We start from the raw sequence: 288,358 nt of genomic DNA on the forward strand, positions 1-288,358 counted from the left end.
CTTTTTCTTCCAGGTTTAAAAAAGCAAGAGCTTTTGTATTTCCTATCATCTGCATCTAGTGATCGCAGTTCTCCTTCCCAGTATATAAGTCTATCTCCCCCATGTTTCATCAAAACATTGAACATCATATCAAATGTCTTGTAATTGGGAAACCATTGTAAAACCTAATTTTGTCATCATTGTTATAAATATCTTCAGGCTTCATAAATGGATACTGTGCTTGAACTTTAGCAGTACATGTTAATCTAACATCGGATGAACCAATCTGTGTTTGAACATCACAAGTATTGCTGTTCCCATCATTGGACTCTACAGTGTCACTGATTTGATCACATTGCTGTGTGTTAAATTTATTATGATTAGGAATTTTCTCATCTTCGGCAATTGTAGTTAAAGTTTTATTTACAGGGTCAGGAGTTATTTTTACTAGTGGCCTACGTGGAGTTGTTTCTGCCTTTGTTTAATTTAGTAGGCACATGACTTCATGCATACATTATTTTCAAAATGTAAATTGCATATTCGGGTATAATCTGTAATACGAACATTTGGCCGAATGAATTTGATCCGCTGAATCCAGCTATCCCTATTTTTTCATACCTGTGGGTATTCTGTGCAATGTAAATTTCTCATGTTTCAGTGACTTGGCCTAGGTAGTGCGAGCACAAGACACAATAACGACGCCCACCACCCATTTTTTGGTTAAAGCCCTATATCAGAAGAACAACACTTCATTATAAATATTGTATAGCAAGGGCGGATCCAGAGAAGGGTTGTTTTTCACTCATATGGCAAACCTAGGGCGTTAAAATAAGTAGTGATTGCTCCTTAGCCAAACGCTCGGCATTTAGAAGTGAGAATCACGGGTCGTTCAGATATGACCTTAATAACGGAGGTCCCGTGCAGTGGCATGCGTTGGCACGATAAAGAACCCTCACTACTACGGCGATGAGCGCTAAACATAGGCCGGGTCTACATTTGTGGTACTTCACCTACAGATGGTGACCTCTAAATATGAGTGAAAAATCCAGGAAGGGACGTAAAAGCAACCGATCAATCATATGGATACGTCACTATTGCCGGTGAAGGGCTGCAAAATGTATGCATATGCTCGGCGCTTACGGCCTCTGAGCAGGGATGGGTCTTTATCATGCCACACCTGTTGTGACACGGTACCTCGGTTTTTCCGGTCTTATCCGAAGGATCGCCCTATTTAGTCGCCTCTTACGACAAGCAAGGGGTATTTCAGAGGACCTATTCTAATCCGGGTATCCACAGGGTACGGCATTTCTAAAGGACAAGCTCATGTCAAATGTTTATATCGATAATGTATAGAATATACTAGTATACTAGGGAGGAATCGATTTTCATGGGGGCCAATTTAACATGAGTCATTACCACAAACATTGTTGATTCTACTATGTATATTGATATATGTATGTATATATATACGTATACATGTATACAATTACACTTCACGTATTGGTTGTATTTACATTTAAACCTAGAGATTCAACACGAAAGAGAGGGAAACAAGGACGTAGCATTATTTTATTTTCAAAATGAGAGGGAGGGGCTATGGAAAAATATATCTCGACAAACCTACCCCTTCGACTTTTTGGTCTAGTATAGAGCTGCCGTCCAAAGGTGTGTGGGTGGGTAGGGGTTGCTTTCTTCTTGGGGAGCCAGAATCCTAAGAAGTGAGGTATAGAGAACTTTTAAGTTTTCAGGGCTGATGACACATTATTTAGAAATGTCAGGACAACTTGAGGTCGTCTGCTTATATTGAGCGCGCTGTGGTACACTTATGATATACAGTAAAGTTTAAAAACACTCTTTTTATGACAATTTTCTAGGTCCCTTCATGCATTTCTCAGCTCGTCATTCGCAGTTATTAGATCACATGTATATTTGAATATCGATAAATTTAACTTAATGAAATATTAAAACGAGTAGTGCATAATGAAAGTGTCGAACAAATGTAGAAAGAATAACAGTTGCTACAAAGTTTACAATACTCTTGTAATAAACATAATTGTCGGTTTTGGTGTTTTTACTGAAGCAGTCTGTATATTCATTTCGGTCCAATTTCTGTAGTTAGAGTTGATCCCTTTAAATTGTAAAAGTCAGCAGTTGATTGTAAAAGTAAGCCTCTTCGTAAAACTTCAATACCAATACAAAATAGAAATTTGGGCAAATACGGACCCTTGGGTATACCAGAAGTGGGATCAGGTGCCTAGGAGGAGTGAGCATCCCCTGTCGAGGATCGCAAAGCTTTTCTCAAATCAACAACATCAAAACGTATGACTTTTCAACACTTTACACGATTATTCCTCACGATAAATAAAAGACTACCATCAATCAAATTCTGCATGTGTATAACCCTTTTCAATTTTTTCACCATGGGGGGGGGGGGCATATATGTTTTACAAACATCTCTTGTTTTGAGTTGATGTTAATATGGCGATCCGTGAAGGAGATCATATGTATTCGAGCCTTGTTCTTACCGTCAACGCGTCAAACTTAGGGCGTAAAATTAGAAAGTGTCAGCTCCTTCGCCGAACGCTTATAGCATACATGTAACATAGATGATGGACGCGAATCGAAGGGTAAAACGTGGTAACACACAAAAATATTGCGTTATCAATGTTTTCATTAAATTTTAGTACTGGTATGATTACACATTCATTGGTAGAGAAGCCACCCGGAAAAAGACGTTCGTCCTCTGGTGCTACTATAGATTCCACCGTGAACTGCTTCATGTGTTCGGACGAACACGTGGTCACCGGCATTCACATCGGTTATCACTAGATTGCTTCCTTCATGCCATCCACTTGGTGAACCATATGCATATACAGCACCGATTGCTTTTCCATTTGCAACAACCTCAAGACTGACCCAAGCATTATTATCTTCAATGCATAACGAGAAATGAAAGGCATATGTCCCTGATACAGGAGCGGTGAAGATTCCATCCACTTTGCTGTAGCCATTCCCGCGGTTGTTGTGTACGACGTTGTAAATTAGAGTATGATGAGTGGGAAGAGACTCGACACTATTGCTAGACATGTAACTGTAGAAGGCAACTGCAGAAACTGGTGTTGATGCGGTAGGAGAGACTGAAAAGAAAATATATGTACAACTGTATATGATAATAATTTTACCGGTGTGTGTAAATAGATGTACAGCTGTATATGATAATAACTTTACCGGTGTGTGTAAATATATGTACAGCTGTATATGATAATAATTTTACCGGTGTGTGTAAATATATGTACAACTGTATATGATAATAATTTTACCGGTGTGTGTAAATAGATGTACAGCTGTATATGATAATAATTTTACCGGTGTGTGTAAATATATGTACAGCTGTATATGATAATAATTTTACCGGTGTGTGTAAATAGATGTACAGCTGTATATGATAATAATTTTACCGGTGTGTGTAAATATATGTACAGCTGTATATGATAATAATTTTACCGGTGTGTGTAAATATATGTACAGCTGTATATGATGATAATTTTACCGGTGTGTGTAAATATATGTACAGCTGTATATGATAATAATTTTACCGGTGTGTGTAAGCTATCGCTTCCTTCAACTTGTTGATTTCTGTTTGTTTCTGTGCGAAATCAGTTCATTCAATTATTAGACGATGTAAACAATAAAAAAATGTTGTGATATTTTGTGTTCAAAGGATGTATTCATTAACAACTACATGTTATGTAATTTACCATACAGTAAACACGTAGATATTTTTTAGCTCAACTGAGCTTTTCTGATCAAAATTTGTCCGTTGTCTGTCGGCGTCGTTGTAAACTTTTGACATTTTCATCTTCTTCTCCAGAACCACTGGGTCAATTTCAACTAAACTTGGCCAATAGCATCCTTGGGTGAAGGGCTTTCAAGTTTGTTCAAATGAAGGGTCATACCCCTTCAAAGGGGAGACAATCACATAAATGCAAAATTAGGGTAGGGTCATTTAAAAATCTTCTTAAGAACTACTGGGCCAGAGGAGCTGACATTTACATAAAAGCTTCCTAACATAGTGTAGATTCAAGTTTGTTCAAATCAAGGCCCCCAGGGGTAGGATGGGGCCACAATAGGGGATCAAAGTTTTACATAGAAATATATAGGGAAAACCTTTAAAAATCTTCGTAAGAACCAATGAGCCAGAATAGCTGAGATTTACATGAAAGCTTCCTGACATAGTGCAGATTCAAGTTTGTTCAAATCAGTGCCTACGGGGGTAGGTTGGGGCCACAATGGGGGATCAAAGTTTTACATAGAAATATATAAAGAAAATCTTTGAAAAATCTTCTCACGAACTACTGAGCCAGAAGAGCTGAAATTTACATGACAGCTTCCTGACATAGTGCAAATTCAAGTTTGTAAAAATCATGGCCCCCGGGGATATGATGGTTCCACAATAGAGAATCAAAGTTTTACATATAAATATATAGGAAAAATCTTTTTTAAAATCTTCTTCTCAAAAACTACTGGGCCATGAAAGTGGAAATTTACATGAAAGCTTCCTAACATAGTTCAGATTCAAGTTTGTAAAAATCATGGCCCCTGGGGGCAGGATGGGGCCACAAGGAGGATCAAATTTTTACATAGAAATATATAGGGAAAATCTTTAAAAAACTACTGGACCAAGAAAGTGGAAATTTACATGAAAGCTTCCTGACATAGTGCAAATTGAAGTTTGTTAAAATCTTGACCCCTGAGGATAGGATGGGGCCACAATAGGGGATCAAAGTTTTACATTCAAATATATAGGGAAAATCAATAAAAATCTTCTGAAAAATCACAGGGCCAGAAAAGTTTACATTCACATGAAAGCTTCCCGACATAGTCCAGATTCAATTTTGAAAAAGTCATGGGATTAGGTTGGGGTCACGAAAGGGATCAAAGTTTTACATGCGAATATATAGGAATAATCTTTAAACATGAGCCAAGGTGACTCAGGTGAGCGATGTGGCCCATGGGCCTCTTGTTGGTTTATCTAACTACTCTCTATCACAGTTTTTGTTTTTAGCTAGACCCTTTATTCATACGATACAAAAGGAATTATATCACAGCTTGATCAAGGCTGATATTACCTTCAGTAAAGTTCTACAAACTATGACTTTGAAGAAACCCAACTTATATACGCTTGTGACGGGTGTATTATGTACGTTAATGTTACTGGTGTTTATAAAATCTCTGTAACCTAAGTTGAATGTATAGTGACAACAATGTTTGAAATAGGATAGTAGCATAACAAGTATGCTCTAAACTCACAAACTTCAGTTACCACTGACAAACATAGCCATCTTGACAGGATACTAACTAGTAATACAAAACAATTTTACTTAGCAGGGGGCGTACTTATTCTTGCCACTGGTTCCTTATCTCTCCTGTTTATCATTTCGCTGTCACTGTCTGTCTCAAACTTTCCCATATCTTGTATAAAAGACATTTCTACTTTTTCTTCCGTAATGTCATCTTCACTGGTGTCTAGAGAATCACATGAGACGCATCGTTTCTTCACCAAATCGATGTAGTCTTTCAACTGCTTGTTCTCCAGACCGATATTTTCTAGGGTCTTTTTCAATTCCTGGTTTTCTTTCTGTAATAGATCTATTCGTCTCTCGATTATCATTGTTTTTAGATATACATCAATTATATCTGCTATATAGTAATTAATTTCTCTTTTATTTGAATAGATGATAATCAGAATAAAAAAATGTGTGGATATGATTATTTCTTAAAATGGTGTCAGTATGTGTCGGAGGAATTCTAATCGTGCTGTAATCGTGATTGATATACAGGTAGCTATAGGAGTTTTCTGATAAGATGCGTTGCCTGACCTAACATACAATTGGAATTGATTACGCACAGTACCATGTTTCTACCATTGTTATTTGTCTTATTGCAGATTTGTGAAGTAAATGGGGTAGATGATGAAATGTGGAGAAAGAGCGTCGAGAGACGAATAGATCTATTACAGAAAGAAAACCAGGAATTAAAAAAGACCCTAGAAAATATCGGTCTGGAGAACAAGCAGTTGAAAGACGATCTCGATTTGGTGAAGAAACGATGTGTCTCATGTGATTCTCTAGACACCAGTGAAGATGACATTACGGGAGAAAAAGTAGAAATGTCTTTTATACAAGATATGGGGAAGGTTGAGACAGACAGTGACAGCGAAATGGTAAACAGGAGAGATAAGGAACCAGTGGCAAGAATAAGTAAAATCGTTTTGTTTTACTGGCATTCTGTCAAGATGGCTGTGTTGTCTGTCTGTCGGTTTGTTTGTCGGTGAAGGTGTGCGGGTTGAAAGTGCTCGTTATATTTATTCCTATTTCAAACATTATTGTCACTTTACATTCAACTTGGACTGTAGGGATTACATTGACAAATGACAGTTGTCAAATCAATATTTACGTTTTTAAAACCTTTTTGCAAAAGTAGTAAATGAAATTACATAACATATAGACTTTATTGAAAAATACTGTCTTTGAACATAAAATATCGCAACATTGTTCAATAATTTGATGAACTGGTTTTGCATTGAAACAAACAGTAAACAAAAGGCTGAAGGAGGCGATAGCTAGCACACCAGTAAATTATTATATGCATGTATGATCTTTTTCAGTCCCTCCAGCGTCATCAATACCAGTTTCAGCAGTTGCCTTCTACAGTTACATGTCCACTAATACTGCCGCGTCTCTTCCCACTCATCATACTCTAATCTACGACGTCGTACAAATCACCGAGGGAATGGCTACAACAAAGACGATGGAATTTTCATCGCTCCTGTATCCGGGATATATGTCTTTCATTTTTCGGTACGCATCGGATATAATGGTTGGGCCAGTCTTGAAATCGTCGTAAATGGAAAAACAATTGGCACTCTTTTTGAGGACAGTGAAAATGCAAGTGGGTGGCACGGAGGAAGTAATCTAGTGATAAGTGATGTGAATGCTGGTGACCACGTGTTCATCCGAACATATGAAGCTGTTCGTGGTGGAATCCATAGTACCACCAGAGGACGAACGTCTTTTTCTGGGTGGCTTCTCTACCATTGAGTTTGTAACCAGTCTGAAATCGAATAAAATCACTGATTACGCAGTGTTACTTGGTAAATGATTTATATAGTTGTTAGGTATATGAGATATGAATTTAAGTTCTGAACGCTGTATACGTTTCACATACTATTTTCCCTTCTTGGTTATTTGGAAAAACTGTCACTTTATATCTGGTCGCTGTTCTTGTCAATCGCTTGTCAGCCTGTAAAAAATTTACTATTATTCTCAAACACTGGATTAATTCCAACGAGTATTATGAATGCCAAGATGTATATTAGATTCTCTTCATCTTAGGAATTAAGAATCAATCTGTAGACATGATACACAATGAGAAGGATAAGTTATCTAATATGTTACATCAAGTAAAATATCATTCAGGCTTTTAAAATAATTATTCATAATTTTTTTCTTGTACCTAAAAGTTAATTAGTTCTAATTGTAACGGGGGCTGTTACGGGTGTTACCCGAACGTCCCCCATCCTTTTAAAAAGTGGTGTCATTGTACTTCAGCACAACCAATCATCTTGCATTCTAAGGTTTTGTAGTATCTACCTACGATGTTAATATCATTCCATTTTTAAACTCATGTGACTTATTGGAATGGTTGTCGTCCGTCGTCGTGCGTTAACAATAGAAATTTTTAACTCCTTCTTGATAACTACCATTCCAGTTCTTTTCAAATTTAGGATGAAGCATCTCTGGAACAAGGCAGACATAAATTGTAAATTTCAGGACTCTTGCACTCCTGTGGCCTTAAGGATGGAGACAAACTGCCAAACATCGACCAATTTTCAAAAATAATCTATACAACTGCACATGTGTGAGAAAAACTAAATGCACATTCTTGTAGAGCAGGATGGCCTCTACCAAAATTGTAACTTTCATGATCCACGGGGTAAAGGTTCTGACCCCATCGTGGGGGCAAACATAGTATATAGTGTTTATGTGTAAAACACTTGCATAACATCTTCTTTAGTGCAAATGGTACTACGTATAAAATGAAACTAAATGGATATTTAGAAGGAGTAGGTAGTTGAAGTTGTTTTTTTTTTATTTTACCAAAATTGTAAATTTCATAATCCTAAGGGTAAGGGTTTGGTTTCAGGGTGGTGTCAAAATTATTATCATGATTTGAAGGACTTCTTTAAGTTTGCTGATACAGTAAAAATCTAAATGCATTTTTAGGAATAGCAGAAAATGATGTACAAAAAAATGGTGAATTCCACAATCCTGGGTTTTGACTCTAGGATGGGTACTAATTAGTCATATCGTTTAATGTTATTACATGAAAGGTGAAGGTAACAAACAGTGATCGATCTCATAACTCCTATAAGCAATACAAATTAGAGAGTTGGGCAAACACGGACCCTTGGAGATACCAGAGGTGGGATCAGGTGCCTAGGAGGAGGAAGCACCCCCTGCCGACCGGTTACACCTGCCGTGAGCCCTATATCTTGATCAGGTAAACGGAGTTATCCGTAGTCAAAATAAGTGTAGCAAGAACGGCCTAACAATCGGTATGAAACAAGTCAGACAGCATTTGACCCAATGATAAGTTGTATTGGCAAACTAGATCATTATAACGAACATAGAATTTGCGAAATGCTGACTTTAAAACGAGACTGGTTGAAACCCCTGCAGCATCAACTTGTTTGTCAGTAGCCTGCTTCGATTTAAAAACTTACCATAAGCAGAACAAGCTCTTGTGTATCGAATCAGTAGAGAGATACAAACACCATATTTAGGTGATAATGGAATAATGCTATATAAATATGGGAAGTTGACGGTGGAGAAGCTATATACAGCAGATATAATTGATGTATATCTTAAAAGAATTATAATACATTAGAATAACAATACCACTATAAAATATAATTTCATTATCAGATGATTTTGACTTATATGCAAAGTGATGTAGAGCAGGAAGGCCTATACCAAAATTGTAAAAATTTCATGATCCACGGGGTAGGGGTTCTGACCTCCGGGGTGTGGCCAAACTTGGTGCATAGTGTTTATATATAAACACTTTTTAAAATGTTTTTCGCCACATTCAACAATTTTTCAGTTATATAGTGGCGCCCAGTTTTTGTTGGTGGAAGAGAGAACCCAGATACAATGTACCTGGGAAGAGACCACCGACCTTCCGAAAGTAAACTGGGAAACTTTCTCACTTACCGGCGCGAGCGGGATTCGAACCCGCGCCGACCAGAGGTGAGAGGCCGTGTGATTATATAAACACTTAGATAATGAATATTTAGAAAGTGCAAGTACATGTTGTTCTTTACCAAAATTGTACTTTTGATGATCCCGGGAATAGGGGTTTTGTTATGAGGATGGAGCCAAAATGGTCAGCTAATAAATATGTGAATAATAGAACATAATTACCCTCTTGATATCTCCCTTTCCAATTTAGTATTAACCATCTTTGGGACAAGGAGGATGATGAATTGTAAATTTCAGGACTCCTGTACCACTGAGGCATTAGGGGTGGGGCAAAACCTGCCAAAATCGACCAATTTTCAAAAGTCTTCTCTACAATTGCATATGTTTAAGAAAAATTAAATGTATAGTGATATAGAGCAGGAAGGCCTCTAACAAATTGTAAATTTCATGATCTCCGGGGTTAAGGTTATGACTCCAGGGCGGGGCCAAACTCGCTATATATAGTGTATATGCGCAAATAATGTTAATGATATCTGTTTTGATGCTATTGATACTAAATTTAAACTAAATGGATCTTTAGAAGGAGTAGTTAGTCCTTTACCAAAATTGTAATTTCATGATTCTGGGTGGAGCCAAAGTTGTTATAGTGATTATTCTCTTTATCATTTGAAGGACTTCTTTCAGTTTACTGATGAAAGGTGAAGATAACGAACAGTGATGAATCTCATAACTCCTACAAGCAATACAAAATAGATAGTTGGGCAAACATGGGCCTCTAGACACACCAGAGGTGGGATCAGGTGCCTAGGAGGAGTAAGCATCCCCTGTCGACCAGTAACACAGTATAAAAACTAAATGCATATTTAGGAAAAGCAGAAAAGAATATACAAAATATGGTGAATTTCGCAACCCCAGGGTTTTCACTTCAGGGTTGGTCTAATTTGTCATATCGTTTAATGATAATACATATATATATAATTACTATGCAAAGCCTTTCATCAGTATATGCTCTTTTCAGGGCATTGGAAATTTTAAACGTATCTTGTTTTATACTGTTGCCCATAAGCAACACAAAATAGATACACGGACCCCTGGACACACCTGAGGTGGGATCAGGTGCCTAGGAGAAGTAAGCATCCCCTGTCGACCGGTCACACCCGCCGTGATTCCTATATCTTGGTCGGGTAAACGAAGTTATCCGTAGTCAAAATTAGTGGGCCAAGAACAGCCTAACAATCAGTATGAAACAACTCGGACAGCATTCGACCCAATGATAGGTTGTATTGGCAAATTAGATCGTTATGACTCTAAACGAAACATTTGAAACCCCTGTACTATCAACTTGTTTGTCAGTAACCTCTCTCGATTTAAAAACTGACTATACGCAGAACAAGCTCTTGCGTATCGAATCAGTTGAGATACATGTATATAAACACCCTATGCAGGTGATAATGGAATATTGCTACATAAATATGGGAAGTTGACGATGGAAAAGCTGAAATCATCCCGTTTGTCATAAAATTGAGGTGTTAGTTTGCCGTTAATATCTACTTTAAAAAATATCTATGTAGAAAGCAGAAGTGGACGACTCTGTGGTGTCTTTTATTTCGAGTTCACGGGGATATATCGAATCGACATATGAGTGAAAGTTATCACTGTTCATAGACAAAACGTCGTCGATAGATCTAAATGTCGAATTAAGGCTATAGCAAAAAAAATTTTCTTCTCAGGTAGTAGTTTTTTAATAAAATATTGCTTCATATGAATATAAAAACAGGTCAGCCAACAAAGGAGCACAATTCGTGTCAATGGGAATTCCAACAGACTGGTCGAGTAAAGTGTTGAGAAGTCATATGTATGTAATTAAATTTCCAAAGCCTCATGCAAAATATTTGTATACATGATGCAGTGTACCAGATGCCCTTTCTGTATAAATCTGTGCTATACACGGTTTGAACACAATAATTATTATGAATTGGTTCCTATTTTCTGGGATGAAGATTCGGAATGAAGACATAATTTATATAATACTATAGTTGTAGGAAAATGCCGCTGGAATTTATCTAGTGGTTCTGAAGATGAAAGGCAGCTGACAGGAACATATGCTAGATTGAACTGAGCTGATTTCGAGTGATAATTCTCACAAATCACGAAGAAGGAATCCACCATGTGAAATGTATATCATACCACTCTAACCTTTAATAAATTCCTTGTCAAAATTATTCAACAAATTTGAGATCTTTTACCGGTTGTAGTAAGGGCGTCCGCTTCACAACCGATAGGTCCCGGGTTTCATTCTTGATCCCGTCGACACGTTAAACATCACTACACCAACATTTTACATCTGATTCTCGTAAAACTATCTCATAGGTTGTATGTGTATATCTTTCAACTGATTCGATACACAAGAGCTTGTTCTGCGTATGGTGAGTTTTTAAATCGAGACAAGCTACTGACAAACAAGTTGATGGTACAGGAGTTTCAACAGTTTCGTTTAAAGTCAGCATTTCGCCAATTCTATGGTCGTTATAACGATCTAATTTGCCAATATAACCTATCATTGGGTCAAATGCTGTCTGATGCGTTTCATACTGATTGTTAAACCGCTCTTGGCACACATATTTTGACCACGGATAACTCTATGTACCTGATCAAGATATAGGGCTCACGGCGGGTTTGACAGGTCGACAGGGGATTCTTACTCCTCCTCTCCACCTGATCCCACCTCTGGTGTGTCCAGGGGTCCGTATTTGCCCAACTATCTATTTTGTATTGCTTGTAGGAGTTATGAGATTGATCACTGTTCGTTATCTTCACCTTTCATACACCCAAAAGATAATTATATAAAAGCACACATGACAATCAATTTATGTTCCCTACCTTGGCTTAAAAGTACAGTGGGCAGGACTACGTGCCGTGCAGAGTGTACCCGAATACTGTTTCTATAACGCGTATCTAAATAAGAGGACAGAGGTATTACGACAGTAGATCAGAACTTTCTCCAGAAAGTGTGGGTAATATCAACACATGAAACGTGGAACTCTAAACGATTATGGTAAATGGCATCATAATTGAAGGACTATTTTTCTTAATACCAGAAATTTCTAGGGAAGGTTTGTGACTTCGTGTACAATTTTGTTATATCCTTTTCCAAGTCCGCCCGTCTCTCAGACTTTTAAGTCTGTGTAACCCATCTCACCTTTACAGAAGTAACAACATTCTTTTTATGATTGGGCATATCTTGTGTATGTACAATAAGGCGTTAAGTTATATTTAAGGGACCGAATAGGGGCCAAAAAGGATGCTAATCAAATGTATTTTGCCGTTGGAGTCATGGATTTAGTTTTATAATTGTGTTAAGTTTTGTTTTGTAAGAGTAATGGTTTGAACAAACGTTCATGTACACCAAATTATATGATACTTGCATACTAATTTGAGTTTTTGTGGTTCATGGAAGATTTAAAAAAAAAAAAAAAGAATGTATTATTACGACGTTACACCATATAAAACCATTAGAGATTTTAAGATATTTCGAAATGGCTGATCTTATTCAACTTTAGTAATCCACTTAGGGCTGGTCACAAAACTCAACCCACAACATAGAGGTTTAGTACATGTACAGAAAAGAATTTTCTTCTCAAACATGTGAAGTTAATATGAACGCATTGTCATGTACATATTTAAGAGTCATAAATGGGCATGGAGAATTATCACAGGAAATTTTTTATGACAAATACACAATATATTAAAAGTACATCAAACAAAACTGTACGTTCTCACATCTATTATGCTTGTTTTACATCAATTAAAGGTGAAGATAACGAACAGTGATCAATTTCATAACTCCTCTAAGAAATACAAAATAAAGACCTGGGCAAACACGAATCTCTGGGCACACCAGAGGTGGGATCAGGTGCCTAGGGGGAGTAAGCTCCATGTCTTGATCAGGTAATCGAAGTTATCCGTAGTCAAAATCAGTGTGCTAAGAACGGCCTAACAATCGGTATGATTGATTGATTTTATATTCTATAACATCCAACTCGAGAATATTTCACTCATATGAAGACGTCACAATTGCCGGTGAAGGGCTTCAAAATTTAGGACTATGCTCGGTTCTTATCGCCATTGAGCAGGGAGGGATCTTTATCGTACCACACCTGCTGTACAATATCATCCCGTGGGGATCCGGGTTAGAATAGGTCCTCAATACCCCCTTGCTTGCGTAAGAGGCGACTAAATGGGAAGGTCCTTCGGATTAGACCGCAAAAACCGAGGTCCCGTGTCGCAGCAGGTGTGACACGATTAAGATCTCTCCCTGCTCAGTGGCCATAAGCACCGAGCATAGGCCAAAATTTTGCAGCCCTTCACCGGCAGTGGTGACGTCTCCATATGAGTGAAATATTCTCTAGACGGTCGTCAAACAATATTCGATCAATCAATGAATACAATATCTATACCAAGCAGATGTGGAGGACTGTGGTGTCTTTTATCTTGAGTTCACTCCGATATTGAATTGATACATCAATGAAAATGATTAATGTTAATAAATCAAACGTCGTCGATATAGATGTATCTAAATGTCGAGTTGAAGGCCATAGTAATTGATTTTTCTTCTTCTCATTTACAATCTTTTGAATAACCTCTGCTTCATAAGAATATACAAACAGATAAGCTAACAAAGGAGCACAATTTGTAATCATGAGAATTCCAACAGATTGGAAGACCTGATCACCAAAGACTACGACGATATTGTCAATGACGAACTCCAGCATCTTTTTAATATCAACTTCAGAGTAGAATTAGAGTGGTGTTTAACAAAGTAATCTTTTGAATGGCTGATCACAGGATATGAATATTTCGGAGTTCCGCTTTTATTGAAGAAACATCTGTCTATGATATAAAAAGACTAGTCTTTAATTCATCGGAAGGAAGGGTTGTGTAAAGCGTTGTCAATAAGGAACTCCAGCATATTTTTTTATTTGAACATCAGAGTACTTATACTTGAAATCAGAATGGTTTTTAACAAGGTAATTTTTTGGATTACTGATTTCTAGATCCGAAAAGTTCCTTTTTCCATTTTTGGTGAAAAAGCAATTGTCTACATGTGTACAATTTATCGTGAGGAATGGCCCTGTAAAGTGTTGAAAAGTCAAATGTTTTGATGGTGGTGATTTTAGAAAAGTTTTTGCAATTTCAAATTTACTAAACGTTCTTTAGAATTTTTTAGAATCCACATTTGATTCTCGCCATTTCTGACACAGTATGTTTGAAATTTGAAGTTTGAAGTTTCTCCTTCACAGATGTCAATATTTTCGTGAGGAGCAAAGATAGGGGTTTGGTAGAATATTTACTCGATCCAGCAATGTATCTTTCGAAGAAAGGTGAAAATAACGAATATTGATCAATTTCATAACTCCTACAAGCAATACAAAATAGAGATTTGGGCACACACGGACCCTTGGACACACCAGAAGTGGGATCAGGTGCCTAGGAGAAGTAAGCATCCCTTGACGACCGGTCACACCCGCCGTGAGCCCTATATCTTGATCAGGTAAACGGAGTAATCCGTAGTCACAATCAGTGTGCCAATAATGGCCCAACAATCCGTATGAAACAAATCGGAGAGCATTTGACCCAATGATAGGTTGTATTGGCAAATTAGATCGTTATAACGACCATAGAATTGGCGAAATGCTGACTTGAAATGAGACTTTTGATACCCCTGCACCATCAACTTGTTTGTCAGTAGCCTGCCTCGATTTAAAAACTGAACATACACAGAACAAGCTCTTGCGTATCGAATCAGTTTAGAGATATTAACACCATATGCAGGAGATAATGGAATATTGCTACATTGAAATGGGAAGTTGACAATGGAGAAGCTGAAATCACCCCTTTTATCATAAAGTTGAGTTATTAGTTTGCTGTTAATATATATTTTCAATAAAATATCTAAGTATGAAGCAGAAGTGGATGACTCTGTTGTGTCCTTTATTTCGAATTCACAGGGATTTTTTATTAGAATTAGAATTGTTAATGGATAAAACATCGTCGATGTATCTAAATGTCGCATTGAAGGCCACAGGAAGAAATTTTTCTTCTCACGTAGAAGTTTTTGAATAAATACTGCTTCATATGGATATAAAAACAGGCCAGTTAACAAGGGAGCACAATTCGTGCCTATGGGAATTCCAATAGACTGTTGGAATACCTGATCACCAAAGACTACGAAGATATTGTTAATGAGGAAATCCAGCATATTTTTAATTTCAACTTTAGAGTACTTGTGCGTGGAATCAGAGTGGTGTTTAACAAAGTAATTTTTGAATGATTAATCACTAGATATGAATATTTCCGTTTTCCATTTTTGTTGAAGAAACAACTGTCTATAATATGAAAAGCTCTAGTCTTTGATCTATCGTGAGGAATGGTCGTGTAACGTTTTGAAAAGTCATACATTTTGAAGTTGTTGATTTGAGGAAAGCTTTTGCGATATCAAGTTTACCAAAAGTTGTTTAGAATTTTGTAGAATCCACATTTGATTTACACCAATTCTGGCGTACTGGTATGTAGTCGCAAAGTACGTTTGAAGTTTCTCCTTCACAGCTGCTAATATTTTCGTGAGGAGCAAAGATATGGGCTTATTGTTTCTAGATTTCATAGTCCTTGGTACTAGTGATACTTTTCACTAGTACCCTGGTGACTGATAAAGCATGTGAGCCTATTGTTTCAAAACGACACGTGAGAAAATGTGAGCAAACATACAGGCTAGAAAAGTCTTGATGAATGAGACTGTATTTTTTTGAATAACTGATCACTAGATATGAATATTTCCGTTTTCCATTTTTGTTGAAGAAACAACTGTCTATAATGTCAAAAGCTCTAGTTTTTAATCTATCGTGAGGAATGGTCGTGTAAAGTTTTGAAAAGTCATACGTTTTGAAGGAAAGCTTTGCGATTTCAAGTTTACTAAAAGTTGTTTAGATTTTTTAGAATCCACGTTTGATTTACACCACTTCTGGTATATGTAGTGGCACAGTATGTTTGAAGTTTCTCCTTCACAGCTACTGATATTTTCGTAACAAGCAAAGATAGAGGCTTATTATTTCTAGATTCCATAGCCCTTGGTACTTGTGAGACTTTTCACTAGTACCCAGGTGACTGATAAAGCCTTTCCGCATCTTGTTTCAAAACGACTCGTGAGAAAAGGTGAGCAAACACAGAGGCTAGAAAAGTCTAGATGAATGAGACTGTAATTGCCTACATACATATAGGCTAGAAAAGTCTTGATGAATGAGACTGTAATTGCCTACATACATACTTGGTGACGCTATCTTTCAAGTAAAAATGAAAACAAATTATAAAAGACATTAATGTAGAAAATGTACATGTATATACATTATTCTTTACAATGGCGTCAGTATGTTTCGGAGAAATTCTAATCGTGTTGTAATCGTGCATTGATGTACATATAACTGTAAGAGCTTTCTGATAAGACTCAGTGCCTGAGTGCCTGACCTAGCATACAATTGGGATTGATTACGCACAGTACCATGTTTCTACCATTGTTACTTGTCTTATTGCAGATTTGTAAAGTAAATGGGGTAGATGACGAAATGTGGAGGAAAAGCGTCGAGAGACGAATAGATTTACTACAGAAAGAAAACCGGGAATTAAAAAAGATCCTAGAAAATCTCGGTCTGGAGAACAAGCAGTTGAAAGACGATCTGGATTTGGTGAAGAAACGATGCGTCTCATGTGATTCTCTGGACACCAGTGAAGATGACGTTACGGAAGAAAAAGTGGAAATGTCTTTTATACAAGATATGGGAAAGGTTGAGACAGAAAGGGGCAGCGAAATGGTAAACAGGAGAGATAAGGAACCAGTCGCAAGAATAAGTACGCCTCCTGCTAAGTAAAATCGTTTTGTATTACTAGTATTCCATCAGGACGGCTATGTTGCTCGTCTGATAGCTTGTTAACGGAGGATTGTGGTTGTTGAGTTTTTTTGGTATAAAATCATTCCTATATTAAACATTCTCGTCGTTTTACATTATACTTGAGTTGCAGGAATTATATTTTATTAAAAAAAGTTATAAAATAAATACCTACGTTAACCGTTATCTGAAATGTAGTCGATGAAATTATATATAACGAAGATATCGATGATCGAATGCATCCTTTGAACATAAAAATATGTAACAAATTATTTACAGCGCCCAATAATCCAATAAAGCAACAGGTGACACACTGGTATATCTGTTTATCATTTATTGTCTTTTCCAGTCCCTCCTACCTCATCAACACCAGTTTCTGCAGTTGCCTTCTACAGCTACATGTCTAGCAATAGTGCCGCGTCTCTTCCCACTCATCATACTCTAATTTACGACGTCGTACAAATCACCGAGGGAATGGCTACAACAAAGACGATGGAATTTTCATCCCCCCTGTATCCGGGATTTATGCCTTTCATTTCTCCATATGCATTGAACATGGTTCTTGGGTATCTCTTGAAATTGTCGTAAATGGAAAAGCAATTGGTGCTGTTTATGAAGAAAGTAAAAGTACAACTGGATGGCATGAAGGAAGTAATCTAGTGATAACTGATGTGAATGCTGGTGATCACGTGTTCATCCGAACACATGAAACATCTACCAATGGAATCCATAGTAACACCAGAGGAAGGACGTCATTTTCTGGATGGCTTCTCTACCAGTGATGCTGAAATTGAATAAAATAATTCATTACGCAATATTTTTGTTGTCCCCCCCCCCACATATCAAGACTTCACCTGCTGTGGGGAAGTGTGTATCCAGAAAATGTTCAAATGGAGGTGCCACCATATTTGTACCTTTTTTGCCTCCCTAGAGGGTCAAATGCTGTCTGACGTGTTTCATACCGATTGTTAAGCCGTTCTTGGCACACTGATTTTGACTGCGGATAACTCCGTTTACCTGATCAGGATATGGGGCTCACGGTGGGTGTGACCGGTCAACAGGGGATGCTTACTCCTCCTAGGCACCTGATCCCACCTCTGGTGTGTCCAGGGGTCCGTGTTTGCCCAACTATCTATTTTGTATTGGTTGTAAGAGTTATGAGATTGATCACTGTTCGTTATCTTCACCTTGCATTTAAACTTCTAAATAGCAAAAAAAATAATATCATTTTTATAAAAAAATTCAATCGAAGAGTGGGGGGGGGGGGGGGACAAATTAACCACTGTTAGGTTATTTAGTGTCACAAAATACTTAGAATTGTGACAAGGAATTTATATAAGTTTAGAGTGGTACATGATGTACATTTCACGCGGTGGTTTCCCTCTTCACGATCTGTGGGAAATGTCACTCTGTGCATCAGCCAAGTATAATCTTGCATCTGTTCCTGTCAATCGTCACTCAGTCTGTGGATATCTTCAGAACCACTGAATCAAACTGCATCTTCCGACAAGTATAGTTATACATGTCTCCTTTCCGAATCTTCATCCCAGGAACTAGACATCAATTCAAACAATGCATAGCACATAGAATAACAGGGATAAGTTAAACACATATATTGTATCAAGTAAAATACACGTATTACTGACGATTTAGAAATTTAATTACATATACAATACCTAAAAATATATATAAAATTACATATGGCAACTTATCTTTGCAAACTTGGTATAAACGTACAATGTACAGGAATACGTACAGTGCAGCGTGTACCCGAATACTCTCCTACATGTTTTACGCGTAATTTTGGTAGTTACACGAATTATAGCACATACAGGTATAACAACAGTATCAGAACCTGTAGCTACAACCAACACATGAAACTTGGAGCATTAAACTATTGAGGTAAATGTCATCATAATTGAAGGACTATTTTTCTTTATACCAGAAATTTCTAGGGAAAGTTTTTGATTTCGTGTACAATTTTGTAATATCCTCTTCTAAGTCCGACCGTCTGTTTCTCACGACTAATAAGTCTGTAGATACAGAAGTAGCAACATTGTAAACTCAGGTGACCTATTGCAATTGGTTGTCGTCCGTCAGGCGTTAACAATTGAACATTTTTAACTTCTTGATAACTACTATTCCAATTCTTTTCAAATTTGGTATGAAGCATCCTTGGGACAAGGGGGGCATAAATTATAAATTTCAGGACTCCTGCATCATTGGGGCCCTAGAGGCGGGACAAAACCTGCCCAAAATTGACCAATTTTCAAAAATCTTCTCTAGAACCGCACATGTGTAAAAACAAACAAAAAAAAAAACAAAAAAAAAAAAACACACACACACACACAAAACCCCACCAACTAAATGCATAGTGATGTAGAGCAGGAAGGTCTCTACCAAAATTGTAAATTTCGTGATTCTCGAGGTAGAGGTTCTGACCCCAGGGCGGGGACCACACTTACTATAGAGTGTTTATGTGTAAAACATTCAAATAACATCTTCTTTAGTACTATTGATACTAATTTAAAACTAAATAGATATTTAGAAAGAGCAGATAGTCCTTTACCAAAATTGTAAATTTGATGATCCCAGGGGTAAGGGTTTTGGTATTAGGGTGGGGCCAAAATGGTCAAAATGTTTAAACAACAGAATGTTTTTTACTTCTTCTTAACTACCATTCCAATTCTTTTCAAGTTTGGTATGAAGCATCTTTGAAACAAGGGGGACATAAATTGTAAATTTTAAGTTTCCGGCACCCCTGGGGCGTGGCAAAAACTGCCCAAGATTGACCAATTTTCAAAGATTTTCTCTACAACCGCACATGTTTGAGAAAAACTAAATGCATAGTGATGTAGAGCAGGAAGGCCTCTACCAAAAATGTATATTTCATGATCCCAGGGGTAGGTGTAAAACACTTAAATAGCATCGTCTTTAGTGTTATTGATACTAAATTGAAACTAAATGAATATTTAGAAAGAGCAGGTACATGCAGTCCTTTACCATAATTGTAAATTTGATGATTACAGGGATATGGGTTTTTGTATTAGGGTGGGATCAAACTTAGTTTATAGTATATATGTGTAAGTTTGCTGATACTGTATAAAATCTAAATGCATACTTAGGAATAGCAGAAAAGGATGTACAAACAAGAGTACTGTGAACAATGCTCACTAAGATTACCCCCCGCTCACCCCAATCTCCCAAAGGGTGTTGTTAATAGGTATAAATGACCTCTTTCCTGAGTGTAAAAAAGAAAGGGCATGACAAAACCTTGGATAGTCTCTTCTCTAGTAGTGCAGTTGACCTTTGGACCCCAAAATTGATAGGGATCATCTTTGTCCCATGGGTAGTCCATATGTATGAAATGGTGACTGTAGGTGGAAAGAATAACGCTTTAGAGCCTGAAAACCATTGAGTCTACAGACGGACGGACAACCAGATTTCAGTATACTCCCCACAACTTTGTTGAGGGGTGGGGGTATAAAAATGATGAATTTCACAACCCAGGGTTTTGACTCTAGGATATGGGTCCAAATTAGTCATATCTTTTAATGTTAATACACATATTATATTATGTAAAGCCTTTCATCTGGAGGTGTTTGCACTTTTGAGGGCACTGAAGTTTTAAGAACACATCTTATTTTATATTGTTGCTGAACATTAGATTTTAGCTTAGATTTCAGAACAGGAAATTTTTTCTAGATTTCATAGCCCTTAGGAGTAGTGATACACTAGTACTTAGGTGACCGATAAGGCCTGTGGGCTTCTTGTTTGGTACTGTATATGATTGGGCATATCTTGTATATGTATGCAATAAGGCGTTTAACTTAAAAAGTTACAGGTACTGAGAACCATTCCTATAAATTTTGTTATTGCAACTTATCTTGAGTTGTGTAGTTACCTATGTTTTCCGGATTGCTGAAATTGAATAAAATCAGTAATTTCGAAAGATCTTAAGAGCCATTCTCTATAAGCATCAAAACATGTGGAAAGCGACCGACACGGATTTTGACGAATTTTTGCCCAAAGTATACATACTTCAGTCCTTTAATCATGACACCTTTAAAAATGGGCTATGACTCGTGTTTCCATGGCAACAAGACATCCAATTTTGTGCAAAGGCATGAGCCTCAGTAAATATTGAATTTTCCTTTATAAAAATGTGTATATCCATTTTTCATTTAATTTCCATTGCTATTTAATTAAGCTATTTTGACTGCAATTCAAAATGTATAATTTTAATCTAATAGAAAACAGTCAGAATACGTCTGACAGAAACAGGACAACTTTAAATTTATTGACAAATTCTTAATATAACCAAGATGGACACAAAATTTGCCTTTAAAAACAAAATAATACCCCACCCCCACCCTGAATTGAAAGTTGGGCAGTATTTTTTGTAATGCATGCATCTTATAAGTCATTTATCTACATGTATGACACATAAACCCATATTATAATTTTGATACAAAACCTAAACCTGTTCTTAACAACAGCAATCCCCCACCCCTGTAAATTGTGTTGTTATAAACAATGGATGTGTTGGGAATTTTAATAGGCATTGATTTTGCATTGCAAATCTTTTTAATGCTGTCATCACAGAATCTGATATTCATGGAAATGAATGAAATTATTTGCTACAAAGTAATTAGAAAAGTGCACTTATGTACTTAACAACAGCAATCCCGCACCCTTGTAAATTGTGTTGTTATAAACAATGGATGTGTTGGGGGAAAAATGCATACCCAATCATTAATATACTACAGTTACATGTAGCTGCTACAGTTCCTATTTAATGTTTCCATGGAGACAAAACAGTCAGATTACCAACATTTTCATAACAGGACTTTTGGACTAGCTATCTCTGGTCAAAACTGAGACTCAACTGAGTATAAGTAGGTAAAATACTTGTAGTTTAAAATGCAAATGAAAAGAAATCTAAATAGCCAACATAATGTTTCCATGGAAGTATGTTTCTATAGCAACTAAACTACAAATTGAATTCTTTCTTAATTAGTATATTTAACGAGCCTATGAATACAAAGATAAAGTTATGATATTATAGAATAAATCTACTGAAGTACATTAAATTGTTTCAATGATTATGGTTACTGGCCCTATCATTTCTATAGTAACATTTTTCTTCATATTTTCCCCTTTGTAATAATTAAATTCAAATGATTAAACAGAGTCATAAAATGCTTTTACAGGAAATACCTAGAGATAAATATTAATTTTATCTAGTGAAAATTAAAAATTCTTATCAATACAAAGTAATTCAAACACATTAAAAAAATTTGATTTTCATTTTAAATGTAATAATCTTCTACCAATGCCTTTTGACTTGAAGATTTTTTAAATGTTTGCTACACCAACTTATAACTGATCCATGGAAATTATGAAATTTGTACTCTATAACAATTATTAAGATTATGACAGAACACTTTCACTTACCGTAACAATAGGTACACACGTTTCTGCTTCCTGACACAAATCAGTTTTATAGTCAGCACTTTTCTTCAAAACTTAAAGGAACCATATACATGTATCTTATAATGGTTGCTATGGTAACAAAAGAATTAATCATTTATATTGCTAATTAATTTAAGCTTACTTTTACATCAATTTATATGTTCAAATATAATATGACAATGAGTTTACACTATCACATGGTAATAAGCAGACCTGTAATGGTTTCTGATACAAATTAGCATACTATAGTTTACTTATTAAAACCTTGTTATAAAATATTGAAATATGGTTGCTATGGCAACTGAAATATTTCATAACATGAGAATTCATGATATTTATCATTGTTTATGCCAAATTTAATAGATAAAGGATATTATATTGATAAATTATTAAAATTTGACTCATATATTCATATCATGAGATTTTTCATGTTACCATGGCAACCAATTTTTCAAGCTATATAATTTTATTTAGCAAAATAAGACATTGGTAGTTTTTGGGTGTTTTTTTTTTTATATTTTACACATAATGGGATAAATTAAATCATATATAACTTTTTTTGTGTTTTGTGTTGTGTTGTGTTTTCCTGTAAATGATGTCATAAAATGGCTTAAAATTTCTTTTAAAAAAAAAATAATGAAAATGCTAAAACATTGAATTTTCAACTTCAGGAACAATAGGTAATCCAATATTGATTCATTGATGTTTTATTAAGAATTTATTATGCTGAACCTAATCTTTAAGCAAGCAACAGAGATATTTGTACATCAGTAAAATTAATTTGTTTATGTTTAATCAAAAACAGGCCAAAATCGAGCATTTTTAAGCATCTTGGGAGCTGTTTTCAAAGTGTTCTTGTTACCATTGTAACGGTACCTCAAATACGAATTTTGGTACCAAATTCTATGAGAGGGTATCAAATAATCACTATATGCCAAATTTCAGCAAAATCGGTGAGGGTACCTATCCACCCGTATAATAAAAATTTTGATGCTTACAGAGAATGGCTCTTAAAATCACCAAATGTTTTGTGTAGTATACGGTAACGTCGTAGGAATAAACTAGAAAATTAATTAAAAATCTTGAGAAACACTAGGAACAGTTATTTTGTCAAAGTAATTAATATGCAAGTACAGGTATCATTCTGCAATATAATTTAATTTCACGATTGCCCACACAATGACCTCCGGGTCTGGTTACAGAACGCAGCCCACAATATAGAGGTTTGAAATTTTATACAGGAAGGTACATGTATAGAAACAATTTTTTAAAACTATGTTGTCAAATACGGAAAGTCAATATGACAGCGTTGTCATGTACAGTATTTCTAGGAAATGATCCTTGGGACCTATTAACCTAGGTGGTGTGGAAGTTTGAAATATGTAGGAAAATTTTGTAAAACCATGCTAGTATGAAGAAACACGTTTACAATTTAAACCGACCAGGGTATGTATGCTGCAATACCCAGTTTATCTTCATATCTTTACGTCCCATTTGATAATTTTTCTTTCACATAGACTTCACCAGGAGTGGGTGAAGTGCCCCAAACTTCAGTGCATAGCGCTCAATGTCGTAGCAGCGAGTTCTTTAGCATGCAATGCCACCGTGACCTACCTTTTTATGACTTCAGGCAATGGAACAGTCACTACTAATGTAAAATGTGTTAGGTTCAAAACGGTACCGGGATCAAACCCAGGACCTCCTGGTTGTGAATTGAACGTCCTAAGCACTCGGCAACCACGACCGGTGTGTAGTTTGACGTTCTACACTCAACTGCTAGTTTTTAAAAAAAGAATTTCCTAAACTGATAATTCGAATATATCAGTGAACATAATTTTGTTTACAACAGAACCTGAACACAATATTATTTCTACATATTTATTAAGCTCTTTGTATAAATATGTACTCTATCAAAATTAGCAAAAATTTGTTAAATGTTGTCTAGTCATTCTATAATTTGAATACTAAAAAAATATAACATAGATTATCACAGATAACAATCATGGATGGAACAAGAAATAAAAGATAAAATAAAACGTTTGATACAGCGCAGTCTACACGAGTCACATTCCGCATAACATTTGTGGATATAGCACTTGAATAGAAAGTAAATAAAAACCTGCATACTGAGGAATCTGTACAACCCGGATTCCTTCTTATCACAAACATTGGAAGTGGAAAGCCACTGGACTGTTTGATTTAGACAATGAATTCCTTTATCCAGAATATTTATAGAATTCATTTACTGTGAACAATCAACTCTTACACAACATTTTCATAAAACTTTCGCAATGAAATGCGATTGTTGATATCCAAGGCATCATATTGTTTTCAGCAGACAAAGTATATATATATATGGCCATGGCGATTTATCACAGTAAAAATACTCTGCAATATAATAGAAATACTTCTAACAAAACTTCTGTACATTCTCACATCTATTATGCTTGTTTTACATAAATACTGCTTCGTATTTCTATCTGTGCACGTCTGCAATAATCATTGTAAGCTCTGTGCCATTAATAACTAAATGACTTTTTCACATAAACAATCAATTTCTCTCTCTCTCTCTACACACATATATAAATGTGATCAATTGAAATTCTAGGGATATATATTAAGACAGCCTATAGAATTACAAATGATATCCAAGTCCTACACAACAGGGCTTAACTTTCCTTTCACAAACACTAGCAAATGGAATGTTTATCGATATATCAAATCACAAATTTCTAATACAAAGGTAAGAAAGCAAAGAGCCTATCACATTCACCAAAACTTCTAATCATGAACTCACAATGTGCAGACAAGTTTCTATTTTGGAATAAAAAAAAATATCACAGACCCTGTTGATTTTTTCAAAACGGCACGTGAGAAAATGTGAGCAAACAAACAGGCTAGAAAAGTCACAATGAATTGGACAGTAATTGTCTACATGACAGTAATTGTCTACATGCATACTTGGTGACAGTATCTTTCAAGTAAAAAATCAAAACAAATTACAAAGAACATTAATGGTATACTGAAATTAAAACACACATCTTCACTTGTGGATAGTATCTATTGTTTGTGTTCAATAGTGTTATATACAGAAAGCTACCATTATTTGTTATCTACAGCAGTATGTAGGACAAACCCCTCCCACCTCCTCTCAAAGTCATATGTTACACAATGATTGAGATTACTAGTATACCCACAGATTTAATGATCAACTGAACCTCGATGGTATCAGTTCTCACAGAATGTCAGAGAAATTTCTTAATACTTCCAATACAGATGTCCACTGTGACACTACAATGCCGAAATGTACGGTGTTTCCCAGGCTGTATCAAATCTTTCCGCAAAACAGCAAACGTTCACGCTTCCATTGATCCGTTCTCTGACTGGACACATCTAGAGTCATGTTGGAGAAGCTACATAAATTAGAAGAGCTACCACGATGAGAAGAGAGGAGGGCGGGGCATAGGTGGCATGAAATCCTCATTGTGTTGGGAGCGAATCTGATCTAGGCCTGTTTGAAACTTGACATGTGGTGACATGAAAGGATTTGGTGGACTGGAAGTTTTACCTACATCCTACAAAGAAAAAAAACCCAAAAATTAAAATTGGCATTGTAGTATTATACAATCAATGATGCTATCATTGTTTGATGTGACTGAATTTGTTTATATGCTTTCAATGTTAATTACAAAATGGTGTAGAAATATTTCAAGAGTCTGAATTGTAAGAACACCATCATACATAGAGAGATATCAATGGTAAGGTATCACAGCACACTGTCAGATTGTTTTTATTCACATCAATTATGTTAATGTCAATACAAATTATTCACACTTCAGTCACTGTTAGATATATTCCAAATTTCTTGGAACTCCGTTTTACACGGGAATATTTCTGTATAGCTCTGTCATTAAAGCACTACTTTTAAACTTACAGTTCTGTATTAAGCATAGAGTTTTACTCCAGTACATTGACATAGAAAAAGCTGTGATGATCCCTTGATCTTAAAAATGTTTTAATTTTGTTTCTTTACTACAAATACATTATTAGATCAAACCTGTGACAGAGTCACACCTTTAAAAAACCTACTGCAACATGTCAGCAGGAAATACACATAAAAACAGATGACTATACTTCAGACTTGAGGAAGAGAAGCATACGAAGACCACGCACCTCTAGGTAGAGAAGCGTACGAGTGAGGCAGGCCGACTGTTACTATACTCCTGCTGCAGGGGGGAACAGAAGGGGGAGGCTGGGCCCACACGAATTGTACCGGCCTACAAACAAACAACCACAGCTCTAGCTAGACCTGCATCCCTCACATCTACCAAAATCCTAGATCCACCTCAAGGACTATCAGACTACCAACAGGATAATGTATAAAGGATGATACATGAGAATGAATTTGTCCTGTTCCATCATCCCAGAATGTATCCAATGAGTACTTTTCACTAAAAATGACGTGCAAGGACATGGAGAACCTAACTCGCCAAATAAACATCGATTCTCTTTCTTCTTATATTCTTTTTAAAAATAAATGAGTTGTTTCATCTTCTCCCTTTGGGAAATAAATTACATAGGATAACTATCAAGAAAATTTAAAATATTCAAATCATTGGGTGTGCAATTTTAAGTTTCCTATCAGTTACTGGGATTTGATGCATTCACGGTTTTGAGGTAATTCCAAGAAATTTCTTGTCAATTATTATTCAGTGCCCATATTATCAATCAATGTTAATATTGCCCTGGATTTTGTTAGAATAGAGGGATGCAAGTCAGAAAAACACACATTGATTAATAATTAAATCTTTCCCTGCTGCCATCACATGGCAAACATCAAAAGATTTTTTTGGTTTCATTTTATACAGTACATTTAAACATGTTTATTTCTCAGATGCATGGGAAATTATTGACAACATTCATGAGTGAATTTGAGTATGAGCATACTAATGCAGGAGGATAATGAGATATTAATTAACAGCTTTATTAATTGGTTTTGGTTAGCATCCTGTACACCAAGTCTTGCATGAAAAATTTAACAAAGGCTGATGCTTATGGACACCTCTCACCAAAAGCTCTGTCATGATATTCCTGCAAGACTTGATATGCAAATCATTATGGGGAATCTGGCCCAAAATGTTCTAATCTTGTGTTAAACTGAGCATGGTTTTTTTTTTTCAGAGACAAAACTGAAAAACTTATTTTTATATTTTTACACCCCCTCCCCAATTTGCAGCACACTCAAACAACAAAGATTTGAACATGGAGGGTTACAGTGAGAGAACAAGTTACATGTTCAGTGTTCAGGAGCTGATGCCAGGAGGTAGTTCAGGAAACTAGAGTTCTGAAAATAAAACATCAGAGAACCAGTTCAGAGAACCAGTCAAAAGGTTTAAAGTCTGAGACTTGTCTCTCTCTTCCCTCTAAAGGTATGATTGCAGGAACTGAAATCTCTACCAGTATATTCAATTAAAAATATATGCATCAGTAGTAAAATGTTAATTTAAAAAAAAACACTTTTTGGTCTCTACGCATATCATTTAAAATGCATTCTAATTAGTACCATATAGTTTACATTCAATTATGATTTTCAAGCTTTTTGCGCAGTAACTTGAGCAGCATGCATTCAATATTAAACCATACAACTAGGAACACATCATGCATAAAGAATGTGACATTTCATTAATCAAAGTGTTATGTATTAGTTAGAAAATTATATTTATCAACAGTCAATACAATGTACATATAGGTGAGTATTTAATTACAATGCACAGCCAAGTTAGCTGCTATTTCTTGCCAATCGCTTCTTAAAATTTTCATTCTTCTTGCCAATAAGAATGCCTAAAGTTTCTAGCTATTTTTAGACAATAGTTTTATGATATTTCACTTAACTTTTTTCACTCTTTTATTTCTATTTTCATCAGAAAACAGGAAAGAAATAAACAGTGCAGTAACCATGCTCTGAGTTCTAAACATGTTGTCATGGAAATAATTTACATATCATGCATATTCAACATTAACAACAGACATGCATCCTCCATGTGAGCATTTACCCAGTTTCATTCTTCTAGGTTTTGTCAAGTATGTAAGAATTGAAAAATTAAAACTAATCATTGCACAGCATACATTAAAAATACAGGAATTCAGCATTACACTTTCTCTTTTTTTTTAAATTCATTGACTTTTAAAAAAAAAATTGTAGAATAAAAACCAAAGAACAACCAATGCTCAATACATGTATGTACAAATTCCCCATATGGGATATTGTCTGAACACCACCCTCTCTAAGAATTTTTTTTTAGACATCAGGTGTTAATACCTGGATGATGAAGATTACACCTGCAGAAAGTACATACAATGTGTGGAAGAAAGGTTAGTGAATTGGGGAAGAGGTGAAAAGGGGTTATTCATATATACACTGTAAGCATCAGCTCCAATATTTGATCATTAGTCAATGTTATTTGATATTATCCAGAAATCCAATATTAGTCAATGAAGAACAGTGTATGCAAATTAACGTTAATTTTTAAAGCTTCAATGACCACAGCTATATGTATCATCAACCTAACAAAATGCGCTTTTTAATCATGAAAGAAAGCAGCACTTTTATGCATACAATTTTATAGTAATATGAAACATTTTGCATTCAAGTCTTTATATATTATATGTATATATATATATTATACACACACATACATCAATTAGCTTATACAAAATATGTTTGTGAACTTACTGCTTTGTTGACAATAGAGCCGTTTCCTCGTATATTGGAAGGGGTGTAACGTTTTAAGGGAGCACTACCCACCTTCTGTGCAGAACCTGCATAAGGCTGACCTGTTAGAGGGAAAAACAAATATTTCCTCACTATTTCCTGTCTAATTAATAATGATCAGGACACAATTGCAAGAAGGTTACTTAACTTTGACTGATAGTTAACTTGACATCAATTCTTACATTCATAATAGTCAAAACTTGATGTTGACAGTCAGTTAAACTTAACTAACTCTAGTCCAACTGGACCCTGGCTTCTTGCCTTCACAAATAGCAGTTCTAATAAGATTGTACGGGAAAATTACCAAAAGCAGCTTTACATTGAGGATAATGGAATGCTAGTAGATGGTAAAAATCATTCTGTATTTATCTTCTTTTCAATGGTTTAAACACCTTGAATGGAAAATCCTACATTGACATAGTATCTATAGTGGGTTTTCCAGTCCTCTCTTACCATTGACAGGGTCGGGCCGTGTCGTCTGAGACCTGGACTGTCTGTTGACACTGCTGTTGTCATTTCCGTACGTGTAGGGACGAGGCTGACTCGTGTGGGGATGAATTTCTTTCCCTGGAGAAGTGCCATGGGGGTGTTTGGGTGGGGTTAAAATATTGGGCTGCTGTTTCTCTCTATTAAAAATAAGGTATACATGTTCAATTTTTTAATTCTCCTTTACACTGAGCTCTAATGTGAAATTTCAATTAAGATAAATGTTCTTGGTCTACTATGTATTTACCAGAATATTCAGTACAGATAACTTGAGTAGAAATGAAGCATTTGTAATCTTATCATTGAAAATAGAATGAGCTTGATTTAATTGTTCATCATCAATATGCTATAGACATTAGTAAATAAAATTGTAGTTTGATGCTATTTTTGATAATAAAAAGATAACCATCCTCCTGTGCAAAAACATTGGTTGACAAACAAATCATAATTCGAATTCCGTAGCAGTATACCCGACCTTTTGAGATAAACTGAGTCCGGTTTTGGTTCATTGATGTTGACTGTCATTTCTGTTAGACTGTCCGTCTCAACGTTTTGATCATCCTGAACAAATCCATCTGTAAAACATAGTCTAAATATGAAGACCTGACATACACGATTTCAAAAGGATTTGAATTGTGTATCTGAGGTCGATGTAAAGTGGGATGAAGCATTTCATCAATCTATCATAACGTCATGTTCACCCTGTTAGAGACAAGAAGACATGGGGACTCTTATAAAAACCTCACAATCTTCCAGCAAGTAAATGCAATCATTAAAGCATTGGATCCACCCTACCTAGACGGACTTAACACAACATTTGTCATATATCGAAGAAATATATATCACATACAGCAATGTTGCAGTTACGTGTGCGCCAAAAAAGAACAGAAAAGGTTCAGCTTCACCGACAGTGATTAAATTTAACAATGTTTAAGACACCACAAAAAAGATGACAATTCAAGTTTTCTGTCTCATACTTGCTAAATATACAACAGATAGAAAGAGAGATCTGTTCTGATATCTGGGTCAGCAGATAAAGAAAGAAAAGATCTGTACTGATATTTGAGTCAGCAGATAAATATATATTATTACTACAGTAACTTGATCCGAAGAGTCGGATCACGTCGAGTTGACAGGCGCGGATCATCAGATCACACGAGACGCGACGAGTTTGATCTGATGATCCGCGCCTGTCAACAAGACGTGATCCAACTCTTCAAATCAAGTTACTGTAGTAATGATAAATTTATTATATACCCCCTATGCATTTTAAATCCACATTTATATGATACTAAATGTAATCCAAATTATCAAAAATACAGACATACAGTGAAATTATGTTTTGTGTATGCAGTTTTGTTTGTGACGCTGCCAATATTTTATGCAAAAAACGTTGCGTTGATGCATTGTGACGTCATTGTGATGGCATCAGTTTCAGAGGATACTGATACGGAATCAGAAAACCAGTGTGGGGATCCAGAAAACCGGATCACACGCTATGAAATCCACAGTATCAAAGAACGATACATTGATGGGTATTAATAAAGATCAGTACTGATATTTGGGTCAGCAGACAGAGAAAGATCTCTACTGATATCTGAGTCAGCAGATGTAGATATGTACTGATATCTGGGTCAGCAGATAGAGAAAGGTATATACTGATATCTGGGTCAGCAGATAGAGAAGGATCTGTACTGATATCTGGGTCAGCAGAAAGAGAGAGAAACTATCTGTACCAATATCTGGGTCAGCAGATAGAATTATATATACTGATATTTGGGTCAGCATGTAGAGAAAGAAAAGATCTGTTCTGATATCTTGGTCAGCAGATAGAGAGAGAAAGATCTGTACCAATATCTGGGTCAGCATATAGAGAGAAGATATGTACTAATATCTGGGTCAGCAGATAGAGAGAGGTCTGTACTGATATCTGGGTCAGATAAAGATCTGTACTTTTATCTGGGTCAGCAGATAAGAGAGAAAGATCTGTACTGATATATGGGTCATAAACTTTAAAGTAACAGTGTTGTTAACATTACAACAAAATGTAGTTTATCTTCTCATAATTGTTATAGAGATGACAAGAAGGATGAAGAAGTTGCAAATTGATATCTGGGTCAAAGACCATATAATCCAGGTCATAGTTAGTAAAGGAATAAAGCAAATCTTACAGATACTGCGAAAATAATGTGTTATAATCCTACAGTCTCAAGCTCGTTACATACACTGGGAGGAAGAAAACACCTCTTTATCTCTATAGGTCACAGGTCAAGGATGTATTCGTTAATCTAAAGTGAATGTTTGAAAATGTTACCTTCTGAATAATGTAATATTTGCAAGGTGATGACCTGCTTGACAATACCTATGTTGTAATTTGCTTTGATGTGATATGTTCATGTTAAATATATATATGTAACAGATGGAAAAACAAAGGAGTGACAATTTTGTTGGTACACCCATAAAAATGAAATCAAGACACTCATTTGCCACAATTCTCACCATCATATTTTCCTTTAACTGATAACAAATTCCATAAACTGCCTTACCTGCCACCACTGCCTGAGAGGTTGGTGAGGGCTCTTCAAATGCATTCTTTGTAAATCTGTGAGCAGCTGTGGTCCATGCTATTGCCTGTAATTCAGATCAGAGGTTTAACAAAGATTTCGTGTTATCTCAGACACATTTCCCCCCATTTCAAAAGCACTTACATTATCTACATTGGAACAAGTTTTACCAAAGATCAAGAACATCCAGTGTGGGTATTTATGCTCTTGTGCATTTACATGTACTTTAAGTGCAATCTTCTAATTCTAGTCCATCATGAATATTTGAATGAAAAATTGAAGGCAATAGCCTCACTTCTAGACTATGTATCGCACAATGGCTTATTTCTTATCTGTATTTGATCTTAACCTTTCGTCCTAGACACTCCAGAACACAAGTTATTAATGTTTCATAAAGTGCTGACTGCATAATTTATTACTATATTCACCTTCATCAAGAGTTCTTCAAACAACACTTCAATTTATTGTACTTCAGTTGATGTGTTGGGGCATGCTAACGGTCTGAACACATGTATTGTGTTGTGTATTGTACACTGTCATCTAAATGTCCTTATTTATCTTATACCATTCATCACCTTAATGCACTTTTTAAAAATTTTTCTTCATCTCAGTAACAAAATATGATTTTCTCATACATTTACAGTCTTTTGAACTTTCATTGACTTGTAATTTATAAGGTGAGTTCATTTTTGCAAAAGTTCATTATTTCCCCCATTCATTGAAAAATGAAACCACAAAAACAGAGTGGAGAAAAACTTTTATCCTATTCAAATTCAAATACTCATAACATGAGACAGCTGTGATTCTTGAAAATTAAATTCCTGTCGACATAGAAATGGTTACCAAACAAGTATTCTCAATATAGGACATCTTCTCACCTGTCCGTTAGGTTTACACAGAATGGTGGTGCACTCGGGTCCCGTGCCCCATTTCTGCTGCTCTTTCCAGACATAGTCTGTTGGGGGTTGGTGTAGAATATGGTCATTTGAGCCAGCCCACACTGTAAGGGTATTGTTAGCGGGGAACTTTGTTCTTGGGGGGAATCGGTAAACAGCCACTGGGTGTCCGCCCACATTTTGTTGTATCATGTGTCCTCCAAATTCTGCCTCCTATATCATAGAATTCATTTAAAACATAATTACATAAACTGACGATGTATGTTATGAGTCTGATATTTACAACACAACGTGAAATACATGACACATACTGTCATGTAATTTTCAAATCAAAATTTGTTACTGTGAATTCATTTAAATGTCTGCCTGCACCTAATCTCAACTGTGAAAATTAATTAGTGCTTTTATACCTCATAAGAAGATTAAATGAAAATAACCTTCAATGTTTGGTGGTTATGGAATAATTCATTCAATATCCCCACTGCCAATCACTGAAAATCAGAGACATTGCAAAGCAAGTCTCGCAAAAGTGAATTTTACAATGTTGACAGTAAATTAACGTTTGTTTGTATCCAATGACCCCTCATTGAAATGATCAAATCAATGCTATTGTGCTTTTTAAAGGGCCCACAGGCGCATATAAATGCCAAAACATGGAAAAACACTGATCTGCTGTTGCATTAAGTGACTTCTAAAGCACTATTGACAGTCAGGGCAGATCAAACAAGAAGATGGCCCAGCCATAACACATGCCAAAGTCTTTTGTATTTCATATCTGAATATCAAATCCTGGACAATAATATTATGGTTTTATCTTTTATTCATAATTGTTTTATTTTAGAATAAATTTTATCAAATTGCAAGCTTGTAAAATTTGGCAAATCAAAATATCAGTACTGGAAAAATTTTCTATAGTGTTGCTGCTTTCTATTCAAAACTTTTGAACAAAATTGTTAAAATTTCTATACACACTTTGGTTTACAAATAAAGCTTCTAGACACAAGATAAGGGTAGATAATTCATGTTCAATCACACTACCACACAACAATAAGGCCATTTTGTGCTAAAGGCATGTTTAAGTAAAAAACAATCACAGCTGGTTATTGGTAATTGTCAAAATACTTCGTAAAGTTTTGATTGTTTAAATTTTATTAATTGGAAACTTTACATTGATACTGTTATGTTATAAATAACTATCACACTGTCACATTTGAACCTTACCTGTTTGCCTTCATTTGTTAATCGTATGTATTTTCCTTCTTGATTGACTTCTAGAATTTTGATTTCACCAATGGCACTGTCAAAAGAATTCGAAGACTCCATTGTCAGTGAATAAAAGCTCGAGACAGATTTCTTCAAATCTCCGCACACATACAAATATCAGATCTGTCAACCATCAATATTTAAAGATCACCAAAGAAAACATTAACATAGCACAAGAAAAGATCCCTAAAAAAATAACTGCCCCGTTTTCAAAAAAAAAAGCAATGTGGGGTTTATGGGATTACAATGGTTACTAAGTGTAGCTAGTATTGATCAACCAGTGGCAAGTCCGGAGTGGATTTACTCAACAAGACAATGCTTTAATCAACAGCGGGCCATTTAAATACTCTGATCTAGCCAGGGTACATGTTAAAAGCATTATTTATCCATGGCTGCTTATCAAGTTTCACCTCCTATATATATATGTGTGTTCTTGGTTCGGCAGACAGTTGGCAAATACTGCTCGCAGTCAAACAAGTTTGGGAGAAAGTTTTAAATTGATTTTGTGTGTTAAGAGCATTCAGCAAATGGCTCTTTAATTCTTTTAATTCCAAAAGCAATCATGGTAACCTATTAATTATAAATATTTGTATAGAGAACAAATAACTTGTGCACAATGTAAATAATTTCTCAATAATTTTAGTCTCATAAAATAATTTTTTTTTGCAATTCTAAAGCTATTATCAACTAAATTAGAAATATAGTAATATAATTAATTGCTTTTGCAAACATGTACAAGTAACTCTACAACAAAATAGTTAGCAGTGTTGTAGTTATAAGAAGATGTGTTTGTGAAACACAAATGCCCCCGATAATGGCCAATTCCAAAGATGGCCACGGTCACAAGGACAAATATCTTGGTACCAGTAGAAAGATCTTGTCACAAGAAATACTCATGTGCAATATGAAAGCTGTAATATTTACCATTTAGAAGTTATGACCAATGTTGATTTTTTTAAAAGAAGGTCAAATGTCAAGGTCAAAAGGTTTAGTACCCACGGAAAGGTCTTGTCACAAGGAATGCTCATGTGAAACATCAAAGCTCTAGCACTTACTGTTCAAAAGTTATTAGCAAGGTTAGAGTTTTCAAAAAGTAGGTAAAACTCCAAGGTCAAGGGGTCAAAACTGTTGGTATCCACAGAAAGGTCTTGTCACAAGGAATACTTATGTAAAATATCAAATTTCTAGCACTTACTGTTCAAAAGTTATTAGCAAGGTTAAAGTTTCAGACAGAATGACAGACAGGACAAAAACAATATGCCCCTGATCTTCGATGGCATAAAAACAGTCATGTGAGCTACATTTCATTCAAAAGTCTATTAGTTATTAGTCATCCTTGTAATGTGTCTCATTATTTTGTGCTCTCCCGTCATTTTCTGTAGAAGAGATTATAAAACTCACTGTGCTCATTAACTTATGTTGGGTTATCTTTCTTATATTGATAAATCTTAATTCTAAAAGCCAGTAAGCTGCCTATACTCAGTCTCTGATTAATCAGTCTGGTTATCTTAAACATAGAGTTGTTAATCTGTTTTCTAAAGATACAACTAATCAGTCTACAGATTTATCAAGCAGAGATATAAAATATTAAAATTCAATATCACTAAATTTAAAAATTATTGCTATTCTGAATGGAAAAGATTAGTACAGAGGAATTAATTGTCCTATAAAATTAATATAGCTTTTCTATATAAGCATGTCGAGGACTTTTTGGAGAGATGGGTTACGGACACTGCAGGAAAGCAATAGTTTAAAACTTATATCCTAAACAAAAAAAATCCCTTCTACAGGTCAGGTGCTGTGTTCCATCACATAACCAATTCCTATCTGTGATGTTAAACAATATAAACACAATGACCACAATACCTGTGTATGTTTGTGCTTGAGGGTCTTAGGCGTCTGACCAGGGGTCTCCTACATTAACCAGGCAATAAACTTCAAGTCGCATTTATATACAGGTACATTGCAAATAAAAATAAATTGTGGTCCCCCATTGCAGACTTGTTTCAATGGGGCACCAATCCATTTTGGTATTCACTGAAAGGTATTATCACAATGTAAAGGTATGACAGGTATGAAGCTTAAAGTGATGGTATTTGCAAAGAAATTGGCCAAGTTCATGTTTTTGTGACAGACTATAGAAGATGGAATGACCAGATTTAATGTCCCTACACTTTCCAAAAATGGATGGCAATGAAACCACGACACATACACATGTAGTGATACATGTACTTGCAAAGTACATTGAAATCTTTGAGTGACCTAATTGCCTTTTATCTTGTAGAGGTGAGACATAAGACTTATGAAAGTTTTAACAATTCAACTCCAGAAAAGACTGCAGGTTTCCGTTGTAACAAGCAGTAGAAACTCACAGCATCCAAACCAGGCAATCTTCACCTTATCAGAGACACCTTATCAAAGGCTTAAAATACCACATTTTATTTGCCTATTAGTTGTGTGCAGACATAAGGTTATTCTTGTCAGTAATTAATTGCCACTCTGCAGAACATAGCACACTATGGACTGTCTAACACACAACTACTAGAATCCCCTGGTTGGACAGCAATTCATTCACAACAATTTATCCATCCCTATACTGTATGTACACATTCCAGTAGATAGGCACGGAGAACAGCGTGCTGAACAGGACAACATGAAGCTACATGCTTATCTTACCAATAAAAGTTTAACATAATCACCATCATCATTCAGTTGTTCTCACTTCAGTGGTGAAACCAACCATGGGCTTTCTAATTTCCTAGTGCAGTTTGGATAAATACATGTATTCTACTTTCAATGATACTTGAAAGAGAAAAGAAATGACATGGGCCGAGAAAATTGGTTAATCTCAGTATACAATGATGAAGCCATTTTGAAACAAGTTTGTGGCCTCATCCAACTTCTCTCTTTATAAGAGTAGTAGTAAGCAAGAAAACATGGTTCAAGCAAAGGAAGATAACTCTTAACAATTTTCTCCAACAGGATGTGTTTTGTGAACAAGATTTAGAATGCACAAGATAGCCATTGTTTTAAGCATAACATTTGTCATCATTGTCACAAGCTTAATAAACTTAAAGGAATCTAAGAAGAATTGCAAAAGGCAAAGTCTTCATGACAGAAAAAAAAATTGGTGCCATGAGCTTTTATAGCCTCCTACAAATTCCCAGGATAAGAACGTATTACCTCCCCTCTCTCATTTTCTACCTTCTTTTTCCCATCTGAGGATAACTTCATTTTCATTATTTTTCATACACAATATACCTTGTCATACTAATTAACACACACCAATAACCTTTACCAATCAATTTGCTATATTTCAATTTCCTTGGTGCTCCAGCAAGAGTCATCCCATATCATATGGAAATCTATGATCAAATCATCACTCCTCCTAGCCCCATCAGTGACCATAACAGCACAATATGTACACAGTGAAACTTTCAGAATAAAATGGAACCCAAAATGTATGAAACAAATTTTACAAACCTTCCCCCCTTTTTTCACAACTGTAAACCAGTTTCTGACTAAGTATTTCTACAGTAGCAATAATCAGGATAATCAAAGAATATTTAAATAAGATATTACCATATGGATGATTGTTCATAAGTTTGAAAAAATTACTTCATAATATTCAAATTTTTCTGATTAAAATTAAACAACAAAACAAATACTAAAAGCAGCAGAAGCTGGTTTACATAACACACCATGACCTTAAATTTCTGGCAAGAAAAAATATAAAATCCATGCATGCAGGTAACCATGCAGCAAAAGTGTTGGTGCACATATACAATGGATTGCAGAAGCTCTAACTACATGTGGAAAAATACGGAAAACAAGGTCAAAGATTACATGAGCAAGCAGGCGGCAAGAAGTGTACCTAAACACGAGAGCGTCCTTGGGCAGTAAGTGTTGTGGATACTCAGGGGTCTCTGAGCGACTGCAAAAGGGCAGACTAATTACATCAAAGTATCACTCTGTACAGCCTTATTTCTACATGTTTATCAAAATGTCCAAATCCATCAACATCTAGCTTGGAGGGAAATATTTTTTGTGCAAAAAATATCTAATCATGAATCAACAGGATGAATTTAACAGAGTGTAATAATTTGCAATAGTATTGCATATTGTGTATCATAATTTTGAAATCTACATTACACAAAGTAGTCGGTGCTAATATATACCAGTAGAATATATGATAATACATGTAGTATAATATGCAATAGATAAAGGTGAAAATAACATGTAGATATATTTCCTATATTCTTATTTTAAATATATATGTACATGCATATATAGACAATTATGAGTCACATGACAGTCACATGAGTAAAGAAGATTACCTGGATGTGGCAGTGTTGTAGTCATGGTAGACAGAATTCTGGTACTTCTCCAGACTTGATTTACTCCTCTGTGGTTTTTGAGGAGGTGGGGTTGGTGGGGCCGTGTACAAGGTCTCTCTAGCAAGGTCACGGAACATCTCATCAAAGTAGTCCTGTCCTTTACCCATACTGGTGGGGATTAGAGGAACATTCTGACCTCTGACCTGGGCCCCAACTGTCAATGAGAACAAAATGCATGAGTGAGAAGTCAATCAAGAGTACAGATGTGCTGAAACCCATGAACAATGTCATCAAGATCTTCACTGCTCTAAGCATTCACAACAACAGTTTTATAGCATAAATCAACACTGGTATTAATATTTTTTGCCTATTTTGATTACACAGTACAATAATTGTGCAGCCAAACAAATCCAGAAATTTCAGTAAAAACAAACCAAAGTGTTACATGTTTTCAAGCTGTAGAGTGAAACAATCGGGTGGCTAAGTAAAGCGAAAAGGCATCACATATATATTGCCATCCCCTGTAGAAGAATGTTTAAGGAAACCAATGATTCTGCTGTTGATTTCTCTTCTCAGAGCAAACAAGTGGAAGTGCAATATACACAGCACTCAGTGAGGGTACCTTTGTACTGATGAGGGGAGGGGCATGGACTATCGGAGCTGTCACTCACGGTGACATCAGATATACGCCTACATATGGGTGAAGAGTAATATTTATCACTTTTTGGTCTCTCTGGGATTTTATAAATATTCTTAGCCGTCTCCCTCGACACACTATCATTTGGTGGGGAATAAATCTTGGCACTCTGGGGCCGCCTACTTGGAAGTTTAAATGGCTCCCCTGTAAAGTAATGACAAATCTGGAATGTACCCAGAGGATAGATTTCAGGAAGTGTACAGACTCTTAAGAGTACACAAACTCGTGCGCATTCAAATCAATAAAGAAAATTTAAAAAACACCTGCAAGAAAAAGATTCCATGCATTCAAAACTCAAAACAGAAGGATATTTCATAAAATATCAACACCATATAAACATGATCGGTATAATAAGCAGCCTTATTTTCATTTAGGATAAACAAGCTTAAGCATGTGAGCGAGGTACACATATTGCTATAGCTAACTACATACAGAGTAAGCAGTATGGCTGATGTCTTAGTCTACACAGGGTTCGAAATTAACTTTTTCAAGCACTAGTTTGTACGGACTAGTCACTATTGATGTTCACTAGTCCGCAAAGCATTTCACTAGTCCGTCCAGTATATCATATTAAATGATTTTCATTTTATTCAATAGTATTTAATGAAACTAAACACATCACAGTTGCAAGCAATTCAGTTTCTGACTCCTACAGAAGAAAAAACCACCATACTTTATTTTGCATTCAAGATCTTCATAAGCATACAGTAACTTCTGAGTTAATCCTTTTTTTTCGTCCATAACTACATATGTGCGTTCGAGATCGACGTTCCCGTTGTTTTTGTGCTCAGTTCTTAGAGTCACAGGAGTTTGAGATTTTATCAATAAAGTCAATAAAATTCACTCGATTGACCAAGCCATGAGCTATGTATTGTTACGAATTCCTGTGTTAGAGTCGCGAATGACGAGAACATATGCGCACAAACGTGCATGTTCTTAGACCACACTACTCGCAGTTCTTGCACCTTGAACCCGTTCTCGTGATGCGTACTCAGCCTTCGGAATCGACAGGAATTTGTGCTCGTTTGAAGAACGGCGGTCTCAAAGGCACACCATGTGTATGGAAGATCAGGATGTCATAGTCACGCGAACACTTAAGCATGCAAGTAATCGACCATAAGTTCAAACATCTAAGAGACTCGGACAAATCTTGCTAAAATTTTAACCAATTTAAGATTGATTTCTGGATTTTCACTAGTCCGTAAGGACTAGTGCTATAGAGAATTTACTAGTCCGACACGTTTTTTATTAGTCTCGGACTTACGGACATAAGGTAATTTCGAACCCTGCTACATTACTGATGCATTTTATATTTCCATTTAAAAACTGATTTCATAATGATGCATGCGCAGTGTACGGGTACCTTCATATTTGGATTTGTGTAAAGTTTGTGGTTTCTTGGCATTTACATTTATATAAGGCAACTTATATGATTTTCCTTTCTGGCGATAAACAAGATATTTCTCCACTTCTGCAGAGAAAATTTCAGTTCATTTGTAAAATTTTGTTTTAAAGGATCTATTTTCTATTTGATATCATTACAATTCGACACAAGAGTACAACTTGCACAGTAGAACATTTCTTTAAACTCAAAAGTTTTCCACTGAACTAAACTAAAAAGATGAACAATAGTGTATATATATTCTATTGATTGATTACCTGGGGCTGATTTAGCTCTCATCACTGGCCCCACGAGGCGCGGGGTGGTGGGTGGTGAAGGCTCAATCTGCAGTTTGTTGACACTAGGTGTTGTCTGGTAAGTGTATCTAGTTCCTCCTCCAAAATAATCTAATCCCAATCCAGCTGTATCCAAATCTTCTGTTGTTACCGGATCATACTGAGGAATGTACTCACTGGTCAGATTAGCGGTGGTCAGCGGGGCATATGAGGGGGACATAGGTGGGGCAGAGGGCTGGGTATATGCCATCAGAGAGGCCTGAGGTTGAGGAGCGTAGGACAATGTTTCCAAAGCTGCTGTATGGTCGGCCTGAGAGATCGAGGCACTGGTCATCACCTGGTTTATTTCAGTTGCTGGATTCTGCAACCTGTTGTGGAGAAAGTTTGATGATCAAAGTTAAATTCTTTGCAAGGAAATGGTCAAGAACTGAACTAATCACTTATTTAATACTACATGTCGTTTCCTCAGACAGGAAACAGCACCTTATAGCACAAACTCATAACAGCTGCCTATGTCAAGCTACATTGTCTATCATGTTCATCACTAACCATTACTATTTTGCATTTAAGAGGGAAAAAAAGCAATGGACATCAAAAACATGTTCATTCTACATTCTGGATTGATATGAGACAGATAATGACCTATTTTCCTCTTCCTCTAGCAGTGCTCTCATGGCACTGAGCTCAGCCTTCAGTGGCACATGACAGTCATGTAGCTGACTGGCCTCTCTCATCTTCACAAACAACATCTCCTGGACATCCTTCAGTTTCTTGGACATAGCAGTGACTTGTTCACTGGTGCGTGCCTTTTCCTGGGCCAACATTCCCTCCAGGGAGACCTTCTGATGGTTCAAACTCTGAATCTGTTTATATTAAATACAAAAACAGGTTTAATATTTTTTATAGCTTTAATATCAATAGTGGTGAAAATATTCTTTTTATTAAGAGGAACCTCCTTTGACTACATCATTTATCTCCTGAGCATTTACATATATGTGTAAGACTCTAAAGTGTGATGATCGCTCCAAAGTGCGATGGTAACGCCAAAGTGCGATGGTCTGCGCCAAAGTGCGATGGTTTGTTAACGTTACGGACGCCAAAGTGCGATGGCGACGCCAAAGTCTGATGGTGCGGAGTTCAGTAATGTTTGTTACGTCACGTCATTGTGACGTCATGCTGAACGTCTTTCAAAATAAAACCGAAGAAATGCAACACGTACGACAGCAACGGCAAGGTATACAAGGTTGAGGATAGTGAGAACGGCAAAGTACATTTGTTGTCAAACCATCTACTTTGCCAAAACATTCTTTAATTCATGATCATCTATTACTTGTGACGTACACGTAATAAATTCCTGGGGGTATGCTATAATATAAAACATTCTATACAATTTTGCGTTGGAAAATTTTGTGTTTAATAACACAACTAGATGGTAATGAAATAAGATGAAACTTCTTACTTTTTATGCATGGATTTTGCACTGATATTTTGGTGAAACAACACACAGTTGATTCAGTCTGTACCAAAAACACTGTGTCGTTTACAAACCAATGGATTTCGGCGTGTCACACCATCGCACTTTGGCGAATGAGTGTGGACCATCGCACTTTGGAGTGTCACATCATCGGGGTTTGGCGCAGACCATCAGGGTTTGGCGTGACCATCGCACTTTGGAGTCTTATCGCACTTTGGAGTCTTACATATGTTTATTCTACCTTGTATCTTTTTTTCTAATAAAATCAGTTCAACATACCTGTCCTTCCAAAGAAGTAATCTTAGCCGATAGTTCCACAATTTGCCCCATAATCTGTGATTTCTCAATATTCAATCTATCAAATGTTTTGGCATCATTTTCCATTTGAGTTTTCAAAGCAGTAATCTAAAAGAGGAGAAAGATTGGAATATCAAATATATTTGATGCAATAATGCAAAAAAATAATAAGATATTCACTTACAAATCACAAACAGCTTTACTAAGATGCTGAAATTTTGGAATGAGCCGCAAATCAAAGTAACTCACAAAATTTAATGTAAAATTCTGTTTTAATACTTGTAAAAAAAGAAGTCCAAAGCATCTATGTTAACTTTTTACATTTTACAAGGTTAACTTACATTTCTAACATAGCTTTCCTCAGACTCCATCTTGTATCGAACCATTTCCTCCTCTGCGGATTCCCTAACTTGCTGTAGCAGAGCCGATACAGATGTGTCAGATTTGCCGTACTGACGCATCCGAGTCTCTAGACCGAGTATGGTGGCATTGGAGTTCTCCAGTCGCTCCCTGAGCTCATTAATTTGCTGACTGTAAACCTGGTTATCAAACTCCATCTTCTGAGACACCTGGTGAGCCTTCTCTTCTGCTTCCTGCCGCATTAGCTGTTCCTTCTCATATCTGTGGAGAATGAGAGAGATTGTGTATGTCTTTGTAATTTTCGATGTGTGTGTGTGGTGTATTTTTATTTTCTGTCCACAAAATTAATGCTACTATGTAGCACGAAAAAAAAAAATAAAAAATAAAAAAAAAAAAAATAAAACAAACCTTTATATATATCTTCAATCTACATTGTATGATTTGTATAACATAATCCACAAATTTTACAAGGACATACAGAAGTATATAGATTTACAAGTACATGGTGATGGCAGTTTACACAACAAAGCATTAACAGTTGTTGTGACAAACCTGCGCTTGAGGGTTTCAATCTCTCTTGTCATCTTGTCAGCATCTCTTGTCAAGCTGTTGATGTCATCGAATGGCCGACCAGCACTTGCTCTTGTTTCTGCCAGCTCATTTTGTAAGGACTGAATTCGTTTATGACTGATATTGACTTCCTCCATTAGTTTTCTCGTTTTTTCTGACTCTACCGATAATCTGTAAAACAGACGAGAATCGTCATCTTTTTTATATAACCCTTTATATGACTTTAGATACCTTTATTTTGATGTAGAAGTTAACATAATATCAGTAATAAAACAATACAGGTGTTCGAATCAATGTAATATTTTACATAATTAGGTTGCATTAGCAGATAATATCATTTACAGTGGTGCTTCATTCATCTGCACACATTTCAGAAATCAAAGCATCCATACATAGCTGATATCGATACTATTACTGAATTTTGCGCAGCTCATTAACAAATATTACAATGATATGACTTCACGGTGAAGACATTATGACCTATAACAGCATGCACTAACCACAGTTTGATCAGCCACCACTACCTATCATTATTCTTTGTATTTATCTAAACCAATATTTACAAGATAGATCTGTCTGTAAAGCTCATCAGCAAAATAATCTAGCCATGCCCTGCAAATCTTTAATCATAAAGGCATTGACAACTCAACACAAAATGATCTAGCCATGCCCTGCAAATCTTTAATCATAAAGGCATTGACAACTCAACACAAAAGGCCCACAGACCACATCCCTCACCTGAACATGTTTCCAGAAAAACATTAAATTCCGATTATGATCCCACACTTGCCCTGTTGCACATGATGTGTGAACATGCTTGAATATACACTATATAACCACTACTAGTATATTCATCTGGCATTCTATACCTTTGTAGTTCTTGTTAAGTAGACTTCATAGAATTACACCCTGTATGTGAAACACTGAACCTCTCCTGTATCCCATCCTAAACCCAGGGTCCATTGTGTGAACATGAATCTACACTACACGAGAAGGTTTCCATATTGATTTAACATATATTAAACCTTGGTGGTTTCTGAAAAGATTTGTCCTACATGTATGTTTGTAACATTTCTTCACATTTTAAAATCCTCTTGTGGCCCAACCTTTGAATTACACTACATGAGAATGCTTGCATATTAATTAGATATTGCACCCTTGTCATTCATGAGAAGATTTTAAATCAAGGGACCATATTAAGAAGAGACTTGAAACTACAACCCACATGGATGCTTGTATTGAAATACAACACACGAGGATGCTTGTATTCTAACTAACAGACTGTATCCTTGAGGTTCTAGGGGAGAGTTTTGAAGGATTTTCCTTTGTAAAACTTTTAAACAACCATTGTGGAGAAATCCTGACTTCAGGGATTGCATGTTCATGTATAAGGATGTTTCTATGCAAGTTAAGGTTTTCATGGTCCTTGTTCTTGAGAGAAACATTTTTAAAACACCCAACCCTAATCTTACTATTTCTTAATTATCTCCCCATGGCAAGGGGCATGATCCTCCATTTTCACAAATTTAAATACCCTTCACCCCAGGATGCTTTGTGCTACATTTGTTTGAAATTGGGCTTGTGAAAAAATGTGAGTTCACAGATAGCAGACAAATTTTGATCAGAAAATCTCATTTGAGTTTTCAGTTCAGATGAGCTAACTAACAACAGCATGCAAATTCGAAATGGCATTGTCATACATGTATTTTGTTAAAATACTTTTTTTAATGTCTTCAAAAATATTTTAATACTTGAAAATTTGAAAATAAATTTCAACAATGTAAGAAAATCTCAACCTTAGTAGTATAACATTATTTGAACATTCGAAGAAAAAACATTTTCTTCAGCAAAAAGCAGAGATTGCATTCAAATGAATAGCATGACACATGTTTCTTAAATAATAATCTAAACAAGATCTGTTAGAAATTAGTGATCTATTTCACAATTGTTGCCCAGATTTGTATGAAATATCATGGGAGGACTTAAAAACTTTTGTCTGTTTATTTTATGTCAGACATTTTTGAGATTTTTTCCCCCACTCATATTGAGCCATCACCAGCAGTAGGTGTACAGTGCCATAAAATTTAGACCAATACTTGCTTTAACAGTGAGGATTCTTTAACATGCAAATACCTGCCATGACATGGGACCTTGGTTTCAAAGTCTCATCCAAAACACTCATGACTCTCACCACTAAATGCAATCTAATCAAAATCAGACTTCATAGATCCGTGCCGTATACCTTGCGTAAGTAGATCTGACATAACCCGATTAGGGGTCATGTTCAGATGAACTTTATGTCAGCCAAACAGCGCGTCGGCTTTGAAATCGTCGGTGTTCACAATTCAAGGAAAGTGGCTGCGATTGTTTGGTTTGAAAGAAAACATATCGCAGCTAGATGCGACGTCACAATGCACCGTTGACGTCGACTGACGTTATATTCCTCGCGTTATTTAAGTAAACCATCTTGAAAACTATTCAAATCGTACCCATCCCTATTTATACATAAATCGGAATTCACAATTAATTCAATTTGGGTGTATTTCATATCGTACGTTTTGTTGTTTGTATGAACGGAATAGATTAGGCATTATTGCGAAAGTTTAAAATTCATTATGCGAGAATATACAATTTTACAGTGTGGAATAAACTTCTTGGGAGAGAGATTACAGCAATTTGTTTACGAATTGCCAGGAACCGCCTAAATAGCCACCATTGTCTGTATGGCGCAATCTGACTGGTTGATAGTTCTCATGAATATTCCAAGCGAAAGGTCATGCAGACATGACCCCCTATGGGGTTATGTCAGATCCTATTATAGCGATTGTGAGCGTATTCTAGGATCTGATTTTAATTAGATTGCACTAAATGCTGAGTGTTTGCCAAAGGAGCAGTGACAACACACCGAAGGCACAAACTGGGCTTGAACCCACAGTCATGAAGCAACCACTCTACCACTGAGCCACCGTGACCACTACTAAGCATTGCACTCATTAGCAATTTAACATTTACAATTTAGGTGAAGGATAACAAAGTTAAGAATGGCATACAAGGTCAGTAGATTGGGTCTGGGCCATCAAAATAAAATTTAAATCATTTTAAATTGTATGCGGTAGTAATTTAACAACACTCAGAATTTCGGTGAAGGATGACACAGGTTGAGAAAGGCAGACAAGGTCATTGGACTGGGTTTGGGTCATCAAATTCGAATCATTCCAAGATCACTGTGATGACTCTGAACCATTGGCTCGTTGAATTTCCCAGCCGACAAAATACTTCACTCCACATACGACATACACGTATTTAATTTCACAGATTATAAGTTTTGGTTTTTTGTGCTGGTACAAGTTTTTGCTGAGTTGCATATGGCTTACATGAACATAGCTTACATACTTGAAGTCCACTGATATGAAATTACGTGCATTTTATGTGACTGTGGACTTGGCAGAAATAAGTACTGCATGTTTATAGTACGTTTATAATTCAGACAACTACTTTATGGTGGTATCCTGTCTAGTGTGTTTATTTCTAAGTGAATATACATGTACAAGGAAATAAAAGGCCCATAAGCTTTATTAATCAGTACAGTTTGAGTACTCAATAACTGAATACAAAATTAAATGTATATTGGAAGGATTCTATGTTAATGATACAATGCGTTTATCCTTCAAACTCTGGTAATTCCAGTTTTGAGATTAAAAAAAGAAGAAGAGGAATTACAAAGTTGTAGCCTGGTCAAATATTTTAAACATTTTTTTTTAATCAGTGACCTTGACATTGATTTAGACTTAATTATTACATATCCTCTGTTCATTAGAAACCTTTGTGCTTATTATAGGCTTCTAATGTTGCTGTGGCCTAGATGCTATGATCGAGGGAAAGAATTAATGTACTTTACTTTAACATTTTTATTTTGACCTAGTGACAAGAAGACTATAAATAAGGGATTTAAATATCAATATTCATACCATTGTTTCAAAATTAAGTGTAAGAGTCCCCATGCAAATCTGTTATTATTCTAAATTTGATAAAACTGACATAAAACCAGAATTATAACATCAAAAAACGATATTTTGCTGCCATTTGTCATATTTTGATATAAAATGGAGATCTTTCATACAGTGTTTCTCAGTTCTAAACATCACACACAGACTTGGACAAGATTCATATCCACATGTATACCATAGATTTATCTTTCCAGTCATGTGACAGAAAAATTTTGTTTGTACAAAGCTGTGACCTACAGTGTATGTTTTCTGAAAGAAAATCAACAGTTTATTTAGATCTTAGTAGAACTGAGAAGTTGCATCACTTTTGATGTTGGCTGCATACCCCAAATGACTTTGGTAGTCTTTTTCCTATGTGCTCTGGTTGTTTGATATTAAGTAGTCAAGAAAAAGATCTTAATGGGACTGATTCACAATTTCCCCCAAAATTTTGTTTTTCACTTTTAATGATCAAGATCTACTGTCTAATATGTTTAAAAGAGTTCACATAAAAATTAAGGTTATACATTATCACAGAAGCTTATTTTAGGGAGTTTATTATTTTGTATTGTAAACAAAGATTGCGGTGTTATTGTTTACGAAATTTTCACAAGAAATGGATATTGATCAAAGTTTATCACATCTTTCACATTTCAGCCATTTTTGGGGTAAAATGTGTCATCTAAAATTTAAAATTTGTGACTCTGCAGAATTAAGATGCTTTAAATTACAAAACTATTGTTTCACTGGTTTGTTTGTATACATTAAAAGATGAGAGTCTTCGTTTACATAACACAGATTTAAGGCTAAAATATTGCTTTTATTCTTGCATTCAGAAAATAAAAATTTTGGCTGTTAACATTAAATGAGTTATATTTTATTTTCAAAAATGAAAAATATTTTTCTCAAAAATCGTGAACCAGTCCCCTTAAAAAGAAATATCACATTTTCATAATAAGAGCCATAAAGCCTCAGCCCTACCTTCAGAACCCTTTATACAGGACTTTTACTTTGGGTAGACACTTCTTTCCCTAGATTACCCTGTACTCAATTTGCTTGTTTGGTGCTTAGGAGTCAATAAGATGACTTTAAAGAAAAAAAACTTGTTTTCACTACATGAGCCACAGAGCCTTGCCCTCACACCAGTAAGTACCTTTGACCTATGAATTTCACAAGTTTGGTAAAGGTGTCCTTCCTTATCATGACTATGCATACAGATTATCATTAAAGGAGATTTCTTAAGATTGCACCATTTTTTGAGGTTTTGGCCTCATCCCTCACTCCTTAGGAAAACAAGGGCTACAAAATTCAATAATTTTGTTCCCCTTATCCCAATATTGCTAAATGTCAATCACTGTACAAGTGGTTATTTATACTGGGGGTTAAGTACGCATTTTTGAACATCAAACATTACGCGTGGGGAAAAGATACGCAGTAACGGAATATAATATATATTATATCCAATATTTCTAACTATACGTGTGGGGGAAATTTACGTACTTATTACATGACCGCGTAATTAGTGTAAATTTCCCCCACGCATGAATAACCACTTTTACAGAACAGTAAAAATTGATCCAATAAGCATTTGAGAAGTTAGAATACTTAAATGTTTAAGACACAACGATGAACAGAAACAGATCACAACAGGCATACATCTGGTGACCAAATCAAAGGAAGAGTCGGCCATTGTGGTGTATTTTGTTTTGCCTTCAAATTCAATGATTCATTGGTTCAGAGCAGTTAAGCTAATCTTTGAATTATTCTATGAGGACAGTCATTCAGGTTTGGGTCTTATTTAATTTCCTACCTTGCATCTTGGCCATCCTCACAGTAACTGTAGATATACATACAGGCTGATTGTCACTAAACATCATCTTAAGCATAATTCATCTTCAAACTTTGTAATTTTCTTGACTTACAATTCTTTTCTCAATTTCATTTTTTGAGAAAGACCAAAATGTAAAAAGGTAATAATCTGTGTATCTGGTAGTAGCGTATTGTTCTAAATTGAAGGTTTAGTATATTTAGCATGAAATTGAGTATAGCTGTAGATAATGTACCTGCTCTCAAGGTCTACTGAAAATTGTTTATTTTTGCCACTCTGCATCTGATATGAATTCCTTTCCCTTGTAACTTCTTCCAACTGTCTCCTGAAATGAAAATATAAGTATAGCACTTTTCAGGAGATAAAAATCACACGGTAAAAAGCACACCCACAGTATTCAATATTTTCATGCAAATTTTATACTAATCACAATCTTCATATCCACTCCACTGAATACTTCGAATTGTTCTTAACCAACAAATTACCTAACATTGTCCAGTTCTCGTTCATACAAGCTCTTTAATGTTGCGACTTCATCTTCTAAGACCTTTGTTGACTTGATGAAGGATGTGGCATCCACCTGCTGTCCACTTTGTTCTCGTAAGTGGCGGACTTTCTGGATGTATGCCGTAAAACGATCGTTTATCCTCTGTAGCTCCTCCTTCTCCTGTGAGCGATTACACGCATGCTGGGAGAGAGTATTGGTGTAATGTTCCGTCATTCCGTAACTCATCTTGCTGGTACTGTGATTTGGTTTGCGTATAGGACCAGCACTAAAACTTCTTTGACTGTAGCGACTAGAATACCCCGAGTCCACTCGAGCATATGGGTTCTCCACTATGGGAGTTACAATTGGTTTATTGAAGGAGTCTGTTATGTTTGTGCAGCGACTCTCTGGTCGTAAATGAGGTTCAGGGCTCGAAGACACAAAATACACTTGTTTTTCAGATGGTTTTGTTGTGTGTGCAACTTTGTCTTTTATGAAACTCCTTGATGTAACAAATGACTGTCTGGATTGAGGTCGAAGTGGTGCTTCACTTGTGGCCAGCTCTTCTGGCTGCCAAGGTGGCTCTCTAGTATCAACTTCTTTGGTTTCTGAAACAAAATGAGAGGTTTGTTTCATCTAAAAAATGTAACATGAAAACCTTTGACAACAAGAGGTACTGTGAGCAATGCTCACTAAGAATACCACCGCTTATCCCAATCTCCCAAAGGATGCTGTTAATAGGTATAAATTACCTCTTTCCTGAGTGTAAAAAAGAAAGGGCATGACAAAACCTTGGGTAGTCTCTTCTCTAGGTAGAAATGGATAAGAGATGAAATTAAATGTGGACTTTATTATGATCTTGGCTTTGAAGGGGGACCTTTGTTGAAGGATTTGACCTTTTGACCCCAAATTCGATAGGGAACATCTTTGTCCCATGGGTAGTCTATATGTATGATATGGTGACTGTAGATGGAAAGGATAACGCTTTAGAGCCCGGAAACCATTGCATCTACAAATGGATGGATGGACAGAAGGAAACCTGATTCCAGTATACCCCCCCCCCCCCTCCCACAACTTTGTTGCGGAGGGTATAAAAAATTTACTTCCCTCTTTAGGTTGAGTTGAGAACCCGATATTTCTATCTAATAGTCTCATTACAGGAATTATTACTTGGCATTGCAGGCATACATGTCACTGAGTTAGACAAGTTCTGACTTCACTGCATTTTTTATAATGTAGTTCTGCCTTGGTCTTAGATTCAAGTTTTGAAAATATTTCACTCATTTTGGTAAGTTTCAAAATATATGCTGTCAGAAAGGTATCATGATTTTCATTTTCAGAGATAAGTACAGTCAAAGAAACTACTTAAGACAGGGGCATTGAACAAACTGGCTGCCGAACAGTTTAAAATAGCATGGTAGCTGAGGATTTCAGTGGCTGTGTTACGCAAGTGGTAGCTTACTTGAATACAAAAATATAGAAAGAAAAAAATAGAAGGAATTGAGAATTCTACCACCTTAGAGTACTTTAAATCAATAGAAATACATGTAACAATATCTAATGTATTACTGAATATATCAAACAGTACTTTTTTATTACAAATGCCTCATCTGATCTGTGCATGTAATGTCAACATTCTAACAAAGTTGACAATTAGCCTAATAGGAAATTAATGCCTTAGAATGAATGTCTTATATGTTTTATATAATGAAATATTAGACAGTCTAATAATTAGTCCTTTAATAGTGCAACTCAATTAACATCAATCAGGTGTAATGTTTACTACTGGCACTGCATTGAGCTTCAGAAATCTTCCAAACAGAGCACCTACAATGTACAATCTACATGTGTATCTTGTAAAGTTTTTTTAAATTCTTCTTGGAGTATATGTAACATGCTTAGTATTGTTTGTGGGCAAACATTCCACTTAGCAAGGCCAAAACATGGCACATCTCTTTACAGTTTCTCTTTGTCATTTCCCCCAATATGGCAAGTTTAATTAGGGCTTTCCACCTTTCAGTGGAAAGTCCTATTGTTATTGTTCTGTTTATTATTATTTTCCTGCCGTCAAAAAATTTTTTCGTCTTAAGACTTATCGAAAAACTTTAAAGTCCATCATATAGTACTTCTTGAGAAACGAATACAGTTTACCCTGCGTAATTGACCTTTGACCCCTTACGGAGTTATTGGACCTTTCGCAGAAATCATTGTTAGCACTTCTACTTTGTAACCATAAATGATAGAAGGATAAAACCTTTTCTAAAACATAGAGGGTAATTAGTAGAAGCGAAGAATTTAAAATGAAGGGATTCAATGTCCCCTAAGGGGAGTTAATGCCTCTTTATGTTTTGCAATTTATTTGTAAAACATGTCAAACTTGAGAACGGTTTGTCATAGAGACATGGGATCAACTGGAATACAATCGGTGACCTTTGACCTTGAAAATTAGATCAAGGTCAAAGGTCAAGGTCATCAGAAAAGAGGAAAAAATAGCACTTTTTATACTCTCTTTCCTGCTTAAAATAGCATTGAAATATTATATGGGTAATTATTGACTTCTTGATTGGTTTTGATAGTATGCATTTCAACTTTGAACTTTGACCCTCCTGTGAATTTCAGAGACTCGCGTCGAAAACCTTGTTATCGCTACTCCTACTTAATGGAAAGTCATAGTGACACGAAACCTTCACTAATGAATTCACAGTAAAACCATCTTGCAAAGAAAAAATAATCAAAGGGATACGAAAACCCTTAAGCATAGTTATTGCCCCTGAAAGTATCCAATATCATTATCTAAGCCTATAATTTTTATATTAATATAGATAGAGACATGGGACCACTTACATTAAGACCGATGACCTTCAAAATGAGGTCAAGGTCAAAGGTCAAGGTCATCATCAAAATAATTTTTTTTCTCCATTTTCAAGGTCTTTCAAAGTATTTTTAGCATTGATAAGCTAATCGAAAGTAACCGAAAACCCCTAAACAAATTATTGTCCCTGAATGTCTTGATTAACATTTTTTAAGCTTATAGCTTTTACATTAATATAGATAGAGACATGGGATCACTTGCATTAAGACCGATGACCTTTGACCTTCAAAATGAGGTCAAGGTCAAAGGTCAAGGTCATCGTGAAAATTATTATTTAAATTTTCTTGGTCATTTTGAGTTTCGTACATCATCTTAAATATTCTTAAATATCTTTTTTTAAATCATTGTAGGTGGAAAGCCCTCTAATTGTTCGCGAACAATTAGGATTACTAGTATTTTATTCATTTCTTTTATTTTTTGGCTCACTGGAAGAAAATTTAATCCAATAAAGCCCGAAAAGGTTTTTTTGGGGTAGATTTCAAGCTTTTGTGTGAAGTTGAAAAGTAAATTGCAAGTCATGGTGCCTTTATTGAAGAAAAAAAGCAATTAAACAGCAAAAACCAAAAGTTTATCATCAATTGACATTTCATGTGAGACAGAATTGTCAGCCCCCCCCCCCCCCCCCCCCCCCCCCATGAATGTCAATATATATCATTATCATGTCAAAGTTGAAAAATAGAGCTGATTAGAAAATATGCATTAAGAATATTGTTGGTATAAATATATGACATTTAATAGTGAATCACATACTATTAGCCATGACCTCTTGACCTGAGAATGCATCATTATGATATGCAATAGATTCTGCTGATCAGTATTAAATCAAGAAAAACATTTTTGACTGGAAATACAGTAGAGCGTGGTTATGGCGAACCTCCAGGGCCAGCAACAACACATTTCATTATCATCAAACTTTGTTATATCCAATAAAATGCACTATTTCCCTCTCATTAGGGAACAAGTATCCCTTCACAATAAGCATGAATTCATTATAAGCATGTTTGTCATAAGCATGTTCTACTATATAACAAATCGTTTTTGTTTGATAATATTGTACAGTATAAACATATAAATCCCTTCCTTATTGTTATTCTAATACAGGTGACTGTTCCAATGTCAGTGATGTGAAGTGGAATAGTGTCATTGATAGACTTCCAGCTCTACACATGGGTAGCAACCACCTAAAGAACCGCCCATAAAACAAAACTTACTTCTGAATCAGAATTCAGCTTGAGCTCGTGAGGAAGTATTCATTTTATCAAAACCTCTCTGAAGCTCTGCAGAATTAAGGAAGGTGAAAAAATCTTCCATAAAGACTTTGTGTCCTGAATTCCTCGGACTCACCTATGTCGGTGTTTTCCTTTTTGGTGCCCGAGTTGTTGAGCGAGTTTTCAGCTGAGTGGTCTAACTCTGGAATCACCAACTGGAGTGTCTGTTCGTCCTCTGGTGTGGAGGATCTAAGCAGGTATTGGGGGTGAGGCTGTAGATTAGGGTCACCGTCCCCAAGGTGTGTGATAAAGGGGCTGCCCTGTGTTGGACCCTCACTCAATCTGTAAAGAACAGCAAATGATTGAACATCAAAATAACATAACTGGGTGAATGGATAAGCCCCTACATGCAAATAAAGTCCAGCCTTCAAGCTCTGAACATTTTTGGTTACTTTGTACTGTAAATCACATTTTCTTCAAAGGAACATTATTTACACATAATTTTGTGAGACTAGCCATTCCCAAAACTTTATATAGTTCTTACTAATAAACGCTTCCATATTCAAGACATTAGCAATGAATAATTATTTGTGAAAGTTGTGTCTCATGAATTGAATACACGAGAAAATTAAGTCTCTCAAAATAAAAGTGATCCACAGTATACTTAAGGTAACCATGCAAATCTGGTACTGCGATTCTTGTGTTTAGCATACTGTACTCATTTCAACTCAAGCAAATACATAAGTTTAGTGCAGACTAAGTTAAAAACATACATGCAAGTAGAAAAGTAAACAAAATGCACCAAAAATCCCTTGCACTAGAGTTAATATTTCTGACAAGTGCTTAAAGTGCATTGTTGGTGAATATCTAACAATATACATGGAGTCCCACTTCATCTTAAAAGAAACACAACTTCTTGATTACACAGCATAACCACTGCATGTAACCCAAAAGTATCACCACTTAATACTTTCATAGGAATGCTCTTACCATCTATATAAATATAATTTGACTAGACAGTTTGTGACCTTACAAAGGTTAAATGTATAATAAATATTTGGTAACTATACATATACAGCACTTCCCAACTGGAGAGCTCCTCTGACAGATAGCAACTAGTGTTTAATTTTCTGTTCCAGGTAAACATCAGACGTTTAACTGTACCTCACATTCCTTATAAACACTCCAGAATTTATCACTGAAGGCTCTACAACACTAACATACAAAACTTTATCACTGAAGGCTCTACAACACTAACATACACAACTTTGATTTCAAGCAAAGATAGATATGTCAAACAAAAAATGTCACAAACAAAAATTAAATCGATGGTGGCAGTTCATTTGAAATCTCTTGACAAGCATCCACCTGTTAGATATGGGGATCAACTCAGTGCTCAATTGTTTCTACTTGGGTCACTTCAATATTCATTACCTCATTATTCTACTTTCTTCACACTTGTATTCAAGTGCATATACTTTATGACCAATTTTTGAATCACAGTTCTTGTTGAAAAATATTCTATTGATATCTTGACATAGGCAAGACAACTGCTCGATAAAACCAATAATGGATCAGCTCTCAATCAAATTGTGCCAAGCGTATACAAACACTGATATGGCATCGTTCTAAACCTACATGAATTATTTACAAAACAGTAATACAGTCTGTATTTTCCTTTGAAGTGCCCAGTCTGAAAAATGATCAATTTTTTTGACTGAAAGAAAAATAAATGATAACCTGAAATAATGTTTATCATACAAAAAGTTTGTGTTCCCTATATACATTTTGAGTAATTTTTTAGAGTTCTTTCATATCTTGTGTGTTAGGTGACTGGTATATGTGAAATGTCTGAATGAAGTACAATAGGTATTCAAACAGTCAATCTATTTGTCAAACATCTTATATGAAATACAATTAGATGGCTGAATAATGAAAATTCAAGACGATACAACTATGAAAACCTTAATTGGTACAATGCAGTGAAATTCCCAACCAATTTCCTCCTGATATTTTCAAGGTCAATGTGAAACACATACTCCTAGTATATATAGTTCTTATTCAAACCTGAAAACATTATTTTCCTACTTACTTTGCTGTGCATTTCAAAGAATCCCTTCTCTTCTTGCATTTTTTAGGCATACCTTTGACCATTGTCTAAATTATGAATGTGCATGCCCTTATATTTGGACCCAAGTGCACAGAACATCAATCAATGTTAATTCCAGTATGTATAGTAATGTAATGTCCGCCAACTAACAAATAAATCCATGAACACAGTGAAATAACTGCAGGCTTTGATCGATTGTTAGACATGCCTCATTTCCCCCCAACACTGTTTCCAGTCCAAGTTGCAAAGTTTTTAAACATTACTCTATTTCTATAATCATATCTGACTGGTTTTAGATAAATCCTTCTATTCATTGAATAAAGATAATCCTTGACTTTAATGCAAGCTTCTACAAAATTGGTAACTTGTGGTCTACCTTTAAATTTAAAAATTTCAAACTCTACATGTCGGAAAACCTAATGACACGTCAACATCGGAATTAAATATTGTTTAGACAATGAGTTAGAATATAAGCACCCCGAGGGTTAATCTTATACAGATCGAGTGTCTAGTAGAATATTATTACTTACACTTTGTGAAAACCAAGGTTCGAAACAATACACAGGGGTCTACATCTGACATGACCAAAAAAAAAAAAAAAAAAAACCAATTAATAAAAGGCTCAAACATTTAATTTGGTTTAAAATGACTATTGCATGAACTTAGGAAAATGGCTCTAAATCATGCTGATCTTGTAAATGTTAAAATAATTACACAGGACTGGGCAATAATATTGGTATTCTGGTGTATTGCAATATAGTTTTAGACAAGATGTGTTTGGGAAACATTGATGCCCTCGGATAACAACAAAATGGACCTGTAAGACATTGTACGTCTTTTTCAAAATTTCCAAAAACTAGGTCAACGGTCAATGTCAAGATCACCAAAAAATCTTATGACAAAGATAAAAATTTTGTCTTAAATTTACCTTATACTCAGGTGAGTGCAACTGACATGTACCTCAAGTAAAAAATAGAGTTTCATTACCTAGTTTTGCTCATTCAGAAATATGCGAGTGAAAAATTATAAAATTTTTTTACAGGGTTTTTAAATTTTCATCTTAATCGTAAGATTTTTTTATGAAAAGGGCCACTGGTATCTTTGGAAATGTTAATTCTCACAAGAAATGTGCATGCTAAATATAAAAGCATTTCCCTTTATAAGACTTATATTCAAATTTTCTAACAGTAGGTCAAAGGTTCAATGTTAAGGTCACCAGGTCAAAGTATTTGGTGTCAATGGAAAGGTCTTGCCACAAGAAATACACATACCAAACATGAAAGCCCTACCTTTTATGGTGTAAAAGATATAACTAAGGTTAAAGTTTTTTGCCACAGACAGACGGACAGACCAAAAACTATATGCCCCCAAATCTTTGATTCCGGGGGCATAAAAATTGTATTACAGTATTACAATATGTTTTTTCAATATATTGCCTTTCAAACTGCATTTTCAGACAAACAATTACACTCTTTAAAGGTTAAAATATAAGATAGTATATTCTTTGTGTTCTGTGTGTACTGTGGGTTTTAACACAAAAATTTTCTTTGTATCGTTGAAACTTTATCTTTGTACTTCATACATATTTTTCTCTTAATTGAAAAAAGAGAGTTACATGTTTAAAAATATAAGTAAGCTTACTTTTTTTAAAGCTTATATATTTTGTCATGTAAATATTGCAAATACTAGTTTAAAATACACATGTAATGCAATATATCATGATATGAAAATCGCAATAGCCAGTCCTCTTACTGGTACATGTATATGATGTTAATAAACCATATGTCCAAATTGATAAACATTCTAAAAATTTTGTTTTTCATGAATTACCAATATAAACAATTACATTGCTTTCCTAAGAATTATCAATGTATGTGTGTTTTCTGTTCTATATGGCAATCTTAGTTTTCTCTGTAAATGATATCTATAGGCTGGTGGGATAGTGTCAAGAAAGTACTCAGCATCATTATTTTATTTATCTATTTTTTTTATTTTTTTTTGCATTCCTATATTGAACTCAGCCTTCTACTATATGTACTTCAAAGAGATATCAATGCAATAAAATGCATGATATAATAAATTCAATAAAACAAAACTACAAAATCAGCAAAATAAAATTTTACCAAAACAAAAGCAATGTGCATGTATTAACAATGCACTTTTCCTTTGATGAAAAAGAATTTTCTCTGGGCAAAATAACAGTTTAAAACACGTCATCTTCTTTAATCAACAAATTAAAAATCACATGAAATCTTGAAAATGATTTTGAAAACAACTTTCAGTTGCTCTGGTCTCATATGATTTTATTCTAGAATTAAACTGCTTAACCAGTAATGAAATTGAAGATCATTTATTCAAACTGTGATGAACTCTATATAATAAACACATAACCCTATACAATGAATCTAAAAAAAAAAAAATTACAATCAAATCTAATCTTCGAGGCCTTGAGAATGCACATGGCATGCTACGATTGCCAACATGGAGTTCTTAATAGGTGAATACCATCCTCTCTACCTAGAGACTAAAATCCATCTCTCACCTTAACACCTGGGCCATTTAATACACCAATCAAGTGGAACAACTGCATTTAAAAAGAAAATCCACTTTCAATGAATATCCCTGTCTACATAACTATTGCTCGTCGCTTGTCAACCGTTTTGGCTGGTAACGAAGGTTGCAGACGGGTAAACACGGTTACCAGCGGACTGTGGGGGTAATTTAAGGACCAATGGCTGCCTTTTGTCAAAAAGTCAATGGGTGTTTAGTTAAAGGGCATTGATAAACGATCATCCTGTGAAACATTTTTGATACTGGGGTCTATGAGAACAGCAATGAAATTCCAACCCACCTATTGTTCTACATACTGAGAATTAAGCACTTACAAAAATTTCAATTAAGTACACAGACCACAGTATGCATAAAACACAAGTGATCTGTTCACTTCAGTTTCTAGATCCTTAATGCTACATACATGTTAGGATATATGAAAATTTTTTGAGTTTCCATCATCATTTTAATTAAAAACATGATAAAATTAAATACTGATGGCTGATTAAGTACTCTATAATTTATACCAAAAAACCCGAAGCAAAATGACTACCGGTAATCAAAAATGAGTATTTGTTTCTTTAATACTTTAAATGCTAAATTTGCACTCTTTGTTCACACCTAAAAAATCCTGAACCACTAAGTCAGATGTTACCATAAAACCTTATTAGTTTTACAGAAACTAAGAACCTGTCAGCTTAAACAAACACTGGACAGCTACCAAAGCTGATAACCATTTCAGTGTGTGTTCAAAAACTACAGTACGGCTCTGATAAAATGAATGTTAAAGAAAACAGTTTACTTCCTTATATCGCTATTTCTGTATACTGTAAATAATAACCATGCATCTCAATTTACACAAATATTCAAAATATACACAAATATAAACAACTTTACTGTGTTTACATCATAATAGAAAAAAATAACACATGTCCACATAATCGATTACCAAATATGGAGCATATCAAAGGTTGGCCATTCTGTTTAAAGTAACGAATGAGTCAAAGATATGATATTTCAGAACTTAAATTTAGTTTATATTTTTAAAAATCACATAAATAATAAACAATAACATACCTTTCTTTGTTGTTTTATTGAGTGATGAAGGTTAAGCAATCACTGCAGAAAAAAACTGCATGACCTGCTAACACAGGTAATGAATTTTTCTGCAATGCTCAATACCTTCATTACATGATAAAACAACAAAGAAAGCATTTTACTGTTTAAAAAACACAAGAATCATGAAAATTGTATTCATATGGCATGTTTGCAGCATAATGCATATCATACTATGTAGCTGACCTTGATACTCAAGCCTAGGTATCACATTTGATGGACAGATGAAAAATTTTATTTGAAAAAGTTAAACACAAGGTAAAACTAAGCTATATATACTTTTCAAACAAAATTACAAGACTGATGAGTTATTTCCAATCAACAGACAACATACCATAGCTGTGATAGAATTATGATATCTAAACTTAATCATAGATTATCATATCCAGCCTATTATTGCTCGTGAACATGACCCTTGACATAAAAAATAAAATGTTATCTTAGTGTACAGTTTACATTAAGTGTATCACAAAGCTTGGAAATTTACTGCCAGATATAACAACTTGCAATTAAGCAATAACATGACTTGGATTTTTATTTTCAATATAACCTTAATTCCAATCAAAATTCAACTCGCTGAATATTCCAACATGTTCTGTCAGCATGGAAAGTAGCAAATTCATATGCTCTTGGCTAAATCAATGCCTCCCAAATGAGCAGGCATACTGTGATTTCATGCACTGGTTATCCTTAGGGTATGAAAGCTCTTCATGTAAAATTCAAATAGCATGTATTTGAGATTATCTTTTGGAAACCATTTCTCCCTACATGGAAACTGGTATCCTTGATCTTCAGCCATAAAAATAAGGGGGCTTCTTAAGTGATCTAAACTCTTCATGTGAACTTCATTGTTGACATGCAAATGATATTAGAGATATCATCTGGAAACCAAGGACCCAAATAAGATTCATGCAAAAGATGGTCGCAGTGGCTCAGTGGGAGGTTGTGTGTTCAAAATCAGAATCTACCTTGACCGCATCCAACTCGAGACATTAAATAAGAAGTGACTGCTCCTTCACCAACCGCTCAGCATAGAAATGAAGAGTAGTGGGCCTTTTGGATGAAATCTTCAAAACCGAGGTCCAGTATCACAGCAAACATGCCATAATAAAGAACCCTCACTGCTATGGCCCCAAGAGCCATGCATAGGTCTAAATTTGTGGCACTTTTTAACTTCAGTTGGTGATGTCTCAAAATAAGTGAAAAAGTCTTGGTAGGGCAAAATAAAAATTTAATTTATGACACCAAAATGAGCCTGAGGGTCAATGCCAATAGATTTTTACATCGAAAAATTCAGCGGAATGAATTCAGTCATAATTTATATCTATACATTTAACAACCATAATTCTAATTAAAAGTAAATATGTACCATGTTAATGTTATGAATAAGTGAATAACAAAGCCATCACTTAGCTGCTACTGCTGTACGCCTGGAGTCCAGTGATTGATCCTTAGTAACACTCCATGTACACATAAGGTCATAAATCATCATTTATAATTGCTTAGATACAAACCTACTTAACACATTCAACATTTTTCATTTTTTAAATTTCTTTAACTGATGGCATCCTATATCCTGGTAAATTTATTGGATAAAAAAGAGAAAACATTAATTAATAATGTTCAGTAAATAGCTGCAGTTTTTGTGTATAAATACACCTTTAAAGTAATTCCACCCTCCTGTGATGTCATCAGATTTTGCAAAATCAATGATTTATTTAGATTTATGCACGATAGGAACATAAATTTTGTTGGAGTCTTTTCCTATAGTTATTGTAAAAAATCTTGTTAAAAAAAAATATTTCAAAAGTCTAAGTTATAGATGAATAATCAATGATACGTTTCAAAATATTGGATCCAAGGGCAATAACTCTGTTTCTATTGATTTCTTTATCAAGTCTATTATGCAATGATTTCCTTTATTTTTTACATACATTTTGTATATTTTTGTTTCATGAAATTGTTATGAATACTACTATATCGTCATAACCAGTTTTTATGAGATTTTGATAACGATGTTTAATGAAAATTGCAATTTTCTGACGGTGATATATGATTCTGATTATGTACGTCTCACATCTTAAAAAGTGTGATGACCTATGTATTTTATTTGATAATTTGTTAGTTTTAACTCTAATGAATGGAAATAAATACACAATTTAAACTTGTATCAGATAAAACTGCGAGTATGGAGTTACCTTAATAGAGAAATTTATGATAATGAATCATAAATCTATGCTGCAACAAGGATCTATATTCTGTAAGCACATATAAATGAACATAAAAGTTAAATAACTGTCACTACTTTCATGTCTTACCCCCTTGAGTGATAGAACCATAAATTTATGCTGTGACTAGGATATTGCGGAAGAAAGCATATTTTATTTGTGCATAGTATAATTGTCTCTAATGGTCATTTACCTACCTGATGAAATTTAATATCACTGATAAACGCAGTTCTGAGGCTACCAAGTTAATGAAACACATTATGACATAATTAAACAAGTTAATGATCCCCAGCACACTAATCACTGCCAATTTTTTTTTTAAACATTTCTTCCAATTGCCTTCCCAGTGGATTCCTGTTTATTACACACTAGTCACACCCTGTATTGTGTGTTTGTTTGTCAACCTATCCATAATCCAGCCTCCCCCCCCCCCTCTCCTTTTCACTAGATCCACCCCTACATCTACTCCTTGACAAAAAAGTGTTTTGTGTAAGGTATTTAATATATAAATTTTCCACAGATTACTATGTACATGCATTATAATGTTTTTCTTCAGAATTTATGTCATCCAATTTCTAATGTGATAATAAATAGTTTGACTATAGAGATTTAAAAGTGTTGAATGAAGTTTACTAAACTTTGGATGAATAACTTTGTAAATGTTTTGCATTTGACAGCATACTCCTATACGACACTATTGAATAAAATGTTTTCAGTACATTGTGTGTCAAGAGAGTGTCTAATAGTTTGTATGTACGTTATATTTACATGTAGAATATATCATATACATTGGTACATGTTCACTGACCTCTCACTGCTCTCAGACAAAATTCCTGGAAACTAATTTTTGTGAACAGCAATTGATATTCAGAAATTTGCATCAGCATGATCAGGACTGATGGTTAACTTTTCATAACAGAATGTAAACTCTCACTCAGAAGCATCTCAATCCAGACAATGATATTTTGAGTAGAGTTTCATGCATACAGGTATGAACAATGGCACTGTAAATTTGATAATAAGTATCTCTGTCCCTGTTCAAAAACTCCCTCCATTCAGTGGAGATGTGATTTGTTGATGCAAGAATCAGAGATATGGGGCATACAGTTTTTGGTATGTCTGTATACAAAATCTTTAAGCTTGGCCATAATTGTTGATCAGCTAGTGCTAGAGCTTTTATATTTCATACATGTGTTTTTTGTGATAAGAACTTTCTTGGGGTACCGAATTTTTGATCTCATGACCTTGAGGCTTGATCTAAATTTGAAAAACTTCAACCTTGGCCATTATCAACTTTGCTGCCATACAGGGGCATCAGTGCTTCACAAACATATCTAGTTACTAAATTTAATAAAAGAAACTGTTTTTTGTGACTAATGAGTGCAATGCATTAATGTCTTAAATATGCATTACAATGCATGTCCTCCTTAAATGATTGGTTTGGCATCCATGCCCCTTAGAACAAATGTTTAAATCTTCTTAATTCATGTAATTGCTATCAATCAACAGCATTTATGAAACATTGTTTCTTACTTTGACAACTTTTATATTCACCTTTAAGTATTAACATACAGTTTGATCTCGAACTTTCAATTAACAGAATCTAAATTCTCATGGGTAAAGAAAATTATTTCTCAAACAGCATGAACAGTAAAAATCAAATATTGTTTGTTAGAAATTGCTATACAGTGTAGATGGTATGTCCAAAATTGTTTGAATAGAATATAATATGCAAGCTTAAATGGAAAAAGTAATTAAAAAACATATTGTAATTCAATTCTAGATAACTTTTAAAGTTGCATAGACATATATCATGCCAGGGTGTGCAATGAAACACTGCACAAAATTCTCAAACAGAAGTTATCAGATATCCAAAATTTCATGTTATTCCATGGATTTCAGAGCAAACTTTAACACCTAGATTAACGAAGGATATACTGTGTAAAAGTTGGTATCAAAACTACCTGTTGAGAACATAACCAGTAAAACTAAAACTTCAATTTTTAAAAAATCATTTGTAAACCTCCTACATATGGATTTTTAAAAAGATATAAAAAAGCTTTAGCATTTTTTTTAATGCTTTACAACCAGTCGTTTTTCTTTGAATTTTGATTTAAAGAATTCAAAGAGCATAGAGGATTGTTCTCAATAATTAGTTAACCCTTCTTAAAAATTCATCTAGAATTAATTGGATTAAATCAAATCATTTAAGGTCTATTAACTATTGCTGGACTGTATTTTCCATTTTAATAAAATAAGGAGCTAAGCAGTATCCCTGTCTCATCCAGTGATCATCATCACCAAGGTGATATAAGTTAGTTTTCTTTAATACCTGGAAATCCTAAGTTGATGTCTGGTAATAGTCATCACTAGGAATACTGAACTTGAACAAGAACAGTAAAACCACAACATCATATACATATATATAAATGACTGTTTGTTACATAAAGTATAGTTGGTTATGTTGATAGAGACACTAAATAACAAAGAATTTCAAGACAAAATTTGATCATAAACACTTTGACTTCCCAAACATCTAATGGTGATATGACATCAACCACAACAAAATTTAACGTACAACCTTTCATACTTGTAAATGATCATACACCACATAAAACTTTGCTTCCAAAGGTGACAAATATAATTTGCTTGCTTTTTTTTTCAGTGCCAATATGAAATGCTATTTTTCAACAAATATACACCAACATTCATATGGATTTCTGTAACATATAAGAATCCTTATAAAGAGGTAATTACAGAAGTCAAATTCAGCATATTTACAATATATATATTTAAGATTTCATCTTTGGTATTTGTCCTGTAAAATTCAAGTACAAAGACACTTCTCCAACTTTTGATTTAATAACAAGCATGATATTATCTTTTATTACAATATCACTTGTGTACATGAGCAGTCTAAAACAATGATGTTTATCCAGTTATTATCTTGATGAATGACTTACTGTACACAAAAGGACAAGATCCAGATTAAAAGACAGGATATCTTCTTAAGTTGCTAAGCCTTGTCAGTAAATACCATCCGAACACAATAGAACAGGTTCCATATCATCAGTCTGTACAACCATGTACCTGTTGACATGTAACTAAGGAGAGTCAGGGGGCGTGTCTAACTTGAACGTCTGCGCGGGAAATCTAAAAGAACTAGGTTAAAATGAAAAACATATATTTAGTATGCTACAGTGAAAAAAAGCAATAAATATTTTGCAGAAACTTGCTCTCAATTCTTAATACCTTTGCTTTTTCAATTAATGCAATGTTAACCATGTTTACAATACGTTAATGTGTACAAATCCATGTGTATAGGCCTAATTATATATTTTTTTAGAAGAAAAAAACGTGTTTGTAGGTAAAAGTTTGTCTGTAGTAGGAAGTTAATTCTTCAACCATCCATCCTCAAACTCTGAGAAAGCTTATCATCTGTGGTTCTTGACTGATAATATTACCCGTTGACTTTTCTCTTTTTTTCTCTCCTAACAATGACAACCGGAAACGGTATCAACATTCAAATTCTGGGTGAAAAACATGTTTGAAAATATGTCTTCTTATCAATTCAATCTCAAACGCTTGGGAGCTGCTGATTTTATCGCAATATACGATTGGTTAATAAATAGTTCAGAGGTCATACGAACTAAATGAACGAGATGGAAATTCAGTGTCCAGGACAATTTAAGGTAAAATCACGCGAATTAGCAGTTTGGGAAGGTTGTACACGCACCATCCCAGTTTTATAGACAATACACATTGAATATATTTCTGTAAATACGTGAATATTGTGGAAGCAACGGTTTAAAGTGCAGTATATTCACTGAGGATCAGTAGGTCTTAGACAAAAGTCGGTCGATGAGATTTTTAATGCGTGTCTGAAATAACAGATTTTTGTAGACAGCAGGAAGTTCATCAATTTAGACATGTTAGACATAATTCATAGAAGATCATAGAGGCTGCTATGTGAATAGTAAAGTTTATTGAAGCTTGTATTAAATAAATTCTTGCTGTTCTCGGGGAAACGAAGGAAGTTCAAGGACTTATGAAGTTATGTGTTCAGCATGTTTAATTCTTAAGGCATACGCGTGTTCTAAAATTGGCAAAGCACAGTCTCAGTATTGGGGTATAAGTAACATTTTAATGTAGATATATATGCCTTCCTATACATATTCCTATTAAGTAAGTAATGTTTGCAGCTGGTTTTAAAAGATATATGCATGAAACATCATATAAATAAAATCAAACTTCATGATGCATGAGAGTACCAAGAAGTTCTCTTAGCTAGACATAAACTATTGGTAACTTGAAATTTTAAGTACCCCTTTTCTTATATGATACTTAGTCATGTTCGTATTGTGAAAAAAGGGGTAAATTGGCAGTTATTTGGATATTAGCAAATTGCTAAAGGTGACAATGGCATATTACCAGCTAGTGTCAGTGTGACATTTCGAAAATGAATGCGCCATATTGAAATTTTTATATGACAATTAAAAGTTTGAGAGACCAGTAAATTATAATCTAAACACTACTGACAGACTGTTAGTGTCTTGCGATAGATAACTTTACTGACTAAATTGTCTGACGTTTGTTTTTTACTTTTCTGTGTCTTCATTTTCTTAAGTTGGCTCTTCTTTAATACACATTCAACAGCTTAATAATAGAAATTAAGAGACATATGGATTTAATATTTGATTATCGATATTCTTAATTCTTGCGAGGGGGGCATCTTATTGTTTACAAAACATATGCAATTCAACCACTTATAAAGAATCTCGATGTATTGTATATAATATATTCAACATAAACTATAGTTTAAGCATGAAACTTAATCAAGAATTGGTTTATAGTGAAAAACGTTCAATTGTATTGAATGTCATTTATTCAATCGATATGACAAAGAAAATTCGGTGGCAACTGAAGCTCTCAAGGAGCTCTCTTTTCCACCCAGAAAGTATTGCATTGCGTTTTCTAAGTTCGTCTCTAAGCTCAGCGAGGTCCCACGAACCGTAATCTGTCGTCGTTACTAAATAATCAATAACTTTCAAATCTAAATGTGCCTTTCCGATACTCTCTTAAACTTGAGGTTAGAAACGCCTTGGACGTAAACGGATCGTGCGCCACCTGTAATCAAGGGCAAGTAATTTGAAGTTTTATTTGCCATTGGTACAATTTTGACAACTTGATATAACTCTGAGACCAATTTATTGCTATACATGTTGCCCTGCTTCAACACTTCAGGTTTTTTCTACAAAAAAAGCATCATTCAATTATTAATAACGTATTTCCACATTGACAAAATCCTGAGAATTTCTGATATATAGCTAATAAATGAATCATTAAAACACTTATTGGTGACATTTAATTTCTATCAAGTTGCAATAATTCCGACTATAAGAAAGGAACATTTTGAACATATTTTTTTTTTATATATTTTAGAGCAAGCACAATCACATGTACATATGAGCATATCCAGAAATTTTCCCCATGAAATGTGGGTTCCATTTTTAAGGGATCCAGTTGAAACTGGCATCACGCATCTATTGACTTGTTCAGTATCACTGTTCATTATACATTGTGTAGGGGATCACAAGACTAGGATGACAGCGTTTTCCCCCCTTATATAACTGGTACCGATAAATATGGTACCATTCCCAATGCCAAAAACCATTAATTTTTCCCAATTTTGAGACTAAAAATTTCCAATTTACTTGCCAAAAAATAGACCGCTGACATCGTAATTTACTTAGTCTGAACCGTTGTACGAGTTAAAATGTTCACTTCCGATATTAAAGCGAAAGTACAGATCATGGCAGTGTGCATGTTTTGTAGAGCTACGACGATTCTAAAATGAGCCTACAACAATTCCTTATGTCTCACAACAGCAAATATTATCGTAAAAAACTTTGTTCTCGTTTTTCTTTTTTTTAGTTGAAATCATTTACCGATACATTGGTAGAAAATTCCCAATTTGTTCGATTTTGATGCTATTTTTCCCAATTGAATGGGTACCGGTACCAGTACCAGTGGTTAGAAAAAAATCGCTGGATGAAAATGAGATAATCTACATAAGTTTGTAACCTGAGATCAATTAAAGAGATCTCCTTTTTACAATTAAAGGACTTCTGGGATTGACGACCCAAAAAAAAAAAAATTCTAGACAAATTTGCAACTCCAGCTTCGACTTTTTCATGTGCTTCATTTTCAATTGGTGTCGGCATTATGAGAGATAAGGGGACTGCATTGTTTTGTTGTGGTTTATATTAAGCTGGTGATCAAAATTTTACAGATTTACTCTTATTCACTTTGGTCATGGAAGATTTGAATTATTAGTATATCAACACAATGAAAATGAGATGTACAATACCGGCATACTGTAAACTTAGATTTTTAGTGGTGAACTATTTTCATTTTCATGGTATGCACATACATACCAATAAATTCATATAAATCCAAAACAACCAATTGAAATACACAATACAGTAAGCGTGATAAATAAGCTGTATGTACTTTCTTTTAGTCATGGATTCAAAATTCCTCATACATTTCGCAAACAAAGATGTTGAAATATATGAATTTTACTGTATCATGTCGTAAACAGTACAGTGTAAGCAAAATCTCGAATCGCAAGAAAGCACAGTCTGGCAAAAGTATGTATTTAATGTTCTTTTGTTGTTGTTTGGCTCATAATATTCTTGGGAAACTTATTTTGTCACCAGCATAGCATTGGGACACATAGCTATTCCTTTGTCTTTCTGTTTGTCAAGGCAGTGTCACTTTTACACTTCACCTACAGGGCGACATCTGTTCCTTAGTTCCTTAGAACATTCTAATATAAAATTATTGTTACATGTCTTTGAGACAGTGAATTATAGATAACCACTGTAGCAAATCTTTTCTTGAATCACATTTAAGTATGTAGGATAATTTCAGATCTGATTACAAGGACTAGCAGCTAGTAGTGTGGGATATGATGGCAGCACAGTCGAATAGTTCTCAGGAACAGACCAATACAGATGCTAAAGATGAAAAATCAGGAAATTTCTCATTAAAAAAGTCCATGCCAAATTTTTCATCAGGGGATGAAGATGAGGAATTTATTGCACCCAGGTATGAAAACGCTTCATAATTCTCACTGATTTTTTTTTTTTTTCTTTCCTATCTGTCTGTTTGGAATATTGTATTTCAGCTCTGAGGCACAAAATAGATATTGCTGTATTTCTGCTAACACCCGGGCCTAAATTATACCTATACCATACAAATTTTATTATCAAATTGTTGAAGAGATTGTTTTGGAGTTGAAAGTTGTACTTTTAGCTGACGTAAGTAATATTAAAGTATATGTAGTGGAATTGACAGGGAAGAATGATCCCCTCATATTCAATCTCTAAATATTCCTGCATGGGGATTGTAATCAGAGTGTCTCTTTGTGTATGAAAATAAAGTTTTGAGAAGAACATTTATTTCCTACCTACTGTAATTTTGTCTTGGATGTTAGCAGAAACACAACAATTATTATTTGTGGCCTTAGTTTCTTTTCCAGAAAACTTCTGACCAAGTCACAAAACTTGGTATTCCTCTTTAATGCACAATTCTGAGATATTGGCTCTTCTATTGTGGAGGTACATTCAGTATTCTATGAAACGCTTGGGTGGGTACAGGGTGTGTACGTACATTATAGACTGCTTATGTAGATGACATTAAATATCATGAAATTGTGTATTTTGTTTATGTTAGCTGGCGGTATACAAGAAGAAATTGTTTGGATTATGCCATCGATTTAAATTATGTAATTATCATTCATTTCCTCTTTGACATGATTGATTTTTTTTTAACGAAGAAAATTGGTGAATTTTGAGTTTCGTTTGAGCTAATTTATTCACAAATACTTGTAGACTTACCAAATTTGAGTTTTCTATTAGTTTGGGGGTTTGCATAGTAGTTGGTAATCAGCCTTTCAGCAATATATCACACAATGATAAGCATCCGTACCCACCACACAAGGATGAAGATATGTTTTGCGTCTCACCATACGTAAGAGTTCAACAAAGGGAATATGTATGGCAATTCGGGGTTGTTGTTTTTTTGTAATTGGCGAGATGTCATTTTTACCATGTTTTATTGTACATATTATTTGAATTATTCAAAGTTGTTTGAAAGATTTCCGAGAGAAAAAAAATTTTGAGTCAAAGAACCTTCATTCCACAAGATTATCTATAAGATTAATTTACAATGTGATATTGTTTACGAAATGGATTTTCTATGTAAATCAGTTGTGGGTTTCTTTTTTTGTTTTTGTTTTTTGCAGTTTTGTATCATTCCATTTAAGATCAATATTCAAAAGATACCAATGAATTATTATGAAATGATTTGATTTTTCAGTCCTGTGTTTCTGAAGTTTTCCAGACCTAGAGGGAAACCCCAGAATCAGCATGAAAGTAGAAATGAGATGATTATCAAGGATGAAAACAACGTCTGTAAGGAGGCCTCAACTACATGTAGTCCACTTACAAAAAGCCGGGTGAAAGATGTCATAGAATTTTCCTCAATGCTAAAACCCAGAGCCCTTATGGGCGATTCATTTTCTGATGAGATCGGTTGTCTTGCTGCCTCAAAAGCCAATCAAAATTGTGAATTAGATGTATCTGGAGTCAAGAGGAAGAAGAAAAAGAGGAACATTATGAGGGCCCCCAACACACATGATACAAGCAGTGACACTTCTCCTGATTCTGGTCTCATGGAAAAAGCTCGTAAGTACTCGCAGAAAATTGGTAGCAGAATGAGAGAAGAGAAGAAAGCAATTGCCAAACAGTACTTTCATGAACTGCTGCATTCATGTGATCAGAATATCGACGAAGATGAAAAGCTTAAAAACTCGGGCCAGGAACAAGTTCTCGCACACAAGAAGAAAAGAAAAGCAGAGATGGCTTGTGGCATTTCACATAGTAGACAAGAGGAACAGGAATATCTCAGTCAGGTGGAGAAAGGCCACAAAAAGAAGAGGTCAAAGGTTGCTCAGAAATGTTGCTCGGATGGTAGAAATGCATTGAATGAGGGACAAAGTCTTAAGACGGACCAGTCCTCCAGTAAGTTTTCCATAACTCCAAATTCTGAAACACTAGTTCACAACAGCAGCAGTGATGCACGAGTGATGTCAGATAAAAGAATCCTCAGAGATATGCTTTCCATAGATGGCGCTGATCAAAGACACGAAAAACCTCAGAGGAGATGTAGGCAAAATTTTTACTTAAATATTCCAAAGGAATTACAATGGCCGTCTGCATCTGAGTCGGACAGTGAAGAAGACATTGTGGATGTGAATACAGTGTGTTCTCGGAAACAACACAAACCTTCCAAAGGCTCCCCTGGAAACTCTCCTGGTCATTATGACCCAGGAAACAGTATGCAAATGAACATAAGAAGGAATAATGAGTGCTCCCCAAACTGTAGAAGAACCTCAAGTAAACGATGTCAGAATATGATTTCTCAACATCAGGGTGATAGGGAGAATGTACACAGTCTGTACAATGAGCAGATGTGGTTGTACAACAGTGCTAACTTATCTGAGGGTGCAACAGCTATGCATTCTAGCCTGGTGAGAAACATCAATACTGACCAGCTACATGAAGATGGAAGAGAATCAGAAAATGTCAATTCTAGGGAGAAACATCACTCGGGTCAGAATGACCCCAGTTCAGATCAGAAAAACAAAGTTTTGAATCATGACATGAGTGTAATATCTAAATCGGATGATGAGTCTATATCAGGGGAATCCTGTCCAGATATATTTGAAGAAAACAGTCTTGATGGAAATAGTAGGGAAACATTTCCCATCAGAAGGAGTCAACGGTTTTTGGATAGAAGAGACTGCAGGTGGTCAAGTTTTGAAAGACGGGAAACTGAGAACCCACTAATTCCCTCCCCAGAGTTTTTACATCCTCCCCAAAGTCCGTTGCTGGTTGCTCGACTGACTTCTCTTGACTGTGCAGGTCAAAGGTCATCATCTAGAAGTAGTGTCAAAGGTAATTTAAGTTGTGTTTGTGTGGTATGTGCTGTAAATACTAGTTCTTTATATGGTTGAATAATTCTGTGCTTTCTTACTGACCTAGAAAAAATAGAAACAGTAAGTTCACCTACACTTGCCTTTGAGGGGGAATATAACATTTGATTTTTCCAACATCGAACCAAAAATTAATTGGGAATTTCCAAATTGATACAATTTATTATTATTTTTGGTCATTCAATGAAAACTCATATCTTTACTCACTTTTGACATGTTTGACTAGGTCAAGCACTTGCACTTTGTAGAGAAAGGGTGACTTCAATTACTTAAGTGGAGTAACAAGTTTTATAATATGATATATAAATTTTATGATATAATAAAACAATTATTGACATTTCTGAGGTCAATACAATGCTTTCGCTGCCTAAGAAATATGATATTCACCATACCAGGAAAATTTTTTTGGTTCATATTTTTACTTCTATTCTGGTTAAATCTTTTAAGGATGCTTTTTTGTCTTTAGTGATATCATATACAACATTAAGGAAATTATTCCTCACCAAATATGTAGAGTCAAACCAAAAAGACTTTCTGAAGTTTTTAGTACATGTAATTTAAAATATTAACTTCATATCATTTGTTATGGGATAAACAAAAACATTTATTTGTATGTTTTAAATTGCAAATGCAATTGTTCCATTCTAAGTAGCACTACTAAACAGTCTTTATTTCATTTTTATTATATGAATAAATTAATGTTGATAATTTGTCCAGGGAGACCATTGAGACCGAACAGGAATTGTCGTCAGCGACATGAGGTAGCACCATCACCCAGGTCTCAGCGAATGTTCCAGACAGTCAATCAGATGGACGGAGATGAAGAAATGGCGAGACGATTGCAGGTGAGAGAAAATTCGATAAAAGATCATCACCATTTGTAACTAGAGACTCCCAGTAGGTCATTCATCACACAAACAATTTAACATGAAATTGGGTGTTTTTTTATCACACAAACATGATTTTTTTTTTTACATCACATAAACATGAAATTGTTTTCTTTATATCACACAAACATGAAATTATTGGGGTTTTTTTTAATATCACATATTAACATGAAATTGGTTTTTTTTTTATATCACAAAAGCATGAAATTGGTTTTTTTTTATGTCACACAATTTGACACAAATATGAAATTGGTTTCTTTATATCACACAAACATGAAATGGTTTTTATATCGAAAAAACATGAAAAAAAATTGCGTCACACAAACAGGAAATGTAACATTCAATTTTCCACATTTAGTTATAAGCTTCAGGGAAAACCATGATGAAAACTATGGAGAATCAAAATGTTTTCATCTTTTAAGGATTGATAAATTCCCAATACGTGTGCTGTGCTCAGGCATTTCTCACAGACACCGATACCCTGACATGCCATTGACTGGAAATCAGTATATTAGAGCTCATTTACTAAAAAATCCAGTTCTAAGTGAAGATTTCTGGTTGTTTTAATTACATGAATTTGTTCTTCAATCTGTTCTATACATTTACTTAATACAGTAAGCATGTGTATCTGAAAGAGTTTAATGAAAGCACAAAATGGCAGTGTGAGTTATAAAATGAATAGACTTAAAATCAATTGAAAGGGGTGGGGGTATGGATCAAAGGGAGTGTGATCCAGCATGTGGCATTTCTTACATGATTATTAGGCCAATCAAAATTAATTGATAGATTATCATCCCTGCCCGCCCCTCAAAAAAGGGCCCACCCCGATTTTTTTTATTTTCAAAAAAATTACAATTTCAGACAAACTTGCTTCCCAGTGACAAATGAATGATTAAAGTCACAGAATGTTGGTTTTATATCTTCAATCAAGGATTCTTTGAATGTTAACTTGATTAACACTTTGTGTGATGCCTTTTGTCATTAATTTTTTTCCCTCGGGAGATAAAAAATAAAATCCTCCCACCTGCCCCATATTTTTTTTTGTAACCCCAGATAATAATCTACTAATTAAGCTGAATTGGCCTTATATGTGAATAATGAATACTGGTAAATCAGAAAGAAATGACAAAATGAACCCTTTGCAGTGAATTTTTTGGGTCCGAATTTCGGCCCTTTCACCTCCTAAAAATTGCCAATTTTTTCCCAATTTAGCTTGCATTTTTCCCAATAATAAAATTATGAAAGGAAAATGTATTTTGAAGAAAAAAAATAAACATTCTATGTTAATTATATATATAAGACTTAACAAAGAGAATGATGATTTGGATAGAATTGTTGAAAATTTTAGAAGGTTAAAGAAAACTAGATGTGTAGAATAAGGATAATATAATGTTTGATATGATTTTAAAACTTATTTATGATAAAATTGATTTTCCCAATTTGACTGAAATGTCGACAATTTTTCCCAGTTCGAAAGCCACAGGACTCTTGTAAAAAGTGTATAAAAATCACTATTTTGGTAATGTATTTCTCAAATATTTAAATAATTATGTATAAAGTTGTGTGATGCATGTGTAATTTATATTCAGTAGCATTTAATGAAATTCAATGTTGAATTATAAATGATATTTAGGATTTTGATTCACACCATGCATAGATACATGTATAGTATATCTATATGTATGTTATTAATCCTTGTATTGTCATTTAATCTTGTGTTTGATTCAAATTTATTATTTAGAAACTTACAATGCACAATATATGTACCTGTATTTCGGCTCACATGTCGTTATTCACACCTTTTCCTTACCAGCTCAGTCTAGTTCAAAGAGATCCTAACATCTGGCTTATAGCAAGTCTTATTTAAATTCTACATCACAAAACAGTTGTGTACAAGTACGAAGTGCATGCTACAGGTTCCTGCGACTGACACTGGTGATTCTGTTTTAAGTGCATGCTACAGGTTCCTGGGACTGACACTGGTGATTTTGTTTTCAGGAGGAGATGGACTTTGAGTATGCAATGACTCTACATAATGCTGAGAACCAGGCTCCAGCGCCGCCATGTCCCCGGCTGTCAGAGTACCACAGCCACGATAGTGACTCCCCCACAATGATGCTCACCAGGGGGATGAGGCAAGCCACCAGAGGTCAGTAGTAGAGATATGTGTTAACTAGGGTACACCGGAGAACAGATCTGGGGATAGTTCTGACTTAACTAGGGTACACCGGAGAACAGATCTGGGGATAGTTCTGACTTTTTCTCTCATATCTACGTATGTAAGATACAGATATTCTATGAAAGAAAGGTATGAAAGATATTTCTATCTTTCATATCACGTGACGTTTATCTTTCATATCCCGTGACATAATAATCAATACGCAACTAGCCTGCAACTTACCTCGATTGACGAACACTATAGCGTCCGCAAAGCTCTTGTAAAAAAAAAAATGACAGATTGTAATGTCCCTGATAATCTTCAGGTGTATGTGACCGGACACAAAAATATACATTCCTTGAACAACTACCGCACACTCAACAACAGTCACAAATTCCTCATATCGAAAATGCTGTCGAGTACATGAACATCTGTGTCATCCAGTGCATTATGCCAGTTCACAGAAACCCAGCCCACACGGTCTATTACTTCTAGGTCTACCTCCACGTTCACTCTGCCAATGTCTACTGTCCCTATATGTGTCTCAGGTGAAATAAGTGCCTTCAATGTCCATGAGACTCGAGTCCTTGCATGTCTGGAAAACGAAAGTCTAGCCATGCCCATATCCACCAACAAAAACATCACTTGGAATCTCTCTTCACACACTTCATTAAAGCAATACAAGCTGTAACTGACGGCATTTTTTCAACTATCCAGTTATGCATCAATTAACTTCTATTGGTATAACTGATATAATCCCCAAGATCTGAAGAAAAATTCAGCAAAATAAACAAGGGAATATTGTTTGAGAGCATACCTACAATGAGCGTTTCATATAAACCGCCATTGTGTCGTATACACGGACATGGGAACGATGATTGCCGAACATAATCGAGTTGCTGAGACTGACGTCATATACAAATATGGAAACTGACGTGAGTAACAACACGTTCCGTTTGTTTAAAATATTACATCGTTTCATGAATGGTAAGAAGTACTATAAGTGTAAGAAAGTAATGATTACGCATATGTGCAACTCAAATGAAATTTTGATAGTGAATTTTCTATAAAATTGGCATGTTGAATTGTTTACAAATCTGACACGTGCTCAGTGCCTCTCTTTCGTTTTTTTCCGAAGTCAATGCACATCGGAGATTACAAATAGGAATTACTGACAGGATGACAATGATATATGAATCGACCTTTTCTGCTGATTTGACGGGTTTATTGCTTCATATTTACTCTGATTCTATTAAGTTGTATAATTCTAATCACAAATATGTTCAATATTTGTTCTTTTATTTTTCAATATATTTACCGTCAGTTACAGCTTGTATTGCTTTAAATAACTGCTCAATTAATATCAATGCTCCTTTAAGAAGAAAGCATGCAGTTGTGGATTCAGATTCTGATTAGGTCTGTCAAAATGTTTCGCGCTGATGGACTGCCGAGTGACGTCACGCATCACCCTGATTATTGATTTATTGTGTACTTATTCAAAGAGGAATAACTCTTAATACAATTCACTTATACACTCGTCGGCCGATTTTTTGTCAGCAATGTAGTTGCCAAAATGAAGGTCGTAGAATTCGATTCTGGGGTTATTTTTAATGTACAGCGAAAAATTAATTAATTTGAAAATTCTCAAAATGGCGTCGCTAGGTACAAGGAAAATGGAAAACTTCTAGAAATATGAGAGAAAAATACTCTCTTATGAGTTAGCATGAAATATTAAGGTGATTCCACCCTCGGGGTTGCAAAAAAGCGGTAAAACCTTCGGCAAAGCCTCGGGTTTCACAGCTTTTTTGCAAGCCTCGGGTGGAATCACCTTATATTTCATGGTTACTCATAAGAGAGTTATAATCGCATGTAGTACCATTGAAAAGCTATTGCTGTATTAATAGCCCCGTATTTCATGAACACGTTTTTCCATTGGGTATGAAACACAAAAATAAATCCTCTAGATGCTGTATGGAAGGAATTTAAAAAGGGGGCAGGCAAAATATAAAATATACTCTTTGGTACACCCCCCTCCCAGTCAGTTCATGTTCATTGATTGCTGAAGCACTGGAATTTGTTGGGGGGGGGGGGGGGGGGGGGGGGGTTGATACATCTTCCATCAAACTGAAACTTTTCAAACTTGGACAAGCTTTGTTTCAGTGCTTTATTTTTATACCCCCCCCCCCGCAACAAGTTGTGGGGGGGGGTATACTGGAATCGGGTTGTCCGTCTGTCTGTCCGTCCGTCCGTCCGTCTGTAGATGCAATGGTTTCCGGACTCTAAAGCATTATCCTTTCCACCTACCGTCACCATATCATATATATGGACTACCCATGGGATGAAGATGTTCACTATCGATTTTGGGGTCCAAAGGTCAAGCGCACTGGACATCGAAGTAGTAATATGGTTTCCGGGCTCTAAAGCGTTATCCTTTCCACCTACAGTCACCATATCAAACATATGGACTACCCATGGGATGAAGATGTTCCCTATTGATTTTGGGGTCAAAAGGTCAAAGGTCAAGCACACTGGACATCGAAGTAGCAATATGGTTTCCGGGCTCTAAAGCGTTATCCTTTCCACCTACAGTCACCATATCATACATATGGACTACCCATGGGATGAAGATGTTCCCTATTGATTTTGGGGTCAAAAGGTCAAAGGTCATGCACACTGGACATCGAAGTAGCAATATGGTTTCCATTTAAATTCTGTAATGGCTTTTTTCATCGCATGGAGATGCTGTGTTCCTAGATACCTTTTGGATCATAATACTGAAGTTTTACCTATTACCTACACCCTTTGGGAGATTGGGGTAAGCGGGGGGTATTCTTAGTGAGCATTGCTCACAGTACCTCTTGTTATGCCCTGTCTTGAAATGACTGTGGCATATATTATTATCCTTTTCCATCCTTTCATCATAATTATGCACCATGACCATTCATCCTGTGGGGATCCGGGTTAGAATAGGTCCCCAGCAGCCCTTGCTTGTCGTAAGGGGCGACTAAATGGGGCAGTCTTTTGAATGAGACTGCAAAAACCAAGGCCCCATATCACAGCAGGTGTGACCGATAAAGATCCCTACCTACTCAAAGACCATAAGCACCGAGTGTAGGCCCAAATTTTGCAGCCCTTTACCAGTAATGGTAATGTCTCCATATGAGTGAAAAATTTTCAATAGGGACATTAAACAATATAGAATCAATCACGGACGTTCTGAATCGAAATTCAGGACATAAATACATCACGAGAAGATGCAGGTCAAATATTTATTCTGTTTGGGTAAAAAAAATTGTCAGAGTTATGACTCTTGGACATAGAAAATTTAGATAATGCATAGTTTCCACTCTGACATTATCTCAGTCATACATGGACATTTTAAATTGAAATTTGGGATATAGATATATCTTGAAAAAATGTGTGTAAAGTACTTTAATATGTGGGTCCGGTTGGATAACTTTTGGTAGAGTTATGGCCCTTGGGTGGGGCATTCCTGTCACTCTATTAACACATCTAGTTTAAAATTCTTTTGAAATATTTCATTGTAATCACTCCTTTCAATGCTCCCAGTTTTGTTTGATAAGTCTTATCTCTGGTGCTTTTGGTTTCATCTTCTGTTGATGTTTGATTATGTGTTAACATATCTTAACTTTGGTAAATGAATTGAGATACATTACTTAATTTTTTGCATAATATTCTTAAACCTTGAATAATATCACAGATTTTTGTTGTTTTAAAAAGTTTGTTTTGCAATAGATTTTGTGTGTGTCATAGATATGGACATTGTAGTTGATTTTGTAATAGATTGTGTGTGTATTACAGATTTGAATGTTCTGGATTTTGTAATAGATTGTGTGTGTGTGTTACAGATATGAATGTTTTGGATTTTGCAATAGATTGTGTGTGTGTGTGTTACAGATATGAATGTTCTGGATTTTGTAATAGATTGTGTGTGTTACAGATATGGACATTGTTCTGGAGTCGTTGTTTCATGATGAAGCGGAGGACAGTCCTACAGAGGTAAAGTAAAAGTTTATAGATATAAAGACATCCTCTCTCTTCACAACAAAGTTGAAAAATGCATTACATCTGTGTGCTGTTACGTCTGTGTGCTGTTACATCTATTTGCTGTTACGTCTGTGTGCTGTTACGTCTGTGTGCTATTACATGTGTGCTGTTACATCTGTGTGCTGTTACGTCTCTATGCTGTTATGTGTGTGCTGTTACGTCTGTGCTCTGTTACATTTGACTGAGGAGCTAGATGAACTGCGAGGCTTCATACCAGCATACTTCATAAAGCACACCATTTTAAAAAAAAAAATAAAATACATTACTGCATGTAATTTCATTTCTGTTGGAATTTCCAATTTATCAAGATTTGTATGCACACTGTTTACAACTTCAGTGTATTCATGAGGAATTACTTTCATTACAATTTCTAAAGATGTCAAAGGAAATGTAAATATCTGGACATAACACTTTCTTCCCCTCACAAATATGCTCACTATAATATTCTATACTTTTGATGGGTATTTTTTGGATGGAATGTATTTTCAGATGAATATGTTTTGTTTTTTATTGCCTGCTCTTTTTTATTAGGTCACCTGAGTTTACTCACTACAGGTGACCTATTGTAATTGGTTGTCGTGCGTTAACAATTGAACATTTTTAACTTCTTCTTGATAACTACCAGTCCAATTCTTTTCAAATTTGGTATGAAGCACCTTTGTGACAAGGGGGACATAAATTGTAAAATTCAGGACTCCAGCACCCCTGGGGTCCTAGGGGCAGGGCAAAAACTGCCTATTATTGACCAATTTTCGAAAATCTTCTTCTCAGGAACCGTGTAAGAAAAACTAAATGCATAGTGATGTAGAGGAGGAAGGCCTTTACCAAAATAAAAAATTTCATGAATTGAAACTAAATGGATATTTAGAAAGAGCAGGTAGTCCTTTACCAAAATTGTAAATTTGAAGATCCCCAGGGTAGGGGTTCTGACATCAGGGTGGGGCCAAACTTAGTGTAAAGTATTTATATGTAAGTTTTCTGATACTATATAAAATCTAAATGCATACTTAGGTATAGCAGAAAAGGATGTACAAAAAACGGTGAATTTCACAACCCAGGGTTTTGACTCTAGGATGGGTCCAAATTAGTCATATCTTTTAATGCTTTAATGTTCACCTAGTATTATATTATGTAAAGCCTTTCATCAGTGTATGCACTTTTGAGGACAATGAAGTTTTAAGAACACATCTTGATTTATACTGTTGCTGAACATTAGAATTTAGTGTAGATATTCAGAACAGGAATTTTTTTTCTAGATTTCATAGCTCTTGGGAGTAGTGATACTTTTTCACTAGTACTCAGGTGACCGATAAGGCCTGTGGGCCTCTTGTTAGTTTGCTCAATAGAAGCAAGCTACATGTATGTTCATAGTATTAACAATATTTAGGAGTGAATTCAAATAAGGAATGTTTTTTAGAATATAAAGCTTATTGAAGTATTACTTTACTTAAAGTTCAAAACTCCACATACATGTATGAGTTTTTTATCCAAAATTTCAAGTTCTTAGTTTTTTTATTTGTTGATAATCATATCCAAGTCTCATTATAAACAGTGAAGGGACAAAATGTTTCTGGAATTTCTTATCGAAGCAGAACACTGTAGATATAGAAGGGTTTGCTTGAAGGTAATCTTTGCAATTTTGGGGGGAAAGAGGGAAAATATTATTCCAACAGAAATGAATTCATCACCTACTAGGGTATCTCTAGATTTGCTGAGATAAACTACAAGTTTCGTCAATTCAATATATGAATTAATTAGTTTTTGATATAAATTCTTAATAGAGTCCCATGATCGATTTCCCATTTGGTCCTCACATGTTGGTATCACATGGTGTCAATCGCCGGGGAAATAGAAGCAGAGGTCGTCGCCATGGTAAGATTTAACAGCTCATTAGCTTAACTTAGTCCTAAAAAAGAGAATTCAACAGAACTTTGAATTATTTTGTATTGTATGAATACTGCATATCTGTATTGTAATGAAAAGGGGGATTTCTCATATTTGTTTAATGCTTTGTAGACTGGACAGAGCGGCTTTTACAGGAAGAACTGCAACAAGGAAGAAATAACATACCAGTAACTGTTTAAATTCATTTAATTGACATGGCAATTAATTCAATCATAATTTTAAATTTAGAGCTTGAAGTGTTTTTTTCCCCTGATTTTTACTTTGGATATTTATCTCGGATGCATTTTTTATTTTACTAAGTATGTCTTTCCTAGATTACTTTAAGAAATTGATTATCAGATGAATGAAGCTATTTTAGTACAAAAATGCTAGACACAGTCAAGGAGGAATGCTACACTAGAGAAATTTTATATCGACGAAAAGTGGAGGATATGTACAATGTATAACAATATTTTGAAATTGAAAACTTTCAAATTTACTTTATTTAGTCAAAAAATGCAGGTTTAGTAGAAAGCAATCTGAAAAAAAATTTAAGACCCTGCTGGACTCGAACCCGCAATCTACAGAACAGCAGTCACTTGTGCTAACCTGCTGAGCTACTCAGCTAGACGATGATTTTTTAAATGAATAGACAAATATTGCTTACTTTTATTTTTTTTCATCCATGTTTTAAAAGGAAGTCAGCCATAATGACAATGTAGAGAACCTCCTTAAAGCAATACTAGCTGTCATTTTTGGTGTCGACAAATTTGTTGCAAAATTGTGATTTACTACATCATTGACAGAAAAAAATAAGGTTTATAAACTTTAGTTAAAAATGTTTCTGTTAGAAAACCTCTACAGAGGCTCTGAATGAAGCAAAATTACATTATTTTCTTCCTGTATAAAAATTTATTGCATTATTTATTTTTATAAAATCTTAATCTTAGTTTTAATTTTATCAAGTACAGTAACTATAGTTAAAGTTACATACAAAATTATCATAATACCATATTTTTACAACAAAATCTTACTTTAAAACCTACTGATTTAATAGATCTATATTAAAGGTTATTCTACAGAATTAAGTAAATTGGTTTTAAAATACTTAAAATTTTATTGTGCCTTCAAGGGCTGCATACTGTAGATTCCTAATTTAAAGTGAGGATTTAACATCTAGTACATAAAATTGCAAGAATCACAGATTCAAAATTCTTCCGTTTATTTGCAAAGGCAAAATGCCTCTATAAACTTACCGTAAATCACGTTTTATTCACGAGAAACTTAATATGTGTAATTTTGCAAGACTAGTTATTTGCAAAAATTTAGTTCTCGCTAATAAATCTGAAATGTGGAAGTCTTAAGCAATGGATAATGATTTGTGAAAGTTAGGTCTCGTGAATAAATACCTCATTGTGTCTTCACAAATATAAGCGTCTTTTGAAATAGAAATGGCACAAATATAAGGTCTCTTGTTGTTGTTGAAATAGAAATGGAAATTATCCACAGTCCTAGTATCAAGTACACACTTCTCGAGTAGCAATTTGAAACTGAAATGAATCAATCAATTAAACATGCTAATTATTCGATATCATTTTAATTCATGAAAAAGATTATGCAAGTTGAAATACTGAAATTGTGTCACTGATTATGATAAGCACAATATTACTTAATGTTGACCGTTCTCCATACTTTCTCATCCCATCTTGAAGATCTCATCCACTACATGGAGTGGCTTCACAACAGAGAAAGTCTGAACTCACAATTTAATATTTACGCAATTTGAGCAAAAACAGGCAGGTTGTTTGATTGAGTACTCGCGTAAAATAAGGAATCTACAGTATAAAGATTAAAATTATAGTACGCACTCTACACAGTTTTGATATGTTTATCCACCTTTGTTTTCAGAGAAGAATTCTTTCTCACAGCAGGACATTCTCTTCCAATGACTATGAGGTAACTGCTTTATACAGTTTTTGTGTATCCCCCCCCCCCCTCCAAGAATTATGAATTAAAAATGATAAGAATCACTGAAGCGTTAGAGGTAGAACATGCTATTTTAAGTATTATCCCCAAGTCAACCATTCACTGTAGTGTGATGCTTCAGTTTGCATGTCTTAACAGTTACAAAGATAGGTCCATCAGCTGCATGTCATAATGAGATGGGAATATATATTTATCCAACAATCTCATCTACTAGTATTTGTTGTTTTACAACAATTGTTTCCATGTAACGTTGAAAGATGTGATAGAATATCATGCAAGTTTTGGACCAAGGTCATTTGGGAAAAGTCAGATAACTCAGAACATATACCTGTTATAAGGAAAAAGTTCCTTATTTCAACAGTTTTTCAACAGGTATTGATTATAAATCAGGAATAAGGTCATTTTGTAAAGGTCAGCAGCACTCATCATATACCTTATACATGTATATGAGGAAAAAAAACCTTCATTTCAACAAATCCCATGGGGACCTGGGTTAGAATATGTCCTCAGTACCCCTTGCTTGTCATAAAAGGTTACTAAATGGGGCGGTCCTTCGGAGGAGACCATATAAACCGAGGCCCCATGTCACAGCAGGTGTGGTATGATAAAGATCCCTCCCTGCTCAAAGGCCGTAAGCGCCGAGCATAGGCCTAAATTTTGCAGCCCTTCACCGGCATTGGTGACATCTTCATATGAGTGAAATACTCTCGAGCGGGACGTTAAACAATACACAATCAATCAATCATTTCAACAACATTACAGTTATTGATCATTGTGTGTGTCATTTGTTATGTGAGGTAGTTCATTTGTTAGATGCAGTTTGGGGAGTATCCATCAGTTGTAACGTTATGAATTGGTATTTCGAGGACAGGTTGTCTTCACTCAAAGATATTTCCAAGTTTTTTGTCAACAATAATCCTTAGCTAATTCAATGTTTATAATTCCTCATAAAGGAACTCATACTTGTATCACAGAGAAGCTTGCTTTGTATGGGAACTCATTCACAGCATAAAGGTCTTTATTTACAAAATATAATGGGTAAACGTCTAGTTTCTTTGTATTATGGGGGATATATATAAGCATGGGGTAATTTATGCATAAACAAAGAGTCGGATTTCATCGTGTTGATGGCCATGGATCATCGGATCAGACTCCACACTTTTGATGTGATGATTCACACCCATCTGATGTAGTTATAATGTAATGGATATTGTATGTTTAAAAATCAGCAATAATCCATGTTGTAACTGCTATCTACAGGATCTTCTGAGTATAGCAGAATTGCTGGGAGATGTGAAACCAAAGGGTATTTCCAGTGACGAAATGAATCTCCTTCCTGAGAAAAAGTTCCACCCCAACAACAAAATAACCTCATGTTCCATCTGCATGTGTGACTACATTCTGAATGAGAGACTGAAAATTCTGCCCTGCTTTCATGAATTTCATGGAGAATGCATTGAGAAATGGATTGTTGTAAGTATTTGATGAGTCATGGTCAGATGAGTGGATTTTAGTGATATTGTATGTGTACTTCCCGTCGGTGAAATCCCCATCTTGCTTTCATCTGTGTGTTTGTTCATCTCTTTGTCTAACTTCATTTTCTACATGCTTTAGTTCAAGTGAGTTATTCTGATCAAAGTGTATCTATTGTCTGTCTGAAAAGCTTTCACATTTGCAACTTTCCAAGAACTGCCTGGATCAGTTCAGAGAGACTTTTCAAAAAGCAGCTGTTGATAATGGGGACTCAAGATTGTCACCAAAAAACAAAAATGGGTTGTTATCCATATGAAATATTTTATGTAGCTTTCTTACGAACAACAATAAATGGAGTTCGTCTTTCCTCCTCGTTGACCCACTTTTATGAAAGTTGTGCCTCTTGGTATCAATTTTGCATCCCTCCATTTTTAGTCCCCTACCGACGAAGTCGAGGGGACTTTAGGTTTGCAGTCCGTCCGTCCGTCCGTCTGTCCATCAGTCCAGTTTTCCGCACTTTTTTTCTCTGTTCTTGCAAATATTTATTTCATATTTGGTATGTGGCTTTGCCATAACAAGTTACAGATCAAGTTTGAATTTCGTCTTGGTCCGTTGATTTTCCATTTAGTTATGGCCCTTGGATTTAGAAAAATAGCATGAATTGTTAGTTTACATCCAAGTTTCTTATCTCTGTAGATAAGAATTAAGAATACTACACTCATTAAAACTTCTAGCATATTAATACTACAATATAGATAAAATATTCATGATTATCTACATGTCACAGTTTATTGACTTGGTTAAAGACCTAAACCTAATTATAAATTTGTCTTTTTTCTTGGTCTAGTCTCTACTCGAATAGTAGTTGATTTCCAATCATTCCTATCCTGGTTCCCCAATTTTTCCTTTTACCGTAACCTACATAATGAACTTTGAATATTGTTGTGGTACAGTGATTTTTGCAACTGGTAGGGGACTATGTATTGCCATGCAATACCCTCAGAATGTTTGTTTCAATAAGCTTTGAAACTTGCTGGGTAACTTTGAAATGACCTGTTGCCAAGTTTGACAAATTTTACTAAGAATGACCCATTTTACAAGGGTTACTTCCTGTGTCTCCTGGGAAGCATGGTGACACCTAGGGATTACTTTTGTTTCATTTGTCAGCTTTATGTCATGCCCTAGGACTTTCTAACTACATGGGTATAAGAGATATGACTCTGATATCTAATGTGTATTCCTTTTGCAAATTATTTGATAGATACCATGGCAGGAAACATATGTGTTGCATTCTGCATGATGGATTAAATACAGGGTGTGTGTGTGTGTTTGTCTGCATACAGCACAATTTGATCATGTTCTTCTTTTCTTTACAGACCAATGCTACTTGCCCCATATGTAGAGTGGAAGTGAAACTGTGAAGACCAGCTGATACGCAGAATGGAAGAGAGTTATTTGTCTTTGCACATTATCTAGAGGAATTGTTTTTCATTTGCAAATGTAAAAAGAGAGAAATGTTACTATAATTTTTGACTGTATGAAAGATGTTGACAATGCAGTATATATGCTGTACCTCAGTGCTACAACAGAGAGTTAATATGATCTAGTTGATAAGGTCTAGTTACCTTACCAGTGCTCCTAAACTTTATTCTATAATTTGTTGGTTATTGAATAGTATAGTGCACCAGTAATAGCTTTTTCTCGTAAGTGCGATATAATCCTTGTATTTTTGTGGGCATTTTATGTATGCACTTGCTAAGAGTGTTGTATTAACAGTTAAACAGGAAGACAACTAAGCTGCCGTGTTGTAATATGTCTTTCACTTGTTGGGGGCAATAAAGCAATATATCGACTTGGCTAAGTATGTTTGTAACAAATTTTCACTTGTTGGAGGCAATAAGGATGTATATTGACTTGACCAAGAGTGTTTGTAACAAATTGTCTTTCACTTGTAGGAGGTAATAAGACATAATATGTTGTATTTCAATTGACTTACATGTAGGTAGGGGTGTAACATTGTCTTTCACTTCTTGGGGTGATATGTATCAGTCACCCAAATGCAGTAAATTTCTATCTGGAGATTGTTAAATCTACGTTTACATGTACTTCACTATTTCCATAACGATATTTTTATGCCCCAAGAATTGAAGATTGGGGGGCATATAGTTTTTGACCTGTCTGGGCAAAAAACTTTAATTTTAGTCATAAGAGGTAGAGCTTTCACATTTGATATTTCTTGTGCAAGACCTTTTCATGGACTCCAAAATCTTTGACCTGGTAACCTTAAGATTGACTTACTTTTAGAAAATTTTGATGTAAGCCATATCTTTCAAATCACAAGAGGTACTGCTTTTACATTTAACATGTGCATTTTTCTGTGAGAAGGTCTTTTTAACAATACCAGATTTGTTGACCTTGTGATCTTGACATTGATCTTGTTTTCGAAAATTTTCAAAAATTCTGCTATGTCCTACAGTTCCGCTTTTTTGTAATCCAGGGGCATCAGTATTTTACAAACACATCTTGTTATTCTATTAATTTGTAATTCAGTCATTGGTTCACTTGACCATTTTATACATTTTGCACTGAACAAGGTATTGTAAACAGAGGGGTGAAAAAAATGCTCCATCTTTTAAAACTTTTACCATCAACACCCTGATTTGGCAATGCTGATGACTGGTCTTCTCTGCTCCTTTGCAATTTGTGAAGCTTCTTAAAAATTTGAAAGGCAATAGTTTAGGTACAGACATGTGAAAAGTTCTTGTCAAACATTTCTGTTTTTATCATAAATTTACAAAAGTTGGTGTTTGCTGAAGAAAGTTGGTAAACTTTGTAATAATGTGTGTATTTATCAATAGCAGAGTGTCTGTTTCTCATGGGAGGGATATCACATACAGCATTCATTACAGAATTATTCTATTTTTCTCTGATGCATGATAGAACAAATTTAAGACTTGTGCACGTTTGGGTTTTTTTTGGGGGGGGGGGGGGGGGGGGTTGATAGACAATTTTTCACATTGTTTATTGTTTCTGGTCCTCTATATAAATACAAAGTAATGTTACACTATGTTTGCATATGATGAGAAAAAAATGTATCGGGTACATTTTTTTTACTGATAGTAATAATTACATGTAAGACAAGCTAATTGTCTTAATAGTGGAATAATGATGATATATATTCACTTTTTTGTTTCTATGTGTATGGAAAATGCATGGATTTTATATTTAAAAACTACAGAATACGATATGCACTTTACAGTATCAATGAAATTACAAGTTCTATTTTTGCCCTAGTGATCACCCCTGCCTCCAAAATTGCCGGTCCTATGATTTTTAATTTGAAAAAATTGTGGTGGCATGTGTGACGTTTATATCACTGACATGCATGTATATAGTTATCTATTCACAAATTTTGAGGGAATCAAAATTGCTTTAATATTATTATACATTTGATATTTTGCTCACCTGAACTTTTTTTATCAAAATTTGTCCACGTCATAAACTTTTCATGTTTTCACCTCTGTTTCCTTAATTACTGGATTAGTTTCAACCAAACTTGGTACAAACTATGCTTGAGTAAAAGATGATTTAAGTTTGTTCAAATGAAGGGACATGTTCCATTTCAATTAGGAAATAGTACATGTATCAGGTATTTAAAAAATCTCAAGAAACATCTGGGGAAAAAACCAAACATTCCACGGAAGCTTCCCATAAATTGATAGAATAGATTCAACTTTGTTCAAATCATAAGCTTAAAGGACAGGAGTTTCACTTGGGAATATGTAGAAAAATTTCCTATCAAGAACCGCAAGGGTACAATTTGTCAAATTTCAAATAATAGATACGGATCTCCATTTAGTTTCCAGTTTGTTCAAACCACGACTTCCCTGGCCATGGTGGGGCTAGAGTAGGAGTTTAAAGTTTTACATAGAAATGTGTAAGAACAATCTGTTAAACCTCTGATCAAGAATCAAAAGGCTACATTCTGTGTATGTAAGCATCCTCATCATACGCATGTAGTGCAGATCAGTTTGTTCATATTGTTAGCCCCAGAGCTGAGACAGGGTCACCATAACATTTAAAACTTTAAGATAGAAATATCAGTACAAATGGTAAAGCTATTTGTTAATATGTGAGCGTGCTCAGGTATTTTAGATTTAATTTTGTTCAAACCATGACCTCGTAGAGCTTAGATGGGGCCACTTTGATATAGTACTTGAAAGTGTATATGTGTAGGAAAAATCTTTTGAAACTTCTTCCCAAATCACAACAGTAAAATTTGTCGAATTAATACACAGGCATTCTCTTGTAGTATAAGTTTGTTCAAACCATGACTCATGAGGGCCGAGAGATATGAATTGATATGAGACTACTTGATGAATCTTCCTTTCAAGAAGCACAAATGTGCAGTTGGTTAAATGGATATGTAAGCATATATAAGCATCTTCATAGTGTTGATTCACATTTGTTCAAACGGTAGGGTAACTATAAAGGATGTGAGTCTATAGATCTGTATGAACAAGGTGACTGGTACAAGCATTGTGGCTGTGAAGTTCTGTTTACTGATTTAATTACATTGGTCAAACTTCATTCCTGTCTCTGCTATCATCAGTGTGGCACTTCAGCTAAAACAAACTTGTCTGGTGGCATCTCTGCAGGAAAAATCATACTTGAATGGGGTGCAATGCAAAATATCAACAAACTAAACGGGTCTTGCCAAATGTCATAAAATTTACAATGTTACTACTAGATCAGGTGCTCAGGGCTCTTCCTGGGGGCAAATATGGAATTTTAATGGTTGAACTTCCTTTTGTAGATTGAAATGCATCCAGATTGCATCATGCAAATTTGTGTCAAATATATATAATGTCTGATTAAAGCACAGGAAAGTGAATCTGGTGGTTGTTTTATTATCTCAGTAAATGATGTACTGAAGGGGATCCTGCCAGTCAGATGTTAAATGTCGTTATCTCTGTAACAGAAGGGAATCCTGCCAGTCGGATTTTAAATATCGTTATCTCGGTAACTGACGTACTGAAGGGTATCCTGCCAGTTGGATGTTAAATATCATTATCTCAGTAACTGAAGGGTATCCTGCCAGTTGGATGTTAAATATCGTTATCTCAGTAACTGACATACTGAAGGGTATCCTGCCAGTCGAATGTTAAATATTGTTATCTCAGTAACTGATGTACTGAAGGGAATCCTGCCAGTCGGATGTTAAATCTCAGTAACTGAAGGGGATCCTGCCAGTCGGATGTTAAAGGGAACGTAGGGTCAAAAATAAAATTTTGATATGTGAAAACTGGTACCATGCAGACAACAAAATCTAGCATAGAAAAAATAATTGCTGCTGATAACAAGATTTAATCTGTCATTAACACTGAAAACTGAGCTGAATGGGAGAATCTCTTATCATGGCGGCTGATGACGTGTATGCGGCAATTCATTACAACTGCTCTGCCTATAGCACTAAATGGGTTACAAAGTATCTATAATCTAAATGTCGGGAGTTCAAGCGAAATTTTGCACTGTGGTCAAAGGAAAAGGAATACATGTATCTACCTTTTAGCATCCCTGATCTCCCCCCAAAACTATGAACATTGTGCAATAATTGGATACATAACCTTGGAAATGAATCTTTTGTTTTTGAACGGCATTTTGAGAAAGAGTCTTGTAAAGAGGATATCAGGGTAAGTACCAGTTATATTTGCTTTTTACTCAGTAAATACTAATACATGTAATTCTTATGTGTATAACCAGAGTTTATTTACAACAAACTTTTACTTATATAATAATTTTCTAATTTAATCTATCCTTATCCAGTGAACATTTTGTACAGGCTAAATATGAAGGGATGGGTAAACACTGCTTTTTAAATATTCAAAGTTAAATTAATATCTATTTAAGTTAAGATATTGGGATACACACCAAAACCTATTAAAAAGAAGATGCAGTAACTAAAATATTTGATGGCAGCAAGCCTAAGAAAATAAGAGAAAATAGCTCAAAAAGATGAGGAAAAGCAGGATACATGTAATACTTTCAAAAATCATCACAGCACTAGCACATTTTGTATTATACTATTGTTTTTAAAGAAATTGAAAATGTACAAGTAAACAAATGAAGTATAGTATATATGAAGTAAGTATATATAATTAATTAGTCATTATTTTGCAGCTAATCCATTTTCTTTTGAAAACTAATGAAAACTCATATGCAGAACCTATTGACCAACCTGGACTATCAGCATCTAAGGAAACAGGTAATTTGATGCACTTCTCTATTAAATGATTAACAAAGTTTTACAACCAAGGTCATTTGAATTCCCCCTTTGCAGTTAATCTTTCAATTCTTGACATTTATGTGGTAATTACTGCAGGGGTGTAGTGATAATCAACTGATTTGTGCTGTATACAGGTTCACATTGTTAGATTCTCTTGTAAACAGATGTACTAATAAATCAGAAAGAGAGAAAACTACTATGAAAAATAAACTCTTTGTTGTGTGAAATACATGTACATGTACATGCACTTTCATGAAAATTCATTACTAAAGTTATAAAGTAATGGTTTGATTTCATTTTTATATTTTCAGCTCAATGAAGACATGAATAGTGACAAAAATATCCCACTCTCAATCCATATTGAAGAATAAATCAACTTTGTGCAACATATACAGATAGAATTGCCCAGTCATTGTCCATCATATGTGCTAAGGAATGTTCAAATGAAGAAGTGAAGATAATGAACAATCCTGTATAAAGAATACAAAATTAAAAGTTTAAGAATTAAGAGTGTCGTTTTCATCAATTTATCCCAATGCACTAGTGTTTTCATTTGAAGCTGCTAATAATTCCTCATCATTATTTGATATCCTTTGCAGTCAGACATGATCAGATGCTTTCACTGAGAGGCAATTGCCTGGTATACGTCATAAACAGATGGGATTGTGGGAAATATCTTAAAGAGCGATAACTTTATCTTGCAAAATGGCAGCCTCCAGCAGATGATGTGTAGCTATATTTAATAGCCAATTTCTACACAACAGATTAAAATCAAATGGAAATAACCAGTGGACTTAATTACTAAATATTTAGTATTTGAAATGTGAAAATATTTTTTTATACCCTACGTTCCCTTTAAATATCGTTATCTCAGTAACTGATGTACTGAAGGGAATCCTGCCAGTCGGATGTTAAATCTCAGTAAGTGAAGGGGATCCTGCCAGTCGGGTGTTAAATATCATTATCTCGTTAACTTAAGGGAATCCTACCAGTTGGGTGTTAAATCTCAGTAACTGAAGGGTATATCCTGCCAGTTGGATGTTAAATATCATTATCTCAGTAACTGACGTACTGAAGGGAATCCTGCCAGTCGGATGTTAAATATCGTTGTCTCAGTAAATGACATACTGAATGGAATCCTGCCAGTTGGGTGTTAAGGTATTCAATGTATAATAACCATATTTCATATCTAATAAATGGATGGTGGAATTTTTGTAATCATGGTATCAGTTTGAAGGGTTCATCAAATAAAAATAATCCGCCATAGGAATTTTAAAAATTTTGTTTACTGCTTGATTTATTTCACCTAGAATTTAACATTGAAGTATATGGGAAAAGCATTTTTTATTACAATATTTTAAAAAGAAATTATATTTTCATACAAATTTCTTGGTAGAAAGTTACATACACTTTCTCTTAATGAAAATATGAAATAAAATTAATCATTGACCACACACATTTTTAGAAAATTAGATTTTTCTTATTTTTTACAAAGGGCAGACAACTCTTCCAAAAAGTCTTAAGTGCTAAAATGTCAACTTCTAATCATTTACCAGTCATGTGAATTTCATCTGCTTCACTTTCATCATTATTTAACAATGAACATTTATGTTGATCTAAATCCTTCAAAATTGTTCATTATCCTTTCATTATACATGGAATACCTTAAATGTCGTTATCTCAGTAACTGAAGGGAATCCTGCCAGTCGGATGTTAAATATCGTTATCTCAGTAACTGACGTACTGAAGAGAATCTTGCCAGTCTGGTGTTAAATCTCAGTAACTGAAGGGAATCCTGCCAGTCTGGTGTTAAATTCAGCTGTATGTGTACAATAATGAATCATATTCAGCTGATGGAAGTGAAATGGTTTTACTCTTTGAAATGACTTTAACAGTTAATTTGTTTAAAGTGTGCCTGGCTGAGGTTGTACATGTATGAACTTTTGATTTTCCGTAATGATGCATCCTTCAATTCCTAATACTAAGATAAACAGTATGAATGTACAGCTTTAACAGATTAATAGATTGATTGATGTTTTCTGCCACTCAACAATTTTTCAGTTATCTGTTGGTGCGCAGTTTTTATTGGTGGAAGAGAGAACCCAGATACAGTGTACCTGGGAAGAGACCACCGACCTTCCAAAAGTAAGCTGGGACACTTTCTCATTTACCGGTGCGAGTGGGATTCGAACCCACGCCGACAGAGGTGAGAGGTTGTGTGATTTTGAGCGTGATGCTTTAACCACTCAGCCACGGAGGCCCTGCCTTAATAGATAAGCAACATGCTCTGTCCATAGAGCTAGGTATGATAAGTCCCCAATCTGGTCCCTAGTAAGTGTGAATATTTAAGACAAGTTTTGTGCCATCCCTTTTAATTTCATAGTTAGAATCATTTATGAAGTATTTTCCTCAGTCATCATATTTACCTTGAAAACATCACATATCATAGCATTTGTTTTCATTTCAATAACATTCACTGCATTGGAGAACAAAACCTTGATCTTTGAGAGTTACATCTCCAATGCACTTTATGGTAAGGTTAGAAGTACAAAAACTTGTATCGATTTTTCATCCAAGTTTTAAAACTCTGTGCAAATTTCTATAAATGACTTATATCAGAAAGTTGCACTTTGCTTTAAAATTAATTGACACATGAATCATTTTAGGGGGCTATATCACCAGTACAATCACAATATACCAAGTCCTCTAGCTTCCCAACCTGTTGTATATCTTCTGATCAATGGTGAAAAAAACTGCAATAATCAATAGATAATTCTCAAAACAAAATATCACTAAAATTACATTGTACAGTTCTATACCAGTTATAAGGGCCATGTATAGAGACTTTTCAAAAGGTACTGTTTTAGCCTCAGATTTATCCAAGATTCTATGCCGATTTATTCCCGATAATAAGTACCAATGTCTTCCCACAGCCATAATTCCTGACAGTCTGGTTCTGTTGTGAATACAGTGCATTTCAACTGAAATCTTAAGTGTTGGTCAAAATTAGGATGGCCAATTTATCTGGGAAAAAACCCATTCATTAATGATATCTATGATAATGACTGCATAGGAGAAATTAAATTTTTAAAGGTCTTTGCATTTCTCAACAAACCAAAATTGTGAATTATTTTTCAATAATTCTGATAAGGTAATTGTTTCTAGTCTGTTGTGGTGATGTTTTTTTAAACATACAACCAGAAAGTATTATGTTCATGTATAATATCTCCAAAAACCTTCTCAAACCAAAAATTTATTGATGTAGTAGTTAGGGCTATACGGACTGGATATCGGCCTGGGTAGCTCAGTGGTTAGAGCACCTGACTAATAATGCAGAGGTCCCAAATTTGATTTGGATCCCAGTCCAGCCAAAGATTTTCTCCTCTCTCCTATATATACTACATTTGGTGCCATAGACCAGCCCCTGGAAATGACAGGTGAAAATGCCTGCCAGGGGATAAAAGATCCTGGTTTGATGTCTTCAGGTGTAAAGACATTTAAGGAGGGAGGAATATAGCGGCCAGCTGGGTTCGATTGCCAGTGGCCAGATAGCTCAGTTGGTAGAGTACCTGACTATAGATTCGGGGGACCCTGGTTCTAATCCCGGTCTGGTCCCTTGCATTTTCTCCCTTCCTGATACATTGAAAATGTAACACCAACTGGACCATGTTAGAATATAACGGGCACATGAAAACCTGGATCTTCTTTGCTTTGAAAGTAAGATAACCATACAGCAGTGACCATACCCAAGATTTGATCACAAACTTTGATATTACTTGTTTTATAAAAATTTATTCCTTTTTAAACTGTTTTTAAGACAATAGTAACATTTTGATCACATCAGCTCGATCAACAGTAATCTCCCTTTGTCAGAAAGATTATGTAAAACTCGAGAAAACAAGACAATTTCATAAAATGACATGTCTCTGTCACAGAGAGACTGTAGAATGTCAACAGACTTTTGACATCTTGGAGACAAAAACACATCACAGTATTACCAAGTACCTGGACTACCTTGTACATTTACTGTATCAGAAATATTGTGGTACAATGTAAATTAATCCTTGACGACTAATATTTTGATAATTTTACAATTCATAACACTTTCACATGAACAAAAGTAATCACAAACAATGCAAAAATTTCCATACATTTGTACAATTCCTGTACATTTACTTAGTGTAACCTGTGAATACTCTCTTTCTCTCATGAAATAGCAGATGCATAATATACCATGTATACTTGTTAGCATTTTTTGTTATATTTTCATGATTCCTATTTTCTGTACATCATTACAACAAACGATTTACATTTAAAAAACAAAATGTTATGCAAGCACCTGCATATTACACTAAACATGATAAAAGTAATTGAAAAATCATGTGCTTCTTCTGCAAAATAAAACATCAAAAATCTTGTTAACTTGCAAATAATTAATTTTGAATCATTTAAATTTGTAGGACCAATTTTTGTTGTACTGCCAAGATTTTACATTTGAAACATGATATGAATTATATTGAAATTGAAATTTTTAAGAATGAATTGATATGGACAGCGATATCTAAAAAGTGAAAGGGGTTGGGGTTTTTTATTATTCATTCTGCAAAAGTGCAATACCCTGGAAATTCACCCACCTCTGGGTCATAGAAACAACACTGGAAGAGTATTTCCCAGACATCTAAGAGAATTGATCCCCTACATTTCACTGAAAACTTCTATCTAGGGAGATGATATCAATTCCATACATAGTCAAACTTGTTGCATACCAATACATGTACATCACTACTGGGAAGAATTGCAACAATTAATGTAAACTAATGATAATTGCGTCATATTAACTCCAAAAATTTAACTATAATGTTTATTACATGTATCTCTTAAATCAGTCTCCATAGACAAAGAGAATAAGTCATTTTATAATAAAAAAAAAAGATATATAAAGTTTATGCACCATTATAATGTCTGATGAAACTACTTTTTACCAAACCTTTGAACACAATGAATAAATAGTAATGAATCTATACTAGATGTATTGAAATGACATCAATGCCCATTAGTTATTGTGTATACTATAGTCAAAGAATTACCATGTCATTTGGTACAACAGTCAATTATGAGTGTTTGTAACATCCACACCTTACACACTACATGTGAAAAGTCTGAAAAACTAATTCAATGATGGTTCGGGTTTTTTGCTGAACTAGAAAAAAAGCACACTTGAAATATAATTCATCCAACTAAATATACATATATAAATGGCAGATTAACTCCACACTTTCAAGAGCAGTGGGAAACAAACTGAAAACTGAATTTTTAACCATTTTCAAAATCCAACAGCACTAATTTTGATAAAAGTGATTTTGTATATTGTTTTACGTCCCATTAAAGAAATTTTTCGCTTATGTACTGAGGTCACCAGCTTTGGGGTGAAGTGTCTCAAATTTTGACCTATCTATGGTGCTTAGGGTTCTTTATTGTGCCAAATGCCTACACAATGACACAAGACCTCAGTTTTTTTAAGGTCATATCCAAAAGACCTGTGCCCTTCACATCTAATGCTGGGTGCTTATAGAGAATGAACAGTTACTACCTAATGTTAAATTCTAAGTTTGTCCTTCCTGTTGCAATGTGAACCTGTCACCACTAGGCTTCTTAAACCAAAATGAAATTTGAACTTGATCTGTAAGTCATCAAAGCACTACTTGACACAAAACAATCAGTTCAATATCGGCAAACACAGTGAAAAGAAACCTGTACATTCAATGTCCTAGTATTGTATTAACTAAGTCTAAGGTCAATTGGAACAAACCTGAAACTGATCCGCAACTCATCAGTACAAGTATTACACACTACAAATCACTTAAATATCTCCAGGAATACCAAACAAACCAAGAAAACAACTAAGATAGAATGACAGACTGACGGAAAGGGCCAACACAATACCATTTGATGGTAGGGGCATATATAAACAAACAATTCACATTATGCTTTAAAAATACATGCATGTGGAAAACTTTAATCACAAGTAATTATGCACATCTCTGACCTACTCAAACCAAAAATAAAAAGACTGACTGAAAATGCACAGTTAAAATAAAATATCCATGTAACAGAGTGAATACATGGCACCCTAATGAGGCAATCATCAGTAAAAGGGATATTGACAATGCTTGTTAAAATGTTCTTATGACTGACAATGTTCACAATGTTTCATGCACTCATAAAAATCTAATTTCCAGCAGTCTCATACCAATTGCATTTCTGGATACAAGATATGTGTATTAAAATATATTTGAACAGAAAATTTCAATAAAGCATTCAACAGATATCTGTAAAATAATTTGAGTATGTCCTATATTAATGTAATGGATAATTGTAGATTAAGGATTAATGAATAATGAATAAAAAAAATAAATACACAAAAAAGATGGAAAGTGCAATTTTGTATGTTTGCATGTACATGATTTAAAAATAAATACTGTTAAAATATTTTAACACAGAAAATCATACATGATTATTTGTATCTATGTTATCAACCTGACTCGCATAAAATAAGAAACAAGTTTAAAATACAGACTTAAATATACATGTATCTAGTCACATACACCAACAAATATACATGTACATATAATCATACTCCTTTTCATCAAATAAACAAAAGCCTCATGTCTTATGCCCAGGTTTGTCTGCTAAGCTTACGAGGTAACCCTTGACCTCTGTCTCATACTCAAGGTCATCTGGCTTCTCTGTTAAGACCCAGGTCTCGTCACTGCTTTCTACCCGTTCACGGCAAATGGGACATGTTTTGCTGGTCACATTCCTACAGAAAATCAGAACGAAAAATATAAAAGTTGATGGTACCACTGAACATAATTCTGGGAAATTTTGACTACCATATATCCAGAAATCTTTCATAATTCTGCCCTCGCAACACAGCTAGCAATGGTTTGCTACCTTCATTCACCAAGAGTGAGCTTAACCAACCTCATTATCATATTTCATCACCTTGCACCCTCACAAACATGCTTCAAATGTCGGTGAGTAAGAGACGTTAAACAAGATACAGTCAATTAATCAATCGTTGATTAGAATTATTGATTATTAGCTGATCAGGGCAATCATAGCCACCACTAATCAACTGTCAGCAATAATCATTACATATTACCACCACTAATCAACTGTCAGCAATAATCATTACATATAACCACCACTAATCAACTGTCAGCAATAATCATTACATATTACCACCACTAATCAACTGTCAGCAATAATCATTACATAACCACCACTAATCAACTGTCAGCAATAATCATTACATATTACCACCACTAATCAACTGTCAGCAATAATCATTACATATTACCACCACTAATCAACTGTCAGCAATAATCATTACATAACCACCTCTAATCAACTGTCAGCAATAATCATTACATAACCACCACTAATCAACTGTCAGCAATAATCATTACATAACCACCACTAATCAACTGTCAGCAATAATCATTACATAACCACCACTAATCAACTGTCAGCAATAATCATTACATATAACCACCACTAATCAACTGTCAGCAATAATCATTACATAACCACCACTAATCAACTGTCAGCAATAATCATTACATAACCACCACTAATGATAATCCACTGTCAGCAATAATCATTACATCACTGAGAAGAATTATTTTTCATCATTATACTCCTGCATTTCAATGGTTGTAACTAAAGGAAATCTCTTTGGATAAATCATTACAAGCAGTCCAATCCTTCCTTTGTATATGTTTTTTTTGGATTGCTATATCATTCTCAAGTGTTCACATGAAGTCATCCCTGGATCGTAAATGGTTTGATTTGCATTGTGAAATCGACCTTATTGTTCATTGTGGAGTCGACATTATTATTTTCTGGCATTGTGACATCTACAGCGTGTTAGATTTTGATGGTTTTCTTGGGATAATGATCTCCATATGATAAACAATCATACATTGACCCATAAGGAATCATCAATCTAAATAGATGTTAGATCCACTCACATACTTGCTACACAAGTTTGTGTAGCGAGTATGTAAGCGGATCTAACATCTAATTTTAATTAGATTGAGGAATCATCAACCCAAGAACCTTGATATAGACTTCAATTTGCTTGGTCAAAATGGTCAATATCATGTTTCTTGGATTATTTCATAATTCCATAAATCCCAACAATAGTATAATATTTTCTGTCATTTGTGCACACTGGACTGCATCAGTTTACGATCATTACCAAAGTACGAGTAATATACTGTAATACTGAAAGCATGCAACACTGATTGTGAAACACATCAATCTTAATCATAATCAAGTGTAAATCTTGTTATGGACTAAACAATTCAGTAAATGAAACCTGCTATACATTTTCAGTACTTACCATCTATCTATACAACCCTCACAGAACTGGTGGGCACAGGGAAGCATGATCTCCGACCTATTCTCCATACAGATACAGCACTCATTGTCATCAACCTCGGGCCCGACCCTGCAACACAGACAATGCCATGTATTATATATTCACTGAGACCCAACCATAGCCATAAAGTAAAATTCAGATTTCTTCGATTCACTTTTATTAAATTGAGTTGGATAAGAGTTTCCTGATGATATACAAATCCTTTGTTCTGAAAAGCATTTAATGGAATTCATCGAAGAGGAGTTGCAAAGACAAGATCAATTATTTTGACAAACATCGGGACACCAAGAAAGTGCCAAACCAATAAATCATGCCCTCATGCATAGTACGGGATATAATTAAAAGGCCCATAGGCCATTGTGCTCACCAGAGTCATAATGATAAAAACTTAAACCCTACTGTGGTTACATTCTGACCCCACGGCAAATCAAAAAGACAATTAACAATGATCCAAGGCATCATGGATTGAACAATTGAACACTATATCTTCATGATTCTTGAGAAGATTTTAAGAATTTTCCTATTCTATGCAAGTGATGTTTCTGTTGTGGCATAACCCTGGCCCCATCATGGTTTCACAAACTTCTATTTACATGAGGATGGTTGGATATCAATTTAACATTATTTACCTGCATGCTTCTTGAGAAAAAAATGTTTGAAGAAATTTCCTACATCAGCATATTTCAAGGCAAAACTTGAAACCCCTACTGTTGTCTCATCCTGTCTGTGGGTTTAAATTTTTTGATAAATTTGAGTACGCGGACTGTCCAAAAAATTTGTGGACACTTGCCATTTTTCTCTTCATGATAACGAGTGTGGCAACTTTGTGAAATAATATTTCAGTATAGAGTCCGCCAAGATAATGAAAATATGCAAATATCAAAGCAATGATCAATACTTTTAAGTGTGTTAACAGCAAAAATACTTTGTATACACAAGCAGCCCGACATTATGCCAGATCGACGTTTCTGTATTAAAAAATGTTACGATCATGAGTATACTTTATTTTTCAACCTAGTTATCTGCCCACACTTATCACATCATTGTCAAGAGTCAAATACAGTAGTGCACACTTCACTGTCCTAGGTGAGGAGATCGAAAACTGAAGATTTACTGACATAATAAATAGATGCGACTTCTCACGCCGTAAGGCATCTGTATTTCATGATGTCATGCATACAAGATTTCATATTTTCATTACATTATAGTGGTCTTCCACTCCTTGCAGTATCTTTCAAATTGAACATACCATCTGAAAACTGTTTATGTTCCTTGTAAATCAATGATCTAGATATATTCTGATTATTCCGTTCTTTCATTATATAAAGCATTTCCCCTTGGTAAACACAGAATTTTATCAATACATGCTGTTCTGTTCAGATAGCTGATGTTGCTCTTTCAGGCATTTTCAGATACATATCTCTGGCAGTGTTTTCTTGAAATCTCCTTTCTTCCTCAAATAACCGCTACTAATGACTTCAGTTGTTCTTGTTACATCACGATTTTTATCTAGTTTTGACCTGTTCATGAATAATATAACCATTTGAATTCAAAAACTTAACTGCATAGTTTGTAACTTTTTTCACCCTGGGCCATGCAAGCCCTCTGTGACCTTTGAGAACCAATTTTTTCATTGAAGTGAAAACATTCAAAACCGACTTAATTTGATTTGAAATTTCGGGGTACAGTATGTAGATCTAAACCCATTTAAACTACAAAAACACCACTGTCCACAAACACTTTGGTCATCCCTCGCACGGTAAATGAGGATGCTTGCACACTAATTTGACACATTGTACCCTAATGGCTTACTTAGAAGAATTTTTGTGAATATTTCTATGTAAATTTTCAGCCTTGAACAGATTTGTGGCCCATTCTACTCCTGATGGTCATTCTTTGAACAAATGTGAATCTACTATACATAATGAAACTTGCATATTATTTTAAGCAATGACAATTTTCCTACACATTTCTATGTAAAACTTTATTCTCCTGAAGTGGTCACATGCCTTGGGATCACATTTTGAACAAACATGAATCTGATCTACACAAGGTAGCATTCTTGCAAAAGTTGAATTTTCTTCAACATTGGTTCTTCAGAATTCTTTTTAAATACCCTTCCTATTCATAACATGAGTCCCCATATCCTATGGATACTTTGTAGTGTGGTTGAACATGTGAACAACAATGCAACCACAGTGACTTACAATGAACAAAGTCTGATCAGAAAAGTTCACTTAAGCCGACCACTCATGCGAGCTCATAAACAAGTTAAATTTCCCAGACACTGGTATGTTATGACGTAAACGAACCTTTCATATCTAAACTTTCAATTATATGAGCTAATAAAGAAATTAAGATTCCCAAGATATTGTTTAGTCCTGACATAATAAATGGATCTTTTATTATGTGAGCTAATGAAGAACTTTATATTTCCTATACACTATTTAGATATAACATATTAGATGGATCTTTTATAACTTCTGATCAAATTTACACATAACGTTATGTCTGGAATGGTGATAATGATAAAATGCCTACCCATCAAAAATGGCACTCGCGCAGATGTTGCTTGGCAGACTGCTGAGGTGACCTTTCTCCTGTTCTATGGCATTTAAGTTGGATACCTGATCGTCGATCTCTCGGTACAGTATTACATACTGCTTGAGATTTAACCTTCTCTGGGATTCCACTCTGTTGTAGTGTGAATTTACCTTCAAATTTGAGAGAATGAATGATACGATACGATGAGTACATGAAACATTTCTAAACATAAATCTGTAATCCTATGCTATAAAACTATAAAACATCTTCACTTATAAGCCAAGGGTTTTCGGTCCAGCGGAGTGGACCAAAAACTCTTGACTAGTGAAGATGGCTATAAGATGGAGATTCAAGATTTAGAAAAATGACATACATGTAACTGGGTAATAGCAAGCTAACTGGAATTAACAAAACTTTGATAATTTTTTTTCTCTTGAGCATTACTGTATGTTCAGTAACTGGAATCATTAAATTTTGTGGGGGCTCAATTTTAGTGGATTTCGTGGGGACTAGCTAAGGGTGACACTCCACGGAGGGTCTCCTTTAACATGAAATAAGAAACACCCTGGAATGTCAACCTCAGCTGGCAAAGATGTACATGTTGGTTATTCCATGAATTTCACACCACAACAAAATACAAAATTTATCTATATGCCTCAATGTGCAGAAACTATATCCAAGAAATTACATCCCAACAAAACTGTGAAATATTGGCAATCCATGAAAATTCGCCCCCACATACTGTATACAGGGAAAATTTCGCCCCTGTTTTATTTTTGTCCCTTTCACCCTCATTGTCACCGAGCGAATTTAAGAGTGAGCGAAACTGTTTTTTCTCATATCTCTCTTTTAAAACAACTGTGTCAGGGCGAATTCAAAACGGGGAAAAACCATCAGCAAGTGTAGAAAAACAAAAATAACACGGGGTGAAAATACCCCTGTATACAATATCTAAAGGATTCCACAGTAATTCATTTTCAAAGCACACTTTCAAAATCTTACTTTCTGACAAATTATCCTGACCGTTGTTTTCCATAAGATAGAGGAATCTGTTCCATTTTCTACTGAAAATAATAACTGTTTCCCTCTTCTGTCACAGAAAGTTGAAGTTCTGGGAAAAGAGTTTTGAAATGATGTGAAAATTTGAATTCTTCAATAGATTAATCAGATAGGCAATTATTGTAAAATAGATCTTTCAGACTGAAATACTTTAACGTAAAAGGATAAATTTCTTCTGCCCAAAAATCTTCATCACACTAGGACTTTATAAGAACAAATTTAAACCTTACGTTGAGTTGAGTTCTTCAACAGAACGAAGGAAGTCTGGATATGAGAGATTGGCTAGACATTTCAGCAGCGTAAGGTGAGACCGCAGTTTGCTGTGCACAATTCCAAGTGTGTGCTCTGGATTTGGAAGACTGCTCCCGTGTCCCATCGTGCTTCTACTAAAAGAAATGATACAATGCAACTTCACATCTCCTGAAAGGAGTCAAATAAATTGATGGTAAAAAGTGAACAGGCAAGTATATACACACTGAAAGGAATGATACAAAATAAACAAACCAAATACACATTGAAAGGAATGATACAAAATAAACAAAGAAAATACACATTGAAAGGAATGATACAAAATAAACAAACCAAATACACATTGAAAGGAATGATACAAAATAAACAAAGAAAATACACATTGAAAGGAATGTCAGATACAAAATAAACAAACCAAATACACATTGAAAGGAATGATACAAAATAAACAAAGTAAATACACATTGAAAGGAATGATTCAAAATAAACAAAGCAAATACACATTAAAAAGAATGATACAAAATAAACAAAGCAAATACACATTGAAAGGAATGATACAACTTTAGCAAATACACATTGAAAGGAATGATTCAAAATAAACAAGGCAAATACACATTGAAAGGAATGATACAACAAATCAAATACACACCCTATATATTCGCATGTAAAACTTTGATTCCCTCAGTATTGTAGCCCCACCCTATCCCCGGGGGACATGATTTTAACAAATTTGAATCTGCACTATGTTAGGAAGCTTTTCTGACTGAAATGACCCCACCCTATTTTTGCGATTATCTGCCCTTTGAAGGTCTGGGACATAACCCTTCATTTGAACAATCTTGAATACCCTTCACAAATGACGACTTCCATAGCGCAATATTTCATCTCCTGAAATTGAAGAGTTCCTACATTTTTTTTTTTAAATTAGCAATATACAAGTAGGTATGTGGAGATACAACGTATCAGTAACTGTAACTTGATAAAACAGGCTATAGGAGCTCTTGAATTTCATGAGATAAAATATTGTGCCATGGAAGTTATCATTTGAACGAAAAATTTAGTGACTGTTTTCATTTTGGATTTTCATACCTAGATGGCAAGTAAAACAAAATTATTAGTGATAGAAAGTTAGTTTAATAATCAAATCACTTAAATGAAGTGCAAAGCATTGTCACCAAAGTGCACATTAATTGCTAGAACCGGCCAAAGCTGAAAGTAAATTTCCAGACATGAATTATGAAGGACTACTCTGAGATTCGGTGAAGGTGTCAGTCCAAATATTCAACCCAGCCGAGATTAGTCTTTGTAGTACAATATAAAGAATGCTGGACAACTCGCCCCTAAGACAACTTGCCCCCTCTCAGAACAAGTCGCTCCTTCTCTTGGGACAACTCGCTCCCAATATTATATATACGTATATTATCACATTTTATTTTTGTTTTGTATGTGTGTGTGTAATTGTACAAAAACTTACACTTAAAGATACGTCTTTTTATTTCATACTTTAATACGAATGGTAAATTCTACACAGATTTAACTACAGGTGACTCTTGATGGCTCGAACTTCGATTTCTCAAAGTTCTCAATCGATCTCTCGAAGTGATATCATGTTCTGATTTTTTTCTCTATATAACAAAGCAAATTTACTATCGATCTCTCGAACGTTCTATCTCTCGAAGTTCTTGATCTCTCAAAGTGAAGTTGGGTCCCATAAAACACATTTCATTGTTTTTCACTCTCGATCTCTCGAAGTGGTGGTAGCGTATACCCACCGTTACACAAGCGTGCAATAATTTCCGCTTGAGCCTTACCTGGATTTTGTTGAATGACGTAGGGATAATTAGGTGTTTACATAGTTGAAACATCGCTGGTGCTTCTTTGTGGAGGTGACACACTTGAGTATATAATTGGCTAATTGGTCAGTTTACACCATGCACAGGGATTTGGAGTCGGAATGATTAAAATTATATATATAATCCGACTATGAATAAAATCTATAATTTGTTTTGACGTGACAACGAGAGAGTAAGTTTTATACATAATTTAGATATCTACAGACTGTTAAATTTCTCAAGTTTGTTCTTTGTGTAAAGTTACTCTAAAACATCGTTTTACTCATTCGTTAGAATTTTTGTTTTGGGTAAAGCGACATAACATTGTGCTCAGCTGTTTAGTTTGCGATAGTAAAGCGTCATCGGAACTTGGTTTTGTATGCCAATCTAAGCATGATTAAAGAACAAATAAATACATAAACTTTGAAATGTTTTTATTAATACAAAATAAGGTTTTTTATTTTGATATCAAAGTACCTGACGAATATGAAGGAAAACATGTCAAAACGATATCATATGATTTTGTTGGTTAACATTTCTGGTTACTGTAAAATCTGAACCATACCGGCGGACCTTCAATTTCCGAATTTCGATCTCTTGATTTCTCGAAGTTTTACCAAGGTCCCTTGAACTTCCGAGTTATCGAGAGTCACCTGTATTGCATTTCAGAAAAAATATTTTTCATTATTCAATTGGCTAGGAAAATTATATTTACTGATCTTCAGGTAATTGATTAAATGTCTCCAATACTGAGAAAATTTTGGGTTTGTGTTTTTGGGAGGTGTGTGTGTGTGTTTATCGATACAGTATACACAAGTGTTAATGTGAAGCATGAATATTCTGATACATGTAATTATCTTAAATGCGTTTCTCAACTAATTTCCATTGAAAAATCCTAAAATTCCCATTTTAGAAATTTCATAACGGCTTTGCTTTACCGATTCTTTTTACGCGGCGATTTCAAAGTGAAAAGTACTCTGTTGATGAGTACATTAACGTTTGAAGTATATTTATAACAGCTTGAGGGAAATCAAACAATTAGATTTAACAACAGACGCATATTATTGATAATTATACTATCATCTATGTTAGCTGTAGACCAAGCTAATACTCTCCCTACCAAACGCTAACTCGTTTCTGCTGAAATTATATATTTTACATGTACATAAAAGTGATGATGAATTTACTGAACCCAAACATTGGATTTTCATTAAAATCTTTCATCTTGCATAAAAAGACACGAAGTTTGGTGTTTATGTCAACATGTCTTTTTGTCTGTTGTGTAGATACCATCAAATTCATTAATTTTTGCTATTACACCTCTTGGATTTAGACCAAAAATTATAATTGAAAACACTTATGATGAAGGGGCAAGTTATCTCAAGAGAGGGGGCGAGTTGTCCTGAAGACAGGGCGAGTTGTCCCAAAGAGGGGGCGAGTTGTATCCAGGGCAAGTTGTCTTGGGGGCGAGTTGTCCTGATACCCAATATAATATCGCAACTTCAGAAATGAGCCATATCACATAAGTCGATTACTGTTTCATCCCAGCCCTAATGTCAGATCTCAGCGAAAATACTGTACATAGTAAACAATGGTTATGTAGTAAATATTCAGTGACACATGCGATCTAAATAAATTAAAATTTTATTTTCAATCCCCGTGCAAGATACAAACAGCTATGTGCTTAAATCTAACGATAGAAGTATATAGTCCCTGCGCCTTAGAAAATAGCATGAACATGGATAGGGCCATGAGTAAACAAACAATGTATTGCGTAATCACTGGTGATTCTCTGATGGAGACACAACCAACATCGAAACTAATTTCAATCTAGCATCCTTGCCCTAAATAATTGTCACACAGGTAGATCACCGATGGGTGTGAATATATGAAGTATATAAATGACTAAAACTCGTAACTTACAGTCTTACTGCATCAGCATCCACTATAATAACTAGTTCTCTACTCTCATCATGATCAGACCCCTTATTTACGCAGATTTTATTTGATAATTTAAACTTCAACATATTCGGATGTCATAAACTAAAACTTTGATCAGATTTTACGACTTAATGAATTTACAACTTCCTTCATGTACAATGTACAATATTGTGGCAATACGATAAACACACGATGTGCAGAATTTCAAACAAAGTTCAAGAGCAACGTCCGTGTGCGAAATTTTGGATGACTGATTTGACTCGTACCCTCGTTCCGGAAATATTTGCATAAACAGGAAGTAATTTTGTTTTGCGTTTATTTTTATTTTTTTTCTTCTTTGACTCACCTGTAACTGGAGTTGTCCAATAGTTACACCTTTTCCAGGTACGGCTCACAGAATTGTGATTTAGAATGAATTTCATGTGAGAAAATAATATACTAATGGCACTAACGTTTGAGCGAGCGCAAAATTCTACATGTATAAATGTTCACGCTTTTGACCAGGTTCGATTTAATATTTATTTACCAAACAGCTGCCAAATAGGCAAATACTCCGGGGATCCGTACATGAATGGTATTGGGCAGCAGAAACAGCTTATTTTAGACACCCCTCCCCCCAGGGTTATTGTTAAATCATGAACCGGTAGGTCTTTTACCCCCTTTAAACGGTCAACCCCATAAAAACCCCTGAAATACCCACATAGAACGCCATAAATAACCCTAAAGAACTCAATAAAATAAATGTTTAATATATACAGTGTGACCGTTCCAGACCGAACAAAGCATGAAATGGTCATTGGTGTGTCCCAAGCGATAATCATAATTCTGTTAAGTAATTATTATGATTCATTTAAAAATTATATTATTTATGAAATTCCCCTTGCGCTAAATGCCCAGCAACATATAAATATTAAAGGGGGGATATATGAGGATAACTACAGGATCCGCCTATTCCTTTACCGCGGGGAATATAACGCCAGCCAACGTAAACCATGCATTGTGAGATCACATGAAGCCTCGACTTCGTCTTTCAAATCAAACAATTCCTAACAACAACAATACATCCCGTTTGCAATATTCAAAAGACAGCTAAAACTAAACAAATATTAACCAACAAAATCAATGTGGTAAAAAGGTCAGCATAAATATATATATCGTATATATTTTTATTTAAGGAAACTCATGAACTTGATCATCTATTTAGTTACAAGTTTTACTATTTTTCTATTTTATAAATGCCTAAAACTGTAACAACAAAAATTATACCATTCATAGTTAACAAACTGAGTGTTTAAATTACAAATTACACGTCTGTTTTGTATTTTTGCCATTCAAGATCAAAACACGAATAACTGTAGAAGCAACTAATGAACAAAACAATATGGTGGCGCCCATATAGATCATAAAATTTTCAGTGAACGTATGTAGAGATTATCAGTTTATTCCTTTGCTGATTTTCTCATTTTTTCCTATACACACATATGTTACCGTTAGAGCCTTGTTTCGTGGATGGGCCTTTGGCCCGTCCGAGCTTCGCTCAGTAATATATGGTTTATATTATAAATGTATTGTTCACAAGGTTGGGGGGGGGGGGGGGGTGTCCCCCCCCCCTTTCTTTTTTTAAAAATCTTTTTTATAAATTTTTCACTGTATTTTTTTTATTTCTCAACAACACACTTATCCCCTCCCACAAACGAAACATAAAGTTTGTGTGTGGAGGGGGAGGGCATATTGGAATCACCTTAATATCCATCTGTTTGTCTGTTTGTAAATGTCTATGATATTCTTTACTTTCATTGTATCTAACAATAAACATTTATGTTGATTTAAATCATACACACTATTCATTATCCATCTGTTATGCATGAAATACCTTAAAATTTGAATATGAGATAATACATTATACACTGATTATTATTTTTTTTAAATGCAGAATTCTCATTTTTTTTTTATATAGGTTAGTTTGAGCTAGGTTTTCAAATTGGGGTTCTATGGGGTATTTATGAGGTTTCTATGGGGCTTTTTTTGGTTCTATGAGGTTGAATGGAGCAACATCCTGCAAGAGGGTTTTAGCTATATTTAGATTATGTCATTAAAAGTTTATTTACTAATAATGGTGGGGTTCGATTGCAAACTATAGTTACAAAAGTAAAACTATAGTTCACCCAAACGTGCTTTAGTTTGCCAGAAGTGAACGAATCTAGTTGAAAATTACTAACTATTCTATCACATACGTACTAGCAGTCTAGTTCAAAGATGGCGGACAAAGTTTGAAAAGCAGTTTGAGCACATTAGCAGAGATTAAATTTTTGAGGAATATATGACAGAAATCACAAAGAGGTGAGTGTTTTCAGTTATTTTAGTCGATTTTACTCATGTAGGCCCATATTTTACATTTTACACTTGCCCATTGAAGCATGGTAAAATGCAACAATTGATATCGAAGTCAGTCGTTCTCAACTTGAAAAGCGAGCTTAATAGATGCAATTAAAAAACTATTCTAAATTAAATGATTCATAATCTTGGGAAAATTTTTGATCCCAAAATAGAATATACATGGTTATCGAGAAACAAGCTGTAGCTAGTAGATTTATGTTGGCACATCTGTGATTCTTCAATGCCATTATCGAAAACTACTTTGCAAAACTGACAATTCCACTGATTTGTTGCAGACAGTCATATTTTTATTTCTGAACTAAACTAAACTTTGTTTGCTTGCACTAGTTGACTAGACATGCGTAAACTAAACTTCCGCACTATAGACTATAGTTAACACACAAACTCCACCATATACAAATACATGGGTCCCATGGACCTAAGCTGCTCTTCCTTGCTCTCTGGCTTAAAGGGACTGATTCACGAATTTCCCCAAAATTTTCTTGTTCACTTTTAATGATCAAAATCTACTGTCTAATGTGTTTAAAAGATTTCATGTAAAAATTATGGTTATACATGATCACAGAAGCTCATTTTAAAGAGTTTATTATTTGTTTTGTAAACAAAGATTGCAGTATGTTATTGCATGTTTACGAAATTTTCAAAAGAAATGGATATCGATCTAATTTTATCGTATCTTTCATATATTTCAAGCATTTTTGGGGTAAAATATGTCATTTAAATGTTAAAATTTGTGACTATGCAAAATTACGATGCTTTATATTACAAAATCAATATTTCACTTGTTTCTTTGTATATATACATAAAAAGACTCAAGTCTTTCTTTACATAGATTTAAGGCTAAAATATTGCTTTTTATATTCTTGCATTCAGAAGGTCAAAATTTTGGCTGTCATCATTAAATGAATTATATTTTTAATGTTTAATATCGAAAATGAAAAATATTTTTATCAAAAATCGTGAACCAGTCCCTTTAAACGTAGGATCAGCTCTTGATCGTTGATGTTTTCCACTTGCGGGAAATTTCATGCTGCCAGATGTTGCATGCTCTCCAATGCTGGTCCACTGAGATAAGTCGTACTGAGGTACACACACACACACACACACACACACACAGACACACACACCCCTCCCCAGATACTATAATATACACATGAATGTGGGTTGAAAGATCTAGATATACTTTATTTAATTATTATTATACTTCTCTTGCCTTCTGCTGCCTTCACTGTGACTTGCTTAACCTTTGATGAATTGTATTTCATATTTGCAGCACAAATAAAGTATACTTGCAGCACCAAAAACAGCATTATATATATGTTGCAATGCAGTATATGTGCTCTGCAATTCTCAGACAAAATTCAGAAAGTTCAGATGTTATTCAGAACAGAAAGAGATAGTGTAAGACAGATCATTCAGACAGCCTTTTTACATAAGACATAATTCAGACACTATTCAGCCATATTAAGAATTATTCTACCAAAATTCAGAAATACCAGTTTGTAAGGGTTATTTCTGCTCTCAACCTAATTGTGTGAAAAAAATGTCCTTCAAGTCTTGTCGAAAACTTTTCAAGTTTGTGAACAGCACTGCCTGTGGGCATGCATTATACACATTTCAATATAATGGTGATTCAAATACTTTTCAATCATATTGGTCATGCATTGATATTTAGGATCTGTTGTTGGTAAACAGTCTTAAATCTCGATGGAGATTCGTTTGGGCTGGATATTAGGACTGGTATGCCTTCACCGAATCTCGAAGCAGTCCTTCATAATTCATGTCAGGAAATTACATTCAACTTCTTCCGGTGGTTCTAGTAATTAATGTACACCTAGGTGACATTGTCGCTCACTTCAAATAAGTTATTTGAATATTAAACTAACTCTATACCACTATTAATGTTGCATTACTTACCGTCTAGATTTGAAAATTCCATATTGAAAACTATCACTAAATTTTCTGTTCAAATGCTGACTTCCATGGTGCAATATTTTATCTCTTGAAATTGAAGAGTTCCTATAATTTGTTGTTGTTTTTTTAAATTAGCGATATACAGTAGGTATGAGGAGATATGTCAGTAATTTGATAAAACAGACTATAAGGAACTCTTCAATTTCAGGAGAAATTCCTAATTCTTAATGATTAACATACAAATATTTATATTCAAATAAAGTTTGTGTTAGATAATTGTGCATTTATTTTATATGATGGGCTTTTACACATTGTTAGATTTCAATGATTATACTGACTTCTTAAATCAGTTACATGATGTTAACACAAGTAGATTTCAGTTAAAATTGCATGAAAATCAAATTATTCATGTTACTATAATTTTTATCAAGCAAATTGCTGAAGTATACTGTGTTGCCATCCTCTTACATTTAACAACATTAGCTACATGTATAAATGGTGGTTTCATTGTGTATACCAGATTTTTTTTTTTTGATTTTTTTTAAAATTATGATTCTAACTTAATTGTGTCCAAGAAAAATTTATATCATTTAATACTATACAATTATTGCTGTTTTTTAGGTCAATACGATGATTTAGACACCTGAGGAGTACAATATTCACCGAGCCTGAAGGGCAAGGTGAATATTGTACTTTGAAGTGGCTAAATCATCGTATTGACTTCAAAAACAGCAATAATTGTTTTATTATATGAATAAATGATTAAAAAACAAACCTCACCATTTTTCTAGTGTTTATATATATACGTCTGCTGAAATCTTAGCCGAACCCAGTGAGAAATGCGGAATTTCATTGGACGGCAAAAATAAGTATAATCGATCACATCAAATTGGAAGTTCCCGACCTATTTGTGGTCCTATGTGGAAAAAATAATTCCTTATGTTCACCTGGAAGGTCACGTGCAGGTAAACATAACGTAGTATGATTTCTAAATTGTTGGATCTCAGCCAATTAGAGAGCTAGGAATTATTCAATCATATAATAAATGTATTTATCATTCAGTAGATACAGTATGTTATGTAAATTATAGATTTGATAATCTTTGTTAAATTGAAATTTACTTAATGTCTGATAGGATTGACAACAATATATCTGTATGATAATGAATGGTATACTTCCTTGTCGCTCATTTGCAGAATATTTCCGTGTTCATGGTGTAGTAAGCACTCTAATTATATAAACCTGTAATACACAGGGATACACAGCACGTTTCATTGTGCACATTGTGTACTTGTGAGATCATAGTGTTGCGAATATGAGAAATTGTGAATGATGTCACTTAAGCAGATTGTAGTACATGTATTATGATGAATTGTAGACTCATATTTTGTTTGATATTACACTAGAACTAGTAATACCATTTAATCCAATAATGTAGATTACCAATGTGTGAGGTCATTCTTTATTTTTAAGGGATACTTTTATTAAATTTTAATTGAATTAAGGTCGCATGATTGGTTTGAATTAAGGTCGCATGATTGGTTTAATGTAATCAGCATTACAACCGTATTGGCAATCTTTTTTGGCAGTGAAGCAAATGATTAAAGGACAAATAATGATATACAGCAATTAGTGTGAAACTTTTTAAACTGCATGTGAAGTGTACATGCTCAGCATTGATTTTTAAAAAATATTATTCCAAGCATGCTACATGTGTTCGGAGGAAATTTATTCAGTTATAACTTGTTCTGTGATGTAAGTATATATATACAGCTGCATGTTTTGTTTAATTCCTTTCACATCTCTGTCATAAGGGTAGCATGCTTCTTAAATATTCTGTATGATTTATGCTGCTATTAGTTTAGTTTTTCATAGTAAACAGCAAATTTTTCAGATGGAAGTGTATCAGAGAAATGTAACTCTCTGTAATTAAGTTACCCATTTAGAATTCTATTGCAATTTTTTAATCTGATTTTTAACCAAAAAAATGAAGATTTTTTTTCAAGTCAACAAGTGGAAGATCATAAGGTCACAATACCACAAAACCGCCTATGTTAGGATATCAATGATTTATGGCAATAAGGAAAGTGTCCTGAGGAAATAAATGTGACTGTCAGAAATCCCAAATTTAGGTGGTGTTGAATTTGAAGTGACATTCAGTCGGTGACATTTCTGTCTCTTATTGAAATTAAAAATAAAGCAGAAAGGTGAACAAGACATAATTAAGATTTAAAAGTAGGTCACTCTTTGTAAATGTAGATTTAATGGTCAATGACTTGGCAAGTGAGGTCAAATAAGTTATTAAAATTTGAAAGAGATCATGCAAGAGATGTCACATTTTCAGGATGAGTAACCATGAATCTGATGTGTTCTTAAACACATCACAACTTTACAATTGCTGTTCTCTAAACAGTCTGTGTTTATATCTGTTAGGATGTCAGGTGTGACATTGAGAGCAAATTTTGCATCACCATGCAGGACATGTTGGATGCACAGTCATCCATCTCTCCACCTTTCTGTTTGTTTGGGTGGAGTACCAAGATATTCGTCCTTGTGACCTTGGCTATCTTTGGAATTGGCCATTATCGGGGGCATTTGTGTTTCACAAACACATCTTGTTTTTATTTCAAAATGTTATTGTGCATATTCTTTACTTTCCATCCATATCCGATTTCTCTGGTGTGTAATTCCTCCTTAAGTGTGCTGATTCACTTTGCCATCTATTCTTAATCTGGAACACTGCAGATCGAGTGCTTCAACAGGTAACACGTCAGTGCAAAAATTGAAATCCAAATAGAACCCAGCTACTATACACAGTGCAAAAATTGATATCCAAATAGAACCCTACTACTATACACAGTGCAAAAATTGAAATCCAGATAGAACCTAGCTATACACAGTGCAAAAATTGAAATTCAAATAGAACCCAGCTACTATACACAATGCAAAAATTGATATCCAAATAGAACCCAGCTACTATACACAGTACAAAAATTGAAATCCAATGAGCCATGCTGTCACCCAGTGTTATTTAGAGTGGCATCTCATTATCTGAAAACTTGCAATGGAAACTTATTTCAGGCAAGCATTTTCCAGCTGAAAACAGGCATAAGCAGTCTATATAAAGCTGGGTGTTTTTTTTTTTAATTCTATGCTTAATCGTATTAGATATTAATACATGTTTCTGACATATACTTGTCAATTTCAGAGTTTTTCATAAGTTCATATTATGATCATGATACATCTTTTTATTAATATATCACAGAATTTCTTGATAACTTTTTTTCACAATTTCTATTAATACTATAAATACATTATTCATTAAAACCTAATCATTTCCAAACTGCATGTTACCGAACTATTCAGTATTAGAAGAGACACAACTTCCTTCTGATAACAATTACAGACAAAGAATGTAATAACTCGTGGTTATTTATATTGATGATTATCATACCCAGTGTAGGAATACGTTATTTACCTGCCATATCAATAATCATCATTGTTGTTTCACAATAGGCTGTGATTGGACACATAATTGTGTATTTGTTGAAGATAGGTGATCATATACAGAGTGGAAATAATGTCAATCTGTACATCAACATGAAGTTTCTATGCTTTGTTGGGTTTGACCCATTTATGATTTACATGTTGACATGTAATTATCATTTTAATGAATTTCATTTTCTTGTGTATGTGTTGATACAGCCAAAATATCACAAATATTCTTGAGCTCATGGCTTTTCCTTATGTTTTACATTTATGTATTATATACATGAAGGAAAATGCACTGTGGAAATTGGAGTCGAGATGGGGATGTGGTTACATTGGAATCAAGTTGTTTTTCTTCCTCGGGGCAAATGGACCCATGATGAATTAACAAAGTCTGGGTATACAGATGTCCAAGTTGTTCTGGAAGGTATGCGCTTAACCCTAGTGTCACCTTCAAAGTCCACACTGAAAGTCACATTCTGCATTGAAGGACAAAATAACACAAAACTGAGATTTATGGAATGTAACTAGACACAGAGACTGGGGACAATAGGTACATATACACCACACCAATGAGACACTTGATAGCCCTTACAAAAGAGGGTGAATTTAAAGCACATCATTATGAATAAGTGGTACTTTGGTCAATACACAAAAGGATGCTTTAAATTGGTTACCTTGATTGAAAACCTGACACAGTTAGGAGAATCTCTTTCGTGTTTGCATTAAAATTTGAATCAGATTATAGGCATTCCTATTGATATTTTAACACGTGTATATCATTCAGTTAATAGATACTTGCTATATAATTTCAATTGCTGAATGGACTTCAGTTTTACAATGAGGACACGACTTTCTGCCACTTCCCAGTCAGCTACTCCAGAAAAGTTTACCAACATATGCCTAAACTCTTACAAATTAGGACAAAGTAAACTTTTCACATGTTTTCAAAATTATGTCTATCATAGTCAAAAGTAATTAATTATAGTGTAATGGCCTAATGCGCTGGGTGTTTGTATATTTTCATCAATATTTATATGTATGTCAGTATACTATATTTTTACTATATTTACTGTAAAGATAATCAATTTCTACTTGAATGTGCTGCAATTGTACACAATGCGAGTGTGAATCTAGAAATATAGTATATCTATTTCAACAACCATGAATTCCAATTGGAATGAAAGTAGAATGTAACTTTTAACACAGGGAAAATACCTGGACAGAAATAGATTACTGATTACCTCTCATTGTTTTGTATACTAGCTTCTATCTAAGAAATAAATACATGAGGGTATGAACTGTGATGCTTTATGCTGGCATACTTTTCATGAAGCACTAAAGTATGGTATTCTGGCGTGCAGCGTTGCAGTTCATACCCTCATGTATTTACAAAAGTGAAATTTATTTCTCATATTTACATTCTACCTTCATTTCTGTCAGAATTTCCAGTCATAAAGATAAATGTACGATATTTACCATTAGTTGTATTGGATTCCTGCAAACATCTTATTCTGAGAGCCACATACATGTTATTGAAACATCTTAATTCTATGCATGGTCTTAATAAAAATGGCATAAGGGAATGATTCACTTTTTGAACATGTGGAAATTACATACTGCAATTAAATTCCGTACATGTTTCTATGGATGCCTATATTGCATTTGTCATTGAATATAAAGGTTAGATATTTTTGAACATGTGGAAATTACATACTGCAATTAAATTCCATACATGTTTCTGTGGATGCCTATATTTCATTTGTCATTGAATATAAAGGTTAGATATGAATTCTAATATGTGAATTGCAGCTAGGGCTGGATCTTCACTGAATTACTCATATTTTAGTATTAATGTAAAGAATAGTATATTATGATCGTACACTGCAAATTAGTTGTCTATAAACAAGTTGCATTTTTAATCCTGGTTTTCAGTCAAACCGAAGAATACATATTTTATTCCCAACAATTACGTCAAATATGTATACATATATATAGATATACATACATAATATACATGTATATATATGTATCTATATATATATGTATACATATATGTTGTAATTGTTGGAAATAAATTTCAAAGTTTGCTTGCCCTGTGAAATATATATGTATGTATCTATATATATGTATTTATGTATATATATATATGTATACATTTATGTTGGGAATAAATTTCACAGTTTGCTTGACAGGCAATATTCTTGACAGTTCACAATGAATTGGTGTCAGGACATGTGGTTGTACAGTAAATAGTTTTTGTGACAGGATTTCTTGCAGAAAAAGAATTACAGTCCCCAAAAGACTTGTGTCTTTGTTACACGTACTAGTGTGTTAATAGCGGTATGTTTGCAATGCTCAAGTTAAACACCCAATCTATGAAGGGTTGCCACGAGCAAAACTGGACTTTTTAACCACTATAGGTACATGTAGTATATTCATGATTTTTATTTTGTATTTTGATTGTTCCATTATGATATTAAAATAGTGTTCAAAGAAATTAAAAGCTTTGTAGAAATGTATGTGTGCTATGGAATATCACATGTTTAAAATGGACAGTCACCTTTATGATAGCGAACGGAAATTTGATGATTTAAAGGGTTTTTCATGTAACTGATAAATGGTTTCTAAAGTTGTTCTCCAGTAAGTGACCAGTCCAGCTAATTATGGTCATCTGTGTGACTAATCAGTTAGGTAGATACAAACATAGTAAAAGCCTAAGGGGTCAGTGATTTTCTATTACATGTATCATCACTTTGTTTGACCCTGAAATGTGGGCTGTGTTTGTCTGTGTATATTAGTGAAAGGATTTGCAGTTTTTGAGTCAACTGGACTAAAATTTCTTGTATTACCACAGGTCTAACTTCACTATACATGGTCTTGAACAAGAAAATACCAGAACCTTCAAACTCTGAATTGATTTCAGTCTCTTTTGGGGGAAAAAATTGCTTAAATTCTCAGAATGCACAAATTGGATCGTCATTTAAGTATATAATGTATAAGAAAAATCAATCATTTTGTAAACAGCTATTGATCTTGAAGAATAGTCATGTTTGACCAGTTTCACGGTAAACATCCTAAATGCCCATAAGCGATACAGCAGGTGCACTAAATAAATGGCAGAGAGCATTTATTATGTTCGATTTCAGATGCCAAAAGGGCAAATGGAAAATTGGGCATTATGCAAAACTTTCGTGTCAATATTTTGGCATGGCTTACTCAAAACCTAGCTTTATCTGTCAAACTTTTCGTCTAATCTGTTACAAATACAATTGGTCCCATGTTTCCTTTCAATGACTTCAAATTGATTTTTCTCTGGTAGGTCTATTCACTTGCTCTATAGATAAGAAATTCTATACAATCATAAAAAAATTCACCTGCTCTCAATTCAGGGTATATGTGTATGCTGCAGACAGTTTTTTCCATTTGTGTATGAAATATCACCTGAAAACTTTAAATGGTGTTTTGGTTATGAACATATATATAGGGCCCTAAGTTGAGATATATAGAATACCGAAGCTCACGAAATAATATATTGACTGTGAAGCGTAAAAGACATTATCTATATTTTAAAGTTTGTGCAAATATTGTCCTTGTAAGCCTTGAGGAAAATATAAAGTATACATAGATATTAATCGTGGGTAGCCAATGGTAAGGAAATAGACACCGGTTAGTGGTGAGGGGGGTTGTCAAACTTAAATCTGTGGTGTGAATGAGCTTATAGACACCATTGTTTGTATAGTACTGTTACAGTAGTCATTGATGGACTAGCCTGCGTTCTGTGTGTGGCACATAGAAAAATCATGGTCTATAAGCAGAGGATTTTATGGATACACAATTGAGGTATTCACCTGCTTTTGTTATAAGATATGATAGTGTAGGAGATGTTTGAATCCTGGACATATAGGACAATAATGCTTTGTGATTTACGAGAGGTCTGGGAGTCCAGGCCTTTAGATATCATTTTCTTGATTCAGACAACAATTTAAGGATTGGAGATTAAACCCTTGTATATAGGGTGCGGGTTGACAGATGAGATTGGGTGTGTGTATTTTTTAATCTTCGTAGAAAAAAAACTACCCTTTTCGAAAAGGATTACTCCAGCTACTACTTTTCTTATACATGTATTTTATAACACAATGAAGAAACCGAATGAATTACAGCTGCTCAGTGGGATCGATTGAATGGTCAGAGTCTCTTATCTTTGTTTTTATTGTGACAGATTATGTGATCCAGAGTGGGTGATAGTCACTCTGTCATTGTGTAGATCACACCAATCTCCTTCTGTCAACAAATCCCAGGCCGGCCCAGTGTCCATGTGTGTAAAGACTGGGGCCCTATGATCTACATTTACACTACACATACCTGTGTTTGTTGTTTTTACAGGTAACGCAGATCATCAATAATCAGATCATGGTGGTTTGATAGCATCACGAAAGATTGAAAGATCTGGAGGTCTACAGTTACGAGAAACATGCTCATCCTACACATGTAAAGAAAAAAAACACCCTAGAGCACTGGACATGATTCAAGAGTACACACAGGGACATCACATCTGTTCTAGTTCACGTTAAGGATTTATACAAATCAAAAAGGTAAGAATCCCATTTACTAATGCTGATATTGTACCAGGCTTGTATATAGATTACTCAGAGATAAACATTAGGTTCGCTTTTTACTTTTGTGTCACTTTAAATAAAGGGGGGGAAATATTTGGCATATTTGTGTGTTTTGGGCTATTATATATATGAATATTTGATGACTAGGTCAGGTTTAATGACTGAGAGTTTCAGTTCACGTTATAATGTGAAAAGGTACAATTAAGGTATTCTGCGATTTGATAGTAAGCGAACAATGTTCCAGGGTAATCCTTCGGTAAATTAACCAGAAAGGAAAGGATCGAAGCTGTCGTGAAATAATTCAGAGGGAACCTATAGTGTGGGATTTTTCTGTACAAGAGGTAATGTGGTCATATAAGGTTTCAAACAGGTGAGAAATGAACTGGGTCACATATGGATAATCACAAATGGTGAACAATTATTTCTTTTATTGGTACATATAGGTCAATGAGACTTTTGATATAGATCAATAAGACTTGATATCAATGAAAGATTCAAAATGAATTAGAAAAAATATACTTGGAGAGGGTTTACTTTGTGTAACGAAAGTAATTCTTTAAATGCTGTGAGCAAAGAGTCGAAATGAGAAAGAAATTCAACCGTCCAATTAGATGTATGTAAATCTGTAGGTGTATGCCTCAAAGCTTTCAGGGATTAACCTGGTTGTGAGTCACTGATCAGGAAGATTCATCTTTGTCGGGGTAAAGCAAGAAATTCTGTCTTGTCCACTCTCCTCTTCAAAATAATCAATTAATGTTATCATAAAGATCGGTATCTGTATTAGTGTCCCCCCAGGTACTAATATTAGATTACAAGCAGACAGGAATACTTTCAACAGAATTATTTCCCTAATCAATAGTAGGAAATAGACAAGCAGAAAATTTCCTGTAAGATGATTTCATAAATAGATATATACATGCATGTATCAATGATTCAATGATAGTTTCCATTGTCACAGTATGCACCTTTGTCACCTCCCTGTCTTTAACACACCTCAGGTCACTCGCTCATTTCTAATTACCGAGGACAATAGGATGGCAGTTGATAAAATTCAATATCAGTGCCTGCATGTCCATCAAACCAGCAGACATGTTTTATGTATTGTACTAATACTGTCAAGAGTCAGCAGAAATCAGTCCCACTAGTGACAGTGACATGGTGATTCAATGAATCGGAATTATACAACACACTGAGAAAGCCAAGGTGTAAAAGGTCTGGGAAAATGCAATTAATCCTACAGGGAATGTTGATCCTTGGTATTGATGGGATTACCTAAATCTGTTATTTTACAAAGAAGCCCAGCATGGTGTTGTAACAGTCTTTTTGTACATTACCTGATCATTCTGTTTTTGGTGTTTTTTTTTGCTATTTCATGTGTGAACTATCTGTTCCACACAGAGGATTGGTGCCACATATCTCTGGGGTTTTTGTGTTTTAGAAGTTGTTGTTGTTTTGGTGGGAGCTAACTGGAATGTGATTTTAATTCTTAATGTTTTCAGCCTTTAAGTAGGTATTTTTCTGTGTACGGACACAACCAAATATGTAGATGGTTTCTTCCCATTCATGGGAATGGTGTCAAGGATTTTAAACTGTGACACAGATGACATTACCCATGTGCTGCTTTTATCTGAAGCTCACCTTAAAATGTTCTAGATAATAATTTTATTCTGCCGAGAGGATGAAAATAGACTAAATTTCTATACAACCGTTTACTCATCGAGCAGGTAAATTTAACCACCAGAACGCAGTTTGCACAGTATAACGAGACAGGGATATATCATATAACTGGGGAAAAACTCCGGGGATATGTGATATAGTGCAACATCCTGATATGGCAGTTGAATGTGATACCATAAAGCTTGGATTTATTAAACTAATTTAGGGATTTTTTTTTACCTAGACGTGGACGACATAATCAGCTGCTCAATATATGCATTTTTAATGACAAGCAACGTTATATTTGATGAGGTAATCTAGTGCTGAACTGGCTAATTATTGCAGTGTTGATAAAATAATTTAGGTGTCAAGTGGTGAACAGACTGTTTTATATCAGTTCACTAGTGCATTATATGGTGGAGTAAAATTGTGAAACAACAAGGTTTTGTAGCTGTAGAATTTAGGAGATTTTACATCTTGAATTCGAAAGAATAATAGTTAATTCAACATAGCTTTGAGATTGCAGGTATATGGATTTAGCAGCCTGGTTTTAATTCATCTTGGATGTTTTTATTCAGAGGAGTTCAATAGTATTAATTATTTTGTGTTCACACACTGGAACTTACCAAGAGTAAACAAGATTATTTTGGAATTATGAAAAAGTGCAGATTATGAAAGTGACAAGAACATGCTAATTGCTTTTGAAATGTTTGTAAAGCATGGGATTATCATATTTGAATTCAATAAGTTAACTTCTTCATAAATTATACATGAATTCAAATTTGCATGCATGTTTTATACAAAGGATAAACAACTGGTTTCAGAAAGTCACAGTAAACTTTCACACATATATTTTATTTTGCCGGTTAATAGATGGTAAACAGATATATATTTTTTATTTCCAGGATGACAGTTGAATCAGCTGATGCTCAGCCAGGATAAACTTTGTTAAAAACTACACAAAAAGTGATTCAGAGATTCCAGAAATGGCTGAACTAAAAGTTCGAGTGGATGGAGTTTCCAGAGTGGTTTGTGGTGTGACAGATACCACCAGTTGTCAGGACGTAGTGATAGCTTTGGCACACGCCATCGGAAGGACAGGCCGATTCACTTTGATAGAAAAATGGAGAGATAGTGAAAGACCCCTCCTTCCATCAGACTGCCCATTACAAGTTCTTCACAAATGGGGAGAATATGCCAATGAAGTTCAGTTGCTGTTGCACCAGTCAGACAAAAAAGATCAAGTTTCTCAACAACAGCAGCAACTAAACAAAATAGATTCTGGTTCATACCCTGTGAAGGAAAAGGATAGTGGTATTAGAAGAGTCCTCACATTCAGTGGTGCTCACAATACAGAGAGCACCAAACGACCTCCGAACAAAACACCGAAACAGCGGCAGTACATGGGTAAAATCAGTGAGGATCTACATCCTGGAGTGTCCAATGAGATTACAAACTTGCATCAGGGTCAAAGGTCAAGGGAGGATGTGCATTACAGACCGGATAATCAGAACTTTCATCCAGCTTTTCGAGATAAGGAGAATGTGTTACTCAATGGTGGGAATACATTTCAGCAGGATGTGAAGAAAGGTGTGCGACCTGGACAAAACGGTGTAATTCATAGACACCCAACTCCTCCAACTGAACAAGTGCAATTACAAACCCGTGCTGTTCATAATAACATAGCTGACTTCAGAAATCCCAAACGGATGGAAGCCAGGGTAAATCCCATTCAGAGGATATCACCCAGGCCAATGCCTGGAATAGAGCAATCGGGGAAAAGTGCATTATATCCTCCTCATGCAAAAATTAAATATAGTGAGGAGAATGTTCATGGGGGAGAGCAAGTGAATAATTCTTTGCCATCTTCTCATATTGACAATGTCAGAGCCTCTGCCTTCCAGCGTGTTGTTTCTAATAGACAAACTTCACCACATCGCTCAAAAGAAGTGGAGACTGATCAAAATGGAGAGGTAGAGGAATATGATTTAGATAGCAACTTTCCAAATCTTCCAAGAGAAAGAGTGATGTTAGAGGAGTACCGAATGCCTGGTGATGGTCACCATGACAACAGTCACATCGCAACAGACCATAAAGAAAGAGTGAAGCTTCAGAGACTGGTGAACATGCAACAGGAAAGGATAAAGATGCAGGAATCACAAATCTCCATCATAGACACAGGTAATGCTGAACTCATGAAATGTCAGATATGTACTTGTATCATGATTGATATGTAGACCTTTTATTAGTGATGATTGCCAGAAAGTTGAAAAATTTTGAATTGTCATAACAGTACATTTTCTTTTGTGGTTTCTTTGATTTCGAATTATTGCCAATAAAGGGAACTTGATCTAGTTGAAAATATTTACTTTTGAGTAATCTTATTTATTTATTATAGAACTAACTTCTCTGGAAGAAAAGCAGAAAGAAGAATCCCAGGAAATAGAGAAAATCACAAGTAAAATTAAAGAACTTGAGGAAGTAACTAAAAAGTATGAAGTGGAAATCTGTGAACTTGACTCCACGTCATGGGTGGATGTTATAGAAGGTGAGAAGCAAACAGCAAAGAAAATCCACTTGGAGATCAAAACATTCAAGGAAAACACCAGCACAAAAACATCAGAGCTTAACAAACTCAGTGATAGACTTCCTCAGATTCAGAGAGACATTGATAGTGAAAAGGCTGGGATAGAACAGGAAGCCCGACAGAGAAAAGAGGAGGAAGACAAGCTAATGGAAGATCTAAAGTTTGTGAAAGAAAAACTAGATGTAGAAAACAAGAAAATTGATACTGATAATACAGAGTTAGAAATGGTTGAACATGAGCTAAGGGAACTTCAGAACAAGCTGGACCAACAAAAAGATGAGGTTATCTCACTTGAAAAGGAGTTGAAAGTTGTGAATTTGAAGGAGTTTCAGTTTTCACCAGGTCCAGTAAGAAAGAACAAATCTCTGGAATCTGGAGAAGGTAAGATATTTGTCTGAATGATGAACTCATTGCCTCAAAATTTTATCAAAACTGCAGTGCCTGTCATCTTTCTTCTGTTATGCTACTTTAATATGATACAATGAAAGATGTTCTCACTGGAAATATAGACTTAATAGGTGTTTCTTTTTGTATGCATGCAATCTGTTAGGTAATCACTGATTTACTAGGTCTATACCTAACGGACATATTATGTAGACAAGTGTCTCATTGTGCCATCACTGTCCTGTCAATCACTCACAAGGATTTATTTTTTATGTTACTCTTCACGCAAAATTCGTAGGATGATCAAGGTAAATAATTCTTGGTGTGACTTGTTGTTACAGGTAGAGTTGTCTTTCTTTGATTTGTTGTGGGGTGCAGAAAAAAAAATGCTTGCTAGAAATTAGAATACTTAGTTTGGAAGGTAGTTTGGTATTAAAAAAGACAAACACACCTGTGTGATTTTTTAGAGTGTGTCCACAAGTAGATTTTTACAATAGATGGTTGTGTGCTGTAGATAAACCTAAACATAGGGAGTAAATGTTTTTATTATATACCCATCAACAATCCATGTTTTGATACTTTTAGATTCACAGACTTTCTGGATCACCACACTGTGGTGATCTGATTCCAGAGACATCTGAAACTGATGATGTCACAATGCATCAACACATGTTTCTTTGAAAAATGTTAGACGCGTCATAGACAAAACGTTTGTCTGTTTGCTAATTGGGAATAATTCATTATCATATAAATGTATTTAAAAATACCTCAGGGGGTTTATGATGAATTTATCATTACTACAGTAACTTGATCTAAAGAGTTGGATCAAGTCCCGTTGACAGGTGTGGATCATCAGATTAAACTTGACGCTTTGCATCTCGTTTGACCTAATGATCCATGCCTGTCAACTCAACGTGATACAAATCGCTGTAGTAATATGTATCTGAGCAGATGATGTACTTAATTACACGTTATAGTTTTTCAATCAATTTTTAGTGGTGTTCGTCTGTGTCTGTAGATCACACATTTCTGCTGAATTTTTTCTCAGAGACTTGCAGTAAAGGGCAATAACTCTCCTCACAATCAAGACCCCACTCAATCTGATTAAAACCAGATCTTCAATCCGCTCCTCTATTCTCCATGACGCGACATGGAGAATAGAGGAGCGGATTGAAGATCTGGTTTTAATCAGATTGGACCCCACTGAAATGGCATGGAATTCTTTCTGATACCTTGAACATTTTACAAAATTATGAGAAATAGATTAATTTACAGTAATTAATTTTGTAGCACAATGCCAAATCCACCACTCTATAATTTGTTATTTAACAACCGTATGTGTCCTTTATATATCTTTTTATACAACCTTTTGTCCTTTATATATATGCTACTTATACAATCGTATTTTTAATACATTTCCAAATGTTTTTTAAAAGCTCCAATATATGTTAATTTCCTCACAACTTACAACTGGATGTAAATTTCTTAGTTCATGCAAAATGAGAGGTCAGTGGAAGGGGACTGTTTGTATTTCTATTTCTATTAGACTTTATTTTCATATCTATTTCAAATATGAATTTAAGGAATCACTGTCGAGTTTGTTGATAGCTGAATTGAAGGGATTCACTAAAATGGAAAATGTGATGATTTATACATAACAGCTTTGCCATTATGCAAATGTTCACATTTTTATTGTAGTTAATCACCTCATATATCCCAACATCACAAAGCGAATTTATCCTTACACCGTCGAAAACTGGTGATGCCGGGGTTACCCGACAAACTAGACAGTGATTCCTTAAAATTTTTTGTCCTTTATGCAACAACAAATCTCAGCATATTTTTTTTTCTAATTAAGTTATATGACCATGGGCCTGTATCTATATGAAATAATCAAATCTCAAAAATTTGTCAAAATTAATAGGGTCAACAAACATTTGTTAAAACAGGAGGGTGTTTTGTGATTATGTACTAATTAAAGAACATACAGATATGAAATTTAAGAGATAACTTTATCAAGTTGAATATTTTTTTTTTGAAAGCAGACATAGGTTGCTGATTTTTGGTTGTTGTTTTTTTTTTATTGTTGGGGGAGAGGACTTCAGCTCTGATCTCAGTCCCAGTATCAACTCTTGGGTATTCTATACTCTAAATTGTCCCTTGGTTGGTATTGGCCCTGGAATCAGCCGTGGGGGTGGGGGGGGGGGGGGGGTGTCTGGGTTCATGCTGTCCAGGGATTCAGTCTTCGGATGGTCTAACCCTTTGTATTTGCTAATACCAGAGCCAAGATCAAAAGAACAGCAGTGTGATATTATAAAATATGACTGACATAGTTAATACATGTCCATGTATTTTCGAACAGTTTGTATCTGAACTATAGCTCACATTGCATCTGTTCTCTCTTTACAGCTGTTTTGAAGATATTGGAGGGGAGAATGTCCCCAGTCAAGGGCCTCAACAGGAAGATGGCCGTCAGTCCGGTCCTGTCAGTTGCGAAGGACCCAGACGGGGTGTGGGTGTGACCACAAAACCAGATGGGGTGTGGGTGTGACCACAAAACCAGACGGGGTGTGGGTGTGACCACAAAACCAGACGGGGTGTGGGTGTGACCAAAAAACCAGACGGGGTGTGGGTGTGACCACAAAACCAGACGGGGTGTGGGTGTGACCATGCACAGACCACAAAAACAGATGGGGTGTGGGTGTGACCACAAAACCAGATGGGGTGTGGGTGAACCACTGAAAGCAGGACAGCAGCAAGAACCATTATTTTATATTGCTGACCAGACCACATCCTGCCTTGTGTGTGTTTGAATAAAGAACAATGCATTCCCCTTTGTATTGTATACAGGTTTATATCCATGTATGGTTGTACATATATATGTGGGAATGAAAAACATGCACAGAGTAAATTTTTATTATCATTTAAATATAGATTTGCCTTGCTTTTTGTGCATGAAGTTTTTGCAAGATTTGTTGATATCTGTAAGTAGAGACAAATGTTGGAAGGATAGGATATTTTTCTATGTTTGAACATTTGCAGTTACTAAGTTAGTGTTATTCTACGTCAATGCAATTTTTGTTCATTTTGTCAAGACATCCTGGTTGTGAAATTGAGGTCTTTCAATGTGATTCACTTGTTTTTTCATACATCATCTCGGTGTCATGCAATGCATGAGATATTGGGGTTTGCTTTTTGTTTTTGAGAATCAATAAATTTAATTCAGATAATTAGCTTTTTATGTTAATTTCTTCATTAACACTATTATTCTAAGTAGACTTGAAATACAGCGGGGTATATTGATTGAAGTACATTTTGAAAAAAAAATTCCATAAATTTTGTTTTGAAAAAAAAAAATTCCAATTTATACCATATATTTGACCTGTCTTTTGATTTAAATGATATTTTTAGAAATATACAATTATGATATAAATATCGTCTTTCCTTTTGTTTACATGTCGTGGTCCTCATGTTGCCTCATAAACCGGTACGTGTTCTCATTTTTCAATTATGATAAAAGCATGTTTAATATTGCTACAATTATTGCATGGAACAAAAATTATGCACAGGAAATATACACGTATCTGTGAGATATACATAAGAAAGAAGCAAGGAAAATTATTTTAGATGCATTCCAGTGTACTTGATGTTTTGCAGCCAAACAATGTGTTCAATTCTCCATACATTCCTCATCTACTATATCAACAAACCAAAGATTAGATTTTATTTTTTGGACATTACTAGATACATTTTCTTTGTTCCAGTCAGCAAGTACATGAAATCATGGTAAAGTAAAATGGTGATGCATTTCTTACTTTTCCTTGAAGTATGTCATATTCCACTATCTTTTCTTTTTTAGTTACAATTCCTTTACAAGTCTTGAGACAGACTGTGTACTCCTGTGTAAAATTTTTTTTATCTTTTTTGTTTGTTTTTTTCTTTTGATTTTTTTTTTTGTACATGATTATAATACTCAGAATTCAAGTATATGGGAAAAAGATTTGTTTGTGTATTAAAGAGACATTTAATTTTTTCTTATCATTCATAGACTTGAAGATTTTTCTCTCTCACTTTGATCATGTTTTATTACTTGTATTCACATTTTCTATTAACACATGCTTATTGTTCCGAGAGAAACAGAATGCTTAAATTTTGTATTTAATCGGGGAAAGTCGGTGAAATTAAAATGTTTGGCATATTCAGACATTAGAAGTTTGCCAATCACAGGGTAACAGAAACAATGGTATTATTATTACGTATGTGGCGGTGGGGATTGGATTCAAATGAGATCATGTAATTTCCTCTCGTCTTTGTAAAATTGAAGAGGAAGAAATATAGATTCACAGTTGATGATAAAATTTGTCTATGAATTGAAATATTTTTTTTCTCTGTTTTATATGAGTTTTCCGATTGGCTTATTCTGTGCAATGTCTTTAAAGTTAATGTAGCAACAGGCAGTGTTTGTTGAATAACTAAACAATCTTTGGGTCTTTGTTAAAAGAGAGGTGAATTTGGCTTCTTGCAAAAATTTACATCTACTTATTGTGAAATTGTATTGGATGATTTTATAATGCTGGTATATTACTGTAGAAATAGTAGTCAGTGACCACAATGTAAAGGATACCAACAACTTTAAAAGATAACAGTTTTTGTTACTACTAGTATTACTGAGGAAAATAATGAATAATCCAGTCTAGTCATATTTTTGTAAATTTTTGATCCATTACTGTAGATTCCTTATTTTACATGGGTATTTATTATCTCAAAATGACTTAAAGATGTCAAAAAAGCAAGGATATGAATTCAGTTCAGTTCTGTTGATTAAGAGTTTCCCCCCGTTTTTCATTAAACCGAGTAATTTTTTATTACTGGTGGTGCTTCTCACTAAATTACATGTTAGTGTATTCCTCCGCATATATATAGGAATGATGTCACAAATGTAGACTTGATTTGGTACAATTCATCTATAAATTAATCTCAAGAAAAAACATATCAGCTGAGTACATAGTTTGTACTCTATCATATTAATATGTTTTCCCCTGGGGTCAATGTATCTGTGGATTGACTGAATGAAAAGGCTATAAATTGTTATTACTCTGATTTATTTTACTTGCTTTTAACACTCATCATTAACTCAAGTAGATCAGTTTTGCAAGGGTAATTTCTCAACCAATTATAGCACTGTTTTTGTGAAACGAAAGTCTAGTTTAACCCAGATTTTGTTACAGCGTAATGTTTGTAACGTAGGTTTTGGGTACCTTTTTTCCATCATTTAGGTGTACATGTTTTGTTTTAAATATAGCCATTTATAATCTTGCCCCCCAAGAACTGATTATTGATAAAAGACATGGTTGTGCGAAAATTAGTTGTTTTGTTGACATTCCAAAAATATATTGTTATCATGAATTCTGAATGTTATGAAATGAATTTGTAAATATATACTGTTACAACCTAAAAATTTGTTCTGTTTTGCAATGAGGAAAGTAAAGTATGCACATGTTGAAGGAAGTGCTGTTGAAGTGATTTTAATTACTTAAAAACATGCATATTATAACAGATGAAGCATTTGGGGGAATTGCAAATGAGAATATGCTTTGCTTATACATGTGCTTTTATATTATGTGAAGTAGATGGAAGATTAGATAAAGGAAGTACTCTATATTAATATATTCCCAACAGGAAATTAAGAAGAGTTAAGTTACTCAAGTACGGTTTAACATGTTTAATTTTGTTTTTAAAAAAAAAGAAGAAAATTTAATATGATCTAAGAACTTCAAGTTCATTGCTCTACATACAATATTTCGACGAGACTGTGACAGATTCTTTCAAAAGGAAGTTAAGGCTTTGCCTTGTGGAAATAGTTGCTGTCTTGGGGGACAATAAACTTGCTATTGTCCTCATAGCCATGCAGTGAATAGGTGTATATCAGAATAAAATACGTCCTTGGTATAGGCAAATAATAGAAAAAATTCAGATGAAGATTCACATTTATTCCAAAGCACTTTTGCTCTACAGCTCTTCAGTGGAATAATATAAATTAATATTTTTATTTTAATTAATATTTTTATCATTTCATTCAGATTTGCAATTTCTTACATCTAGTACATTCAATTGGATAACAGAAAATATTGATTTAGCCATCAGCAATTTGGCAAAAACTGCCAAGGCTGAAGAAGTGTATGACGTTTGAGATTCCTAGTTTGTTACACAGTTTATTTGTGCTACAAGTATGTCACTATTTAAACAATAGAATGATTTGTTTGTTGTCATCGGGTGATGAATGTAAAGCTAGCATTGCAGAAAAATACGGAAGCCGATAGGTGCCAGGATATAGAATGAATATTTACTGGTGGTCGCCACTTATTTATATTATCTGGCGGCCGCCATATAAATTAACTGGCGGCCACCAGTTATTTTATCTGGCGGCCACCACTTAATTCATATATGGCGGCTGCCAATTGCAAAAACAATGTAATTCGTATCGTTGAGTGATTATTTTGGAAAGATTTAGAAAAGTACGGAAGCCGATCCTCTCTCTTTCTCTATCTCTCTCTCAAGATGAAAGGGGTGCAATCCCTCCCAAATGCTTAGTAATATGTGATATATATATATATATATATATATATACATATACACACAATTAAGAGCATTAAATTATTGTTTTTCGATTGTACTGTTAAATACGTAGAACCACGGAGCTGACCCTCCATTTTTTTTTTTTACAACGTTCAATTACTATTATTTTCATATGCAAACTATAATTATTTTCACATGTGAAATAAGATTAATTGGCGGATTGGCCCCCACCCCATTCTTTTGGTGGTAGTAATGAATGGTAAAAATGTAATAATGAATGAACTGATCAATTGAAGGATGAACGGAGCCCTCTCCCTCCAATTTAGGAGTACGAAGTTTGGACAAAAGAGACATTTTAGGTTCCTTTTCTGCTTGTCAACAATTGTAGAAGACAATTTCTCCTCCGACTGTCCCTATACACTTTGAAAAACGATGCTGCGTGTTTTCATACTATTCTAAATCTTTCCAAAATAATCACTCAGCGATATGAATTACATTGTTTTTGCAATTGGCAGCCGCCATATATGAATTAAGTGGCGGCCGCCAGATAAAATAACTGGCGGCCGCCAGTTAATTTATATGGCGGCCGCCAGTTAAATTAAGTGGCGGCCGCCAGTTAAATAAATATTAATTCTATACCCCGGCACCCATCGGCTTCCGTAGAAAAATGCATAGCGGGTTATGCAAATTTTTCTGCAATGATTGTTACTTTCATCACCTGATGAAACAACAAAGAGAGACATTTTATTGTTTATATTTTCATGTATTATTTAAAATTTTTAATTAGAATTAAAAGATTGGTTGTCCCATTTGTTACGTTAAATGGAACAGCCAATGCACCCTTTGACCTTGATGACACTCATTATGCAGACAGGTATTACTAGAAAACCGGATTGAAATAGTTTGCAACAAACATGTATTTATTGCATGATGAAAGCAATGTCAATTTCAAACGATGTATAAGAGGAAAGATCCAGGGAATGTCACTATATATGAAGTTATCGGTATAACACCCGGATGAAACAGACTGTTCATCGTATGGAGCGCCAAATTAACATAAACTCAAATAATTGAAGATATCTTCAATTATTTGAAGATATCATCAATTCAATTATTGCTCTCTTTAATTGAATTAATGCGCGCATTAAATCAATTATTGCTCTCATCAAATGAATTAATGCGCGCTACAATTCAATTATTGCTCTCATCAATTGAATTAATGCGCGCATCAATTGAATTAATGAGAGCAATAATTGATTTAATGCGCGCATTAATTCAATTATTGCTCTCTTCAATTCAATTGATGCGCGCATTAATTCAATTAATGAGAGCAATAATAGATTTGATGCGCGCATTAATTCAATTATTGCTCTCTTTAATTCATTTGATGAGAGCATCAATTTAGTAGAAATATTGCTCGCAATAATTAATTTAGAGCTCGGTTTAAATAATTTGATGATCTCTTTAATTCAATTGAAGATATCTTTAAATCATTTGCAATGTTTTTGTATAAGGAATTAATGCGCGCATCAATTCTTTTAAAGAGAGCAACAATTCAATTAAAGATATCATTAATTCAATTGTGGATATGTTGAATTGAAGATATCTTTAATTATATAGTTGCTCTCTCTAAAAGAATTATTGCTCTCTTCAAATGAATTAAAGATATCATTAATTCAATTGAAGAGAGCAATAATTGAATTAATGCGCGCATTAAATCAATTATTGCTCTCATCAAATGAATTAATGCGCGCATCAATTCAATTATTGCTCTCATCAATTGATTTAATGCGCGCATCAATTCAATTATTGCTCTCATCAATTGATTTAATGCGCGCATCAATTCAATTGTTGATATCACTAATTCATTTGAAGAGATCATTAATTCAATTGAAGCGCGCATAAATTCAGTTGAAGAATTAATGCTATCATCAATTCAATTAATGCGCGCAATAATTCAGAATTGAAGATATCATTAATTATTTGAAGAGATCTTTAATTCAATTGTTGCGCGCATCAAATGAATTGATGATATCTTCAAGTAATTGAAGATATCTTCAATTATTTGAGTTTATGTTAATTTGGCGCTCCATATCATCGTGACGTCAAAAAAACACGTCAACGTCCATCTGCGCGTAAAAAGCGTGAATCTTTACTCATCAGAGAAGTGTGCATAGGAAACACATTTAGTTTAAACATATTTTTATTTCATTATAAATCACATATATCAATATGATTTTGGTCGGTGTCGTCGTAACTATCTGACTATTGCAGTCTGACATCGATGCAGTCTGATTAAAATCATACCTTTCGAAGCTCACTCGATATATGGTCGAGCGAAGTGAGAGGTTTGATGTCTCGTTGTCTCGTTTGCCTTTTTGTGTATGCAGTTCCAAACTAATTGTGCAAGTGCTACGACCTCACGACACGATCCTGACGAATTGTCTAGCTTCGGTCGTCCAGTTGGAGGGCGGTGGCAGTTGTACTAGTCAGTCTGAGGCGTTTGTAGAGACGAGATAGTGTGCTCAGATTGACAGCAGGTTTTCCAGTCAACAGTAACTGCATAGCCCTGTTGCGTGCATTGTTAGGTATCCTAGGCACCCTTTACAAAATGTGAGTAAAGATTTCAATATCAGACAATTCTTACCATGAGAATGAAGAGAAAAACAAGTCTAAGACGCATGAAATGTGTCTCGTGTATCCGTGCTCGTGCCAATCAGGGGTATGCATTAATAGAAAGCATTGTTCGAACGAGTTCAATTAAAAGATAAATTTCAATTCTATACATGAACTACGACACTGTACGCCTACCAACCGACGTAATTAAAGGCCTTGCTGTTCATACTCTCGTGTATTTCCAGAAATTTAATGTACTTCTTATACATGCAAGGTGAAGATAACGAACAATGATCAATCTCATAACTCCTACAAGCAATACAAAATAGATAGTATTTTACATTCCATTTTCATATCTGTCGGAGAACTCCCAGCTGTTAGAATAGTTGTACTATATTCATCAAGATTCATAAACACACCATTCACAGTCATGAGGAAATAGAGGTATTGAGGCAAACACATGTGACATGTAAATAGTCATGCGTGAATTGCGTGAGAACGTACTTTTAGTATATGATATCACCCAACTTGCTACCAATAAAATATTGATAATACTGACGTCAGTAATTTCTGTGATATATATAAATAATTCATTGGCAGCCATTTTTACCAATTGAAAATAACTATTTCCTCATGAATGCGAATGACGAGAGTGAGGTAATCCCAGCCTTGATGCGAGGTCGGACTTCATCTATCAATGGTGGAAGTAGACTTCTGTCGTTAGGTCGAATCCTGTCCGACTAGTTCCATGCCAATTTAACTACGGATTACTCCTTTGCTATCAAGATAAAGGGCTCATGGCGGGTGTATCCGGTCATCAGGGGATACTTACTCCTCCTAGGCACCTGATCTCATCTCTGGTATATCCAGGGGTCCGTGTTTGCCTTACTCCTTATTTTGTATTCTTTAAGATTGATCACTGTTCCTTTATCTCCACTTCTCATCTGTGTACGAAGTGATCAAGTCTTTACATGATTGTCAGTTGTCATAGGTCTAAATTTGTGGTACTTCACCTACAGCTGATGACATATCAATATGAGTGAAAAATTCTCGAAGGGACGTAAAAAACCAAACAATTTCATCTGCTAAATGAATCTTATACAATATTTTTTTAGTTTAGGTGTTATAGATGTGGCCAGGTGAACAATGGTAGTACAGCTGTAATTCGCTTTCTGGATATCTCGGGTCCCCACTTCTTTATTATATCGCTTAGTTTTTGTGACGCAATACGATGCTCGGAGCGTGGGTACCATAAACTATAAGTAGTGCTGTTCTTTCCACCACATGTAAAACCAGCCATTTGAGTGGCTCCACAGACTGCCTTCTTCCTTTCCTTTAATAAACCACTTTGACCACTTGACCGCCATCATCTGGCGTCGCCGGTAGGATTGGATTGATACAAGAAGGCAGCTGTAGAGGATGGGGGTGTAGGGGTGTAGAAGAGCTCAAGACAGAGCTTACTTCCCTAAAGGCGGCATTAAAGGATATCATGATAAAGGAAGAAGGGCTGTCACAGAGGGTTGTGTGTACGCCCAAACAACGTAAACTAGAGAAATATTCTGGACGTGCAGGTGGTGCGTATTCAAGTGTCTATGAGTTTGTTGAGGAGGTCTAGCGGATTCTGAAGTCTCACCCAACAAGCACAGAGGAGTAAGTATATTTCCTAATTAGTCATTTGGAGGTACCAGCCAAGAAGGAGATTCGATACAGGCCATCGATAGAATAAAAAACACTCCGCAGAAAATTCTGACCCTGTTGAAGGAAACGTTTAGAGAGAGGGCAACAACTTCAAAATTGATGGCTGAATTTTATCAAAGTAAGCAGGAACCACATGAAACCCTTAGATATTTCTCGCACACCTTGATGAAAAAGCTTGACCGTGTGTTACGTTTAGACAATATATATGCAAGTGATAAAGACAAACTTTTACGTAATCAGTTTAGCGAAAACGTGTCGGACACCTGGCTGAAAAGAGAGGTGAAAAAGATCATTCGTGCTCGCCCAACTATAACTTTCACTGACATCAGAGAGGAGGGTGTTGTTTTGGCCCGCGATCAAGATGATACTCCAGATTGTCGTCCGCGACAACGTAAAGAACAACATTTCACTGTGTATTCAGAAATTGTGGAGGAAAAAGACCTCAAAACTCAAAAAGTTTATGTCTGAGATGAGGCAGGAGATGACAAACCTCCAACTTGAGGTACAACAGCTGAAACAAGGGAAAAAAGAGAAGACGTGCTATTCATGTCATCAGAAAGGGCACATTAAAAAGAATTGTCCTAACTTGTCTAATAATTTAAACGGGAAGAACCTGTCGTCGCAAGCCGGACGATAGGGAGTTCTACACATTTACAAGGCTCGCTAGTTGGAAACTGTCCTGCTGTTGTGATAGACATTGGTAGTGTGACTGTTAATTGTATTTTAAACCCTGGTTCTATGGTTAGTACGATCACAGAATCATTTTACAATCAGTATTTAAGTGACATTCCTGTCGTACAAGAATACCAATTGAAGTTGCGGGCGGCAAATGGGCTTGAAATTCGGTATGTCGGATACATTGAGACAGATGTGTATGTCCAGCCTGTGAATCTGTGCTTAGAGAAAAGAGGGATTCTGATTGTGAAAGATACACCAGGCAGAGAGATCCCAGGACTCGTGGGAATGAACATCATCAAGGAATGCAAAGACCTTAATGTGGGACGGTAGCACCAAAGTCAATCAGAACTGGATTAATGCGTTCAAGGTATCGAGGGCATTGCACGAGTCGCAGGAAGTGAATCTGTAAAGTCGGGAGAGGTTTTATAAGTTTTATATATGTGAGAGGACCACACCACAAACACTGGAAACTTCCTACAGCGTCTATTTGTATTGAGCCAAGTTCCCTGGTAGAAAGACTCATTGTCTTGAACACTATTGCAGAACAAGGGTCTGATGTTTATGCAGTACCTGTAGCTAATCCAACAAACACAGATGTCTGGATCCCAGCTAAGACAAAGTTAGGTCTCATAAGTGACTGTATTGTGAAACCTAAGTCTATGTCTTGTGTTGAGTTTGTCGAAACGGATGTTTGTGAACAGATGGTTGTGCCTCATGACGACATTGCAGTGGATGAAGGATCTTCTCCCGACTTTACAGCCCTATTACCTTCAGAATTAAGGTGCATTTCTTTTTCAAAGTTACAATGACACATTCATTCAGAATGACTTGGATTTGGGATATATTTCCACGGTCACTCACAAGATAGACATTATTGACAATAAGCCTGTGTCCCATCCATATAGGAGGATTCCGCCAAGTCAATATCAAGAAGTGAAAGAACACATTCAGTCTCTGTTAGACAAATCATCATCACAAAGAACACATTCAGTCTCTGTTAGACAAAACATCATCACAAAGAACACATTCAGTCTCTGTTAGACAAAACATCATCACAAAGAACACATTCAGTCTCTGTTAGACAAAACATCATCACAAAGAGCACTAAAGAACACATTCAGTCTCTGTTAGACAAAACATCATCACAAAGAGCACATTCAGTCTCTGTTAGACAAAACATCATCACAAAGAACACATTCAGTCTCTGTTAGACAAAAACATCATCACAAAGAACACATTCAGTCTCTGTTAGACAAAAACATCATCACAAAGAACACATTCAGTCTCTGTTAGACAAAACATCATCACAAAGAGCACATTCAGTCTCTGTTAGACAAAACATCATCACAAAGAACACATTCAGTCTCTGTTAGACAAAAACATCATCACAAAGAACACATTCAGTCTCTTTTAGACAAAACATCATCACAAAGAACACATTCAGTCTCTGTTAGACAAAACATCATCACAAAGAGCAAGAAGTGAAAGAACACATTCAGTCTCTGTTAGACAAAAACATCATCACAAAGAGCAAGAAGTGAAAGAACACATTCAGTCTCTGTTAGACAAAAACATCATCACAAAGAGCACCATATGCATCACCTATTGTTGTGGTCAGGAAAAAAAGATGGTTCTATAAGGTTATGTGTTGATTACAGGAAACTCAACCAGAAAACTGTAAGAGACGCTTTTCCACTTCCAAGGATAGAGGAGTCCCTAGATGCTTTATATGTTTCCACTCTGTTCAGTACGTGTGACCTCGCTAGTGGCTTCCATCAGATCGCTATGTCACCTGCAGATCAGCACAACACTGCATTCGCCACACCTTTTGGCCTCTATTAATACACAAGAATGCCGTTTGGACTCTGTAATAGCCGATCAATCGTCTAGAGGCTGATGCAAAACGTGTTCAGTCAGCTAGTGCAGCGCAGATTATACTGGCCTGGTTCATACAAGGATATTACATTGTTCTGTAAAAGTTGTGGGCGATGTAGGGTAGTTAAGATGCGGCAACCCAAGGTACTCCTACGGGCCATTTGTTATCATCGAAGCCAAACCAAATAGTGGCTATGGACTTCACTGTATTGGAACGTTCCAATCTAATTAAAATCATATCTTCTTTAACCTTTACACTGTGTAACGGTTAGAGAAGATCTGATTTTAATTAGATTGGGAACGTCCAACCTGTTGAAGGGAGAATGTATTGGTTATGACTGATGTTTTCTCAAAGTTAACCTTTACCATCCCAACCCGAGAACAAACAGCACAAACGACAGCTAAAGTACTCGTGAGAGGAAATGGTTTTTGAAGTACGGGACTCCAGAACGTCTCCATTTGGATCAGAGACGCAACTTTAAGAGTTTACTGATTTTGAACTATGCAAACTTTACAACATTAGGAAGAGTCGTACTACTGCCTATCATCCGGAAGGAAATGGACAGTGCGAACGTTTCAATCGAACGTTGCACGATCTACTTCGGACTCTTTCTCCAAGTCAAAAGAAACGTTGGCTACAAGAATTTATATTTGCATACAATTGTACCACTCATTCTACAACTGGATTCACCCCATTCTTTCTCATGCATGGAAGACACCCACGACTTCCCATTGACTCTCTCTTGAGTGTAGACGGTAAAACTGAGTCCTTTGAAATACCCACCTATGTGGAGACACATTCAGATAGGCTGAAAGAAGCATACAAACTAGCTTCTAAGCGTCTTCAATAACAGGCTGAAGAGGGAGAGAGAAGAGTATCAACTATCCAGTACTGTTGTTCTAGTCCGAAATCGTGGTGTGTCTGGGAGGAACAAGATTCAGGACTCGTGGGGAAAAAGAAATTTTGTTGTTCTTCGAGTTATAAACGACGATGAACACATTTATGAGATTGTGTCAGTAGATGGTTGTGGAGACTCGAAAATAGTGAAAGGGGTAAACATTCGTCAGTTAATTTTCCAGAAAATGAACGACATAATGAACCCATACAAACACCGTGCACATTGGATGTTGTGACATGGAGACAAAGGAACGTGATAACAAGGAAGACTCGGACAGTTCGGGGGATGTCTATAAAATATGTAGACCAAGTCAGACGCAAATCCGCAGATCCGTCCGCACTACTGCAGGGATCCATAGCAACCCGCACCATCTTCCAAAATCAACTACTAAATAGAGGTTGTGCATTGTGTGACCTTACGTGTAGCATGCTCATTTTAGGGGTATTACATTTTGTTAACAAATCGATCAGTGAACTTTCAAGGAACCATATCTATTGTTCAACCAATATGCTATTTGTATCGTTTCTTATTCCTGTTTACTTGTATATGATGTAGTAAATACTTGTATATATTTTTTACTTTTGAATTGTTGAAAGTAACAAGGGACTTTACTACCTCAAGTTGGGTAGTGTGTGGCCAAGTGCACAATGGTAGTCCTTAGTATTTCGCTTTCCTGATATTTCGGGTCCCCACTTCTATATTATATCGCTTAGTTTTTGTGACGTAATACGATGCTCGGAGCGTGGGTGCCATAAACTTCTTTTCACCACATGTGAAACCAGTCACTCACAGGCTGCCTTCTTCCTTTCCTTTAATAAACCACTTTGACCACTTGACTTCGGATTCACAGATAATGGACCATCAGAACCAGTATTTTTATAAATCATAGGTAGGCCTGGTTTACTGTTAATTTCATTCAGAACGAAATATTCATCGAACAAATAAAACCTGTCCTCCAACCCGCCTATGCGGACTAAGCGCTCCTATATATTAGTATATATAATAAGTGTGCAACGTGCAACTAGGAATTCATCAACATTAATGGGTTTGTCATTACAACTGCAGGAATATCGTCTCTTGGAAATGAAAAGTATATCTTCAAGATGCATAAAGTGAATATTTTCAATTCAAAAGTTATCCACAAAACTTGAGCAAGTAGGTCTACTATGCAGAAAGACGGTAGCGGCATAATGAGTTTCATATATAGATATCTAGATCTCGGAGCAGAACGGAAAACGAAGCGAAGGGGACCCGGATTGACGAAGAAGAAATCTAGTCTACTTCGGTGTAAGATGTGTATAGATTTTTAATCTATGCATTGCCCCCGGTCGATGATAATTCATTTTACGCCCACTCCATATGTGCGGGGAAATGCATTTATCACAGTGTATTAAAACCGCAGTGTTTTTGGAGTTGTATATATATAGAAACCACTTCATAGCTGCCACACAACCCTGCTGAACTTCGTTTTGAGCAAATGTCCAGTACACATTCAAACCTATTTTTGTGCTAATGTATACACATATTTAGACGGTTTAACTAGCCACTTGTATGCTTGAAAAAAGAGTTCTTTCTGCGAATTCTGAGTTAAGACTAGTGATGTTTTTTGTTCAGTAAGAATTAAAAGACAACAACGAATACCTACATTAAACATGTAAAACGATAAGAAGCAATTGCCCAGAGACATTGAGCATGCCATTGTTCCTATTACACTTTTTAAAAAAAAATCTTTATTCAAAGTCGAGTTTTGTAACAATAAACATGCACTCCACGGAACTCTTTTTCTTAGTTGCAGGATTTGATATGCATTCATTTTTTGGTATGACTACTTTAGTGAAATTCACATTATTGGATTTCGTGTATGTAAAAGTGTTCTAAAGGTTTATAAAAATCCTGCATAATCATCAAAATACATTTCCTCTGTCGGCATGCACTGTGTGAATATTTCCAACTGAAAAAAGAGAAATTTCAAACATTCATTACTTCGTCCTTCGTTCAGTCGTATAAGAATTTTGGACAGCATTAAATGTAAAGATTTACTCGATCCAAATATTTCAGTTTTCCGATCAGGAAGAGCTTTTACTTGATGAAATTTTTCTGAACAATTCTCAGATATATTAGCTTTGATAGTATAACTACAATTAATTTGATTAGCTAAAATAAACAAGATATGTTTGTAAAACACTGATGTCCCGGACTACAACATAGTGGAACTGTAAGATATTGTAGTGTGTTTGGGGGTGTGTGTGTGTTTTTTTGTTTTTGTTTTTTTATTTCCAAAACAGTCAATGTCACACATGGACATAAAATGACGTCATCATCTGTATACTCACATCATCAATATCTCCCTCAAAGTCATCTAAATCTTCCCCATGTCCTATCTGTAGTGCGCATGGCCTGGATTGGATTTTACCTTAAACAAGACACGTGCTTGTGAATTACTATATGTTATAGAGCGTGGCCACATTCATTTGTCTAAAATATTACCTTGGTCGTAATGAATGACCTTGACCTTTTTTCAAAGACATAGTTTTGACTTTGAACTATCAGGTATGAAGTATCTCTATCCTATATAGATGTGGAGAAAGATATATACATGTATATATATATATATATATATATATATATATATATATATACAGAGACCAAAAATGTGACCTGGCCTTAGATCTTGTATAAAAGTTTAAATCATCCCTTCTCACGTACTTCTGTAACACTTTTTTTTCTGAAGATAAATATTCAGAACTATTGTCAATGTCATTCTCGCTGGGGTATTTTCATTTTCACACAATTTGCCATTCGAGCACAATCGACATCTTGGAACTCAAGTAAACTACATACCTCCATCCGGAATCCATCGAGTGACCTTTTCAGTATTCACTGTGCCTTGAAGACGGCCGAGGTTATAGGAATATTTCACGTTTTTCCATTCAGTTTTCTGTAAAATATAACGATTAATAAATTCGAGGACAGGGCGTTTCTTGTCGGATCTTTGGATTAAGGCTGTTGGTTCAATGGAAACAGTTTGGTCAAAGGATCTAGTACTTGTCCCAAAACGTATCGTAATTCGGTAACCTTCAAGACTGTCAATGAGAAGAAAATTCACTTCGCAATGAAGCCATGTGGATTTCAAAGATGTTAGAGAGTTCTTACCAATGGAATGGTTTTAGACATTCTCGATTTAGAGTATCTACGAATACTCATCATATGTGCAGTGACTGGTGCGACATTTTACGATATTGGACTGAGTGGTCCAATATCGAATTTGACGGGGAAATGTGATAATTGTTCATTAAAATATTGAAACTGAACGTTTAACGTACAGATCAAGAAACGAGACTACAAGGACTTGTGGAAAATAAAATGAAATAAATAAATGAATTTTCTATAAATCGCTTTTAAAGTCTTCTGGGTACCAAAACGTGTCGCCATCAAACAACTTTAAAAATGATTTTACAAAAGATTCATATCTTTATTTTCCACACTCTGGAAGATGAACCCTTGCGCACGAGTCCAACAAAGAAAACTTAATTAAACATGATGTGTTTGTGAAACACGATGCCCCCAAGCGTGTCCTCGTGCAATTATGCAAATTTAATTTTGACCTTGATAACAGATCAATAACAATGACCTTGACCTATCAATTTACCAAGAGATCTATTTTGTATACTTCAAAAGTTGACACCCTGAAACAAAAAGACAAGCACACTCCCTCCCCCATAAAAATGCCCTTGTCGAATTGCAATTAACGTAATTTAAAAATATGTTTGAAAAGTTTGAGAGCATCATTGACCTTTTTTCGGTGTTTGAATTAGAAGGTTGTTTTTGTGATTTTGCGATATTTCGTAATCTAATTCTCTGTTATTGTAGTTTTAAAGATATAATTACCTATACTGATTTAAGTGCTAAAAGTATCTTTTAAAATTTAATATTGCGGACACATTGAAAGTCAATTCAATTCACAATAGAATTTGCATAGCTCACCGGTTTGGGTAGTTCTAATTGAGTATAATCTCCATTTTCAGTTTGAGCTCCAAAGATGATACGATCCTTGTCTTTTGCAATAAGTATGGACGCATTGTTTCCACAATCTGCATTACTAATAATAGCCTGTGGGCGCCCGGAACTGTTGGTCGAGTCCCGGAAACGAATTTTCAGCACTACTGAATCTCCGTAGTCCACGTTGGAAAGTTGGGGCACGCGCAAACGACTGCTTCCAGAAAATTTAGCCACTCCCCCAGAGAAAGACACGTTGTTGTTGACTATATAGACTGGTCGTTTGTCGCGCTCATCTTCAAATCCATCCGAGAAGTTCAACTTTACTTTCGATACGCACTCAGCAGCTGCAAGTGAAGATAGCAAATTTCTAAAAACATATTATGTAATGTAAACAAACTTTAAATATACCTATCCAACAAATGATATTCTCAAGTGAGCCATGTCATTCATGTCTAATGCCTAAATAAGACAACCAGATTCACAAATACTCGCGAAAAAGAGGATCCCGCGAATATTGTGTTCAGGCATCTCGCATTCGAATGAAAGTTGGTTTAAAGCATATTGAATGTATTTATCACTCGCTGGATAATGGCACTTCTGGTCAGAACTTCTAAGAAAATCATGCTCTATATACAACTTTCCGTGTTAAGAAAATAGCTATTTTGCGAGTCACATATGCTTACGTGTGTTCTTGATGAACATTTATTTTAAATATCAAAGATACCGGCGTTTTAAAGGGACATGGACGTGATTTGAGCAGAAAATTTTCAAATTTTATTTCTTCTATTTTCTAATGTTTATAATGTTTAACTAAGGTATTTCTAATGATCAGCAAAAATTTAAATGTCAGTAGTTAAGGTACATGGGAGATACAGAGGTCATAAGTCCATGTTTTTGTTTACATATGTTAAATAAGCTAGTAAAATTAGTTTAAAGCAGATTATTTCAATTCATAAGTGAATTCTTAACACAATTAAATATTTTTTAGTGTTTGGCACATCTCCTTTTGTTTTAAACGTGCTACTTTCTATTAAACAGTCTAATGTAAACAAAAACATGGCACGAGCCCTGTTTACATAGCAAAGAATTGAAAGTGCTGTATCTCACTTGTAACTCAACAACTGATATTCAAATTTTGGTTGACCATTAGAAATACTTTAATTAAGCATTGTAAACAATAAAAATGGAAAAATAAAATTTGAAAAATTTCAGCTCAAATCGTGCCCATGCCCCTTTAAAAGATAGTTCTGTGCATGCATTATTCGGATAACACTAACTTTTGTTGGAGGAGAATGGCACTGTAGTGGTGCATTCACAATCGGACTGGCTGTATTGCGTCCCCGGAGCACAAGGCATCTTAATCCAGCCATAACGCTCCACGAACTGTTCAAAGCTGTTAGAATCTCCTCGGACTGGCTTCTTGTCACAAACTATCAGTTACATCATGGAAAGTACATAATTGATAAGTTTGTTGTGTGCTTTTTTGAATATCGTATTGATGAATTAATGAGTTATCAAATAGCAAAACTTCAAAGAAACACCACCGTACATGGATGACTTACCAGGTTTTCGTGGTTTAATTGTCCGTTTAGGTTTCAAAGCTGAAATTGGTCAAATATGATGACTGTAACAATCATATAAAACACAATGTATAATCTTTCGGATCTATTTTTAGATTTAAAATCATTGCAGACTGGAAATACCTGGAAGCGAAAGTTTTCTCAAGGGCGCGTTCTTTTTAGAATCCATTTTATCAGACAAAAGCGCTCTAGGATTCAAATGCTGTGTTGGACGAGGTGGACAAGGATCCTTACAGCCGTTGTCCGGAAGACAACCGATTCCGGAATGATAGGAAGTGCCATACGGACAGCACATCGGAATTGACTCTCCGCCATCACATGCCCAGAAAGACCGACAGCTTCCTGGGAGGTCGTAGGTTAGTACTTCCGGATCCAGACAGCGGTCTGAAAGAAATAAACTTTTAATTAAGTAGAAGTAAGCTAATACAAACTTGATATATGAATGTTTGATCGTTTGAAGTAAGCCAATGGTGTTTCTCTATGATATACATATTCTATTAAAAAACAATTGATAATCTTAATAAAAAAATTCACGATGAAAATATTTTGATAGCTTACTTCATTAAATAAAAAGTTTATTTCTTGGTGAGGTTCATAAAAACAAAAAAATAGTAATTTTCTTTTATTCAAAAATTCAATTTTCGATAGCCGAGTTTTAGCAATGCATACAATGCAAAGAAAAAGCATTTTGAAAATGCCGATATACAAAAAACGAAATAACATACGTTGTACGTTAATCATATATATGTATGTACATGCTATTGATTGCTTTTATGATGATTGTGCTGACTTTAAGTCTTTAAAAATGGGAGAGTTTAATCAGTCACTAGCGTTACTCCTGTCCTCGCTTTCGCTGCTGCTATTGATGTCACGTGACTTATGGTGTGTCTTTCTATGTTTTCGTTTTGGTCGGTTAGATACCTTTATCTTTTGGAACAGGTAAATATAATTATCTCGTAAATGAAGTCGAAACTTCTTCATCAGATAATAAAACTTTTTGGATTTTAGAAATCCTCGGCGGATACGAAGTCTTTGCTCACCAGTGGGACATTTGACCTTATGTGCAGGCTGACAGGTCAATGATGCTTGGTCCCAAAAGTTTCCCCATGGACATTCCTGGTACGACATTTTTTTCAGACCATTAATCCCGAAGTAACATTGAATGAACTTAGAGCAGTCAGAAGGGTGTCGTGTAAATCCAGCGCCATTAGACATTTTACAGCTGTCGCATGGATCTGTTAGACAAAATAATTTACATCTACATTTTGATATGGCAACATGTAAAATAAGAAAATATGGGAGACGGTAAAAGGTTAAAAGGGATGATAAAGAGCGTATGTATTTACAAAAAGTATTTGCGTCGTACAAAGGCTGTCATACTTACTCTTTGGCTTTTTGGTGGTGGGTGGTAGAGTGGCTGTAGTGGTTGTGGTGGTACTCGTGGTCGTCGTCGTTGTTGGACACACCTGTTGAATGAAAAATAGACATTCAAAATTGACCAATATAATACATTTAAGAAAAAAGTAGAGAGGAACCCAATCTAATTAAAATGAGACTTATTAGATCCGCGTCGTGTACTCTGCGCAGAGTATATGGCGCAGATATAAGAAGTCTCATTTTAATTAGATTGGAGAGGAACCGTGTAAGAAGGATTAGATACCTGGACAACTAGAGAAGAGAACACGTGTTTGAGTTGATCAAAACTGGAGACAGAAAGGACCCTAGTTCCATTAGAAGCGATGGATTTCAGTTCATTTTCAGCAATCAGATTCGACACACCCACTGCGTACAGTTTGATGCCCTCTGTCCTGGCCAGCTCGCTCTCTTTGGCGGTATCCCTAGGGTTTTTGGACATCCCGTCCGTGATGATGACTCCTACTCTAGGAACACCAGGACGACCTTGAGTGGAGAACATTTTACGCAGTGATTTGATTCCTGAAAAAAAGTAAATATTAATGAGTAAAAGAGATCATTGGGTCCTTTCAATAAACGAGTGGATTCTAGATAGTTGCATTTCCCTTCTTTACATATTTCTTTTTACTGGAAATCAAGATGTCTTTGGTATTGTTTCTCAATGGATATTAAGTACCCAAGTCTGTTCTTGTTCCATCTCTTGGGTGCTGTAAAGCAAGGATTTTATTTCTCAGTTGTTGTCTGTTTGCACTAAGTGGTATCTCGGCCGCAACGTCGGTGCTAAATAAAACGAGACCAAATCTAGCTTGGTCTTTCGCCAACTGTAGTCCATCCATGAGGTCTACCAGAGAACTCTTCAGGGTCCGGAAGTCACGAGATGTGATACTGTCTGATCCGTCAACAACGGCGACAACATCTAGAAGATTCCTACAACCTGAAACAACAAAAGCACGGTTTGCAACTAGCAGTGAGTGAATTCTACATTGTCATTTTCTGTTATTGGTTCATATATCCAGTGAAGGAGTCGATATATTAAAGAAACCCGAAGAATCATCAAACTGTAACGATTTCTGTATGGCTTTTCAAACAGATACATGTATAAAATGAAATGCAAATTATTTATATTTCATTTTATAAAATGTTTGAAGAGCCATCAAACGCAGAAAGTTTAAATGAATTTTGAGTTTTGTGAATCTGGAATCTTGACTTTTTAATTGGGCAACACGAACAATTAGATTGTCAAATTTTCGTCTTTCTTATATAGACGATCTCAGAAATTCTGATTATGTTTTAAGTTAGCAATCACTACTCTTCCTGAGACACATTCATGATGTACATGTATGATACTGTTTCCGAGTCAAGGTGGTCCGACTCTAAGGTGGTAAAAGGGCAAGACAAATGTCTTCTTTCCACAGTGAGACTACAATGGCATTAATATTAACGACTACAAGTGTCAGCATAACTAATAGAATTTTTTTGTATCAACAATTACAAGAGTTTCGATAATTAATATGCTTAATTCCCTAGCATAGCTAATGAAAGTGCCATCTTTGATTGGTGTAGGAAATGTTCCTTATGATTTTCAGTTCTGTGTACGGCTATTTTGAAAGACAGAATGATATTAGATATCTCTCTAAAGTCTACTTTCGGTGGACAATGGACAAAAAAGAGCAAAAGAAGGACACAAATCTCGGCTTGTAAACGGTGTTATGTCATTAATCGAACAACAAAACAATATTTCAGAAATGTGCTGTATCCAATGTTTATTTTGGCATGCACAAACAAAGCGAGCAAAGTGTGTATACGCATTACAATATTTAACACAAATGTAAAATATACAATGCGCATTGTACTACTATGCCTAAATAACAATCATGCCGACATTAGTGACAATCACGTTTAAGAAAACTCCATGGCTATTGATATCTAGAAGTGACTAAATGGAGCGGTCCTTCGGATAAAACCGAGGTCCCGTGTCACACCTGCTGTGACACGATAAAGATCCCTCCCTGCTCAACGGCCGTAAGTGCCGAGCATAGACCTAAATCTTGCAGCCCTTCGCCGGCAATGGTGACGTCTCTATATGAGTGAAAAATTCTCGAGTTGGACGTTAAACAAATACGATCAACCATATCTGCATGTGATGTTTGTTTAATGAAAACATCTTTGTTGTTTTAGATTCCCTAGCACTTTCCGTATTATAAATAGTTACTAGTATGGCTGGGTTAACAACGTATTCAGTGTGATATTCGGCATGATAATACACTACTGTATTGTCCTATCACATTTCAGATTGTAAAGTTTTTCATGTGAAAATATCAACATTTTGTCAATAATAAACCTATGCTGTTTCATTGTTTTTCATCTGACCTTTCACCTTGCTATGAAAACATCTGTTCGTAAAAGAAGTTTCCCATTGACTTTATACTCGCAGGGTACAAAGTACCAAAAATTCAGATAATAAAATTCTCTGAATCTAGATCTCGTATATAAAAGAATATTAGTGGCCCTTTGTTGCCTAAGAATGTTATAAAAAATAAATAATTTAAAATATATCACTAAAAGCATGTTAATAATAACTTGTAGTAACTGATACTGGAATAAAACATGTCAGTGAGTTTTGCAAGCATGCAATTCAACGAACAAAGATTTCTTATTCGAAAAAAAAGAGACTAAATTTACTCTAAAAGCTCTACTGAACGTTTTAATTAAAGACCCAATCAGTGATCGAAATCAACCATCGGTTAAGACTGATGCTAAAAAACACTAAGATACATTCCCGCTAACTTAAGAACGCGTCAGTTTGTCTTCATTGTACATTCTTATACATGTATATGTGATCCCTTTACATGTACACAGAAGGTATATTGGAAAACATTTCAATCGGTGAATATATACAAGGATTAATGGTAATCTAGAATGTTTCCAAAGTTACAGATGTCTACTAAAATGTTGACACATACAATAAAACAGAAATAATGGGGTATCCGAGTATGTAAATTTATTTTTTAAATGTATGAATTACCTTTCTTTTAAATAATGTAATGATTAAAATGCAATTAAAGAATGAAATACTAAGAATAAAAAACTTTGACAACCTTTGTCAAATTACCTTGATTTGATTTCACTGTTACCGGAGATTCGGGAAGCTGGATTCGGATACCTCCAGGATTGGGAATGGATTGACAAGTTCCAAAAAAACCAAGCAGTATTAAAATGAAACTCATTTCTTCTACCAAATAGTGTCACCGTCTCGTTTATTCCCAACCAGAATGTTCTCTGTTGTGCCACCACGATAGAACATTGCTAGTTCTGGCGCAAGGAGTGGACTTTTTGTCCATGCTGTCGACAAATTACAACCGAAAGCAATTACTGTTTTACAGGTTAAGGAATTAATTAATGTTCGCCATAATTAGTGGTCGGTTGTAATGGACACTATTTGTTCGTTGAGCATTGTTTTCAGGACTAACTCGATATTGTGTTGTTTCCCGCATGTTATACACGATTTTGAGTACCACGCTCCGAACTGTCACGGGTAATGTCCTATGCTGAATGCTTTTCATAAAATAGCATTGAATAAACGGGAGAAGTTTGAGAACATTAATTCTGATGCATGTAAGAAATTAACAACAATTAATTTAATTATTTATTTCCTATATGGCCTTGTATCCGCATATTTTTATTTATACATTACACACATTGGCAACTAATCGAAACATACGTCGATGCAAAAACAAAGAAACAAATAAAGAGGAACAGAAATAAAGGAACCAGTATGAGAAATGCTCGAGCATCTTCTGTGGTGTTATTCTTCTTACAATGATTTAAAAACTTTGTATATTTTCATTCTAGTGTTAACTTTAGGACTATGCACATATTTATGATTCGATCAATTCTTGTCTCTATATATATTTCATACAAATCGACAATTTCCTGAAAAAAAAAAATGTATTTGTATAAAAATTTCACCACAGAATGTAGAATTTCCTATATTTTAATAAAACTTTTCTACACCAATTATCATATTGTGGTACAGAGTCTAAGATGAATGGAAATTTCATATGTTTTACTATGTTATTCAAGTAGATTTCAGGATGCAGTAAAAATTGCTTTGACTTTGAATTAGTACTCGTTCGAAATAAATATATTTGAATGCAATAGTTTTAATTTTTCATATTAAGAATTTGTTAAGAATTAATTTTTTGTAAAGATATTCTTTAAAAACATAGTTCAAAAAATATTTTCATAAGTTGATTGCGATTTTGATTTATATATATATATATATATATATATATATATATATATATATATATATATATATATATATTACTTTTGTAGTCTTGCGTTACGTTGTTATGTCAGATAAACATGACTGAAGAAGACCGGTAACACGGTCGAAATATTTCTAGAAAGTGTTTAAAGTTTTTAAAATAATTTTATATATATATATATATGGGGGGGAGGGGGGGGACAGAATTGACCAAATACTTTTTGCATGACCTGTAGCTAATCAGCCAAGTATTTCTTTGGGTGTAGGTAAACTGACAGATCTGTTAACTCTTTCTCTTTGGTGTGATCGTTTGATATCTGTTTTCTTTAATATAGAAACCAGCTCTGGTTTGACTTTCTGTCTCGGTTTTCTCTCAAATGGCGGTAGTTTACATTTCAGTTTTGATCCACCGGTGATCGTAAAATATTTGTACAACTGAAGTTGTTCCTCTTCCGTAAGAATTTCTGATGGAATCACAACATTGGAATAACTCTTCAAAGAAATTTGTGTGATTCGTATATCATATAGTAAATCTCCAAGAACCTGTCGTTTGTTAGCTCCATCTACTGGTATCCTTTGACGTCCACATTCTACTTCCGCCCACTTAGCGGCTGCGCTGAACATTTCGATTTCCAGAACGGAAGTGACGTTCGATTTCATGATGCATTCTAAGGCCTCGCGAGATATTGATTTGAACCCTTCTGACTTGAAAACAGCTTTTGCGTTTCTTTGAATGAATCTTAGAGTTGTGTCCTTGATATCCTTCATGTCAAATTTGAATGCTATATCAAGTGTTGCGCATGCGTTTTTGCTGCATAATGATGACTCTAGATAACGAACACATCGATCTACAAGATCGTCTAGTTTATATTTTCCTCCAAGTTCTATCAAAGGCAATGTATTACTTTCATTTAGATTGGTTTCATTGGTATATATGTACCTACAAGACAACAAAAAGTCTATACACAGGCAAATGTGCCTCACATGAATTGCTGTTCACGTGAAATTCTCTGAGGGGGGGGGGGGGTTCCAAACAAACTTTGCTAAGTTTATTACAATATGATTCCAATGTTATTTATTACAATTGTTTTGATTGGACAAAAATAAAGCTGAACAAGAGTTTAAACATCAATAAATCCGAAAACGCGATGTATTCATACACGCCTAAAAACAAATAACATAGTGCGGGGAAACTATTCAAATTTTTGCAATTGTTAATAAAGTGAATGAATTGGAATTATAAGAATCAAACATTCTTTTTGAAGATTTTATCGATGTGTAAACTCCGGGAATTTTACTCACAAACTTAACATGAAAGTGCTTCGCACTTTCATTCAGTTTGTGAGTAAAACGTCCTGAGTTTACACATCGATAAATTCTTCAAAAAGAATGTTTAATCCTATATTGACAGTGTATATAGACTACTCTTTCAATTATTCTTTTATACAAAAATATTTCTATTTCAGAGATTAAAAGAAAGAAGAACAAAGAATATACAATGTGCAGTGACCACAAATAAAATTTAAATTACCCTGATCAAATGCCTTGAGATTTGTTCATGTTAATCTATATTCATGACTAAATAATTTGCAGATTATTAGAATTCATATCAATTTTATATATTATTTATCTCCTGATATAAAAAAATTCATGTGAATTATATGTGAAATTCACGTGAATTTCATGTGAAAAATCATGTGAAATTCACATGAACTTCACGTGAAATTCATGTGAAATATTTTCATGTGAAATTCATGTGAAATACACATGAAATTTTTCATGTGAATTCACATTTGATGCTCTTTTTATGTGAAATTCACGTGAAATTTTTAACGTGAAATTCATGTGAATTTCACGTGAGGCACATTTGCCTGTGTATGTCCAATACCTAAGATTGTAGAAATGTTTAAATTACCCTGTATTCCAATACTGGAAATATAAAACATCCCATCACCATTATCTGTTTGTACCTTAGAAGCATTTGAAATGTTTCCTTTGAAGTGCCCTCTATAAGAATTTCTGGTTGAGGTATTTCAGTATAGAACATTTGTTCGAATTCTTCGCTCCTCATTGCCAGAACAAATTTATGTCCAGGCAAAGGTTTACCGCCATCAGTGAAAGTGAAGTGGACGTCTGCTAGTGTTTCACTGAGACAGAGGTACGTCAAACACTGAAGTGGTGTCTTTTCCCGCCGCCACTGTGGTCCAAAGATGCCAGCCATCAGTGTTAATGCTGTTTCTGATATTGTCACAGTCGACGTTGTTCAATAGATCTATTCATATTCACTTTATCAGATTAACAATCAAAAAATTATCAATCAATACCTAGACAAAGACACATCTCCAACGAACTACTCAGAATTCCGAAAAAGAAAATGCATAGATGCTTACAAACATGTAACTTTCTATGGAGAAAAACCCAACATTTAACAAAGAAAATGATTTTTCATACCAAGATCTTTGCGAAATCTTACCTTATTTCTCCCTCACATACTTCTGATTATCGATATTTTGTTTTGTTCTGACGCAGTATGGAACAATGGGTCTTTCGTGACAACAATGAGTTGCATGATTTGATAGCATATTTCAGTCAAGCAGATAGTGAAATTTTCAATGAAGAAAAGTGTTACAAATAGAATCTGACAGTCGAACCCTGTGGTGTAGAGTTCTTCTTTTAGGGAGCATAGTCAACATTATAAAGAAATTACAAACAAGCCATTTTGGGAAAACTAATAGGTTTATTGAGTATATAGCAGTGGTTTTTTTTTTTTGGGGGGGGGGGGGGGGTTGTTGGTTGTTTCTATGTTCACCAACCGAAACAGTTATCATTGTCTGCGTCCTACAAACTAGATTTTCGTATGCCCTGCCACTTGACTCCAGTCCATACTTTTGTGTGTATTCTGTTTTTTTCTGCTTTCCGTGATACATCATTTACCACCAATTTTGTCATTCCAAGTACAAATAGCACTTCATAATCATCTTATGTCAAATCACATACTGTTGTCTTGATCATGATGTTTATACAGTCTCAAAATGTTTGAAGTTACTAGTACATTGTACATTTATATCGTTTAATAATCATGAAGATCTAAGATTTGATTAATCTACATTTGTTATTATTGAATTGGTCATTCGAAAGGGATGACCTCTCTGAACCGAACTAGTTGGCCATTGGGTGAATTCGTTCCCGCGGGAAGTGTCGCCAACCAGACGACATCTTTGGCTGCCTCCTCCAGAGATCTACGTTTGATACCTTGGCAGGTTCCATCTTCGCTAACGTAGATTTCACTCCCTTGTGACAACATCCATCCCGGACAACACGCGTTAATGAGGATGTTTTTTCGTACATCACCCGCAGTTTCCCTTGTTAAAACACGAGCTAATGCTGATAGAAATATCTTAGCGGTCAAACTGGGTGAATCTGGCCATCCATAACTTTTATGGTTTCCGTATTTGACGGCTTTCATATATTCATCTAAAAGAGTGATCAACTTGTAGATACTAGCTTTTTCGATGTCAAGTTCCTTTCGCAGTTTCTCCCCGAGTTCCTTCCTTTGGCCTATGTACCCGTTTGTGAGAATAATCATACGACCATGAGGGCGCATGTGTGGAAGTAGTATCCTGCAAACGTTGACGGTTCCTTTGAAATCGGTCTCAATAGACAATTGTGCTTGACGGAATATGGGAACTACTTCATCTTTCTTGTAGCTGATAGCGGCATTGTTAATGAGAATGTCAATGCCACCATATTCCGACTTGATGAAATCTTCAAACATCCGTATGCTGGCAGCCTGGGTAATATCTAATTCGTGAAATTTGGGTCGAAATCCTTCTACTTTCAGTTTGTCCAAGGCTGCAAGGCCTTTATTAGACATTCGTGACGTGAGAATGACGTCACCATCGAAAGCCGTGCAGAGCTGTTTCACAAGTTCTAGACCAAGTCCCCTATTAGCTCCCGTAACCACTGCTACTTTTCTTCCCATCCTGAAAAGGAATGAAAAGAAAATACAGGGACCTGTTTTACAAAAAGACTACAGAATTGTTACATAGCTCTAAGAACTCGTCAACTTATCTAATTTTATGAAATTATAATTAGGCCTACACGAAATTACAAAATTAAATCTTTCTATTCACATTATAAAAATCACAATTTGATCAATGTGAAGAATAAAATAAATTGAAAAAGCAAACTCGTTTTTGTCGTAAGTTCGTTTGTAAAACATGACCTTGTTTCTTTGTGATGATCAGAACACTTTCGTTATGATAATTGAGTCGCTTATTTGGAATTTTAAAGGCCTCCCTCAAAAGAAAAGGTTACTTCTTTACATAGTCTATATGCTATCTAGGAGAGGGCAGATCATTTCCAATTCCAAATATTTGACATGGTTTAAAGGTACACATCGAGATATACTTCGTCTTACTCGTTACTTTAGAAAAAAAAGGTGAATATTAGCCTTACAGCACAACAGCTAAAACTCTGAATGTACCTCTTGACTTTGTTATCATGGAAGTCGGAAAATGTTTACGTCATTGTTCATAAGGAATAATGTTACATGCAGGGTGTATTACGAAGAAATACGGAGACGAGATGACCAGCAACACTTTGATGATACGTGGTTGCCAACGTAAACTAGTCCGAGATTTCTCTGTTACAATTTACAACTGCAACAGTGGACGCCTTGTATTGCCTAATACACCCTGATTGATCTTTTGCCCGCAGAAAAAAATGTCCTTCTACCACTCGAATTAAATTAAGCTCTAACAGATTCATATGTAAATCAATTAAACTTACCTGTTTATATATGTCCCAAATGGCAGCTAGTGAGGTAAATCAGGCCTCGACTCGATAACTATCAAGAATTTAAAGCCCAGGTTCGATTTTTTGCAGCAATAACCGCATAATAATCTTGTTAGTTCGGAAAAATAAACACACAAGGAGAGGCCAATATTGATATGGCGAAGTGTTGTCGAACGTCCTTATTTCCTATGTTTAAATCCCACCCACCCCATGCCCCAAAATAAAGGAGGGGCCCCGGGGTGTCCTTCCAAATGCTTCGTGAAAAGTCTGCAAATGATATGATTACCCGAACATTTCATTTTGATAAATTTGAAAAAAAAAGTGTACACATGAATTTAAAGATAAGAGTTTCTCCTAAATATATTGTTCACCAACTTTCCCCTATCTCAGAATCATTTAATATCTACTGGAATATCTACATAATATTCGCCAAACAAGATCCGGTACAGCCTTGCAGCAATTGTTAACAACATACTCCATTAGATGAAGTATTACCAGTAATTCAGTTACAGCGTCAGAGTGAATCCTATCAGTTATTCATGATAAATGGCCACCTAATGACACAATTTGTACCACTGGTGTCTACCTACTGGGGCAATAAATTTATCACAGAGTGGAAAATTTCCCATTAGCGTGTTATATGGTCAAATCATCGTATTCACATCCACCATGAATTTGACAACTGATAAAACATGATACTGCAGTAACTGCGACGCTTCCTCCATGTAATCCGTAGTTACTTTCTTTTTTCACAATTATATACATGTATTGTAAAACCAAGTTCAGTACTATTATATTTCTAAATACACCTACTGTTATAAACATGATTTGGAGACGGTAAAACCAAGATCAATATCATAATTTTACCAGATACACCCATTATTATAAACACGATTTGTTTGTTTTCTGGTGGTATATTTTGTGTTCAAAATAAATTCTAAAAATACGCAGACATACAGTTGTATGCCTTCCATACTCTACTACGATATATCGGATGCAGTGCATCTCCGTAAATGTTTCCATGGAAAGCATGAAAAGGTGTCACCTTTTGGTTTTAGAAATGTCCACGGCGAAAGGATTGTTTGTTTTACTTTCCATTGAACAATTTTACTTCATATTGATACATTACCAGCTATAGGTGAGGTGCCACAATTTTAGACCTAATTGTACGCTTAGCACGCAAGGTAGGATCTACCCTGGTATACGACCTTTTAAATTTCAGATCATATCAGAACCGATCTGCGATCATACTGTTCTGTTTAAAGAAATGGACAGGCATAGCCTTCATCCACTTCTCTTTGCAAATCTTCATGCTTCGATTCTGGAAAACCTGTAAACGCCGGAACCGGTGACGGTTTACACTTCGATTGAAGTTTTAACTCAGATATGCCTGGATTTACTTAGCAGACAAGTTATCTCCACAACTTTAACACTAAGGAAATCAACACTTACTCGCTGTAAATCGATTTTCTCTTTTAAAGAGACACTACAGCTCATTTTGCGCAAAAATTATGTGAAATGACAATTTTCCCATAGCTTTCTCAAATTTTTCTAATGTTGAAAATTCTCGTTTTAACGCAAAAATTAATACTTTTTGATTGCCTATACCAAAAAAAATAATAATAATAAATAAATAAAAGATGTAAAATATAGAATGAGATAAAACCCCAAACGTGAACTAAAATTTACTTTGGGATCAGTATGACAGTTGGAAAACCAAGAACTAGGAGAAACACACGCAGGACTCAGTGGCGGATACCGGAGTTCCGAAGGGGGCATGTGAAAGTGAAGTATCATATAGCCAAAGTACTCAGCCATTTGGGGTGCCAAAACTGGACTTTTAATCACAATTTGTGGCAAAAAAAGGGAGGGGCGGGTAAATCTGCCGTTGGGACTAACGAAGACACTGGTTAAAAGCAAGTGCTATTATGATCTGAAAACGACACGTGTTAGTTAAAAAATATTGTTCAATAGGAACATGGAAGGGTTTTTGTTAAAATAATGATTTATAATTACTCTATTATAAGAAGCAGGGAATATTTTTATACTTGATAGGCGAGTGTGGACCCCCTCATCGTCGTTAGCCACGGTTACGGAGTCCGGTAGTACATGCCAGTACCTACCCTACCTCAAACCGTGGCTGCATAATCAGTGAAACTCGAGATTTTCAGAATATTTATGAAATGACACAATAATGTTTTCTGACCAATCACAGTCACAATAATAGATTTCCGATATTTTAATATCTGCACCCACAACTAAAACGTGCAGCATTTGTTTATAAGTACAACACTTGTACATGTAATAACAGGAAAAGAAGTATGGAGCGCCAAATTAACATAAACTCAAATAATTGAAGATATCTTCAATTATTTGAAGATATCATCAATTCATTTGATGAGCGCAACAATTGAATTAAAGATCTCTTCAAATAATTAATGATATTATTGCGCGCATTAATTGAATTGATGATAGCATTAATTCTTCAGCTGAATTGATGCACGCTTTAATTGAATTAATTATCTCTTCAAATGAATTAATGATATCAACAATTGAATTGATGCGCGCTACAATTCAATTGAAGAGAGCAATAATTAAATTGATGCGTGCATTAATTCATTTGATGAGAGCAATAATTGATTTAATGCGCGCATTAATTCAATTATTGCTCTCTTCAATTGAATTAATGATATCTTTAAATCTTTGAAGAGAGCAATAATTCTTTTAGAGAGAGCAACTATATAATTAAAGATATCTTCAATTCAACATATCCACAATTGAATTAATGATCTCTTTAATTGAATTGTTGCTCTCTTTAAAAGAATTGATGCGCGCATTAATTCCTTATACAAAAGCATTGTAAATAATTAAAGATATCTTCAACTGAATTAAAGAGATCATCAAATTATTTATACCGAGCTCTAAATTAATTATAATATTTCTACGAAATTAATGCTCTCATCAATTGAATTGAAGAGAACAGTAATTGAATTAATGCGCGCATCAAATCTATTATTGCTCTCATTAATTCAATTGATGCTCTCATCAATTGAATTGAGGAGAGCAATAATTGAATTAATGCGCGCATTAAATCAAGTATTGCTCTCATTAATTCAGTTGATCGGACATTTATCTAAAGAGAGCGGCGTGGTTACGCATATTATATGGTAAATTCATTACACCTGTGAAGTTAACAAAGAAGCGTCCAGCAGTTATAACAGCTAAAACGTGTCCAGTTTGTTCTCAATCGGAAATTCGGATTACAATGTATTCCACTACGATTGATTGATTGTATCTTGCTTAACGTCTCTCTCGAGAATTTTTCATTCATATGGAGACGTCACCAAGACCGATGAAGGGCTTTAAGTTTAGGCCTTTGCTCGGCGCTTACAGCCTTTGAGCAGCGAGGGTTCTTTAGCGTGCCACACCTGATGCCGAGCGTTTGGCGATGGAACTGTCATTACCTGTTTTAATGACTTATGTCTGTCGCGGCATGGATTCGAACCCCGGCCTTCCGCATGCATGGCGAACACTATAACCACTAGGCCTCCGCTACGAACCCGCAATGACCTCCAAATGATTTTCTTTCGACCAAAAAAAAAAAATCATGGAAGCTCACCGATTGGTTGACTAACGAACATAAGTATTCATAAAGTAATCATACAACGACGGCATTTGACGTAGTGCAAACGGAGACAATAGGTGTGGCTTGCGATGATTGGACCCCCTAAGGGGATATTTAAATAATTTTCTACACCACACTTCATTCTATAATTAGAGGTCGCGTCATCAAGCTAACACTAACTGGGTAGCACGTGACCTGTGTGTACACAATGCACCACACTTCTGCTGTCATCCAAAATCACGTGAAGTAAATAAGCATTTAAAAGTCCGAGTCAGCATGAAGAAACCTTTGAATTCCGGATTATTTTTCAAAGAGCACAGTTTAGAGCAAATTGCTACATCAAAATTGTTCAAAATTGTCAGTATCGATTTTTATCATTTTCTCAATACGCGTTAAAAAAAACCTCCACTTCATTAAAATGTGAAAAATGAGCTGTACATAGTGTATTTTTAAAGAAAATACAATCATACTATAAAATAAAAAACCGGTCGCGGTAGCCTAAGTTAAAGCACTCAAGTTTCGCAACCGAAAGGCCCGTGTTCGATTCTCAATCCTGGCGTCATGTCAACCTTAAGACGTAAAACAAAGGTAGTGACTGTTTTTACGCCAAGCACCCGCTTTCAGAAGGATCTTTTGAATATAACCTTTAAACCGGAGGCCCCGTGTCACGATCGGCATTAGCATGATAAAGAACCCCCACTACTACGGCCGTAAATGCTCTACATATAGGGGGGAAAGAGTTGTATAGCTCTAATGGCTTTCATTTTCTTCTACATAAGGTAGTGTTTACTTGAATATATTTTTCCGCTAAGTGTATCGATCGATCGTAGGAGAACGATCTATAATTTAATTAGATTGAGGCCTAATACTGACGGTATTGGACACGTAGATCAAATCCGATATTTTCCAAAATCTTTACTTAATCGGGAATGCTCGTACATGTATGTACGTCGGGACATTTTTTATTCGGTTGCTCGTAGTAGAAAATTCAAAGAAGTATTGATTATGGCCGAACGCTAGTTCAGCGACCCCGTTACGTCTATTGAGATTCCATCACGATACCAGTACAGATCACCGCGTCGTCCCTGATCACTACTTTATTTCACAACAGTCCGGCTCTTTTCAGGGCGTAGCTAGCACTGTTGATGTGAAGGTAATTGCATAAAACAACAGCTTTCACAAAGGTGGTAGGAAGGTTGCCCCCTCCCACTGGGAGAGGGCATCGAATTAAAAAAAAAAAAAAATGAAAGAAAAAATGACCAAGCTCACATACGTTACACTCCAATATTGCTTGATAATGCACATAATGAATGGTAATGCACATAATGAATGGTAATGCTATGCATTACTGCAACAACAGGGCAGACGGGCTCAAAATTCTAAGTTCAAAAGGGGCATAATTCCAGAAAAAAATAAATTCCTGGGAATATGCACATCTACACTGTGTGTCCTTATTGACTACAAAGTTTCACGAAATTCTGTTGAGCGGTCTCAGAGGAGTTGCGCTGACAGGAACAGGACAGACACACTCGAAATTCCCAGATTATGAATTCCTCATAACTCGCAGAAAAGTTATTGAATAAGAATTTCTTGGGAATATGTAAATCTACACAGTGTGTCCTTATTTACTACAAAGTTTAATGAAATTTTCTTGAGCTATCTCAGAGGAGTTGCGCGGACAAGAAAGAGACTGACGGAGGGGTCAAAAACATGCCTTCCGTAACTTCGTTGCGTGGGGGTATAAAAAGGGACTGATATACGCTAATCTGAGCATCAAGTTCATTATGATGGGTTTAAGCTATCGTACAACATTCATAGATTTTATAAGCTATTTAGTTGGAGTTTATTTAAGTGGGTTTCAAAGAGCATATTTGGACTAAAAATGTAGACCAGACGAAGCCTGACACATTAATTTAAACTTCATAAGACAAGCCAGATCGGTATGAAAATGATCGGACTGGATGTGAAAAAATTTCTTTCGAATCAGAATATTGCAATAAAAACAATATGCGCAAAACAGAGTCAAACAAGGTGGCTGGAAACGACGCGTACGGGAGCTTGTACCAAAATTCCTAGATATAACCTACATCTGTGCTTTGGCCCACACGTAATTATATCGCTTGGGATCGAATTTGCTATTAATGAGTAAAGATGTAGAACTCTTCATATAGGGTACCCAAGTTCGCCGATGAAAAAAAACCCAATAAACCAAATGGTTTAAAACTGTGTTCCAATATATTCATACAAAATCAATCTACATTACTGTGAAAGTCCTTCTCGAAATTCCGTGTACATGTATGTCCCAAGACATGTGAACTCAACATAACAGACACCACAGACAGAGTCGTCCACTTCTGCTTCATACTCAGATATTTTGTTGAAAATAGATATTAACAGCAAACTAACATCTCAACTTTATGATAAACGGGATGATTTCAGCTTCTCCATCGTCAGCTTTCCATATTTATGTAGTATTATCACCTGCATATGGTCTTTACATCTCTCAGCTTATTCGATACGCAAGAGCTTGTTCTGCGTATGATCAGTTTCTAAATAGAGGCATGCTACTGACAAACAAGTTGATGGTGCAGGGTTTCAACAGTTTCGTTTAAAGTCAGCATTTCGCAAATTCTATGGTCGTTATAACGATCTAGTGTGCCAATACAACCTATCATTGGGCAAATGCTGTCTGGCGTGTTTCATACCGATTCTTAGGCCGTTCTTGGCACACCGATTTTGACTACGGATAACTCCTTTTACCTGATCAAGATAAAGGACTCGCGGCGAGTGTGACCGGTCGACATGGGATGCTTACTCCTCCTAGGCGCCTGATCCCACCTCTGGTGTGTCCAGGGGTCCCTGTTTGCCCAACTATCTATTTTGTATTGCTTATAGGAGTTATGAGATTGGTCACTGTTCGTTATCTTCACCTTTCATGTAGAAATTCAGAAAAATGCCTATTATTTTTTTACTCGCATTTTACCTAGGCCATGACACTGTGCCACTAAACAGAATGTTTGGGCATTGTACAAAACTTTTACAGAAAATGTGCAACATTAGATATCATTTTTAAGTTAAATTCCTTACCCCAATTCATAAACTGCAGTTCATAATAGCTCCAAGTGACTGAAAATTGTAACATCACGTGCTCTGATTCTACGTATATTTAATATGAAGTTGATATTAAAAGGTGCTAGGGTTCCTCATTGACAATATCTACGTAGTCTTTGGTGATCAGGTATTCCAACAGTGTATTGGAGGTCCCATGGGCACGACCTGTTTTTCTTGGTCATTTTTAAAGAAAAAACTGTAAACGTCACGCGTTATGACATGTACTACACAGTTATGATATTACAGAATTAATATTTTGGCATGAATACATATATACATTTACTACGATATATATTGACATATCTAGTGCAGTATTTGTTTGTTAAGTTTCAGTTAATATTCATAAAAATACAGGCCGGTTTTGAACTTTCGTGGCTCTAGCTCTTTATTCAAAATCTTCTATACGAAAAGATAACATATCTTGCTGTACCTTTGACATTTAGATATATTAACTATATTCACTTTTATTCGTACATTATGTACGTAGATTCGATATATCCCAGTGAACGCAAATGAAAAGACATCACACACAAGTATTGAACATAAACGTTAGTGGCAAACTAACAATTCAGCTTTGTGAGAAACGGGATGATTTCAGCTTCTCCATCATCAACTTCCCGGGCCATATAATAACAATATTCTATTATCGTCTGCATATGGTGTTAACTTATGTTTCTCAACTGATTCGATACACGAGAGCATGTTCTGAGTATGATCAATTTTAAAAGCGAGGGAGGGTACTGACAAATAAGTTGATGTTACAGGGGTTTCAACTGTCTCGTTTAAAGTCAGCGTTTCACAAATTTCATATTTGTTATAATAATCTAATTCGCTACCACAATCTGTCGAATGATGTTTAGAGTACTCCATACCAATTGTTAGACCGTTACTTGCGTACTGACTTGACAACGGATTATTCAAATCAAGATATAGGGCTCAAGACGGGTGTGACCGGTCAACAGGGAATGCTTACTCCTCCTAGACACCTTACCCCATCTCTAGTGTTTCCAGAGGTCCATGTTTGTCCTACTCTCAATTTCGTATTCTTTATAGGCGTTATGAGATTGATCACTGTTCATTTTCTTCACTTTTTCATGTTTACGGTTACGAGTATTTGGCAAAACAACAGTCACGTCTGATTTAGCTTCATAATATACGCCAGTCCTGATTTGAAAATACACTGTGCATTAAAAGTTTGAAATCAAAGAAATAGAAAATAAGTCTCAAAATATTTTTTCCATGCATTAATGTTTGGAAAATTAAGTGACATCATGGTACATGTTTACATATATTTATTAATAAATGCATGTTTGTGCACGATGATTTTGAATCACGTGATATGCTTTTGCCTTTCGCATTTCTTACAGACGAATGTCTCGGAACTTGTCATGGTAATTTTTCTGTATAGTTTCTTGTAAATATTCTTGCAATGATTTCTGAACTCCAGGTCGAAGAATCCGTAAAAGAAAGCGTTCATGACGTTATTAATGAGATAAAGTCTTATGGCCATCAGATAGAAAACGCGACCGACGTCAGAGAGGTTTTCCTTGAATTCCGGTAGTATGGAGTATATCACTAACACAATAATGTACGGATAATAGGTCACAATAAAGGTCAATGTTATAAAAAACAAAAGTTTGGTGATCCGGCGTTCGCGGAGACTTTCAGTATTTTTTGCTTTCTTTTTCCTGCAAAAAAAATTGAGATTTTTTCGTGGCTTTTTTGTCTTTTTGTGACTTGAATAAGTCGATTGCTCTCTATGTTTTTCACAAGGTGAATGTTTATCGGTTATTTTGTTTTGGAATGATTTGCTTTTCCCATCACTGGAAGTTTTGTTTGACCCATGTCCTTTAAATATAATCTGCGTCGTGTTATTTATGCAATCTGTGACAATGATGTCGGGGATAGCACTCGTTCCTTCGGAAATACCACTTCTGTTCAATAATACCCCCCTCAGAGTTACCGGTACACTAACTACTTTCCTGTAGATGCGTCTGATCGATGACAGCTTTCGAGAGGAGTCATCGCCCTCACATAATTGACAAGTACTTGAAAATTCATTGTAATTGTCTTTATCTTGATAGCCACTATTGTCGTCGTTTGTAAGCACACTCTCTTTTTCTTTGTCACTCAAATCGACACTTTTATTTGAATCTTTGAACTGACTTTCCAAGTCAACAGATTCCTCTGTAGAATCGCTAGACACAGGAACGGGTGAATCCACTCCTGAATCCATGTCTGTGTGCAGTGATTCTATAGACACTCTCGCATCGGATTCCTGGTCAGGTTTGGAATCCGAGGATTCCTGAACTCTTGTAGAGGATTTGGTAGATTTTCTGACATAAAATTTAGCAAGCTTGGTAGATTTCATGCGGTGAGTATGTGTCCTTAAAGCCTTGCCAACAAATGAGTAGAGAACAGTTAAACATACCATACAAGAAACTACGATTAAAAGTTCCAAAGCGTAGTACACATAACCGTAATAGGAGTCAGAAACATCGTCGGACCAGGAGCACTCTGAGCCGTTTATGTTCTTCGACTCTATCCTCACTGTATGTTTACCGTAAATCAACAGGGCTGGGGAAGTAGCAACGGACGATCCAATGATCACTACAATGATGGAACGAATGGCTCTTTTTTCCGTAACTTGATTTCCACTCGGGCGACAAATTTTTCGAAATCTTTCGGATGCAATTACCACAAGCATCAATGCAGCTGCAATGGCCAAATTGGTGTCGAAGAATCTGAAAATTTTGCAGGCAACTGGGGCATCAAAAGTGTAAGGGTGTGTTTCGTCGATGATCTGAAACGGTATAGATATAGTGCAGCCAAGCATGTCAATGCAACCAAGAGCCAGAACGAAAACACGGTATGTTGACCGCTTAAATTTTGTCCCAAATACGAACAGTACATGGGCATTGGTGATGATTCCAACGAAGGACAAAATGGATAGAACCAAGAGAAGTGGCAGACGATTAACACTCTCTTCAGCGTTGAGTTGAGCCAACAGTTCAGGACCATGGGTACTGTGGTTAAGCATCGGGATTACGTCTCTGTATACGGGTTCGAGCGCCATGGCGCTTGTCTTTATATATACGAGATTCTCATCATGTTGTGGTATATCTAGTCTGATTCAATATCCGATTTATGTTTAATAGTTCGGGATGATTCAAATCAATTTGACCGACACATCCTTTTCACACGCTTAGATAAGAAGGAAGACGTTTGCGACCCATTTCTGTACTTACTAATGCTACATGTGATGTAAATTGGCTAACCTCACATGCACTTTTGAATCACATGTACTTTAAAAGAACATATACATTAACTGGTTTCATAAGATTTATTTTAGCTGAAAATTTCTAATGGGGAAATTGTGATTATACGATGTATTAATAAATTTTGCAGTCGATGACCAAGGGCACCTGACCACCAAATCGAGCACAGTATACCTCTCCTTTATACTATACCAACAAAATTAACACCAGAGATATTTGCAATTGATTCTTTTATGCCTTATGATATGCGAAGATGACGAACAGTGATCAATCTCATAACTGCTACATGTATAAGCAATACAAAATTAAGAGTTGGGCAAACACGGACTTTTGGATATACCAGAGGTGGGAGCAGGTACCTAGGAGGAGTAAGCATCCCCTGTCGACCGGTCACACCGGCCCTGAGCCCTATATCTTGATCATGTAAACGGAGTTATCCGTAGTCAAAATCGTGTGACAAGAATTGAACAAGTGTGCCATAAGTCATAATCTTTAGTTAATTCAAACTTTCGTGTACCGGTCACAATAGCCTAGTCTCTTCGATCCCGCCGTCAAACATACAGGTAGGACGTTTAAAACATACTAAGTAGTGACTGTTCCATCGCCAAGCGTCCGGCATTAAAGTCACGTGTCTTCCGGATATCTGACCTTATAGACGGAGGTCACGATAGGCGTTGGCACGATAAAGAATCATAACTAATACACGCATGCATAGGTCAACATTTGTAGTACATGTATTTTACATATAGCTGGTCTGAACTGAGTACTGGTTTTCACAAGAGTGAACAATTCTCAAATAGGACATAAGAAAACAACCAATAGATATGTAGAAGGTTGCGTGTATCTTACCAGTATTTTTTTTATAGTAGGGTATCAGGTATCTCTGTTGATGACCTCTTCTATGATGTAAAACTTATACGGTACCAATTTTGATGCACCAGATGCTCATTTTGATAACTAATGTCTCTTCAGTGATGCTCAAGCCGAAATTTTGGAAATCCGAAATAACAATAAACTTGTAAGAGCTAAAAGGAAAAACAGAGTACCAAAGATTGGAGTCAAATTCGTCTAAAGATCAGAGCTATGCATGAGGGAGATAATCCTTAATTTTGAAATAAAATTCTAAATCTTATCACAGTAATTAAGTGTACATCCGTATTTTCAAGCTAGTAACGAAGTACTTAGCTACTGGACTGTAGAGACCCTCGGGGACTAACAGTCCACCAGCAGAGGCCTCGACCCAGGGGTCGTAATGTAAAACTTATAAAATATATATAATAATGTCTCTTCAGTGATGATATAATTCCAAACCACGGAAGCCTGAAAAGTTAAAATCAAAGTATATGAAAAAGTGTACTTACAAGATTAAAATTCATTATTAGTCCCCTACCGATGAAATTGAAGAGGACTTTAGGTTTGTACACCGTCCCTCCGTCTGCTTGTACGTTCGTCTGTCTGCCTGCCTGTCAGTCGGGTAAATCAGTTTTCCGCACTTTTTTTCTCTCCGTTCTTGTAGATATTCATTTGATATTTGGTACATTGTTTTGCCGTAACAAGTTAAAGATCAAATTTTAATTTCGTCTCGGTCCGTTGATTTTACATAAAGTTATTGCCTTTGAACTTAGAACAATAACCGAATTATTAGATTCCGGACTTGCTTTTGTTTCCTTTGATATTTGGTACATGTGCATTGCTTTACCATAACAAGTTACACATCAAGTTTTAATTTTGTGATTTTTCGGTAAGTTAGGGTCCTTGAAGTCAAAAATAGTGTGAATTATCAGTTTTTCAAACTTTTTTGTTGTGCTTGCAGATATTCATTTGATAATTGGTACATTTTAGTTCGCCTCTACAAAGTTGATAAGAACTAGTGGAGTCGCATCCACACCAGCTTAAAGTTTACATCCAAATTTCTTATTTTTGTAGATAATACACTCATTACAACTACAACAATGTAGCTGAATTATTCATGATCACCTACATTTCACAGTTCATTGACTTGGTGAAAGACCTGAACTTAATTTTAGATTTGTCCTTTTTTCCTGGTCTAGTTTTTGTACCTGGATCGTAGTTGATTTCCAACCATTCCTCTTATGTCCGTCGTTAAAGGGTGTCCCGTGTCAAAGATTACAACCGCCTTGGCACGCAAAAGATCGTTTCCCTGATTTTCGAAAAAGAGTAGACTCACTGGGGCCGTCAGGGAAACTCAAACACTCACAACCAAACATATTTAAATTAGTTAACCGCCGTGGGATGGCTGAAATATTGCCAAAACGGCGTAAAACCATAATCAATCAATCAATAAATCAAACAACCATCCCTATCCTGGTTCCACAATTTTCCCTCTTTACTATAACCTACATAATGAACTTTCAATATTATTGAGGCCCAATAATTTTTGCGACCGGTAGGGGACTATGTATTGCCATGCAATACTCTCAGAATGCTTGTTGCTAGATAAAAAGTCGTCATATGAAATTTTCAAAAGATTGTCATTGCGGTTTTTGAAGTTCGTATCTAAATGAGAGCAAATTTTTAAACTTTATGAGATCCACTTCTACTTCATTTGTTCATTTGGGTTAAATGCTGTCTGACGTGTTTCATACCGATTGTTAGGCCGTTCTTGGCACACTGATTTTGACTACGGATAACTATGTTTACCTGGTCAAGATATAGGGCTCACGGCATGTGTGACCGGTCAACAGGGGATGCTTATTACTCCTAGGCACCTGATTCCACCTCTGGTATATCCAGGGGTCCGTGTTTGCCAAACTATTTTGTATTGCTTATAGGAGTTATGAGATTGATCACTTCGTTATCTTCACCTTTCATATTATGATTACGTCGTTCTTAATTACGCGGTACTGTGAAATCATTAGATTTCAAGGGGGCTTAATTTTGGTGGAATTCGTAGGTAACCCGAATCTTTGAACAACGAAATCCACAATTTATACACTTTTTCAATGTACAGAAACCATATCTTCGAAAATTAAAATCCCAGCGAAAGAGTGTATATTAACATGTAGTACTTCGGACTTGATGATGAAAAGTAGGTCCATGTTTGCCCAACTCTCTATGTTGTATTGCTTATAGGAGTTATGAGATTGATTACTGTTCGTTATTTTCACCTTTCATGGATACAATTCCTGGAGATATAATTTGTAAGTCACCTATCGCCCTGGCTATCAACACAGAAATACAGGTGATCTCAGCTAAATCTTTGCCAGTCCTGTAAATGACAAGAATAAAACAGCCATTTACGTAATGAAAAACAGTTCATGCAGGCTCCATCTGTTGATTAACTTTCTTTAATTCCACCAATCATTTAGAATTGTCATCTGATACTAGTAGGATAATTCAAGTGATCATGCATATACTCTTCGTTTACAGACTGGAGGACTGAAAGAAACTAAGCTGCAGTGACAATTAGATCCTGATACCGATATTAATATCTATTTGCAAATAGATCTTTATAACGAGTATAGAATTTGCGAAATGCGGACTTTAAAGGAAACTGTTGAAATCCCCTGCAACATCAACTTATTTATCAGTAGTCTGTCTCAGTTTAAAAAATCATTATGTATATACGTGTGTGAAATGAATTGAGAGACGTAAACACCATATGCAGTTGATAGTGGAATGTTGATAAGTAAATGTGGGAAATTGACGATGGAGAAGCTGAAGTCATCCTATTTGTCATAAAGTTGAGCTGTTAGTTTGCCATTGAAGTATGTTTAGTAAAACATCCAAATATGAAGCAGATTAGGAAGACTGTGGTGTCTTTTATTTCGAGTTTTCTGGGATATATCGAATCAACATATGAATGAAAGTCAATATTATCAATGGATAAAACGTTGTGTTGCGATAAAGATCAAAGAAGATGGGGACAAATATTACAACAAGCCACGATATCCTATAAATTCTCAGTGTGGAAGGATACGATTATGCTTAAATTACAAACTTTTCCTGTTATGACCAACCTCACGTTTCCGCATAAAACTGCCAGGAAGCGCTTAATCTCAATATCAGAAAAGAACACATGTTCTAAGAGATAATGAGAGGAAATTAAAAGTTGATCAAACTGCATGGATTTAAGAGCTTGTCCGAACCAAGAGAATGCACAATAAACTTCTCCTTACGTCTATTTACAATGACCAATATATCGAGGAAATTACATACAAGTATAAACGAATTCGGTCTTACATTCCTAAGGTGTACCATATTGATCGTTTGGAAATACATCATGGCCGCAATGTACATGTATGGATTCCGCCATTTGATAGATAGCAGAATCTTAATGTTGATACAACAGAGAAAGATAGATATTAGGGATAAGATACAAGTGGTAGAAGTCAATAGTTATGTAACTTGCTGGAGAAGAATGGACTGATCACCCAGAGTTTGTTAATGAATTGTATCTCCTTCTTTATGCTACATCGAATTGCTGATGCCTATTACAGATTCAGCGCAAAAGTAGTACACAGTTAACTCCTATGTGATTTGTTCTGCGAAGAAGTGATGCAACCATTGGTCGTGAATTTGATTTTATTTGAGGATCTTTTATCTGTTGAACTGTCATACCACTGACACCTATCATGTTCACATACCAGAGAATATCGTTTTATGATTTTTAACAAAGGGGAGATAGGTTCCCATATTTCACACCCTATCCCCAAAGTTATACCCAAGACTATTTGACATTGACACGACAGACCTGTTTGTCAAGTATGATACTTAGAAATACAGTCTATTCCATATTTAAGATTCGATGCCCAAGAGCTTGTTCTGCCTATGGTCAGTTTTTTCCCCCAGTAGCCTGCCTCTCTATTTTGTATTGCTGATAGGAGTTATGAGATTGATCACTATTCGCTATCTTCACCTTTCATTCATATCACTACATTTCTTTAGAATGTCATCTCTGGCAAATATTTCTTGCTGAAAATGCAATGCGGTATTTATTTCCTTACAGAGCAGAACAAATCACGCCTCTCAGGTGCCGACAATTCTCGGCGAACTGTTAGTCAACTTTTTCCTGAGGAGAAGTTATCTAAAAATCCATTTCAGATAGCATGCCACTACTAAACATGATATAGTCATTCATAGACTGGATGAAGCCTTCTTTGCTAAAAACATCGACTTCTGTCCGTCTGGTTTTCCCTACAGCTAGATGCAAAAGACTTGTTACCCTCAAGACTGTTACCTCATCACAAGCAACCAACAAAGAATAATGACAGGTAACGCAACGAATGAAAAATTAAATTCTAACCGGAAGGAAAAAAGCAAAAGTATGCATTGTATACGTATGAATTAATAGGTTTTTGTTTGTAGGTGAAGATCAATAAATTTAGACTCATGTATCGGGACCCCCGTTTTAAAGGTTATATCCGAAAGACCCGTGATTCTCACATTTATATGCCGAGCGTTTGGCAAAGGAGCCATCACTACCTAGGTTTCACGCGGTCGTGGTACGAGCGGGGCTTGACCTCCTGGTTACAAAGCGAACGCTCTACCACTGAGCTTATGGAAATAGTAAATTCAAGACCTACTTGCATCCACAGACGTACTTTCTCCATATGAGTAAAAAATTCTCGAGCGGGACGTTAAACAATATTCAACCAACCAACCAACAGAAGTGCTTCATTTGTCATTTACACGATGGTACAATGGCGATACTACAATGGTTTGATCTCCGTACCATTGCTACGATGGTATGATGAAATTTCAAAAGTTCAAATGTTATTCTTGTATTTATTGTCATGCAGTTGACTTAAATACTGTTACTATTATGACTTTTCTGTTGGAGTTTTAGCAGGTATTAGCCGACATTAAATATCTACATTTCCTATGTTTTTGCCTTTGATATCTTAACAAATCGTAAGGATAAACATTTTCCTTATGGATACACTGCAGTTGTGAACAATGCTGAACAAATAAATATTACGCAAAACACTGATAACGGTAACGAGTGTATAACGATTGCTAATTATAGTTTACAAGCAATAATTGAAACACCATATATATATATATATATATATATATATAGATTATAAAACTTTGAGTGTAGTTAACGTATATCCAAAGAGAAATTAATATATATCCTATCTATTGATCGTTATGTTCAGGAAAATATTAATCTAACAGAGTTTTCCCCCCTTTGATACTGGAGGTCGATTTATCAAGGTAAATGACCTGCGTCGCTGTACGTTGTGGTACTTGTGAGTGGACTGATTAAGGTGAATCATTGTCAAATGATACGTTCAATGTCTTTATTTTCGTTTTCAATTCGCCACGTCAACGTAGGATTAGTTATTGTACATCGTGCACTGTCGGACCGTGTATGGTATATCATACATCGTAGCATATCTTGTAGATCATATAAAAACTTGTTATGTCCTGAATACATAGTAACAACCACATTAGAATTGGTCCTTTGCACTCTGTATTGGTTTGTGATTGGATTAAGACTTGAGTGTGTGATTTAATACAAATAGTGCCTACAATAGACTCATATCATAAGAACATTCACGTGGTTAATGTTACCATCAAATCAAAATGATGCCCCCCCCCCCTCTCTCTCTTCAAGTTATGAACATTAGATGTATACATAGAGAGCTGAAATGTGTGTGAATTTGTACTAGTCTTTTACTAGTATTGCACGTACACACTGAAATTTCAAACCTTTATATTGAGGGGGGTCACTATAATCTGTCTAGTAAGACAAGTATGATACAATATATTACCTGATGTACAATTCTAGTACAGGTTCCTTTTGGATCCTCTTCACTAGACTAACTTTAATGGAGTTCCGGTGAAGTTGATAGTTAATTTAATTAGGGCCTATACAGAACTGGCGTAGTCTAAGCCACATTTATTAGATTAGAAATACCAATGTATAAGCACAATTTCTATTCTTTCTTGACCTTTATATGATTTTAGATTTATTACATTGTATACTATGTTTATAAGCTGTATTTGCTTTTGACTAATAAACAACAACACAGGCAATTGCATCGCTTGGGGTCGAATTTACTATTAAAGAGTACTCTTTAATATTAAATTCGACCCCAAGCGATGCAAATATCTGTGGTCTAAGTGAGTTCTTACTAATGATTTATACAGTGGAAGAAAGGTAGCTCGGCCCAGACGTTGAAAGGTTCGACGAGTGGTGCAGAACATAGAGATAACCTTGACCTGTTCACTAATTTCAGATCAGAATCAATGACGATCTTCTCGTACATTTTCAGGGAGAGATACTTAAAGTCCACATAAGAGTAATATTTACCGGCATGCATCTAGCTGTTTACGTTCGTCGAGATAGAAACAAATGAGACATTTGTGTGTGTGTGTGTAGATCTCTTTGTAGAATGCACCTATCTTTCTTTATTCGGATTAAATTGAAGACAGTTGACTCCACAATCTAAGGAAAATTATGAAGAATAATGGCCCAATTAGTGACCCCTGTAGGATTCCGGATTTACATCGCATCAACTAGATGTTGCCCCTTTGACAGATACACGAAAGATAATGAACAGTGATCACTCTCATAAATTTATACCATAAGGAATACAAAACCGAGAGTAGGGAAACACAGATTTCTGGAAAACGCCATGCAGAGGTGGGGTCATTTACCTGGTAGATTACATGCCCTGTATATTGATCAGGTAAACGGAGTATTCTGTAGTCAAAATCAATTTGTAAAGAACAGTCTAACAATTGGCATGGAATGCGTCAGACAGCATTCAACGTGATGGCAGAATGTACATCAAATTAGATCATTATATAACGACTAGAGAATTTACAAAATGCTGACTTTAAAGGAGATCATTGAATCCCCGTAACATCATCTTATTTGCCAGTAGCCTGCCTCGATTTAAAAATTGATCAGATGCAGAACATTTCCATATTTATGTAGCAGTGTTCCATTATCACTTGCATATGGTGTTTATAGCTCAACTGATTCGATACGCAAGAGCTTGTTCTGCGTATTGTCAGCTTTTAAATCGAGGCAGGCTAGTATTGACCAACAAGTTGATGTGACAGGGATTCAACAGTCTCTTTTAAAGTCAGCATTTTGCAAATTCTTCAGTCGATCAAACAAGTTGATAGTGCAGGGGTTTCAACAAGTGATTTAAAGTCAGCATTTTGCAAATTCTATGGTTGTTATAACGATCTAGTTTGCCAATACAATCTATATCATTGGGTCAAATGCTGACTTATTTCATACCGATTGTTAGGCCGTTCTTGGTACACTGATTTTGATTACGGATAACTCCATTTACTTGATCAAGATATTATATAGGGCTCACGGCGGGTGTGGCCGGTCGACAGGGGATGCTTACTCCTCCTAGGCACCTGATTCCAACTCTGGTATACCCAGGGGTCCGTGTTTACCCAACTCTCTATTTTGGATTGCTTATAAGAGTTATGAGATTGGTCACTGGTTTCCTTTCCAATTTGGTATGTTTCCAGTTTGTCAATTAAACGCTTGTTAGACACCGTGCCATAAGCTTTCTGGTAATCCATATACATACACTCCACACTCATTCCATTGTATTTATCGCTTCCTTCCAGTCGATACTCGGAAGTAGCTGTGATGCTGCGGGATGTCTATTAATAAATTTACACTGTTCGTGACGAAAAGCTTATATAATGTGACTTAAATGTGATATCTCATTATTCTCGTCAGTACTTTACAAACAACGGAAGCCGGTAGTTTCAAGCAAGGAACTTGTCACTTTTTAACATAGTGATTCTTGTCTTTTCCACTCTGATGGTCCCTTATTTCACAAATTGATCTATTGAAAATGATTTCAAATGGTGCAGATAATTCTGATGATAGTTCACGAAAGCCTTGGTTTAAGATGATGAATTCCTAGAGATTTTTCAGATCTTGATATGGCGATGAAGAAGTGAAGATCACGAACAGGGATCAATCTCATAAATCCAATGCAGAATACAAAATTAAGAGTAGTGAAGATCACGAACAGGGATCAATCTCATAAATCCAATGCAGAATACTAAATTAAGAGTAGGGCAAGCACGGATCCCTGGTTTAGAGACCATAAACAAAAAATAAACTAAAGTCTAAATTTCGAACCCAAGCAACTTTTGAAATAATTCTCATAAACAAATAAAATTTTCAGTATTATGTTTGTATTATGTATATACATGTGCCTTTTGTTTGGGAGAGGGGGAGGTTGTTGTTTGCTTGCTTATATATATATATATATATATATATATATATATATATATATATATATATAACCAGCAGTGTTTTTTAAAACATCTGTATTGACTAAATCTTTAAAAAAAAAAACCGTTGTCTCAAATTTTATCTCAGTTTATATATAATCTTCAGGCTAGAGGTGGAATCAGGTGTCTAGGAGTAAGTATCTCCTGTTGACCGGTCATATGCGCTGTGAGCTCTCTATCTTGATCAGGTTTACAAACGGAGTAATCCATAGTTAAAATCAGTATGTTAAGAACTACACTCAGCTAATTCTATCGCTTGGGTTCGAATTTATCAAAGCGATATTCAAGTGCCTGTGTAAAGAACGGTCTAACACTTTTAAAATGACATGTAGCATTTGCAAATTAAGTCATTATATACAACGACCACTATAGAATTTGCTAAATATTGACTTTGTTCAAACCCCTACATACATAACATCAAGTTATTTGTCAGTAACCCGTCTCGATTTCAAAACTGATCATACACAGAACATGCTCTCGCGTATCGAATCAGTTGAGAGACATGCACACCATATGCAATTGAAAATGAAATATTGCTGTAGATCATATAAATTTAGGAAGTTGACGATGAAGAAATCACATTTTAAAAATGACGTCTTGTCCAAAGTTGGGATATTGCAACTCAAAAGTGTAGACGCCTACTCTGTGTATTGAAAACACTACTGTCAAAAGATCTGCCTTTTTTGGGTAGCCTCATCAGGTTTTGTGTGTGTGATTTGTGAATTTTCGGGTCAATACAATAGGTCTGAAGTGCCTGGTCTCATTTTCCTTTTTGGGTTGACCCGGATGCATGCACATAGACCTACCTCAACCCAATATTCACGCGTCTATGACAGCTAGTAGCTAGTATGGTCAGAGTTTTTACTGAGCTCAATGGCTAGTTTGTCTCTCACAATTTTTCCTTGCTCTACTGATAAGTGTCGCAACTAGGCCTATCACACTCTGTGACTTATTTCTTTATACAGGGGGGGGGGGGGGGGGGGGGGTCCTTTCGATCTAGGCCCAATAATCATATCAAAATAATATATCTATATAGATGTGTATTTTCTTTGAAGCTACCATTTAGCAGCCTCTTCAAATTTTGAAATATTGGGGTTTTTAAAAAAAAATTATTTTCAATATATAAATATATTTTTCTACGAAATCTATTGGAAAGTGAAAGTCTACGAATGTAGATAGATACCTTATTTATCAATTTAGGGCCCAATATTGGACATTACACCATGCACATACACCAAAGATTATCATGAATGATTAGGCCTATGAACACATACTTGCACTTAAAAAAAATGTCCAACTGTATTATAAATTTAGGTCTATGTCGGTCAGACAAGTTGTGGCCTTTAATTGTACAAAGGTCAGAATCTACATGACAACATTCCTGGACGATTTCGGGGTAGTATAGTTTTAAAAAATACACTAGATCCTCCTATCCCATTCTTGAGCAGACGATATAGTTTCTCTGACCAATCACATCACTCGTTACGTTTCTTGTTAGATTAAACCACACCTTCATTTAGCAGCCATATTGAACTGGTTGAAAACATCTTACGAGAGACAGTTTTGAAGTTGGTAAGTATTTTGACCATTTAGAAATAATGCTTGACAGAGAAAAGGATCAGTTACTAGCCAATAATTGTACTATTTCAGAGCAAATATAGAACATTACCACCTGTGATTAAACGTTTTCTTTGAAAACAATTGAAAGTGACAGAAGATATCTTGAGATTCCTGGCGTGCCATCGTCTTTCAGCAGCGTATTTCAATTTCCGTAAACATGGCCTCGTTCTCTTTAGTCTTGTTATTTGTTTTGCATTTGTAAATAACATTAAATGGTGGTATCTTGATAATAAATCTCCGTGAACTTTACTTTTACTTCCTTCGCCATCACAGGTGTTGTGGGTCGTCACCCTCGGGCCTGGTATTTCTCACATGATTACGTGCTGCTTTGTAACAAGTATTCAGTCACACCGCTGTTTGAAGTATTGGCTGTAAATGTCACTTTCCATAGATCTTTCTTCAAATTTGGTTGTGTGTTGCTGTATCTGTATGTGACCCTATTATATTGGATACATTATTTTATAGCTATTTAGTATTTATTTTTTAAGTAATAAAGTTTTCCCAACTTTAGAGAATTTTAGCGTGAAATACCCTTGGCCATTATTCTATGCAAACTGTTCATGAAATGATAGGATCTGCACTGAAAAGTTCTGGATACAATTAACATTATTGCACTCGTTAGGGTTTAAACAGTACGCAAGATCGCGACTATACTTTTTCCGTCTTGGTTTTAAATTTTACTTTCCCCTTTCAAAGTCTCACGAGACCCAGAGTATGTGAGAATTTGGGCATGTTCGTAAATAATACTAGTTCTGAAACTTTTGTCATGATTGATTCACCCGATTTTATCAATGGTGCACTATCATTGTGAGCTAAATTCAAAAGTTCATTTTTCCTGTATCCAGATGTTTTTACACACCTTTCATTTAAAAATGTTTTTAATTGCGGAAAGCACATGGATGTTAAATCGTCTTCTGATCCCATGTTTTGAATAAACAAAAAATGCCCAAGATCGACATGCTTATCCGGACTTCTTTACAAGAGAGTTCCGCTAGCTGGGTATTTACGATCTTGCGTATTGCTCACAAGTTTGCAACCCAACTCTGCCAATATTTACCTATAAGTTCAGTAACTGTATTGTAACCATTTGTTCACAAAATATCAAGAATTTAGAACATAGATTCAATTCAATTCGGATATTCCAAAAAATATTTCATTTATTAATAAACAAAATTAGACATTTTTCTTAATGAGAGAAAAAGCATTAAAATATGATTTGGATAGGCTGCGAAATGAATGATTCAACCATTCAAATTATTCTGTCATTAGCATCTCTGCTGGCAGTGATTTTTCCCACCATGAATTAGCTGTTTGAAGATTTTAATTTTAGGAAATTTACTCTTTATGGATATGAGTTACCTAGGTGAAACAATACTTCAGTGACTTTGGGAACCTGTATTTTTAGGCTTTGCTTTAAATATTTGAACAAGAAGGTATTTTGTAAGTCAATTAATTGTCTGTTTTACAAAGAAAATGAAACAAAACCAAAAAATCATTCATGCAAGCTTCTCTATAACAAAGAATTTTCAATACCTATTAGCACTGATCTAGACAATTGCTTCCTTGTTGCACGCTTGTTCATGCCTGACGCTACAGTAATTGAATGTATTCATAGGAAATAATAGCTGGACAAAAAAGTGTTAAATTTTCATTCAGTCTTGGTGCTACTGCTATATAGCTACAGTGATTTTTTAAGGCCCATTTTGGGTCTGAATTTCGGCCCTTTCCCCTCCTAAAAATTGTCAATTTTTCCCCAATTTAGCTTGCATTTTCCCCAATAATAAAATTATGAAAGAAAAAGGTATTTGAAATATATAAACATTCGGTGTTAATTATATACATACCACTTAACAAAGAGTTATGGAAATTATGATTTGGATCTAGAATATTTTAAAAGGTTAAAGAAAATTAGATGTGTAAAATAAAGATAATATAATGTTTGATATGATTTTAAATCTTATTTATATGATAAAATTGATTTTTCCTAATTTGACTGAAATGTTGACAATTTTTCACAATTTGAAAGCCACAGGACCCTTGTAAAAGATGTAGAAAAATCACTGAGCTAAGATTTTGATTAGACTATATCAAATTCACTCAAGAGTCTTTAGTTTCTATGCTTTGGTTTTAGGCAGATGAGGTTTGGTGCTTTAAAAGTTAATATTAAATTTCATTTAAGCATTAATTTAAAAATGTATAATCATAGATAAGTGTGTGATAAACCGATATGAAAATGAAACAAATGGTGCTTTAGAGGTAATAAATATGAGAACCAGTTTACGAGTAAGCTTACTCCTGTATGGGTGATGTAAATGTTTTTGAGAGTGTAAGCATTGAAGGGCGTGTATCACATGGGACATTTAACTTTGGTACCTGTACTTGACCATCACCAGTAGTAGTATACAGGGTAAATCTGACGCGGCTTCACGCACCTTGCTCCAAATAAACACAGGCGTGTCATTAAATGCCCAGCCTTCCAATGACTGTTTTTTGTGAGCTTATTTATAGAAATGGGGTTGAAATACAAGGGCAATTATAATTGAATTGTTTAATACTTGTACATGTAAGTTTTCAAACTTGTCACGTACAATGTATGTATATAAAGGGTTATTTCATGGTGTAAATGGAATGGCTGCAATTCAGTCATGTGAATTATCATGCATTTGGTAAAGCATTTCAAATATTTGAAGTATTTGACCACTGAAGTTGTTCATCAGGAACGGTTGATTCTCTCCTTCAGTGTACATTTACTGCAGAAGAAATTCTCTCCCGCAGTGTACATTTACTGCAGAAGAGGACAGCTTTAGCAGATATTTTCATTTTTATATAGTTACTTGCATCCCAAAAATCATGCCCTCTACATGGTACAGTTATAATTAGGAAGATATCTGATACATAGTGACATGCTAAGGATTACATATATATAAACTCAGTGGTTGGTTTGATGATAAAGATGAATGGAATATAGTAACTGATATGAATGCTCCAGATGTATATGTGTAGAGATAGAGAGTGACACCGTAAATTTGACCTAGAATTTACTATGATAATTTTGTGGTCATGCTTTCTTGGTTTTATTGTTAAATTTTATGTATCACAAACTAAAGTCCATTTATGGGATGAGCGAAGAAATGTGCAGTTCCCAGCGATAAAGAAGTGCCCATGTAAAACTATTTTTGTACTACAAATGTTATTGTAAGCTGATTATGTCAGGCAGTGGTTTGGTGTAACTTTTAAACACTGGAGTAAATTGTGAATAGTTTGTAAGTATTGAATGAGATTATTATGTTACTCTACTTGGTATTTATACGATTTATACAGAAGAGAGAAAAAATTGTGGAAACCTGACACTAAGAGACGCCTGAATGTTTCTTCATGCAAGCAATTCATGCATGACTTAGAAAATTGGGGATCTTTTTTTGTGAAAGAATTTAGGGAATGAAATTGCAACTGGTGTATTAAATGTAATGGCAGATAAGTTTACATTTATAGGATAGTTTGGTATTCGTATACGGTGCCCACCCTATTGTACGATTTAAGGTGGTACTATAAATCTTAGACTGGAGGACAATCAAATTCTCTCTGTCACATATTTTGTGTGGAATATTTTGTTTATGCTTTTAATCATTAATGTGAAATTATTTGTATATGCTAAATTTTAAGTATTCTCAAGCAATATGTGGATATGTATGACAGCAAAAATATGTATTTCTGTATTATTCTCCAAGCGTTCATGTATTGAGATGTACATTGTATGATTGTACTATAATTACAGATATACCATACAGGAAGTGTTTTTTTTAGGTTACTTCAATGCAGTGTGCAGTTTTTGGCAAGATCCTATCCAGTCTAATCTTCCTGTCTTGATTAATTGATATTTACAGTTAACCCTCACCTACTGTTGCTGGTGATGCAAGGCCAGAGAGTCGTTTATCTTCATTAACTTGTAGAAGATGGATTTCAGTTTCATTTTGTCAGTAGTGCACTACTTTTTATGTTTGTTCTATGAATTTGCGTGTTAATAAATCATGGCATTAGTTTGTAGCATTACATACACTATATAGTGTGAGATAGTGGTTAGCTTTGGTTGTCTAGTAATGAAGTAATGATAGAGTCTCATGTCTCCATTAGGAGCTACAGACCTCAGGATTCAATCTCTGTCAGACATGTCACCTATTACATCTGGCAGTGTGGACAAACCAGTTGATCTAGATGTAAATTAGAATAGGTAATGATAGCTTGGTAGAGGATTTGATTTGGATCTTTTGGATCATTCTCTCACCAGAGGGCGCGCTACGCAAGCTTCACTTTCACCTCTGTTATCGTCTGATAAATAGTTCGGCTAACCACATGATCTCGCACGGATGATATGACGTCTTTGACTCCAAGAGAAAGGCACGTTTAAGTTCTTTGTGCAATGTCAGATTTTCATCATTATAATCTCGCTAGTTTTTTTTTAATGTAGAGTCCATAGTTACGAAGTGAAAATGAAATAATACATTTGACAAGACAAAATAGTTCCATAAATATGGAGGTTGCACAAACGTAATACAGCGTTTCGATGCCTATCAATGTGTTTTTAACTCATAAATGTATGTTTTATTTATGAAAATGATGCAGATTTATTTTATTTTCAAAGACGCTCTGTTTTACAAAATTCTTGTGAATTAGACGATAACAGAGGTGTTGTGGAGCGTAGCGTAACGCCCTCTGGTGAGAGATTGCTTTTGGATGTGAAGTGTTCTCGAGTTCTAGATTCTGTGTTGTTGATGGGACTGTATCCTTTCAAGTTACTATTAATAGATAATGTGCAGTTCGAAGTAAGAATATAGGAACAAATATATATATATATATATATATATATATATATATATATATATATATGTTTAAATACCGTAGCGTTTGATGACTGTCTGATTTATTACATAATACATGACTTGATTATGACTTCAGTTTGTTGCTTACGACTTTATGTTGAGCACTACCATTCCATTAATTGTTACTAAGGAAGTTTATTTCTTAGATTGATGTACATATGTATTACCTATCCGTACCTAAGAAATGCTTTTGGGATTTGATTGGTTAGACTTGCATTGATGGATACTTTATAGAATCTACAGGAATAATAGAAATTTTTATCAATCTAAGAAGCATGTCATTGACCTGCGCGCTGTAAAATGGCTGAAATATTGCCAAAACAGCGTAAAACCTCAATCAATCATTGACCTGACCATAGCTTTGATTTGATCATTATCCTGTTTCTTGGACTGTTTTCTTATTCTCAACAAAAGTCAAAATTGTTTGATTTGTACTAGTCAGTAGTGTTGCTGTACAAATATGTATAGGTTACAGAGTATTTGTACTGTCAATAGTATTACTATACCATATTTATAGATTACAGTGTATTTGTACTAGTGTTACTATACAATATGTATAGGTTACAGTGTATTTTATACTAGTGTAGGTTACAGTGTATTTGTACTAGTATTACTGTACAATATGTACAGATTTTAGTGTATATGTATAGATTACAGTGTATTTGTACTAGTGTTACTGTACAATGTGTATAGGTTACAGTGTATTGTTCTAGTGTTACTGTACAATGTGTACAGGTTACAGTGTATTGTTCTAGTGTTACTGTACAATGTGTACAGGTTACAGTGTATTGTACTAGTGTTACTGTACAATATGTATAGGTTACAGTGTATTGTTCTAGTGTTACTGTACAATGTGTACAGGTTACAGTGTATTGTACTAGTGTTACTGTACAATGTGTACAGGTTACAGTATATTTGTACTAGTGTTACTGTACAATGTGTATAGGTTACAGTGTATTGTTCTAGTGTTACTGTACAATGTGTACAGGTTACAGTGTATTTGTACTAGTGTTACTGTACAATGTGTACATGTTAACAGTGTATTTGTACTAGTGTTACTGTACAATGTGTATAGGTTACAGTGTATTGTTCTAGTGTTACTGTACAATGTGTATAGGTTACAGTATATTTGTACTAGTGTTACTGTACAATGTGTATAGGTTACAGTGTATTTGTACTAGTGTTACTGTACAATGTGTACAGGTTACAGTATATTTGTACTAGTGTTACTTTACAATATGTATAGGTTACAGTGTATTGTTCTAGTGTTACTGTACAATGTGTACAGGTTACAGTGTATTTGTACTAGTGTTACTGTACAATGTGTACAGGTTACAGTATATTTGTACTAGTGTTACTATACAATGTGTACAGGTTACAGTATATTTGTACTAGTGTTACTTTACAATATGTATAGGTTACAGTGTATTGTTCTAGTGTTACTGTACAATGTGTACAGGTTACAGTGTATTTGTACTAGTGTTACTGTACAATGTGTACAGGTTACAGTATATTTGTACTAGTGTTACTATACAATGTGTACAGGTTACAGTATATTTGTACTAGTGTTACTGTACAATGTGTACAGGTTACAGTATATTTGTACTAGTGTTACTGTACAATGTGTACAGGTTACAGTATATTTGTACTAGTGTTACTATACAATGTGTACAGGTTACAGTATATTTGTACTAGTGTTACTTTACAATATGTATAGGTTACAGTGTATTGTTCTAGTGTTACTGTACAATGTGTACAGGTTACAGTATATTTGTACTAGTGTTACTGTACAATGTGTATAGGTTACAGTGTATTTGTACTAGTGTTACTGTACAATGTGTACAGGTTACAGTATATTTGTACTAGTGTTACTGTACAATGTGTACAGGTTACAGTATATTTGTACTAGTGTTACTATACAATGTGTACAGGTTACAGTATATTTGTACTAGTGTTACTGTACAATGTGTACAGGTTACAGTATATTTGTACTAGTGTTACTTTACAATATGTATAGGTTATAGTGTATTTGTACTAGTGTTACTGTACAATGTGTACATGTTAACAGTGTATTTGTACTAGTGTTACTTTACAATATGTATAGGTTTTAGTGTATTTGTACTAGTGTTACTGTACAATGTGTACATGTTAACAGTGTATTTGTACTAGTGTTACTTTACAATATGTATAGGTTACAGTGTATTGTTCTAGTGTTACTGTACAATGTGTATAGGTTACAGTGTATTTGTACTAGTGTTACTTTACAATATGTATAGGTTACAGTGTATTTGTACTAGTGTTACTGTACAATGTGTACAGGTTACAGTATATTTGTACTAGTGTTACTGTACAATATGTATAGGTTTTAGTGTATTTGTACTAGTGTTACTTTACAATATGTATAGGTTACAGTGTATTGTTCTAGTGTTACTGTACAATGTGTACAGGTTACAGTATATTTGTACTAGTGTTACTGTACAATGTGTATAGGTTACAGTGTATTTGTACTAGTGTTACTGTACAATGTGTACATGTTAACAGTGTATTTGTACTAGTGTTACTGTACAATGTGTACAGGTTAACAGTGTATTTGTACTAGTGTTACTGTACAATGTGTACAGGTTACAGTGTATTTTAAAGGTACATGTGCACCTTGTGAATGTTGAAGTTACAAAGTCAACAATGTATAGTGACTTCTGTACGAGGAAGGATATCAAATGAAAGATACCGTGAATGAATTCTTGAAAACCGTTGACAAAGAGTTAAATATTACTGATTAATATTAGAGGGAAAGAGTCTAAATCTATTTTCAAACTTAGTTGCATGAAATATTGTAAATCTGAGAAGTGATTTCATTTCACATGAAGCCTTGCAGTGTATGCATGTTTGTATACACTACACATATATCCTTTATCAATTCTCTGGGGACCTCGCAGCTGTGTACATCCACATTATTGATATACGGAGTATGTATCTAAATAGGAAGTGGCTCTTATCATCCATCATATGCTCTGTGTATCGATCATCGCTTTACTGTACAATTTTTGGTAACACTGATCAAAGCAACTCTTTTGTTGATTAAAACCTGAAGTGGGGAATACTTTGAAAAGACTAGTTGAGTAACCATAGTTGTGTTGTGTGGACCAACTGGTGGATTGATCCACGGTTATATAATGACAACCTAAATCTCCGTTATTTATTCATGATGTGCTTGTGTCGGCTTTCCACTATACAAAAACCTGAATCTTTTAGTTTTACATTCCCATGGTACATGCCCTTGTTGGCAGTGGGCAAATTACATGGTTTGTGAAAGTGTGAATGACAGATGGAATATTTTCGGAATACAAAGTACATGTATATATGTGTGTATGTCACTGACTGTAACACTCAATGCTGACCAGATTTTACTCTATTTTTTGTTACCAATTGAAATGTTATTTGGACTATAATCTGCTTGAGGTATATGTTTAGCAGACAGCCTGTGACAAATTATTAGCATATATTACTTCATTTCAATAATATTGAGTGGAATAGAGAATGCCAAATATTTACATGCTTCAAGATTCAGCATGTTCAGATATGATTACTAGATAATTGCTTGGGGGGGGGGGGGGGGGGGGGGGGGGGGGGTGGAAAGTGATACATAATACACACATATATATATATATATTCATATTCCAACTTGCAGCTTTTTTTTTTCATTATAATTTTGATGTTAAAATTTGAGGGTAATGTCATGAATGGAATGGTAATTAAGGAAAATTTATACTTTTGTGTTGTTTTTGTCATACATTTTGTGGGTAAATTTATTTAGCCTTTGACTATAAACTTGTATGTTATTTTCATCGGAGAAAACACTTTTCCTTAATCCTGCTATTTTTATATGGATGGTCACAGCTTTATTTGAAAAAAAAGTATGATGGATGCCTGTCAAAATTTACAATTAACTTGCAAGAAATTATTTTATTGCAATCACAGTATTCCTTAATGTGTTTCTGTGTTAGGTAAGAGTAACACCCCTTGAATTGTGAAACAGTTGGAGTTGGTATGCTTTTATCATACTTTTTGACATACTTTGTAATGTCTCTCATGATAAAGTCTTCAACAAAATAAAAGTTATTAGGTTTGATACTGACCGTCTACAGAAATATATTGGGTTCATCATGTTCATACGTTTGCTTTGGTTTGCTGTTACAAGTTGAATCTATGGGTTTGGTCAACCCAATAAATGCCAAATATCCTGGTACTTCAGTTTCCGGATTAAATTTTTTGGAAACAGATTTTTAAAATTGTTGTGTTCTCTTGTTTATCTGGAATTCCATGTTCCAGATCCAGATGATTTTAAAAGGTGATCACCTGTTGTCTGTTATTAAATTCTTGCAGTGAGGTTAATTACAGGTCGTTATATGCACAGTAAATTCTCTGACATGCTTTGACATGCACTACTGTATTGCCAAGAGAAAGCATAGTTCCACTAACTTGACAGTCTTGGTTCAATGACCTAGATTCCTGTTATGTTTATATTATTATTTCCTGTTTTATTAGAATTTTGTTTTTTGTAGGTCTGTGTTGTTGATCTGTTTGATGAGCTGATACCCACAGTGTTGTGGAGATGTCACTGAATGAAGACCTAGTACAACCCACTAATGATAGTTTCTGGGAGATTGGCAAGTACAGTCGTACTGTCAAACGTATAGACAATGGTAAAGCCCTGTGTGACAGTCTGAGACAGCTAATACAACAAAGAAGTGAAATAGAAACATCATATGCCAAAAACCTCACAAATTGGTCCAAAAAGTGGAATGATTTTCTTGACAGAGGTATTGCTTTCTGAAGTAACATGTCATTATATTTTAGTTATATATTTTTGTGCAGTCAATTTATGTGGCTCTAGAAAAAAATTGACGAATTCATAGTGATTGTGATTTCGTGGTTGTAGAGTTTGTATCACTGTCTTCATGGTGGATATGAAATCCTAGATATGGCCACATACCAAAATCATTGAAAATTGAATTCCCTTGGAAATTTGTATGCAAACATATTTAAAGACTTTTGATCTTGCACAGTCAGAATCATTAAGATAGTAAATACTCATTCCATTGAAATATATATTAGTGTCTGTATATGTTGTGTCTGAAGGCTGTGAAACGGCTCTTGTTTTACAATATAGGACAACTGGTTACGGTTACTTGATAGAAAATTTCTAGTGACTTGATCAGTATACTTGGAAGATACTCATGAATACTGTTCATTAGATGTGTTTTTAATCTACATGTATATATTCTTTAGGTAATGAGTATGGTACAATACAGGCTGGCTGGAGGGGGATGCTTCAGGAGGCTGATAGCCTCGCAGATTTACATAGCTTAGTAGCAGAAAACTTAATGACAAAAGACTATGCCAGCATTAAAGCCTGGCAGAAAGAAAACTACCATAAATCCATGATGCATTTTAAAGAAACAAAGGAGCTCGATGAGGGCTTCAAAAAGGTGAGCTTTGCTTACCTGATATGCTTATGATTAAATGATTTATTGAAAACAGATGAATGATATTTTGACAGTGTTTGTCAGGTTTTTATGTGAATAAGAATTCTTTCTTTTAACTATTGCAATAATAGTATATAATTGCACAAATATCATTTCATGAATTTAAGAACGTAGGTAATAGTTTTAATACAAGTAACATTTTATGAATTTAAATACATTTATGTGCTTAGGCATACCATAAAATTTTGTAAATTTTGTAGTTGCGTAAAATATGAAAATTATACATTTTAGGCACAGAAACCATGGGAGAAAAAATACACAAAAGTTATGCAAGCTAAGAAAGATTATCATTCTGCATGTCGAGCAGAGAAAAGCACAGCAAACCAAGAAAACAATGCAAGGGGAGACTCTGCAGTGTCTCCTGATCAGGTACTGCTGTTAATTAAAAACAATGGACTAAAAATACTAAAAAGTTGTAGTTAGCTTTCTAATGCTCCAAGTTTTAGTGTCAGGCATTGCAAAGTACAGCTGCAAGACAGTATAAGATACAAGTCAGGATTACAATGAAACAATATCTGTATAAGATATAAGTCAGGATTACAATGAAACAATATCTGTATAAGATATAAGTCAGGATTACAATGAAACAATATCTGTATTGTTAAACTGAGATGATTGACTATACAGGGATTTTTGGAACAGACTTCAGATTCTAGAATCTGCAAATTTTTCTCTGAAGGTGGGTTTTTTTTGCATTGTTTGAAGATGATTGAAAATGTTTTTGTCATGAATGATTGACATAGCAAGGGTCTTTTTAAATTGATTTAATTGGGGGGGGGGGGGGGGGGTCTCGTCAAATAAGTTGCATTCTAACAGAAAACAAATTCGATTTGGTTGCTATGTAATGATGTATTACAAAAATAAGATAATGGTTTTAGAAAGTTTTAAGCTCACCTAAGTTGGAGGTTCAAATGAGCTTTTGTGATCAAATATTTGTCTGTTATCTGTTGTCGTAGACTTTTCACAATTTCTTATTCTTCGGAACTATTTGTCTAATTTCACCCAAACTAGGCATAGAGTATCCTTGGGTGAAGGAGAATCGAGTTTAATCAAGTGAACAGGTGAAAGGAAGGAGTATCTCCCCATTCAAGGGGAGATAATCAAGAAAAGGCAAAAAATAGAGAGTGGGTTCAGTTAAAGATCTTGCCCTTCAGAACCACTAGGCCAGGAAAGATGAAACTAATGTAGAAGACTCCTGACATAATGATGATTCAGCTTTGTTAGTATCATAGCCCCTCCCCCAGATAAGGGGGGGGGGGGGGGGGGCTACAATATCAGATTCAAGTTTTATATGGGGATATATAGAAAAAATCTTCTGAAGAACAGCAGGATTTTGATTAGCCATATTTATAAGAAGCATCTTCAGGTAGTACAGATTAAAATTTGTTGAATTCATAAAGGATGGGGGTCACAATGGGAAGAAAGAAAAATAGGTAAGTAGATATTCTATTAAATTATGGCCCCTAGGGTTAGGGTGTGGCTAAAATATAGATTCAAGGTTTTACATGAGAAGATATTAGTAGTATTGTTATAAATGCATTCCTATATTGTGACCTTGTTTGGCAGGGATGGGGTCATAATGAGGGTCAGAGAGTAAAAAAAATCTGATGAAAAACAGCAGAGCCAATGTGATTCAGGTGAGCATTATGGCCCATGGGCCTCTTGTTGATGATTACATGGTAGGTTTTCAAATCTTAATAACACAACTTTCCAGTATGCAACAATCCTTTCTTATAATGCTCCTTCCTTAGCAAATTACTTTTGCCTAAGTATTACAAGTATGATATGACGACTAGTTATATCACTGGTGAGAAAATTTCAGTGAATAACCGTGAAGAATTTAATACCATTAAGTGTTCTTCGTATCAAAGGTTGGAGTAGATAATGGGTAAGGTAAATATTTATTTGGAGTTCAAATCTTTAGTCTTGTGTTTGAAATCTGAGTACGACGGACACACCAGAATCTATCTGCTGTCTTTGATATAGATATAAAACAAAAACTAGGATTCATTAAATACCAATAAGTAATTCAAAAGTGTTCATAGAAAGAGCTATCAAATTATTTTACAAAATTTTGGAAAATGAATGTTACTGCAAACTACAATTGCACTATTTTGTGGATTGTTTTGACAAAAATAATGCACCAAATGTATTGCTCATTGAAGCTATTTGCCATAGAAAGCATTATGCCCTAGTACACAATTAAAAACTGTTGGACCACATTTGGTTAGTCATTGAGAAAATAAATCTATGAATAATATGTCTGTCAACGATTATAACATAGACCTTTCATTGTCACAAGTTGAAGACTCGCTTGATTTGGACCCAGATATGAGGTTGACCATCCAAGAATTTTTAAAGTTAGATAATGCCTAGCTGTCTGAATCACTGAAGATGAAATATTATCAACAATGGCAAGGTCAAGGAAGAATACAGATACCGGAGATGATGACAGTGAAGCTGAGGCTCCACGTCTCACAACATACAGAGAAAGACTAGAATGTGTGATAGGATTAGAATCAAAAGAATCAACAAACGTATCTGCATGGACTTTTTACTGCAATCAACTGATAAATAAAACCATCTAAGCAATCCAGCAATATTACAAACAAAAAAAATGAAGAAACCTTGATTGTGTTTACTTAATCTAAAGCATTGATTAGAGTCTTGAAATACAATGTAAATAAAATGCTCTGTTTCTTGTGGCTCCCCTCTCTAAAATAATGCTACCTCCAATACAGTGCCAGAATTACCTAGGTACAAATGTTGGTGACATGAGTGGGGAGTGTTATGACCAGAGATTTTTATAGGTTGAAAAATGTTCCTTAAAAAAATTTGGGAAGAGAAAGAAAATGAATGGCAATGAATGAGTGGCAATAATTTGAGAATGAATTGTTTATTGGTGAATGACCTTTTTGATAAATTTTCATTGTATATACTTAACTGCAATTATTTCAGATGACACATATATTGGCTGTAAAGATGGAGCATTTTTAGTGGCTGAAAAGCTCAAAGTGCTCTGAATTGAGTGAAATTGCTAATTTGCTAAAGATATTGAATAATATATATCTTTGTTTGCTCTTGTAGTTAAAGAAAATCCAGGAAAAATTACGGAAATGCCAGCTGGATGTTGAAAGCACCAGAGATAAATATGAAGCATCATTAAATGACCTCAACAGTTATAATGCTAAATACATTGAGGATATGAATGAGGTAATTGGGTTATACAGGATTTCACTCAAGTGATTTATATAGGATCTCCCATGGTTTGTGGTTTGATATAATTTATATTCAACCAGTTGTGTGTTTTCCTGACATTTTGTAAACAAACTACATAAAATTGACGTTTGTTTGTGATGTCACAAAAGGTGTAGGAAAACATAGTGTAATAATTGAAATTTATATAATGGGTGATATCCACTAGACAAAGTAGTAAAATTGAATATCAGTGATTGAAATAATGACTTTTGATACAAAATATGTTACAACTGTCAACTTACTCAACAAGGGTGAAAATTTGTTTACCATATGAAATAAAAACAAGAGTATTCTTCTGTGTGATGCTACAGATTAGCTTTATCAGATTAAAAAAGTTTCGAAAATTCATTATAGGTGTTTCAAAAATGCCAAGACTTTGAGAGTACTAGAATAGAGTTCTTTAAGAAAACGATGTTTGAGATCCACCAACACCTTGATATGTCTGTTGAGCCACGGTTAGTACAATGTATATCAGCATCTGTCACATTGCACTTTTGCAATTTTCAGAATCATAGGAAATATTTTTAAAAAAAAAAAGTTCTTTTTTGTAGTTTTATGAGATGTTTTATTCATGAACAAAAGAAGCTATTTTTGTGTTACAAAAAGTAATAACATCACAATACAGAAGTGTTGTATTTTGTAGAACCAAATGTTCTATAAGACTGACATGATAATGTAATCTGTAGTTAATGTTGTAAACTTTTTTTGAAATTTCCCTCTTTATAAACTGTCTTGCCGTAATGCCCTCTGGGCCCAAAATTGGAATGATAATGATACATTTGTAGAACCAAATGTTGTATAAGACTGACATATGATAATACATTTGTAGGTTCTCACAAGTTTACAGCAATCTACACAGCACCGTGGGACAGATAGACTCTGACAAAGATCTGAGGTGGTGGTCAACCAATCATGGAGCAGACATGCCTATGAACTGGCCTAATTTTGAGGTTTCTAGTTAATACACAATTTTTAAACAAATCAGACAGATTGCAGTCTATGTATTGAAGACTAGAAAGGTGTCACTTAAAAATTAGGAAGAATAATTTAGATGTCTGTAACAAGAAGTAAATATCAGTAGGTTATTCACCTCAAGAATTGATCTGATTAGGTCTACATTTTTTACTTCATTGCAGTAGGAACCGGGTATATGTATGAATGAATGTGGTTTTTGTAACTTAATTTATTTTGTCACAAACTGGCAGCTACCAACTGAATTTTTTATCATTCTCATAGTAAATGCCGTCTTTGCCTTACTGCACCATTCTTAAATAACAGGAGTTTGTTTTATTTTATTTATTTGTTTTGCTGAATAGGAATATTCTCCAGAATTACAGAATATTTCTAAGAAAAAAGATTCACAGCTTGGTGGAAATGATGGCATTACTATCACCAGTATTCGTCACAAGCCTGATGGCTTTGTTCAGCAGTCTGAGTCTTATAATTCCCAGAGACAGACTCCTACAGAATTACAAAGATCCTCATCAGGTTCGAATCATCAACCACCACCACCACAGCAGCAGCAACAACAACAACAACAATCCTCTACACTTAGGTAGGCCAGGGTTTAACAGTTTTCTAACACTTCTACACTTAGGTAGGCCAAGGGGCAACAGTCTTCTAACACTTCTACACTTAGGTAGGCCAAGGGGCAACAGTCTTCTATTCCATTAGGTGTTGTAGTTGTGAACTTCAAGGACACGCACATCAAACAAACATTTGTGTAGAAATGCTTGATAATGCATGTTTGTATCAAGTGAATAATTATTGACACAAATATCTCCTAATCAGAATGAAATAACGAATTGCTGAAAGTAATTGGGAGAGAAAAGTACATAGAATTATGTAGTAAAATGCACAAAAACCCAGTTTTAACCCATTAGGAAGTCACTTTTTTCCCAATTTTTAAAAATATGCTATTCCTAATATTCATGATGCACTTTGTACTATTAGGAAGTCACTTTTTTTCTCAATTTTTAAAGATATGCTATTCCTAATATTCATGATGCACTTCGACCCATTAGGGAGTCACCTATATTTTTTTTTCAATTTTTAAAAATATGCTATTCATAATATTCGTAACCAATTTAAGGTTCTTGTATTCATTCTTGACTATTAATAATATTTCTTCTAGAGAACATTGTAGAGTAGAAACCAGTACTTAGAAAACAGTGTAGTTTATTATTCCCTTGCAATGGAGTTGGAAGGTACATAGCAACATGATGATGTCAGTGTTATGTTTGTGATTGATACCAAAATATTTAATGCACTATTGTCTGTTGTTGACTGATCCATTGTATTCTGTTACAAGCTTTCATATACGGTAATAATGAAACAAAAAAGATGATAAAATATGCCGTATTGAACTTCAGTCACCAGTAGTTCTGTTACAAGCTTTCATTTAATAATGAAATAAAAAAGATGATAAGATATGTGTTATTGAACTTCAGTCACCAATTTTTAACTTCATTTTTCTGCTTGCATAATATTATACTGGTATTTGAATGCTTCAGAATTGAAGTATTGTTTTAAAAAAGTACATGTGGTGCACTTGATAACGTGACATGTCCTTCACTATTGAAATAAAACAAAAGATTATAGAATGTGCCATATTTAACTTTAAAGTTGTCAGTTTTTCAGTTCATTGGAATATCTTAAAATGATATGTCAATATATGATCAGGTCCATAATTTATGATAGGTCTATGACTGATAGTCTCAGCAAAGGCAAGAGATATTTTAGTATGATCAGGTCCATAATTTATGATAGGTCTATGACTGAAAGTCTCAGCAAAGGCAAGAGATATTTTAGACTGTAATTTTGAAAGTTTTAGAGCTTACATAGCATGTTTCTGCTAGATAAAGGAAAAGAAATCAACCATGTAAAGCATATTTAATATCATACAAAATTGAATTATCTAAAGATGCTGAACTGCTGAGTTTGTCCAAATTTAAAGAACATGGATATAGAATGAATTAAAATCATGCCCAAATTTTTTGGCCTCTTCTTCATGGGTTAAGTTGAATTATCAATATTGTGACTATAACTTAATATAAAGTGCCTGATGCTTACAGAAAATCTATGAATTACTTCGATTGATGTAGTGGCCTAAAACTGATCAATAATTCGTAATTTGAGGATCATGAATATCAGATGCACAAAAAATGCACTAGAAAAATATTTGAATATAAAATGCAACAGGTTCAGTGTTGCATTTATAAATAAGCCCAGTTTAAAGGGATTGCTTGGCTTTGTGGTACTCTTAAAGTGCATCAGTTGCCATGCATTCTGAATACATTAATTTAAATTCAGATAATAGATACTTCATTGTTTTCATTTCACTCATTTATGAGGGACAGAAAACAGTCAATATTTTAACTGTTTAGCTACATGTAAATATCAAGTTTTGGCTCAACTAAAATGGCTAGTAAGTAGGAGTAAATATGTGTATTTCTTGGAGGTGTCAACTCTGACATTGGCAACCTTGACCTTTTACCCTTAGTGTCCAGTCACCTTTGACCTCAGTCTGGAGAATAGTAGCCTTTACTGTAAGAACTCTTCATGACAATTTTACCAGGAAAATTTCATTTGACGGATTCTCCTTACGAAAGAAGTCAAAAGATAAGTCTTCCAAAAGAAAAACAATGTTAGAACAGACAAAAAACCCTAAAGAGGAGGAAGTGCAGAGAAATTCTGATCCGTCCAGAGTGCAACAACCCCCTGATTCTGCCCGCCTAGCTCAAATGGACACAGATGTCTCACAAGCCGACATAGTTCGACAGCAACCAGGGGGAGAGAACTATGTCAGATCGCCATCATATGACGAATCACTCAATCCATTTGGTGACGATGACGATGGTGATGAAGCCAATGTAACGGCTGAATCTCATGTATATCAAGCCATAGACGAAGCACGGGATGGAAACAAGTAAAGATTTCCTGTCTTGGAATGATGCATCGTGTTGCATTTAATGTAGATATTGCAATAAAGCATCCTGCTGCCTATTCTGTTGGAATGATGTTTGCCTACAAAGTAGCAACACTTACAAGTTGCATCCTGACAGCTATCCTTTGCACCTCTCATAAAACATATTCTCTTCCTTAGTATTCATATTCTTTCTTTGTAATGTCATTTATGATAATAATGAAATTAACTTTTAGATGTAGAACTATCAATAACAAGCACAGTTCAGTAGTACTTTTACAACAGATGTAATCCCAGATTAATTGTGATGTAGAGTATATCTTGCATACTTACTGATGATCTTCTCTGTATATGTATTTTGTATTTTTAAATGCTATTTTATATAGGATATGTTGCATAAATCTAAGCACCACCACAATATACATGCATTAGTATATTTAACTCCTCTTGTATCATAACCTCCTGATCTATCCACAGATCTTCTCTGCTTCAATCAACTATATTTTTTTCCCCTTAAGTTGATTTTTATATATCCTCTCAGATTTGCTTTTTTCTATTTATTTGCAGGTCTTATACTAATTACACATATTTCAGGTTTGTTTATATCCCCTTTTCACTTGATGTTGTAAGGTGTTTTGAAAGTTTAATAGAATTCCTAGAGGACTTTGAAATCTTCCCTCTCATAATTTGTCTTGTCAACATGATAATGTGGTGAGAGGTTTGTTTACACTTCCGGAAGTATATCTACAAGATCTAGGAATTTTATTGGGTGTTCTTTCCATTTTTATTGCTTTTAAATCATTGTAACACTACCAATAAGTCTACCAATATTTATTTTGTGGAAATTATAAATCCCCTTGTTGGTGTATTATCGAGATTTATGTTGGCATGAAGATCCCATGGTATACATTTTATGTTGTACAAATGTCAGAAATTCTGTTGATTTTTGGAAATTCATGTATTGTTATTATTTGTACTAGCAACTTTCAAATTATTAACACCTTTTCTTATCTCTCTGGTATACGTTGTGTACTTACTAAATTTAGATGCATGTTGGTTTCTTTTTTACATGTTCTACTTATATCTATATTGAATAAGTGTCATGTTACCTCTATTTGATAATTGTATGTACCTAGGTTTTGAAGTAGAACATGCTAGGTTCAACATGTATCATATATATTGTACCTATTTATTCCAAATACAGTGATCCTCCTTTAAAGAGGCATGGACACAATTTGAGCTGAAAATATTAAGATTTCATTTTTCCATTTTTATTGTTTGCAATGCTTTACTAAAGTATTTCTAATGGTCAATAACATTTTAATGGAAAAATCTGCTTTAAACAAAACTTTTACTAATATATTTAGCCTATGTAAACAAAAACATGGCATGAGCCTTGTTTACATAACAAAGAATTGTGAGCTCTGTATCTTCCATATACCTCGACAACTGACATTCAAATTTTTGCTGACCATTAGAAATACCTAGTTTAGCATTCTAAATATTATAAATGGAAAAATAAAATCTGAAAATTTTCAGCCTAAATCGTGTCTATGCCCCTTGAAAGAAATGTTTTGGTAGCTCTCTGATTAATCATTGTTTAATGAAATATATATGAATTATGAAATTACTTTCTGTATGATACATTTATATTGTATTTATCCTGTGGGTATATTAATAGATTATCTCTATCTACAGTAAGGAGTCGGAGAATAAGGTCGAGGCAGCTGTAGAGGAGGAGGAAACGAACCCCTTCGCTGATGATGTGGACGAGCCTCCCTCCCCCTCTCCAGAGGATTCTCCCCGTCAGGTCAATGGAAAAGAGGGCGTTCCTGTGAGGGCACTCTATGATTACGTTGTAACTGAGGAGGATGAATTACCTCTAAAGGCTGGTAAGTTATTGTAGCTGTGAGATGGAAGTTACTGGTCCAGTTTCTCACTGGTAAGTCATTGAGCTGTGAGATGGAAGTTACTGGTCCAGTTTCTCACTGGTAAGTCATTGTAGCTGTGAGATGGAAGTTACTGGTCCAGTTTCTCACTGGTAAGTCATTGTAGCTGTGAGATGGAAGTTACTGGTCCAGTTTCTCACTGGTAAGTCATTGTAGCTCTGAGATGGAAGTTACTGGTCCTGTTTCTCACTGGTTGCATCAAAATCAGGTTTGTTTTACTGCATGACTGAAAATCAAGACTGTTTTGATTATAAGTTCTCGTAATTGATAAATTTATCATTACTATTTAATTACCAAAATTTATACTCCTTATTTTAATAAAGGTGAACACTAAAAATCTGAATTTGGTAGGTAATAAATCAGGTAACCTTTTACATCATTGTACCCCTGACAGACTTAAGTTTGTGGATACAGGGGAATCACCATATCTGTCTGTCCTTCATCCTACCTTGTCTCTTAACCATAATCATATAATGGAAAGACATTAGTCCTTCACAAAAAAGGTTACTTGTATCCCGGTGATTTGTGACATGAACCTTCACCAAGGTCAGTTTGCATACATCACTAGGAAAGTTGAAATATATCCCAAATTAAAGGAGGGTGGGTATTAGTCCCATTAATTAGGACAGCTATAGTTTATACATGAATTGTTGATATATACATATACCTGGCATATATCAACAAGGTTTTGGTATGTTTACATGATTCCAGATTTTTATAGGCCCATCTTATGATGGATCTTATTGTAGTGTAGACTTTTCCATCTGGTGACTTTTTCATGTCCGGGTCATTGCCCTCTTTGAGGCCTAGAACCATCAAACTATGTCAGTTGTTGTATGCTGGGGTAAGTGTGTCTTGTACCAAAAGTGGGTCACCATGGCCTACTTCTGGAATTTATGGCTATACATACTCAAATTATGTCAGGATCATATCTTGCACAGTGTGAGGCCTATCAAACGTTGTCAGCTGAAGCATCTTGGGGAAGGTGTGTGCAAACAAAAAGTAGGTCACTGTGTCCTCCTTCTGTAATGTTATGGCTATACATAACAAATTGTGTCCAGATCATATTTTGAGCGTTTTTAGGCCTAGGAACATCAAACTCGGTCAGTTGATGCATCTTCATGGGAAGATATGTCACAATCCAAAAGAAGGTCACTGGGTTCATTTTGGAATCGCAATTGATGATTTTACAGCTTGTGATTTCAAGCATGTTAACATGTACTGTAAATGGGGAAATGATTGCAGTGGTTTTAAAACAGTTTCGCTATGTTCGCGGTCAGTGATTTTTCCGCGAAACTGAAACAACTGCAATCATTTTGCAAGTGTGACACAATACGTTTTGAACAGTTATAAAATTTGAATTCCGCGAAAATAAAACCACTGCAATTAGACCAATTTGAAAAACCGCGAACTTTTAGCACAGCGAAATTAAAACCACTTACAGTATATATGCATCATGTAAATGTGGTCCATTTGGGCGTATCATGTACCCGAGCAGTGAACTCTTACATATACATCCCAGCATCTTTTCAAAATAGGAAAGGTGTATCAATATGATATGCATGTATTTTATTGTATAGTGAATCGACTTGCCATAATCAATATACTTTTTCTTACTCTTTGACAATTTGTTTAAAACTGTATAACAAATCATGATCAAATAGAGATTTCTTCTACATTTCCTAATTTTTTAAAGTTCAAATTCAAGATCATAAGTTTTATTGCTTTCTAAAATATTGACTTTGATCTTAATTGCCGTAAAGTTTTAGGAGTTATTTTTCCGGAGAGAGTGTTTATAATTATACCCTTACCAAAAGAATACTTGTGTCTTTAAGCTCAGTATTGATTACCTTGTAAGTTTATAATCCTGTCTTGTAGGTGATGTTTTTGTCAAGTTATCAGAGGAGGATGAGTTGGGCTGGTGTAAGGGTTACAAGGATGGCCGGGAAGGATTATACCCTGCTAATTATGTAGAAGCAGTGTAGATCTCCAAAATATCAACACCCCACCAGCATTTTGCAACAGAGGACATAATTCTACCTACTGGTCAAGCACCCAGAAAACCATGATCAAACTTTGTCATACAAAGCGTTGGAATGGATTGCGATGTGGCGGCTACAGCTTGTTAATACATGTATAATGATATTACACTTGTTATTACTGTTACTTAATGGTTATTAGTACATTGTTTGTGTATGGTTGTCTGTGGACATTAGGTTGTTTTCATCTGTAGACAAATACTGTTATAATCAGATTCTTCTGTAAGTTTTATCTCTCTCAATTCACTGTTTTGTGCACTATGTGCTAGAACTACAGGGATGTTGTACAGAGAAGTTTGTTAACATGCGAGACCCTCCAGACAAAATGCTATAAACTACAAAATATGCTTAGTGTGATATATATCTCTTGCCGTCATTTTAAATCAAAACATCTTTTCAAGTAGACAGATGTGTTCTTTTTTCTGGCTTCAGGATTGATCTATTAAGATGCACTCCATACTTTCAGTTTTGATTTAAGTTTATCAGAATTTATATATATTCAGAATGGACATTTCAGTGCAAGTTTCATATGTAGGACTAGAAATCTACCTCAGGACGCACATCTACATATAAAATAAACCGTCACTCTGGCTGTTTTATCCTACTTCTGATCTTTAGTAGTGCTACGCATGCAAAATGTATTTATTAACTTTTTCAACATATAAATCCATTTTTAGGTTAGGTCATGTGGTAATTAATTTAAAAGCTGTGTTTTATTTAGAATGAGCTTCCATTTTTGTGATCATGTCATTTTGTGATCTCGCAGTCTATGCTTTGTTGTACATTCCGCACTTCCGATTGTGATTCTAGAAACACAAAAATCTGCTCATCTTCTGCTAGTAGTTTTCAGAATATACAAGAAAATTAACACAATGAATTGGATGTTTGTGAAGATAATCGCACTTGTCTTTTCTTTACCAAAATATTTTCTTGTCAGAATTTTTTTTATACTTTATAACATTCGTTGTTTCTTGCATGTTACCAATATTTTTTTTTAAATATTTCGATTTATGTTGTTGAGATTACATGTCAGTATCACTGCTGCTGCGATTTCATTTAAGCAGTTGGTATATAGGAGTGTTCTGCAATGATCCAGTAAATCTTTGGAAATTACCAAGTCTTATCTACCCCTCTTGTATTCATTCATGTTTTGACTGAAGTTTCTATTGAGCACTGTTATTGATATAATGAACAAATTGCTGAAAATCTCTTGTGATGTGACAAGTCCCTATTTAGCCATGTCTCTATAGATTTTGTTTTCTGAGCAGATAAGATTCCATGTGTTTCTTGAGAGTTTCCATGTTAATTACTCGATCCATTTTATGATGTGTAGGATAACCTGTGCCAGTGCTAGATATCATATATGCAAATTTGTATAGGATGTATAGTGTTATTGTGTAATATAACTGTACAGTTAGAGCAGTCTCACAGTTGTCTCCCATCTGTGGCAATTTTTGTTAGTTTATTCAGGAGATGTTCCTTTGTGATAAACCCTTTGTTAAATATGCATTCTTTAGGAAGATTTATGATGAAGGTATAATACATGCAACAACATCATAAATTTGTGAAAATTACTGCACTAATGATCTGATTTCCTGTACATGTACATGTTTTCTTGGGAAAGCATGCTGAATTTAGAACTTAAATAAAAGGTTTTTGTTTCTACCCATCTTTTCATATCAAACCAAAAAAAAAAAAACAACCCAACACATTTTACTGTATTCTGCTTTAACAGTATTGAAGAGTGTTTATATATTTCAAATATTATGAATTGTGTACAAGGTATAATGTATCCAAAGTGTAGCTGGGAAAACTGACAGTTATTTATTACTGAAAAAATATTTGCAATAAAGAAGATCTAACAGTTAATTCCTGGTGTTTGTCATTTACCTAAATAGGAACTTAAAATAATCATTATTATCTGTTTGAAACATTGTCATATTAATATTTTTTGTTTTATGAAAGTGTAAGCAAGTTATGAAATATTCCCTGCAGAGTCTTAATCATTTATCATTTCCATGATTTTCGTGTATTCTTCCTGAGAACCGTAAGTTGCTGGTAGAAGATTAAATTCGGAATCGTACCAAGAGAACTGTGAACTCTGCTCCTGTCCCATAGTGCACCAATGCAGAACACTTCTCCCACGCAAGTCCTTGGAACATTTGTTGGCGCCCCACTTCACCAATAGCTGGACAGCCGAAAGTTTGCCAAAGTATGCAGCACAGTGCAATGGAGTTAATCCTTTACCATTTAAGTCATTTATCTGAGACTTCCCAAAGTCTCCTGATTTGAGAATTGTCATTATGACATCAGTGTGTCCTCGCATAGAGGCGAAGTGCAGGGCTGTGTTATTGGCCCTGTCTACTACCTTTAACAAGTCTGTTTTCTCTCTGCTGTTTTTGAGGAGATATTCCACTATGTCATGATAACCCCCAACTGCTGCATGGTGTATGCAACATCGTTTTAAAATGGATTCGCCTTCGGTATGATTTGTTAATCTCGTCGTATCCAATCTCTTTAATATTATTTCCACGATTTCCTTTGATCCATACCTACATGCTCTTGCTAGGTCTTTGTGATCCACGCCCAGTTCTCCATATTTCGCCGCCAAGATCATGAATATTTCTCTTGAACCTGCGTTTCGAATTCCCTCTAGCACAATTTCCTTGCTTTGAAAATTTATCAATTCTTGAATCCTTTGAATGTCGTTGGCAATTGCGGCTTTCAAGAAAGTATCGGAATCTGTAAGAAGGATATTGAATTACATGTAATATATTGATATCTAGAAGTCATGGATTGTTTAATTTAAAGTACAACACGCCTGATCAGTGTATTTAGAAGAAGAGCATCTCATGAATACCGGTACATACAAAACACCACAATGTATATTAAGAATTCGTAAACCCCCAAGTACTTTGCTGTATTCGACATTTCTGTTCAAGCCGTTATGACCTCAATTGTTGTCTAAAAACTATTTTGAAGTTATTTAGTTTTATAGATGTTAAACATTTATGGCACCATGAAACAAAGAATGTATGAAAGGAGGCTACCAAAGGCAATGAACCAAACTGATTAAAATACAGATCTCTCAAATAGCGCACAGCGCAGCCAATCAGATTGGCAATGAACCTACCTATGTCCGAACTCTGTACTTCGCCCTCTGGCTCGATGCTATTCTGTCTGGTGTTCAATGTCCCTTACATGAAACAGAAGAGAGATGATAAGCCTAATATGTATAATTTCGGAGAGAGAAAAATGAATTAAACCTATAAATTATAGTACACATTTTACATTTTTTGATGACTCTATCCATAGAAAGTCTCTGTGCACATTGTGATGTTGCAAAGTCTGGATCATCAAGGCCGGCCACCAACGACTGGTACACTTTTTCATTGGGAGTCCCTTGCACCATTCTCCACAGAATCTGCATTCAAAAACCAGCTTGTAAATTAATAAACAATGCATGCATAATTACAACTGATTAAAGTACATGAATATGAAAAACAAATGCTGCGAACCTCTTTGAGTTTGGGATAGATAGCATCGAACTTTTCCCTAGTTATTTTTGTGGAAGATGGCAAGTGATGACAGTCATTTCTAATGTCCCCGATTCGAATGACGTCTGCTCCAGTGCTTTTATCGTCTGCTTCCAGGTTTTTCTTGAACCAACCATTTCTCGGAGAGCGGACATTGCTTATATTTCTTACTAACACACAGAGTAAACGAACGTCCAATTTGTCAGGGTTTGCTGGACCTTCGATTTCTTTTAAAATTTTATTTTCGTCTTGGTATATGTGTTTTTGCCTCACTAGTGTATCCAAAGCCTTTCGTTTCCGTTCTATGAGACCTCCGAGAGGTTCGTCGATTTCCAGTAGATAAATAAGCGGAAGTTTGGCGAAATCCAACAAACAAGACAATCTGATGAAATTAAACACATCTTCTGTTAACTCCATTGACTTATTGGAATGGGCCATCTTGATGTCTGACAAAATATGGTATGTATATAGGTGGTATTTCCTCCATAAGATCGGGAAGTTTAAACGTCCCAGGTATTATTAGCATATCGTATACACATAGGTATTTACAGCCTTTCGTGGAACTGGTTATTTTATTGGCACGGTTACATTAGATACATGGTGGGCGTGGCTATCTGTCAGACCCATACAAAGCTCATCGGGTCATTTTTCGTAGCTTTCACTGATAGTTTTAACGTGGTCAGTATTTAGTTGATCTGAATAAACATTCGCTCCAAAATGTATTATTTCCTATCACTCTTGGTCTGTTTCTCGAGACGACATTGCCATGATTGCACTTGCCCACAGGAAAACGTAATTCTAGACATTTACCCGCGAATATAAGATTAATAGCTAATTTGGATGAAAAAAATCAAACGTTGGAATTTTGAAGCATTAAATGAATAAAACTAGAAAGTGTTATTATTATTATTTTAAATTACGTGGGGATCTGTTATGATTTTTATTTGTAAACTGAATAATGTATAATTGTGATGTTTCCATATTACGTGTACAAGTGAAATAGTTTTAGAATTTATTAAGCTATCCTTTCAAATTAATACTTATCTTCGAATTATTGATCATATCATTAAACGAATTAAAGATAGGTTAAATTCAGTAAAGGCTACATCTACATGTAGATCAATTCACAAGAAGACGAAGTCAAATTGACAATATGACCGAGATCAAACTGGGGGCAAACGTATTCATGCATGTTATGCATGCAGTATAAACAAGTAAGTCAGCTGTTTAAAGTCGGTACTATATATATGTGTACATTTAACCAGTCAACACAAGCCCGACTATCACATATATATCAAAGACAAATTCAAGACACATAGCATGCATGTAATATTGTATACATGTACATGTCCATATCACATAAAAATAATAATAATAATACATGTATTTATTTATATAGCGCCCTATATGACTATAAATAACCACTCTAAAGCGCTGCACACAATAAAAATGATACAGCATGTTATAAAAGTAGTAAAAGGAAAGTATAATAGCATTAAGACAGATAATATCAAAACAATGCTAGAAAAACATCAATAATGTGAAGTAAAATTACTAAAATCTAAAACATGATGTGCATGAAAAAAGTTCCACGCTGTACAATCAAATGATATAAAATACAATAGTTGAAATAAATATACAATTATACACTTGAAAAAGTCATGTTAAAATGATGGTAAAGAAACCATAAAGATTTAACACCACCTATATATAGTTTATTCACCAATCAAGGGCCCTCGGGGGGGGGGGGGGGGGGGGGGGCATGTACATGTTAACAGACAATTAATTATAACAATGAAAATAAATAACAATCATTCAGAAGTACTACCGGTAATACCGACAGAGTTCACACTTCTGCACTGCACATATCTATAATTATATATGAAATACTGATTACAGACAAGATTTTAAATTTACAATTACATGATAAATAAAATAACCCAACTGCCTATAATACTAATAATATGCAAGTCTAAAAAGATGTGTTTTTAAATGTTTTTTTTAAAGTGTTCAAATTCGGACAACGGCGGAGGGTATCAGGCAGTATGTACCATTTAGGTTAACATGCATGTACTCATATACACAGACACACCACGGGTTAACAAAAGAATACAAATAAAATAAAACATTTCATGCAAGAGTATACAGACAGGGGCGGATCCAGGAATTGCGGTTAGGGGGCGCAGCTTTATGAGGCAGGGAGTCTGGGGACCGCCTTTAGTCCCCCTGTGGGGGCCCAGGAGGCGAAGCCCCCGGAAGCTCCTGGATTTTACAGGGCTTGATATAGTCTCCTATGTAGTTATTTTTACTATTTTCTATCATTGACCTTGCATATGATACAAAAATCCCCAATATAATCATAGTAGGCATGAAATGAATTAATTTTGCTGAAAAAAATTAAAAAGTTTAAAAAACATGCAATGTGTCCTTTAATGCTAGTCTTTTAACTAACAATCAACAATCTTCTCATCCCCAAAATATTATGTATACTTTCAATCTGACTCAACTTATAAACGAGCCAACCCATTACACAGAATATTCCCACTCTCTAACTGACATAATTAAGGTAAGTGACACCTCTATGGTACATAAAGCCTACGTGGGTGACTGTTTTCTTAATCAATACTGTAGGTACCTGACATTGAAAAGGTGCATCTTTCTTTTTGTAAAAAAGTGTTACATGTAGGAGTAAACAAAAGAACCAACAATAGTATGGTATATTGTGAACTTGGCAGATTTCCACTTTACATTAGAAGAAAATTTAGAATTTTCAAATTCTGGTTAAAAATTAAAACCTCGAATAACTGTATTTTGAAAGATTGTTATGAAAATATGATTGCAAACAATGACAGCTGGATTGTTAATGTGAAACATGATCTGTCAAGCATTGGTTTAGAATATTTGTTTGAAAAGTCGTGTGTGAATCAGATTAAAGATTATAAAATAATAGAATTCAGAATATTGGATATTTACAAACAAAACCTAATGTCGTCTCTTTCAAGTTCACCAAAAAGTGTTCTTTATCAACATTTAATAGATAACTTTTGTTAACAATCATATCTCAAAAGACCAATCAACTTAAAAGGGAAAAAATATATCATTAAATTCAGAACGTCTTCACATTCTTTGAATATTGAAAAAGGCAGACACAATAATGTTTTAAGGACTGCGAGGCTTTGTAAATTATGTGATTATAATGATATAGAAGATGAGTTTCATTTTATCCTGAAATGTCCATTTTACAAAGATTTGAGAAAGAAATATATTAAGAGTTTTTATTACACAAAACCAAGTGTCTTTGAATTAATTAAGGTCCTTAGTGTAGACAATACCAAAGAACTCAATAACTTGGGGACATTCTTAGTTCAAGCTGTGAAAATACGAAGTTTAGCATTGTAAATCAATAATATGATTATAGTATTTTTCTAATAACATGTGCATCTCATAATGCGATTACATATATATTATTTATATATTGTGTAATTTCTTCTCCTCCTATCTTCTCCTGTCCACTCACCTGTTGTTTATCTTATACAATTTGATATATTGTGTATACAAATGTACATATGCTAGATGTATTCCGATGAGTTGTATAACTCAAAGACAATAAAGAATTGAATTATCGAAAACGTACCATTGTCCGACTTATGGAATTCTCAGTATCACGGACAGTAATACAAGGTGTTTCAAACGAAACATATGGTTATTTGACAATGGAAACTATGATATATACAGGGGAACATTGTCTAATGTACAGTATCAGGATGTTCACGCAGTTTTATACTGGATTTTAAGACTGATTCTATGTAACTATCAAAATTCAGTGGTCACGGTATGTCACAGATTTTGATGAAACTTTGTGTGTAACAATATTATGATAGGTATAAAACAAAAAGGACATGCAAAGGTTTGACTTAGCAACGGTTGCCATGGAAACCGATCCTCTAACAACAGCTGGACAAGATATGTACATGCATGTTATATTTTGAATAATTAAAAATTAATCGCTATTGTTTATAAAAACAATGATAAAAATTATGTTGAGCTGGGTTTTAGCTTTTAGAATTTTTTTTGTATTTATTTAATCCTTGAAAACAATAGAAATAATTATTTTTATGATGTATAAGGGTTTGATATATGTAATTTTTAGAGAGGGATAAAATACAGTAGCCTGTTGTTCAATTATGATATTTCATATGTTGGTTGGTTACAATCTGATTAAAATAAGATCTTTGATCCGCTCCGTTATTGTTATGTCGCTAGCGACATAACAATAACGGAGCGGATCAAAGATCTTATTTTAATCAGATTGGGTTGGTTATGAATAATAGATTACCCTAATGATTTCCAGGTCAAAGGTCAGCAAATACAAGGCAGTACAATGAACAATTTATTGGTATCTGCCCAATATCTTGAGAAGACTTTTTTTTTAATAGTTATTGATAATAGTTTACATGGCAATACAGTACATGTAATATATAGCTCTTTTATGGAAATGATTGCAAAATCTACTTGGTGTTTGGGGAGGGGGGTACTACTGGATTACAGTTTATGTTTACATGGGTTTTTTTAAATCACTAGCTCTAACTAATTTTTATTAATATGTTAAACTTCTCCATGTTTATTTTTGAAATATCAATTGCTCATATTGTTCATTTTGACTGAAAATGGTGTAGGTTGTGAATATTTGTCATTAGTATGAATTTTTGGCAAAATACTCAAATCTAGTTTTCGTACTACAATAGATCAATTGTACTACGTTTCACCATTAATCTTTTTATATATATTAAGAGTCTTTGATATGGACATCCTTTGCTGACAGTTGATTATGCTGTATGTATTTTCCAAATCATCTAAATTCATCAACGAAATCCAACAAAAAAATCACTTTTTGGCAAAATGCCAAATTATGATACATTGGTACAGCGGTCAGTAACACATTCTTTACCATAGGTGGATATAGATATCATAAATAAGGAGGGACTTTTATGGGGAATCGAGATTTATGGAGAAAATTAGTTGTTTTTTTTTAAATTTTTTATATACCACAAGGACAAAACATGGGTAAAACGGGCTGAATTTTGCAGTTCAATTAGCCCTCATAGAATGCTGTCGGTTTTCTTGGCAACGGATGTTAGAAGTTTGATGGTGGGGTTAAAATTATGTAAGATGGTGCCAGTAAAGTTAATACTGTGAAAATCAAAGAAATCTGTGACATTGAGTGGCCAGACCCTATCTGATTTCTTTGATTTTTACATAGAATTGATCTTAATAGTTGAATGTAAGGTGGGACGATTTATTTCGGGAAAGTGATGTAAATACATGCGTCATTAAATTCAATGAAACCGTTCTTACACATGCTAAATCAAGTATCCCGAACAAAACAGTAACTATAAGACAAGCAGATCCACCCTGGATGACAACCAAAATTAGACAATTAATTCGTCAACGAAAACGTATACATAAGCATGCTAAGAAAACGAAAACCGACGAGGCATGATCTAAATTTAGAAAACTACGCAATCCATAAGGAAATCACGTGATGATTATACGCACAAAATGTCAAAAAAACTTACTTACTCAGCACAATTCAACTAAATGGTGGAAAACAATCAATACTCTTACAAATAAAAATTCTTCTCATACTGGCAATCCTCCCATAAACTATAATGGTATTACATACGACAACGACTTTGAAAAGGCTACAATATTCAATCATTTCTTCTCCAAACAGTCTCAAGTAGACGAATCATCAAGTTTACCTCATCATTCTGACTCTAATCCAAACAAAAACTATCTGTGTAATATACAGATCTCTAGAGCTGAGATAGAAGATATCATTTGTTCTCTAGACACAAGCAAAGCCATGGGTCCAGACCTCATTAACCCAAGAATACTAAAAGAAGCTTCTAGAATTTTGAGCTATCCCTTAACAATAATTTTCAACAAATCAATAACCTCTTCTGTCTATCCAGATATGTGTAAAAAAGCAAATGTTATTCCAATTCATAAAAAAGATTGTAAACACGAAATAACCAATCACAGGCCACTTTCTTTAATTAGTATAATTGGGAAGGTAATGGAAAAATGTGTTTATAATCATATGATCAGTTATATATATACGAAAACCAAATCCTGTGCAAAAATCAGTGGGATTTTATTAAAGGCGATTCCACTGTGAATCAACTTTTGGATATTTCTAACGATATTGGTAAAGCTATTGACCAGGGAAAAGAAGTAAGAGCAGTCTTTTGCGATATCAGTAAAGTATTCGATAGGGTTTGGCATCGGGGATTAATATTCAAATTACACCAGACAGGTTTCTCAGGTAAAGTTTTATCTTGGTTAGAAGACTATATATCCAATAGAAAACAAAGGACATTGTCCTTGACATAAAAAGTAACATTAGATTATTTGCTGACGATACTACTCTATATATTGTCGTTGACAACCCGAAAGGCGTTAGTGATACCCTCAACTGCGATCTTCAAAAGATTCATTTGTGGTCTAGGAAATGGCTCGTTAACAGAATCATTAATAATAAGCAACAAACGTACACAAACTACTCACCAGGACTTGTTCTTTAACAATTGTGTCATAAAAAATGTTGAATGTCATAAGCATCTAGGCGTTACATTTTCCCAAAATGGGTCATGGTCATTTCATGTTCATACAGTTCTCTCCAAAGCTTCTGTTAGATTAAATATGCTACGGAAAATTTGTCATATATTAATTTAGATAGGAAATCATTAGAGAAGTTTTATTTTTCTTTTATCAGACCTATTCTTGAATATGCTGACGTAATATGGGATAATATTTCTACTGAACTTGGTCATAAAATCGAACATCTTAATCAAGAAGCAGCCAGAATCATAACTGGGGATACAAAACTTACAAATATACTTAATTTTTATAAAGAATTGGGTTGGGAACCGATTGAAAGCAGAAGGAAAAAACATAAAATTATCCAGTTTCATAAAATGGTCCACGGCCTAGTTCCCGAGTACTTATGTAATCTTGTTCCTCCCAAAATATATGAATCTCACTCGCATAACACAAGACAAGCTGACAATATTTTACAAACCAAATGTAAAACCACGCAGTACAAAAATTCATTTCTGCCCAGTAGTATCTCTCTGTGGAATAGTCTTCCTGACGATGTGAAAAACATCCCCTCAATATCAAATCTCAAAAGGCATTTGAACATAAATATTAAATCCCCTCCACCATACTTTCTCATGGGTTCACGACAAGCTCAGATTTTACATACACGTCTACGAATGAATTCCAGTTCATTAAAGTATCATTTATTCACAAAAAATATTGTCGACAGTCCTTTATGTTTATGTGGTGAAGTAGAAGACAGCAAACATTATCTCTTAGAATGCCCATTGTACCATCAACTCAGGACCAGGTATCTTTTAAATCTAACACAATTGTGTAACACTAACACAAATACCCTGCTATTTGGAAATTCACACTTTTTTTTATTTGCAAATTTTAGTATTTGATAATAACATTCATACATACATTCACACACATAGTTTAGTTATAATAACATATTAAGGTTGACAGTTGACACTTATCAGTATCTGAAAACATAACTATATTTCAATCAGTACATAAATTTATTATTCAAAGTAAAAGATTTGCTGTACCCTATAAAACCTGATATATCAGCAATACTTTCGCTTGCATTCTAATATTTGCCTTTTGTATATGTTCTAAATGATGTTGAAATATTCACACAACCCCATCACACATGATCATCACCATTGTTTTATCATTGTTTTGTATGTACATGTAATATATGTGTATGCCATAACCATAACACGATTCTGATTTATTAATGTAAAACAGGAGACGGATTTATATATGTGCTAGCACTTGTTTCCGAATCCTGTTCATTTTGCATCTGTTTGTATGTGTCATGTAATGCTTCATTTAATAAATATAGTTTAAACCAAGTGGAAACAAAACTTTTTAATTGCATGCTTTAAGGTGGTAAGATGTCCAGCTTCATTTGGCAAAGAGTTCCAGATCTTAGGAGCGCTGTACCTAAAGGATTACAATCCATACCTGATAGTCCTCACACAGGACACAAATAGCAGTGTTAATTAGTGTATCTAAACCTGTAATTAAGAGTGATGTTTACGTGCAATGATGGCATGAAGAAAGAGAGGACTGGATTTGTTTTCCAATTGTATAAGTTTCTATAGCCATTGTGCGCATACGCCTTACTTTCAATTACGGTTGGAAGAAGAGATTTTTGAAAATGATACATAATGATTAAACATGTATATGAAACGAAGGGCCCTTTTCTGTAGTTTTTCCATTTTTATGGTATTCTTTCAGAGCAAAAATGCCTAGTAAGAGGACAATAACTAAAATTTGATAAGATAAAGGAATGGTCAATGGTGAGCTGCTTAACCGCCTACCTACAGATATCAGCAATGGGAAAGTTCGAGAAAAGCTATGGTCACTCCTAATAGATTAACTTCCGATTCAACTGAGATGTAGGTTTGCAGTCAAAAGTATGAGAAAAACTGTGAATGTTTACAGAGATTGTAAATTGACATGATATGATACAAATCATAGATCGGTAAAGTTGGCTACTAGTAACCAGCTACTAGTAACTGGCTACTTAAAAAGAGAAAAGTTGGCTACTAGTAGCCAGCTACTTGAACCAGGAAAAGTTAGCTACTAGTAGCCAGTTACTAGTAGCCAGCTACTAAAAGTAAGAAAAGTTAGCTACTCGTAGCCAGCTACTACAAAATATAAAAGTTATAATTACTGATAGCTCGCTACCAGATAAAGGTTAATGAGTTTGAAAATTATTATCTATCAGATTTATTTCTAAAGAGGACGAGGAGTCGTATGAAATTTCATGCTCAATTATCCCCAATTACATAGCGTTGCAATGCAAAATACGAATAAACTTTTTCAACTGAGTGTTTACTTTAAAAGTGAAAAGGATTTAATTCAGACCTTCAATCATTTGATATACCATCCATTTTGAGATATCTGCTACTTTTACAATTTGATTCGAGTTACCCTGAAATTTCAACATAAGTGTGAATACCGTAAGAAATTTTATGTTTGACTTTATGTTTGTATTAGATATCTGATGAATTTACGACTATACATATGGCAAGAAGTGATAGATGGTGTTCTGGTACGCCATGAATTTTCAGATATCGCTCTTTAGGAAATCCGTTACTTATACATTTTGATTATCGGTACAATCAAATTTCAAGATCCGTGTGAATACCTTAAGGAACTCCGTGTTCATATCATATATTTAACTAACTTACAACGATACGTATGGCGAGTAGTGATATTGGGTATCGTAATATGTCATCAATTTTCAGATATCACGCTTAAGGAAGTCAACTACATATACCTTTTGATAGCAGGTAAACTGAAATTTGAAGTTTTTCATAAATATCTTAAGGAACTCTGACTAATTTATAACTACCCACGTGAAGAGGTGTGATATTAGGTATCTTGATATGCCAACAATTTTCGGATATCATACTTAACGAAGTCAGCTACTTATACCTTTTCATTTCCAGTAATCTAAAATTTCAAGTTTTTCATAAATATCTTAAAGAACTCCTTGTTTGTATTAGATATCTGACTAGTTTACAACTATCCATGTGAAGTGGAGTGGTACTAGGTATCTTGATATGCCATCAATTTTCAGATATCACACTTAAGGAAGTCAGCTACTTATACCTTTTGATTGCAGGTACTATGAAATTTGAAGTTTTCTACCAATATTTTAAGGAACTCCTTGTTTGTATTAGATATCTGACGAATTTACAATTATCAAAGTGAAGAAGAGTGAAATTTGGTATCTTGACATGCCATAAATTTCCAGATATCACGCATAACGAAGTCAGCTACTTATACCTTTTGATTCCTGGTAACCTGAAATTTCAAGTTTTTCATAAATATCTTAAAGAACTCTGTGTTTGTATTAGATATCTGACAAATTTACAACTATCCATGTGAAGTGGAATGGTATTAAGTATCTTGATATGCCAATAATTTTCAGATATCACCCTTAAGGAAGTTAGCTACTTATACCTTTTGATTCCAGCTAACCTGAAATTTCAAGCTTTTCATAAATATCTTAAAGAACGCCTTGTTTGTATTAGATATCTGACTAGTTTACAACTATTCATGTGAAGTGGAATGGTATTAGGTATCTTGATATGCCATCAATTTTCAGATATCACCCTTAAGGAAGTCAGCTACTTATACCTTTTGATTGCAGGTACCATGAAATTTGAAGTTTTCTACTAATTTTTTAAGAAACTCTGAGTTTGTATTAGATATCTGACTAATTTACAATAATCAAAGTGAAGAAGAGTGATATTTGGTGTCTTGACATGCCATAAATTTCCAGATATCACACTTAAGGAAGTCAGCTACTTATACCTTTTGATTCCTGGTAACCTGAAATTTCAAGTTTTTCATAAATATCTTAAAGAACTCCTTGTTTGTATTAGATATCTGACTAGTTTACAACTATCCATGTGAAGTGGAGTGGTACTAGGTATCTTGATATGCCATCAATTTTCAGATATCACGCTTAAGGAAGTCAGCTACTTATACCTTTTGGTTGCAGGTAACCTGAAATTTCAAGTTTTTCATAAATATCTCCAGGAACTCTGTGTTTGTACTAAAAATCTGACTAATTTACAATTATCCACGTGAAGAAGACTGATATTTGGTGTCTTGATATACCATTAATTTTCAGATATCGTGTTTAAGGAAGTTAGCTACTTATATAAATATTTTAATGAACTCCATGTTTGTTTTAAATATCTGATTAGTTTACCAATGCACATATGACGAAATCTGATATTAGGTATCTTGATATGCCATCAATTTTCAGATATCACGCTTAAGGAAGTCAGCTACTTACACCTTTTGATTCCTCGACACATGAAATTTCAACTTTTTTGATAAATATCTTAAGTACCTCTGCTTTTCTATTAGATATCGGACTAACTTACAACTATCCACGTGAAGAGGAGTGATATTAGGTATCTTAATATACAATTAATTTTCAGATATCACCCTTAAGGAAGTCAGCTACTTGTACATTTTGATTGCAGGTAAACTGAAATTTCAAGTGTTTAGTATATATTTTGAGGATTTCCGTTTTTGTTTTAGATATCTGATGAAATTACTAATGCACATATGACAAGATGTGATATTAGGTATTTTGATATGCCATCAATTTTCAGATATCACGTTCAAGGAAGTCAGCTACTTATACCATTTGATTCTAGTTAGCCTGAAAAAGTTTCCCGTACATATCTTAAGGAACTCTGCGTTTGTATTAGCTATATCATTAATTTACCATCTCACATATGACAAGGAGTGATATTAAGTGTCTTATTATGCCATCAATTTTCAGATATCACGCTTAAGGAAGTTAGCTAGCTACTTAGAACTTTTGATTCCTGGTTACCTGAAATTTCAAATGTTTTGTAGATATCTTTTAAGGAACTGTGTGTTTGTATTAGATATCAGACTAATTATATACTATCAACCTGAAGAGAAGTGATATTAGGTATCTTGATATGCCATCAATTTTCAGATAGATATGTTAGATATCTGACGAATTTATCTTTGCCGATATTACAGGGCTTTATATGAAGTGTCTTGATATGCAATCAATTTTGAGATATCGCGTTCGACGAAGTCAGCTACTTATACCTTTTGATTCCAGACATCCTGAAATTTAAAGTGTTTTGTATATAGCTTAAGGAACTCTGTGTTTCTGTTAGATCTCTGACTAGTAAACTACTATTCACGTGAAGAGGTATGATAATCGGTATAAAGATACCTAATATCACTCCACTTCACGTGGATGGTTGTAAGTTAGTCAGATATCTAATACAAATGCAGAGTCCCTCAAGATATTTACGGAAAACTTCAAATTTCAGGTTACTTAGAATCAAAAAGTATAAGTAGCTGACTTCCTTAAGGGTGATATCTGAAAATTAATTGTCTATCAAGATACCTAATATCACTCCTCTTTATGTGGATAGTTGTAAGTTAGACAGATATCTAATACAAACACAGACTTCTTAGAATATTTGCTAAAAGCTTTAAATTTTAAGCTTCTTGGAATCAAAAGATATAAGTAACTGACTTCTTTAAGCATGATATCTGAAAATTGATGGCATATTAAGATCCCTAATATCACTCCTCTTCACGTGGATAGTTGGAACTTAGTCAGATATCGAATATAAACGCAGAGTTACTTAAGATATTTACGGAAAACTTGAAATTTTAGGTTAAATGCAATCAAAAGGTATAAGTAGCTGACTTCCTTAAACGTAATATCTCAGAATTGATGGCATATCAAGATACCTAATATAACTCCTTGTGATATGTTTACTGGTAAATTAATACGATATCTAATACAAACACAGACTTCTTAGAATATTTGCTAAAAGCTTTAAATTTTAAGTTTCTTGGAATCAAAATATATAAGTAACTTACTTCTTTAAGCGTGATATCTGAAAATTGGTGACATATTAAGAGACTTAATCTCACTCCTTGTCGTATGTAAGATGGTAAATTAATGATATTTATAATACAAAGACAGAGTTCCTTTAGATATTTACGAAAAGCCTGAAATTTTAAACTACATGGAATCAAAAGCTATAAGTAGCTGATTTCCTTACTCGTGATATCTGAAAATTGATGGCATATTAAGATATTTAATATCACTCCTTGTCATATGTGAGATGGTAAATGAATGATATATTTATTACAAACGCAGAGTTTCTTAAGATATGTACGGGAAACTTGAAATTTTAGATGACTGGAAATGAAAAGGTATAAGTAGCTGACTTCCTTAAGGGTGATATCTGAAAATTGATGGCATATCAAGATACCTAGTACCACTCCACTTCACATGGATAGTTGTAAACTAGTCAGATATCTAATACAAACAAGCCGTTCTTTAAGATATTTATGAAAAACTTGAAATTTCAGGTTACCAGGAATCAAAAGGTATAAGTAGCTGACTTCCTTAAGGGTGATATCTGGAAATTTATGGCATGTCAAGATACCAAATATCACTCTTCTTCACTTTGATAATTGTAAATTAGTCAGATATCTAATACAAACTCAGAGTTCCTTAAAATATTGGTAGAAAACTTCAAATTTCATGGTACCTGCAATCAAAAGGTATAAGTAGCTGACTTCCTTAAGGGTGATATCTGAAAATTGATGGCATATCAAGATACCTAGTACCACTCCACTTCACATGGATAGTTGTAAACTAGTCAGATATCTAATACAAACAAGGCGTTCTTTAAGATATTTATGAAAAACTTGAAATTTCAGGTTACAAAGAATCAAAAGGTATAAGTAGCTGACTTCCTTAAGGGTGATATCTGAAAATTGATAGCATGTCAAGATACCTAATACCATTCCACTTCACATGGATAGTTGTAAATTTGTCAGATATCTAATACAAACAAGGAGTTCTTTAAGATATTTATGAAAAACTTGAAATTTCAGGTTACCAGGAATCAAAAGGTATAAGTAGCTGACTTCCTTAAGTGTGATATCTGGAAATTTATGGCATGTCAAGACACCAAATATCACTCTTCTTCACTTTGATTATTGTAAATTAGTCAGATATCTAATACAAACTCAGAGTTTCTTAAAAAATTGGTAGAAAACTTCAAATTTCATGGTACCTGCAACCAAAAGGTATAAGTAGCTGACTTCCTTAAGGGTGATATCTGAAAATTGATGGCATATCAAGATACCTAGTACCACTCCACTTCACATGGATAGTTGTAAACTAGTCAGATATCTAATACAAACAAGGCGTTCTTTAAGATATTTATGAAAAACTTGAAATTTCAGGTTACCAGGAATCAAAAGGTATAAGTAGCTGACTTCCTTAAGTGTGATATCTGAAAATTGATGGCATATCAAAATACCTAATACCATTCCACTTCACATGGATAGTTGTAAATTTGTCAGATATCTAATACAAACACAGAGTTCTTTAAGATATTTATGAAAAACTTGAAACTCTTCTTCACTTTGATAATTGTAAATTCGTCAGATATCTAATACAAACAAGGAGTTCCTTAAAATATTGGTAGAAAACTTCAAATTTCATAGTACCTGCAATCAAAAGGTATAAGTAGCTGACTTCCTTAAGTGTGATATCTGAAAATTGATGGCATATCAAGATACCTAGTACCACTCCACTTCACATGGATAGTTGTAAACTAGTCAGATATCTAATACAAACAAGGAGTTCTTTAAGATATTTATGAAAAACTTGAAATTTTAGATTACTGGAAATGAAAAGGTATAAGTAGCTGACTTCGTTAAGTATGATATCCGAAAATTGTTGGCATATCAAGATACCTAATATCACACCTCTTCACGTGGGTAGTTATAAATTAGTCAGAGTTCCTTAAGATATTTATGAAAAACTTCAAATTTCAGTTTACCTGCTATCAAAAGGTATATGTAGTTGACTTCCTTAAGCGTGATATCTGAAAATTGATGACATATTACGATACCCAATATCACTACTCGCCATACGTATCGTTGTAAGTTAGTTAAATATATGATATGAACACGGAGTTCCTTAAGGTATTCACACGGATCTTGAAATTTGATTGTACCGATAATCAAAATGTATAAGTAACGGATTTCCTAAAGAGCGATATCTGAAAATTCATGGCGTACCAGAACACCATCTATCACTTCTTGCCATATGTATAGTCGTAAATTCATCAGATATCTAATACAAACATAAAGTCAAACATAAAATTTCTTACGGTATTCACACTTATGTTGAAATTTCAGGGTAACTCGAATCAAATTGTAAAAGTAGCAGATATCTCAAAATGGATGGTATATCAAATGATTGAAGGTCTGAATTAAATCCTTTTCACTTTTAAAGTAAACACTCAGTTGAAAAAGTTTATTCGTATTTTGCATTGCAACGCTATGTAATTGGGGATAATTGAGCATGAAATTTCATACGACTCCTCGTCCTCTTTAGAAATAAATCTGATAGATAATAATTTTCAAACTCATTAACCTTTATCTGGTAGCGAGCTATCAGTAATTATAACTTTTATATTTTGTAGTAGCTGGCTACGAGTAGCTAACTTTTCTTACTTTTAGTAGCTGGCTACTAGTAACTGGCTACTAGTAGCTAACTTTTCCTGGTTCAAGTAGCTGGCTACTAGTAGCCAACTTTTCTCTTTTTAAGTAGCCAGTTACTAGTAGCTGGTTACTAGTAGCCAACTTTACCGATCTACAAATCATAATTAATTATACCTACAATTTACCAAAGAAATGAATGGTTTAATGTGGTAAGCAGGTTTTCAGAATAGTTTCAAGAGATGATTTTAAAAGATCACAGTTCTAAGTGATTGACATGTTAAACCATGGCAGTTCGTAAGATGTGTAGTTTGATTAATGTGTTGAACTCGATTAAGATGAGAATTACAATAGAGACACAGTGTGGGTAGCATATGATATAGATGTGACACCCCCACCCCATGTGAATTAAAATTAGACCTACTCCCACCCATGTGAAATCCTCATGTAAAAAATAGACCTATCAAACACGACTATTTGAGAATGTTTGAATAAAAATATATGTATACTATCTGTAGACATATATATCATTTTACATACCATTTACCGAAAAGATTCACGATACCAAAACACACTTCCCTACCCTCAGAAGTGTAGAACGTGTTAGGGCATAGTAAGGTGTGCATTAATACGTGGAACTAAAATAAGATGAGAAACAATGGTGATAGTATATAAACCCGTGGGTTCCGACGGTATTTTATTATATTTTATTGAATTATTAATATATTTTTGAACTGTATATTTTCCTGCTTTTTTTATTGAATTATATATATATGTTATTATATTTTATTGAATTATTAATATATTTTTGAACTGTATATTTTCCTGCTTTTTTTATTGAATTATATATATATATATATATATATATATATATATATATATATATATATATATATATATATATATATCTCTTAATTATGTCCCTGTGAATTAAAGCTATACCCCCCCTTCCATGTGAGATCCTCATGTGTTTATTTTGGTTGCTGGTCTATTTGGAACAGATTGAATGAAAATAGATGTATGCTGTATAATACTCTGAATACATTACAAAAGATAAAATCTGTAAAAATCCAGGAGTTTCCGGGGGCTTCGCCCCCTTGGCCCCCACCAGGACTTCCCACTGGGGGCCTCAAGGCGGCCCTCAGACCCCCTGCGTCATACAGTTGCGCACCACCCCACCCCACCCCACGCCCCAACCGCGATTCCTGGATCCGCCCCTGAATGTTGTGTGAATACATATAAAATTGTAATCAATATCAGTATAATATAGTTTAGTAAATACAGTATGCAAGTACATGTATAATACACTTGTACATGTATGCAGGATCCAGTTGTTCTGAATGTTTCCTGTCTAAATCAGGAAGGGTAGAAAAATATGAAAATAATTGTACTATATGAATAAAAAAAGTTAAAGAAAGCATGATTAGTCTGATAATAAATTACTGTACCAGACTGTTGGTCTTGTACTCCCAGCAACATGAAGACAGTTTACAAGTGTAAAACATGAAGAAGAAGAAAGAAAATGTGTGAGGTGTGTAAAGATTTCTTGTGAAAATGCGTGTCAAAACAGAGGCATATGCTAATTCTACATGAGACTTTCAAAGTGGATTTCTGTTTTATATCCGTTAGCACCGACTCTTACTACTAATTATGTTTACATATGAAACTTAAAATACCACCAATGAGTGTATTATAACTCTAAGAATTACTCTTCACTGTGTATTGTCTTTACTTGTATCAGCATATTTCAAATGTTACCAGTTTATGCCCATTTGGGCTCTGATTTGGTAATAAATTCGATTCTATTCTATGATTAGACCCTATGTTCTTTATGTCATATCCACAAAACGTCAAAAATTTACATCACTTTATAGAGAATGAAGTGTACAGTATCAATGAGACCTCCTATAAGAAAGATGAAACAAGATCAAACTTCACAAGGATATTATCATATACATCGTTAAGCTGCATGAATGCTGTTTATCGGAGAGAAAACCCGTGGGTTCCGACGATATGTTATTATATACATCAAGAAATTGATATTGTAACGGTAAATTCATAGGCGAAGCTTGGGTTCGAATATTACCGAGGCAGGGGGTCTGGGGGGGGGGGGGTTCGAATATTACCGAGGCAGGGGGTCTGGGGGGGGGGGGGGGGGGGGGGCGCAGCCCCCTAGAAGCTATCGACATTTTAACAACGTAAAAGGTGTTGTTGTTTTTTTTACCGAGGCAGCTGCCTCGGTTGCCTCAATGGAAGCTACGCCACTGAAATTAATGGTAATTATCATCATAAAATACACGTATACACTTATAAGTACAGCCAGGCACAAAGCTGGGGGTTCCGGGGTTTTCAGGCCTTTTAGGTTACTTTCTAGCTAATAGAATCAATAAATAACAACAAATTGATTTTTAAGGCACGTTTTAGGAAATGGAATCGGGTTCGTGTTTTACTTTTAACCTCGAGTTCGAAATTCAAGAATATTTCGCGAATGGAGAGGGCTGTCAGACGAGCGACTACCTTGCTTAAACACGCTGCTTTTCGTCATTCTAATTCTATGCAGATGACTTCAAGAGATTTTACTGCTGGTATCATCGGTAGGCAAATAAGTTGTGCTATAAACTTTTCAGTGAATGTGCTGTACACTTTTCAGTGGTTCTGACGAGCTAAACCTGCGATTCAGGGGTTGCGTAACTCACCAACAAATTACATATTTTTCATTTGTTAACAGCTGAAATGCATGTAGTCCCATCGTCGCAAGCCACAACTGAAATGTACGCTCCTTTCCCTTTTCAGCCGTGTCTTGCGACGATGGTAAAACACCTTAATAATTACTAGGGATACAGATTCAGGGACAGGGGTCCCGGTTTCGAATCCCAGTCTGGTCCATTGCCAATAAGCTCAGTTGGCGGAGGACTTATCAAGATATTCAGGGGGCCCGGGTTCGAATCCTGGTCTTGTCCTTTGCATTTTTCCCATCCTGTTACACATAGAAGGAAATTATCATCAGCAATATATATAATTCTCAAGGGTATTCCACATTCTGTTTATAAATAAGCCTGCTGGTTGCCAGTCAACTTGTAAACAAACTAACTCGTACTGCAGGAACTGGTAATTTTTGCCTCTAATATTGATAGTAGGGGTCTATACCATTCCATTCCCTATTTAAAAAAACACGTGCTTTTTATCAGGGGAGGTATGGCATACACCTATTTGTTTACAAACTGCAAGTGTCAGTGCATGTGCAAATTTTTGTGTACAAATAATAATTAATAGACTTGTCATCTTATACAAAGAATAGGCATAATGATTTTGTGCGAGAGCTATTGTGTACACAAAAGTCTGTACAAGTTTGCCGACATTTGACCCTTCATCTCAATGGGATATCAAACACTAAGAAAGTTGCATTTTGCATTCAATACCAGCCGTCTCTTACATGTTATAAAAGTCTTTTTCACAAATAGTTAGTGGGGGTCTATGGCAGGTCACTGAAAGACAAATCCCTGAACGACAACTCATCGACACTTTTTTTTTTGACTTCTGGAGAACTGGTACCCAGAAGAAACCCATACCCAGGAGAGCTTGTACCCAGAAAGTCCTGGAGAAGTCGTACCCGGGAATTGGTCATTATTGGGGGCATTTGTGTTTCACAAACGCATCTTGTTCATTCATATTGAGATGTCACTATTGCCGATGAAGGGCTGCAAAATTTAGGCCTTTGATGCTCGGCGCTTATGGCCTTAGATCAGGGAGGGATCTCTATCATGCCACACCTGCTGTGACATGGGGCTTCTGTTTTTGCGGTCTCATCCGAAGGACCACCCCATTTAGTTACCTCTTACAACAAGCAAGGGGTACTGAGGATCTATTCTAACCTGGATCTCCACAGGATTTTTACATGCGAATGTATAAAAAACCAAACTAAATGGCACAAAGCATCCTTAGATGAAATTTGTCAATATGAATGGCCATACCCATCAACAAGGGCATATGATAATTAATGAATTTGTAGTCAAGTTTGAAAATTAAGTGTGATAATTAATGAATTTTTATTTGTTACCTTTGAAAAGTTTTTTTCTGAACCAAGCTCCATGTATAATGATAGTTTTGCTCAAGCTTGCTGCTCAGGTGAGCGATGTAGGCCCATGGGCCTTTTGTTATTTGTTTAAATATATTGTGAACATTTATAAGATTCCTGATCATTTAATAAAGCAATTATTGACTTTTAATTCAGTCCACTCATGATTATATGGACCTGGTCAGGTATTGATTAACCTCGGCCTAGGGCCTTCACTAATGCCAAACCAGGTCCATATAGTCATGAGTGGACTGATCAAAAGTCGTGTAAAATATATTATAATTTTTTTTGCTTAAGTGGTTTTTTATTATTGCATATGATGATACATTGTAAGGGGCCTAAAAGATCTTATCCTGACCCCCACCTAAACCCTAGTCTGACTAAGCCATGTCTTTATGCTAATGTGTAGCTGTAGTTATAATAATGAGCTTTTCTGATCACATGTTGTCTAGTGTCTGTCTGTGAACTTCACATATTTTTTTACTTCTCCAGAGCCACAGGGCCAATTTAAATCAAACTTTGGCAAAAGTGATTCAAACAAAGGGTCACACTCTTCAAAGGGGAAATAATTAAGAAATAGTGGAAATATAAAAAAAAATACTTTCAAGAACCACTGGATCAGAAAAGGCAAAACTTGTGTAAAAGTTTCCTGAATGAGTTCAAAAGTTTTCAAATCATGGCCCCTGGAGGATTGGGCCACAATAGGGGATATATACAGCAAAAAATCTTTGAAAATCTTCTATTAAAGAACAACAAGGCCTTGATTTGTCATATTAACATGCTAGCATTCTAAGGTAGTACAAATTCAAGTTTGTTCACATGATGACCACAGGGATAAGGTGGGGTCACAATAGGGAAACATAGTTTTATATGGAAAGTTATGGGGGGGGGGGGTCTTTTAAAATCATCCTCTTAAGATCAGATATAGATCACATATACAAAATTAATGTAGATGCCTCATGAAGAGACCTTTGTTTTGGTACCAAGACTTGACTTATATAGTGACCTTTACTGTGGACTTTGACCTACTTTTAAAAACTTTAACCTGGCTATATCTTTTGAAACAATAGGGATAGGACTTTGATATTTTACATATAGAGGCCTAATGAAGAGACCTTTGTTTTGTTAGAAGACATTTGACCAAATGAACTATGCCTTGAACTTTGACCTACTGTTTAAAAACATTAACCTTGGCTATCTCTTTTGAACCAAGAGTGATCGAGTTTTTATGTTTCAGATATAGATGCCTCATTAGAAGACATTTCTTTTGTTACCAGAACTATTGACCTTAGACTTTGACCTACTTTTCAAAAACATTAACCTTGGCTATATTTTCTAAACCAAGGAGATAGGGATTTGATATTTCATAATTAGATGCCTCACGAACAGGCCTTTGATATGGTATCAAAACTTTTGACCTAGTAACCTTGGACTTTGGCCTATTTTTCAAAACATTTAACCTTTTGAACTAAAGGGATAGCTAGGTTAAATAGAACCATGCTTCCCGGCGAGCAATGTTGTATTCTGACAAGTCTTGTTCACGGACCCTGGGGTTAGAGTGGGACTAAAATCAAGGGTCAAACTTTACGTAGTACATGAATATAGGGGGAAAAGCATGTTCTTTCTTTTGACATTGCAGATTGCTGATCTAGTGCTTGTTAAAGCATGACAATTTATCCTGTATGATGATAAGACAAAAGACTGAAACTTTAGTTATATTACTAATTATTGCAGTATTCACTTCGTGATTTAAGTCACGAGTAGGGCAGACAAATCTGGTTTGGGACCGGTAACTCTATCTGGTCACCAGTCCTGTGGATCAGTAAGTTCAAATGTTAAGCTGTGAAAACTGGTCATAATATGAGGCCAGAATTTGTTACAGGATTAAAGAGGGGTGAAGATCTTTAAAATATCTGATGAAGAACAGCAGGGCAAGTTAACTCAGGCAGGCATTGTGGCCCATGGGCCTCTTGTTTGTTATAATCCTACAAGAAGATCTTAACTTATGAATATTCCAATTTTCATATTGATCATCTGGATCATGCTAGATCTGTATGTTATTATACCCCCCCGCAACAAGTTGTGGGGGGGGGGGGTATACTGGAATCAGGTTGTCCGTCTGTCTGTCCGTCCGTCCGTCTGTAGACGCAATGGTTTCCGGACTCCAAAGCATTAGCCTTTCCACCTACCGTCACCATATCATATATATGGACTACCCATGGGATGAAGATGTTCCCTATCGATTTTGGGGTCAAAAGGTCAAAGGTCAAGTGCACTGGACATGAAAGTAGCAATATGGTTTCCGGGCTCTAAAGCGTTATCCTTTCCACCTACAGTCACCATATCATACATATGGACTACCCATGGGATGAAGATGTTCCCTATTGATTTTGGGGTCAAAAGGTCAAAGGTCACGTGCACTGGACATCGAAGTAGCAATATGGTTTCCGGGCTCTAAAGCGTTATCCTTTCCACCTACAGTCACCATATCATACATATGGACTACCCATGGGATGAAGATGTTCCCTATTGATTTTGGGGTCAAAAGGTCAAAGGTCACGCACACTGGACATCGAAGTAGCAGTATGGTTTCCGGGCTCTAAAGCGTTATCCTTTCCACCTACAGTCACCATATCATACATATGGACTACCCATGGGATGAAGATGTTCCCTATCGGTTTTGGGGTCAAAAGGTCAAAGGTCACGCGCACTGGACATCGAAGTAGCAATATGGTTCTGTTTGTCATGCCATTTGTTTTTTACACTCAGAAAAGAGGTAGTTTATACCTATTACCAACACCCTTTGGGAGATTGAGGTAAGCGGGGGGGTATTCTTAGTGAGCATTGCTCACAATACCTCTTGTTTTTGACTGATCCTAGTAGTATGCAAAGCTGTGAGTTTTGGTGACTTACAAAACATAAAAAATAGTCAATTGTACACATCAACTTTATTATTTATGGAAAATATTGATGTTACTTTACAGTAATTGGAGATGAAATATTAAAGGGACAGACAACTGATACTAACTCCCATTTCCTGTGCAAACATCTGTTTACCCTAGGGGTCAAAGTTAAAAAGGTAGGTATGTTAAAATAAAAATTTTGCTATGAATGAAATTAATTACCCCCCCCCCCCCCCCAATCTTCTGAAGATGATCATAGTGTGGTAATTATTGACATAATATCAATTCTGTTTAGATATCTGTGATTGGGGATGATCTGGAGGTAATTGCTAAAGAAGTCGGTGAGTTTTCTTCCAAGTACACTCATGTGATCACCTCAGGGGGAATAGGGCCCACTCACGATGATCTTACATTTGAAGGTAGGTGGCTAAAATGCATTTAGATAGAAAACAGACTAAATAGATTAGAAAGGCAATGCTAACAAATTGTACATTGTACGAAAATGATGGCAATATTAAGCCTGTGGGAAGGCGATATAAAAGTTCCCTCTCTTTTATTTCTTCTGAAACTCTTTTCATAGTCTAAAGGTTATGCATTTTTACTATTAAATACACCACAGACACTCAACATTTTTAATATTTAAGTAAGACCTTGACAGAGTTGCTTCTAAACAGCAGGGATCTAATTATCATATTATATTGAACTTTTCGTCGAAAATTGCAAGCGATGTAGCTAGTAAAAAAGAAAACTAAGATGGTGGCGTGATATACCCTGTGAATATTTTGTTTAAAACATTGAGTACTGAGCAAATACACTTATTTAGTGATATGTTGTTTTCTTTTCGTGGACGTGAAGGTGTGGCCAAGGCATTTAATGATGTTACTGCCCCTCACCCTGACATTGTGGAACTCTGTAAGCAGTTCTGGGGAGCGCAGGATCTCTCATCTCCAAAGATGAAACTTGCGATGGTAATTAACAAGATGCTATTAAACATGTTTGATTGTTGGATGTATTAAAGGATAAATTTAGAGTGACTGGATGTAAAGGGGGGTGGGGTGGGGGGGGGGGCTTGTTGCTAAAATAAATGCATACTTACACCCATAATCTTCAAATGCTCACTTTTTAAATGGTAGACATCAAACTAAGAACACCAGTACATCCTAGAAAATAGATGACCACTATTGATTTTGAGGTCATGTGATCAAAGATCAATGGTCAAACTGGACCCTTTGCTTGACAGACATCAAACTTGGTACACTACACTGGTACATCCTAAGGAATAGATGACCCCTATTGATTTTGAGGTCACATGGTCAAATGTCATACTGGACATAGGAAGATACTCTCTGTTCAATATCTTTGAGAACCGTTTGTTTGACAGACATCAAACGTGGTACATCATAAGAAGTAGATGACCCTTATTGATTTTGAGGATGTGGTCAAGGGTCAAACTGGACATTGGAAGGTACTGTCCGCTCAATATCTTTAGAACCCTTTGCTTGATAGGCATCAAACTTGGTACACTTATACATCATAAGGAGTAGATGACCCCTATTAATTTTGGTTTCACATGGTCAAAGATCAAGGGTCAAACTAGACATAGTAATATATTGTCTCCAATATTTAAGAATCATTTGACAATGATTGACACCAAACTTAGTACACTGGTTAGGTACATGCTAAGGAGTAGATAACCTCTATTGATTTTTAGGTCACAAATTTGGACAAAAAACAAATTGATGTCACAGGACCAAAGTTTCTTGTTGATTTCATGTAAATTTTTTGGCACCCACAATAAACTTGTAAAAATATCCCCGACTTTTATTTGAAATTGAAGTATAAGAAATGGCTGTTTGAATTTTTTTGTTCAAGAGAATTGACTGAAAAAACTGAATTGCAAATTCTTAATGAGAAACTTTGGCTTATTATTATACAGTCAATTCTTATAAAAAAATTCTACAGTCAATTCTTTAAAAAAATTATAAAGTCTGACCTTGTGATATGTATAAAAAAGCATGAATAAAATTTTGATCTATTAAGTCATAAGATTTTAAATTAGTGAAAAGGGCCACTTTAGTATACAATGTATATAGTTGTTCAGAAACAGGTGTTGGCTTATTGTTGGGCCACAATTCCAAGCTTATCAGCCATATTTATGTATGAAGAAGGTAGGATAGGCATGTATTGTGGTCTATAAGTGGTTACTTAATATAAACATATTGTTTGATGATTCCTACCTAAGGTCATTTGCATTAGGTAAAGGTCAAGTAGATAATGCATCTCTTTACAGACTCCTTCTTGACTGGTGAGTTTTTTCAACTCCATGTCATGTATATACCCCACTTATTCATCACAGTAAGGGTGATGAAAATTATGCTATCACTAAAGGACACATTTACTATTTAAAAGAATATACCTGTATTCGGAATCCTTTTATGTTTGTGATGAATTCAGACTTTTGAATGATATGGTGTACTTAAGTGAACTGTTGCAGAATGTATCAGTTTAATGACATGTGGTATTCAGATTCTTTACAAAGTAAACACACAAACTACAGGATTAGAATCTAGAATTTCAAACATTTAAAACTGTTTTTCACCAGATACCAAAGTCAGCAAGACTGGTATACGGAGTGAACAAGAAGACTGGGGAGAAGAACAAATTCCCACTGGTGGTTGTCAACAATGTTTATATCTTCCCAGGTGTACCATCCATAATGGAGAGAGCCTTCATAGCTTTAGAGGTCAGTTTATATACTTGTGTGAAACAGTCATACCACGACAACAAACTGTGTGTGTTGGGGGTTGGGGTGGTGGTGGTGGTGTATACTGCATGGAATCAGGGTGTTCATTTGTAGATGGATTGGATTCTAGTCTTACATTGTTTTTCTTTTCACTTAAAGTCCCCATGATTTACACACATACTTGAGGATTATCCCTATCAATTTGAGGTCAAAAGTAAAATGTCAAGTGAAATGGACTCTTTTTTTAGGTAAATGATTTCTGGGCTAAAAGTCAGTTCCCTTTTTACCGAGAGTGACCATACTCCAAACACATGCCATGGGATGAGGATTATCCTTATCAAATATGGTGTCTGACAGCAATTAGTGATCAGGCAAACTTGTCTGATGTAGGAAATGGATTTTGGGTCATTAGTGATTTCTCTTTTCACCTTGAGTGACCATACTTCACACAGAGACTCACCATGGGATGATTTTTTTTTTTTTTTGGTATTTGTTTTACGTCCCATTTGAGAATTTTTCATTCATGCAGAGATGTTGCCAGCATTAGGTGAAGTGTGCAACAGGAAAGGAGAAAATTTACGGCTAGACTGGGGATCTAACCTGGAACCATTCGATTACATGTCAGGTGCTCTAACCACTGAACTATTTACAGATTGACATCCATAGTCCATATAGCTCAATTCACTACAAAATACCACAAATTGTGACCTATTCATGGCACTTATCATGTGAATGCCTACCATGGCATAGGACCTCAGTTTTTGAAAAAACAAAACCGAAAAACTTACCACTGGCTCTTATAATGCTGGGCACATGTTAAAAGAAAAATATGTACATAGCTCATGAAGACTAACAGTGAGAAAGAATCTTACTGACTTTGGACTCGGATGTATGAGAATAGTGTCAAGGTCATAAGCAATTTCACCTGGATTCACAATCAGTTTAAATCCATTTTTGTAGGATTTGTTTAAGAATCCGGATGCTCATTTTTACACAGAGGAAATCTATGTGCAGCAGGATGAAGTATCGATTGCTAGTGTTTTAAGTGAAGTAGACCGAGAATTCAAGGCTGATGTTACACTAGGATCATACCCAGATTTTCACAACAGGTAGGTGTTTTTCAGATGTACCTGATACACAACACCAAAATCCATAATGAATTCCAGATAGTTTGTGTACAAGTATTTCAGTGACATACATTCATTCTTTCTTTACCTAGAATATTTGGAATTTATGTAACTAAGGATAGCATACACTTGATAAAAAAAGAAGCACAGTTTGAGTTGTGCATGTATTTACTTTAAGAATCATTTCATGAAACCTCCCAACACTTGTTGATTTGATACCATATAACAGGAAATTTTCAATTCATGTCCAGATGCACTGAAAAATAATTTCATCTCATTTTTAATTCAACAAGAAACCATTTAGGAAAATATGTAAAGAAGTAGAGCCTCTAAGTACCAAAATCAGTCCTGTCTCCAAATTTAACAATTTTTTTCTCAGATTATTTTTCTCTCACTGTGTACAACACTTTAATTTTTGCTATTATCTCACCTGGCTCCTGGATTAGGGAACTGTCTTAAACTTTAAGATTGTCTAACTTTTAAATCAATAAAGTTGCACTTAAATAGGTACAGTTACGGACTGTTTACATGTGATAACGCCTTTTATATCATTGCATTTTAATGATTTATTTTCTATGTATTATGTGTATAACATTCTGTAGTAAGGTATATATGCATTGTAAAGCACCTTTGAGCATACATAGTGTATGAAAAGGATGCTATATAAATATGGTATTATTATTATTATTAAATCTTAAAACTGGTCTTAAAGTGGATCACAAAAAAATCACTTAGAGTTAAGATTGGTATTTTGTCATAATTTAAAGTAATTGTGAATATTACTGGTATTTCTGAGATAAACACAAGTATTTAGAAAAACTGATTTTTAATCAAATGAAATTCAAATTGTTTCTCTATCTGAGCAATTTCATGTTGATAGGACATTTAGAAAACTGACATAGCAGACGTTCATGTAGTAATATGTTTCAGGATTTCCTGTAAAATTCTGGCCTGTATTTTACAGTTATTACAAAGTAAAACTGATGTTAGAGTCTAGCAAACCTGAACAGATACATAGAGCTGTTACCGCGTTACAGGAAAAATTACCCAACGGTGAGTATATTGTAATTTATGTGTTAGACATCCAGGCACATGTAAGACAAAAAAACAACCCAAAAAACTATAGAAATTACAGAATAACCCACCTCACCTGGAAGAAAAAAAGCCCCCCCCCCCCCCCTCCCTTCTAAAAAAAAAATCCACCAAAGTACCTAAACATAATACATGTATACTTCTTATTTGACATTTTCTCCTATGATGCAATGAGTGTGTCGTTAGTAATCGTCCTCGTTATGACAAACTTCCTTGTTGATCTACGGTATACTGGGACATTGACACATTTTGTAGTGGATTTTTCTCTCACCCACCTGTCAGGATAGAGATAAGCTGCCTTGTGTGTGTCATCAGTTTACAGCTGATATACATGTGTACACCTGTGTAGAAACACAATATTGATTCAGGAAAAGTGTTACAGTAGTGATTAATGGGTTCCTATGAGAAAAGTGTGAGAAAAGAAGAGGACACACATTCATGTGAAACAGGTCATTGTATTTCATCTAAAATTATATACCTCAGTAGGTAACCAATGAACCAGCAGAATTCTAGAGTTCTATTTTGTGACCCTAGAAATTAGAAATTAAAGTAATATGAGATGCTAATAAACGAAATGAATGGATGGAAGACTTAGTAACCTTGTGAGGAGAACAGATATTTCACTATTCTGATTTCAATATTCTTAATCTGTAAGTGTTAATAGACGATGGCATTGAAAATGAAGGCTTGACAGTTTCATTGCACATTAGATATTGATCTTTGAAAAAAAATGACTTTGTGCAGAAAAGTCATTTATGCAGTTACCTGTGTGAAAGTATTTAGCATTGTTAAAATGTGCATGAATGTATAAGTTTACCTGCTTAAGAAATCAATCATGTACATGATAACACTATATGAAATACCTTGCCAAAATAGCATAGAAGGTTAATCAGTTAGGAGTTAGTTTGGCAGAAGTAGTCCTTTACTAAAATTGTAAATTTGATGATCCCAGGGGTAGGGGATTTGGTAATCAGGGTGGGACAAAACAGTTAGTTATTAAATGTGTGAACAATAGACATTTTTAACTTCTTGATAACTATCATTCCAATCTTTTCAAATTTGGTATGAAGCATCTTTGGAACAAGGGGGACATAAATTGTAAATTTCAGGATTCCTGCACCCCTGGGGCCTTAGGGGCAGGGCAAAAACTGCCCAAAATTGACAAATTTTCAAAAATCTTCTCTATAACTGAACATGTTTATGAAAAATAAATGCATAATGATGCAGAACAGGAAGGCCTCTACCAAAATTGTAAATTTCATTTTACAATGATCATTTTACATGATCCGCAGGATAGGAGTTCTGACCCCAGGGTGGGGCTAAACTTAGTGTATAGTGTCTGTGTGCAAGTTTGCTGATACTGTATAAAATCTAAATGCATACTTAGGAGTAGCTTAAAAGGATGTACAAAAAAAAATCTTTTTAATGTTAATACATTTATCATGTTATGTAAAGCTTCTCATCAGTGTATGCACTTTTGAGGACATTGAAGTTTTTAGAACACATCTTGTTCCATACTGTTGGTGAATATTAGAATTTAGCTTAGATATTCAGAACAGGAAATTTGTTCTAGATTTCATAGATCTTGGGAGTAGTGATACTTTTTCACCAGAACTCAGGTGACTGATAAGGCCTGTGGGCCTCTTTTTTATACATGTACCCCCACAGAGTTTTTTTTTGGGGGGGGGGGGGGGGCGGGTATTGGAATCATGTTCATCCATCTGTCTGTATACTGATCTTTCTGTGTGTCCATCAGCTTGAGAAGATTTATAGAATTCAGATACCTATAGTTGTCACTCTATCAGCCCGTCACTCTGTCCACCCATCACTGTCAGTCCGTCTTTCTATCCACCTGTCACTCTGTCTGCACGTCACTCTGTTCACCCGTCGCTCTGTCCACCCGTCACTCTGTCCACCCATCACTCTGTCCACCCATCACTCTGTCTGCCTATCATCTGTCACTCTGTCCACCCGTCACTCTGTCCACCTGTCACTCTGTCAGTCCGTCACCCTGTCTGCCCATCACTCTGTCCACCCAACGCTCTGTCTGCCTGTCCACCCGTCACTCTGTCCACCCGTCACTCTGTCCACCCGTCACTCTGTCCGCCCATCACTCTGTCCACCCATCACTCTGTCCGCCCATCACTCTGTTAGTCCATCACTCTGACTGCCCATCACTCTCTGCCTGTCCACCCGTCACTCTGTCCGCCCGTCACTCTGTCTGCCCGTCACTTTGTCTGCCTGTCACTCCGTCCACCCGTCACTCTGTCTGCCTGTCCACCTGTCACTCTGTCCACCCGTCACTGTCCGCCCATCAGCAAACTTAGACCTATGCATGACGCTCAGGGCCATAGCAGTAAGGATTATCTTTACACTCTGTCCTTGGGAAGATTTTCATTAAAAAATTTCATGATACTTGCATTAGTGAGTGGAAGGCCCCTTTTGTTTTTCAGACGTTGGCTTTGTCATTACAGAGTTATTGGACTTAGAATTGTTTTTATATTAAAATAAGTTAAGTATTGAACTTAGTAAATACTTAATTATAGCATCCTGGACAGTCATGCTCAAGAGTGAACTTCCTTAAGCCAGATGGTGAAGACAAATTATAACAAAAAATTGCATCTGTTAAGAATTTATTGAAACAATGGAAAAGAAGAAATCTTACTCCAATTGGGCATATAGCTGTTATAAAATCTCTAGCAATCTCAAAAATTTTACGGTTGTTTATTTCCTTACCGAATCCATCAAAAGATATTATTGACCAGTTAAACTGCGTATTTCTTTAATTCTTGTTGAAAAGTCTTGTTCATAAAGTCAAAAAATCTAGATACATACAAGTATGAAAAAGGTGGTTTAAACATGGTAATCTTTAATAGAGAATTTTATTACAAGTATGAAAACATCCTAGGTTAAGAGACAATCTAATTAAAATCAGACTTCTTAGATCTGTGCCATATACTTTACGTTAGGAGATCTGACATAACCAGACAAGGGGTCATGTGAACTTTATGTTAGCCAATCAGGGCATCACCTATGAAGTCGTCGGTATTCAAAATTCAAGTAAAATGGCTGGGATTGTTTGGTTTGAAAGAAAACACATCGCAGCTGAAGGTGACGTTACAATGCAATGTTTACGTCCACTGGCGTTATATTCCTCGCATTAATTAAGTAAACCATCTTGAAAACTATTCAAATCATACACATCCCTATTCATACATAAATCGCAATTCACAATTAGTTTAATTTGGGTGTATTTCATATCATAGGTTTTGTTGTTTGTGTGAATGGAATAGATTAGGCATTATTGCGAAAGTGTAAATTCCTTATGTGAAAATATACAATTTTATAGTGTGCAATAAACTTCGTGGGAGAGAGATTACTGCAACTTATTTACGAATTGCTGGAACCACCTAAATAGTTATCATTGTCTGTATGGTGCAATCTGACTGGCTGATAGCTCTCATGAATATTCCAAGCCAAACGTCATGTGGACGTGACCCCCTATGGGGTTATGTCAGATCCTATTGTACCGATTGTGAGCGTATCTTAGGAACTGATTTTAATTAGATTGGTTAAGAGATTACAGCATAGCTCAGCAAAATGGCAATGTGTTATAGGTGTATATATCAGTACCAGGCAGGTCATTAGATATGGTCGAAAATATGCATTAAAATGTATTGAAGAATCAAAGAATAAAATTTGGCTAGATGTTTTTAGCTTTTAAAAAAAGTTGGAAAATTGTTTTGAAAATGAATTGACATAAGAAAAAATGGGCAAAACTGTTCTCTGGTACAATGAAAAAGTTAAAGTAGATAGAAAAATTGATGTATTTGAAGGAATGGTGTTAAAACAATATTTATTCAATAAAATTGTTACTGGCTGGATGAGGAAGGGAATATAATGACTTATGCAAAATACCACTCACATTTGGCATGATTATAATGAGCACTGGGTCCTCTACTGAGACTGAAATTTATGATCCATGAGTTCAACAAATGATCTTTTAGAATTCAAATAGAAAATCGCATTTCGCTGTGAAGTGATTAGACTTGCTCTCCTATAAAAGAATTGTGTTAAATTTGTCAGTTAATGTGTATGATAGTTACACCTACATTGGATAAATCTATCATTTAGTACAAAGTAAAAAAAATCAGAACTATGAAAAGCACACATGTAACACAGAAATTTCTAAAGACCAAAAAAATGTGCATACTCAGGTTTCCATCCATTAAAGCCCATGGGCCTCTTGTTTTTTCACCCATCACAGCCATTCTAGATTTAAAGTTGACATTTTCAATATTGACACATATTGGGCCTATATGTTTCTAAAACATTTCTTTTTACAGGTAGTATCATAGATTATGACAACCAACCCATTAGTAATGCAACTCGGAGAGTTTATGACTTGATCCAGTCCGACAGTGCACAGGATCACTATGTAAGCAACGTTAGAGAGGCAGTATCCGTCATTGAGGAGTGTCTACAGAAGTACAGGTGATTTTCAGAAATAAACCCTGAAATACCACAAAACTTGTATCTAACAATAAATCCTGAAATACCACAAAACTTGTATCTAACAATAAACCCTGAAATACCACAAAACTTTTATCTAACAATAAATCATGAAATACCACAAAACTTGTATCTAACAATAAATCATGAAATACCACAAAACTTGTATCTAACAATAAATCATGAAATACCACAAAACTTGTATCTAACAATAAATCATGAAATACCACAAAACTTGTATCTAACAATAAACCATGAAATACCACAAAACTTGTATCTTACAATAAATCATGAAATACCACAAAACTTGTATCTAACAATAAATCATGAAATACCACAAAACTTGTATCTAACAATAAACCATGAAATACCACAAAACTTGTATCTTACAATAAATCATGAAATACCACAAAACTTGTGTCTAACAATAAATCATGAAATACCACAAAACTTGTGTCTAACAATAAATCATGAAATACCACAAAACTTGTATCTTACAATAAACCGTAAAATACCACAAAATTTGTTCCCAGAAGTGTGGATAACCACAGATTGGTATAAGGGCAGAGAGATATCACATGTTTAAATGTTGTTAAAAAATTCTAATGCAGATTGCATCCAACTGCATAGGTTTTACAGTAGTAGTTTGACGAGTGTTTTTTTCTCTTTACACTTCCAGTTTAGATGAAATATGTGTTGGGTTTAATGGGGGGAAGGACTGTACAGCATTGCTTCACCTCTATCATGCAGTTGTGAAAAGGTAAGCAATCATCTCATCACTATTATTATTGGCTTGTATATTGTTTAAAGATTATTTTCAACATATATTTGGTTCAGTATGAGAAAATGCTTATAGAAGTAGATCAGGAATGAAATTCTTTACTTACTTCTGGGCCTATTGCTCATTGTATATTATGGGGGTCCGTTGATATTTATTTTCTGAATTACACTTTTCATTCAATAATCAGTTTCAGTTACATGTAGACTGATTTTGATTGACATTAATTCAAATATTGATAATCTCTGTTTATTGAAGGAAATATCCAGATTTTCATGAAAAACACAAAGCCTTATACATCAAGAGCAAACTTCCTTTTCCTGAAGTAGAAAAATTTATACAGATATCAAGAGACAGGTATGTAGCATTTTTCTCATGACTCTCTGCCATTGTTTGTAAATTATGATTATTGCTTGTCATTCAGATTATCAACAAAAGCTGAGAAAATATTATACACAACTTGTAATTTGCTCACCTGCTTGTTTATGTGTGTGTGTAGGGGGGATTGATAAATTTTTATTGGGAAGTAGATTTTCTTGCTGATTTAAATTTATAATCAAATGATATAAGATTTATATTCAGTTGTCTGTTGAGTTCGTTCCTGCACACCTGTCACACAAACATATATGGGTCATATGTTATGGTGCACTGCATCTGTCAGCACCTTTCAAGCCAGATGAAAACAACACTTAAATAAGGCTTAGTTAATCAATCTTTTAACATAGATCTATAAGTAAAAACAGTACTAATAAGGGAAAACGGTACTAATAAAGGAAAACAGTACCAATAAGGGGAAAAGCACTAATAAGGAAAACAGTACTAATAAGGCTGAGATCATCAAACTTGGTGTAAATTTTTTCCTGGAGTTATTCTTTATTTGTGTGAAGTCTTTGTACAATTTGACATTTAACAAAGCCATTTTAAGATGCAAGGTTTTATTTGTACTCTATGATATAAGAGAATGTGTTGAAGAAAAAAATCTATTGAAATTAGATAGTAATTAAAAAATGTACAGATCTATTAGAGCAAATTTTAGATGATCCTCATTTTACATACATTTCACGTGTCTCTGTGATAAGGCATTAGTAAGTGTCACTGCGGTAGCCATAGAAAACCATCCTCTGTAACTTCAGACCAATGATTGGTTATTTTTCATGTGTCTCTGTGATAAGGCATTAGTAAGTGTCACTGCGGTAGCCATAGAAAACCATCCTCTGTAACTTCAGACCAATGTAGCCATAGAAAACCATCCTCTGTAACTTCAGACCAATGATTGGTTATTTCATGTGTCTCTGTGATAAGGCATTAGTAAGTGTCACTGCGGTAGCCATAGAAAACCATCCTCTGTAACTTCAGACCAATGTAGCCATAGAAAACCATCCTCTGTAACTTCAGACCAATGATTGGTTATTTGGATGTTTCTTTGATTACTGTAGATTCCTAAGTATATGTGATGAATTTATTAACGCACAATTTCACAAGAGGCAGTACTCGCGAAATAAAATGACTCGCTTTTAATTTTCTGTTGCTTGATTAACAAATGACATGGAAGTTCATGTTCATGCGATTTGACATATACGAGTCATTTTGCCATATTAAGTACTCACGTAAAATAAGGAATCTACAGTATTACTGCATTGCTGAATATCTTGGATGGACATATTTTACAACATGAGCCTTGCTTTTCATAATCCTCACATTACAGAAAACAAATTGTTAGTGATACTGATTTAATGAAATGCAATTGTTTGACAGGTAATGCATTAAATGCATGCAAATACATTTATTTTGCATGTTTGAGCATCAGAATTTTAAAAACGGTTTTACAATTTGACTGTTGTTTGTAGGTATCATCTTGAGATGTTGCACATCGAGGGTCGTATAAAGGACAGCCTTGAACTCCTCAGAGTCCAACATCCCCACATTAAAGCTGTAATAATGGGGACCAGAATCACAGACCCTTACTCAAGTAAGCTCCATTAGTTGATAAAACTGAGAAAATGTATATGTTTAACTTTTTGATTAGACCAAAGGAGATAAATATCTAGATGAATTGCACATGTACTGCTATTAATTCAGATACTATATTTGTTGCTTAAAATGATGTTTTGTTTTATTTCACTAGGTCATTTAAATGCCTTTAGTATGACGGATGCAGATTGGCCACAGTTTATGAGGGTCAATCCTGTGTTACACTGGTCTTATAGCCATATATGGAAGTTCCTGAGAGATTTATGTGTACCATATTGTAGTTTATATGATAGAGGGTAAGTGATATTTCACCTGAACCTGCTGTTTATATGATAGAGGGTAAGTGATATTTCACCTGAACCTGCTGTTTATATGATGGAGGGTAAGTGATATTTCACCTGAACCTGCTGTTTATATGATAGAGGGTAAGTGATATTTCATCTGAACCTGCTGTATATATGATAGAGGGTAAGTGATATTTCACCTGAACCTGCTGTATATATGATAGAGGGTAAGTGATATTTCACCTGAACCTGCTGTTTATATGATAGAGGGTATGTGATATTTCACCTGAACCTGCTGTTTATATGATAGAGGGTAAGTGATATTTCATATGAACCTGCTGTTTATATGATAGAGGGTAAGTGATATTTCACCTGAACCTGCTGTTTATATGATAGAGGGTATGTGATATTTCACCTGAACCTGCTGTTTATATGATAGAGGGTAAGTGATATTTCACCTGAACCTGCTGTTTATATGATAGAAGGTAAGTGATATTTCACCTGAACCAGCTGTTTATATGATAGAGGGTAAGTGATATTTCACCTGAACCTGCTGTTTATATGATAGAGGGTAAGTGATATTTCATCTGAACCTGCTGTTTATATGATAGAGGGTAAGTGATATTTCACCTGAACCTGCTGTTTATATGATAGAGGGTAAGTGATATTTCATCTGAACCTGCTGTTTATATGATAGAGGGTATGTGATATTTCACCTGAACCTGCTGTTTATATGATAGAGGGTAAGTGATATTTCACCTGAACCTGCTGACAAAAAGTAGTCGGTGTTTACTGTCAACTCATTTCTTGTTAAAGTTTTCTTGTTGTGAGTCTGTCTGTCTGTAAATTTGAATAGCATACTGTCATGAGATTCACTTTCTGTAAGAGTAAGGTAACTCACAAGTGGCGATAGTGGCTAATTTTTATTTCATACAATGTTCAGAACAATTGATTGTTTGAGGATACATCTTCATTAGCCAAGTGTCCGATTCGCATACTTTCATCTTACAGAGTAAGCGAATCGAACACTTGGCTCATGAAGATGGAGGATACAGGGAAAGTATATTGTGTATTCAATTTTGCTTTTGAAAGTAGACAGTTGAAAAAATAAAAAATGTAAAGAATTTTTAGCAATCAGTTGTATAGGTTATTGTATGTATTAAAAAAAATTGTTTGCCTATATATTTTTATATATGCTTTTTCAAATAGCTCTTGTTGTTGAATTTCAGGTATACTTCTTTAGGCAGCATGAACAACACTCACCCCAATCCACTGTTACAGTATATAGACGAGCATGGAGTATTGAAGTATAAACCAGCATACACTCTAACAGATCCCACTAAGGAGAGAGATGGGAGAAACTGATATAAGATATATAGACAGACAAGCACTACCTGGAAATGTAGCAACATCATCTTGTTATTCAGCAACAATTTGTCTCAACGTGTATTGTTATGTACAATAATTTCAAAACTTATTTCGGTTTCTCCTAGTATTTTGCATCAGCATACTTACCTAATACCATATAAAGTGTAATTTATCAGTGAAATGAACTTGGTATAAAAAGAATTCCTCATATCATGTTTTATAATTAAACAATTTTTGATTGGTTATAATTATGTAATGTCCACAATTGTGAATTCACCCTTTTTATTTTCACATGTCTTGGTTATACAGTGGTAGTACATTCACCTCTCACCTCTGTGACCTGGCTCCAGTATCATGAAACTGTCTTGAACTTTAAGATTGTCTTCGATCAATAAAGTTGCACTTAAATCTTAAGACTAGCAATCTTAGCTAAGTCAAAATCTTAATTTAAAGTCAAAATTTTGACTTAACTTTAAGACAGTTTCATGATCCCAGAGCCTGGATTCGATCCTCATTATCGGTAGTGATTGTGTGTGAAAGGGTAAAGTGGTCGCCCACTCAGACACGTGGGTTTTTTCTCACACTCCAGCTTTCTCCTAACCACTAGTTGTTCACGTCAACACCAGTGCAAAAACCAGATAAAGAGTTTGACCTTATTGGAAATATTCCAAAGTGAGCTGTAGAGCTGTCATGGGTCATCCTGGCAGTTGATGTCTATTAAAGCTGAATACAGATTTATTAGTTTTTATACTTTTTCACTGAGTTTTAATTTTCATATTGGTTCTGATGTAAAAATAAAACTGCAGAAAAAACATGGCTGTATACTATATTTTTGCTAGGAGAAGTCATTTGTACATGTACAATGTATGGAGAACCAGTTAGAAAGTCAGTTTTGCATTTTGCATGGTTTTTATTCAGATGTATGAAATACAGGTGCTGATAGTTTCATCTAAATGCAGTCCTTGTTGTGAAGTGTCTATATAATTATATGACAATTTTTAATATTCATATCCATTTTGTATATTCATAAAAAATATTTTTATATGATCTTTGAATTTTAAATAAATGGATGATATGACTTACAACATCTTGATTTGTTCAAGGATGAAGCAACGAGATGTAAATACACAAAACTTACATTGTGTAAATCGTGTATCTCTAAATGATTTTATCTCTGGAACCAATGGGACATGTATTTGACTGGTTCTAATTCCTAATGCTTTGTTAATTAATTGCAGCAAGCCTTGTCTGTGTACTACATTGTGCTATGATGAAATTGATTTCTTGGAATGATGAAAATTTATACATATTTGATAACGTAACCAAGGCATCAGTTTTATTTATTATGTAATCAGTAGGCCTCAGTATTACCCTGTAGTAGGAGACAGATAATGGTACAGGTGACCTTGCTACACGAACAAAATCGATAAAGATCTCTAGTACCAGATGAGAGCTTCCAGTCCATGGAGACCGAGCTGAATCATTGAGGAGGTTTTGATGACGTGTACTGGGACCTTGGAAGTTATTTTTTGTAATTGCAAGATAATTATCTCCTTGATAAGAGATGATTTTGATATGATTATACAATGTATATAAAGATAACAAAATGAAGGTATGCCCTTCTTTTTCTGTCTAACTTTAATGAAATGTAAAGTATTCCACATAACTACGAGATAATGTTTTTGTACGATTTTTCAATATAAAAAGTGGTTGGAGGTTGCACTTTGACAGGGAGGTGGTAGTTTCGAGCTGAACCTATGCATAAGCTGCATTAATTAAATTGATGCACAAATTAATTGAATTATTGCTCTCTTCAATTGAATTGTAGCGTGCATTCAATTAAAGCATATTAATTCAGCAGAATAATTAATGCTATCAACATATCAATTCACGCAATAATTCAGAGTTGAAGATATTAATTATTTGAAGAAATGTTGAATTGTGTGCATCAAATGAAATGATGATATCTTCAAATAAAGATGATTTCAATTACTTTAATTTATGATAAGCCTAGCCTTATTGGTACTGTTTTCCCTTATTAGTACTGTTTCCCCTTATAAGTGCTGTTTTCCTTATCAATACTGTTTTCCCTTATTAGTGCTGTTTTCCTTATTAGTACTGTTTTCCATTATTAGTACTGTTTTCCTTTATTAGTGCTGTTTTCCTTTATTAGTGCTGTTTTCCCTTATTGGTACTGTTTTCCCTTATTAATGCTGTTTCCCCTTATTAGTGCTGTTTTCCTTATCAGTACTTTTTTCTCTTATTAGTATTGTTTCCCCTTATAAGTACTGTTTTCCTTATCAATACTGTTTTCCCTTATTAGTGCTGTTTTCCTTATTAGTACTGTTTTCCCTTATTAGTGCTGTTTTCCTTATTAGTACTGTTTTCCTTTATTAGTGCTGTTTCCCCTTATTAGTGCTGTTTCTTCTTATTAGTGCTGTTTTCCTTATCAGTACTTTTTTCTCTTATTAGTACTGTTTTCCCTTATTAGTACTATTTTCCCTTATTAGTGCTGTTTTCCTTTATTAGTACTGTTTTCCCTTATTAGTGCTGTTTTCCATTATTAGTACTGCTTTCCCTTATCAATACTGTTTCCCCTTATTAGTGCTGTTTTCCATTATTAGTACTTTTTAACCCTTATTAGTGCTGTTTTCCATTATCAATACTGTTTTCCCTTATTAGTACTGTTTTCCCTTATTAGTGCTGCTTTCCCTTATCAACACTGTTTTCCCTTATAAGTGCTGTTTTCCATTATTAGTGCTGTTTTCCCTTATTAGTATTGTTTTCCCATATTAGTACTGTTTTCCCTTATTAGTACTGTTTTCCCTTATTAGTATTGTTTTCCCTTATTAGTACTGTTTCCCTTATTAGTACTATTTTCCCTTATTAGTGCTGTTTTCCCTTATTAGTATTGTTTTCCCTTATTAGTACTGCTTTCCCTTATTAGTACTGTTTTCCCTTATTAGTGCTGTTTTTCCTTATTAGTACTGTTTTCCATTATTAGTACTGTTTTCCCTTATCAATACTGTTTTCCCTTATTATTGCTATTTTCCCTTATTAGTACTGTTTTCCATTATTAGTACTGCTTTCCCTTATCAATACTGTTTTCCCTTATCAATACTGTTTTCCCTTATTAGTGCTGTTTTTCCTTATTAGTACTGTTTTCCATTATTAGTACTGTTTTCCCTTATCAATACTGTTTTCCCTTATTGCTATTTTCCCTTATTAGTACTGTTTTCCATTATTAGTACTGCTTTCCCTTATCAATACTGTTTTCCCTTATTGGTACTGTTTTCCATTATTAGTACTATTTTCCCTTATTAGTGCTGTTTTCCTTTATTAGTACTGTTTTCCCTTATTAGTGCTGTTTTCCATTATTAGTACTGCTTTCCCTTATCAATACTGTTTTCACTTATTAGTGCTGTTTTCCCTTATTAGTATTGTTTTCCCTTATTAGTACTGTTTTCCATTATTAGTAATGTTTTCCCTTATTAGTATTGTTTTCCCTTATTAGTACTGTTTTCCCTTATTAGTGCTGTTTTCCATTATTAGTACTGCTTTCCCTTATCAACACTGTTTTCCCTTATAAGTGCTGTTTTCCATTATTAGTGCTGTTTTCCCTTATTAGTATTGTTTTCCCATATTAGTACTGTTTTCCTTTATTAGTACTGTTTTCCCTTATTAGTACTGTTTTCCCTTATTAGTACTGTTTCCCTTATTAGTACTATTTTCCCTTATTAGTGCTGTTTTCCCTTATTAGTATTGTTTTCCCTTATTAGTACTGTTTTCCCTTATTAGTGCTGTTTTCCCTTATTAGTACTGTTTTCCATTATTAGTACTGCTTTCCCTTATCAATACTGTTTTCCCTTATTATTGCTATTTTCCCTTATTAGTACTGTTTTCCATTATTAGTACTGCTTTCCCTTATCAATACTGTTTTCCCTTATTAGTGCTGTTTTTCCTTATTAGTACTGTTTTCCATTATTAGTACTGTTTTCCCTTATCAATACTGTTTTCCCTTATTATTGCTATTTTCCCTTATTAGTACTGTTTTCCATTATTAGTACTGCTTTCCCTTATCAATACTGTTTTCCCTTATTGGTACTGTTTTCCATTATTAGTACTGTTTTCCATTATTAGTACTGCTTTCCCTTATCAATACTGTTTTCCCTTATTATTGCTATTTTCCCTTATTAGTACTGTTTTCCATTATTAGTACTGCTTTCCCTTATCAATACTGTTTTCCCTTATTAGTACTGTTTTCCATTATTAGTGCTGTTTTCCCATATTAGTACTGTTTTCCATTATTAGTACTTCTTTCCCTTATCAATACTGTTTTCCCTTATTATTGCTATTTTCCCTTATTAGTACTGTTTTCCATTTTTAGTACTTCTTTCCCTTATCAATACTGTTTTCCCTTATTAGTGCTGTTTTTCCTTATTAGTACTGTTTTTCATTATTAGTACTGTTTTCCCTTATCAATACTGTTTTCCCTTATTATTGCTATTTTCCCTTATTAGTACTGTTTTCCATTATTAGTGCTGTTTTCCCATATTAGTACTGTTTTCTATTATTAGTACTTCTTTCCCTTATCAATACTGTTTTCCCTTATTAGTGCTGTTTTCCCTTATTAGTGCTGTTTTCCCTTATTAGTACTGTTTTCCCTTCATGATAACCCATGAGTATCTTCGAGAATTCTTCACTAATATTAAGACGTAATCAGCTGTAGATGAAGAACCACAAATTTAGACCTATACTTAACACTCAGGGCCGTAGCAGGGAGAGTTCGCCTGCTGCAACATGGAACATCAGTTTCCAAGGTCATATCCGAAAGACCCGTGATTCTCGCTTCTAAATACCGAGCGTTTGACAAAGGAGCAATCACTACATGAAAGGTGAAGATTTGTTGATGTCCTAGTTTACGGGCGGGGCACGAACTCCCGGTCACGAAGCAAATGCTTTACCACTAAGCTACCGTGAGCGGTCCTAATGAAGAAAAACTCAACTTCAAATGTGGAGTGTGTTACAGAATATTAGACTGACGATGCAATGCTGAAATAACAATCAGGTTGACACCACACTGCCTAAATAACAATTAGGTAGACATCAAACTGCCGAAATAACAATCGGGTTGACCTCAAAACAACCGAAATAAGAACCAGGTTGACCTAACAATACCGAACTAATAATCAGGTAGAAGTCACACTGCTAATCTACCAGTTACGTTGAAGACAGCAGCTAGACTGCTATTTCATGACTTACAACCTGTTCGGAGCTAGTTAGATGTTTAGTTTCTGATATCTATTCTACTGGGGTTTTTAAAATAAAGGATTGTAAATTTACATTGTGGTATTCAATTTGTTCGCAGAATGTCGTGTATCAATTTTAGCACAATAGAGGTATAGGAACAGAAAATGATAAGGGGTATAAGATCAAAAGATCAATGTCGGATAAAAATCTAAATTCAAATAGTTGGGGGGGGGGGATAAAAACTCCCGAAAGTTTATGTCATATCGAGATCGATTACACTTCAGTGGAAAAAGAAAAGAAAAAACAAGTGACTGTTCAAAATATTCTCCTGGGTTTTCACTTGTTAATCGATTAGTTTCAACATTCATCATATTTAGTTTTAAAGGGTGGGTCTTGGTGAAAATTATGCGAATTCAGGTTTTTTTTTTTTTGGTGGTGGTGGGGGGGGGTGTAGGTCAGACATTGATCTTTTGATCACGCCCCTAATAATGAATAGATATTTAATATTTTAAGAGTGATCTGCCATTGGATAGTATTGCGTATGATTTTTCAATATACAGTTACCTGATAATATATGGTTTCTTTTACTGTAATACAGCGTTTGTTTATCAGTTTTGCTGTTTTAATATTATACATGTTGTAAAGTTACTTTATAGTGGGGGTAGTTTCGGAATTTTAGATTGGAACTGCAGAAATGTAACTCTCTTAGGAAAAATTGGTATATACCTCGGATTTATCCAAGGACCCACAATTCTGCAGTTAGGAATGAAAACGTCCTTATTTGTTTAAAAATGTGATACCTTTTCCATGCATGATTTGCATTGTGACGTCACAGGTAAAGGAGTGGCAGCTGGTCGATGAAAGATAATATGCATGTACGAGTTGACTACAATTATACGTTACAGATAGGTTGAAAACACTGAAGTTTATCGTTTGAACTACACGTGATACTTTATTCGTCCTCTAGGTTAACATCGTTAATCACAAATAACATTCTTCTGCAAAGAATCAATCATTCCATCCGTTTGGATGTTGATTACTTAATGTTAGCTAAAGCTGAATACACAGAGAAAAAAATATATGGAACAATGTATGTTGCACAAGCTTGCATCATTTGTTCAGCTTGAAGAATATGATAATAGCCACCCATTTATCCAGTACCACAGATAAAGCGCCCGCATCTTCCAAGCGATTGAATTTCTCTTGAATTAAAATTTTTTTTGGTGATACGCTATTTATGGATGGAAAGTTATATCTTGATGAAGGTAAGTTAATGCATCTTTAGCTTGGATAAGCAATTATGAATTGATGATAAAGACAATTCTTGAAAAGAAACAATTTTAGTAATGGCCTATTTGTTAATGAAATACATTTTTAAAAAAAATTCTATTCTTAAAACAGGTCCCAATTTTTTAAATCTGATCCATAACAAAGCAGAGATGGACGGATCTATTCCAGAAGACGAGGACAAAGTTTTTGACAAGTCTTTAGTGGGACAGGAGCCGACTATAGCGTACATTGGGTTGTTAATGGTGTTAGGGTTCATCGGCAACATACACGTTCTGGTGGTATTCTCCACTCATTTTAAGAAAAACAGCACCTACGTAGTCTTTGTTCTGTCCCTAGCCGTGATAGACTTTCTGATGTGTTCTGTTCACATGCCACTAGAAATTCTGGATCTTTGTTACCCTTATAATTTCTTCAGTTCTACTATGTGCAAAGTTTTCCGATCAAATCAGTCAGTTTTGACTATGACGTCAGTTTTTATTCTGAGCCTTATAGCTCTTGACCGGTACCGACACGTCTGCTACCCAATGAGGAAACAGTGGTCAGTTTCTAAAGCCAAGAAACTGATTGTAGCCTGTGTTTGTCTGGCTATAATTGTTTCTATCCCGGTGCCTTTGCTGTTTGGTCCTGAGACGGTCAACGTGGCAGACAACGTGACGAAAACGATCTGTTTTATTGGGAGCTCATCTAATTTAGGAAATGTGTTTCCAGTGATTTATATTTTGTTTCTCAACGTTGCCTTCGTATGCAGCTTATCTGTTTTGCTCTTCTCGTATATCTCAATCGGCATTACCATGAGAAGACAAGCAAAAACTCGTCTGTTGCTGACGTCATTGATGTTACCAAATAATAATTTCAGAGTATCAAATGCGAAGTGTACTTGTTTCAGATGTCTCTTTAGTAAGAAACTCCGTCGTGTTGAGGATCATTCACTCAAGATTATAAATCACCAAAGATTTCATCGATCATTGTCTGTTAGTCAAAGACTTGGCGCTTTCCTTGGACGATCTACCTCAACCGACAACAGAAGAGCAACTAAGGTTCTTTCATGTGTGACCATCATTTTCATCGTGTCTTTCCTCCCTTATGTTACGATAGGACTTCTCGTGACTTTAGGACAAGACCTAAGGAATATTCCCGAGGATTCTGGAATAGTGGTCTATAGACTCAGTGTTAGATTACTCTTAATCAACAATGTGAGTAACTGCTTCGTTTACGGAATATTTGATCAGAGATTTAAGAAAGCATGTTTTCAAATTTACAGCAAGTTTTACAGTTATACGAAGAGAAAATTAACTAATGTAGTGAAACGGTGACTTCTAAAAAGTTCTCTTTGGTGATACATGAAGCTGTGAGAAGATGTAAAATTATGAGATATATCTACAATGTCAACTTACAACAGATTGTATTTCAACTTACCACAGATTATATTTCAACTTACAACAGATTATATTTCAACTTGCCACAGATTATATTTCAACTTACCACAGATCATATTTCAAACCAAATTTGCATTGTAATACCGTGTTGTTTAATAATCAACAAATTATGTTTTGTTACAATAGTCAGTAGCATCTTTTGAATTTTTTTTTTTAAATTTTCATTTGGTTTTATATTCAATAAATTGTATTCTTGATAAGTGATTTTTACTGCAATAAAATCTACAACAATTTGTACTTTTTTCTTGCAAGCCTTTCAACCAAGTGGACTGGGATCTGAAATTCAATTTCGTTCATGTCAATAGAGATATCTAGATGTCACAATTTAACAATCATCCGAGTTATTTAATTCAATTTGACCGTTCAAACAAAATCAGAATGCATGCCGGGAAGTTTGAACTGATTACCTGGTATACAAGTATAAATTACGATACATATATTTGTACTTTTTAAATTGAATACAAGAAATTTATTTTTCAAGGTGTTTTGGAGAAGAAACAAAAATGTCAGTGGAAACCATATGATTCCAAAAACGTTTTAGAAAAGATAAAAGAAACCTGATTGATAAAAAGTGAGTTACTGGTACCTATATCGCAAACTTTTCCCACCCAAGGGGCCCGACATTTGCACATAAACGAAGACACCGTATTAACACACACTCCGTCATGTTTGCATGGACGTTGAAAACATTCATCAATATCTGTTGAAAAAAGAATAGAAAGGTCTTAATATTACAAGGGATACACATGCGAAATATGAAAGCCCTATCACTAACCATTCAGATGTTATGGTCAATGTTATTTTATCAAAAGTGGGTTAAACTCCCAGGTCAAGGTGTTGAGGTTAAAAAAAAATATGGTATCAGAAAAGGTCTTGTCAAAAGGGATAAAAATGTAAAATAAGAACGCCCCATCACTAAACATTTAAAGGTTAAAGTTTTCCAAAAGTAGGCCAAACTCCAAGGTGGAGGTCACAAGCTCAAACATGTTGGGACCAAAAGAAAGGCCTTGTCACAAGGAATACACATATGAAATATGAGAGCCAGATCACTAATCATTCAAAATTTATGACCAATATTAATACTTTTCAAAAGTAGGTCAAATTCCAAGGTTAAGACCACAAGGACAAAAACTTTAATTTGGTAACAAAAGAAAGGCTTTATGACAAGGCATGCACATCTGAAATATGAAAGCCCAATCACAATCATTTTAAAAGTTATGGCCAAGGTTAAAGGTTTTGCAGACAAACAGACCAAACCCTATATTCCCCCCCAATCTTCGATGACGATGACATATTATGATATTGTCACAAGGACTACACACGTGGAATATGAAAGCTCTATCACTATCCATTCAAAACTTATGACCAAGGTTAAATTATTTTGGGACAAACAGACCAACAGACAAACCAAAAACTATATGCCCCTGAATCTCCATTTATAGGGACATAAGCATGATTCGCATCCTCATAGATGATAAGAACATCTACTCTGGTAAAGGAACAGCAACTTTGGCTGTGGTGAATTATCGTGATGGATACGTACCTATATTACAATGTGTAGAAGTGAAGCCAGGGTTGCAATGACAGTGGTAGGACCCCGCAGTGTTGATGCATTGCCCCATAATGCAGGGAGTGTGGATGGTACATTCGTCAACATCTGGATCACAAAACAGTAGGACACTATGAGTATTTGCCGAATAATCTCTCACTATTTCCTCTAGTGATTCTAGTAAACTTGATGCAGATTGTTAAGATACAGTCACTAGGATTCACTAAAATTGTTAAGATACAGTCACTAGGATTCACTAAAATTGGATGACGTAATAACTCTTGATGTCTAGATTTAAAATTTTTGATATGTCTGTTAAAATGAATACTTCAGTGCTATTGTTGTATTATAAGAAATGCTATATTTGATATCAATAAAAGGAATATTTAGTATATATACTTGCCACAGAATTTTTTTAATATCAATTATGAATTTGAATAATTTTTAGGTACTTCTAAGTATCAATAAATCGAATTCTTGACTTACATAATGGATCGTGGATATGAAGAAGAAAAAAAGAAAGAAAAAAGACTGAATCATTGATATCACTATCTCTATTGAAAGGCCTTTCACGGTACCCTAGCGGTTGTAGCGCCTGAATCCCAAACGGGAGACCCGGATTGTGTATAATATAGAATACCTTTATCTAATTCTATACTCTCTAATTTATATGTACATATCACGAGTACCCTGACGTTCTGAGGGGTAGGAGTTTTCTCAACTATCATGAGCAAGTGGTTCTGTTGATTTATCTATAAATTAAGATTTCCGAAATTTATTCTATATATCAAAAATTCACATTATTGGTATCAAGAAATACTAATAATTTCTTATATATGTATATCAACACTTAGAGTTATTAATACAAGAAATCATTACCGAAATCTTGTTATCAAAATTCGGAATTTTTAATGTCAAGAATTCGACTTCTTTATACCATAAATCAAATCATGATATAAGAATTCGATTGAATGAATATGCTATTCTGAGTTTCAGTTGACAAAACGTATTTATTGATATCAATACGATGCTGTAATTTAGTTCTGTAGAATAAATTGAATAATATGTAAAAATATCTACCTTGGTCACACGTATTTCCGGTCCATCCGTACGGACAATGACATTTGAAGGAGCCGACATTGTTCGTGCAGTTCCCACCATTCTGGCAAGGAGTGAGTTTATTGGAACATTCGTCAACATCTTTTAAAAAAAATTGCATATTAAAAAACTTTAACACGTGCATTTTGAAGCTGCAAATTTCCATTACATTCACTTGTGTCATGTTCCGTATCATTTCAAAAATTTCAGTTTTTATCGCCAGAAAATTATCATAAAAACAAACAAATTTTGCATAATTATCCTGCTGACGAATTCTTATAACATACAATTAAACAAAAAATGGACACAGATCCTAATTCTACTGACAAACAACCAGAGAGAATGGGACAAAGTAATCTCTCTGATGACAACAGTGAAAAATATTTTGCTGCACAAAACACTGTAAACATGTATAGGCATTGCGAAAGTAACTATGAATCTTCTGAAGATCTGAGGTGCCTTGGGCTTCAGCCCATGATAGCGATATCTGAAACCAGTAAATGTATAATATACTTATACAGGTACCTCGATCGCATATCGTGCCATTCCAGCCAGCAGCGCAGGCGCATTGAAATGATCCCACTGTATTCGTACAGGCCCCCGAGTTCTTACAGGGGTTCATTCCAGTAGTACATTCATCAACGTCTGAGGAGAGAATACGAACTTACAATCTATTGTTAAAAAGTGTTTATTACAACCATTTTTTAAAACTTTGATTCCACACAATAATCAGTATATAGCTGCTTCGATTTCGATGGAGATCCGAACACATGCAATCCCCTTTAAAACCCGTCTCCCTGTTGCTTTTTTAGTTTAGAGACAATTTCCATTGTGGAGTGAGGAGTCTCTTCATTGCTGTTGATATATCTGATGTGACAGGTAGTTCATCTATAATTCACCTTGTGAGCATGTTGAACCTGTCCATCCCGATGAACACGAACATGTAAAAGATCCGACAGTGTTGATACAGCGACCACCATGATGACAAGGATTTGACAAAGTTGAGCATTCATCAACATCTAAATACAATTTAGTACCATGATTACAACACGTTTATACACATCTACTGATTATCAAAAACACCTCAGATCTAGTGTAGTTAGACTTTTATCATCAAAATTAGTTACCATTTTCACACAATGGTCCGGTCCACCCCTGTGTGCATGAACAACTAAAAGAGCCGTGCGTGTTTGTACAATTTCCACCATTACCACACGAGTTAGTGGAGGCACTGCATTCATTCACATCTGTAAACAATCATTGCTGAAAAGTCTTTGTTTGCCTGATTTTTGAGAATAGAATATATAATTATATTAAAATTGCTACATTTCTGAAAAAAATAATGTAAGAGTCTATGGATTAAAAAGTCTTGCACCTTGATCACAGCGATCCGCAGACCATCCCACCGGACAATTGCAACGGAAGGAACCAATCAAATTAGTGCATGAACCACCATTGTAACACGCTGGCGAGTATACCGTGCATTCATTCGTATCTAAAGATAAAAAATAATACATCATTCAAGAACCTTGTATACGATAGGGTTATTCTTATAATAAAGAAATCCTATTGGTCAATATATGGAAATATTGGCCTCTCATTTTAAAATATAATACGAAAAGGGTACAAATAATGTAGTTGTGGTTAGATTTTTTTTTACACAATACACAGACCATGTAATAGTCTAGCAATAGGACATTTTGCTAACATATGACATATTGTATACGTCTATGGCTGCAGCCTTATTTTCGCTGCAGCATAATTTTCGCTATTTTCAACAAAGACCAAAACCTTGAAATTTATAACTACAGAGAGCTTAACATAACTTTTCTATACAATTTGACGTAAAAACAATGAATTTAAAAATGTGTGAAAACGGATTTAGACAGAAAAGCGTCTACGTAACAAGCAACTTTGTATATTAAGATTTAACGTTTACTAATCAAATACGAAACACTATGATATACATGATATTCTATTTATACCCATCAATCCAATGGAACCTACCTGTTTCACAATGATTAGCTGTGTATCCCTGCTGACAGTTACAGTGGTATGATCCAGCTGTGTTGATACAGCGGCCATGGACACAAGGAGAGGATTGACATTCGTCTATATCTAGATCGAGTTTAAATCATCTAAGTTGGTTTCTGCTATGATTGACATGAACATTTTAGGACATAAATAGATTCAGTTGAAGGGTCATGCAAATTTATGTAAAACAAGAGAGCATTGTGATCATTGTTGTACTTAAATAATTTCATTCCTAATAAGAACTGAGTCAGCCAATATTGCATAGTCTTATATCTTAGGATTTTCGTCTCAGTGCATGAAAGCTGCAAAAAGCTGTCATCACTTACCAACCCCTTCACTCACCCATCTCTTCACTTACCCATTTCTTTCCTTACCCGTCTCTTCAATTACCAACCTCTTCACTTACCCATCTCATCAGTCATCACTTACCCATTTCGTCACTTAACCATCTTTTCACTTACCCATCTCCTCACTTACCCATCTTTTCACTTATCCATCTCTTTACTTACCTTGATGACACCGCGAACCTGACCAGCCACTGGAACACGAGCACGTGAATGAACCTTGGGTATTTGTACATGCACCGTGATTACACAGGTGACTAGAACATTCATCGACATCTGAAATAGACCATGTGACTACCAATATAAACAATTCTGTTATGGGTCAGAACAAACCCTTAATATAGCGCAGCAGAATTTACTAACAAAAGACAAATATAAAATTGATAATAATTATTTACAATTGATAATTGATAGAAAATGTAACAATAGCAAAATACTAACTTACGGTAGCTGAGCAATAAATCAGAACAGAATCTACACACACAAAATAGTAAGTCCAAAATCGTGGTTTCCAGTATAATAAAATTTAATATGCATAAAAAGTGTCTAACCAGAGGTTTTTCAATCATAAGAATTTCAGTGTACGAATAGGTTGTGATCCGTAAAAACAAGAATTGGCTGTACAGTAACATTCAAATAAACCACAAATTACTGCAAAGCTAATAACAAAGCAAGACACTCTTTTTCAAAGGTTGAATCATTCTGTTGACATTTCGTAAGTTTCTTTGAAAAATATGAAACAACTCTATCTACACTGTCACCATGTTCTTGAAACAAAGCAGCAACGATTCCTACGTCAATAGCATCTACAGTAAGCTTAAATTGCTTAGAAAAATCTGGAGCTAAAAGAATTGGACTACACATGAGAACAGACTTAATCTTACAAAATGATTCGTCGCAGTCATTTGCCCTCTTTTGCAATAAGTTGGTAAGTGAATCACCTGCTGACGAAACATTTGGTCAAAATTTTCTGTAAAAACCTGTCATGCTCAAAAATCTTATTAACTTTTTCTTGTTTGTAGGAATCGGGAACTTTGTAAGAGCCACCACTTTTGCCATAATAGATGTATCATAACCCTGACCTAGTTTATGACCTAAATACTCTACAGTAGCATGACAAAGGTCACTCTTTGCAAGGTTTACTGTTAAGTTTGCTTTTGTCAGAATGTCGAAGAATCCACGCATGATTTGGAGATGTTCCTCCCATGTGTCGATGTAGATGATAGCATCATCAATGTAGGCTTCACATCCTTGAAAGTCACGTAGAAGGGAATGAATCATCCGCTGAAAGGTCGCTGGAGCATTTTTCATACCAAACGGCATCTCTTTGTATTGAAAGAGGCCATCGGGAGTCACAAATGCAGAGATTTATTTGTCTCTTTCGATCAATGGCACTTGCCAGTAACCCTTCAACAGGTCAAATTTACTGACGAGTTTGGCATTTCCAATTTTGTCAATACAGTCCTCAATTCTAAGAATTGGATAAGAATCTGAACTCAAATTTACAAAAAAGGAATAGATGCCGTCAACATAAGCAACATTCTTCGACATAAAAAGTTCAGTCGTGTATTCCAAATTATTTCAAGTTCAAATACACACCCAGTATTTCTTACAAGTATACCTGTACTATTGCAACCAAGCATTTTAATCATAAACAAACTTTGTAGTGCCTAGATATAGGCCATCTTATACTTAATACACCTACGTGTTCTTGTTCTTCATCTTCTTTCAACTATAGTCCAGCTGGACATGTCATTACTGGTGATGTTGATATTGTTGAAAATGAGAACCTCAAATCACTTATTCTAAAAGGTCCTAAATACAGAGAACCTCGGTCTTTCAATTGGCGACAGAACTTCACATCTATTATGACTTCTGTCGAAGACTATATCAGACGATGGGCTAAATATCAAATAGAAGAACTTGATACATTGTCAGAATGGATTAAAAGTATAAGAGGAATATTAAAATTCCGTATTATACATATTAAAACAAAAGTACGTACCATCTACCCTTCTGTGTTTAGTAAACCAAAAGTGATAAAAAGAATTAGATAGGTTACACTAAGAATAAGTTTTGGTTCCAGCTGACAAAGCTTGTAAAACATTGTCTTTGTAAGGCTCATTATTACAACTGTATTTTAAACGAACTTAATTCCACTTTTGGTAATCATTCTTATACTCCAACTGCCCTTTCAAGAGATGAAATTCTTTAAAACCATTCTTCAGTTTTAGGCACATTTGGTATCCCAGTCGGGGGGTCGAATGAAGGAGTTACCGTACCTATACTAGATTCCTAAACTACACAAAAACCCTTATAAACAAAGATACATCGCTGGATCCAGTAAGTGTTCTACCAAGCCCCCATCTTTGCTCCTCACGAAAATATTAACAGCTGTGAAGGAAAAACTTCAAACTCACTGTGCGACTACATATGCCAGAAGTGGTGTAAATCAAATATGGATTCTAAAAATTCTAAAGAACTTTTGGTAAACTTGAAATAGCAAAACTTTTCTAAGATCAACAACATCAAAACCTATGACTTGATTATCAACACTTTGTAATTTAAACACATTTTATTGAGAAACTCAACAGGATTGGGCAACGGGCATAACCTATGTAGGCCCTCTCCCAACACTTTACACGACCACTCCTCACGATGAATTAAAGACTAGACTTTTTGACATCATAGACATTTGCTTCTTCAACAAAAATGGAAAACGGAAATATTCATATCTAGTGATCTGTCATCCAAAAAATTACTTTGTTAAACACCACTCTGATTCCAAGCACAAGTATTCTGAAGTTGAAATAAAAAATATGCTACAGTTCCTCATTGACAATATCCTCGTGGTCTTTGGTGATCAGGTCTTCCAACAGTCTGTTGGAATTCCCATGGGCACGAATTGTGCTCCTTTGTTAGCTGACCTGTTTTTATATTCCTATGAAGCAGAATTTATTCAGAAACTTCTACGTGAGAAGAAAAAATCTCTTGCTGTAACCTTCAATTCCACATTTAGATGTATCGATATATCGACGACATTTTATCTATTAACAATAATAACTTTTATTCAGATGTCGATTCGATATATCCCTGCGAGCTCGAAATGCAAGACACCACAGAGTCGTCCACTTCTGCGTCGTACTTACATAGTTTGATTTTATTTGTAACACGCAATTGATTGGCTGAGCACACAAAAAAAAAAGAAGTTTATATTGTATAATGTAACTTGCTTTGGGGACACGACAACCCCAAAACGGCACTATTTGGAAACCAAGATGGCGGTTTTCTCGGTCGACGCTATCTCAGTCTGTTGCTAAGTAATTTTTATTTTTCATTGATTGTTTACTGTTTTGTATAAATGAAGACTTGTAGAGTGTAGCTTTGTCTTTTTATATCAAATAATAAGGAATGAACCTAATTTTGACCTATGTTATACGATATAATGTAACTTGGCTTCGCGGATTATAAAGCGTAAACTGCACCAAGTTACATTATCAAGGCAGGCTAATGAAAAAACAAGTTCATGTTACAGGGGTTTCAATAGCCTCGTTTAAAGACAGCATTTCGCAAATCCTATGGTAGTTATAACGATCTAGTTTGCCAACACAACCTATCATTAGGTCTAATGCTGTCTGACGTGTTTCATACCGATTGTTAGACCGTTCGTGGCACACTGATTTTGACTACGGATAACTCCGTTTACCTGATCAAGATATAGTGCTCACGGCAAGTATGACCGGTCGAGAGAGGATGCTTACTCCTCCTGGGCACCTGATCCCACTTCTGGTGAGTCCAGAGGCTCTTGTTTGCTGAACTACCTACTTTGTATTGCTTATGGGATTTATGAGATTGATCACTGTTCGTCATCTTCACCTTTCTTAGTACAATTCTGTAATGTTTGAGCATTGGCTAAAGTTGAAACTGATTTTACAGAATTTCGGTAACATCTATCAAAATACTCTTTCAACATGTTATTGTGCCAAACTCGTTTTTATTTACGCCAGCCAGGTGTCTTAACTACATAGTTCACATCACTAAGCTTGCTTTTCAATTTCATAAGAACCATAATACCTGGCCTGCAAAGAATGACCAGGAACAGGCAAAAATACAAGAACCTTATCACCTGGTTTAAAACATCTGCTACTAGTATCTTTGTCATACCAAATTTTCATTTTGGCTTGAGAACTCTTGATATTTTCTTTATGAAGTTTCTCTTTGAAATTGGATACATAGTCTAAAAGGTTAAGATCACTAGTATCAGTTAGCCATTTTTCTTTCTGCAATTTCAAAGGATCTCTAACTGTATGGACAAATACTAATTCAAAGGGATAGAATCCTAGAGACTCTTGAACTGCTTCTTGTGCAGCAAATAAAACAAGGTGAACCCCTTCATCCCAGTCTCTATCATACTGAAAACAATAGGTCTTCATCATAGTTTAAGGGTTTGATGGAAACGTTCAAGTGCCCCCTGAAACTCAGGATGATAAGCAGTAGACTTATATTGTATTTTTCCTAGATTTTGACATATTAATTTGATCAATCACATGATCTAAGCATAAAAGCAATCACATGATTCTATCATTAAAACAGTTACATGATCTTATCATGAAAACAGTCACATGATCCAAGCCTTGAAACAGTCACATGATCCAAGCCTTAAAACAGCTACGTGTTCCAAGCATTAAATCAGTCACACGATCTTAGCATGAAACTAATCACGTGTTCCAAACATAACAACAGGGATAGAAAATTCCAGTGCTCCAAACTTGGCACATACCTTGGTCACAATTTTCCCCTCTCCATCCTTGTTGACAAACACAGTTGTATGACCCAAAGGTGTTGCGGCAGGACCCATGGACACAAGGATTATCTGTTGTGCATTCATCAATATCTACCAATGTAATGATAATTTTCATTCATATGTCGATTCGATATATCCTTGTGAACTCGATATAAAAGACACCACAGAGTCATCCACTTCTGCTTCATACTTAGATATTTTATTGAAAATAAATATTAACGACAAACTAACAACTCAACTTTATGATAAACAGGATGATTTCAGCTTCCCCATCGTCAACTTCCCATATTTATGTAGCAATATTCCATTATCACCTCCATATGGTGTTTATATCTTTCAATTGATTCGATATGCTAGAACTTCTTCTGCGTTTAAAGTCAGCATTTCGCAAATTCTGTGGTCGTTATAACAATCTAGTTTGCAAGTACAACCTATCATTGGGTGAAATGCTGTCTGATGTGTTTCATACCGATTGTTAAGCCGTTCTTGGCACACTGATTTTGACTACAGATAACTACGTTTACCTGATCAAGATATAGGGTTCACAGCGGGTGTGACCGGTCGACAGGGGATGCTTACTTCTCCTAGGCACCTGATCCCACCTCTGGTGTGTCCAGTGGTCCGTGTTTGCCGAACTCTCTATTTTGTATTGCTTAAATAGGAATTATGAGATTGATCACGGTTCGTTACCTTCACCTTTCATTGAACAGAGCGTAATGGATGTAACCACGTTACTTTATATACTACATCACCACAATGGCTGACTTCCTTATCAACAATATTTATTTATTCCTCTTTAATTTGATTGCCAAGATGAGTAGCTCGGTCGGTTAACGTATCGAGTGCTGATTTGGAAATCGCGGGTTCGAGTCTAGCAAGGGTTTAATTTTTTCCAGATTACTTTCCACTAAAACTGCATCTTTTACTAAATAAAGCAAATTTAAAAGTTTTCAATTTCAAAATATTATTGTATATATCCTCCACTTTTCAACCATATCAATTTTCTCCGATGTACTATTCCTCCTTAACTCCACATAAAAGACACCACAGAGTACTCCACATCTGCTTCGTACTTAGATATTTTATTGAAAATAGATATCAACCGCAAACTAACAAGTCTCAGCTTTACGACAAACGCGACGATTTTAGCTTCTTCATCGTCAACTTCTCATATTTATGTAGCAATATTCCATTTTCACCTACATATGGTGTTTATATCTATCAATTGATTCGATACATAAGAGCTTGTTTTGCGTATGATCAGTTTTTAAATCGAGGCAGACTACTGCCAAACGAGTTGATATCACTGGGGTTTCAACAATCTCGTTTAAAGTCAGCATTTTGCAAATTCTATGGTCGTTATAACAATCTAGTTTGGCAATACAACCTATCATTGTGTCAAATGCTGTCTGATGTGTTTCATACCGATTGTTAGGCCATTCTTGGCATACTGATTTTGACTACGGATTACGTTTACCTGATCAAGACATAGGGTTCACAGTGGGTGTGACCGGTCGACAGGGAATGCTTACTCCTCCTAGGCACCTGATCCCACCTCTGGTGTGTCCAGTGGTCCGTGTTTGCTCAACTCTCTATTTTGTATTGATTATAGGAGTTCTGAGATTGATCACTGTTCGTTATCTTCACCTTTCATACCCTCTAAATTCGTCTCTGATTAAGCATTGAATGGTTAAGAACATTCTGTTCGTACCGAACGGATGGAGTTTCTGACGTACTGTGACATTTGAACCTGCTTTCTACGAGGGTTAGTGTGATAGCGATATGTTGGTCTTGTAATGATACTGCGCATGTATCAGTTTTCAAACGATGGATGTGATTGGTTGGAGTATAACACATGGGAGAAAGAAACAACATTGGAAGATTTACCCTACTAACTCGGGTACTAATCGAAGTCACCCATTGTATTTGATTACCTCGATCGCAGCTCAAACCAAATACCACGTGATTAATGACATCAACAATCAATCATTCATTAGTTAGTTTGGTATTATAATGTAATGATGTATTCATAGTCCAATGATTGCCTTTAAAATCTTATGATTTACTAAAAGAAATTGTGCTAGAATGTAAATTTCGGAATATCAATGAGCCTTGACTTAGGAACAATAGAAAAACAAATATAAAATTGTATGAAGCAGAGTATGAAATGGGGATAGGTGTGGGCTCTATGTGAGGTGGGGAGAGGTGTTGGCTTTATGTGAGGTGGGGAGAGGTGTGGGCTCTATGTGAGGTGCGGAGAGGTGTGAGCTCTATGTGAGGTGGGGAGAAGTGTGGGCTCTATGTGAGGTGGAGAGAGGTGTGGGCTCTATGTGAGGTGGGGAGAGGTTTGGGCACTATGTGAGGTGAGGAGAGGTGTGGGCTCTATGTGAGGTGGGGAGAGGTGTGGGCTCTATAGGAAGTGGGGTGAGGTGTGGGCTCTATGTGAGGTGAGGAGAGGTGTGGGCTCTATGTGAGGTGGAGAGAGGTGTGGGCTCTATGTGAGGTGAGGAGAGGTGTGGGCTCTATGTGAGGTGGGGAGAGGTGTGGGCTCTATGTGAGGTGGGGAGAGGTGTGGGCTATATGTGAGGTGCGGAGAGGTGTGAGCTCTATGTGAGGTGGGGAGAGGTGTGAGCTCTATGTGAGGTGAGGAGAGGTGTGGGCTCTATGTGAGGTGGGGAGAGGTGTGGCTCTATGTGAGGTGAGGAGAGGTGTGGGCTATATGTGAGGTGGGGAGAGGTGTGGCTCTATGTGAGGTGGGGAGAGGTGTGGGATCTATAGGAAGTGGGGTGAGGTGTGGGCTCTATGTGAGGTGAGGAGAGGTGTGGGCTATATGTGAGGTGGGGAGAGGTGTGGACTCTATATGAGGTGGGGAGAGGAGTGGGTTCTATGAGATGGGGAGAGGTGTGGGCTCTCTGAAAACCTTCCTCTATATCAATGGTATTGTTTTAATTATAGAATACCTGTGCTGCAATTAGTACCATTGTAGCCCGCATGACACGTGCACGTGTAATCTCCATACTTAGCGGAGCAAGTCCCTCTCGACCCACAGGGGTCTGAACGACAGCCTTCGTCTAAAAAGAATTGTTATACTTAATTCATCAAGGGTGAGAGAGGGTTTCTCATGACAGGAAGATTGATTTCATTTCATAAAAACTAATAGGGAATTTCTTTTAAAGTTATTAACTGACATTCCCCATCATATACTTTTGTCTAACAATCATAGGCATGATTTAGCTACCGAATATCATGAAGATAAACTATCACAAACACAGATTGAAAAAATATATTCATAGTATCTTACATCCATTTCCGGCTATTTCGTAAAACCAAATGCCATTTTCGCCTGTAAAGGTTTTTAAAAAATCAAACATCATAATAATATTAGAAACATGTAAACTTTCACTTTTGTAGACAGACTATGCATTATGCACACACACAATCGTATCGTAATGGTGAACAAGAAATTCTCTTTAAGATTCATATGCTATTGAAAGTACTGCTTTTATTCATACGAAATATAAAACATCGTGAGCATATTAATCATTATTTTACCCGCATTTCCCTGGAAATTACTCAGTTTGAAAGCATCAGTGGTAAAGGAATACTGCATAGTCACGTGTTTTATATCAGAACTCCAACCAGTATACACGCTGTGGCTTTGAGAACCCACGTTGACGTTGATATAGTTAAATAGAGCATATGACGTAATGTAATCCGTCATGACGACGCACTGAATGGTTACACGCTACAAGAAAAAAAAACACTCGCAGCAAGTCTCAATCAGTAAGGATCATGGATTTAAGATATACAATTTGCTTAACATATGACCATTATTTAAGATATAAACAGTTTTGGGAATACACGAGGGCACGAACTGCTACGCTTTACGTTGGCATGCTTCATGAGGTGTGTTAACTATCGCTTCATGAAAAGTACGTTGGCGTGAAGCATTGCTGCTGATACCCTCATTTATTTTCAAAAATAAAAAAAATATAATAACATTTACATTCACTCGGCTTTCCCCTCAATCACTGCGTATGAGTACAATTGACCTAAAGAGCACAGCGCGGGTTTATTATTTTAAAAATGCAGTTTCAATGTAAATGTAAAAAATGGATAGAAATAAGTGTATGTCATCTCACTCATATACTTTCAAAAACTGAAAGACATTTCTTTTAAACTCGTACTCATGTGCTTGAATACATGAAATTCTTTCTCATGTATCTAGTTAGCTATCGTGTCATAACGTTCTTGAACAATAACAAGCATATACCGGGTATCATTAGTATTCCAATGAATTGATATATACAAATTCATGTTAACGTGAATCATAAAAGATGATAGCTTTATAAGATTTACGATCCTTGTTCAGATCCAGAATGTTTTAAAAGTTAGATTTATTGCAATATATGTTTCTGTCTTTGATATCTCTACAAATTGTAATTAAAGTCATTTCTTCATGACTGCGTTGCAGTTGTGAACAATTCGCGTATGAATCTGAATAGATATAGTACGTCTATTTTAACGGTAAGGACTTTCGATAGAAACGATTGCTTGATTTTATCTTGAAACGAAAGTAAAATGTAAATATAATGATAATAATAACAAGCATTCTGACAATATTGCAAAAAATTACTGGACCGCAACAATATTCAAAGTTCATTATGTAGGTTATGGTAAAGGGGAAATTTGGGGAACCAGGATAGGAATGGTTGGAAATCAACTACTATTCAGATACAAAGATTAGACCAGGAAAAAAGACAAATTTATAATTAGGTTTAAATCTTTAACCAAGTCAATAAACTGTGACATGTAGGTAATCATGAATAATTTAGCTACATTGTTGTAATACTATGCTAGAAGTTTTAATGAGTGTAGTACTCTTATCCACAGAAATAGAAACTTGGATGAATCAATCTGTCCACCAGCCGCCGCCATACTCTATGTGAGACTGAGGCAAATGAAGTCGGTTCCGGCAATATTGCGGCCGGAGTCAGAACAATGCCACGAACAGATCTGCACGCTCTGATTCCTTGACCAATTGCGAACAGTCGGATATAATATTCTGCGGATCCCAGGAATGACAGATGCTGTTGTGAATCATTGACGAAGGTGACGCAATCAGTTGAAGTGATCCTGTGCAACTGCGTAACGCGTGGTCTATTTGATGAAGCATGCTGTTGGTATGGTTGATATCTGTTCCTATAGGCGAGATTTAGTGTTTTGCACACCATTGAAATCCCTTGCAACTGCAAATTGTGACACACCTGCTTCCAGTACTCCAGATGGGTTGTTGCACTGAGCACCATTCAGATGCGGCATTTCCCAAAAACTGGTTCCATTTAAAGACAACGCAATGAGATATCGAGAACCCGTGTATTTGATGCATATTGATTTAGACAAAACTTCAGTTATATCTATTTTACAAAACCCAAACTTCAAAATTTTCCATTGATTTTTTAAAGCGTTGATGATACTTCCATCCTCATTATAGAAAATGTCAGGACAGTCTATCAGTGTTTTTTTTATCCATATGAAACTGGGATACTTCGTTTTAGGTGCATTTGCTTTTGCACGACATTGCGGAAAATTTTCCATCTCTGTTAAATTGAGTGTTGCCCGAATGATAACTCCGAGACAACTTTTCTAAAGACATTTCCAAATTGAGTTATCATTAACGGTTCTGGAATACCATCTCCAAATACATGGAAAAGTCCTAAACCTGGTAGCAGGTACTTAATGTGATTCGTTAGAATATCTATACTAATTAGGCTATAGGAATGACTGAGAAAGAAGTAGATGACTTACATCGAGACTTGTCCTGCTACTGTAAAAATTCGAATTCCACCACGTGACGACCAGCATTTCCTTAGCTGTGAAATGAGGATTGTTGGAGTGCAGGAGGACCAGGTTTGTTGCCTTCTGCAGAGTATCGGTGTCGTCTGCAACAGAGCGCATATACATAGTAACATACATTGCAGAACCGTTTCGGCGTTCCTGGACCAAATCTGTCCAGTAGGGTGCCAATTCCAGGTGAGAGTAGTTCTTGGGAGTGTACGTTGTATCGGAGTAAGTAGATATAAAACCGTTTGAACACACCTGCAATTAAAATTACAATGCTCAAATCCAAAGTGAAAATAGAATATCATATGTACATGCATTCAAAAGTAGTAGTAGAAAGTTTTATTTCAGTGGAACAAATGGAAGAGGGAGGGAACGAGATCCAGGATAATTTTATAATTGATTTTTATAGGACTACACATCAGTATCTTTAAAACTACTTATCAAAAATACATACAGTCCGAATATGTTATAGGTGGAATAACATTTATCAACTCACATATAGACGTGAATACGTCACTGAACCAAATGGAAGCGGGTTTTGAAAACGGAAACTTTTAGTATAGTCATCTCCATCATAGCTGTTTTGATCGTTTCCCCGGGGGAATATATAACTCACTAAGAAGAGAAATTAGATGAACAGTTATTGACATTCTTGAGGTCAATACGATGATTAGCTATTGGAGTGCGAGGTGAATTTTGTACTTCGAGGGTAGCTGAATCATCGTATTGACCGACAAAATGTAAATGTCAATAAATGTTTTATCATATGACTGAATAATTCCAAACATCGATTGGGTTACTAGAGCCTACGAAACCGTACCATATTTGTTTATAGCTAGAATCAAGATCTTGTCGAAAGTGATTAGAAATGCAATTCGTTTGTTTATTCTATGACTGAAATTTTAAAACATCTCACCAAACGCTACCTGGTCGGTCATCTTTGTTTACAGCTAGAGTGCAAGACTTAGTTAAACGTGATTAAGGACACACTTTTTGAAAAAAAAATTATAACTGAATAATTTAACATATCGAAACCGACTACTAGAGATTACCAATCGATACCTAGTCGGTCATCTTTGTTTACAAATAGAGTGCAAGACCTAGTCGAAAGTGAATAGAGATGTGAGATTTCATTGGACGACCAAAATAATATAAATCGTATCAATTTGTTATATTCGTCTTGAAGGCCCTTGGAGGCTTGAAATTGTTCAATCATATCATTTTAAAACATATTTTTTGAAAGACAACCACGAGGTTTAAAACGTTTCACATACTTTTAAATCCATACATACTCACATTGAGCCCTTTGAGCATTTGTTCTTGGAAATCCACTTTGAAAATGTTTGTTTCTGCTTAATGGAACGCAGAGTATATTAATTTAAACTTTCAATATTATCAGGCCAATAAGAAAGTAAAGGTTTTTCGGAGGTTCGTTTATAAGCATCGTATCGATTAAGTAACATTGGTGCTCTACGTGGGAATTAAGAATAGTATTAACACTATCATGATTCATGAATATGTCAATTTCGTAGTTGTGTACTTACAATGTTTCAGTCACAGTTTCAGATGCAATACTGCAGAGAAAAAAGAAGGCAAAGCTGTGTGATTTTAAAGATGACATGTCTATTAGAAGGAAGCATAAATTCCGAGAAACCGACCTTTATCTTTTCGTTAAGGTTCATGTACGAAACATCACAATGCAAGATAGCCATACGACCCGAGACTTCATACTTCCTTATCAGTTTAGTGCACCATGTGGTGTAACGAATTTCAGTAAGTAACGTATATCTTGCACTTGAACATAGAACTATCATTACCATGCGATTAATCCCATCTCTTATGATTTTTGGAATATTGAAACACGGCATTTGTTCTTCAAACACTGACAGGTATGAAAAGTATGCATAATCTGAATTGAAAATAAATTATTCCTTTCTAAAACGTAAATCAAATAAACAAATTAATTAAACTTTTCATAAAAATTCTTAATAGAACCCTACTGAGGAGTGGTCCCCATTATAAACACATGTAAAATCATAATATTTGTTTCTTTTCTAGACATATCGATGGTCAGTCACAGCCACTTTTTCCCAGGAATTCTCTTGTAAGAGATTTGTGTAAGGTCAATTATCTCCTTATATTCATTGAGTGAATCGTGTGTAAACTTACTGTGGTGTGGTTTTTATTCATTATACTAAAAAAGGCTACGATAATTGTAATCGAGCTTACAAACTTGAACATGTACATGTATGACGTTCGATTTCTACTTGAGGTATCGTTCATTTGTTTTCGTAGTGCAGTACACATATCCACGCGGGTCTCTGCTCCAAAGCCTTGCCGCCGATGACAATTCCACCTTGATAAGAGTTAGTGATGGAGGACTCGGGATACCAATTGGATACAACCAAACATACAACGATGTTTTTGTAAGAAAATACATAATTATGGCTTTTCCCACTATTTGAGACTAAGAAAAACATTACCGTTCGATGTCGCTTTCCTGTCTCCAAAACTCTGTATCGATGAAGTTTTTTCATAAGATTTGAACAGCGTTTTGTAAACCTTGACGTTTTGAAAGATCCTCATGATCATACGCCAGTTCCGAGATACGAGCTCTTCTGTGTAGGAGGTGCTTTTAGTGGCACTTTGAATCCTTACGTGGGACAGAGTTGACCTACAATCAGTGAGAAAGACGATAAAATGTATTAAAAACGGCTTCTCTTTAAATATGTAAATGTAGGAAATACAAAATACTATCGACAGATATCTTTTTTAAAGTGGAACATAAAAATAATGTGATACTTGCAAGTAACATTCTGGATATGATATGTACATATATGAGCAACGAAATACCGTGATATGATAAGATTTTCGTGTATTTAATTACTCCCTGAATACTTATCATATACTTAGTTTGTGTATCAGTCGAATTCGGGTGATGAAACTGCGTATGAGAAAATTACTGAGCAGATTCACTTGTGATGAATATTTGTCCCACTCCTGCATGTAAACAAGTTGTTTCGCGCCTTATTATGTATGAGAGTTCTCCAATGGGAAACAACTCGGATGTATCTCGAAACCGGCGTATTGAATCCTCATTGTTTACAAAACGTGTCACAATGGAGAGAATTACGCGCCCTTCGCACACTTTAAACATCACATGAAGTTTATATGTATGCAATATTTATGTGATGCGCTGTCGCAAAAATGGCATGACTAGAAACTACGCTGAAGCTAGCAACCAGTAACCAGAAGCCATCAGCTCGTAGGAGTCAGCAGCCAATTAAGAAAACAATCAAAGTACCGAAAGTACTCGGACGGAATAGCCAAATTAGTCTTAATACTCGTTTCGTGGACACCTTTCAAAGATTTAGTTGTTATCAAATTTCATCATGATCAATGAAATGTAAAATTGGGAAATCTTAAATAAGCACAATTGCCTCATAGATCGATTCCACCCCCTTTTAGGATTTTATGGGTTCATCTACATTTTCATCTATCTCTTGATCACTTTATTTTCATTTGATCATCCTATATAGAAGTATGAAAATTGACCCATCCTATGACACCCCCATGTGGTACCCCTACATCCTCAAACTGAGGGCGGGAAATGACTGTCCAAAACGTTCTCTACCTTGCCTCGACACTTGTTTTGTGTACTCTTTAAAGATTAAGAAACTATCAACTTCTATGTTTAATCTTTGAGATGAATAATTGTGATGTACCAATTAAACTGTTCAGGCGAGCTAAAATGTTAAATAAATTATCAAAAATCACAATTAACATTCTGTTTATTAATTTAAAATATTCTGTCTGATTACTCATAGAATTTTGATGGTTTTCCTTATTGGCTGTTAGCATCTACATGCTTGTAGACTGTTGATATTAGTTGTGCTAGCTTCAGCCTAGTTTAACCGAGGGACATTGCCTGATCTGCAGCTTGGTAGAACATGTCTTACCCCGCTCGGACGGACCGCCAAAATCACTTCGGCTCGTTAGAATCTGTTTTATCCAGACCCGACCGCGGAGAATTCCGTCACAGCCGGTATCCCTGCGCCGAATCGCTAATTAAAAGCAGATGATCGTAATAATGGCGACAGGTAATGTCGTAATAATACATTCTACAAGTATATAAAGAAATTTAACAATACTTTATTTTGGTGAAGGTCAACTCCAATGGTCAGATACTGTTTGGAAGAGACAACATTCACAACAACATTCCACATCCAGTGAACAATTACACAGGACCAGATATGCTGGCGCCCTATTGGACGGATTTGTATCCGGTTGGTGGAAATAACGGATACGTGTTCTACAACACGTACCGCGCCGACAACCCTGTCGATCACGCCATCGTTTCAAAGGCAGACTTCGGTGTTCTCCTCAACAGTGGAATATCAGATTTCTCTGCAAAGTGGGTGTTAGTTGTAACATGGTGGAACACCAAAATAACCGATTTTCCAGAGGATGATGTAATTAAAACTAAAAAGACGTCCAACGCTTAAATATGTGATGAAATTTATATCAATTTGTTACCAATCTCTCTCTCTCTCTCTCTCTCTCTCTCTCTCTCTCTCTCTCTCTCATTTTAATTCTATTAAGGAGATATGCTTTATCTGAACTTATAATTATCCTTTGTTTGAAGCGAATTACGTTCCAGTGCATTCTTATGACGGATTTCATCACAACTTACGCCATCTATAACTACATGAGTGTAAATGTCGACCCAAATCACACCCGGGAGAAGGTTGCCATTGGATACAAGACAAATGTCCAGAATTTTAGTAACTCTCATTCATTGAAAGACGACGTCTTCCTTTTGAGCAGTTATAGAGGAAATACAGGTTTAATGAATTTTATTCTTGCATTCATATTCTTTGAGTTATGGAAACATGTTGTTGTTTTTTTTTTAAAATCTGATATAATATATTGTAACGTATTTTCTACGCAGGAGAGCATGGTGTATGGTTTTACGTCATAGCAGATGGTATGTACACAAACTGCTATTACATCTGTATCTACTAATTGGTATTCTTGTGTGTAACGTAAAATGCTTCTCCAATTAATCAATGTGATTAATGCACGATTTTTTTTTCTATAAAAATTCAGATAACGATTGCAAGTGGAAGCCTTGTCAAAATGGAGGATCGTGTGTGGAAAAATATGGCGGATATAAGTGTCTCTGTGCAACTGGCTTTACGGGAGTAAATTGTGAAATTGGCAAGTTGAAACTGCGATTTGAACCTTTACCTCAATTCCATTGAAAATGTGAAATAATTTACTTTATGTAACAGTATTTAAGTACATGTTCTCACTTTTTATGTTATCCAGACATCAATGAATGTTTGACGTCGCCATGTTTCAATGGAACCTGTCTCAACAATCCCGGATCTTTTACATGTGACTGTTATCCAGGTTTCAAAGCAAAATTGTGCGACCAAGGTGACAGTAGATCTATACTACATGTATTTGCGAATTTTCATTTTATGTGAAATCTGTTCTGCATTGAAATATAATTAGATGTTTTCTATAATTCTCATCGCAGATATCAATGAATGTAACTATCCCACTATGCCCTGTAAAAACGGTGCCACGTGTAACAATAACATTGGATCCTTTACATGCACATGTGCACCAGGGTGGTCCGGAAGTGTTTGCGATCAAGGTAGACAAAGCAATTTATTGTACATATTAGCTTACTAGTATATACTGCAATAGTTAGATACATGTTCGAGTCTAAAACACTTTTATACGACTCTGATTCGATTAAACTTACTACTGGTATCTTATTACTTTCAGAACTGGGAATTGTGAAAACATTACTTCTAAAGTATGCTGTTCTAATATTTTTAATTTTCAGACATCGATGAATGTACTAGCACGCCGTGTGTTTATGGAACTTGTATCAATACACAAGGATCTTACCATTGTAATTGTCCACCAGGAGTAAAGGGGCAACACTGTAATCAAGGTGAGTAAAGACGACACTGAATAGAAGCTTTGTATTTATAAAGAGACGACACTGAAAGGAAGGTTTGTATTTATAGAGAGATGACACTGAACAGAAGGTTTGTATTTATAGAGGTATGACACTGAACAGAAGGTTTGTATTTATAGAGAGAGACGATACTGAATAGAAGGTTTGTATTTATAGAGAGATGGCACTGAACAGAAGGTTTGTATTTATAGAGAGAGACGACACTGAACAGAAGGTTTGTATTTATAGAGAGAGACGACACTGAACAGAGGGTTTATTTATAGAGAGAGACGACACTGAACAGAGGGTTTATTTATAGAGAGAGATGACACTGAACAGAGGGTTTATTTATAGAGAGAGACGACACTGAACAGAGGGTTTATTTATAGAGAGAGACGACACTGAACAGAGGGTTTATTTATAGAGAGAGACGACACTGAACAGAGGGTTTATTTATAGAGAGAGACGACACTGAACAGAGGGTTTATTTATAGAGAGAGACGACACTGAACAGAGGGTTTATTTATAGAGAGACAATACTTTACAGAGGGATGATAAATGTTTTGTAAAGAGACAATACTTTAAATATGGATGATGAATGCGTTATAGAAAGACAATGTTTTACATAGGGATGATAATGTTTTATAAAGAGATAATACTTTACATAGAGATAATAGAAGTTTTGTAAAGAGACAATATTTTACATAGGGATGATATATGGATGATAAAAGGACAGTACTGTACAGAATGTTGGTAAATATAGGATAAAGATAATACAATACTAGTAATTTGTAAATGGATAATGAATAGATAATTTAAATTTGCAGACAGTTTGCATTTCTTAGTTTATTATAGTGATGAAGTTTTAACTGCATTCATTTTTATTGGGGGGAGGGATATTTTTCCTGTACTTCTATACAGTGTTAATTATGTAAATGGGTTTCCCTGTGAAAAAGTGAAGAGAGCAAACAGTGATTAATCTCATAAATCCTATAAAGAATATAAAATTAAGAGTAGGGAAACACGAATTCCTGTACACATCAGATCATGTGGGATCAGGTTCCTACTAGGAGTAAGCATCCCCTGCTGACTGGTCACACCCATCGTGAGCCCTACATCTTGATGTTTATGCATATATCATTATCATAAAATAAAATGATTAGGTTATTTATATTCAGTGTAGTTTTAATTTCAGGGTTAGGGTTAGATGAACTAAGATGTATAGGTAAAAACCAAAAATCACAACAAATAATTCTGTAAATACACATAAGTTGTTATAAATAATACCATTCGAACTATACAGGACGCTTATAGCCGTAGCATTGAAGGTTTGCCCACGTTTACCTTGACACGGAACCTCCAATTGTAAGGTTATATCCAATAGTCAAGTATTTCAAACTGTTCAAAAATTCTCGACATTAGCAATAACATTCATTAGAGGAACTACTAGTATTTTAGAGAAGTATCTTAAAATGCCACAGTCTTTATCAGCCTCAACATTGGTACAAAAAGCACATACTTGCCTACCTCTTTAACTTGTATGCTTTGTTCGCCTGTATCACATTGGTATAAAAAGAAACAAAGGAAAAGACGTTTTCGAAAGCAAAATTGATATAAAATTTTCACCACAAACCCCCCCCCCCCACCATTTCCTTTGAAAACTTTGCGTTTCCTCAAATCTGTGACAATCCTGACAAAACTCCAAGATTTTTTTCATTGATATTCCAGACGCAAAAACCAGAAATATTTTTACATCTAAATTTTTACATAATTTTAAATCTGACAATCCTGACAAAACTCTAAGATTTTTTCACATATTCCAGTGGCAAAACCAGAAAAATTTACAAGGAGGGGGAGTTACGGCCCAAGTTTGTATCTATTCCTCCCAAGAAAGGGGAGTGTGTTGAAGATCCCGAAATCGCAAAAAATTACCATTTAAAAAAGTTTACCCAAGGGGATTGTTGCAACCCCCCGCAACCCCCTCCATATCTGCTGCTTCATTCATTATTATGATTACATGTAAATATTTTACTTAGAAGAAATATTTAGTAGGTTTCACGGTTTTCAATCTGATTGAAAGCAGACCTTTGATCCGCTCCAATATTATGATGTCGTTAATACAAATAATACGCTTTGTATTAGCTACATCAATATAAGAGCGGATCAAAGATCTGGTTTTAATCAGCTTGCAGTTTTAAAGTATATTTACAAATTTAAGTGAAAATGGGGACCACACGATGCCTTATCTACCTTGTTCTTTTAATCTGATGTAGATGTGAATGAATGCCATGATATACAGCCGTGTCATAATGACGGTACCTGTGTGAATACAGTGGGGACCTTCCGCTGTACTTGTGCCGCTGGATATGCTGGCCTGACCTGCAGTTTCGGTAATTTTTAGTCAACAGAATTTTTCACCATACATTTGAAGATAAATCCTGTGGTTATATCAGCTTCTGCATTAATCTTTCTTTCTTTTTTAACTTGAATGACTGGACATTTTCCTTTCCGTATTTTGTTACATAGAGTGTGTTTGTTTTGAGGATTGAAGTTTCGTGTCTACTATCTCATTTCAGAATTCAGTAAGATACATGCTGGTCTTGATGTAGTTGGTAAATAAAATCGTTTTCCCTATGCACGCCTAAGTGAGTTGGTTTTATTTTGTACAGTGCACCATACCTTAAAAAAGATCAACTTTAACAATTTGAACATACCATAGACATGCAAGTATATCCATACGCAATAGGCAAAAACCCTGCGTTCTTGAAAACAAATTTATACGTGTCCACGTAATGCCCTGTCATTGCAAAACAAAACAGTTATGTATCATGCTGAAAACGTAACAAAGCATTTGACAAACTGAGAACATAGTACACATGTATTTGACAAACTGGGAACATATTATTAACAAGAGTACTGCAAACGGTACATAATACGCCCGTGAAATGCTTACATAGGGTGTTTTTCTTGTGTTATAATTCGTATAACTTTGCTTCAGGTAGTATCAGCCATCATGAGGCTGTGACAAACTTTCATATCAACAAAGGGTCTTAGCTTAAAAATTGAGATTTCCTCAAAATGGACCAAGTTCAACAACCTGCAATTTTTTCAAAAATGGAAGAAAATCAAAATCCTTCACCAGATGCACATCTTCAGTACCTATACAAACACTCCACAAAATAAGAAGGTCCTCACTTGAAAACTGTGGGAGGAGTTGGGCAGACAAATTATGTACCCTTCATAGAATATTAATTTCCAAATAGACTAAGTTAAACAACCTGTAATTTTCTCAAAAATTGCAGAAAATCAAAACCCATCCCACATGCATATCTTCAATACCCATACAAACACTCCACAAAATAAGAAGCTCTCACTTGAAAACTGTGGGAGGAGTAGGGTGGACAAATTATGTACCCTCCATATAATAATTATTTCCAAATAAAGGGGCAAAACTCCCGGAAAAAAGGTTGAAATGGATCAAAATTGCAGTATGATCCAGAGTGACCCACAAAGAAGCTACACGGCAAGTTTCAGCATGATATGTGAAAGGGAAATGAAATTATAAAGAGAAAACCCCGAACAGACGGACGGACGGACGGACGTACATACATCGCTGTACCATAATACGTCCCGTCTAAAGACGGGCGTATAAGAAACTAAACTTTGATGAACTGAGAGCATAAAGAATTCGACACACTGAGATCACAGAATTCGACAAACTAAGAATTTGAAATGACCAACTGAGATCTATGGAGCGCCAAATTAACATAAACTCAAATAATTGAAGATATATTCAATTATTTGAAGATATTATCAATTCAATTATTGCTCTCTTTAATTGAATTAATGCGCGCATTAAATCAATTATTGCTCTCATCAAATGAATTAATGCGCGCTTCAATTCAATTATTGCTCTCATCAATTGAATTAATGCCAATCTAATTAAAATCAGATCCTAGGATACGCTCACAATCGCTATGATATACTTACGCAGAGTATACGGCGCGGATCTAAGAAGTCTGATTTTAATTAGATTGAATTAATGCGCGCATCAATTGAATTAATGAGAGCAATAATAGATTTATTTACAATGCTTTTGTATACGGAATTAATGCGCGCATCAGTTCTTTTAAAGAGAGCAACAATTCAATTGAAGAGATCATTAATTCAATTGTGGATATGTTGAATTGAAGATATCTTTAATTATATAGTTGCTCTCTAAAAGAAATATTGCTCTCTTCATATGAATAAAGATATCATTAATTCAATTGAAGAGAGCAATAATTGAATTAATGCGCACATTAAATCAATTATTGCTCTCATCAAATGAATTAATGCGCGCATCAATTCAATTATTGCTCTCATCAATTGATTTAATGCGCGCATTATATCAATTATTGCTTTTCAATTGAATTGTAGCGCGCATCAATTCAATTGTTGATATCATTAATTCATTTGAAGAGATCATTAATTCAATTAAAGCGCGCATCAATTCAGGTGAAGAATTAATGCTATCATCAATTCAATTAATGCGCGCAATAATTCAGAATTGAAGATATAATTAATTATTTGAAGACATCTTTAATTAAATTGTTGCACACATCAAATGAATTGATGATATCTTCAAATAATTGAAGATATCTTCAATTATTTGAGTTTATGTTAATTTGGCGCTCCATAGAGATCATAGAGTCTAACATATGGATATCTTCATCTTTCGAGAACGGGTAGTCAGTGATGTATTGAACACGTTTACTTTCATTTTTTACGTTGTTTGCTACATTTAACTACGAAGTAACCTAAATGTGTCTGTATTTCGTTCCATCACCAATATAAAGTGGGAGTACCATGGTTTGAAAGTCTGGAGAATATTTTGTTGCCCCGAAGATAGGGTCTCAAACTCCAAGGTTAGCTATTCAAAATTTTAGAAAACTGAGCACATTTAAAAAAAAAAAAGTACTCAATACATATTGCTAACTTCGTCATGTTATCTTATCCAAATTGGGTTTCTCTTGTTAGCAATGTTACGCATACCTGTATGATACAAGAAAATTGATACGCCATATGAAAAAAAACAAACCAACTAATGTACATCAAAGAAGCATTTGGAGAACTATAGATTCAGAATCTGCTGTTGTTAAGAGACCACATTATAATATTGAGAACTCCAAGAAAAATCTATTTAGTGATAAACTTCACATTAAAATTATCAAGTACATACGCGGGGTACATAAGAAAGCCAGAAATATGCAGCTATGAGTGAATTAGGCAGATATCCATTATATATTGAAATTCTATCCAATACTATTAAATATTTACAACACATTTATACATCAAATGATAATTTGCTTGAAAATGCACTTCAAGAAAATAGGATGTTAAATTATAACAAAAAGAATTGTTGGTTGAGCAGTGTTTATTTTTTGCTAAAACAACTAGGAATATCCTGTGATAACATCTTTGCTATAGATCGACAATCAAAAGCGTTTAATGAACTGAGGAAAAGAGTTATTAATGTATGGCAAAATAATCTGTCAGAATGTATTAGAAATGTAAAGGGCAAGTTACGAACATATGGATTATTCAAAATAAGATTTTCAAGGGGAAAATACCTTTCCAACATAGTAAAACCCGATATTTTTAGATGTTTCACAAACTTTCGCATCAGTTCACATAAACTAGAAATTGAAATTGGCAGGTACAGAAATGTCTCTATAGCAGACCGAAAATGCAAATTTTGTAATTCAGACTCTGTAGAAGATGAAATTCATTTTGTGTCTGAATGCCCAACCCATGAACAATATGGACACGAATTTGTAAATCGTATGATAAAAGAAAATACCAACTTCTTGCTGTCAAATAAAGATAGATTGATATGACTTATGTCAAATGAAAATAGTATATAACTTGTTATGCTGACTACATATATAAATGTCATGGGAAAAGATGCCATGTTATCGCAGGGTATATCTGAATACTGAATAAACATAAACGTGGACAGAACTTATAATATCTACTTTTAAAAGTAGCATACCATTTTGTGCCATCTACTATTATATTTGTACATTTATTAATGTACTTATATATGATACATGGTGCATTTAAGTTTCACCTGAGCGCTATCATTTGGATCTCTTTCCCTGTTTATGTTACTTTATTTCATTTTTTCAATACTCATGGTATATTTGTTCTGAAATATTTGTTCTGAATACCTTTAATGGGTTCAAAATTGGAAATAAATGAGATTCTATTCTAATCATGTTACCAAACTTTTCATTCACAGGATTCATACGATGTCATTGCCAGAAAATTACTACCCGATATCTTAAAGAAAACAAACAAACAAGTAACTAGCTTATTCCAACTTAGGCAATAACCATTAACAGCATGACCTCTAGCACTTATTTCAAAAAGCAAAGATTTTAATTTTTAATCAATAAAAAGTAGATATTTGAAATCAACATTCTCTTTACATCATTGTGATAAGGTTTGTCTAAATCCTTTTTCTTATAGCAATACCGTTTGGTCGCTTAAAAAATTTGTTAAAATGAATTATCATAAAAGCAACTTCATTTTTTGTTTGAATAAATGATTTCGGGAAAACCCACTATGTGGGGAAAGCTGTTTAACTTGTTGAATAATCAACAATCTATCATTTTATTTCTTCTCCTTATCAATCATGTTCAAGCACTTTTGATCTTAATGTGGCATGACTTCAGTCTATTTGCAGTAAATATGGGGTAAGAAAATCGAGACAATGTGTGTAATTAACGTTTGTGGTTATTCTTTTCGATTAGGATATGAAAATGTTCATTAAATTGGTAATTTCGATGGATTGTAAAAAATAAATGGTGGCCAGTACAATCTGAATAGCTGCACTAAGGTTAGTTTATCCAATGTACAGTCTGAAAGAGATTTGGTGCCGAGCGAAGCGAGGGACCAAATCGAGTGGCGAGAGAAAAATTTAACAACATACTTAGTACATGTGTCACACGAGAACTAAGAAGTCTTTGTGGTCTCTGGTTATAACCTTTCCGTATTTTTATCTTTTAATCAAGATCATCAGCACTTGATTGGTGCAATTTGTATTGGCTGGGTGTAATAATTAGTGCCCCCAAAGGGAGTTTACCTGTATTCAACAATAAAATATATGAAAAGAAGATAAGGGTGTACAGTGAGTAGTTTTCAATAATTTTGAGGTTTTTTTCCCGTACACATTTAAAATATCTTCACCCATGTTTCAAGAGTGTCTGTCATGTCTAAGTTTAGAACTTACTAATATTATTCTTTTGGATATTTTTGGCTATGATAGAAAAAACTTCCATGTGTTTTTTAAGTTCTAGATTTCATTTCTGTCGTTTAAATTGGTTACAAATGACTAGTAATGATGGGGTAGATTGCTGGATGTATCGCTTTGTGACAGAAGCAGGAACACAAGATGGTGAATACACATATTATACTATTTTCATAAAGTGTTAGCACTTGTTGGGACATCAGAGAGAGAGAGAGAGAGAGAGAGAGAGAGAGAGAGAGAAATTGGTAACAAATTGATATAAATTTCATCACATATTTAAGCGTGATATTTGTGGGTTTTCTTTCATAATATTCAATTTTCCATACCAATTCTGGTATTTGAAACACCGTATTCAGAAAGCGTAACACATTTTCTTGATTGTCACCAACCATTGATAATTATTGGTTTAGTAATTGTAATACAATGGTATGGTTACTCATCCATAAAGCTTGGACTTGGGGTGTACCAAGTGATTTGGTATGGGGAAAAATCCTTTGTTCGAGGTAAGTTAATCCAATGTACAGTCTGAATAACTATACTAAGGTAAATTAATCCAATGTACAGTCTGAATAACTGTACTAAGGTAAGTTAATCCAATGTACAGTCTGAATAACTGTACTAAGGTAAGTTAATCCAATGTACAGTCTGAATAACTGTACTAAGATAAGTTAATCCAATGTACAGTCTGAATAACTGTACTAAGATAAGTTAATCCAATGTACAGTCTGAATAACTGTACTAAGATAAGTTAATCCAATGTACAGTCTGAATAACTGTACTAAGATAAGTTAATCCAATGTACAGTCTGAATAACTGTACTAAGGTAAGTTAATCCAATGTACAGTCTGAATAACTGTACTAAGGTAAGTTAATCCAATGTACAGTCTGAATAACTGTACTAAGGTAAGTTAATCCAATGTACAGTCTGAATAACTGTACTAAGATAAGTTAATTCAATGTACAGTCTGAATAACTGTACTAAGATAAGTTAATCCAATGTACAGTCTGAATAACTGTACTAAGATAAGTTAATCCAATGTACAGTCTGAATAACTGTACTAAGGTAAGTTAATCCAATGTATAGTCTGAAGAGCTGTACATTGGATCTTCGATATCTTCTTTTACTTTCAATTCGAGAATTTTACTTCTGAAGATGAAATTCTTCAAAACCATGCTTCAGTTTAAGACACATTTAATATGCCAGTTAATGGGTCGGATGAATATGAGTTACCGTATCTATACTGGATTCCTAGACTTTACAAAAACCCTTACAAACAAAGGTGCGTTACTAGATCCAATAAATGTTCTGCCAAGCCTCTATCTTTGTTCCTCACGAAAATATTAACAGCTGTGAAGGACAAACTTTAAACGTACTGTGCCACAACATATGCCAAAAATGATGTAAATCAAATGTGGATTCTAAAAAATTCTAAAGAGCTTTTAGTAAACTTGAAGCAGCAAAACTTTTCTCAAATCAATAACATCAAAACGTATAACTTTTCAACACTTTACACGACTATTGCTCATGATAAATAGATTTTTTGACATCATATGCATTTGCTTCTTCAACAAAAATGGAAAAAGGAAATATTCATATCTAGTGATCAGTCATCCAAAAAAATTCTTGGTTAAAACCAATCTGATTCTACGCATAAACTTAAGTACTCTGAAGTTGAAATAAAAAACATGCTGGGGTTCCTAATTGACACTATCTTCGTAGTCTTTGGTGATCAGGTCTTCCAACGGTCTGTTGGAATTTCCATGGACACGAATTGTGCTCCTTTGTCAGCGGACCTGTTTTTATATTCTCATGAAGCCGAATTAATTGAAAAACTTCTACATGAGAAGAAAAATTTCTTACTGTGGACTCGAAATTTAGATATATCGACGACGTTTATCTATTACCAATAATCATTTTCATTCATATGTCGATTCGATATATCCCTGTGAACTCAAAATAAAAGACACCACAGTCCTCAACATCTGCTTCGTACTTGTATATTGAAAATAAATATTAACTGCAAACTAACTACATGTACTTAACTTTATGACAAACGGGATGATTTCAGCTTCTCCATCGTCAATTTCCCATATTTATGTTGCAATATTCCATTATCACCTGCATATGGTGTTTATATCTCTCAACTGATTCGATAAGCAAGAGCTTGTTCTGCGTATGATAAGTTTTTCAATCAAGGCATGCTACTGACAAACAAGTTGATGGTGCAGGGGTTTCAACAGTTTTGTTTAAAATCAGCATTTCGCAAATTATATGATCGTTATTATAATAATGATTTAGTTTGCCAATACAACCTATCATTGGGTCAAATGCTGTCTGACGTGTTTCATACCGATTGCTAGGCCGTCCGTGGCACACTGATTTTGACTACGGATTACTTCGTTTATCTGATAGATATAGGGCTCACAGCGGGTGTGAGTGTTCGACAGGGGATGCTTTCTCCTCCCAGGCACGTGGTCCCACCTCTTGTATATCCAGGGGTCCATGTTTGCACAACTCTATTTTGTATTCCTTATAGGAGATATGAGATTGAGGGTACCTGTAAAGTGCGAAACGAAATCGAAACGAAACACGAAATCTACCGAAACGAAATCTACCGAAACGAAACCCACCGAAACGAAACCTACCGAAACGAAACGAAACAGATTGTATAACCGAACTCTTTTAATTTAATAATTAAAAATGGTATCTTAGGCTCCTGTGAAAGTTACCACATATAAACGAAATTCGCTTCCCCTTTGATGTAGGCTTTCGGCTTGACTGATACAAAGTTTTAAAAGTTGGAAAGGGGGGGGGGGGTGGGGGTGGAGTAAGCACAAAGTACATATCCGAAGTTGATTAAATACCATGTGCAATTAGTTTCGGATCCATAAATTTCAGAACGGAGGGTTACAATATCAGAGGTCAGGGGAAACACACTAAACGAGGGGTGGGGTCGACGCCGTTGGATCCGCCTTTGGGTATAGATATATTATTTGAAGAAGTTGGTGTCTGAGAAAGTTGAAAGTGGGAAGAACTCTTAACCCCTTATTTTATCTCTAACTGCTGAGGCACGAGTGCTTACAATAATGGAAAAACATTAAATAGTATACCATATTATATGAATGCAATTCGGTAAGATATATATACATGTATTATTAAACAGTATTATTGATATGTAGTGAGTCTAAAGATAACTCTATACATTTATGATGTTGCTAAGACGGGGAATTGAAAACGGGACGGAAAATGGAAATGTTTTAAGCAATAATATCAGGAGGATGTGAGCATTTTGTAAAATCAAAAGGCTTATGAACAAGGAAGCAGAAATTACAAAGAGAAAGGGAGGACATATTCAGAATGCACCGTTTGATATAATACATACAAATACACAATATCCACATGTATACATAGATTTGTCTTTAGAGCAAAAAATACTGAAACATGTATTATGCCCAAAGGTGGATCCAACGCCGGCGACCCCACCCTTGTTTAGTGTTTTTCCCCAGACCTGTGACCTATGAGACTGTAACCCTCCGTTCTGAAATTTATGGACCAAAACTAATTACACATGGTATTTAATCAACTTCGGATATGTACTTTGTGCTTACTCACCCCCTTCCAACTTTTAAAACTTTGTATCAAAAGCCGAAAGCCTACATCAAAGGGGATGCGAATTTTATTTATATGTGGTAACTTTCATAGGGGCCTAAGATACCGTTTTTAATTATAATAATTAAAAGAGTTCAGTTATACAATCTGTTTCGTTTCGTTTCGGTAGGTTTCGTTTCGCTGGGTTTCGTTTCGGTATATTTCGTTTTGTTTCGGTAGATTTCGTTTCCTTTCGATTTCGTTTCGCACTTTACAGGTACCCATGAGATTGATCACTGTTCGTTGTCTCCACCTTTTTAAAGTTATCAACTTTTCCTTGTTACATGCTTGAAAACATTTGCATGTAAAATATTGATTGATTGTTTTACGTCCCGTCGAGAATTTTTCACTCATATTGAGACGTCACCAGCTGTAGGTGAAGTACCACAAATTTAGACCTACATGTATCCTTAGCGCTCAGGGCCGCAGCAGTGAGGGTTATTTTTCGTGCCAACGCCTGCCGCGACACGGGAACTCCATTTCAAGGTCATATCCAAAAGATTCGGGATTCTCACTTCTGAATACCGAGCGTTTGGCGAAGGAGCAATCACTACCTATTTTAACGTCTTAGGTTTGACGCAGTCATGGTACGGGCGGGTCTCGACCTCACGGTTACGAAGCGAACGTTTTACCACTGATCTACCGCGACCGGTACATGTAAAAGAAAACAGTGAGAAGATTATTTAGAAAGTAAATATAGCTGGTACGCATAAATTATACATTGTCTTTTCGGCATCTATAAATAGCCACACACGAGTCAGGGGAATCCCTACATGATGAACTCTAAGACTGAAAGAGAGTTAAACAACGAATTGCTGTAGTAATTCGTTGTAAGAGGTATTTGATATTTTTATTTCTCTTAAACTTAAGACACAGTACTGTTGTTATAAAATACACAGATAAGACCACCGATGATTTAAAAATCTGAACTGAACGGACATGGCCGAGTAAAGGTTGTTTGTAAACACGTGCACCGTTCAAATAATTCTGGTTAAAACAGGTGAAATAATGTATGACATGTCTTACTGCCTCATAAATACGTACGTGCGATGATCTAACAGTGTTTTTAGAGGGTGGGGGGAATTGTCGAAACACAGACCTAAATGAAATAAATTGAACCAGAAACAAACGCAGTACAAATTGACAACTATGTTTAGTACATTTAGGTAGCAGGGGACAGTTTCGAACTAAAAGGGAAATGTGATTTTTCATTAGTCTGAAACATGTGGGTAGGGGTATACATCAAAGTCAGATTATGACAGACTAATGAAAAATCATATTTCCCTTTAATGCCAATATTGGTGTAGTTGATAAATTATGACCCTAAATTACATGTAATCTATACATATTGGTGCTGGTGCACAAAACATGCTCTGAGCAGGTGCCCCTTTTTTGCTTTGATTTTCTCTCATCTGGGCTAATCGGCACCACCCCCACACCACCACAGTACCAAGCGTGGGGATTTAGACACTGTGCACAATCAGGAATCCTGTCTGGCCTTCTTAAAAATTTACCTTTCATATGGGGCCATCCACCTTCCCTTTCAGCTACAGACCTTTTGCTGGGTCATGCATGTTTTTACCGGAATTTCTTCAGCGACTGACCACGTGTCTTGGTTTCGTATTTGCACCCATCTATATGCTAGGAATCATGGTAACACCTACATTTTGTATATCAACATTTTTATTAAGCACTCGGCTACATCTGACATGTATCCTAAAATTATTCTATACAATTTTACACATGTAATATCACTTCAAATATGGGGCATTTCCATTTTTTTTTAATTGACCCGGGCCTATAGTGCGAAACTGTCCCTGCTACCTTATTTTATACATGCACCAGTTTGAAAAGCAATATCTGATCGGACCGCGCTTTTGCGCGGCTTGTAATGAGTATGATTCGAAATAAGAGACGAAGGGAATATTTCTCTTTAGCAGCACATGAAAAATATTCTGTCACTCTCGATCAGTGTTAAGACTTAAAAAGAATTTATTATCTTTCATTTCTAACTCTATCACCTGGAATGGAAACTATGATACATAATATTGATTTTCTTATGGCTCTATATATTATCTCCAGTTTCAAGCTATTATCGTTTTTATAATACGAAATAAATTCATTTCTAACATAAAACGTCAAATTAATCATAAGTTTATTACTCGGTGTAAATCAAAGCAACAAGAAGAAAGTGCATTAATATAATCTGGAATAAGAGACAAAGGGAAAAATTCTTCTAGCAACATATGAAAAAGAATTCTTGACTTTCAGATAGTGATTATTATTATTATTTTTTTGATTTACGAATTAATTTTCTTTATTTCTAAATGCATTAGCTGGAATGGAAACAATATACATGAAATTGATTTAAAAGAAACTGAAAAGACTCTATAAATATTGTTTCAAGCAATTATTTGGGTGTTTTTCATTTATGGAAATAAATTAATTTCTGACATAAATCCCCGAAGTGTAGAATGTCATTTCATGAGAATAAGACACGTACTACAGTACATCGGGCCAACCAACATTCCAGTGCCATTGTAAACAGCAAGAAGCATTTTTATGCAAAACTTATATATTGACGCAGACATCAAATTCGGACGCGGCTTTTTAGATACCACCAAGATTTTGCAAATGAAGCCATTTAGCGACTTTCATGTTTCATATCAAAGTTTATTTTTCCTGCAGTCAGTCCTTCACTATATGTAAAACTTATACTGTACCAATTTTGATGCACCAGATGCGCATTTCGACAAATAATGTCTCTTCAGTGATGCTCAAGCCGAAATTTTGAAAATTCGAAATAACAATAAACTTGTAAGAGCTAAAAGGAAAACTAGAGGGCCAACAACTGGAACCAAATTCGTCCAATAATAAGAGCTATGCATGAGGGAGATAATCCTTAATTTTGGAATGGATTTCTAAATTTTATCCCAGCAATGAAATATACATACGTATGGTTCATTTCGGCAGATAATATCCCATTGCATTATGATATATCTCATTGCACTAAGTAGCTTTCCAAAGAAATTATTTTCTTTTTAATTGTGCGTTGTATTAACCCTTTGTTAGTAACATACCACCTGAAATAGACAGAATATATAATTGTAATATATTGATATAAACATGTCATTAAACATGGTTATGGGAACCTGAGAGAAATTTATGTACTATACAATCTATACTTACAAATTAACAATTTTGCCAAAAATCTCCGAAACTCTTGCTTTAAAGTTACTGCTTGCACCTTAAATATTGTTTTATGTATGGGGTGAAGTAAACTGTAATATAATCTTTCTTTTCGATAAACTACCCTGAAGTAGCAAAACTGAGAGCGGCGAATACAGTACGCTTTGGCGGATCTAAGCCAGTTTTCTTTTTAAAATGACAATTAAAGATAATACAATGTGAAGTAAATCCATTGTTTATCGATTTTTGGTTTTCATCTTATAGAAGAAATATCTAAAGTTTTGACAATTGGTAAATAAATAAAATATTCGTTTCTTCAATTCGTGATTTTAGTCTTGAATTAGTCTTGATCATCAAGACGCATCGACTCGTTCGTCTGATAAAAACAAGCGTCTACATGATCGAGACTAATCTTGAATCACCCTTATAGTCTGGTCCCCTTCCCACAATTCCGTTCACGCACTCTCTACATTGCAGAGAGAGCTAGCCTAGGTCACGCAAGCCGTTTGACTTCCCACTCAAACGCCTTGGAGCGTTCTATTTAAAAATATTACACCGCGAGGGGGCGCTATCGAAAAACTGAAATGGCGACACCGAAGAAAACAAAGAGCACAGCTGTTGTTCCAAATGTCAGTTTATGTGTCGCTTGTTCTAAAGAAAGCAAACGTTGTGTTTTTGCAAGTTCGAAACTTGGTCCTTCATTAGAAAAACCAGTGACGATATGACCAGAATTATGCTGACTTCACGAGAACTAGTATTACTATGCAGGTCTTCTTCAAACATTAATTGCGATAGAATCGTATACAATAGCGATTTCCCATAGCCTGTTGGTAATACTGCCAACACGTCTCACCTATTAGCTAATTTAAGTAAACACTCTTTCTGTAAAGGTTTCAGTGAGAATTCGATTTTTAAATCTGATAAAACTTTGTTTTTCTTCTGTTCGACTGCATCCGTCATCGTTATGCATTGATCAACCAATCAGCTGCTTTATCAGAATTCGGATAAGCCTCGTTATGGAGTGTAAATGTTTATCGTAGAATGCTCCTAGACGTTTGTCTCGTAGAACACTGCATTGGCAAACGTGTAAGTGACCTAGACTACAGAGAGAGCGTGAACGGAATTGTGGGAAGGGGACCAGATTATCAGCCTTATGGAAATTTCCAGAACGAAGAGCCCAGAACGAGGCAACATCATAAACACTTAAGTCTGCAACCAATCGCACACTCTCGGGCCTTTCTTGCAAGCCGAGAAGTTGCGATTGGTTTACAATATTATCCGCAAAAATTGTGTTGGTGTTTAGTGTTTGTTATAGTTATAAAAATTTTGACTAGGTCCATATTTATCCTTTTATGAATGTCACGGGTCCTCGGAGATGCCCTTAAAAACGGATGTCCCATGTCACAATAGGTGTGGCACGCTAAAGAACCCTCACTGCTCAATGGCCGTAAGCGCCGAGCATAGGCCTAAATTTGAAGCCCTTCACCGGTCTTGGTGACGTCTCCATATGAGTGAAAAATTCTCGAGCGAGACGTTAAGCAAGATACAATCAATCAATCAATCTTCGAAAAGAAACGTAATAAATACAGACATGGAAGCTCAAAAGGTCGACATTCTCAGGGGGGAGGGGTATCATTTGGTGTCATTTCAAGCTTAGTACCTTGTGTTATTATTAATATACAGACGTCATAACTTATTTACATAAACAAGTGCCTGTATGCTGTATACATGTATATGAAATCCATACCCCATCCTTGCAGGAAGGATCAGACTATTTGATTTTCTTCATCAATTCTTTATATTAACACATTACCTATGGGAGTAGCAATGTAATTAAAATGCCATCCTCAACGATATACTAGTATCGCTGGTTTGTATACATGAATTTCGCAATCATATTTCATATACAAAAATGTACATATACGCAGTTTCTGAGGAACCCTATAGTTGTTTCCCTTTGTTGAACTCTTGCATAAGGCGAGACACAAAATATATTTTGGTTACAAATGATTATTGCGCAGTTCATCAGCTTAGAGGACAACCACCAACTGCAGGAACATATAAATTAAGTAAGTTTATGAATATTGAAGAAACAAAACTCGAAATTCATCACCTTTTTTTTTTTGTTAAAAGTATCGATATTGTCGAAAAGGGAATGAATGATACATATTTTAAAAAATTCAACGGCTTATTCGAATTTTTATTTATATGTCAGTTTAATGTATACCACCGGCTAAGATGAACAAAATACACACTTTCATAACTTTAATTATCCACAAAACCAGTCTCTCATCTGTACTCACCATTCTTTAGCGATCATTAGAATACCGAATGTACCTCCATCACAGAAGAGCTGATATCTTCCTAGCCCATTTATAGAATACAGTAAGAGTTTATGCATGTTAATAAATACCAATATCCATTAATAGAAATATCCTGCAGCGATGCATCCATATTCGTATTTAGAATTAATTGGTGCATTCATGTGAGACAATCGATCTATCGAAATGAATAAATACGCGGCCTAATAGAGAGTCAACAGAATGGGATACAGATATATGTGGATAAGGTTGCAAGCAATTTTATCATCATTGGCGACATACGAACGATCAGAACAGACAAGTAGACAAGATTCATCTTCGGTAATTAATTAAACTTTTTTTCCAAAAATGAATTATTTAAGATTTGAAATACATATCTCATAATTATCTTTATTTTTTAAAGGTGAAAATAGAAAAATTCCAACGATGGAATATGAAAATGCCGAGAATAAACCGACAACGTCTCCAGGGAATCGCAGCGACTTTGTTAATGCTACGGATAAAGCTATGTACTTATTTGAGGATAAGGAATACAGAGGCGTCATTGAAGTTATTTGTACGTTTCTGACGGTGGTTGGTGTCTGTGGAAACATTACCACTTTCTTCACGACAATTTGCAAAAAACGGTTACATTCTGTAACGTACACTGTGGTTGCTTGTTTGACACTTCCTGACGCCATCAGCCTCGTTCTGGGATACTGCTTCATCTATCGGTTCCAGGATGAAGTCTTCCTTAATTCGTACATCCTCAGGTTAGTGATTAGAGGAGTAGGCATGGCGGCAGAACATGGAAGTGCAGCTCACATGGTTTTTCTGGCGGCAATTCGGTGTTTGTTAATTGCCAAACCCCTATGGTGTCACGCCAACCTGAGACCAAAAAACATTATCGTTGTGTCAGCCTTCCTCTGGTTTTACAGTGTTTGTTTTGCTTCGGGACTGGTAACTATAGTGTACCTCTATCAACATGGTTATTTTGATCGACAGACAATGCTGTACATATTTTTTGGACTTTCAATCTATTTATTTTTTCTACCACCTGTATTGATATTTATCTTCCACTGCTTAAAAGTGCGGGCTGTCAAGAAGTCTATGGCCGTACAAAGATCTTCATTGAGTTCTCAAATGTCAAGAGTGTTCTTGGTGATTTTAATTGCATACATTGCAACCTGTACGGCTGATTTGGCGTATCAAATAATAAGTTTAAGAAAAAATTTATTTAAAGCCTCTTTTGAGCTAGATAAAATAATGTTTTATTTACAGTATGGTATGTATGTTCTATGGATGATCCATTACTCTTTGAATCCCTTCATATATTTTTTCATCTCCCCTCCAGTTAAAACCCTCCTTCAGAAATTATGTGCAGGAAGTATTTTACCACGGGGTTCAAATACTATCAAACACAGGAGTAGTTACGTAGTGAGTGGTGAAAATATATCTGCCTCTTCCAAGAATTCTGTCACGTTTTCAACCGACTCGAACACTGTGTTAAAGGATTATTTTCTACGAAATACACCGTAGGTTTTACCATTGATAGCAAGTATGTAATTAAAATTACGAGATATTCTCATATACTGTAAGTATTCATTTACCAGCCAACATTTTTAAAACTTCGACAAACCGACTGGCGATCAAAGAGTAGTTTTCTTGTAAAGTCTTATAATCTGGGTGATAAAAATACGGAACACGACTAATGACATGAAAATACTCAAATTCTCACATATACCTTAAAGCATGCTGTATGATAGTCCGAGTAATAAATTAAAAATGACAATGAATTATTTCATTATCGGCCATCAGGAGACGGGCGATTATATGGTATGATTTTAGAAAGACGACCGTGATTTACTGCAGGCCTACATTATAAGATAATAGATTTAATTATAAATATATAGTCATCATTGTTATTTGATTATTCTATTAAATTAAATTACAGTAGTTACATATATTTAATCACGATTTTGATAAATTTCAGTATACGGAATCTGTTATTTTCGCGCTGAAAGAGACAATTTAAATTTATTATTTTATTTCAAGTAATCAGTAGTTCGTAGTACTTATGTTCTATATTTGTTGTGCGCTGTGGGGTTTTTTCTCTCTTCTGTATTCATACGTTACTTAAAACAATGTTCATTAGAAATTGAAATAGCTATTTTTCATACCTAAATACATTCTATATATGAGATTTTGTTTTACTTTCTTTAGAGATAAAAGCTATTCACAGTAGCACAATGGGATTTTATCTAATGCAATGACATATCATCTAAAATGTGAACAGTACCCTTAGAAAGAACTATAGTGAAACACTAATGCAGGGAAAAAATAAGCTTCGATATAAAAACATGAAGGCATCTAAATGGTTTGCTTTACATAGTTTTAATAGTTAACATGGGTGCTTACTCCCAAGCAACCTGATCCCATTTCCGATATTTCCAGGGGTTTCTTATGTACCGTACTCTCAATCTCATATTCTTTATGGTATTTATGAGATTGATCACTGTTCGTAATCTTCAGTTTATCACTTTACCAAGTTTTAATATTTACCAAATAGTTGCGGCCGGATTTGACTCTTGCGTCAATAAGTTTTCTTATAACTTGTTATGATCCCATTATGCCGACATATGCCTGTTGAGAGCACAGGACAGCTATATTGGTGAAATATAATAATGTACATATATTTTGTCCGTCTACAGTTTTTATTTCTTGTTTGAGGTACCATAATGTAATATGAAATTGTCTTTTATTGTCTGTCGAGAAACTGTGCATGTTTTTACCTTGCTGTTTTGTATATACCCCCTCCCCAGTAAACCCTTGATTGAGGAATAAATTATTTATCTACATGTATTTGTCTTATGTCCTGACTAAACTACGGACAACTATAGAACTTTACATGTACAGAAAAGTGGCAACTCCCTTACCAACCTACCCCTATTTTTGAACAATGGAAACAATTTTGTTACTCCAAACTATTCCGCACGCGACTATTTTATGAACACGCTGCTTCTTGTTTCTAGTCCATACAATTAACTTGTTTTGTGCAATTGTCTGTGAATCCTGACAACACAAATTATTGATTCTTAAATCATTTGTTCCGTGTGTACCCATGTAAATATATACAACGCTACAGAAAATAAGCTATAATTAAATCGAACTGTTCTTTAGCGAGGTCTAGTGTCATAGCCCTCATTATACATGTACATGCACACTACTACGTAATTGACATCAATGCGTCCACTTTTAAGTTTTTCTATATATAATCAACTCAAAATTATTACTTTCCTAACCTATATTAATCAAATTATACTAACGATCAAAAACTGCATCATAACTAAACAACTATAATATTCAAATTTTCATATATTTTTTTACCTTCTATATTTTTACCAATTGAAATGATAGCCATTTCCTCATGAATGTGAACAATGTGCGTTTGAATCGTGATAAATATAGTAAAACTATTTTAACGATTGAGAATATTCCAACAGAATTAAATAAAAGTAAAATGTAAATATAAAAAATATAAATTTCATTTTCGAAAATACTCGAGGATAAGAACAGCAACGCATCACGTCAGCATACTTTTCATGAAGCTCGTCAGCGGCCCTGTGTATGCCATTATGTATTCACAAATGAAAATTATTTCTTAGATATCTGTAAGGGCACCAGCTCAAGGTTTTTGTTCGACCCTTGAAAACGATTGTGAAAAACAGAGAGCTATTAATGTCTTAGTTCCCATTGTCTTATCTACATGTATGTAACTGTTAATCAAAACTTTTAAAATCGTTATTTAGAATTATGGTCTAGTACAGCTTTGGTCTAATTTGGCTCAACCCACAAAACTTCATCCGAATATTCAATATTAACGTATCATTTCAACGTAATATATGTACCTATACCGCCATTTGTCACGAGAGCGAATATAAGCAGTTAAAACTGAATATTTTTCTTTGCAAAATACATGCACATTTATACGTATGTACGAGCATTATATCGTCAATTCACCCACTCTCATTGATTACCAAGCATAAAGTACGGCAGACCTCTGTTTAGTATCTAAAAAATTTAATTGTTTCTTGCTGACAAAACTCGCGATATTTATCAATAGCGTCAATAAATCGTGCACTCCTACATAATTAATTAACACTACGCCCTTCGTATACGATATGCTATGTAATCAAAGATTTAATAATTACCCATAAAATACTGATTTGTAAAAGCAGTGGCAGATTTAGAGGGATACGAATTCGCCATATGCTCGGGGTTTAGAAGCGAGAATCACGGGTCTCGTGGATATAACCTTTAAAAGCAGATCTTATATACTGCCAGGCGTTGACACGTTAAGAAACCCTCAGTGATATGGTCATAAACGCCAATCTTAAGTTCGAATATGTGGAACGTCTTTTAAAGCTGATGGCGTCTCGTTATTTATGAAAATCCTAGCTAGAAGTGGCGTAAAACAAACACTAAACAAACATAGTTTACCTCGAAATGATTGAGTGTACACAGAAATGATTGAGTGTACACAGAATTACCGTTAAAGGTGTGCAGCGTTTGTCATTTACAGGTTTCGGGAATTTGATGCACCTATCAGTTATCCATATATAAGGACCCAACATAAGGCTTCATTTAGAAAAGAAAGAAGTGCATCTATCAGATTTAGGACACTATACATGTATTTTCATCCACATTTTTGAGAATGCATTGGATCATTTCATTCGGTGTAAATTTACTTCACTGAATTTCCCTTAATGCGTGTCATGTACTTATTTCGTGTGTTTGTACAAGTTGTAATGCAATTTGCATTTCTTATCATACAGTGTCATAGGGTGTGATTTGTACCGTTTAGTATTCTAGTTATTTGGTGTGAATTATAATAAAACGCATTGCACCAATGGAGAGCTCTACTGTATTTTAGTGTGTGACGGTTTTGTATAGCAGCCTTTCCCCCATAGTAGCTTTACCCCCGGAAAAATGGCTATATAGTAGCCTTTCCCCATAGGGGGAAAGTCTACTATATAGTAGGTCTTCCCCCATAGCAGGGTTCCCCCCTCACGTTTTTTGGTTTTGATTTTAGAAAACAGATTATGGAAAGTCAATCAGGCTTTGTACAACAAATATTGATATTGCATAGATCTGAGTATCGAAGAGTGTATGTTGCCGATAGTTTTAATGTAGATACATGTATTTTCATAGAGATACATTTTAGAGATACACATGTAATTAACGGTGTTACTGAGAAAGTATAAAACATGCGAAATTATATATAAATTCATAAAAAACATTTTGTGGAAAACAAAGAGTAAGCCCACTTACAATCTTTATGTTCAATGATGTTCTGCAGTCTTAATTGTATCGATATTTTGAATTAACAAGAGGCTAATAGGCCTTGACGGTCACCTGAGCCCATGCATGAAACTGTCTGAAAGGCTCTCATCACAATCTCCCAAAGCCTTTACAATTGAAATATTTGGTAGACTG

At 35.0% G+C, this 288,358-nt stretch overlaps 16 protein-coding genes across 45 annotated transcripts; 8 read left to right on the plus strand and 8 right to left on the minus strand.

Annotated features, from left to right (window-relative positions):
* Positions 1–2,638: 2,638 nt before the first annotated feature.
* LOC125683755 (uncharacterized) lies at positions 2,639–5,650 on the minus strand. The gene is made up of 2 exons (XM_048925202.2): positions 5,377–5,650; positions 2,639–3,116 (listed from the first exon to the last, which is right to left on the minus strand). Exons 1-2 carry the CDS (start codon positions 5,648–5,650, stop codon positions 2,683–2,685), a joined length of 708 nt encoding a protein of 235 aa, XP_048781159.2. The 3' UTR covers positions 2,639–2,682.
* Positions 5,651–5,704: 54 nt separating this feature from the next.
* Positions 5,705–7,125, plus strand: LOC125683754 (uncharacterized). Of its 2 annotated transcripts, none has more exons than XM_048925201.2 (3): positions 5,705–5,819; positions 5,927–6,239; positions 6,647–7,125. In XM_048925201.2, exons 1-3 carry the CDS (start codon positions 5,772–5,774, stop codon positions 6,883–6,885), a joined length of 600 nt encoding a protein of 199 aa, XP_048781158.2. In that variant the 5' UTR covers positions 5,705–5,771; the 3' UTR covers positions 6,886–7,125. The 2 variants fall into 2 exon arrangements, with proteins under 2 accessions (XP_048781158.2, XP_055996240.1); XM_056140265.1 differs by having other exon boundaries at positions 5,927–6,202.
* A 9,596-nt stretch (positions 7,126–16,721) lies between these two features.
* On the plus strand, positions 16,722–17,994 carry LOC125683752 (uncharacterized). The gene is made up of 2 exons (XM_056140266.1): positions 16,722–17,141; positions 17,529–17,994. The coding sequence occupies exons 1-2, from the start codon at positions 16,796–16,798 to the stop codon at positions 17,765–17,767; spliced, it is 585 nt and encodes a 194-aa protein (XP_055996241.1). The 5' UTR covers positions 16,722–16,795; the 3' UTR covers positions 17,768–17,994.
* Positions 17,995–24,518: 6,524 nt separating this feature from the next.
* Positions 24,519–65,963, minus strand: LOC125645531 (lamin-B1-like). 14 transcript variants are annotated; one of them, XR_007359360.2, is made up of 21 exons: positions 56,521–56,771; positions 54,565–54,770; positions 50,347–50,956; positions 50,097–50,186; positions 49,844–49,870; positions 44,030–44,218; positions 43,459–43,738; positions 43,100–43,225; positions 41,989–42,209; positions 41,329–41,714; positions 38,973–39,186; positions 38,510–38,569; positions 34,594–34,669; positions 33,355–33,585; positions 32,459–32,543; positions 30,388–30,487; positions 29,880–30,052; positions 29,388–29,488; positions 27,947–27,998; positions 26,828–26,931; positions 26,213–26,229 (listed from the first exon to the last, which is right to left on the minus strand). XR_007359360.2 is itself a non-coding variant. In XM_056140271.1 (20 exons), the coding sequence occupies exons 4-20, from the start codon at positions 50,592–50,594 to the stop codon at positions 26,086–26,088; spliced, it is 2,751 nt and encodes a 916-aa protein (XP_055996246.1). In that variant the 5' UTR covers positions 50,595–50,956; positions 54,565–54,770; positions 65,396–65,594; positions 65,897–65,963; the 3' UTR covers positions 24,519–26,085. The 14 variants fall into 14 exon arrangements, 13 of the variants coding, with proteins under 13 accessions (XP_055996246.1, XP_048727047.2, XP_048727044.2 ...); XM_056140271.1 differs by lacking the exons at positions 26,828–26,931; positions 27,947–27,998; positions 56,521–56,771 and adding exons at positions 65,396–65,594; positions 65,897–65,963 and having other exon boundaries at positions 24,519–26,229; XM_048871092.2 differs by lacking the exon at positions 26,828–26,931 and having other exon boundaries at positions 26,090–26,229.
* Positions 65,964–66,047: 84 nt separating this feature from the next.
* LOC125646316 (uncharacterized) lies at positions 66,048–89,845 on the plus strand. The gene is made up of 11 exons (XM_056140274.1): positions 66,048–66,124; positions 69,369–69,545; positions 70,818–72,457; positions 73,213–73,340; positions 75,381–75,531; positions 79,502–79,560; positions 81,390–81,480; positions 81,625–81,680; positions 83,401–83,448; positions 84,739–84,951; positions 86,328–89,845. The coding sequence occupies exons 2-11, from the start codon at positions 69,406–69,408 to the stop codon at positions 86,370–86,372; spliced, it is 2,571 nt and encodes an 856-aa protein (XP_055996249.1). The 5' UTR covers positions 66,048–66,124; positions 69,369–69,405; the 3' UTR covers positions 86,373–89,845.
* A 5,164-nt stretch (positions 89,846–95,009) lies between these two features.
* Positions 95,010–107,430, minus strand: LOC125683088 (RING finger protein 141-like). 2 transcript variants are annotated; one of them, XM_048923854.2, is made up of 6 exons: positions 107,294–107,430; positions 103,520–103,672; positions 103,233–103,341; positions 102,228–102,400; positions 99,648–99,755; positions 95,010–98,057 (listed from the first exon to the last, which is right to left on the minus strand). In XM_048923854.2, exons 1-6 carry the CDS (start codon positions 107,395–107,397, stop codon positions 97,901–97,903), a joined length of 804 nt encoding a protein of 267 aa, XP_048779811.1. In that variant the 5' UTR covers positions 107,398–107,430; the 3' UTR covers positions 95,010–97,900. The 2 variants fall into 2 exon arrangements, with proteins under 2 accessions (XP_048779811.1, XP_048779810.1); XM_048923853.2 differs by having other exon boundaries at positions 103,520–103,675; positions 107,294–107,412.
* Positions 107,431–107,557: 127 nt separating this feature from the next.
* LOC125683085 (uncharacterized) lies at positions 107,558–129,815 on the plus strand. 8 transcript variants are annotated; one of them, XM_056140275.1, is made up of 7 exons: positions 107,558–107,695; positions 109,556–109,651; positions 115,401–115,538; positions 119,498–119,706; positions 122,292–123,567; positions 123,785–124,354; positions 126,767–129,815. In XM_056140275.1, exons 5-7 carry the CDS (start codon positions 122,373–122,375, stop codon positions 126,877–126,879), a joined length of 1,878 nt encoding a protein of 625 aa, XP_055996250.1. In that variant the 5' UTR covers positions 107,558–107,695; positions 109,556–109,651; positions 115,401–115,538; positions 119,498–119,706; positions 122,292–122,372; the 3' UTR covers positions 126,880–129,815. The 8 variants fall into 8 exon arrangements, with proteins under 8 accessions (XP_055996250.1, XP_048779802.1, XP_048779804.1 ...); XM_048923845.2 differs by lacking the exons at positions 109,556–109,651; positions 115,401–115,538; XM_048923847.2 differs by lacking the exons at positions 107,558–107,695; positions 109,556–109,651; positions 115,401–115,538 and adding an exon at positions 118,456–118,954.
* Positions 129,816–140,417: 10,602 nt separating this feature from the next.
* On the minus strand, positions 140,418–149,147 carry LOC125647277 (protein PIF-like). Its single transcript, XM_048873963.2, has 12 exons — positions 148,804–149,147; positions 146,368–146,625; positions 145,939–146,213; positions 145,663–145,744; positions 145,319–145,513; positions 144,402–144,662; positions 144,261–144,299; positions 143,976–144,128; positions 142,684–143,042; positions 141,541–141,637; positions 141,033–141,112; positions 140,418–140,650 (listed from the first exon to the last, which is right to left on the minus strand). Exons 1-12 carry the CDS (start codon positions 148,916–148,918, stop codon positions 140,582–140,584), a joined length of 1,983 nt encoding a protein of 660 aa, XP_048729920.2. The 5' UTR covers positions 148,919–149,147; the 3' UTR covers positions 140,418–140,581.
* Positions 149,148–150,201: 1,054 nt separating this feature from the next.
* Positions 150,202–152,182, minus strand: LOC125648303 (BTB/POZ domain-containing protein 3-like). Its single transcript, XM_048875283.2, has 2 exons — positions 151,932–152,182; positions 150,202–150,901 (listed from the first exon to the last, which is right to left on the minus strand). The coding sequence occupies exons 1-2, from the start codon at positions 152,180–152,182 to the stop codon at positions 150,202–150,204; spliced, it is 951 nt and encodes a 316-aa protein (XP_048731240.2).
* Positions 152,183–152,678: 496 nt separating this feature from the next.
* Positions 152,679–164,900, minus strand: LOC125647782 (uncharacterized). The gene is made up of 2 exons (XM_048874595.2): positions 162,937–164,900; positions 152,679–153,944 (listed from the first exon to the last, which is right to left on the minus strand). The coding sequence occupies exons 1-2, from the start codon at positions 164,568–164,570 to the stop codon at positions 153,089–153,091; spliced, it is 2,490 nt and encodes an 829-aa protein (XP_048730552.2). The 5' UTR covers positions 164,571–164,900; the 3' UTR covers positions 152,679–153,088.
* A 10,611-nt stretch (positions 164,901–175,511) lies between these two features.
* Positions 175,512–199,107, plus strand: LOC125683817 (protein kinase C and casein kinase substrate in neurons protein 2-like). Of its 7 annotated transcripts, none has more exons than XM_048925290.2 (11): positions 175,512–175,596; positions 185,084–185,341; positions 185,811–186,010; positions 186,299–186,436; positions 189,155–189,280; positions 189,680–189,780; positions 190,155–190,275; positions 190,642–190,880; positions 192,828–193,253; positions 194,949–195,142; positions 197,078–199,107. In XM_048925290.2, the coding sequence occupies exons 2-11, from the start codon at positions 185,134–185,136 to the stop codon at positions 197,182–197,184; spliced, it is 1,860 nt and encodes a 619-aa protein (XP_048781247.2). In that variant the 5' UTR covers positions 175,512–175,596; positions 185,084–185,133; the 3' UTR covers positions 197,185–199,107. The 7 variants fall into 7 exon arrangements, with proteins under 7 accessions (XP_048781247.2, XP_055996251.1, XP_055996252.1 ...); XM_056140276.1 differs by having other exon boundaries at positions 192,903–193,253; XM_056140277.1 differs by lacking the exon at positions 192,828–193,253 and adding an exon at positions 193,818–193,844.
* On the minus strand, positions 198,950–201,803 carry LOC125683818 (uncharacterized). Its single transcript, XM_048925294.2, has 4 exons — positions 200,757–201,803; positions 200,530–200,662; positions 200,372–200,434; positions 198,950–199,980 (listed from the first exon to the last, which is right to left on the minus strand). The coding sequence occupies exons 1-4, from the start codon at positions 201,210–201,212 to the stop codon at positions 199,238–199,240; spliced, it is 1,395 nt and encodes a 464-aa protein (XP_048781251.2). The 5' UTR covers positions 201,213–201,803; the 3' UTR covers positions 198,950–199,237.
* A 16,608-nt stretch (positions 201,804–218,411) lies between these two features.
* Positions 218,412–237,886, plus strand: LOC125647480 (FAD synthase-like). The gene is made up of 13 exons (XM_056140280.1): positions 218,412–218,545; positions 223,011–223,105; positions 223,225–223,348; positions 223,785–223,897; positions 225,532–225,672; positions 226,633–226,781; positions 227,764–227,852; positions 232,238–232,385; positions 233,083–233,163; positions 233,440–233,538; positions 235,029–235,150; positions 235,307–235,448; positions 236,666–237,886. Exons 1-13 carry the CDS (start codon positions 218,440–218,442, stop codon positions 236,799–236,801), a joined length of 1,545 nt encoding a protein of 514 aa, XP_055996255.1. The 5' UTR covers positions 218,412–218,439; the 3' UTR covers positions 236,802–237,886.
* A 4,624-nt stretch (positions 237,887–242,510) lies between these two features.
* On the plus strand, positions 242,511–245,013 carry LOC125646676 (trace amine-associated receptor 1-like). The gene is made up of 2 exons (XM_048873171.2): positions 242,511–243,319; positions 243,456–245,013. The coding sequence occupies exons 1-2, from the start codon at positions 243,292–243,294 to the stop codon at positions 244,655–244,657; spliced, it is 1,230 nt and encodes a 409-aa protein (XP_048729128.2). The 5' UTR covers positions 242,511–243,291; the 3' UTR covers positions 244,658–245,013.
* Positions 244,971–262,188, minus strand: LOC125646674 (fibropellin-1-like). 2 transcript variants are annotated; one of them, XM_048873167.2, is made up of 18 exons: positions 261,998–262,188; positions 261,750–261,802; positions 260,950–261,068; positions 260,418–260,708; positions 258,162–258,354; positions 257,911–257,952; positions 257,570–257,680; positions 254,586–254,699; positions 249,971–250,081; positions 249,435–249,545; positions 248,803–248,922; positions 248,555–248,674; positions 248,327–248,446; positions 247,953–248,072; positions 247,410–247,529; positions 246,324–246,437; positions 245,367–245,480; positions 244,971–245,056 (listed from the first exon to the last, which is right to left on the minus strand). In XM_048873167.2, exons 1-18 carry the CDS (start codon positions 262,072–262,074, stop codon positions 245,037–245,039), a joined length of 2,070 nt encoding a protein of 689 aa, XP_048729124.2. In that variant the 5' UTR covers positions 262,075–262,188; the 3' UTR covers positions 244,971–245,036. The 2 variants fall into 2 exon arrangements, with proteins under 2 accessions (XP_048729124.2, XP_048729125.2); XM_048873168.2 differs by lacking the exon at positions 247,953–248,072 and having other exon boundaries at positions 261,998–262,123.
* Positions 262,181–269,072, plus strand: LOC125646675 (neurogenic locus notch homolog protein 3-like). The gene is made up of 12 exons (XM_048873169.2): positions 262,181–262,342; positions 262,512–262,570; positions 262,749–262,879; positions 264,620–264,925; positions 265,099–265,297; positions 265,405–265,440; positions 265,563–265,673; positions 265,785–265,895; positions 265,999–266,118; positions 266,314–266,424; positions 268,704–268,820; positions 269,007–269,072. The coding sequence occupies exons 1-12, from the start codon at positions 262,272–262,274 to the stop codon at positions 269,048–269,050; spliced, it is 1,416 nt and encodes a 471-aa protein (XP_048729126.1). The 5' UTR covers positions 262,181–262,271; the 3' UTR covers positions 269,051–269,072.
* The last annotated feature ends 19,286 nt before the right edge of the window (positions 269,073–288,358 follow it).

Source organism: Ostrea edulis, chromosome 6 (assembly GCF_947568905.1).
Source record: "Ostrea edulis chromosome 6, xbOstEdul1.1, whole genome shotgun sequence".
In the NCBI taxonomy this organism is placed as follows: domain Eukaryota; kingdom Metazoa; phylum Mollusca; class Bivalvia; order Ostreida; family Ostreidae; genus Ostrea; species Ostrea edulis.

Bases quoted from the DNA above. Each gene is read 5' to 3' on its own strand.
- LOC125683818 (XM_048925294.2), bottom strand. From the start codon at position 201,212: ATGGCCCATTCCAATAAGTCAATGGAGTTAACAGAAGATGTGTTTAAT. The intron at 200,435-200,529 runs GTAAAATGTGTA...GTTTCATGTAAG, and splicing joins GGATAGAGTCATCAAAAAAT to GGACATTGAACACCAGACAG. The intron at 199,981-200,371 runs GTAGGTTCATTG...TCCTTCTTACAG, and splicing joins AGTACAGAGTTCGGACATAG to ATTCCGATACTTTCTTGAAA.
- LOC125646674 (XM_048873167.2), bottom strand. From the start codon at position 262,074: ATGTCATCTTTAAAATCACACAGCTTTGCCTTCTTTTTTCTCTGCAGT. The intron at 250,082-254,585 runs GTATGTGCCAAG...GGTCTATTTCAG, and splicing joins AGGGGAAAATTGTGACCAAG to ATGTCGATGAATGTTCTAGT. The intron at 246,438-247,409 runs GTAGATATTTTT...TTTGTGATCCAG, and splicing joins CGGAAATACGTGTGACCAAG to ATGTTGACGAATGTACCATC.
- LOC125683088 (XM_048923853.2), bottom strand. From the start codon at position 107,397: ATGTTGAAGTTTAAATTATCAAATAAAATCTGCGTAAATAAGGGGTCT. The intron at 99,756-102,227 runs GTAGGCATTTTA...TCTGTGTTGCAG, and splicing joins GCGAGTGCCATTTTTGATGG to GGTCGGGCCCGAGGTTGATG. The intron at 98,058-99,647 runs GTAAGTACTGAA...GATTTTCTGTAG, and splicing joins GAGGGTTGTATAGATAGATG to GAATGTGACCAGCAAAACAT.
- LOC125647277 (XM_048873963.2), bottom strand. From the start codon at position 148,918: ATGAGTTTCATTTTAATACTGCTTGGTTTTTTTGGAACTTGTCAATCC. The intron at 145,514-145,662 runs GTAAGTATGACA...TTTGTCTAACAG, and splicing joins CACCACCAAAAAGCCAAAGA to ATCCATGCGACAGCTGTAAA. The intron at 141,638-142,683 runs GTGAGCTATGCA...TATATTTTACAG, and splicing joins AATTAGAACTACCCAAACCG to AAAACTGAATGGAAAAACGT.
- LOC125646675 (XM_048873169.2), top strand. From the start codon at position 262,272: ATGCGATTAATCCCATCTCTTATGATTTTTGGAATATTGAAACACGGC. The intron at 265,441-265,562 runs GTATGTACACAA...ATAAAAATTCAG, and splicing joins GTTTTACGTCATAGCAGATG to ATAACGATTGCAAGTGGAAG. The intron at 266,425-268,703 runs GTGAGTAAAGAC...AATCTGATGTAG, and splicing joins GGGGCAACACTGTAATCAAG to ATGTGAATGAATGCCATGAT.
- LOC125646676 (XM_048873171.2), top strand. From the start codon at position 243,292: ATGGATGGAAAGTTATATCTTGATGAAG. The intron at 243,320-243,455 runs GTAAGTTAATGC...TTCTTAAAACAG, and splicing joins AAAGTTATATCTTGATGAAG to GTCCCAATTTTTTAAATCTG.
- LOC125648303 (XM_048875283.2), bottom strand. From the start codon at position 152,182: ATGGCTGGCATCTTTGGACCACAGTGGCGGCGGGAAAAGACACCACTT. The intron at 150,902-151,931 runs GTACAAACAGAT...GTTGTCTTGTAG, and splicing joins ACATTTCAAATGCTTCTAAG to GTACATATATACCAATGAAA.
- LOC125683755 (XM_048925202.2), bottom strand. From the start codon at position 5,650: ATGATAATCGAGAGACGAATAGATCTATTACAGAAAGAAAACCAGGAA. The intron at 3,117-5,376 runs GTACGCCCCCTG...TTTTCTTTTCAG, and splicing joins GGAACCAGTGGCAAGAATAA to TCTCTCCTACCGCATCAACA.
- LOC125645531 (XM_048871087.2), bottom strand. From the start codon at position 56,582: ATGGTCAAAGGTATGCCTAAAAAATGCAAGAAGAGAAGGGATTCTTTG. The intron at 44,219-49,843 runs GTAGGAAATTAA...TCTGTTTTACAG, and splicing joins GAGGATGGCCAAGATGCAAG to ATTATCGGTAGAGTCAGAAA. The intron at 39,187-41,328 runs GTAATCAATCAA...TCTCATTGACAG, and splicing joins GAGAGCTAAATCAGCCCCAG to TTGGGGCCCAGGTCAGAGGT.
- LOC125683754 (XM_048925201.2), top strand. From the start codon at position 5,772: ATGTGTCGGAGGAATTCTAATCGTGCTGTAATCGTGATTGATATACAG. The intron at 5,820-5,926 runs GTAGCTATAGGA...GTCTTATTGCAG, and splicing joins TAATCGTGATTGATATACAG to ATTTGTGAAGTAAATGGGGT. The intron at 6,240-6,646 runs GTAAAATCGTTT...GATCTTTTTCAG, and splicing joins GGAACCAGTGGCAAGAATAA to TCCCTCCAGCGTCATCAATA.
- LOC125683752 (XM_056140266.1), top strand. From the start codon at position 16,796: ATGTTTCTACCATTGTTACTTGTCTTATTGCAGATTTGTAAAGTAAAT. The intron at 17,142-17,528 runs GTACGCCTCCTG...TGTCTTTTCCAG, and splicing joins GGAACCAGTCGCAAGAATAA to TCCCTCCTACCTCATCAACA.
- LOC125683817 (XM_048925290.2), top strand. From the start codon at position 185,134: ATGTCACTGAATGAAGACCTAGTACAACCCACTAATGATAGTTTCTGG. The intron at 189,281-189,679 runs GTAATTGGGTTA...AATTCATTATAG, and splicing joins ACATTGAGGATATGAATGAG to GTGTTTCAAAAATGCCAAGA. The intron at 190,881-192,827 runs GTAGGCCAGGGT...TTTTACCCTTAG, and splicing joins CAACAATCCTCTACACTTAG to TGTCCAGTCACCTTTGACCT.
- LOC125646316 (XM_056140274.1), top strand. From the start codon at position 69,406: ATGATGGCAGCACAGTCGAATAGTTCTCAGGAACAGACCAATACAGAT. The intron at 72,458-73,212 runs GTAATTTAAGTT...TAATTTGTCCAG, and splicing joins ATCTAGAAGTAGTGTCAAAG to GGAGACCATTGAGACCGAAC. The intron at 81,681-83,400 runs GTAACTGTTTAA...CTTTGTTTTCAG, and splicing joins AAGGAAGAAATAACATACCA to AGAAGAATTCTTTCTCACAG.
- LOC125683085 (XM_056140275.1), top strand. From the start codon at position 122,373: ATGGCTGAACTAAAAGTTCGAGTGGATGGAGTTTCCAGAGTGGTTTGT. The intron at 123,568-123,784 runs GTAATGCTGAAC...TATTTATTATAG, and splicing joins AATCTCCATCATAGACACAG to AACTAACTTCTCTGGAAGAA. The intron at 124,355-126,766 runs GTAAGATATTTG...CTCTCTTTACAG, and splicing joins ATCTCTGGAATCTGGAGAAG to CTGTTTTGAAGATATTGGAG.
- LOC125647480 (XM_056140280.1), top strand. From the start codon at position 218,440: ATGGAGAGGGCTGTCAGACGAGCGACTACCTTGCTTAAACACGCTGCT. The intron at 227,853-232,237 runs GTGAGTATATTG...TTCTTTTTACAG, and splicing joins ACAGGAAAAATTACCCAACG to GTAGTATCATAGATTATGAC. The intron at 233,539-235,028 runs GTATGTAGCATT...TGTTGTTTGTAG, and splicing joins ATACAGATATCAAGAGACAG to GTATCATCTTGAGATGTTGC.
- LOC125647782 (XM_048874595.2), bottom strand. From the start codon at position 164,570: ATGGCGCTCGAACCCGTATACAGAGACGTAATCCCGATGCTTAACCAC. The intron at 153,945-162,936 runs GTTCAGAAATCA...ATTCCTTTTCAG, and splicing joins TACGGATTCTTCGACCTGGA to GATGGGAAGAAAAGTAGCAG.